At 46.5% G+C, this 285,243-nt stretch overlaps 8 protein-coding genes and 1 long non-coding RNA gene across 19 annotated transcripts; 3 read left to right on the plus strand and 6 right to left on the minus strand.

Annotated features, from left to right (window-relative positions):
* Positions 1–10,174: 10,174 nt before the first annotated feature.
* OBSCN (obscurin, cytoskeletal calmodulin and titin-interacting RhoGEF) lies at positions 10,175–163,198 on the minus strand. Its single transcript, XM_064639721.1, has 93 exons — positions 162,965–163,198; positions 153,068–154,203; positions 146,564–146,833; positions 143,936–144,196; positions 141,126–141,428; positions 139,833–140,099; positions 138,769–139,044; positions 135,081–135,353; positions 132,101–132,376; positions 130,535–130,810; positions 125,192–125,467; positions 120,928–121,197; positions 119,568–119,843; positions 118,193–118,468; positions 116,728–117,003; positions 115,770–116,045; positions 114,426–114,692; positions 113,395–113,664; positions 112,869–113,132; positions 111,388–111,654; positions 110,914–111,026; positions 109,800–109,953; positions 108,339–108,500; positions 107,751–107,855; positions 106,820–107,086; positions 105,927–106,196; positions 104,888–105,154; positions 103,151–103,417; positions 101,824–102,090; positions 100,692–100,961; positions 99,736–100,002; positions 98,656–98,922; positions 96,319–96,591; positions 91,199–91,465; positions 90,049–90,315; positions 89,198–89,461; positions 88,362–88,628; positions 87,717–87,980; positions 86,527–86,793; positions 85,225–85,491; positions 83,691–83,954; positions 82,580–82,846; positions 81,436–81,699; positions 77,381–77,644; positions 76,811–77,074; positions 76,267–76,530; positions 75,523–75,786; positions 74,088–74,351; positions 72,499–72,765; positions 71,887–72,150; positions 70,900–71,166; positions 69,657–69,923; positions 68,709–68,975; positions 67,147–67,413; positions 65,665–65,937; positions 64,786–65,052; positions 63,068–63,334; positions 61,705–61,974; positions 60,924–61,190; positions 59,497–59,763; positions 57,789–58,055; positions 56,829–57,101; positions 53,282–53,548; positions 50,812–51,084; positions 49,354–49,626; positions 47,112–47,384; positions 44,693–46,051; positions 43,831–44,109; positions 43,291–43,369; positions 42,808–42,926; positions 41,805–42,002; positions 41,355–41,387; positions 41,168–41,266; positions 40,498–40,716; positions 39,289–39,355; positions 37,883–37,911; positions 37,448–37,573; positions 36,598–36,737; positions 35,652–35,852; positions 35,213–35,295; positions 34,289–34,462; positions 32,827–32,986; positions 31,991–32,107; positions 30,606–30,770; positions 29,281–29,439; positions 28,226–28,403; positions 26,777–26,890; positions 26,174–26,341; positions 25,757–25,859; positions 25,071–25,200; positions 23,826–23,931; positions 17,493–17,535; positions 10,175–14,540 (listed from the first exon to the last, which is right to left on the minus strand). Exons 2-93 carry the CDS (start codon positions 154,188–154,190, stop codon positions 13,097–13,099), a joined length of 23,898 nt encoding a protein of 7,965 aa, XP_064495791.1. The 5' UTR covers positions 154,191–154,203; positions 162,965–163,198; the 3' UTR covers positions 10,175–13,096.
* Positions 163,199–171,805: 8,607 nt separating this feature from the next.
* Positions 171,806–197,981, minus strand: LOC135405008 (meiosis-specific coiled-coil domain-containing protein MEIOC-like). Of its 3 annotated transcripts, none has more exons than XM_064639746.1 (9): positions 197,700–197,981; positions 193,325–193,453; positions 188,746–188,869; positions 188,323–188,489; positions 185,569–185,670; positions 183,197–184,967; positions 180,319–180,453; positions 180,034–180,214; positions 171,806–178,535 (listed from the first exon to the last, which is right to left on the minus strand). In XM_064639746.1, the coding sequence occupies exons 4-9, from the start codon at positions 188,466–188,468 to the stop codon at positions 178,297–178,299; spliced, it is 2,574 nt and encodes an 857-aa protein (XP_064495816.1). In that variant the 5' UTR covers positions 188,469–188,489; positions 188,746–188,869; positions 193,325–193,453; positions 197,700–197,981; the 3' UTR covers positions 171,806–178,296. The 3 variants fall into 3 exon arrangements, with proteins under 3 accessions (XP_064495816.1, XP_064495802.1, XP_064495809.1); XM_064639732.1 differs by having other exon boundaries at positions 183,197–184,982; positions 197,700–197,979; XM_064639739.1 differs by having other exon boundaries at positions 183,197–184,982; positions 197,666–197,979.
* A 223-nt stretch (positions 197,982–198,204) lies between these two features.
* On the plus strand, positions 198,205–206,801 carry LOC135405140 (uncharacterized). Of its 2 annotated transcripts, XR_010425758.1 has the most exons (3): positions 198,205–198,362; positions 202,632–202,737; positions 205,874–206,801. It is a non-coding gene; the product is annotated as an uncharacterized LOC135405140 (long non-coding RNA). The 2 variants fall into 2 exon arrangements; XR_010425754.1 differs by lacking the exons at positions 198,205–198,362; positions 202,632–202,737 and adding an exon at positions 205,449–205,740.
* On the minus strand, positions 204,072–207,944 carry IBA57 (iron-sulfur cluster assembly factor IBA57). Of its 2 annotated transcripts, none has more exons than XM_064639798.1 (3): positions 207,629–207,944; positions 206,092–206,438; positions 204,072–205,451 (listed from the first exon to the last, which is right to left on the minus strand). In XM_064639798.1, exons 1-3 carry the CDS (start codon positions 207,880–207,882, stop codon positions 205,060–205,062), a joined length of 993 nt encoding a protein of 330 aa, XP_064495868.1. In that variant the 5' UTR covers positions 207,883–207,944; the 3' UTR covers positions 204,072–205,059. The 2 variants fall into 2 exon arrangements, with proteins under 2 accessions (XP_064495868.1, XP_064495873.1); XM_064639803.1 differs by lacking the exon at positions 207,629–207,944 and adding an exon at positions 207,336–207,507.
* Positions 207,945–212,878: 4,934 nt separating this feature from the next.
* GJC2 (gap junction protein gamma 2) lies at positions 212,879–250,361 on the minus strand. Of its 3 annotated transcripts, XM_064639755.1 has the most exons (4): positions 250,238–250,361; positions 247,722–247,791; positions 244,996–245,096; positions 212,879–219,181 (listed from the first exon to the last, which is right to left on the minus strand). In XM_064639755.1, the coding sequence occupies exon 4, from the start codon at positions 219,159–219,161 to the stop codon at positions 217,914–217,916; it is 1,248 nt and encodes a 415-aa protein (XP_064495825.1). In that variant the 5' UTR covers positions 219,162–219,181; positions 244,996–245,096; positions 247,722–247,791; positions 250,238–250,361; the 3' UTR covers positions 212,879–217,913. The 3 variants fall into 3 exon arrangements, with proteins under 3 accessions (XP_064495825.1, XP_064495831.1, XP_064495837.1); XM_064639761.1 differs by lacking the exons at positions 244,996–245,096; positions 247,722–247,791; positions 250,238–250,361 and adding an exon at positions 242,648–242,799; XM_064639767.1 differs by lacking the exons at positions 244,996–245,096; positions 247,722–247,791; positions 250,238–250,361 and adding an exon at positions 223,030–223,434.
* Positions 250,362–252,208: 1,847 nt separating this feature from the next.
* On the minus strand, positions 252,209–262,775 carry GUK1 (guanylate kinase 1). Of its 2 annotated transcripts, XM_064639778.1 has the most exons (8): positions 262,687–262,775; positions 257,449–257,562; positions 256,698–256,739; positions 255,848–255,944; positions 254,087–254,225; positions 253,139–253,223; positions 252,802–252,887; positions 252,209–252,392 (listed from the first exon to the last, which is right to left on the minus strand). In XM_064639778.1, exons 1-8 carry the CDS (start codon positions 262,727–262,729, stop codon positions 252,357–252,359), a joined length of 642 nt encoding a protein of 213 aa, XP_064495848.1. In that variant the 5' UTR covers positions 262,730–262,775; the 3' UTR covers positions 252,209–252,356. The 2 variants fall into 2 exon arrangements, with proteins under 2 accessions (XP_064495848.1, XP_064495852.1); XM_064639782.1 differs by lacking the exons at positions 252,209–252,392; positions 252,802–252,887 and adding an exon at positions 253,438–253,564 and having other exon boundaries at positions 253,144–253,223.
* Positions 262,728–264,791, plus strand: MRPL55 (mitochondrial ribosomal protein L55). Of its 2 annotated transcripts, none has more exons than XM_064639829.1 (4): positions 262,728–262,877; positions 263,515–263,606; positions 263,715–263,898; positions 264,604–264,791. In XM_064639829.1, the coding sequence occupies exons 1-4, from the start codon at positions 262,728–262,730 to the stop codon at positions 264,745–264,747; spliced, it is 570 nt and encodes a 189-aa protein (XP_064495899.1). In that variant the 3' UTR covers positions 264,748–264,791. The 2 variants fall into 2 exon arrangements, with proteins under 2 accessions (XP_064495899.1, XP_064495910.1); XM_064639840.1 differs by having other exon boundaries at positions 262,819–262,874; positions 263,514–263,606.
* Positions 264,792–264,855: 64 nt separating this feature from the next.
* On the plus strand, positions 264,856–268,205 carry C1H1orf35 (chromosome 1 C1orf35 homolog). 3 transcript variants are annotated; one of them, XM_064639815.1, is made up of 10 exons: positions 264,856–264,932; positions 265,905–266,039; positions 266,155–266,308; positions 266,397–266,442; positions 266,556–266,638; positions 266,739–266,811; positions 267,129–267,208; positions 267,489–267,635; positions 267,810–267,933; positions 267,964–268,205. In XM_064639815.1, exons 2-10 carry the CDS (start codon positions 265,946–265,948, stop codon positions 268,099–268,101), a joined length of 939 nt encoding a protein of 312 aa, XP_064495885.1. In that variant the 5' UTR covers positions 264,856–264,932; positions 265,905–265,945; the 3' UTR covers positions 268,102–268,205. The 3 variants fall into 3 exon arrangements, with proteins under 3 accessions (XP_064495885.1, XP_064495891.1, XP_064495881.1); XM_064639821.1 differs by having other exon boundaries at positions 267,810–268,205; XM_064639811.1 differs by lacking the exon at positions 264,856–264,932 and adding an exon at positions 265,006–265,395 and having other exon boundaries at positions 267,810–268,205.
* A 2,589-nt stretch (positions 268,206–270,794) lies between these two features.
* ARF1 (ADP ribosylation factor 1) lies at positions 270,795–284,920 on the minus strand. Its single transcript, XM_064639846.1, has 5 exons — positions 284,768–284,920; positions 274,982–275,161; positions 274,222–274,332; positions 273,405–273,529; positions 270,795–272,398 (listed from the first exon to the last, which is right to left on the minus strand). The coding sequence occupies exons 2-5, from the start codon at positions 275,127–275,129 to the stop codon at positions 272,237–272,239; spliced, it is 546 nt and encodes a 181-aa protein (XP_064495916.1). The 5' UTR covers positions 275,130–275,161; positions 284,768–284,920; the 3' UTR covers positions 270,795–272,236.
* Positions 284,921–285,243: the final 323 nt, after the last annotated feature.

Genomic DNA, 285,243 nt, shown 5'->3' on the forward strand with positions numbered 1-285,243 from the left:
GATGTTTCCCTCTGAGTATTCTAAGAAAAATCAATTTTCCCCATAAACGTGGGACACCTGGCTACCAGATGGGAGATATGAAACATTTTGAACTTTGAGCACCAAGGATCTAAAAAAAAAAAAAAAAAAAAGAACCTTTTAGAAACCATAATTTCATCCCTTTGTTTTGGGGACTTAAAGGGAGTGGATAGAATTCAGTTACAAGGGGATAAATTGGTATTAAGCAAGCGAAGATACAGGAGCTCCAGGTGACAGATAGCAAAGAAATTATAATACTAGAGCAAATATAATAATATTTTTTGGGTTGAATGCAATCCTGGTGGTCAAAACCACTGCCTGTTTCTAGTTACTCTCCAGAGAAACTCAACTTAGCAATGCAAGTTGTTGGGGGCACATTTGAAGGGCTGATTGTGTTTTGACAGGTTGCCACTGGTTTCAAAGACATTCCTCATAAGGAAAGACATTCCTCCATAAGGAAAATGCAGGTGGAACCAACTCTGGGCTCTCAAGTGAGGGAGAGGAATTACCTCAGCTTCGGTGACCACACTCTTCTTGAACAAACGGTCCAGGAGCTCTTCGCTGGAGCATCTGACATGGGCATTAAGGGAGAGCAGAACTGAAGGTAAAAGCTCATTTTTGCAGCAGAATTCACCAGGTGGTCTCAGGCAATGTGATGATCATTAAAATCTCTATTGCTGTGCCCTGCTGGCAGAGTTGGGCTGCTCTAAACCCGTGCTCCTACAAGCAGGAGCTAAAATCTTCAGGTTGGGAGATTTTGGTATTGCTTGTGCTAAAATCTACCTGTTGGCTACTGGGTTTTCTGGTCTGCACTGCCTTTTCCTGGTGCTCACCCAGACTGGATCTCATGGAAAAAAAAGAGTCCTTAACTTCCAGACATTTCAGAATAGAGTTTTGATGCTTAATAACCCATTCACACTTGGATACAAGTATGATTTTACTCAACAGTACTGCGGTGAAGCTCCCACAGAGCTGTGCCTGCAGGGCAGAGAAGGGCTGTGCATGTCCTTTTATCTCAGGCAAAACCAAAAAATTGTTAATTCATAAGTTTATTAAATAAACCGGCTCTACCCAGTACTTCCCCAGCCTCCTCAGACAAGCTGCACAGAAAAAGGATACAACTCCAGAACCAAAATCAGCGTTTTCCTTGTTTCAAACTCATCCAGGAGCCGGGTAATTCTGTCGTGGGACAGAGAGGCGAGAATGTCCCTCTCTTGGTGGGCTCGAGACTTGGTTTTGCTTCGCAGAGGGATGAACTTGGCAGCACAGGACACTCTGTTCCCTTTGTGCACAACCCGTTTCACGAAGCTGAAGCAGCCCCTGTGCAGGAATCGAAGGACACAAGCCCTGCTCAGACATGGTTTAAAGAGCAGCAGGCAAAGAGTTTTCCACATCCTGGCCTTTGACAGCTCCCCACTGCCCAGTGCTTAAATCCTCCGGCACGAAAAGCTCGTTTTCCTGTCCGTGAGGTGCTGTTGCCCTCTCCTGGCTGCCTCCAAAGCGAAGCAAGGTGTCCACATAACGAGAAAAGCTGTTTCAGGTGATGCAGGTGCTGACAACGGCTGATGCCTGTACTTATGGGCTGTATGGACTCTCCCATCCTCTGTCAGAAACCACAGGAAAGCATTCCCAGCACACCTGCAATGGGGTGACCTCCCACTTTTCCACTTTTCCACAGCTGGGCCCCCTCTGCCTCAGCAGCTTGGAAGGGCAATTAGATATTCCCTGGCAGTGATGCTCTAGAGCTGGAAAATTCATTTACCTTCCAATTTCCTGCTTCACCTCATAGTGAGCATGGAGCTTTCTCCTGGTGGCCACTTTCTTTCCTTCTTGGTCTTTCTTAGCTTTGGAAATGAAGGAAAACATAAAGGTTAATATTCAGACAGCAATGCCTTGCTAATAGTGTGCAGAGTTATCACAGGACAATCTAAAGCAGGAAAATGACAGAGATTCTCTGAACTTCTGAAGATAATTAAGTGGAACTGCTTGATAACAGAACCTGTCAATGTGAACTCTGGGGTTGCCCAGAGAAGCTGTGGCTGCCCCATCCCTGGAAGTGTTCATGGCCAGGTTGGACAGGGCTTGGAGCAACCTGGGAAGGTGAAAGGTGTCCCTGCCCATGGGACTGGGTTGGAATGAGGTGGTCTTTAAGGCCCCTTCCAACCCAAACCATTCCAGGATTCTGTGATTTGCTTTTATACTGGATCTTGCTGTATTTAGCAATACATAAATGCACACAGGAACAGAGAGCTGATACCATACAGGTACCAGAGGACGACAACACCAGATTACATGTTGCCATGGCTATGGAAGCAACTCCTGCAGCTGAGGGAGTGGCATTACCTTCACGTACAACGAGCTCTGCTTTGCACAAAACCTCCCCTCCTGCATTTTTGGCAACACAGGTATAAACACCACCATCTTCCACGGCAGCATCGTCCACCGCTAAGAAATACGTTGTCCCTTCCTTCCCCTGGTGGACTCTGTCACTGTCTGTCAGCAGTGAAGTGCCCTGAAAGAAGGAAATGACATTTTAGCCCTGGAAAAACCAAGATGGAAACAGATGTTTTCGCTCTTCAAGAGACAAACTACGGGAGCAGAGCTACAAGACAGACTGCTGAGGTCAGCAAATCTCCCCAGCAAAGTGCTGGCTGAAGAATCCTCCATGTCCCAGTGTTCCCATTTATAGGAATACAGGCTTGGGAGGGATCACCAGTGCCATGTGGTTGATTGTTCAGCTCTCCCAGCACACCATTCCTGAGCAGTCAGCCCAGGGAACACAAGGATTGGCTGCTTTGCTCCTGCCTGGTCTCCAGCTTGTGCTGGCACTTGTGGTGTTTGTGAGATGAGGAGCAGCTGAGGGAGCTGAGGGGGCTCAGCCTGGAGAAAAGGAGGCTCAGGGGGGACCTTCTCACTCTCTACAACTCCCTGACAGAAGGGAGGAGCCGGGGGGGGGGGGGTCAGGCTCTGCTCCCAGAGAACGAGAGACAGGAGAAGAGGACATGGCATCAAGTTGTTCCAGGAGAGGTTCAGGTTGGACATCAGGAGGAATTTCTCCACAGAAAGGGTGATTAAGCACTGGAACAGACTACCCAGGGAGGTGGTGGAGTCCCCATCCCTGGAGCTGTCCAAGAAAGGATTGTATGTGGCACTCACTGCTCTGGTTTAGTTGACATGGTGGTGTTTGATCAAAGGTTGGACTTGATGTTCATGGAGGTCTTTTCCAACCTTAAAGATTCTGTGATTCTATATATTCCTAAATGCTATGAAGAAAGGGACAGGAGGGAGTGTGTGTGACACAGAGGGCAGATTGTGAGCATTTGCAAAAGGTCCCTATGGCAGTAAAATGCAACATAAATATATATAATACAATATATACATATATGTATATAATACAATATAGGTGAAGTGAACCCTATTCCCACACATAAAATGTCAGTCTCAGAGCTGTTCCTTTTTATACTGGAGTAAATTTTAACTTAGAGCAAATCACTCCACAGCAGTACCAGCTCAGTGCTTGGTGGGAGCCAAAAAATATCAGATGTTAGAATTATTAGGGAAGGAATAAAGAATAAGACACAAAGCATCATTTAATAAATCCATGGTTTGCCCATGGTTTGGTACTGTTGCAGCAATGTCCTCTGTAACCCTTTCCAGATGAGGATTGACAGAGCAAGTTGGGGCTTCTTTTAGCAATATGACAAGATATGGCAGCAATATTCTAAAGAATGATAAATTATTTCTCTTTCCTTTCTATGGGATATTCATTGTCCTTGGTCACACTCACTTTAACAATTAGTTGCATAAAAGATACAGAGCCTGGAAGTCACGTTGACAGTTGGAATAAACCACTCTTAATCCCATCCCCAGCCCCAAACAACAGCACACATGTCAGTGACTCTCAGGCAGGAACCAGTTTCCTTTCCTGCTCATCTTGGTCTCCAAAACCATCCGGGTTGCCCTGTCTGAAAAAGGATCCCCAAGTGATACTGGAGACAACACAGGGTGAGACACAGGGATGGTGGTTCCAGTGAGAGCAGCTGGTTCCACAAACCCTACAGACATGATCCACAATCAGTTTAAGATATGTGGCATGAAAGAGCAGAAGACATTCCCTGTGGAAGTCCAGCACTAGAGTCCCTTCTGTGGTCCTCACTGTCAGCCAAAATCTGCACTCACCTTAAACCACAGCACGGTGGGTGGAGGGGTTCCCTCGATGACTGCCTGAAATTTGGCACGTTCCCCAGAGTTCACCTGCACATCCTCTATTGTCACTTGCATGTAGGGAGGACCTGGTGGGACACAAGGGTTTGCTCCATGCACAATGCCATAACTTCGTCCCCAGTGTGCTGATGTAGGTGGAGTTACTCAAATGGTGTTTATAGGATGGGCCATTTAGGGTATAACAGCTTAGTGTCAAATCAAGAGGTACCACAGCAATATATTTGGGTTTCTTTATACTGGCATTACTTTTAGGCTTTTTATCTTCAGGGTTACCTATTATTTTTTTGTTTAATCAAGTTACCACTTAAAAAAAATTGGAATTGTTTAAAAAAAGCAGTCATGGAGAGTTGATACCAAAAGAGAAGACAGTGGCAATTGTGGAATGTGGGAGAGGGAAACAGGGTGTGCTCTTACTTGCTGGGGTCTTCTCCTCGGTCTTATACACACGAGTTCTTTCCGTGGTCTCAATATAAACTTCACTGTGCACATCCCAGACCACGTCTCCTTCTCTCCTGTACCAGCCTCCTGCCCCTGCCTCTGGTGAGGTTCTGCCATGAAGCCCAAGAGAAAAGATCAAGACATTGTCACATACAGTGACAAGAGGTGCAGGATTTCCCCTGCCACGGACCTGTTTAACCAGCAGACAAAGAGTTATTTACTTAAAATTAGCACAAGAGGAACTTTGGTTTGGGGGAATGAATTTCTCTCCAACCTCTTCTACCCTTCTTTGACAAAGCACGTTGCCACCAGGATTCTAAAAATTATGGCAAACCTACAAGAATCTGTTCAAGTCACCACCTGGTTCCTCCACAACACAGAACTTGATTTTCTTGCAGCAGAGTCTGCCCCACTCAGAAATCCCTGTGTGTTATATCAATCTATTGGGATGGCATTTACCTGTCGATGGGAACGGTGCGTTCCCGAGCACTTCCGTCTCCAGCAGTTGTGTCTTCCTGGGAAGGACCAGGGCTGGGCTTTGGCACACTTGGTTCTTCAGCTGAAACCTGCCTCTGTGCTTTGTCTGGCAGCAGAAACAGGGCAAGTTAAACATGTCACCTATGACAGCACACCTGAAACCCAGAGCAAGCCTCTGGGGTCTTCTCCAGTCTGTCTGGAGTTGGAACCGAGTCCAGCTGAGTCCAGCTGAGTGCAGTCACTGAAGCTCAGAGGAGATTTTGGCCCTTTTGCAAAGATCACATGAAGCAAAGGGGTTGAACATCAGAGAGACCGAATGGAGGCACGTTTCTGACTGGGAAATACTAACTTTTCTGTAAGGAAGCACACACAGACAAGAGATGGGAAAGGCAGTCTGCAGGGACAGGGAGAAACAGGACAACTGGAAGGATACTGTGGGTTCATCCATCCTTTATAGGAGATAATTCATCTGTGTTGGAGTTCCAGCTCATGGCTGTGATGAAATCATAGAATCACAGAACTGTTTAGGTTGGAAAAGACCTTTTAGGTCATCGAGTCCAACCATTAACCCAGCACTGCCAAGGCCAGCACTAAACCATGTCCCCAGGTGCCACATCTACACATATTTTAAATATATCGAGGGAAACCCAACATTAGCTTTGTACACATGAATGTTTCAATTAAACCTTGTTAGGAGAACAGCTCTTGGCTCACTGCTGTGATCACAGACAGCATCAGTGACATGATTAAACTCACATCAATGTAAAAGTGGTGGTCAAAGCAGGTCCTGGGTGGGGATATGATTAATCTGGAGAAAATATGGAGGCACATTCTTGCAGAGAACCATGTGTTATTTTAACATCAGCGTTGCTGCACCTCCACTGGGTTCTTGGAAAATGTCTTCATAGAGCTCTAAGTTACGCCAGAACAAGGTTTGGCATCTGGGGCTTATAGGAACAAGGAAACAAAAATTTGGTGCAGCTTGATGGCAGTTCGGGTATTTTTCAACTTTTTTAGTTAATTATTTTATGAGACATATCTTTAAAACCTGTTTTGATCTTCCATTCCAAAAGCACCCGACTGTCTTCTGATATTGGAATTATACCATAGGATAAAGTGCATTGTCTTCTTTTCCATTTTAGGAGAAAAAGTTAAATTAAGAGGGGTCTTCCCCCAGCAGGAATCATTTTATGGATGTTTGGTGCTGAATGGTTTTGGAAAAAAGCGGCAGTTTCTAGAAATCACAGAAAACAGCTTTATGGGGATGGAAAAAGTGGTTATTCAAGACATTGCTGACAGGTTAGTGGGATTGTGCTTTCTTATCACTATCGAAATATTTGCCTTCTTTTTAGTCAAAGCATGTGATCATAGGGACAGTTGTCAAGTTTCCATCTGATTAAAATAACTCCCCATAAAATATTTAATTTTGCTCAATGAAAGACCTGCAAAACCATCTCATTCACTATTGTATTTCCTCTGTAGTTATGACTAAGGAAATAATCTACTAGTTGATGTTTTACTTCAGATTTTTGAGTCATCCTGCTTCACCAGGCTATTATTGCCAAGGATGATTTCCTACTAGAAAGGAAAAAAAAAAGATTTTAAAGTCCTGTCATTTTTATATGCTGTTATTTTGGGTCTGATTCCCTGACCAGCTTTTATCCTTGTTCAGTTTTAAACAAGAATATCTTATTTTTTTAAACAGTATTTGGATTTGAGGCTGAGGGTTACTTGAGAGAACAGTTATTCTGACTTGACACAGAGACAGCTGAGACAAGTTGTTATGGCAGAAGCAGAAGGAAGAGTGGGAGGGTTGTCTCTCATTTGGGATTTTTTGAAAACAATGGAAAAACAAAGGACTCGATATCTTGGCAAGACACAGTCACACACATCACTGGGTTTAGTCACACAGGAGCTGCTAAGGAGTCTGTCAAGGCTCCAGGGTCAGTGAAATTCAGCTGGACTTGATGCACTGAAGATCCTGTAAAACTTCTGCCAGCGGATCCAGGGGTGTTAAACACATTTCCAGCTTGTTTATGGCAAAAACTAAAGCAACTGCCCTCACCCACCCCACCAAACCAAACCCCAAATAACTTCTATAAATGTAAAAGAGGGCTCTCATTCCACCTTCTCCCCCAAAAATACCTGAAGCAAGAAAAGGGACGAAAGCCCAAAGCTGGAAAATATTCCCATTCCCTCCATTTTGGGCAGGTGATGAATCAAACTCTACTTCAGACATGGTTTTCAAACATGTCCTGTTTCCTGAAAGATCTGCCCCGTTCTTATATCCAACCTAACCCCAACCCACACCCCCACGTTTCTTGGGGTCTGAATGTCCTCTCTTCGTCTGCTCAAAACACACTGAAACAGAAAAATGAGGTAAAAAATATCTTTGCTGGCACGTTCAGTGTTTCTCTCTCTCTTGACTCCCACGGGACCTCTCCCAGATCCATGCCCAACCTACCATGGCCTCCAGGAGCCTGGGTTTGGGTGCTGGCTTCATGAACCAGCACAGGGGGCCCAGCTGATGTTTCTGAGAGGTCTGGAGGAACAGACCCAGGAAGGCCAAGGCCACCTTCTCCTCTCATGCCCAGGGGAAGAGTCACCAGCATTGACGCCGAGTCCATGAGTGTCCTCAGGGCTGTCTTGATCTCCTTATCGGCGCGTTGGAGCGAGGCCTGGACAGAAGTCTCCATCCTTGGCTGTGGGGGAGTCATTCCTACAGGCAAGAACAACAGCTTTTCTCTCTCAAGGGCAAAAAGAAAGCAGCAGCACCGCCCAACCCATGGGAATCTTTGCAATTGTATCGTTTGACTCTCCTAGAGCAGAGAGTTGATGTGGAAACGCTTATTCCAGCAAGAGGGAATGTGGCTGAGACTTGGAATAAGAAGGTGGGCACAATGTGCTTTGGAAAGAGGTGTTCCCCCAGGCTGAGGACACTGTGCCACACTGTGTACACATGTGGGGTCTCCCTAGACAGTGGAACAAAGGATTCATCTCCCGGCTCAACCCTATGTTGGTTGGTCAAAAATACCTTCATTAATCATAGAATATCCTGAACTGGAAGGGACCCACAAGGATCATCAAAGTCTAACTCCTGGCCCTGCACAGGACAATCCCAGCAATCCCACCCCGTCCCTGACAGTGTTGTCCAAACACTCCCTGAGCTCTGTCAGCCTTGGGGCCGTGCCCACTGCCCTGGGGAGCCTGTTCAGTGCCAACCACCCTCTGGGGGAGGAACTAATCACTGGTTAAGACCAATGATCTGAACCCACTGCACTGGTCCCATGTGCCAGGAGGACGTTGTCCTCACAGGGAAGAAGGAGGGAAAAGGCACCAGTGTCATCAGTGGCTCTGGAGAAGGGCAGGGGATAGAAGGGAAGGTTTTTCTGCTTCATGATAGGACAGCAGAAAAGCTGTTCTTTGCTCCTGAGTGAGGTGTTTGTCCCATTTTACCATTTCTGGATATTTTTGCTGGGCTTTGCTGCAGGAGGTACCTGAGACCTTTAAGTTTGTTCTCAGCTATGCCTTTACAAGATACCCCAGAAGTGAAGTCATCCGGTCTGTACAGTCATGCCCAGCAGTGGTGCAGAGGAGAGCATCATACAGAGGAAGAGGTAACTCCTGCCTCAAGAAACTCGCTGTCTTGAAGGCAGAGAGAAGACAGAAGTTTTAAACACCGAAAAATGGATTTCCAAAGCTTAAGTTTTTGCAGAATGGCCACCCAGAAGACAAATAGCATGGTTTCACCCCCACCCAGTGATGATAGAAGCAGCTACTCTAGAATGGGATCATAGGAGCTCAGGAGTTCATCTCATCAATTTACTGCCCAATAAACCTTTCACAGATCTTGAAGAGGTACAACAAAGGGACAGATGATGTTTAGGGAAGCCCTCAAGTAACCATCAAGGCAGGCAAAATGCATGTCAGACAAAGAGAAATCATCATGTTCATGATGTGATTGCTCACCAAGCAAGAGAGAAAACTGAAACCATCGTGTGGTTCAAGAAAAAATGCGAGCACTTGGAACAAAGATCTCTGACCTGTTTAATGTTATTGACATGTGAGCACATCCTGTAGCTGTTTAGATTCTGCTCCTTTCCCATCCTTAAGGAAGTAGATTCTCATGATAGGTCAAGTTTGGATCAGCTCCCTTCGAAGACACATCGCTTGTTTTTTTGTTTTCAATGATCATAGTGGTTATGAAATATTTATTTTCTAAATTTTTTGATGGAAAAAGCAAGTTTTGCTCACTCGGTGCCCCAGACTGACCCTCTGTGTTTGTCAGCACTGGGATGGGTGGAAGATTTTAAGCATTTTCCTAGAGAAATATTTCAATTCCCCGGTGTTCCTGTTGTGATTGCTGCCAGCTGGTGCTGACCTGTGAGCTGGGCAGCTGCCAACAAGGGATCTCTCTGGAAAGGTATGAAATGCTCAGGATCTCTCAGTGAGGAAATACATAGAGATATAGAGGTTCTATATAATCACAGGTCTCCTCCATACTGCTAAAACCACCATTTTCACAGCTGTTTAGGGATGTTACACCACCTTCTTCCTTCTTTAGGACACTGATTCAAGCTGCTGACCTGAGGAACTTCAATATCCACCAAGGTACATGGAACCAACACCACAGTGATGACACACCCGTGATGGACAAAAATTCCCAGTTCTAAAATCCCACCCTTGAACCTTTCCACCCCACATCTCCTTCAGCCCACAGCCAGGGAATTGTGTCAAGACTGACACGCATTTTGAAGTTCCAGTTCGGTCTCAGAGAAGGACCCAAGAGGACAAATATCATTCGAGATTATTGACTCATAGGCCTGAGTTGGAAATACCCCTAAGAACGGATCCTTCCACTCCAACAGTTCTGAAACTTCCTATAAAAAAAGGAGCCAGAGCCCAACTGAATTATTGTTCTTGGGCCATGATCCAGCTCCTGCTGAAGTCAGGGGGAGAAGAGGATGAGCTGATGGAATATCAAATGCCATAACAAAGAACACAGAAACCCAAGGAGTTCAGTGACAGCTGATGCAAGACATTTATTGATATAAACTCAGCACTTAACAGCGTATCTTGCATTGGATTTTTTTTTTTTTTTGGTGTGTGTTTTTTTTTTCTTTTTGTACCTCAAGCAAACTGAAGTTTCCACTTTATTAATACCCATTTACCTGCAGGAATTTTAGTAAAACATCCACTGTATTAAAATCTTTCATACAGCTGTATGTTTTCATCTACAAGAAATAAATCCCTACACGTCTCATTAGTTATCTACAGAGTTTAATCACTTACAAGCATAATTTTTAACCTCTAGGAAAATATTTTGAAGGTATATGTAATGAACTTTTCATAAACCTTTCACTTTTTGAACAGAGGATTTTAAAAATTTCTTTCAATTGATTCTCTGTTGCTTAAATTTCAAAAGAAAATGTAAACAGATGTTAATTGCTTTGAGCTAATGAATCAAAGTATAATTATTTCTTCTATGACCATCTGAACTGCAGCCTTAGTGTCTTTAGAAAAACCTGAGCATCAACCACAACAGGAGGAAACCTCCCATTCCTTTACACATCTTCATTAACTTTTGAATGAATATCGTATTTTAAAAGCTTATCACAGGGCGAATTCTTTTCTCAGCAGTATCTTTGTAAATCTGAACGAAACCCACTTCCTTCAGTGGAATTTTTCTAGATTGATACTGGAATAACTGAGATCAGAATCAGGCCCAATATAAAAGAAATATTTCCAGTTTTGAAAGTATTTCCCCGTTGTGTGTCTGTTACTTTCCAATGTACAGTGCAATATATGAAAAAAGCACTAATATATATATCCATTGTATTGCTGATTATAAAACAAACAGTATAAACCAAGGAGATGTTATAAAAAAACGGGAGAGTACCATAAAGGAAGCTTGATTTCCTTCACCACACATAACCCCTGGAAAAGCATCCTATATCATGAAGGTAGTGCACGTTATATTCCACACAACATCCTGTCTGGATGCAGAGAGTGAAAGGCTGTGAAATCACTGCGTTCATTTTAGTCAGCACATGATCAAGGTGCAGCCACGGAAGGGAAAAAAAGATAACGTGTTCTTTTCTGCAAGCACCTTCTGTGAATTCAGTCCCTGTCAGCAGGAATATTTTGCCAAGACTCCAGAACAAGCTCCTCGATATTACCTGCCCAGGAAACACTGAGACAACACCACACACACATTCCCAAGGCAGAAACTCACTCCATCCTCCCTCCTCAGGCTGCTCGGAAATCCAGCAGTGCCCGGGCATTTCTGGTTTCCCTACACCACCAAAGGGAAAACATTTCCTGTTGCAACACTTGTAGAGAGCTCAGTTAGGACAAAGTGTGGGGATTTTTCACCCTACCCCTCTGCCAGCCACAGGGCCAGCGCTTGGTCCTGCTGAGATCAATGACAAACTCCATCTGATTTCAGCTGGCACCAAGGTTGGGCCGGTGAGCTCCTTTCTTTCCAGGGCTGAGCAGCTTGTTGGAGGTCTGTGCAACATCCCTTTTGGGAAGAGCCAACAGGAATGGGCTCAGTGCATCTCAGCCTTCCCCTCCACCTGCATTCCCACTGCAGAGCTCCAGAGGAACTCCACAGAAAGCAATCCCTCTACAAGACATCCCAGCGTTCCGGGTTACAGCAACACGATGCAACTGCAACGGGCAACCCAATACATTTTGAACAGATCTATTTTTCAACCAAACATTTATGGTAAAGCTCTCTTTTCTCTTTTTCTTATTTTTTTTCTTTTAAATATATTTTTGTGCTCCTGCTACTTTGTTGTAGCTCAGTGGTAAATTCCTCTCAGCACGTATAGGATACATCATCCATCCATCTGTTAGCAAGAATGTTTCACCACTGGCGTGTGCAGGAGGCGAAATACTAGTCCAGTAATATTTATTGGCAAAGACCACATTTGTGATTCGTTTAAGATCACATTTGTGATTCTCTGCACGTGTTAGTGCTTGATTGCAGGCACAGAAATCATTTTGTGCAGCACTTAAACCTTTAAGTGCACATAAAGTAAATTATATTTTAAAAGATATGGTATATAAATGCTATATAAATCCACTTCACTAGAATGCAGAATAATGAAGCCTACATTATTAGACAACTAGGAAGTGGATTTGAAAATATCAGTCATTTAAAAAAAATAGTCTTTTTCACTTAAAGCAGAACAACAAAACTCTTGTTTCCTCATGACAGTGGGATTTTCACCACTGACTTTAGTAAAACTGGGATGTCAACCAAAAGGCCTGAGCAGCCCTTTGCATCCCTAGTAAATGTAATATTTACTATATATATTTAATTCCGTGGCAGGAGTTTAGACTAATGTAACCAGACTGTGTGTGTTGAAAGGTTTATGAAGAAATTTTGGTAGAGCTAAGTGGTGTCAAAAGTGTAGAGCAGAGTCAAAGCAATGTGAAGCTTCATGACCTTTGGGCCCACACAGTGACAGGAGACACTTTAGCTGGAAAAAAATCCTCCTATCCTGGGCTGCTGAAAGATGCTGAAAAGCTTGTTTTTCACCTTCTTGCCACACCATGAATTGGCGCATGAAACGATTTTTAAGTTCATGGACAAAAATGCACTTTTCCACTCGTACTTCTGTCATAGGTAGAAGAATCAGGCTTTTCCTAAACCCACCATCTCTGCCCCACTATGGAATGATATATGTTCACCTCGGTCAAAGCCTTTAAAGCTACAAACTGTTCTGACAGACTGTTCCCTTTAAGACTGGAAAAGCTCGCCATATGGTACTTAAACGTATTTTCCTCCAAGGTATTCCCTTGTAATCCTTGCCACCAATCCCCCTCGCCTACGACGACTTTGATTATTTATTTTTTTTTAATTGTTTTTTATACAAAAAGCCGCTTTCTCTTTTTTTTTTTTGCGTTAAAAATCATGCTCGCATCCGGCTCAGCTCTGGGACAGGTCTTCTGCGCTGATGTGCAAGGTGACGGGCTCGCCCACGGTCCCGTAGCTGAGGGTTCTGGTGGAAACTTCAGTTTTAAAGCTCGACTGGCCGTTGTCCGCCGAGCGCTGGACTTCGGTGCAGAAGGAGGGTTTCACCGTGAAGGAAGGGCCCGGAGGAGCCGCCGCCGCCGCCGGGCGGGAATCGCTCACACGGAAGGAGATGTTGGAGGGGGTCACCCGGGACGCCGACACGAACACGCCCCCGGGGACGTGCTCCTCGTACTGGCTGAAGAACCTCTGCCTGGGCTCGGGCACCACGGGCCTGCCCAGGTTCAGCAGCACCGGCTTCCCGATGGTCGGCTCGTTGATCTCCGTCTGGAGCACCGAGATCTCGCAGGGCCGCTCCGCCGCGGGCGCCTGGTCGTCGCACCTGTAGGTCTCGCCCTCCCGGGGGACGTAATCCTCGAGGTCCTCCAGAGTTAGGATTTTGCCGTTGTGGGTTAAGATCTTGCGGTCCCGGGTGCTGATGTCGTCCGCCCGCGGCTCCTCGGGCTCGTCGACTATGACGACGGTGTCGTCCTCGTTGTCCTCTTGCATCACTTCAGCAACCCCCTCATCCACAGGCCAAGACACATCCGGTTCATCCACCTCCTCCTTAACCTCTGGGCTCTCCAGGGAGAACACAAGTTCGTGCTGGTCTCCAGCAGCTGCCTCAAAACTGAAGACCAAAGGCTCCCCCCTGCAGGCGAGCAGCGGGCAGGCGGCGTCTGATCCACAGTCAGCACTTGCTTCCTGCGGGAAGCTCTTTCCTTCGGTTCCACCATCCACAAATGAATCATTTCCTAGTTGCTCAGACCCACACGGGGAGTTTCTGTCTTCGTTGCTGACCTGAGGCCCTTCCTGCTCGGTTGTGTACACCAGGGGCTGGATGTCACCTTCAGAGAGCCCCTCACTGGGCAGAGATTTTGACTGTTCCACCAACTTATTGTTGGAGTTGTTTGTGTTTGGATCATCTTCTGGGGAACGCCTCGGCCTTGAGCTGGGAAAAGTGAATGTCAACACCCCTGACTCATCCTTTTCCTGTTTCACTGGGGAAGAGCCTCTTTTCCTTGTGGGTTTTGGCGATTTTTTCACCTTGAATTCAATTATTTCTTCCACTTCAACCCATTTGGGCTTTTTCTCCTCCACCTTGCTCTCTACGACCTCTCTCGCCGCTGCTCCTTGCCTGTCCTCTGGTTCTGTGACGTAAAGCCTGGGCACAGCAGACTTGGGTGCTGCCTCCTGGTCATGCCTGTGGACGGGCTGCCTGATCTTGGAGACAAAAACCGGCTCTGGAGTCGGCTCCGCCCTCGGGGAGCGGGAAGGTGAATGACCAGAGGGAGAACGAGCAGGAGAAACCCTTCCCCTTTGTCTTGGGCTCTTCACCACAGTGGTTATGGTTTCCTCTCTGATGACAGAAAGGGTTGGAACGGAGTTGGCGGGAAGACGAGACTTTTTTGGGAGCCACACTCCATCAGCACATGCCGTGGTCGCTCGGGGCACTGCAGTGGGGTTAGTTTTGGGAGCACTCCAGCCTTTGGTGAAGCAGGTCATGTTGGGAGGGGGACACACACAACTCACACATCCACATGCCCATCTCCACCTCCTTTCTGATCCAGGGAAAACCTCAGTGCCTTTTCCCCAGGTGAACCCCAGCCCCATTAACCCCTTGAGTGCATGAACACACAACAAGCAGGTCCAGCTGAGAATGTTCTTCCTGTGCTTGTGTTGGCCATCTACTGTTCTACTTTGGACCCACAGAGCAGTTTTGCCCCAACATTTTAAATACTTTAACCTTTTCCTGAGTATCCTTGGCTAAAATCCTGGATTTATCCACCTCAATGGCTAAATGCCCTATATTACAGTAGGGTCAGCAGCTTTCTCTTTTTTAATAAATGTAACATATCTCTATTTTGTTTATCAAAGCTCTTTTGAGGCCAGAGATCTGCATTTCCACGTGCAGAACAATTGCATTAAAAGGGAATTAACCCTTAACATGTGCAGACAACCAGGAAAAGAAAGTTAGAACATTTCCTGCACGAGTCATCTGTGCCAAAATGAATTTATTTTTACCCTTCATAGAATTATTATTGCAGACACAGCCTAATCCTACTAACTCCAATTGACACAGGAACACCAACCAATATGGGATGCATGATTATGATTTCTCAGCATATTCCTGCTGGCCTTACTTTAGATTTTTTGACATATCCAAAGCAGGTGGGACTCCAGGGATGGTGTAGAGGCCTCATCCCTGTAAAACATCCAAGGTCAGGTTGGACAGGGCTCTGAGTAACCTGATCTAGTTGAAAATGTACCTGCTCAATATAGGGGTTTGGGCTAGATCAGCTTTAAAGCTCTCTTCTACCCCAATATCTAAACCTAGACTTAAATGCTTTTAATTTATATGTTTGACACGCAGTTTTTCCTGCAGGTTTTTCTGTGGAGTTTCTTACGTGGCAAAACTTGCAGGTGAGGACAGCGTTTGCTTTGCAAGCACAAGGAAGATAATGCTCTGCTGCTGGATCTGTGGAAATCACAGGAAAAGCTCATTTTGCTTCTGTGTCGAGATTCTGTCCCTCCCTCCAAGGAATGGGATTAAAAAAATAGAATTAACTTGAAGTTAAAAGCAATGGCCTGAACTGAGTTTACGAATCCAGGCTGGTGTTGCCTTCTCCTATGGAGAACAGATTTCTTTCCACCATCAGCCTTTCCCTTTGAGGATGTGGTGAGGTCCAGAACTGGATCAGCTACAGTGAGGTTTATTTCCTTCCGGAACGTTCTCTCTTCTCCTGCTCATTTCCACTGCTTTACTCATTCCCCAATTTTTTTTGTAGACCTTGAAGGTCTGTGCAGAGCCTTCAGAATGGCCACGGGGCCTTTCTGAGTTACACAAAAACAAATCATTTTAGATAAAGATGAAAATGAATCCTGGTGTGCTTGCTCCACACTTCGCTCTACGTTGCAAGGTTCAAAACCCTTTTTTTGGGTGGTGTCTGGGATTTGCACATACAGAACATTGTTCAATCCCATCTCTCAATTATTTCTTATTTTCTGCCAATAGTTTCAAAGTTCCTCAGCTCCCTACACATTAAGGAGAGCTGGAATGTGCCCTCAGAGAGTTGTTCCCAAATTTTACCCTGTCAGTGTCCCAATTCCAGCTGAGTCCACTCTTACAAAAGTTCATGACCTCGAGAGGAGGGGAATTGTTCTGAGATCCTGCTTGTAAATTTACCAACCTCTTTTGAGGCTGCAGCCTTTCATTTAGGAATCCCATCTTCTTATAAGCCCCTGATCCCAAATGGACCAAGCACCTGGATCTTAAGAAATAGTCACCCCAGAAAATAATAACAAAAATAAAAGATAAGCAGCTCTTCTGGCAACTTCAGTTGCCATTTCGCACATTCTACTCACCAACCAAAGTAAAATAAGTCAACTTAAGCACCATGTCCAAGTCAAGGACTGATTTTAGCAATAGTACAACCTTGGAGGTAATCCATTTTCCCAAAATATCCATTCTATAGTTATTTACTGCCATCAGGACATGATTTGAATAGTTTTGAGGTGCTCTGAAGGCCTATCACACAAAGACAGTGTTGCCCTTCCCACACATGAAGCAATTTTATAATGTATTTCTTTTCTATAATGTATTTCTTTTTTATGATGTATTTTTTTTATAATGTACTTCTTTAATAATGTGCTTCTTTTTTATAATGTACTTCTTTTTTATAATGTATTTCTTCATGATACTTAGAGAGAAGAAGACAAATTGGGATTTTAATGAGCTTCTGGTCTACATATGACTGAGAAAATACTTCTTTTTGCTGCCATTTATGTATATTATAGGTATCCAATACAAACCAGCCTCAAAGTATCCTAAAAGACCATGTCATTATCAGGACAAAAATTCAAATTAGAAATAGAAGGGGATGAAAATATTCATCTTCCTTCTGCTTCATCATAAAAGGCTTTCCTGAGAAATTTAAAATAGAAAGCCAGAAGAAACCACTGTGAGTTGTGAGATATTTGTTAAATTGATAGATATTTGCAGGTAGACAGTTCTCAAAGCTGGTTTGTTTTCAACACTGAATATTTTTCACGTGTAATATCCTCAAATACCTGCCCCAGGCTGTGTCTGAACCAGTGCTGCTATTTTTTAAAAGGGATTTAAAGCATTTTTTTTTTCCAAAGGTGATCACTTTACATAGCTCAGAACTCTGTGGGATCCAGTGGGATGGGAATGAACACACTTGCATGGCCAATGAACACAAGCTTGTTATTGGATCATGCAGAGGCAGCAAAGCAAAACACAAATGTTACCAAAAAAAAAATTAAAAAAAAATAAAAAATCAGCACTTACATGATGATGGTTTTCTTGGGCACTTTAGTCTCTTGTTCAGTGACTACAAAGAAAACAGTATGAACAGCATGGGGTTAAAGAAAGGCAAAAGCTGAAATGATTAAATTATCTTTGCTCAGTTAATCAAAATAAACGGGAGTGAAAACCAACCAACTGTACCATCCCATCCATGCTTTCTGTGGTTATTTCCAGCATCATCCTTAGTGTTTCTCACCAAGAATGAGAATCCAGAATGTTCTCTGAGCAGTGAATGATTTAGCTTTGAAATCAAATATTTTGTGCAGAGAGAGATATGGCAAAAAAATCTGTTTATTCTACCATTTTGGTTTGGCAGGTCAGAGCTAGAAAACAAGGTCCTTATTTAATATTTTTATCCTATAAATAAGGAAGTGATGGTGTCAGAAACCTGAAAATGCCTCGGCCTGGAAAATCCTGGAGAGCTGAAATTCTTTCAACTGTGATTTCACTTCCTAGAAAAAGAGTTTCCCCAAACACTGAATTTTTCCCAAGCTTCTGTGGACTTGATGTAAAACCCAAGCTGATAACAATGACAACTAAAATCATTATCATCAGTACAGAAAATCAGCATTAAAAAAACCCCAAATGCTAGGAAACCCAGGAGAGCCCTGTAATCCATCTGTGTCTGCTCCTTTTTTGTCTCTTTTTTGCTCTAATTTGCAATTTTTCCTGACCCTTCTCCCATAACAAACTGGAAGTTGTTGATGCATATCAAGATCAAAAGTAATGATTGACGGATTCTGCAACTATTTTTTAAAACTGACATTTTTATAAAGCAGAAGGATACCATTTGAAGAGCTAATTGAGATTTTCAGCAGCTTTCCCATCCTATCTGCTGGAATAATACAAAGGCACTGTTTGAACCAGGCTGTTTTGAACACACTCTGAACTGCTGAACCTGTTTGAGGTCTAGAAAAAAACCACCACCAAGCCCCAATTTTTATTTAATAAACTAGTAAAATTCCTAAAAAAACCTATAATTTAATTCTCAAAGTAATTTGTCCAGCAATTGGTTTTAATTTTATATTGGCTTTCCATTTTATAATCAATAAGCTCTGGTAATTCTCAGTTGGAGCAATTTAAGTGAACTGCCACTTAAAAATATGTCTATAAAATCACACCCACTTCTTGCCCAGGGAATTTGGAGTGTCTGTATTATTTGCTAAATAACTGGTGATTAGTGCTGATGTTTTCAATGGTGCCCCAAACCTGCCCTGGCTGAAAATTAAAAATACATTTGCAATATTAGATGGAATACTTCAACCTAATTTTCCTTCTGCTTCACTTCCAAGGGCTCTTTCCTGCCTCAGGTGAAAACACAAATCCCATCATAACAAAAACCAATTTCGTGCAGATGTTGATGTTAATGTCTGGCCTGGAGCTCGTGTTTTCTTTGCAGAGCTTTGTCTCGTTTCTGCCTGTAAAACTCTGGAATGATTTCCTCTAGAATGGAAGGAATTGCTGCGGAATCGGGTGGGTTTAAACGAAATCTGTTTGGGAATTTTGACTTTACGCTTTCTGGGTAAGCAAAGGGCAAAATTGTTTTCAAATATTTATCCCTGAACACAATTACAATATGACCATTTACCTATCCCTTAATTCGTATTTTTTTTTTGTATAATTCAAACCCTTTTTTAAATGGTGGAATGATAATTACACAATGGTGGCAGATGAACTGAGCACTCAAAAAACTCGTTGCACCCAGGTTTGAGATTTTCACTGAATTTTCAAATAATATTGTGCAATTTTTACACAACTTTTAGAAAATCTCATCAAATAATATCACGAAATTAACCCATAAGCGGTATCTGAGTAAAGACTCTTTAAGAGTGAAGAGTTCTGATGTAAATAAGTGTTAATTAATTTGATTATACACCTGAAAATAGGTGGTTCATACAATTATTTTAACAGCAGCTGTGTTGAGGTGAGAATTAAATAATACAAATTAAATAATTGGATAAATTTAATGAAATCTCAAAATGTCTGTGAGAAAAAGTCTCTTTAATGTTTATTAATGCCCGCTCCTGCAGGCCTCCCAAATTACCCTGAGCAGAATATTTTTATATGTAACAGGTGTCAAAGGGCTTCAATATTCAAAAGTTCAGCAGGCCTGGGATGAGAAAGCTGAAAATAAAGTCAGATTCTTTATGTGTTATCCAAGGTGTGAGGGAGGATTTGAGCAATCCTATGTGAAGGATAGAACCACATGAAAGTAGGATGAGAGAATTTGGGTTTCTCTTTTGGTTTTAGGTTGTTGTTTTTGTTGTTTTGCTTTTTTTCCCCCCGAGAGGAAAATATTCTGCATTCCATTTTAGCACCAGATTTATCATTTCAACTTTTCAAGAGCGTTTTAGGAAAAAAAACAGCTTTGCAAAGCAGGAGCCCCTGATAAGCAGGTTAAAAGCTGGAAGCATTAGGATCAGCCAGTGCTTCTACAGGACCAGACTCCTCCTCGGTTAATAGATTAAAACATTGGCTTACAAGTGATGAAACATTTAGGATAAGCGATTCTGAATGGATGAAAGGTGCTTTATGGCCTTTATTACTACTTCTAAGTCTGTTTTCTCCACTCACAGGAGCATAAACCTATTTTTCCTGACGTGAACCACAGGAGCACTGCTCCACTTTCACCCCTCTCTGCTACACTTTGGAGATTAATCAGCAGCAGGGGATGCACCAATCTGACATGAACTGCTGAAGCTAAACCTAAAATGAGCAATTCACACAATCACAGGACCATTAATGTTGGAAAAGACTCTTAAAATCATCGAGTCCAACTGCTCAGCCAGCACTGCCACCGTGTCCCCACGTGCCACATCTATGGGTCTTCAAAATATTGGTGACTCAATTTATGGAGACAACAGTTTCCTAAATTGTGTGAATGAAATTCAAGTGTTTTGATCTCTCTCTGTCTCTCTCTCAAAAAAAAACAAACCAAAAAACAAACCCAACCCTAAACCAAACCAACCAAAAGGCCCCACTCCTGCAATGACTGACACGGTTGCAAAGGCAGATTGAATTTGCTCTGAGAACCAGGTGGTCAGCCTAAAAATGTCACTAACCCGTGGTGACAACAGAATAAAAATAATGAGATAAATACCTTAATCACCACCCTAAACAGTGAATTTCCAAGTGGTCAGGGGAAAAAAGTCCTATGCCCTATTTCTTCAGTAAAAGGGTGACGCCAGGAGATCTACTTGTTCCTGTGTTTTAAAACAATCTTCCATGGGAGAGTCGTGGAATATTTAGCTTTTCCCTGAAAGGTGGGTATTACTAAATAAGGCAACCAAACATGCCCAAAGCTCTGCATGAGATCTGTGGCAAAACCATGGAGAAATTCCTGTTCCCTGGCTGTAACTGCATTGGAATTTTTATTTATGGCTTTCCTTATCTCCATTTGTTTACCTGACTCCTCCCCTTGCTATCGGCTCATTCCTGGACCTGCCCACTCACAGGAAAATGCAACACCTTTCGAAAATTGGGCTTTTCTTTAAAAATGACCATTAGGGAGCCTGAGATAGGGAATCACAACAGTGACATGTTAAAAAGGGACACCAGAGCACAACAGCCCAGATCTGCCATGTGTAGGTCAAAGCAACAAGGTGCAAAGCAGACAACAAGCTTGAAGTCAAAGAGAAGGATCTTCTTTTGTTACACTTTTTTTAAAGCGTTTAAAACACTTCCAATATGCACAGAAAGAGAAATTTTTTAAGCAACTCTCCATTGACTTCAGTGCAGCGACCAGATGTGGCTGAAGGCAGGTCTCAGCTCACAAGGGGACCCCTTAGTCCAGTGGTTTTCCATCCTTTTTTTTGGATTTGGTCCTTCCAAAGGGCCTGCAGATTGCCACAGTGTGAATTAAAATGAGAATTTTAGTTGTGAGACCTGCAGGTCAGGGCTCACAAACCACTGGACTAACGGTGTCCCAAAGTGTGACAGTGGGTTTGGCTCAGTACAGTACACAGTACACAAAGGCAGGAGGATACAAACTAAAATATTTGCCTCTAAAGCCCCTCGGGTGCCTCAGGAGACCCAGGCAATGGTCATTTCACAGAACCAAGGATAAATCAGGTAAAACTCAGACCCACAGTGCAGGTGAGCGAGGGAGCAGACACGGTATCTCTGTCCTGTGGTGCCAGCAGTAATGTTGTCCTCTTGGTGAAGTTACAAGCAATCCCATTATTCACAAATACAGGGTAAGGATGGAAAGAGAAAGCCTTCATGAGATCCATCCATCCTCCAGTTCTTTGCCAGATGAACCTGATTTTTCCACAGCACAGGCAGATCAAGGCTGGTTATTGATTCTCAAGAAAGCAACAAGTTCCCTCCTTGGTCAAATGCATCACGTCAAAATTCATCCCTGCTGGGATTCTGCTCACAACAATCCACTTGCTCCATGGATGAGCCTGTTTTCTCCTCTGGCCTGAAGCAGCTCTCCCTCTGTTTCTCCCTGGAGGTGACTCAGGGATCTATTTCCTTCCCTATTACCAAATTCAAACAATTGCACATCGCAGAGCAAACCTATTTCATAACATTTCTGAAGCTTCCAGGCAAACCCCAATTCTATTTCTTCAATCAAGCGCAAAATTTGTTTTGTTTGTGACTGCAGGAATAACAGTAGATGAGTAATTTGGGGCTGAATATATACATTTGCAACCCCAAGAGCTGAAAATGCTCCTAACACTTTTTACAACCCTTGTTTTCCTTTATAACATCTTCTGCCTGAAGGGAACTTCATCAAGATACACCACCCTAACAGTGCTTTGTTTATGTTCCTCTGCATCCTGCATACCACTTATTTTTCTCTCTTTAGGGCACAGCAAAGACAAAACATTCAAGTACTTGAAGGTTTATTCTGCTGAAAAACACAGTGTTTCTACACTAACACCATTCTTCCTGTAATGCTTTCTGATGGGACTCTGGGAAAGGAATAAAGGGAAAACAAGATTAAAATGAAGTCAAGCAAGTCCATAGATGAGGATACTAATCTTAATAGCTTATTGTGAGTGAATCCTCTTAATGCAGTAATAAAACATTAGTGTCTCCAAAGAGCTGGTCCATAGGTCCATCCAGACCAGGACCCTGCCTCAGACAGGGTCAACAGCAGAGTACTATAGAAAATGATGAAGAAAATAGGACTAGATGACCACTTTCCCTGAATATTTTTCCAGATTCTCCAGCATTTTCTGCCCGGCAGCTTCTTGAATTAAAATGTCCTTAGTGGATATTGATAATACCAATTATCTCCTATCAAACAGGCACTCGAACTCCTGTTATTATCACAAGACAATGTGGAATCACTGAAGATGAGGAAAGAAGGTTCTACAGCTGTTGGCAAACCTCTGCCTTTTGTTGACCATGTCTCCACCAACCACATCTGGGAGAGGTCTCTGGAACCAAGGTTTGCTGGCATGGAAAGGCCTGTGCCTGCCCTAGTCCTCTCTCACCCCCCAAATCATCATCTATTACCTACTGAAGGTGGTCCCTTGGCTGTATTATCCCCTGAGCTATTCAAGAAAGGCAGCACTGGCTGGTCCACACTCAGCCAGCCAAGGACACTTCCAAGATGTACAAAGAACCAATTTCCTATGCCAGGAAAAGCTCCTTACACAGATGTACCCATAGATTGAAAGTGGGTTGTGATGGGTCTGTAGCAAGCCTGTCTAACACTGTGTGTGGAAATCCCTTGGATGAGAAGGTAACTTTAGGCAGAAATACCTAAAGGTGTCAAGAAAGAGATGTGTTGTTGGATGGATGTAAAATCAATTCCTATGACCCTTCAATGCAGGGTAAACTTGTGGAAAAAAAAAGAATAGACTCTGTGACTATCCCAGAACAATCTTAAATCATGGATGAACCAATATTGCTCAAGATTTCCTGCTGTCAGTTCTGCTTTCTCAATCATTCCTGATGTTCTTCAGTGGCATTTCAGATATAATCACAATATGCCTCCAGCTTTACTTGCTGGCCCCTATAACTCACATTCTGCCAGGCTGACACACATTTTCAAGTATTCCAACAGAATATAGGACATTTTTCTTGCACTAGAGGTGTGACATACCCTTCATTTGCTCCTCCTTTCTCATATAATGCCTTGACGAGCATTATATGAAGTTGATTTGCCAGGTTTGGAAATCAACAGATGGTGATGGGTCCAGAGCTGAGCTGCACTCTGCCCATGCACATCTGGGTAGACATACAGATACAGGAACACCAACAACCAACATGGATAAGATGGCAAATATATTCGACCCTCAGCGAGGTGGTTTTGGAGGAATTCAGGGACCTACTTACGGAGCTGGGCAAGGACCGTACCTTCGATGGTGATGGCTTGGTCTCCTCTCCTCTCCTGGGTCAGGGCTGCAGCACTGTGGTGGTAAAGCTCTGCTCCACTTTTTGCAGACCCTAATCTGTTCATCAGCTGAAGAGAATTGGGCAGTGCCCAGTGAAACACGGGGGGTTTGATGACAACAAAAGCTTCCTACGCTACGTTAAACAACTCGATGCATTTAAACGACAACGGGAGTGGGTGAAGGTGTGACCCCAATGCTGAGCTGGGGTTTGAAGGGACACTTTGCTGCTCAGTGGAGTTCTTGATGATATTTTACCACAAATGATCCCCCCACGGACAAATCACAGCAAACTGACATGAGCAAACTTAGTTATTTACTTAGTTATTTGCAGTTTGCAGCCTGTGGCTCGGTCCTGGCTTAGCTCTGTCTCCACCAACAGGCACAGATTTTGCTCTGTGCCCTTGGGTGGTAAATAAAGAGGGTTTTGTTTGTTCATCATCCATTAATCTATGGGGTTTTACTCATCCAAGGGGATATTGGACCTTGGGGCCTTAGTTAATGGCAAATGCAAAGTAGCCTGATTTTGCTAAAATTCTAATAGAAGTCTTTAAATTATGGCAAACATCCTAAACACTTCCATGAGCCAAACCATTTACCAAGGGGCAAGTGACCCATTAATTTCCTAAACCAAGATCAATTATTTTTATCACAAAGGCCTCAGAGCTTATTACTATTTTATTACAATAAATGCATAGGCTATGACTAATTTTCAGAAAATATATTGCATTTATTTTAATTTATTAGATACTTCCATGTATACTTGCTAAACAAACAGGAATTTGTTTGTGTGTTTCAGTGGTTTATCCTTCTAATTAGATTTAATTTCTTTCTTTTAGCTTTGGATGATTTCTTAGTAGCAGCATGAATGTGTCATAATTTAAAGAGAGTCCAGAAACAAAATGTCACATCAGAGTGTCCCTAAACTTTGTAAGAGTTAACTCTAGAGATCTGGATATGAGTTTGAGCTACAGAACAAGCTCAGCTGATTATTACTTGAACCAGCAAACTCCCAGATCAGGATATTCTGAAACTTTTGGATGTTCACAATCCGGATCAGTTCAGCCTGACTTTCTATATAATTGTTTTATATCCCAGGTGGCAGCAGTTACTCTGCCTCTGATCTCATGCCATGGGTCTGCTCCAGTAAAATGAATTCTTCTACTTATATCATTGTACGTGACAGGTATTTAAATCTCTCTGAACTCACCTCACATTCATAGTGTCCCATGTCTTCATTGGAAGGGTTCTTGACCACCAGGACCACGATGCCACTCCGTGGTTCACTGAAAGCCTGGTATTTACTTGTGTCCTTTATCAGCACCCCATCTTTGTACCATCTGCGTGTGGAAAACACGGGGTATAAGCCAGGAAAAATACAACCAGTGTCAAGAGATGCCCATCTCACTGACCCACCTATCCACCAACTCAATAGTTAATTTTAAACATGTGTGACCCACCCACCTGCAACCAGCTTGGAAGGTTGGTTGCAAGTGAGTGGGTCACATGTGGATACTAAACTACACAAGATTCTTCTCAAGCAATCTCATCAGCCAATGCAGGAAAAGGGTTTTAAATGCTGCAAAGATTTGCTGAGCTTTTTGTCTGAATACTGGTTAGTGATAAAGTCAGTTCAGGTGTAAGGCAGGGAGGATAAAGGAATGATAAAATGTTAGATCTGATACAGCCAGGGATCATCTGTAGGTGTTTTTTTTTCAGATCCTAGCTACAATAAATGGCTGAGAATCTCAGGAATGTTGGGATTGGGAAGACCCAGGATTGGGATGGGTTAAAGGTGGAAGACACAGAGAAGAAAGGGTCATAACCTCGAAAGACTTTTCTGGCTATGCCAAGTGGGAAACCAGGATTTGTTCCAGTGTGACTTCTAGGACTGACCTGATTTGAGGCCTTGGTGCTCCTTCCACAGTACAGGTGAACTGGGCATCTTCACCCTCCACAAAATAAGCATTTCTGACCTTGTTCACAAACCTTGGTGGCACTGCAAAGCAAAGGTAAATCAAATAATGGCTGGAAATAGGACCAGGAATGAAGGATGTGTCCCTGACCAGGTAATTCTCACGGTGTCTGCACACATGACACTAAAGACCACATTTTTTGCCCTAAGAACAGTTGACTGCACTTGTACATAAAATAACTATTTTAAAACATTATCCAGTAGGTGTTATACAGACCCTCATCATAGAAACACAGACAATCCCTGCCCTGGTCCTTCTGGCCACACTATTGCTGACACAAGTTTAAAGTATCACACAGCAGACCCCTTTAAAACAATGCATCTGTGCAGGACTTTACCTTGAACAAGGATCTTTCCCAAGGTACTGGCATTTCCAGCAGGACTGGAAGCAAAGCACATGTACTGTCCTGTGTCAGCACCTGTCAGATTGTCCAAGATCAACGTGCAGGAACCGTCGGGATCTTCTATTATAATGTGATGGGGATCCACCTCCACTGGCTTTCCATCTGAAAGGCAAAGGCAAGTGATTTTTTTGCAATATCTTAGTATGTTATGTTTTCTTCTTTGGATTTATCCAACTTTTCCACTTGAGAGGACTGAGAGCTGTATTTGCTTTATTGCAGCTGATGTTGGTAGCCGGGAAATGAGCTCCTCATCTTTTTGTCCAGCTCCCCACAGAATATCCTCGGGGCAAAGCACTGTTGGGGGACCTCATACGTCACCAATCCTCACTGAACAGTGACATTTTTCCAGAGTATGTGCTGTGCAGCCACAGCTCTGGTTTGCCAGCCAAAGGAACACCTCCAAAGTGACCATAAACATGTTCATTAGACTTGGGTATCTCGAGGGGATCAGCTCCTTGGTTACCCACCAACCAACCATCAAACAATACAGACAGGGGACGAACTTGGAGGAGGCATTTCACAGCTTCCTGCCCGTACCTTTGTACCAGCTGATGGATGGTCTGGGAGCTCCCACCACTTTGCAGGCCAGCTTGACTGTCTCTCCCAGCTCAGCCGTGCAATCTGCCAGTTCTTCCTCGAAGTCTGGAGGTACTGAAACATCAGGATAAGTCGTGTTAGTCTGGAGGAGGGCGGCCCTGCCCAAGAGTGGCTGCTGCTATGTGAGGTAAGAATAGATCTGCAAATCTGTGAGGTTCAGAATGGAAAGCTGAAAGGCAATTTTAGCAGGTCAAGATTTTCCGGGTGAAGTGCTGTCCTTGCTTATCTGAGGCTAATTTCAGTCCATCAAATGTCTGCTGTTGGCCATAAAATTAGGCCATATTAAAAAAAAAAAAGGGATTTGTTGCTGACCATGATTTTTAGTGAGCACATCCTTTGTTCAGACACCACACAGATGTCACCATTACCATAATTCCTCAAATAAAATGTACCCTGGATATCCAAACTAGTATTCTGTTGGTCTCCATACAATAAAATCTATGCTTTCTAGAATCAGAGAATCCTAGAGTGGCTTGGGTTGGAAGGGATCTTAAAGATGATCTAGTTTCAACCTGCTGCCATGGGCAGGGACCTTCCACTAGACCAGGTTGCTCTAAGCCCTATCCAATCTGGTCTTGAACACTTCCAGGCATCCACATCTTCTCTGGGCAACTTGTTCCTTTGTTAAGGGACTTTTATTTTAACCCATTATTACCATATGAAACAATGCAAAATTATTCTGATAGTCTTCCTCATTAAAACACCTCACTAAAGGCACAAAAATTAACTGCCCAGGCTTGTTTTCAGAATATATAGATTAAATACAATCCTCTTCTAGCATTTTAAGATGCCAAATATCCTTACACTGTAGTGGACACCATTTGTAGCTTCTGCTTGGAAAACAAAGATTTAATATCCCTGCTCATAAATGTTGTGGATAGAAAATTAGTGGAATCTCCAAAGACACTGAGGATGATGCAGCCTGAATGACTAGAGAAAATTCCAAAGCAAACCCAAGTGCACAGATAACAGCAGTGTAAGCCAGAAGTCAAATAGAGGGTCTGATACCCAAAAAAGTCACAGAGGGATTTACGTTGGTGAGTGCAGGACTCTGGATCAGAGTCCAACCCTGACTGTCTCCACCTTTTCTTATGGAATAGGTGTTTCAACCCTCTGATCTCCTTTGTGGCCACCTCTGGACTTGCTGCAGCAGCTCCACATCCTCCTGATGCTGGGGGTCCCAGGGGTGGATACCACACTGGAGGTGGAGTCTCACAAGAGCAGAGCAGAGGGGCAGATCCACCTCCCTCAATTCTGCCCGCGCGGTGTTTGGATCACCACGAACGGTTCCTCTCCCCTTGTCTGCTCATTTCCCTCCTGAACCAAGGAAACCATCCAAAAAAAAAAAAACCAAAATAGGGGGATTGGGCTATCTTGGGCCACGCTTACTCCAGATTGGCTCGCTGATCCGCTGCTGTATTCCACAGATCTCCTTCACCCAGGAGTTCTTGATGTTCACGGTCCGTGCCTGGAGCAGGTACTTGCGGACCAGGTCCTCCCGCTCGTGCCAGATCTCAAACGCCCGGTCGTCCCCTTCCACCAGGTCGTTCACATCTATGTTGTTCAGCTGTGTGGCAGAAGGACAAGGAACTAAGCACACATCCCAAGTTCTCAGGAATTCCCAGCAGCAAAAGGAATTCTCAACGGCTTCCAAAGACATTTTTTGGATTGCGTGAGCAACGCGGCGCGGCTTTGGTGAACAGCAATCAGAGGTACTTTGAGAGCCATTTTCCCGAGTATATTTGACTTTCTGGTTCCCAAACTGACATTTTACCGGGAATAATAATCCCATTTCAGGAAAATAATGTAATATCTGCCCATGAATATCAATTAAGACAGAGATCAGGACTTTCAGGATGTCCCGACTGAGCTTGGTCAAGAACTCCATGGGGTTTTTTTGGTTGGTGTTTTTGACTGGAGTTGAGCATCTCTTGCCTCATGAAAACTCTTTCCTCAATTTCTTTTAGTCTTAACCTTCAATGTCTGAGGATGAGGTGGTCAAATTCTCTGAATTTTTTTTTCATTTCTAAGCAGGAATTTGTGTCTGGAAAGGGTGTAACCAGCAGAAAGAACCCCATGGAATGCAGCATATAACCATAACATTTCTTCCAATTCACTCCCAATATTAGAGACTGCCAAAACCAAAGATTTCCAAATGCTAGTAAATACTATAAACATCAAAATTCACCTCAATATAATATATTTATGGTGTTAACTCAATGAGGTAAGAGGGATGAGTTAATACTTGTAATTTCATTGCTGCATCCAGGTTCTGATTATTTCTGACATATTTCTGTCAATTCTGACAATGATATTTTGGTATAAATGTGGATTCTACTTGTGCTTCAAAGAGTTTTTGAAACAAAGGAATAGCTCAAAAGGATTAGAGAAATGTCCAAGCTGGATACAAATGTGAAGTGACAGAGAGGATAAAGTGATCAGACCTTCATGATGTTCTTGAAGATGTAACTGTAGGTGTCTGTCTTTGTGTCTCGCTTTGGTTTGCAGATCACAAGGTAATTTTTGAAGAGGAAAACGTGTCTTTTGTGTCCTTTCCATGCCATTCTAGCTCCTGGAGCTCCTTCCCACACAATGAAGTGGCCCTGATAGGAAAAAGAAGGAAGAGCACGTCGTGATGCATCTGGAATAATTAATAAATAATAGTAATATTATAATATAATAATAGTAATATAATAAAAATAGGTAATAAAAAATGATGATTCACCATAATTTTTCAATGAACAAATAAATGTTTCCTGTTACATCATCACCTGGTTTGTCTCTGGTTTAATTACAGCACAGCAGATGGTTTTTAATCCTAAAGGTGACCCATCAGACTGACAGAACCACCGGGGGCACACGCAGGGGGTGTCATCACATTGTGCTTTCAAAGGTGTGGTTTGTTGCCAGAAAAATACAGAGCACTTGTCAGGTAGGAGCACTCTTGGAAATACTAATGGAAAATTGCATTTTATGTGTTATACAGACAATTTATCTGATGATTTGGTTGCTTTTACCAGAGCAGGACATTAATTTCACATACCTTCAGACACAGCTCAGTTAGTGACAGGGGTTGCCCCTTGGCACCACTAGGAAAAAGTAAACACTCTTGAGGGTGTGATTGGACTCTTTTTTTTGAATGTCTAAATGTGGACAGATGAATCCCCATCACTGTAATTCAGCCTTACAATTCCACTCAGGAAAACACCATGATTCCCATGGAAAACATTGGATACAAACAGACACAATAAATGACTTGCCCAGCATGGCAAGTAAGTCTATAAAGAAACAGGAATTTGAGTAAAGGTGTTGAAAGTCCTAGGCTGGTGTCCTAATAGCTGCCATCTTTCCTCTGTGATCCTAAATCCCAAATCTGGTTCACAAGAGAGACCTGGAGGAGAATCAGGTCTTGATATGACAATATTCAGGAGTTGGCCTATGTAGCTTGGGAATAATAAGAGAGGAGGAGGAGGAAGAAAAAATAAAATGCTTTAAAATCACGTGGGATCCCAGAACAAATCTCTTCCTGTTTGATGAGTGGATCAGAAAGACAAATAACTCCATTATGTGTGAGCTGCTCCATCAGTGCCTCTGCTCTGCTGCTCCAAACCTTAGTCCAGCCAGGGCTGCTCTGAAGCAGCAAGAAATGGGAGAAGCAAAAACTCTCTTTCAGGCACGGCGTCTAAAGGGGCTTCTTGTAGGAATTAGGGCTACTCAGGACCCAGTGGAGGCACAGGTGGCACCAGCACCACTGAGAAATCCCAGTTACCTGCCGGATGGGTTCACCAAGGCTCTCCAGGGTCCCTGGATAATTCTCAATCAGCGAGACATGGAGGTTGTTCTCTGCCCTCCGGGTCAGTGCAGACACCACAGCATAAGCCTGTTCCAGCAAGGTGCAGTTTTGGCTGTTTCTTGCTTTGTTTCGGATTAATTCCTGCAGATGAATGAAGGGCAATCAGAGAAAAAAACCCACATTTTTTTCAGAGCCAAAGAGTTTCTCAATATCTCTTCCAATTCTTTCAGCTGAGTAGCTTTTATCCCATTTTTTTCACCATATGCTGCTTAGATAATAAAGTATTTTCTTTCCTACAGCCTTAATGACTAGCCAGTTTGGCTTTTCCTTGCATCCATTAATTATTAAACAAAGTTGAAACAAATACCAGAAAGCAATTGAAACCCCAAAATTCCAAAGAAAAATGTATCCATTGCATTTCTCTTCTGCTTGCCCTCACAACACTGCAGAACAAACAATTCAAGCAACAAAGCTGAACTGAGAGTCAACATGAGATTAATAAAAAGAGAGTTTGGGAGAAATATGAAATGCCAGTTTTCCTGCTCTTCTCAAATTTGTTCCTGTTCCTCTCTTTCAGCAATGAAGGCAGGGAAAGTGCTTTCACTCCTCCAAGAGACCCTTAAAAATTTTGGTGTCCAAGAAGGTATTCAAAATTAGAAAGCTCTTCAGACTATTCCAATTGCTCATTTATATAACACTAGAACACAGAAATAATTTGGCATGACTGTCTTCATCCTGGACACCCTAATGCTATTTCCCATGAAAATGCAGTTTAAAATGCTGCTCTGAAATGTTTGCTCATGGCCTGGGCTAGAACCTGAGACAGCAGGACAGATGAAAGCTTGAAAGGTTAAATATTTCAGGGTGGTAGAACAGGGCAAGGCTTTTCAGAAAATAAAAAAACTCCATCCTGCTACAATGTCAACATAAAACACAAGTTAAAAAAGTGGTAAGTCAATATCTTACACTTTGGAAAATGCTTACTTTTATAACATAAGTGTTGCTTAGTTTGAAGCAAATTGATACTTGTCATGGATATATACATACATGTATTCATATATATATATATAAACACACACATTTTTTACACATATGTATTCACCTATTTAAAGATCATTCATACAAAGCTCATGGAACTTTAAGGGGTTGGAGATTGTGAACCTCTACCTGGATTTACATGTACAGAACTACTTAGAAAAAATCACCCCTGGTGGTGGTTACTCTCTTATTTAGACAATCAGCTCTCAGTTGTAGTTGCACCAGGAGGAAGCCAAGAAATAGGAAATAAAAATAAAATCTTTTTCTCCACAAGCTGCACAGAGCAGAACATAAACCTGTCAGATAGAACAAAACCTCCTTACCTTAATTATTGTCTGATACTGCTGGATCCTGTTTATGGGTTTTTCCAGGTAGTGCTGCAGTGGTGGGATAAGTGGCTGTGAAGGATCTTCATTAGTTTCAAATTCATCTGTGTATCTCTGGAAAAAATACATAGAGAAATGAGGTAAGGTTGTCAAAAAGGACAAGATAAATAATGACTCCTTGGAAAATGCTCATGGGAATGTGGGGTGAGTGTGAACACGGGCATTTGTTTTCTAGTGAGCATCAGGCTGGAGTAACTGCTGAGTAGGTACTAAAAAAAGTACCTACTACTTTTACCCTAAAAGTAAGAGGCTGGGAGAGGGTGAAAGTGCAGGATCTGGGTTTGGGTATTGGATGGGCAGAGGAGCCATCCTTGCTCCTCAAGGGATCCACAACCACCCATGTGCTTGTGGATCTGGAGCTCTGTGTGTGTGTGTTTTCACCAGTGAACTTCAATCCTGAGCAGCTGGAGCAGAGAAGGAGGATTTGTCTATTATATATTTATTATCTGTACTTATGATTTCTGTGAGTTCACCTGGCCTTATAATGTGGTGGCCCTTAAAACCCCCCTTACAGTCACATCAGCAGAGCCACATTCGTTTCTGTATGATCTTTATAAGATTAATAAATGCATAAGCATACAAAAGTATGTTCCTATATTGATTATACCTACAAAGAAGAGCAAGACAGTGAACTAAAAATTGTCATATTTAGCAAACATTACAAAAGATATTAACAATCCTTTCGAGGATCACATCTGTGATGAATAACCACATTTCTCCATGCAGTGGGTTATAGGATGCACTTCCCACAGGTACTCTGCTTACTGCCTTACCTTGTAGAAGTCCTGGACAGCTTTGCTGACAACAACAGACTCAGCCTGTACCCTTCCCACCAGGTACTGGATGTACCTGTTAAACTCTGCCTCGTGCTTGATAAAGCACATGGCCACGTCATCATCAGTGTCACAGCCCTGCAGGCTCCGGAGGAAGACACTGGGGAGGCAAAGGAAAGAGGACAGCTGAGGAGAAGGTGCTGGAATGAGGCTGGAACACAGCCCCAGCAGCCAGGCTTTTGAATCAGGTCAGAGGAAATGACTGGGGGGCATGAGGGATGCTGCCACATTAGCATCAAACATCTCAGTGCCCCCTCACCCAGCAGGATGCTGAACCTCTCAGCTTGGATGGAGGTCTGGGAAGTTTTTACAAGGGCATGGAGTGACAGGACAAGGAGGAATGGTTTTAAACTGACAGCAGGCAGGGTTAGATTGGATATTAGGAAGAAGTTCTTCCCTGTGAGGGTGGGAAGGGACTGGAATGGATTTCCCAGAGAAGCTGTGGCTGCCCCATCCCTGGAAGTGTCCAAGGCCAGGTTGGATGGGGTTTGGAGCAACCTGGGCTAGTGGAAGGTGTCCTTGCCCATGGCAGGGGGTTGGAACTGGATGAGCTTTAAGGTTTCTTCCAACCCAAACCATTCCATGATTCTATGAAATGCCCTGCAAGGAAGGTAGGGAGAACTTTTAAGGTCTTAGCTCAAGCTGAGAAGTTAAACCCTGAGTATAAGGATCTTTGAGCCACCCACAGGAGTGAAAATAGAGATCCTCACTCTGTTTCATGAGGGGTCTTGTGGCAGGTTCACATGTACAAAGCTGAAGGGGGGAAGAGAAGGGGAATCTATTTTCTTGGCCCAGATCTGCAGTAAATCCTTGAAGAAGGCAGAATCACTGTGCCATGTGGGCAGCCTGCCATAGCTGGATGTGTTTGGATTGCATGGATGTTCAGTTTTAGACAAATGAATGTCTCTGTGAAGACAGCACTTAAGTCCCTGTAAGACTCTGTTGTCTTTTTTATAACAATTCACTATTTTTCAGTTAAATTCACTTAAAAGGGCAAGAAATAAGCCTTGAAGCACTGAAGGGTATCATGGAAGTCCCAACCCTGTGCTCTGATTGAAAGCATGGCCTCATTTATCATCCTGAAAGGATCATCAATTCCCTTGCACCTCAGGATTGCCAGTGCTTCACATTAATACTATTATTATTATATTATATAAAAATTATAATATAAATATTTAATATTTATAATATATAAAATTATAATATTATTATATTAAAATTATAATAATAATACATCAATATAATAATATAATAGAATATAAATAATAACGATTGTTATTACGACAATAACAATAATAATTATTATTATTGTTGTTGTTGTTGTTATTATTATAGTGTGGCTCTGACACCTTGTATGTGAACCACTCCTCGGTCTCCAATGAAGGCACATGGGAATGCCCACCTGGAATGGAAGTGACCAATGTCATCAATATTCCTGAAGATGGTGGATTTCTGACTGGCTACAGCTCCTGGGACGTTGGGACAGGTCTCTGTGTACTTGAGGTGATGAGTCAGGAGGAACTGCAGGTCCTGAATGTAATCCTCCTCTGAGATCAGCAGCTCCTGGATGAGAACACTGAGGGGAAGACGAAGAGGCAAAAAGAAATCACAGAAAAATCATCACAATTGCCCTTGAGATGCATCCTCAGACAGGGGGCAACCCAAAGTGCAGAGCTACTGCAGTTCAGGATTTCATGAAATCAGAGATATTCCAGGATTTAACTTGTAAAACCCTCCTTTACAGTTATCCAACGTGAAAAAAAGGTTCTGGGGACAACTTAGAGCCCCTTCCAGGGCCTAAAGGGGCTCCAGGAGAGCTGGAGAGGGACTTGGGACAAGGGATGGAGGGACAGGACAAGGGGGAATGGCTTCCCACTGCCAGAGGGCAGGGTCAGGTGGGGTATTGGGTAGGAATTCTTGGCTGTGAGGGTGAGGAGCCCTGGCACAGGTTGCCCAGAGAAGCTGTGGCTGCCCCATCCCTGGAAGTGTCCAAGGCCAGGTTGAAGCAACCTGGGCTAGTAGAAGGTGTCCCTGCCCATGGCAGAGGGTTGGAACTGGATGATCTTGAAGGTCCCTTCCAAACCACAATGTTCTGGGATTGCCTGGAATTTTCCTAGGCTGAAATCAATGGCAAACCCCAATCAAATATCTCAAAATACAAGTGTGATCTAATCCAGGGTTTGCTTGATCCTGGGAAAGGGAAGGGGGCAGGACTGAGCAGAACAAAACCAGTGACTCTGACAGGAGGGACCCAGAGGTCAACACTCCTGTTAGTTCAAAAGGCAGGAAAACTCAAAGGTGCAAATACCAAAAGACACGAGCTCACCTCAGCTTCCTTTTATATTCATCTTCAGAAACAAACTCTCCAGGAAACTCAGGGATTTCTGTTGTCCCCCACTCTGGTGACAACTGCAGTACAAGAAAAAGGAAACGTTTTTCTTTTAAGCGACTTTATCACTTTATTTCTTTATTTCTCTGCAGTGCTTTTATCAATGCACACTGAGGCATATCCCTCACGTGCTCACAGTCCCTTTCAAGAATTCCTAAGCCAGTGTGAAATTTCTATTTTGCTGGAGGGTGATTTGGCCTTTCCAACCCCTGCACACACCAGAGTTGTTGTTTAATCAAAACCATGAAAAAGCCTGACCACGTTACAGATCCCTTCGACAACTCCCTCATCCATCAATCCTTGCAAAAGGGATGACTCCAAACTGCAACAGGGGCGAGGAACTTTGAATGAAAAATAACCAAGGACGATCAGTCACCTTTAATTTCTTGTCCAGATAAGCTGGAGACACCCAACCCTGCCGAGAGGGACTCGATTTCGTGGGTTTAGTCCTGACCAGCCACTTGAGAGGATGAGCTGAATCAAGGACTTCCACGTATTGTCCTTCCTTCAGGGTGATGGTTTCCCTGTCAGGTGCAGCAGGGACATAGTCAGCAGTGACCATGTAGACATCAAAGATCTGCAGGGATGAAACAACAGTTATTTTCTGCTCTGGAAATGGAGTAGAGCAACACCAGCAGGGTCAAAGTGCTTATCTACATTTAATGTTTCATTCTCCAGCCTTTGTATGGCAAAGAAAAACCACTGTTTGCTTTTTGTAAGTGGAAAACTAAATCTCTTGGAGGCTTTCAGGTATTTTCAGAACTATCTATTTGAGGTGGTTCATATTTACGCCACGAAACAGAGTTTTTCTCCAAAGGCAAAAAAAACCCACCCCCAAAAAAAACCCCAAAACCAGTGGTCCTGAAAATTTCAAAATAAGTTACCGTTTCAAAAGTTTTAATTAATTATATATATATTTTTTTAGGAAGCGTTTTTGACATGATCACTTCAAAAATTCTAATTTCTAATTTTCACAGCATTCTCATTTTTGTCACAAAGAACTCCCCAACAAAATTCTCCTGGCCAGCTCTCTCCAAGACCCACAGAAAATCAAGCCCTGACTTTTCTAAAGCTCAGCCACGAAATCAAGCAGTGCCAAATGATGGATGAGTTTTGACCACGTTGACTTGAACAACTTGTTGTTCAAGCTGCTCATCAGAATTTGATTCTCTGTATCACAGACCCAATATTTAACTATTAAACACACCTTCTAAAGTGAATTACAGCCCTAAAAGGGGGTGGACGTCCTTAAACTGTAGAAAACTGGTTATTCTGAGTAAAGTTTTCCCCTGGTGTCAAACTTGTCCATAAAGATATTGTACCTCTCCTCTGGAATCCCCATCTTCAGACTCAGAGGAGGATTCCTGAGCTATGGATGAAGGTCTGGACCGTCCATGGCGAGGAGATGCAGAGGGAGTTTTTGAATCATCATCACTTTCTGCACCTGGCACTCGAAGCTTGGCTAAAAAGGAAAGCAAAGTGTGATATATAAGGATAAATCTATAACAGTGTTCAATTTCTTTAAAGCAAACATTCCCTAGGAAGAGCGTTTGTAGTAGTATTTAGTGTTATTTCCTATGGATATTTAATGTTAAATAAAATATTGTGATGTTTTAATACAAGATGTTGAATGCCTACTGCATGTATTGCCACGGCACTGCAAGAATATTCCTTGGAGAAATAATGCCTCTATTTTCATTTCAAATCAAAATTTTTCCACCAGATAAGCAGGACAAACACAAACCAGGATTTTCATGTAATTCAACAAACTGTTGCTGAGAGTGCAACTCATTGCACAGAGTTTTCAGCCTTAACTCGATTTTAAAATCCCATTGTGAGCTAAAACTTGAAGGTGTGTGAAGTCTTGAAAGCAGGATTGTTTTCCAGCTCAGGAGGGTTGAATATCTGAGGAAACTGAAATACCTAAGATGGGAAAAATACGCTGCTATTTTTAGAACTCAATAAAATAGCTTTTTTCCCCCTAGTTCCAAACTGTGAACTAAGACACAGTTTGGATGGACTCCCACTAAAATTTCTTAATCCTGAGCTTATGTGGGATGCTTGGCTCAAAACCTGCTGCTATAAATCTCACTTTTAATTAAATAGCACCTAAAAAAAGTGACTTCATTTTTTTTTCTGCACAAATTAAACTGTGCTTGGCAGGTTCCTTACCCTGAGTTATTTTTGCAGACACCATTTCCGAGATCCGTGAGGTGAGTTTCTGGAAGAACTCTTCTGAGCCAACATCAGCTAATGAAATAGGGCTTTTGGGAACACCTTCCTTTCCTTCAAGGTCTCCTGGAAAACAGAGGTTCTGCTATTAAGATGGGAATTGGGAAGTAATCTTTTTTTTTGAGTAATAAAAGCTGCCGTGGAAGGAAGGTCTGATTTTCTTCTCTTCCCCTGTTTTTAAAATTGTGCTTGCTCACAGTCCACCCAATTAATTCAGTCTTAAACAGAAAGCAGTCTGAGAACTGAAAAGTTCCAAAATTTCAGACAGTTTCAAGAAAATGAAACAAAAGTGGGTGGCAATCATTAAATACATGGACAACCTTAGCTGTAGATATGACAGGCAGGAGTAGGGAGAGAGAAAATATCTTCTCTTACCTTCTCTTGCTTCAGAGGGATGAATAGCTCTGAAAAATAAAGTAAAGCAGAATTAAAAGTTAAAATGAAATGGGTAGTAAGGAGAGCTAAACGAGGAACACATTCCCCCTTCTCCCACCTTGGATATAAAGGGAATATCTAAGTTAGGGCTCTGGTTTGGGCTGCAGGTGCTGGGAGTTGACACACGCCAGGGTCACTGTGAGAAATGAGAATTGTGGCACCTGGCTCATATGGACACACAAAAAAAAAAAGGGTGTTTTAGACTTGGAGCCAAAACCCATCTGAGAATTCTCCTTATTCCTGATTTTCATTTCAGCCTAGAGCTTGAGAAGACCAGGAATGGGTTGCAGAACAGAGTGGGCTCCATCTCCCTGGTGCTGCTGGGACTTTCTCCCCAGCTGACACTGCAATAAAACTTCTGCAGTCGGAGACATTATGTCAGGTGGGATCTGTGGTGTCAGTCAGTTTTCAATAAAGTAATTCTCAACAATTTCCAGTGATTTCATCAGGAAACCAAAGTCTGGATGATATGATCTGCTCCCATCACATCAGGATGCCCATGTGTTGGGAAACAAGGTGACTTAGTGGTACTGCCACGGTTTTGAGGTCCAAAAAGTCCTTTTTTACACTGACAGCTTTTACCAGCACCAAACTAATTCATGTCAGCAGGTAAAGGGCAGATTTTTTCACAGATGTGAAGAAGTACCAGCATTTGCTTGGGTCCCTTGAAGAGAACTTGTGGCATTTCCCAAGAGTAAAGCTCTGTGAAAATTAATATCCTGATGTCAACATTTCTGCTATGCCTCAGCTTTTTGGAGAGAGGATATAAATTTCCATTGCAAAAGCTGATCATCCCTAATTCTCTGTTAGCACACAGGAAGCAAGAGGAAGCTCATCCCACTTGATAAATGATAAACCACACATCACTGGGAGAGGCTGCAGTGGAATAGGTAAAGTCACACTGCAGCTTTCTTCCATTCCTTCACATTTCAGAGGAAAACTGGCCAAGCTTTTTTAGGCCAGACATGTTCCAGAAGCTAATTTGTGTTCAGGTGATATCACTTTCCAGACTGTATCTGCCTAATGTCCAAACCAAGAACAGTGAATTGAGGAGGTTAATCTTCAGATGCATTTATGAACAAGAAATTTGTGCAGTAGACCCTTTTCACCTACTTTTTCTATGTATTTCAGTATTGGCAAGTAACAACCAGACCTTGACCCCATGAATTTTCTTTGCATTCTGGTCAGGAGATGAAAAAAGTCGCAGGAGTTTTACATGAGCTACCCAAATTCATTCATTCTTTTGATCCCTCTTCCCCATCCTCCCTGATCATCAAGAATAAATGTCTGACCTCGATATCAGAGTATTTACAGCACTTTCCATCCCTGGGTGGCCAAGCACTTACCCCAGTGTGGTCATGATGGCTTCGGACACCATCACCCTCTCCTGGGTCAGAACTTCAGCCTCTTTCACTGCAAGATTAGGGGTTTGTCATTAGAGGACAGAAGGCAGAGAATACTTATTCCCACTCCTGTGTTGCTGAGAGTTTCCTCCTCTCCCTGGTCATGTTCATAGGATTGCCCCATTCCTCTACACTGCCCAAGCTCTGCTCCTGTGGCTCTTGGTACAGCAAAAATGTGGGATGCAGGGAAGGATAACAGAAAAATGGGGTCCTCTACAGTGCTGCCCTTACTCCCAGCCTATATTTGCTTTTCCTCCATTTTACTGAAGGAATAGTGTCAAAAGAGGGCCTGGAAAGCTCTGTAAAAGGGAAGTCAAGTAATTTTAGCTGGCTTAAGGCAATTTTACATTGCAAAATAACAGAGTGAAGGACTCAAACTATTTTTTTAAATTATGCCTTTTATGTTACATTGCCTTTCTCTCTTTCTCTCTCTCTTTCTCTCTTTCTCTCTCTCTTTCCCTTTTTCTTTCTCTCTTTCTTTCCCTTTTTCTTTCTCTCTTTCTCTCTTTCTCTCCTTCTCTCTCTTTCTCTCTTTCTCTCTTTCTCTCTCTCTCTTTCTCTCTTTCTTTCCCTTTTTCTTTCTCTCTCTCTTTCTCTCTCTCTTTCTTTCCCTTTTTCTTTCTCTCTTTCTCTCTCTCTTTCTCTCTCTCTTTCTCTCTTTCTCTCTCTCTTTCTCTCTTTCTCTCTCTCTTTCTCTCTTTCTCTCTCTTTCTCTCTTTCTTTCTCTCTCTCTTTCTCTCTCTCTTTCTCTCTCTCTTTCTTTCTTTCTCTCTCTCTTTCTTTCTCTCTCTTTCTTTCTCTCTCTCTTTCTTTCTTTCTCTCTCTCTTTCTTTCTCTCTTTCTCTTTCTTTCTCTCTCTTTCTCTCTTTCTTTCTAATTTGTGTTTAATTTGCTTGCTTCTTAGACTTGTCCCCTGTTTATATAGAAAAGGTGCTGCTGTTAATACAAAATAGAGTCAAAAATCCAAAATATTATAGAAGTAAAGAATGAAATCATTTACAAGATCAGAGAAGTCATGGCTAATCTTGAGAAAGGGCTTTTTTTTGTGCATGATTTGATAATTTCCTCATCAGTCACATTTGTTTTTTTTCTCTTGGGCACTGCCTAAAAGGGAAATACAGAGAATGTGTTTGTGCTGCAACAAAGATTTACCATCTGCAACCTCCAGGTTGGCCGTGCAGATGGACTGGCCAGCCTTGTTGGTGGCAATGCACGTGTAAGCTCCACTGTACTTCTTCTTCACATCCAGCAGGATCAGGCTGTGGTGCATGTTGGAACTGGCAAGTTTATACCCAGGGGTGTCTGGTTTGATCCACAGGATGTCTTTCCGGGACTCCTCTTTCATCCAAGTAATACTTGGGGGTGGATGTCCTAAAGGAAGAGCGAAGCAATGAGGTTTAATCCTCCTAATTGTGTTCCTTCCTCACAGATATGAGCCATGCTGTGAATAAATGTTGTTTTGATCCATTTCCTGATACTTTTCCAACAATAACAGGCATAATATGTAATAAAGGATCATAAATCATTTTACAGCACCCTCAGAAAAGACATTTAGTCTTTCTGTAAAACTAAAACTGTTAATAAATCTTCATAAGACTAATAAATGTTGTTATTCCAGTTGTCACATACAAGAAGATGGAGGCAAAGATGAATAAGACTATTTTGTGAAAAGTCTCTTTGTAAGAGATGTAAACTGGGAGTGGAATCCCAGACTTGAGATACAGGAGATGAGGTTACAATGACTGGGGGCAGAGAGAGTCCAGAATGTGTCATGAAGTTACACCATTTTTTGTGCAGAGAGACAAGGTATCAACCCACTTACCTTCCACTTTCACAGATAATGTGATGCTTGCACCTTTTTTCACCTTTTTATTAGTAAATCTTTCAAGGAACCTCGGTGGTATCAGCTGCTCATGGGAATCTGAAAATAACATTATTGATGAAACACGGTGAGTTTAGACTGAAAGATTCCTGGGGGTTCTGTTATGTCCCTCTGTGGCTTCTCTCACCTGTTTTGGATGGCTCCTCTTTCTCATAAGGATCTGTAATGAAAGGAGAAAAAACAAAATGAAAAATATAAATAACTTTCAACCCATGAGTTGCAGAAAAAATACTCCAAAGGCGACTCCAGGAGATTATTCCTTGCTGGAGATATTACACAAAAATATTGGTATGATTCATAAGAGGCCTTCAGTTTAATAAAATAAGCTTTGAAAGTTAATGAGGTTGAGCAGGAATAAAATGCATGTTTGTAAGAGCCTGGAGAAGTGACATGTCTCATCTTCCTAATCAGTAAATTTATCGGTGAACTAAAATCAAAGCACATCATCTTTTATCTACAGACTTCCCCACCTCGCCTGAGCTACCTTGGTAGGCTTTCTCAAGAAAAATAACCTTATCAAATGGAAAAAGACACTGGAATAGAGAAAAGTAAGTGCCCAAAACAGTGCAATGCCCACCTTTGACCACCAGCCTGGCTGAGGAATAGGCAGAGCCAGCAGAGTTGATGACGAAGACCAGGTACTGCCCAGCATCTGCCTTGGTGACATCCCGAATTTCCAGGGAGTGGAATTCCTGCCTGTCAGTCTTCAGGATGCGATCAGAGGCCTTCAGGGGCTGCCCATTCTTGAACCAGTAGAGACGAGGCTGTGGGTACCCTGTGGCGTGGAGAACAGAATTCCTTGGCAACATCCCTTTGGGAGCATCTCCAAACAGGCAGGAGGTGATGCACCCCCAGCTCTGCCCTGGGCTGCTGTTTCAAGGGTTCACTCAACTAGGAATGGCTAAAAATTCATTAAACTCTATTTATCTGTTGAAGTTCTTTCCTGTCTCTTCAGTTTCTGGTGCTCCCCATATTGGCTGCAAGTGCAAATGCCTTGAAGGTTGGAAAAACGACACCTGGGTCTGATTTGAAACGTACACCAAAGGAGAAAAGCTGAAGCCAAATCAGTTCTTATAATTTTTATAGACAGCAATATGAGAAAACAGGAAAATCCCAACCTATCCCTGCCACAGTCAACACTAGGATGATGTTTCTGCAGTTTTTAGGTTGTGGCAGCAACCTAGAATAAGGCAAGTCCACAACTGTTTAATTTATTTAAGAGGACAAAGGACACCCTTGCTTTATTATTATTATTATTATTATTATTATTATTATTATTATTATTATTATTATTATTATTATTATTATTCCTTATTGCTCCTGTGCTCAGAGAAAGACAGAACTCGGTTTTCAGAAACATCTGCCTGCCATTATGCTTGGAGACACTTTATCTGCTGCAAAAGTCAATGTTCATTAATGTTCATCAGCACGAACATGTTCTCCGGGCTGGTTTGTGCACTCGTGGTGCAAGATGCACAAACTGGGGTCACAGGTGAGGAAGAGCACCTTGGAAAACCTTGTCCAGCTCTTCAACCTGACATCAAACCTGGAAAACTGACAGTACTTTGGGATCCACTCACCTTTGACCTTCAGGTGAAATTTAGCCAGTGATGCTCCAGGTGCCACATGAATGTCATGAAGCTCATCAAAGATCTGGGGCAGTTGCTCCTCCTCGGTGGTGGATTCCTCCTGCTCTCGGCTAAGAAACAATGAGAATCAGAAAGAAGGAAGTCAGCAAGGCAGGTAAGAGTTAGGAATCAGAATGGTCTATTTTAGGTTAATTCAGATTGTGGGTTTTGTCATCATGACAGCAGATTCAGCACCATCTGACACTAAAGTAATGAGGTGACACCATGAAGAAATATCCAGGCTTGCCTGAGGGCAGCCAGAACAAATGTGCATGTGATAAATGTCCAGTTGCTGCAGTTTTTGCATCTCAGCTGGTCTGGCTGCTCCTTTGTGACACTAAACTGGTCCTGCTAGACAGGGTAAAACCAGGCTTGACATAAATACATGATTGATCTCATCAAGTCAGAAATTAGAGCGAGAGTTTGATATTTTACCTTGAAATATATTCTTTGGCACTGTAGTAAGAGGATGTCTCTGTTGCATCTGCTGCTGTCTCATAGTCAGTGCTGGTCACTGTTAAATGGAAAAAGATGTGTTTTCTATAATCTGAGCTTTAAATTATTTTTCTTTTTTTTATTTATTATAATTCTTGCTCTAATAAGTAAGTAGGGGAATTTAAAAGAAAAATAAGTTGCTTTGCTAATTCGAGTGATTGGTATGTAGATTTCCCACTAAGATTTCCCTGCAGCAGGATCCCACATGACCCTGGATTACGGGAAACACTTCTGCTTACCTGAAAAGCTTTGCTCTGAGTCTTGTCTTGGAGTTGGCAAAACCCACCTGAACTCAAGAGGCAAAACCCAGCTGGGCCTAAGAAACTTTATAGTTTTACAAGTGAAACATTTTGTGGGCAACACATACTTCTTTTTTCTGACGTAAATTGTTCTTTTCTTGGGGGAAAAAAAAAATAAAATTATCCACCTCCCCAAGGGACCCTTTCCCTTGTTTTTTCCTACGGCGATTTTGAGACTCACAGTCCACCCGAAGCTCAGCCTTGGTTGAAGCCACTCCCATGTTGTTCTCAGCCAGGCAACGGTAAACGCCCATGTCAGTGGGGACCACGGCGGTGATGATGAGCTGGTGACACCCCTCCTGGTCCTCATTGATCATGTAGTGGTCGTTCTCCTCGATAGCTTTCCCATCCTTGAACCAGCGGACCGTGGGCAGCGGTTTGCCGATGACGATGCAGTCAAAGCTCACTGGGTACCCATCCTGGACCTCCTGGTTCTGGAGCTCAGTCATGAACATGGGAGCTAAAGTGGGCGTGGTCGGAGAGGAGAAAGAGAAAAACTTGTGTTAAAAGATGTTATTTGAGGTGCCCAATGCCTGAAGACTTCTGGTTTCTGGGTTTTTATTTTCAGAGTGACGTCTGTGAAAACAGTCAAGAAGGAACTCCCTGACAAACACCATGAAGATCCTCCATAAGCACAGTTGCCAACTATGCATTTCCTCTCTTCCTCTCCTTGCCAAAATGTCTTGTCTCCCTCAAGACCTTCCTAAAAACTGTTTCGTTCATTTAAGTATAATAATCACAGCATTTATGGCTATATTATTGTAATAGGAGACATTTGTATCATGAGAAGCAGCTTCATAGATAAGTTGATATTTTACAACCCCCTCCTTCAGCACTAATGTCCCTTCTCTCTCTCTAAATAAAAAACTCATTTTTTTTTCCAAAAGTGCGAAGTTTCCAGAAAAATATCTGCACCAAATGAAGGAAAAAAAATAAAACGGTGTTTTTATCAGTTGTTTGAGAGTGAAATGATAATATTTTGACCTACTACAGCTGTCTTTTCCATGAACAAAAAAGGAATCCTCAAGGTTTGCTTCCCCTACCTGTGTCAGAAGTCAGCAAAGGCGGCGGAGGTCTCGCTATGGGTGGTGCAAACTTCCCAAAGGTGGGTGGTGAGGCCTTCCCAATGCGCAGTTCAACCTTTTTAGGGCCTTGCTCCAAAATATCGATCTCCACGGGGATCCCCAGGGCCCCAAACATCTCCCTGAACCGAGTGGCGGCCGTTTTGGCCTCGGACAAGACTTCGAACTTGATGTAGATGTACTGGTCGTCCTCCCGGTACGTCTGGTGGTCCACCACGTCGATGTCCCCCTCGTCCGCGCTGACAAAGAGCTCCTCCTCCACGTCAGAGATCTCCGTGGAGATCTTGGCCCTGAAGAGCCTGTGGAGTCTCCTCCCTGCCTTACGGAAAGCGTCGTCCAGCTCGCTGCCGGACGAGCTCTCCGTCTCGCTGTCCGTGCTCTGCTTCGCCTGCTTCTTAGGAAGCACCTGAGCCTCCTGAGCGCCAACCACCACCTTGGCGCTGTGGGAAACCTTGCCGAATTTGTTGGATGCCTCGCAGGTGTATTTTCCCGCGTCCTTCCTGTCCAGGCCGGCGATGATCAGCGAGCAGGTCCCGTCGCTGTAGTTGTCTATGTGGTAGTAGCGGCCGTCCGAAAGCTCCTGCCCGTCTTTCAGCCACCGGACCTTCATGTCAGATTTGCTGTGGGCCACACACTCCAGGTGCAGAGTGCTTCCAGGCTCGCCAGAGAAGTCTTTGAAGGTCTCGGCAAACACGGGGCACTCTTGCTGCTTGATCTCCTTCCTGACTTTGTAGCCTTTGAAAGCGGCTTGGATCTTCACAGCAGCCCTGTTCATGGAAGGGTCATCTAAGTCTGGCAGCTCTGGTTCAGCTGGTTTGGCAGCTGTGGTGGTCACAGCAGTCTCCACACTGGATTTCTCCCACTGCTTCCATAATTTGCCTGTGGAGGTGGACTGAACCTTGCTGGTAACACTGATACTCGTCTTCCCAGCTTTCTTTTTTAGGTAGTTCACCAGTGAGGGTGTCCCAGCTCTGGACTCATCATCTGAGCTTGTGAAAGAGAAATCGGCTTCTCCCGTCCTGGCCAGCTCGTCACACGTGGAATACTCCTCTGAGTAGTAGTGGGACATCTCTGCTTCCTCCTTCCTCAGCTTCTGCAGCCTCTCAAGGTCCTCTTCAGGCACCTCGCTGATGGAATCCAAGGTGGGCTCCCGGCTCATCCGGCGCTTCTTGGCCAGGGCTTCCCACAGGAGGTGAAGATCTCCCTCCTGAGCAGCCTCAGGGGGCAAGCTGGGCTGGACTTGGCCGTCCACCAGCTCCCCTGGCTGGCTTGCAGGGGGTGCTTCCCTGGCAATCTCCTTTAGCATCGTCGCCGTGGGCACTGGGGAGAATCAAATTGGTGAGACATTGAAAGACAAAGACTGTGACTGAGCTTTGAGAAACATGGAAATGTCACCCTAAAGCCTGAGCACAAGAGTATCGGTGGCGTTTAACTAAGCTTTCTGTTGGGGACAAAATGTGGATTTACAGAATCACACAGAACGGGGAAGGTTGGAAGGGACCACTGGAGGTCACCCAGCCCAACCTCCCTGCTCAAGTAGGGAGCACGTTGCTCAGGACAGTGTCCAGATGGCTTTTGAAAATCTCCAGAGGAGACTCCACAACCTCTCTGAGAGGTGAATATGGCTGAACATGGCCCAGGGAAAGTTGTTCCTTGAGCAGGGGGTTGGACCACACTGTCTTCAGAAGTCCTTTCCAAATTCAACTACCCTGTGATTCTATTCACTTAAAACATAGCCAAAAAGCAAGGTTTTTTTGGTTATTATTCCTTGCATTTTTAAACCAAATAAACAAATTTTTGCTCCCTTTTAATGTTGCAGTTGATGAACACCTAATTAAGACTGACAGTAGAGGCTGGAAAGCTCCTCAGGCTCATCCTCTCTTACATTTAGACAGAGCTTCACTGACGGATTTTAATAGACCTCCAGTGGCTATGCTGGGAGCTGAGACTTCCACCTCCCATGGACACACCTCACCTGCCTGTTTGGATGTGTCTGAGTCTGAAGGTTGTGCCTCAGTCTCTGGGACACGTTCACTTGCCTCTCCACAGTGCCCAGTGCCTTTAGAGATGCTCCAGGTTGTCTGGGACACCCACGGAATACCCTAAAGCATCTCAGAAGGCACCACAACCCCATGTAGAGACAATGGTGTCACACCTTATATTTCTGATGGAGAAAATTCTTAGCTGAGCAATTCAAAAGTATTTGGGACACAGAAACGTACTGGGGAATAAAAAAAAAAAAAAAAAGGAAAATAACAATTGTTTGTGGATTGTTATTAGGGCTTGTGAAAGAAAGCAAATTCCAGTCCAAGCTGTGGAGATGGTCCTGGCTGTCCGTAAACAGAACTGATTTAACACCACAGGAATGCACACTCTGTACCTTCAAGGCTCAGGCTGGCAACAGATTTGACTTCAGGGGAAGCCATGCAGGTGTAGGTGTCCTGGTCTTCAGGTCTGAACCCATGAATAATGAGCGTCTGCTTTTTCCCGTCAGAGAGGATCTCGTATCTCCCTCCAGCTTTTATTTGTTCTTTTCCTTTGAACCACGTCACTTTTTCCTCAGTTTTGCTGGATAATGTGCACTGCAAGCGAGCCACCCCCCCTTCTGTGACTGATCCTCCCACCAAAGGCTGGGTGACTGTAACTGGAGGTTCTGCAAGGACAAAAATAAAGTGAATTAACGCAAAGAACAAATCTGGCCCCAAGGCACTCCAGATCACTCTATATCACTCCAAGCATCCCATCCATCATTTACAGATTCATCAGCTGTTGTAGACAACCAAAGGAAAATAATGAAAAGACCTGCAGCATCCAAAGTTTGCAATTCCTAAGACAATATCAAAACAACTTTCCAAGCTTTTCCAGTGATTAACCCGTCTCCATTTAAATATATACATGCAGAAGTGGTTGCATTTTTCACATTCCTGTGTTTATTTGCTGGTCTTCATTTACCCATCCCCAGTATTCAAGCAGTTCTACAGATTTTTGGGAGATCCTAAATGTTTAGAAGTGAGGCAGTTCCGAAGTGAGGCGAGAAAGGAATAGTAAAAAGAATAAAAAAGAAATTATTCAAAGCAGCATTCATCCCAGCCTTGAAAGTATAAAAAAATATATTTAGACTAGCTTCCAAAGTTCCATCATCAGGCAGCAAAGGCACTGTGTCCCCCAGCATTTCTTCGAGGAGATTATTGAAAAATATACACAAATAATGCAACAAAAGAGAAAGATGGGTGAAGAAGACAACACTGCCCACCCCCCTGCAGGGTCTTGGTCACCCCAAATTCATTCCAACACGCTCCTTTTGCCTCATTATATCCTAACTCCACCAGAAATGAAACCCGTGGTGATGGATGGATGCAGTGCAGGATGTGCAGTTTGGAGGAAACAAGTGCTGAGCACTAACAACACACCAGGTTTTGTTCGAGGCAGCCCAGAACAACTTTTTCCCAAGCTCTTCCTCCTCTCATGTTGGCAGCCAAGCACTGAAAGATGTCAAACCTGCTGGTTTGCCCCACCCAGCTCAAAATAAAGATAACCCTACACTGTCTGTATCATCGAGGAATTTTGCTGCAAACTTCAGGTATATTTGGGCCTTGATGGAAATCAAGTTATTGATGGACTAAAGAGGCAACCAAAGTGTAACTCCAGTATTTTAATAGCAAATCACTCAGTTTCTGTGCAATTGTGATACGTGTCACAGCATCAGGCAATAACAAAGAAATATGTAATTGGAAGGATCTGGTGCCTTACTGCCCTACCAGATGGATGACTGATGATCATAGAATGGTTTGGGCTGGAAGGGACCTTGAAGATCACCCAGTTCCAACCTCCATACTCAGTACACTGGAAATTAAATTATAATTAAATTATACTTTGGCTTGGAAGGCAGAAATAATTGTTTTAGTTTTCAAGTTCAAGACATTTACCATTTAAATTACCTGCCACAATGTACCAGGCAAATGTGGTCAACAGCCAGTTCTTTAACTCTGGACACAATAAAAATTACATAAAAAAGCTTTTTTTTTTTCTCTATTGTCAGCTAAATTTCATACAGAAAAATCTGTCAACAGGAGGAGTTCATGAGGATTGTATTTTGCAGTTCCTAAAATGCAGGTGCCCAAAATAAAATAAAGAAAATTTAAATCTGTCAGAAAACAAGGTGTGTGTTTCATGGATGTCCCACACATGGAGGTTTTAATATGGAACTCATTACTCTGGAAAAATGGTTGCCCTGCTCTTGAGTTGATTAAGAGATTACAAAGACTTCTTTGCTGTCCTGGATAATTTTTCCAGTTCAGATCCCTCCTACACCCACATTTGCTGAGGGTGATGTTGAACTCTGAGAAAATTGATTTTTGTTGGAGCCTATGTTACATTTTACAAAAGATTGCAGCTAAAGAAAGTTGGTGAACATTTCTACCATCACCAGCCTGATGAGATGGACTATTTCTGGTCAAAGAACAGGTTTGCCCAGTAGCATCTGCTCAGACTAAGAACACCATTTTGGGATGTGCGAGGCAAAGGGAAAAGAATTGGAGCAAAGATCAGAAATTTCAATGCTGTAGCTCAATACCAGATTTTGAGATTCCAGGTGCCACCAGGCTGGAACAACAGACACTTACCTATCACAGAAAGCTTGGCTGATGAAATTGCTTCCCTGGAAGCAAAGGTCACCTCTCCAGAATGGTGCAGCTGGGCTTTTTTCAGAATAAGTTTGTATTTGTTTCCATCTGCTTGTACCTCCCAGTCCTCACCCAACTGGATCTCTACGTCATTGCTATACCAGGCCACTTCATTAATGGGCACAGCTTCACTCAGAACACAGCTAAATGTGGCTTTCTCCCCCACAGAGACTTCCACATCCTTGAGAGGCTGCAAGAACTGCAGGCGCCATCCTGTAGATTAAAATCGGGAATCAAGGCCCCTGTTACAGAAACAATCAAGAGATGCTGGGAATATTTATGTTGAAGCTCTGGGCAGTCAGGCCTTGGAGACCAAGGAGATCACTAAAAGGGAGGTTATGGTTATCACCAGAACAGAAGGTATAGAATCACAGAATGGTTTGAGTTGGGAGGGACTTTAAAGACCGTCTCGTTCCAACCCCCCTGCCATGGGCAAGGACATCTCCCACTAGACCAAGTTCAAAGCCCCATCCAACCCAAAACTGGAGACTGATGGCTGTTCTTGTACTCTGAAAGGGGTCCTGATCCCCACAGGAGTCTCCAGTAATAGCATAAAGTACAAGGACACAGAGATAATATCATTGTTGATACAACTCTCATCTCTAGAGCCCTGGAGAACAAATAAACACAACCCAACTCATCAGAATAATGACAGCTGTGAGACAGTCATTTGCTGCTCACTCAGTGCCAGGTGTGGTTGCTTTTAACCATGTCATATCTTACAGAACAAGAAAATATGAAAACTGTAAAACATCATCCATTAAAGGAAGAGAGAATTGGGTTTGTTCAGCCTGGCAGAGAGAAGGTTTCCGGATGATACTTAATTGAGGCCTTCCAGTACTTGAAAGGAGCTACAAGAAAAATGGAGAGAGACTTTTTATAAGAGCCTGTAGTGATAGAACAAAGAGGAAAGGGTTTCAACTGAAAGAGAGTAGATTTGGATTGGATATTAGTAAGAAATTCTTCCCTGTGAGGGTGGGGAGGCCCTGGCACAGGTTGCCCAGAGAAGCTGTGGCTGCCCCTGGATCCCTGGAAATGTCCAAGGCCAGGTTGGAGCAACGTGGGATAGTGGAAGGTGTCCCTGCCCATGGCAAGGGGGTTAAAACTAGGTGATCTTTAAGGTCCCTTCCAACCCAAACCATTCTTTGATTTTATGGTTCTGTGATTCTTTGGTTTAGTGGTTGCTTGGCAGCGTTGGGTTAACGGTTGGACTCAACAATCCAAGAGATCTTTTCCAACCTTAACCATTCTATGATTTATTGTGCAGGAAGAAGATTTAGGTAAGAAGCAGGCAACAAATGCAACTTTTCCTCCCTTCTACTCATCACATCCTCCTGGTTCCTCTCCTCTTCCCAAGCAGAAGTTGAGGACTCCCCCACGCCCGAGTGCTTGAGTTACCTTTCACTGTCAGGAAGGCCGAGGTCACCGCGTCGCTGCACATGAAAGTCACCCTGCAGCTGTCCTGGGGGGTGAGGTTCTTCATCAGCAGGATGTGCCTGAGCCCATTTTCAAAGTAAACCATCTCGGTGTTCTCTGTGGTCTTGGCAGGTTCGTCGTCAATCAGCCAGTTGTAATTGTAGGTCTCGGGCTTGGAGAGGTAACACTCGAACAGGGCTTCCCCTCCTTCCACGGCTTCCACGTTCTCCAAGCCCTGGATGATGCTGTTCTTGGCTGGAAAAGGACAATGAACAGCATTAATTATTTGGCCATGCATATCTGAATGTCAACAAGCCTCGGAGAGCTGGACGATTCCCACTGCTGGAAAGCTGATGGAAAAACGTGGATGTGATAAAGTGTGCTCGTAGGTTTAATTGACTTCAACCACACTCTAACTAAAATTAAAAAGATTTAAAGTAGTGAGACAGTTTAAAAATAACAATAAAACTCTAGGACCTCTAGTATTTCATCTGTCTTTCCTCCAAATACCTGACTTTTCTTTACAAATTAAGAAAAAAAGTGGTGTTTGTATAAAACAGGTCAACAGTTGTTAGGAAGGGATAGCTCAGGAAGACAAAGTAGAACCAAATTCCTTCTGTCCCACGGCAGGAAACATTTCCCAAAGATCTCCCAGACAGCACAATTATCATCATAACTTGAGAGCTTTGAATCCACTGACAGCTCATGGTAAAATCTTACTACTTTTCTTGCAAAGCAAATATAAAAGAATATTATGGCTAGCAAAGCTAAAGCAACTGTCATCCGAGCTGATTCTGCCTCTAGGAAACACACAGAAAGTTAAAATCTGTATTAAGAGTACTTTGAACAGAAATTTCTGAATTATCACAAAAGCCTTGTGACAATTAGGTTGATTTTCCCACACTTGTGGGGTGAATTGTGAGGTCAGAAACATGCAAAAACCTCCAAACTCCATTTTCCTACGCGGTCATGCATCAGTTGGCACCTGGACATGAACAATCAGCCTGATGCAAAATTAAATGTGGGCTGGTGTGAGGGATATAACCTGCATTGCAGCAGCTACAGGGACAAGTGACATGCACAGGGGTGGGGACACACAGCTGAGTAAATACAGTTCACACAAATACCATCCAATGGTCAGAATGATCTGTGATATAACCCAACAGACATTCCTGTTTAGGTTCCTACAGCCATTATCTGGAAGTGTGCTAAGCGAAAAAAAAAAATTAGTAAAAATAAATAAAATTAAAAAATACCAACAGATTGAACAATTAATTTAATAGCAAAAAGGAAAAGAAAAGTTACTAGCTATTGATTAGCTTATTGCTAATTACAAGTTGCCCAGAGAGATTGTGTGTGGGCTCCCCGTCCCTGGAAATGTTCAAAGCCAGGTTGGATGGAGCTTGGAGTAACCTGGGATTAGTGGAAGGCGTCCCTGCCCATGGCAGAGGGGTGGAACTGGATGATCTTTAAGGTCCCTTCCAACCCAAACCATTCTAGGATTCTATGATAGTAAAAAAATCCTGTATTTTATAATATTCATACTTATGGAGAACAATGAGGTGTTTGAAAATCCTTCTTGGAGAATGCATCATTTTCTTAGAACAAATCCAAATGTTTGTCTGTTCACTTTTGAAGTGCTGGTTTCCCTAATTATGGAAAGCAGCCAACTGCTAACTCTACCTCCTCTGGGATGCTTTTATTCATTAATATCCTTTTAAATCCCTAAAATGGAAAGTGCTTATAGATGCAGAAAACATTATAATAAATAATACCCTGTTCTTCTGCACTAACAGCTCCAGTTAAGCAAGAAGGCAAAACAGCCACAAATATTCATAAATCAGAAACACTGCTCTTGCTGATCACAGTAATTCACTTGGTAAAGCAAACACAGTAATTCCATATGCAGCAGAAAAAAAAAATAAGACATCCATGGAAAATCCTAAATTTAGTTTTAATGTTTTTATTTACTGTTCCCTGGGGCCTTCCCAAATGCTGATGCCAAGTGAGAAGGATCACTATTTGAAAAAATAAATTATCTTAGCTCAGCAGAAATCAAACGGAATTCCACGCTACCCATTATTTACTGGTTTTAAGGCACACTGGGTGTAAAAAGTGCTATCTAAGAGCAAAAAAAATTCTTATTATTCCTTTGGACAAAGACTGCATCTGTGGTTTCACAATAATTCAGCAGGACACAAACCATCACACCAATGTTCCAGTTCTTTGCAGAAGAGGTGCAACAGGTGAGTGGTGTCATAAGTGAGAGTTAATTAGAACTGAGCTAATGCTGCATTTTCATATGCAATTCCCACCAATTCCCAGTTCATTATCAGTACTGGAGTGAACACCAAGAGCAGGTATCTGATGTGTTCCGAAGTGCTGCCATGATTTTTCTACCACTTTTATTTGGAAACCATGACAGTCTCCCTCTTTGGCTGGAAGGCCTCACCTTGAACATCAAGTGTAGCCATCACTTTAGTGCCTCCAGCTTCACAAGAATAGATGCCAGTGTCTTCTGGGACCGTAGGGTTAATTTTTAGCATGCTCACATTCCAGTCCTGATCGATAATCACTCGCTGACCATCTGCATGTATTTCCTGATCATTTTTCTTCCAGATGGCGTGCACTGGCCTAGAATATTGGCATATGAACTCTGCTGGGCCATCTTCATCAACAGTTATGTCCTGCATGGGACTGACCACTTCAATGGTGGGATCTGTTAACCAACACGTCAGGAAGGACATGCATTAGCGGATCCCCATGGAAATGGCAACTTGGAGAGTTTTTTGACAAGCACGGAGCTCGTGAGGAGCAGGCAGAGCATCAGTGCAAGCTGGGAATTAGCAGTTTAGTCTGAGCTTGTGTCAGCATCAAGCAGGGTTGAAGCCAAACTGGTATGTTAGGACATGACCACCACACTGGAAAACGGGCCACCAGCAATTAAGGCTCGTGCTTTAAAACTCCTGAATGAGGACTTCTGAGCAGAGAATCTGGGGGGATTCCCCACTGGGCTTAGTTTTTCTCCCAGCATCCCTGAGATCTCCCAGATTGGGAAGCACTGGGTGTGAAACAGTTCTGCCTCCTGGAGGTGGAGCACAAGGGGAAGACAGAGGAGAGAGCAGTGGGTGGGCTGCTGGGAGTGGTTCCCTGTAACTCTCAGCCTCACAGAGAAATAGCAACACATCCCAAACTCTACTGGAGGCTCCTTGTATGAGCAAACTGCAACTACCCATGGGAAAGAAACCCAGTCCTCTAATGCAAACACCCATTCCTGTCCTGGGCTGTCAGGAGTCATTGGCAGCGTGAGGAGCAAAGATCCAGCATAACTGTGACAAAAAAGGGCATTCCACAGGGGCAGGTACACATTGTTTTGATTAGCCACGTGTTCCTCTGCAGCAGACACATAGATGGGGGAAAAACAATATGATTTCCTTTACAGCAGCTCATCTAGAGATGCACCATGAACCACTGACATCTCAGACTGAGAGCTCATAAAATGCTGCTGGATATGCAGCTCCTCTGAAGAACGTAAGATCCGTGAGGCTGCTTTTGAGCATCCATTCTTTCTTTTAAAATACTGGTTTTGTTTCTTGTCAGGCAGCTGTAGGGCACTGTAGATATATCTAATCTAAAATATTATGAGCTTCCAGAGCAGCCAAGGAGTCCCTCCTGAGTTTTCAGGTTGGACCACTCATGCTGAAAAGAAAAACCTCAATGAAGTCTGAAAGTGGAAGTCTCTTTGCAACATCATTCTCAGCAGAATTATGTCAACTTCCAAAAAAAAAATTGATAGGGCTACAAAGGGACAGTCAGAGAAAGCTGATACACCATCAGGAATTGGGCTCGATAATCCTTGTGGGTCCCTTCCAACTCAGGACATTCTATGATTCTTTGGTATGCCCTTATCTTTCAAAGAGTTGTTCTGATCACAAGCCAGAGAGAATAAACTACACAGGGTCTCAGTTTGGGAATGCTCCTCCTGAAACTGGTGCATGAAGTTGAGAATTTGGGATGCTACAAGCAGACCTTGGGAAGAACAGGCAGTTTTGCAAACATATTTTGGGAACTTTATAGCAAGGCTTGATCCCGCTCCCTGGGGTTCCCTCTGCCACTCCCTGTGTCTGCAGGTGTGTTTATGGAGAGGAGGCCTGGATGGAAGACCATGGAGATGTTTTGGTGACACCAGGACTGAAGAAGGAAGAAGGGATCTGTGCAGATGGGGAGCACAACACCGTCTCCTTTCATAAGATCTCTCACAGCAAATATCACCTGTGGCATTGGAGAAGGGAAATGTCCTGGTTCCACCATCCCTTCCCTCTTTGCCACTGCTGGGAAAAGACCTTGGTGCCCCTATTCACCCATGCAGAATGGCAGAAAGCTCCCTGGGACTTGGGAGCCAATGTAGGCACCAGGACCTGTAATTCTCACCAGCCCAAAGGGGTCAGAAGAAGGCAGCAGCTCCTTCACCCTTTCCCATTCTCCCCACCTCCCAGACATGAAGATGTTGTCACACTGGGCCACTGAACGAGTGCAGTTGTAGGACAATGATATGGTAGAGGCCCAATAAGAAGGGCTGAGACCTCACTTTTTATGGAATATATCCAGTTTCCAGCATGCCTTAAGGCAGGAGAACGAGGCACATGGAATAGAGAGAAAGTTGATTTGCTCCTTGATGAAGGACAAGCCATGGTTAGCCAGATAGACTGAAATACAGTCCAAAGACATATCTACTTTTAAATTTATGGACAAAAAGTGCCTGAAAGTGTCTGTTAATACAATTATAATTATATGCTACTGTGATTCAGGCTCACAATAAAGAAATCTTTCCTTCACAGCAGCAAAAAATATCCCCATTCCTATGTGTAGTAGCATCTGTAGATGATCTCCAAGGGTCCTTTCCAATATCAAATATACTGTGATTCTGTGAAGTGGAAACTTCTCAGGAGCCTTTTATTTGACTGAGCAGGACACCTAGTGATGCTTTTATTTTTTATCTATGTATTAGACCCACTGGCATTTGTTCCCTAGAGAGCTCATAACCAGGTTCTGTCTCTGAAAACCTGAAACTCAGATTGATACAGGCAGACACAGGATGTGTGGGGTTTGCACACTCTGTTGTTGCTGCACCATTCTGAGATCAGGAAGAAGTGCTTTGGCATTTTATCTTCGTAGAGATTCAAATTTTCTGAATGTACAAGGGACTCTTTATACAGAGGAGACATCAACCACTGACTACAATTCCATATTGTGGATCGCTCCCGTTGGGGTAGATTTAAATAAGGATCTTTTAACCCTTTATATCTCTGTATATACAAATCCCTTCTCCAAGCAAGGAACAAGCATTAATTTTGTCTGAAAAATAGCAGCTTTTCCCCATGGTTGTAAAAGGACTGACTGGGAGGGAACTTGCTTTATCAAGTCTGGAGCTCAGTGTTATTTGCAGCTTGTGGCTACCCTTACCAAATGAAAAAAATAGTTATTTAACAGACCAGAAAGCTCTGCTAGGGCATTGATGACTATTCAACAAACGAGGCTCATTTTGTCACCGTGTTCCTGCAATGTCATACATCCTTTGCTTTACAGGGACAGCTCAAAGTCTTGTCCTGGGAACAGGATGAGCTGAGCAGCAGTAGCCTGACTGTGATAATTTTGTGAATTACCAGCTCCACAAGATTTTGGGGTATTATTCAAAAAAGTTGAAGTGGGGATACAAAGTCAGGTGCTACTACAGTTGTTTATGTTCATCTCTTCTTTGACATCAGGTGAAAGAAGCAGCCCTGAGCCTGCAACCCTTCCTCACCTGAACCACTGCAAAAATCGATGTGGTTGTACCTGTAAGACTTCTGGGTTGGGTATTGGTGACTTGCAGAAGTGGAGGGTTGCAGGACACAGAAGAGCTGTGAAGGGATTTAGTAAGGGTAGCCTGGAAGGCAGAAGCACCAGCACACGGAGCAGGTCCAGAGGTGGCCGTGTGTTTCTTTCCAACAAGGAAATACCTTTGACTAATAATTTAGCTGAAGATATAAGGGACCCAGCCCTGAAGGTGACAGTGCCTGAGTCGTGGCAGGCCACGTCATTCAGGGTCAGAGTGTGGATCCTCCCGTCCTGCTCAGAGATTTCAGTCACCAGGTTGTTGTGGAGGGGGGTCCCATCGAGCCACCACTGCACGTTCCTCACGCCCGGGTGCGAGAGCTCGCAGGTGAACATGGCTGACTCGCCCACAAAGACGTCTGTGTTCCTTAAACCAGAAACTACCACTGCTGCTTCTTCTGCACGACAGAGCAAGAGAAGGTGCCAAAGGAAAACGAGAGCATAAACACACACACACACACACACGTGGTTCCCTGCAGAACTAACACAAGTGTGAGTCATCCTGGAGAGTTAAACTTGTAGCATTGTTCCAGGGGGGAAAAATAAAAAAGAGATAAAATTTTCTTGGAGGGAGTCAGAAACCACCTTCCATCCTCCACCTGCTTCCAGGAGCAGTGTGTGTCTCTGCAAGCACCATTTCATTGGGAGGAAACTCCACTCCATGACCAGGTCATGCCTGTGCATTGCAGCCGTCTGCAGTGGCATTGTATGAGGCAGAGATGTAGCTTAAGACTTAAATGTTCACTTGAGTGCTTTAAAAGAGTAGTAAGAATAACAAAGATAGAGGCTGAAATCAGTTATAACAAGAATGTCAGTATTTTTTATGACCACTGCTCCAAGCAAGCAGTTTTTCAGCAGTACCACCACCTGTTACAGTGCACAGCACTTTGAACTATTTTACTTAAAAACATTGGTCCAACCTCAGCCTGGAGGTGAGTGTTTATATCTTCACTGGAATCAGGAAAGAAACGAATGGCCTTTCAGCTGTTTGCATCTGAGACCATTTTGTCCAGTTACTCTCAAAGACTTTGGAGCCAGAAATCCAGGTAGCCAAACGGGAGCATTTCCACCACGCTTCCCCTTACCTTGCACGTACACAGAACCCGTGGTGATCTCGTATCCAGTGCTGCAGGTATAATCCCCACAGTCATCAGGCTCTACACCATGGATGATCAGCTCAGCTATGCTGCCCTTCAGCTTCATCTCGTACTTGTCACTGGGCTCAATGACCACCCCTCCTTTCCTCCACTCAACGGGGGCGTCTGGCCTGGAGATCTCACAGTGCAAAACAGCCGTTCCCCCTTCTTCAGTCTCTACGTTTCTCAGCTCTTTGTTAAACAGCACTGGCAGTACTGTGGTGGAGAAGCAACTGCATCAGTGACAGCTCTCAGAGGTGAGGAACTTGCATGTAACTTCTCCAGCTTGGCTGTTCCCTTCATTCTGAGCCACACCCTGAGCTGTGCCACAGCCAGACGCTCAAGGTATCAGCTGCTGATGCTGGGAGGGTGTCCACTGCTGCTCCATAAAGGGTTGTTAGAGGTCACAGGGGCTCTAAAGGTCTCCACATGGGCATAGTCACCATTTTCAGTGTAAGCAGAGAGAGGCACAACAGTGCTAATCACAGCACTGATAATGAGAATCGTTTAGGTTGGAAAAGACCTTTAAGATTTTCGAGTCCAACCATCAACCCAGCACTGTCGAGGCCACTCCTAAACCATGTCCCAAGTGCCACATCGACACGTCTTTTAAATATTTCCAGGGATGGTGACTCCACCTCTTCCCTGGGCAGCCTGTTCCAATGCCTGACCACCCTTCCAGTGAAGAATTTTTTCCTTAGATCCAGTTTAAACCCCCCCTGGTGCAACCTGGGGCCATTTCCTCTTGTCTTATTGCTTTTAACTTGGGAGAAGAGACCAACCTCTACCTCATGACAACATCCTTTCATGTAGTTGTAGAGAGTGATAACATCTCCCCTGAGCCTGCTTTTCTCCAGGTTAAAAAAAACCCAGTTCCTTCAGCTGGGACATAAAACTTTGGGCATTTAGTCATTGAAACCTCACAGTGAGCAGGAGTAGGTTATGGTGACCAAACTCAAGATCTAAAAATACAGTCTTGATGTTCAAGTCAAAAGACATAGAACTCTTAGTATAAAATCCAAAAACAAAGCCACTAGAGAAAGGCCAAGAGCCACAACTGTTGGGCTGCTCAGGCACTAATAGGTACAAGGGCTCCATTTAAAGTGAGTTTATTCTAAATATGGTGAAATATCCTCATTTTCTTGTCAGGTAGTAGGTAAATTTTCTAACTGCTCTTGTGCATACCCTTCCCTAGCAGCAGCTGCAGTTTTGTTCCCAGCTGTCACAGCGAGATGAAAACTGCAACTGCAGAATTAGAACTGGGTTTAAAAGGCACTAAATTCTTCTCTGGAGGACAGACTGTGAATCAGACCCTTTCCTGCAGTTGTAACTCAGAGATACAGTGTTGATGGCAATTCAGTGACAAAAGTTCTGTGTGGATTAGACACTTGGGGACATGGTTTAGTGATGGACTTAGCAGTGTTGGGTCAATGGTTGGGTTAACTCAACAGAGGTCTTTTCCAACCTAAATCACAGAATGGTTTGGGTCAGAAGGGACCTTAAAGATCATCTCACTCCAACCCCATGGGCAGGAAACCATCTACTAGACCAGGTTGCTCAGAGCCCTGTCCAGCCTGCCCCAGATGATTCCACGATCACCCCTGTGGAGAACAGTCACAGCCACGACTTCCCTGCCTCCAAAAAATCCTTCTCCTACCTTTGACTTGCAGCGATGCCGTGGTCTGCTGATCCCCCGAGTCACACGTGTACTCCCCAGCATCCTGAGCCTCAGCATCGTAGATGAGGAGCTCCACACGTGTCCCCTCCTGCCGGATCTCGTACTTGTCCCCTGTCTGCAGAACAGTGTCCCCTTTCCTCCACTCCACGTGCGCATTGGGCTTTGTCAGCTCACAGAACAACAGGGCCGTGCGACCTTCCTCCACCTCCTCGTTCTTCAGCCAGTGCTTGAACAGCACGGGGAGGCCTTGAGAGGGGGGGGAATGGTGCAAAGAGGGGGAAAAAAAATATGGGTGAAGCAAAAATAGAAAAAATAGGAATGTTTGATTTTTAAGGTACTGATAGTGCCATTCATGAAGTTCATGCATGATTCTGGCTGCATTTACCTAAGGGGAGCTGCCAGGAACAGGGATGACTAGGCCTGAGCTAGACAGAGGAGGAGGAGGAGGAGGAAGGGGAGTTAATCAGCAGGAAAAATTTGAGTTCTATATGAGCTACATTTCTGTCCCCATATCCCAGCCTTCTTTTCACAAAGAGTTCCCAATTAATTTCAGTAATTATTTCAGAAGGCCAGATAGCTTTTCATCCTTGAAATAAAAATCACAGGAGAGGATAAAATCATTCAAAGAACACACATCTGCAGACCTGAGGCCTCAGATCATGCAGCCAGGGATCAATTACAGAATAATTAAGGCTGAAGGGACCTCTGGAAGTCCTCCATGGATGGAGATTCCTCCACCCCTCTGGGTCTCTGTTCCAGTGTCTGACCACCCCTTCATTGTGAAAGGTTGGTTTTTTTCTAAAATTAATTTCTCTTGTTGCAGCTTTCAGTTGTTTCCTGTCATCTGTTTACTGAGCATTCCAAGAAAATTCTCTCTTTCCTCTGTAGGCCTCCATTAAGAAGCTGCAGATAGCAAAGAAGTCCCCCCTTCAACCTTCTCTTCCCCACTCTTAACAAATGCAGCCACCCTTACCTCTCCTTTTACTTAGAATCCTAGAATGGTTTATATTGGAAGGGACCTTAAAGACCAACCCATTCCAACCCCCTGCCATGGGCAGGGACACCTTCCACTAGACCAGGTTGCTCCAAGCCCATCCAACCTGGCCTTGAAAGTTTCCAGGGACGGGACAGCCACAGCTTCTCTGGGCAACCTGCGCCAGGGTTTCACCACCCTCATTGTGAAAAACATCTGTCTTATATCTAATCTAAATTGTCCTTCTTTTAGTTTATATCCATCACCTTTTTTCTTATCACAACAGGCCCTGATAAAAATTTGTCCCCCATATTTCACGTTCTCCGGCCCCCTGAGAAACTTGTTGACCTCTGCTGCACTTGCTCCACTAATCATTGTCTCTCTCGCACTAGAGAACTCCGAAAATTGATACCTTGAAACCTTGAAACCATACCTTTAACCTCCAACCTGGCCACGGTCCTCCCATCAGCCGTCTGGCAGCTGTACTCGCCCGCGTCCGCGCGGTTCAGATCGCGGATCACCAGCGTGTGCACCTTCCCCTCCTGCTTGATGCTGCACTTCTGGCTGGAGTGGATCACAGACGTGCCTTTCTTCCACTCCACGGGGACGTCAGGCTTGGACACCTCGCAGGACAGGTGAGCTGTGCCACCCTCCTGCAGCTCCAGGTTCTGGAGTGCCTTCACAAAGATGACCGGAGCAGCTGTGGGGAAGAGGGAACCATCAGTTCTGCAACAGCCTGATCCACATCACCCCCAGATCAGAGCTGGGGGTCTATGGTTACACTTTGCACCAGATCAGAGAGGAACCTACAATATTGCCATGGGTCATCTTTCCAAATCATTCTATGTGACTTAATAGAAAGGGTTTTTTTTAAATTTTCAGACATTTTTTTCAGTAAATATGATCTAAAAACACCATGAGTAGGAGATTAATTCAGAGCATATTATTGACATCTTTCAGCATTGATTCCAACATATGATTGGCTGCTTAGCTGGATGGTCTCCAAAGGATGTTAATATTAATCTTCATCCACGGACAATAAAAATTACCGAAACGACCAGCTCAGATGTACATATCTAACTCTTAAATGCCTAAATTAGGTTAGCAGAATATCCCAAAATTTCCAAGGACCCCTAATCCCAAATACACCTCTCCAGAAGCCAAAGCAAGTGTACCAGCATCTGCCCAGTCCCTCTCCCTCTGGCATTGCTCACCTTGGACCTTCAGCTGTGCTGCCGACGTGTGCTCCCCGACTTTGAAGCTGATGGACCCGCAGTCCTCCAGGGTCACCTTCCTCAGGATCAGACTGTGACGTGTCCCCTGGACTCTGATCTCATTCATCTCGTTGGATTGCAGGGGCACATCCCCCAGGAACCACTTGGCATCCTGGGTTGTTTCCCGGGACAGCCTGCACTCGAACACCGCGTCCTCCCCTTCGTACGAGGTGACGTCCTTCAGCATCTCCACTATGGTCACTGCTGGTTCTTTATGGAAAGGTCAACAGAGTTTGGTATCTACTTTCAAGTGATGCTTCCTGGGTTAAACATTTAGTTCTGCTCTTCCTTGACAGGACTATGCTATTGTTATTTGAAGCCCTAAATGCTAAATCTGGTGGTGTTCAGCCTGGAGAAGGGAAGGCTCTGAGGAGACCTCATTGCCTTCTAAGACCTTAAGGGGGCTCATGAAAAGGAAGGAGAGGGACTTTTTATATGGGCAGGTAGTGACAGGACAAGGGACAATGGCTTCAAACCAAAAGAGGACAGGTTTAGATTAGATGTTATAAAGAAATTCTTCCCTGTGAGGGTGGGGAGGCCCTGGCACAGGTTGCCCAGAGAAATTGTGGATGCCCCATCCCTGGAAGTGTTCAAGGAAAGGCTGGATGGGGCCCTGAGCAACCTGATCTAGTGGGTGGCATCCCTACCCATGGAAGGGGTGTTGGAATTAAATGTTCTTCAAGTTTCCTTCCAACCCAAACCATTCTGTGGCTCTATGGTTCTAAATTCGTGGAAATGTAGGTACACAGTCACGTAGTAATATGTTACGACCTTCCAGATCCATGATTTATGTATGTGTGCATATATATTATGCACATATAGTCTAAAAAGTATGCATTTTATACTGTATTATATATATAATAAATATATAAGGACCCTGAGATTAGCTCAGTTGGTCAGAGCATGGTGCTAATAACATCAAGGTCATGCATTTGATCCCTCTATGAGCCATTCACTTAAGAGCTGGACTCTGTGATCCCTGTGGGTCCCTTCCAACTCAGAATATTCTGTGATTCTGTGGTAATGAATGCATAAAATATATATTTATAATTCAATCTATATATTGGGAAAGCATTGTCAACAAATATCAGTGGGTGCCATTATCATAATCAGTGACTAAAGACCCATTTCTGATTCCCCAGAGATAACTGACCCAGTTCTTATCCCTCTGAAATCACTCATCTCTGACATCCCCACGATTCAGTCTGGGCACAGGACAACGTTTAGCTGCCAGATTATTAAATAAACACGCCCCTGCTGTGACACCAAGCTCTGCTCAGCTCTCCCACACCCAAAGCCTCACCTTTCAGGTGCACCACAGCCGTGGTTTGCTGGTCCCCTGTGTCACAGGTGTATTCCCCAGCATCAGCTCCACTCAGGTTGTGGATGGTCAGCTCAGCCACGGGCCCGGCCTGACACATCTTGTATTTGTCACTTGGTCTCAGCACAGTCCCACCCTTCTTCCACTGCACTGCGGTGTTTGATCTCGACACCTCACAGCTCAAAGTGATGGTGCCACCTTCTTCAGCCTGTTGGTTCTGCAGTGGTTGTGTGAAGGTTACAGGCAAAGCTGAACCAGGAGAAATAAGAGGGAAAAAATTATATTTCAATGGTTGTGTCACGAAGTCTTGTGTTAAATGAAACTCTGGTGCCATTCTAAATTTGGTTCAAGCTCAATTCCAAAATTACTGCAAAACTGAAACAAGAAATGACAGAAAGTGCTGGGTTTCCAGGAGCTCTAAGCACTGTGCACTCCTGGAGAGCCACTGGACACTGCACACACCAAGCACCTCTAGGATTATGCTACTTCTTGCACTGGAATGGTCATGGATACAGAGTCTTGAGAATCTAAGTGCATGTCTCTCCAGGTAGATACCAAAGCCACAACTCCTGGCCTAAGTTCTTGGGTATCTGGGAGAAACATCTTTATACGATGCCCCTTGTTTGAAAACTGGACCCAGCAGAGAAATGAACCCTGGAAGTCTCTGCACTGTTGTCACTGATGGGTCACGATGGAGTTTTGATGGGTTGATTTATGATGTCCCACATGTTTAGCTCCTTGAGTACAGTTGCCTGGAATTACCTCAGTGGTTCCACATTTATGAGTTGTTATTTACCAGGGGAGGAGGTTGGGCTCCAGGAATCAGAGGGAATTCACAGGAACTGGGTGTATGACACTTATAAAAGGAGAGAGATCTGAAGGTCCCTGCAGGTGATGTAGGAATGGATGGTGTATTTTGTGAGATGAATGGGGAACGACTGGATCAAGGCTGGAGGGTGACTGTAGAGCCATCCTCAGCTTCCTGGGTTTGGAATTTTTTTCAAGGAGTGCTGGAGTGGTTGAGGGCACACACAGAGACACAAGCAGGCAACCACCACCAGAGGATCTGCTCAGAGCACTGATATTCTGGTCTCACCAAATCCTGGCATTAGTGTGATAATAGGCAGGTGAGTGTCCTTAACAGGAGAATCCTCAAGGGATATTCCAAAAGACAGTAATTCACAATAGCACTCTGGATCCTCTTTGCTTCTGCTGATCTGGTATCTCAGAAAAGTCACCTCAGTGCTGTATTTATATCTGATTAGATTTGGAAAAACTGATATATTGCCACATCACACCTATTTTCAGACCCTTGGCACTAGAAATGCTGCTTGTCAACTGGAGCTGAGTGTCCAAGTTGGAACACTGTCATGCTTGAGCATCATTTTCTGAGATAGAACTACAGCTCAAGGGATGCTGAGACATCAAAAATGGTCTTATTCTAATTTTAGCTCCAGCCTTGGTTTTCTGAGTGACCAGAAAGAGACCCTTGGGTCTCAGATTGTGGAAGTAATTACTGCACTTTGGCTCCCTCCATTTTCTTTGCTCAGGACACCACAGGACTTAACCTCTGAGAGCAAATGGTCTCAGCTGCTTTGTGCCAGCAAAGGACATCTGAAGTCAAGGAGAGTTGATAGAACCCTCTTGGTGGAGCCAAACTGAGGAAGTGGAGCAAGGTTTCTCATCTTAAAACAACCCACCTTTAACAGTTACAGTGGCTGTCGTTTGTTCGTTTCCATTATCACAGGTGTATTTGCCAGAGTCTTCCGCATTTAAGTGAAAAATCTTTAAGGTGTGGACTGTTCCTTCCTGCCTGATTTCATACTTGGAGCTCGGGGAGATCACCTGAGTGCCCTTCTTCCACTTCACCTGAGCGTTGGGCTGGGAGACCTGGCACCTGAGCACGGCTGTGTCTTCCTCCTGCAGTTCCAGGCTCTGCAGTTTCTCCTTAAATACTGGAGGTGGCACTGAAATTACAAACACAGCAAAGGCATTTCCAGGCGTCTTTGTCTCTTTTCCCTGTGGTGTTAAAGCCACAGCTGAATGGTTAAGCATTATTAAAAAAAACCCCAAAACAAAACCAAACTTCAATTTCTACTGAGGGGTTAAAACAAGCTTCAAAGAGAAGGATGTTGGGTGGAGAATTTCTCCAAATAAATAATGTTTGGAGAAAGAAAGACACCAAAGAAGGAAAAAAAAGGTCTGAGCAACCTGATCTGTTGAAGATGTCCCTGCTCAATGCAGGAGGGTTGGGCTAGATGACCTTTAAAGGTCCCTTCAAACCCAAATCATTCTATGTTTCTAAAAGGGAGAATGGAAGCAGTGAAAATTCCAGGTTTTTCAATCCAACTTCTGAGGTCAACACAGGAATTTCTTTAGGAACCAGCTAGCTTCAGGACCCTGGTGACATATTCACTGTCTATCCATGGTGATTGCAGTCTATGAGACCACACCACGTGGTCTCTGAAGCACTAACATGACCAAAAAAGGGGTGAATTATGGACATGAATTTACTGTCAGCATAAGCAAAACATCAGCTGTCCTCACTGATCCTGTCCCACCCCACACAGAGCCTTTACCTTTCACCGTGAGCTCTGCCGTGGACGTGTGACATCCCACCCGGAAGGTGACGGTGCCAATGTCCTGCTCAGTCACCTTCCTCAGGGTCAGGGTGTGAACCTTCCCTTTCTCCACCGAGATCTCGTTCATCTCGTTGTTCTGCAGGGCGACATCCTGCAGCTTCCATTCCACATCCCTGGCGTTCTCGTGGGAAACCTGGCACCGGAACGTGACGTCGTCCCCCTCGAACACCTCCGTGTCCTTCAGGCCGCTCACGATGGTCACCTCGGGCTCTGCAAACAGTCAGGAGCAGGGAATGGAAGGGAAAACATGGATCAGATCATTGAATCGTTAATGAAACAGGTTATAGGGGACTTCTGGAGGTCACTTGGTGCAACCACTGCTCAAGGCAGGGCCGGCTTTTACAGCAGGCTGCTCAGCATCTCGTCCAGCTGAGCTTCAAGTATCTCCAAGGATGGAAACAGCACAGCCTCTCAAATCACATCCCAAATTCTGCTTTCAGTGTACTTGGTAAAAGGGCAATTAACTTTCAAATAGTGGTTTTATCACTTGTCCTTTCTCAGAGATACATTACATATTGATTTTTTAATTTAATGTTTGATACTCTAACTGGGTGAACAAGGCATGAATGCCAGATGCCAGAATCAGGGTTTTGAAATTTGTTACACTTGAACTTAGATATCTTTATCGAGTAACATTAAAACCTGATCCTTTTTATCATATTTTTGCAAACAGAATTGCATTTATTCCATGCTGATGCTCCAAATGTCTTGAGGAGCTGGATGGCTTTGTCCTCGCAGCAGGAGGACTCACTGGATTAATGTAAGCACAGTTGGCTTGAGTCCTGCTTCTAGGTCAGCTGAACTCCTGCAGATCTGTGCAAAGATCACACAGACAGCCCCCCAACATACCCCCAAATCTATATGTACCCCAAGTCTGCTGGGGAATACCAAAGGAATCATAGAATCCTTAAGGTTGGAAAACACCTCTAAGATTGTCGAGTCCAACCATCAAAAAAAGCAGTGAAATCTTCACGTGAGCAAACACAGCAGATATTCCTACAACTGAGGTCACCATCTGCACGACAAATGGTGCAGCTGGGTGTAATGTGCAGAGGATCTACAACATGGAGCAGCCTGTAGAGATGCTGGCAGTGTTTGTTCCACACTAGTGGCCCAAGCTCTGTGATGGCATTAAGGCCAGATGCAGCTGCCGTGTGACTGGAAGCTGGGGATGGACCATCTGTTCGCCCCCCTGCATATGATGTCAAGCAAATATTTCAAGCTATGAGTCACAAATCACAGCTGCTTCATCCTCCCCTGTCCACCACGTCAATCTTTGCTTCGGCACATCCACTGAGCACCAGATTTTTTTTAAGACACCCTTCCTATGCTCTGCGTTCCTCACAGTAATAATGATGACGTGGTGAAACCTCAGTCTCCTCAAGTGAAAACCTCCTCGCCCCAACAAACAGTTCTTGCCTTTCACTGTCAGTTTGGCAGAGGTCATCTCGTCTCCAGCCTTGCAGGAATATTCCCCGGCATCTCCAGGCTCCAGGCGGTGAACGCGGAGCTCCCGGAGGGTCCCGTCCTGCCACATCTCGTACTTGGAGCTGGGGTGCAGGACAGCTCCGTCCTTCCTCCACTCCACCTCTGCCTTGCTGATGGAGATCTCGCAGCGCAGCCTGGCTGTCCCCCCCACTTCCACCTCTTCGTTCTTCAGCTGCTGCCTCAGCCGGGGTTTGGTGGCTGCAAAGTGAGGAAGAAATAAATAATACGGGATCTGTTCCCTGGAATGCTCAGCTCAGCAAAAGCACCCAGGCTCTGATGCTGCAGGGCAATTTTGCATTAAGGGGTTATATGATAATAAAACCACCTTTTTTTGCCTGCAAAGAGACTTATATTGTGTATACCCAAACAAAGAGAGGATCAGAAACTTCCCCAGATATGTTTCCCTTAAAGTCAAAGGCATCCACATCAAACCTTTTATGCACCTGTTCTGGAGATTGAAAACTTACACACACAGAAAGATTTTGACTAAGCAAAACCTGGTACTTTCTGATTAAAACAGGCATAAATTTCTTCATTTTTATAGAAATACTCATGATTTCCAACACCTAAATGATGTAAAGCTTTAAACTCTGTTCTGGTTTCTCAGTTATCTTTTCAAGACCCTGGACCAGCACCAGTGAGTCTTTCCAGATGATGCATAAATGCATATTTAATCAAGAGGATGTGGATCTGCTCAGGCAACGGGTGGAAAACAGAAGGGAATATCCTGTGTGTGTGTGTGTGTGTGAGCAGCTGGGGAAACTGGAATCTCAGTGCTTGTGGTTCCTCTGTCTAAACCCTGCTGTGAGACATGGAAAGCAGTCACAGGCTCTCTCACTCAGAGCTGACCCTGTGGCTGCTTCGTGGGTCAGGTTCAGCCAGAGGATGTAGTTTGAAAGGTTGTGGTTTAGATCAAAGCCACAAGTTCCACCCAAACTGTTTGGGATGACCACAAACGTTTCACAGATGGTGCTGGGATGGCCCTGCCTGAGCAGGGAGGTTGGACCAAATGACCTGCTGTGGTCCCTGCTAACTTTAGCCATGCTGTAATTCTGTGATCAATCAGTCATCATTCCTGGTTTAGTTAAACACAGCATTCTCAGGGTTTTCATGGATAGATTAAATATAGTTAAACTTAAAATGCTTTTTTAAATGATGTGTGATTTGTTTTTGATTCAAGTGAGCCAGGAATGAATGCAAAGTGCTAGAAATAAAAATCTATTAGAATATAAAGGTCCCCACAATACAGAGTTTCTTGCTTTTGTCACGTCAGAGAAAGGTGTCAGTGCACTGCACACTGTGCTTTACAGGCTGAAATAGGAACCCTGTCCCACAAGATCCACTTCTCTGTGCTCTGTTTATGTCTGGACAGCAGTTTTCCTCAATCTCCTAACTTTTAGAAGGATTCATATTCACCAGTAAGTTAAATAACACCATTCACATATTTCCACAAATGCCTTCTCTCCTCTGTTCCAGTCTGATGCAACGCTAACCATGCACTCTGAGGACTGCAGTGCTCTGCTGGTCTCCCGTGTCACACGTGTAATCAGAAGCATCCTCTGGCTCCACACTGTGAATCACAAGTTCAGCTGTGTGGCCACTTAATTTAATGTCATATTTGGCACATGGGAAGAGCTCCATGGTGCCTTTCCTCCACTCCACTGCTGCGTTATCCTTCGTCAGCTCACACTGGAATTTCACCGCAGCTCCTTCTTCTGCCTCCTCATCTTTGAGCTGCTTTTTGAAAAGAACTGGCAGAGCTAAAGGAGACAAAAAAAGAAGCTTTTATTGAAGCCTGAGTCAAGTCCTGGTTCACACAGACTGACACTCCAGAGAAGATACTCTGCTTTTCAAGTGAGACATTCCTGGGCAGGATCCATGTTTTCTAATTTGCCTGGAGCTACTAGGTCTTGCTACATCAGAAGAACCCATAACATCTATTGCCTTTATTTCCTTTGTTTCTTGACTCAAATCCTTCCCAGGGTTGAATTCTTTGAGTGAATTTATCCTTCAGTTGGTCTAACAGTGATCTCAAGAGCTAGAAATTCAAAATTCCATGAGCAGCCTTGACAGATCAGGAAGGTCGTTGCCTGTCTTCTTACAGGATTTGGAAGAGAATACTTTTTAAAAATATTTAAACAACATGTCAAGTGAAATATGCAGATGTTATGTTAAATTATTGTTCTTTCTTTAATTTCTTGTTGGCCACAGAGCTGGAAAATATTTCTTTATTAGAACCCAAAATTCAAATGCAGCGCTGGAAGAACAAAGTATCATCCTCTTCCATTCTCATTGGAACAAAATAAAATCCCAGTATATCAGATGAAAAAGAAAATATTTATAGAGAAAAAGAATAATGTACTTAAAACTTTCACACTGAAACTGCTGCTTTGCACGTTGGATGGGATCTGCTGCTTTAGGAGTCAGCTCAGCCCACGTACCTTTCACATTTAAAGCTGCCTTGGTTTCCTCATCCCCAGTGTCACAGCTGTACTCTCCTGTATCTTCTAATTTGAGGTTATGAATCAAGAGCTCTACCAGGCATTCCCTCTGCCTCATTTCATATTTCTGGCTGGGCTGCAGCCCCACTCCTCCTTTCCTCCACTCCACAGCAGCTTTGGGTTTCGACAGCTCACAGCAGAACGTGGCTGTGCTTCCCTCCTCGGATTCCTGATTCTGCAGGGGTTGCTTAAAGGTGACAGGCAGTGCTGCAAAATTTGAGAGGGAAACGTTTCAAGAGTGTTTTAGCCCAAGAAGGACACAATCCTACCATCATTCTTCAGAAATGATTCCATAATCCTTGGGCTGCAACTCTCTGTCTTGGCAGCATCTTTCTTGAACCATTGTGTGAACCAAGAGCTGAGGACTGGCGGTGAAGTGAGGAAAGATCTGATTTTAGAGGGTGGTTTGTGGCCTGGTTTGTGGTCTGAAGGAGCCAGACTTTCCCATGGAAGTGTCTCCATGTCAACTACAGGTGCTTTAGGCAAAGATCCCTGGGACATGCTCTCTCTCACACAAACCCTTGTTCCTTAAGAGAGGTCTCTGAGTTTGCAATACTAAGCAGAGTATTTTTTCTCCCAAATAGAGCTTGTATAAACATATAGTAATCAAATTGGTATTCAAAACACATTAACTGATAAATGGGAGAGGAAATTCAGATTTCAGGCAAGGTCTTGCTCTGAATGGTAGAAGAAGGGGTGGAGGAACATTTACACCTGAAGTTCAAAGCCTTCAGTAATAATAGAGCACAGTCATCTGTCAGAGAAATCCTTTATCCCCTAACTGTTGCCTCTCTTATCATCCCTTATGCCATTCCCATACCCAGCCACACTCCCTGCACTCAGGGGAGGAGAGTTCAGCATATTTTGACATCACGGCAATGTCCAAGGCCAGGTTGGACGGGGCTCCGAGCAACCTGGTCTAGTGGAAGGTGTCCCTGCCCATGGCAAGGGGTTGGAATGAGATGATCTTTGAGGTCCCTTCCAACCCAAGCCATTCTATGATTCTAATAAGCTTTGATGCTCATTAATCACTCAAGATACCGCAAGAACAACCTTTCTAACCTGACCATTTGTCGTGCCAAAGAAGAACATTTATTCTGGCAGGGACCAGCAGCAAAGAGAACACCAAGAGAACCTCCTTCCACTCCACATTTGTTGAGCCAAGGGTCAACACTGTGCCTACCATGTACAGTCACCACAGCTGTTGTCTGCTGGTGTCCAGAGTCACAGGTGTATATTCCTGAATCATCCAGTTCTAGGTCAGAAATGGCCAGTTCAGCGGTGCAGCCCTGCTGCTTCATCTCATATTTCAAACCAGGGTAAAGGGTGACATCCCCTTTCCTCCACTCCACTGGAGCCTTGGCTTTGGTCAGCTCACACCTCAGTGTGGCTGTGCCACCTTCCTCTGCCTCGGTGTCCTGGAGCTCTTGTTTAAAAAGTGCTGGTAGGGCTATAAAATAGAAAAAGTGATTTGCAACATTCCACAGCTGGGGCTTGGGAAAGAGGGAGTTGAAAGAAAGTGAAAGCACCAAAAGAGCTTGTTTTGCTGATGTTTCTAAACCTCCATACTCAAAGTACAAGGCTATTTCCCCAGAGATGAAATAGGAACATCTACAGAACAAGGAGAGATGGATTTCAAGAAGTTACATTTTGCCATGAAGTGTACGGAAGCTTAATCTAATCTGTGATCTAAAAATGGCACGGTCGTTTTCCTACTCCAAAAGTAGCCAACACGTTGCCCTGATCACTGAAGGTGTTCTGAAGGTCAGCAGGGAGTTGTAAGAGCTCAGACTCCCTCTAAGGGCAGGGAATTTTAGGAGTTCATATTCCCTGTTAAGGCAGGGAATTTTAAGGGTTTAAATTCCCTCTTAAGGCAGGGAATTTTAGGAGTTCAAATTCCCTCTTAAGGCAGGGAATTTTAGGAGTTCAGATTCCCTCTAAGGCCAGGCCACTTGCAGGAGAGATTATGATTATCCTGACAGTAACATGCTGAAAAATGCACTGTTTTGCATTGCAATTCCCATTTTCTGCCTGTCTCTGAGACTGTATAAAACCACGCTGTCCTGCACACCTCATGATTTGCAATCAGGTCTTTTCCTTCAGCAACACTAAACCACCGTTCTTATTTTTAATTTCAGAAAACCTTGTGGCTTTTTTCCCTTGTTTTTACCGTTGACTGTCAGAGTGGCAGTTGTCTGCTGGTCTCCACACACACAGGTGTAATCTCCAGCATCCTCCACTTCCAGCTCACGGATAATCAGCTTTGCAACAGCACCTTCTTGGCTCATTTGATACTTGCTGCTTGCCTTGAGCACCTCCTGCCCTTTCTTCCACTCCACCACAGCAGGTTTAGTCAGCTCGCAGTGCAGAGCAGCTGTGCCATTTTCCACGGCCTCAAGGTCCTTCAGGCCTCTCTTGAATTCTGGAGGCAGTGCTGAAGAGTAAAAGGGTACCAGAGAGAGCGTGAATATCCCTTAAAAAGCAAAAGTCCCGTGGGAGAGGATGGATGGTGAAATGCTGAGCCCTGATGCAGGTCAGTGGGACACAACGGAAAATCTCCCCCAACTTCCCTGGACACTGAAAAGGTGAGATGAACCAGCACAGTTGAGGGGGACAAACACCAACAGGGAACTCTTATCCCAATTCTGACACAAGGAGGAAGCGCATAAAGTCCAAAGGAATGGGAAAACTCAAGCAAACAGAAAGGGAATAGGAACAGACCATAACAACAGAGGCTTGGGCAGCTGTAAGGTTTGGAGGACCATCCCAAGGGTTACTTTACCATGCACTGTTAAGGCAGCTGTGGTGCTCTTGTCTCCACACACACAGGTATAATCTCCACTGTCATCCAGGTCCAAGTCATGAACCACCAGCTCCACAACACGGCCTTCCTGCCTCATGCTGTGCTTCTTGCCCGAGGTGAGGATCTGGTGGCCCTTCTTCCACTGCACAGGGGCAGATGCCTTGCTGAGCTCACACTGAAAAGTGGCCATTCCACCTTCTACTGCTTCCTTGCTGGTCATTTCTTCTTGGAAAAATGGAGGCACAGCTGAAGGATGCAGGTAAAAAGTGTTACAGACTGAGCACCTCTCCAGGGATGGGTGAGGAACTGACAGGGGGGGAAGTTCTGAAAGTTATGGAAGGTTGAGCATCAGCAAAGAAGAGAGGGAAGAGAAGTGAAAATATCCTAGTGGGAATATACATCTTAATCCTTTGGGGTTTATGCTGGCTTCCTACTGGCAAAACTGGCCTGTCCTCAACAACCTGCTTTCTACCAATTTCCATGAGAGAAAAACCAATAATATCATCTCTGAGCTCCTTAGTTCCCATGTGTTGGTGTCTCCCACACACTTCATATCTTTGTGCTCTCTTTTCCTACTTATTGAGCTGTTCTACTGTGTTCTGAGTGTTGGCACAGCTCCTCACTCATCCTCATCCCTTCTTCCTTGAGCTATCCTTGAAAAGGTTCATCCAGGACTCAAAGGTTCTTCCTGACCACAAAGAAAATCTCCAGATGCTGAATCCCAGCCGGTGTTCTTGTCTCAGAACATGTTTTTCCCCACTGAACATCGTTCCTGTAACCCATTGCAAGTCGTGTCCTTGAAATAAATGTGGTGACCTTCACATATGTCCCTCTATTAATTAAATGGGATAATAGGACATTCCACCTGTTTGACAAGGTTGGATACCTCAGATCTAAAAAATTTAGTGTCCCCAGCAGTGATACTAAGTTAAAACATCCAAGATAGAACCCGGGTTTAGCCAGATTTGGCACATTTCCCATCTCCAGCACTCTGAAGCTGAAACACCAGTTTTGTTCGCACAGCGAGTGGTTCTTCCAACAAAACAAGACTGGCAGGAGATCTACAGCCTTAGAAAATTAGTCTCCCAATGGAAATTTGTGCATGAGGACAAAGGTTATGGGCACAAAGCCCAATATAAGCATAGCTCAGTACAGAAGAATTTATAACTAACTAACACTTCTTTTTCCCCATATTACAATGGTCAGTATTGAGAATGCCAGAAAGGAATGGCAAAGAATAAACAGATTTGTGCTTTGAAGAATAAAGGCAGGAAAGGAAAGACCAAAGAATAGTGGGTTTGTGTGTTAGGAAAGGAATGGCAGAAGGGAAAGATGAAAGAGTAGCAGGCATGTGTTTAAGGAAAGGAAAAGACAAAGAGGATGGGATAGAGAAAGACAGACTGGGATTTTCCAGTTGGCACAGCCTGCAGGTGAGGAGGGGCAGGGAATATTTTCAAATGAATGGGAGTTCAGTTAATAAGGTTGAACAAACAGGTGTGTAAAACTGAACAGTTATAGCAGAGGGCAGAGGCTTCCAGCCAGGAAACAGGAGGTCAGGATGGCTTTACCCTGGACTGTCAGGACAGCTGTGCTCCGGCGCTCCCCACACACACAGGTGTAGCCTCCTGCATCCTCCTCAGCTATTTCATGGATCACCAGCTCTGCCTTGGTCCCTTCCTGCCTCATTTTGTATTTCTCACTCGCTTTGAGCATCCTCTGGTCCTTCCACCACTGCACTGGAGCAGCCCTGGTGAGCTCACAGTGCAGGGCGACTTCTCCACCTTCTCCTGCTTCCTTGTCCTGGAGCTCTTCCTTAAAGAGTGGGGGCAGAGCTGAAGGATGCAACACGGACAGATGGTCAGCAGAAAAACAGAATTAAAATCCCAATTTCTTTTTCACGCTTGAGATTATTTCCCCTTATGCCTTTTTTTCCTCCCCCCCCCGCCTATTATAGACATGCTTAGGCATAACCAAGTTTAGAAACTCCAAAAGCATCCTACTTCAAGTGTGATGTGATTTCAGTCACCCTAAGGGGCAGTTCCCTGGGTGTCTGTTGTTATTCATAGTGAAAGAAGAAGACAGAAAGACCCAGATCTGAGATCAACAGCACTCACAAACAACACTGCTGCACACAGGACTATTTTACCCACACAAGTAGCATTTCTTGGAGGCTGATATTGTTATTTTCTGGGTTTTTTTAAATCAAAATATTATAGCCCCACCTACCTGAAAGCAGTCAGATTTAAAAATAAAACTAGTCCTAGTTTTAAATTGAAGTTTGAAGGGCCATTACATGTAACGAGAATTTCAGATTCTTGCTATTTCCCATTTTGGAATCACAACCCAAAGACAGAACAACCTACAGGAAGCAACCTTCAGGAAAACTAATTATTGGCATTTACCCACAAAAGTGCCTTGTGTAAAGGGGTACACCCCAAATGCCTCAGGAAAAGTCCATGTCTCAGGAAAGCCCAGATCCCTGTTTTTGGAAGAATCTGGAGGGGCAGAACTGAATCTCTGACCAAGTTCCTCAAAGTCAAGGACTGTTATTTCATTAACGTGGATATTCATCAATGGGAGGAGAGCAGAGATCAGGTAATGAGGTTATTAGCAAAAGGATTTATTTATTTATGGGTTGGTTTATTTAACCCTCTCTGTCCGGTTCCTGGGCAGGTGCTGACAGACCATACCTGTGTGTTTTGGAGAAAACTGGGGTTGACTGAAGTGAACCACAGGGCTGGAGCTGGAAAATGTAAATATCCAAGAAGAGGGGATTTGGGCAGAAAGAAACATCTTGTTTTCCCTTTTCAAAGGACAGATTAATAATGACCCCAAAATTTGCCATGAGCGACTCTCTCTCAGCAAGAAATGAGTTATAAATAGAATGAAGAGAAAGGGATAAAAAAAAAAAAGACAAGCTACTAACCTAGGGAAGAAACAACTGAACTTCAGAATGATGCCTGTCTCTAGAGTTATTTATCAATTTTAATAAGGTCTTTTTACCATGAACTGCCAAGGTTGCTGTTGTCTTCTGGTCACCACACACACAGGTGTAATCTCCAGCATCTTTTACTTCTAGGTCATGAATGACCAGCTCTGCAGTGGTGCCAGACTGTCTCATTTGATATTTGTCACTTGCTTTCAGCACTTTGGGCCCAATTTTCCACTTCACTGGAGCTTCTTTGGTTAATTCACAACTCAGAGTGACTGATGCTCCTTCCTGGGCTTCTTCACTCTTCAGTTCTTCCTTGAAAAGCACTGGCAGGGCTGGGAATGGAAAGTTAATAGCGTGTTTAAACTAAGCAATCAGCATGATGAAGTTCAAATCTGGCCAGATTCAGGGGGTTTGGACTTTGAGGCTGAGGTTATTGCTGTGATGATCTGGAAAACTGAATCCAGCAGTGACTGTAAGACAAAGAAGTACTGAGCTGACAGGTCAAGGTACAACAGGCTGGATGCATTCAAGGTGGAATTTAAAGAATTTATCACAGGGACAGGACAAATCAGCTGGTCTAACAGGAGTCTCTTCTAGTTGTTTATTCCCTTAAACCTACAACACTGGAGTTTGCATGGAGAAACAGCCAAATCCTCAGCTTCCTTTTCAGGAATATCAGACCAAAATTAAACGTCAGGACAAGAAGCTCTCCTTTCCTGCACACAAATTAATCCCTAAGGAAAAGCTGATGGGTGGACACTTCACACAGCCAGAAACAGAGAAACAGAAAGTGGACACTCATCTGCATTTACCATTCACTGCCAGAGACGCCGTGGTGTGCTGGTCTCCACACACACAGGTGTAATCTCCTGCATCCTGCAGCTCCAGGTCACGGATTTCCAGCTCAGCAAGGCCACTCTCCTGCCTCATGATGTGTTTTTCACTTGCCCTGAGCATTTTATTCCCTTTCTTCCACGCCACAGCTGCAGCCTTGGTCAGCTCACAGCGCAGAGTGGCTGTTTGGCTTTCCAGGGCTTGCAGGTCCTTCAGGCCTTCTTTGAAAAGTGCTGGCAGGGCTGAAGGTCACAAAGTGGACAGAGGACGTTAAACATGACACGTGGCACACAGATTACAGAAGGGATGGGGTGGTACAGAGGCAGACAACACTTTGGGGTGAGAGGTTTTCATTCTGGGACATCGGACAAACCAACAGACATGAGGAGAAAAGCAGCCTGGATACAACCAGATCTTACAGAGAGCTTACAAATGTAAAGGAACAATTCAGCCACGACCAATATCAGTGGGCTGACAAAGAAATGCACAGTAATACAGATATTTGTATATGGGTTTTTTTACCATGCACTATCAAGGCAGCTGTTGTCTCCTGCTCTCCACACACACACGTGTATTCTCCAGCATCTTTCAGCTCCACATCATGGATAAGCAGCTTCATGACTGTGCCCTCCTGCCTCATCTTGTACTTGTCACTGGCTCTGAGCAGAGTGCTGCCCTTTCTCCACTCCACTGGGGCAGCCTTGGTCAGCTCACAGCACAGAGTGGCCCCTTGACCCTCTGTCACCTCCTGGTCCTTCAGGCTCTCCCTGATCCCTGCAGGCAGCACTGAGGATGCAATGGGAAGAGGGTTAAAATGGAGCAGAAAACCAGCCTCCTGCTGAGGGGAAGGAAAGGTGAGGGCATCAGTGGGGGGCTGTCCTCAGGCTTGATCTCACATCTGCTTTAGGGATCCTAAAACCACTTTGTATATGGAATTGCTGGAAGGTTTTACCCCTAAATCACAAAATTAATCCTCATGACGGTTCAATGCAAAGTCAGACTCACAGGAACTATGCACAGATGACAAGGAACAGGGTGATAAAAGTGATTCAAACTTGTTAATAAGGACATCCAGGTGGAATTGGGCATTACCGTGCACTGCCAAGGCAGCTGTGGACTCCTTGTCCCCACACACACAGGTGTAATCACCAGCATCACTCTCAGCCAGGCTCTGGATCACCAGCTCTGCAGTGACATCCTTCTGCCTCATTTTGTACTTCTCACTGGGTCTGAGCACCGTGTGTCCCTTTCTCCACTCCACCGGGGCGGGTTTGGTCAGCTCGCAGCGCAGAGTCACCGCTTTGCCCTCCTCGGCCTCCTCATCTCTCAGTTCCTCTTTGAAGAGGGCAGGGAGGGCTGAGAAACAGAGCAGCAAATGTTTTCATGACATGCAGTCCTGGGCCACCAAACTAAATGAACCTGGTGTTTCTATCTATCCGTGCCTGGTTGTTGACGTGAGGATCATCCCACGCAAGGAAGATGCTAATTTGTACTGCAGATAAAAAAGGGTCCTATCATTTTCTTTTTTTTAAGTAAATTTTAAGCAAGTTTTCTGATTGGTTTAGAGGTGGATGGAGAATAAACAGCAGGAGTGGGCAAACTTCATGTATGGTCAAAACTGTAACTTCCTCAGTATAATTCAGCGTGGAAAATCCATCCATGAAAGAAAATAAAGGAAAAATTGATCAGGTTTGAATTTAGGTGTTAAGGATGCCTATAGGCATAACCCAGAGTTAGAACAAGATGAAGAGTAGAGAGATCTCTTCAAAGTGCTTGGGTAGCAATAAAAAGAAAAGAAAAGGATGATGTCTCCAGTGTGGAGATCTGCCATAATCTTCACACCAGGAAGTTCAGGTGCATCCTAAAACCCCGTCCCTTTAGGAACAATGAATAGAATAATTCAGAGTGTAAGACTGGATGGTAATGTGCTAATATATACTCTGGGAGCAGCAGGTTGGGACAACACCTGGTAAGTCCTTGGACTGGGGCAGGAACTACATTTGGATATAGAATAGATATGAAGAACAGGAGAGAAGGGTCTCCAATTCATTCTCTGACCAACAAGAAATAAATATTTGAGAATAAGGATGGGGAGGATAATTGTGCAGACATTGATTACGAAGCAGGAAAGCTCATGGATTTTAGGACAGGTAATGATGGAGAAGAACGAAAGAAAATTCTGTGGGTAACAAGAGAACAAGGTCCAATAATTTGAGAATTGTTACTTATGATCGTGCAGATGTCAACTTAAAGGACAAGACAGTTTAAGAGAGTGGAAAACTTCAAACAAACTTCTCAAAGAATATTAAGAGCATAATTAGAGAGTAATTCACTCCAAGGATTATCAGAAATAGTCTATCTAAAGCACAAACTTTTCAATGTCCCAAAACTCAAGAGGACTATAAAATACAGGAGGTTTAGATGAGTGCAAAAGAAATCCTGCTGAATGTAGAGACAAACCCAGAAAGGGCAGGTTCTCTGAGTGTCTCAAGAAGGTCAAGAGCAGTTCCCCATTCCCAATCTCTGTCACCTCCTGGACAAAAGATCAACGTGAAAGAGGGGCTAAAAGTGATCTGCAAAATGATGCTGATATCATGGAATCATAGAATTATTTAGTTTGGAAAAGCCGTCTAAGATCAGTGAGTCCAACCTTTAACCCAGCACTGCCAAAGCCACCCCTAAACCATGTTGGCTTAGTTCTCTTTCAGGAATGTAAGTTGACTGTGAGTGACATGAGAAAGCTGAAGAGTTTAGTTCCTTCTTCTTTGATATTAAAGGTAAAGGATAGTGAAGAAAGTAATAGGAATTCTGGCTAGAATAAGAAAAATATGATTAGAGAATATTTAAATAGTCTGACTATTCTTAAGGCACCTTGGGGTGATGAAATTCGTCATGGAAGGCACAGGATCAATGAATATCAGGCATCAACATTTACACTGGAGAAATCAAAGAGCATGAATGGATGACATTCCACAAATAAGGAAAAAACCAGAAACTAAGAGGTGAAAAAGGCCTCACACATTGACACGCACACATCTGGTTCTTGCCATGCAAAACAGGAGTCTGAACTCCCAGGCAGCCAAGAAAGATCCAGGTGAGGTCAGTGGAGTCAGCAGAGGTATCTGCTGACCACATGTCTGCTAAATAAGGTGAACTGGATGCATCCCTGTCTTCCATGGACTGTGCTGACTAGATCTCCACTGACAAAAATGGGAATTTAGGAATACTCATCAGTCTTGACCTACAAGATGAATCCCCTTCACCTTCTTGGAAAAAGAGAGAGATGGCAGAGAGAGGATCTGAGGAATCACATCCATCTCATCTCAACTTAATTCTTTGAAAAACTTGGATTTGCCAAGAGATTTTCTCTTCCTAAAGGAGTGGACCAGTGTAATTTTTTCTTGGCATAGATTAAGCTTCACAGACAGAAAGACCCAGTATATGCTGCACATTATTAATTTAGCAAAGCTCTTACTTTAACTCAGGTACAGGTGGAACTACAGAGGGAACGTGCCACTAATTTGAAAACTACAGTCAAAGAATATTCTACTGTGATTTACACTCACAATGAAAGAATGAGTCGAGTTCCTCAGTGCTCTGGAATCCAGTATTATTCAGCATTTTCTTTAGTGACTTGGACAATGAAATGAAGAGTTGTCATTAATTTTGCAGATGATCCCAAGGCGGGAGAGAAGAGTGAAAGCACTTTGTCAAAGTGGATTAAGATATAGAAAACCTCAGTGAAGTAGTGGTGGAAAAACAGGCTGCAATTCAGCAAGAGCAGGTGGAAAATATCCTAATTAGGGATGATCAACAACACAGATACAAGGAGGAGAACAACAGGCACGAAGGGATTAGGGATTACAAGAGATCCTGGAAAAAATACAAGTTGAAAAATGCAACTCTGATGCAAATAAAGAAATCATAATTGGAATATATAAAACGGAGTGTCCCATGCAAGACACAGGAATTCCTTCCATCCTGCTCCCCTCTGGCAAAGCCTCAGGTGCAGAGCTGCAGTTCTGCTTTCGGCCACCACGCTTCCAGAAAGATGTGGATTAACTGAAAGTGGTCCAGAAAGCAGCAAAGATGAGCTGAAGTCTAGCAAACATGGCCTATGAAGGAAGGCTAAAAGGATTCAAGGTTCTCAGCCCAGAAAGGAGAAGACAAAATGGAGACATGAGGAAAGTTTAAATAGTTTAAAAAGTTTAAAATAGTTTCAAAAAGAGGAAGTTTCAAAAAAAAACCAAAAAAAACCCCCCAAGTATTTCTCATTTTTTTATAAAATTTGAAACAGGAAAAATGAGAAGCCAGCTCGAGAAAGACTATTGCTGAAATTAAGAAAAACTTTCTGGCTGGAATGATGGTGACCTCGGGCTTGAAGATGGACTAAGCGACATTTCCAACTCTATTTTCCATGGTTATATTGGAAGTTGAAGACTGAAGCAATCCTTGTGTTATTGGTAAATACAAAGATGAAAAGGTCTGGGCAGTAAAGCAAAGAAATCAGCTCCCTGAATTCAGACCTACTGAATTTCCAGCTGAGAAAGAGGCTGAAAATACTTCTGACTGTCCTGTGTTAATAATAAAAATAAAGTTTCTCGTTCTTCCAAGGAAAGTTGTAGATAAACTTGACTGAAGACTGTGAATTATTCTTCCACTATAATGCTGAGTATTCTGCAACACCTGGATACAAATCTACATTATCCTAGGTCAGAGTTATATATAAAAGTTGCATTGAACCAAAATCAAAAATTATTTCTCAAATCCTAATACAGCTTGAAATCTAATCATCCTTTTCAAGAAGTATGAATACTCCTGCTGCTCCACCTCTCTAAGCTCAAGTTAAAAGTAAGTAAGACAGAATAAAAAAAAGCAAGGATGTGGCATCTTCAGCCTTTGGTGTGGTGCAAAGCTGTGCACCAACAAGAGCAGGGAGAAGAAAACAGGGAAAATATTAGTATAATCAATGGAACTGTAATTCTAGTGAGAATTAGATAAAAACAACAATAAAAGAAGAAAATCTCTTATCAACAGAATTAATGATGGCAAGATTAAGGAAAGAACTCATTGCATGTCAGGACTGAGGCTTCCAGAGGAGAAGGGAGAAACACGCCACAAAAATCCCCCATTTCTGTCTCCTTTACCATGCACTGTCAGTGCTGCAGTTGTCTTCTCCTCTCCACACACACAGGTGTATTCCCCAGCATCCTTGACCTCCAGAGCGTGGATCAGCAGCTGTGCTGTGGTGCCTTCCTGCCTCACAGTGTATTTTTCACTCGGTTTGAGCACCTTGTGCTTCCTTTTCCACTCCACGGGGGCAGGTCTGGACAGTTCACACTGCAGAGTGGCTGTTCCACCTTCTGTGGCTTCCTCGTTTGTCATCTCCTTCTTGAAGTGCACAGGCAAGGCTGAGGAGTTCAAAATGAGCACAAAGTGTGACCATGGCAGCTATTCAAGCAACCACTTAGCTGTGGTCTGTCAACCACGTGTGACAAGCAAAGCCTTTCCTAATCAAGCAGGATTGATGTGCCCTCTGAGAAACATAAAAGAGTGGCTTTGGAAAGCAGGAAAACACCTTATTCATCAATATGAGGAGGGTTTTTTTTATGGTAAAGTCCTTGGCATGAAATGGAGAACCACAGCAAGTCTCAACTTCTCCAGACCTGCAAGACTGAGCCCTACATTCCTTGGATCTTGCCTGCCAGAATGGAAAACAAAGCCTGACCAGAGTGTCTACATTCTGTTGGAATACAATTAATTGCTTTAAAAGTTCACAAATGAAACTTTATCTGAGGCATCAACTTCTCTTTTCCTTGAGACCATGAGGGACCTTTAAATGTCCCTTCCAACACAAACTATTCTGTGAATTCTGTACCTCCTCAGACAGTGGTCAGGCAGAACTGGACCCTCAAATTATTCTGAAACACTGAAAACTGCATCAAAAATATCTCAGCAACAAATTATCCTCTCAGCTTTAGGATTTTGGATTAGAATCTTCACAACCACCATCACAATAATATGATCTCCCATTTCTTAGCACCTGCTACTGAATATGAGCATCAAAGAAGTGAGTTAATACCAAGATGAATATCTCAGATTTTTGCCTTGAACACCTGACTTGTGCTTGGTACTGACCAGTGCATTCAGGCATTTATGTCCAAGCACATGTTGCTACATACATCAGAAATAAGGCTGTTAAGTTTAAGAGCTGACACTACCAAGCTCTTAGAAAAATAACTGTTTGAAAACAACCCCTTTGAATTTGTTACATATTTCCTTTTTCTTTACCGTTCACTCTCAGCGCGGCCGTGGTTCTCTGATCTCCACAGCAGCACGTGTAATCCCCGGCATCTGCCAGATCCAAATCACGGATCACCAGCTCAGCAATCGTGCCCTGGCATCTCATGGTGAATTTGTCACCTGTCCCCAGGGCTGTGTCTCCTTTCCTCCACCCCACGGCGGCTCCGGGCTTGTTCAGTTCGCAGCGGAAAGTGGCCGTGCCTTTTTCTGTGCCTTCCACATTCCTCAGCTCCTCTTTGAAACGTGGAGGGAGGGCTGAAGGTCACAGGTGAAGAGAGAGCACTTTAAAAATCGAGGAAAAACTGCGCCTTGACTGCTCCACTGAGTTAAAACCTTTTACTCTATAAAGGTTTAGAATATACAGTACCTGAGAGGCAAAGAATGATTTCGGGGGCACCCCCGCATTGTGCTTTGCAATGGGTCACACTGAGCATGTCACACTGATTAATAATAACTCCAAGAATCATAAAAGACTGACTTTGGACAGATGGAAAACACCTTATTCATAAATCAGAGAGGGTTTTTTATGGTATGATCCAGGGCATGAAATAGAGCACCACCCCACTCTCAGCTTCCCAGCTCTCACTGATTTGGAAATCAGTGTTGTAAAACTATAATTTCAGTATTTGAAGGGATGTTTCAAAGGCAGTTTAGGATATAACAACACAAAACTGATCCCAAGATCTCAAGGAACTATGCACAGCTCTTTCTTAAAACCATCTTAATAATTAAAATGAACACTATGTCATTTAAAATTACAGGCTGCAATGCTTTCCTAACTTTTCAATTCCATTCCAGAAAAAAACAAGTGAAATCTCAGTGATATGCCCTAAAGAAATTAATTAGTGGAAATAATCCAAGTACTATTTATGACTTCATCAAGCTCTTCACTGTCTGCTTCCAGATTCCATCAACAGGAAAGAGCAGGAACTGAAAAGATGTTATTCATGATCCCAAGGGAAGGACTTTCAGTGGAAGATATTCCCAGTGGTTGGTACAGCTGTCGTAACAATTTAATAGATGGGACCAAGACCAGATTGTGATCCCCCATGAGACCACAGATGACAACACAGAAAACTATTAAACCCAGGTATTTTACCATGCACTGTCAGGGAAGCTGTGGTTGCCTTGTCTCCACACACACACGTGTAATCTCCTGCATCCTGTTCCTCCAGGCCATGGATTGTCAGCTCAGCAACGGTGTCCTTCAGCCTCATTTTGTACTTCTCACTAGGCTGCAGCACCTCCTGCCCTTTCCTCCACTCCACTGGGGCGGGTTTGGTCAGCTCACACTGCAGAACAGCCGCCCCGCTTTCCGTGGCTTCCACAGGGACAAGATCCTTTTTGAACAGGGCAGGCAAAGCTATGGGGTGTGATATAAACAGAGAGGGCATCAAAACCATCAACCAGACCTTGAGGAACTCAGAGCTAGGTGCTGAGGCCGGTCCTTCATCATTACACAGGAAAACAAATCATACAGTCTGGAAAACTGCATCTATTAGAAAACTACTGCAGGATCCCTCAGGGATGTTACTGCCATGACCGGCTTCTAACACTGATTTATCAGCATGCTCATCACTTCCAAGGTGATTCCAGTAGTCCTCTCACCTATTTCAGTCTGAAATCATCTATCTTGAACATCAAAGACCTGATTTTGGGTTGGAAGTCCTCAACCCAGGTGACAGCACTGCCATCTGGAGATCCCTCCCTTTCCTAAAACCATAACTTATCCTTTTGGTTCAGAAAATAAATTAGTAACATAACTTCAGGTGCACCTTTCAGCCACAATTTCCAAGGACATAAATGTCTCTAATGTCAGGGATACAGGGCTTTTTTTTAGCAGCATTTAAGGTGCTTTTTGCCACTGAAGTAAAAACAAAGAGACTTGCCCTGGGATGGAAGTGCTGGGTCAGAGAAGGGGAGGAACAGAACTTAACTCCAGGTGGAAGAAGGAAGAGGAAGCAAAAGTGTGCAGAAAATCTAGGAGAAGAGTTTTTACTCCACAGTTTCCCACCTGTCCTTACAACCACCTTATCCCTTAAGATATACCTCAAATAAAACCTGTTCTTTTATCTATTGGACTGTACATGAACTACTTCTTCTGGAGGGGCAACCAGAGCTCATCATTGTTCACCAAAGCAGAGACAAAATCTGTGGGAACAAAATCTGTCCCACTACCCCCTAAGTCAGGATCTGCAGAATAATGCTGTGGGGTAGGGTATATTTAATTTATCCTCAGCAGGATATATCAAAGTCCTGCAAAAGAGGAGGACAGTCATTCATTCTTGAATGGAAAAACCTCTCACTAACTGAGCTCAGCAGTTTTAAAGAACTTTCCTCCAGGTTAAGCACCAAAATCCACTGACAGCAGTGACACACAAGGACAAACCCTCTGAGAATAATCTTGCTGGTGAGGTCTTTTAAGTGCCCAAGATGAAAAATTCTCATAACTCTTCTTTACTTTGCTATAAAGCCACCAGTTTTGAACTGACAGACAGTGGGAGACAGGATGAAACACCACCAGCAAACCAAGAAAAAATGCTGCAGAATCAAAACATCAAAGCAAGTGGGAAAGAGAGAGAAAAGGGATGTCCTGGAGACACCGGAATCACAACCCAGAATGGCTTTTTTACCGTGGACTGTCAAGACAGCTGAGGTCTTCTGCTCTCCACACACACAGGTATATTCTCCTGTGTCTTCCACCTCCAGATCTCGGATCAGCAGCTCTGCAGCCGTGTCTTCTTGTCTCATCCTGAACTTTTCACTGGGTTTGAGTGTCTTGTCCCCTTTTTTCCACTCCACGGGGACCCCGACCTTGCTGAGCTGGCAGTGCAGGGTGGCTGTTCCACCGTCTGTGGCCTCCCTGTTCTTCAGCCCTTCTTTGAAATATGCAGGCAGAGCTGAAGGACAGCAACATGAGCAGTGAGATGTAACGTTCCAAAGAGTTAAAATTATGTTTTAACTTCCCATTTTCCCTCTTATCTTGAACGGATTTTTGATACAAGAAAACAGATTCTCGAGAGTCTCCGTGAATCAGTGTTAGGAAAGAAATGTCATTACCGGGAAAGGATTTAAAGCTTCCAGCAATCCATAGAAGTATTTAACATGTACTTAGAGTCATAAATCAATATAAACAGAAGTAGAAAGGCCTTTTTTTTTTTCCCCTGTGAAATTTCAAGCAAAAAGACTAGTTTGAAATTTCTGGGGAAAAAAAAATGGTTTTCTTATATGACTTTTTAAACCATAAGGGGAGGATGTTTGCTGTCTTTTCACATCCTCAAGCAAACACAAGAGACATTTCACATCTAAAAAAAAAAATAAAAATGAAACACTGGAGTTTCATTCTAAATGTCAGTTTGAAATGAAGTTGTTCATTTCAATACAGGGTGAGAAAACAAGCATTTTCACCTGAACTGACATACCCTTTCAAAGATGTCAGGTTCAGTAAAAATCAAAGCTCTCCCTTTTGTCCTCCCTTAGAAGATTTGGGCTTTTACACAGGACACCAACTGAATGCCATGACAACTGGGCTGTAAGTGTAAAATCACCTTGTTGTCTCAGGAATGAAGTGTGGGCATAAGATTCCATGGAACAACCTCACCTTTTGGAACTTTATGAGACCTTAAAAAAAAAAATCCCTAAGTCATAACCCCTTTGAGGAAAGACAATTTTTGGCTTGAGCGTAACAGGGAGTCTAATAAAGGAACTTTCAAGGGAAAAGCAAAATGATGGATCCTTAATTAAAGCAGTGTGAACAACCCTGGTTGGTTTACTCTAAGCTCGGACCCCGATACCCCTCCTGTGCCACACATTCCAGCTGATGGAACTGTGGATAAAGCTCTGGCAGAAGAAGGAGATGGGAGTGTGACCTGTCCAAATGAGCAGAGAAAACAGGATAGTTACTTCCAGAGTGTGCCTTGTTTTGTTTGTTTTACCATGAACTGTCAGAACTGCCATGGTCTGCTGGTCCCCACACACGCAGGAGTAATTCCCAGCGTCCGCCGTGTCCAGGTTCTGGATTGTGAGCTCGGCAGTGACACCTTCCCGTTTCATTTTGTATTTGTCACTTGGCTTGAGGGTCTTGAATCCTTTCTTCCACTCCACCTTGGCAGCTGCCTTGTTCAGCTCACAGTGCAGGGAGACACTTTTACCTTCAGTGGCTTCTTGGTCTGTCAGTTCTTTGGTGAAAAGAGCAGGCAGGACTGCAGAGTAAATGCAACATGGATATGGCATCAACCCTGAGAAAGCCTGACCCAAGATCTAATCACTCTCTTATCTCCCAGAAGCCATAGGACCTTCTTGATCTCCTCCAGGATTTCATTCCTCCAGTCTCTAATGCTTCAAAAGACAATTCAGTCTGATTTTTACTTTGGTTTTTCTTCCTCATGCTTTAAAACATTCTTTAAAAGCAAGTCTATCTGAAAAAATAGTTGCCAAGCCATCTATCTTTTCCTTTATATACCATAAAATCAGAGGCCACATTTCAATATGAGACCCAGAGCATTTTGTTTCCCTTGAGAAGAGCAGCAGCTCTACAGAAGTGCCTGATTTATGGCATTGTCTGAAATAAATAGAGCCCCTTAAAGCAGAGTAGTCACAAACATGCTGTCAGTGTTCTGCAGAGATAAAGTATTTGCTTTGGAAGAGCTAAGACAAAATTGGTCAAAATGGAGCTGGGAGTAGCAGGAGTATTAAAAAAAAAAAAAAAAAAAAAAAGCCTATTTTTCATGAAGGTTGTCCTTGTGTAGCAGCAAATATTGAGGGAAACTTGTTCCCCTTAGGAGCAACAAGTGCGACAGTGTAAGTCAGAAAAAGTAAATGTTATTCCCACTTTTAGGTCAATCCCTGTGGGAAAACTTCTAAACAAGCAGCTATTCTGGACTAGGGAGGTTGTGTTGAGCTGGGGGCCTGTGCTCACTCAGCACCCAGGAAGACAAACAGCACATCAAGAGGGCATCAGGTGAAAGGAAAAAGAGAGAGAGAGAAGGAAAACAGGAGAGGAAGATTAATCAGCAGAGGGGAGGGTAGGAAGTATACAGGGATCAGAGGAAGCAGAAGAAAAAGAGGAAGAGGTCTTGGAATCACACAGGTTTACTTGGGCACGTGCTGAGAAATTCTTTTTTACCATTTACTGTCAAAGCAGCCGTGGTCTGTTGGTCTCCACACACACAGTGGTAATCACCAGCATCTGCCAGTCCCAAATCCTGGATCCTCAGCTCTGCAAAGGGACCTTCCTGCTCTATTTTGTATTTTTCACTTGGCTTGAGGACCACATTCCCCCTTTTCCACTCGACTGGGGCCGATTTGCTCAGTTTACAGTGTAAAGTCACTGCCTCCCCCTCTGTAGCTTCCTTGTTTGTCAGTTCTTCTTGGAAGAGGACAGGCAAGGCTGAGGGATGCAATACCAACAGAGAGGGAATCAGCACTGGAATGGAATGGAATGAACTGGACTGTGCTGTAAGTTACTGGGCTCAGTGTATACATTTAACCAAAAATGCATTATTTCTGGGTGTGTATTGTTGAAATGGGGGTGAAACCTCCTAGAGGAGAGAGAAACAAATTAAAGAAAACAATATACATCATAGATGTGCTGCCTCAAGGCAAAAAAAGCACAAGGGAATATCCTCCAACAGGATGACTCTTTGGTACCACAGAGCCAAGAACACGAAACCTCTAAAAAAAACACACTGACCAAGCTTTGGCTGACCAGAAAACGCTGCAATTTAAGGTGTGTTTGGGGCTTAAAGAGAAACATGGGTAGAACAGTTACCATTCACTCTCAGGGCAGCCGTTGTCTTCTGGTCTCCACATGTGCAGGTGTAGCTCCCGGCATCCGCCAAGTCCAGGTCTTGGATAACCAGCTCAACAAAGCGCCCTTCCCGTCTCATTTTGTACTTTCCATTTGGCTCCAGCACCTTCCCATCCCTGCTCCACTGGACCGAGCCCCCGGGCCGGCTCAGCTCGCACTGCAGCGTCGCCGTCCCGCTCTCCGTGGCCTCCTCGTTCCTCAGCTCCTTTTTGAAACGCACTGGCAGGGCTGGGAGATGCAGAATGGAAAGGGGTTGCAACCCAAGACCCTGCTCAGATCTCTGCTCAGAGGCTCACTCGTTATTTGTTGTGTATCCACCCAAGCCTTCTTCCAACACCCTCTGTCCTTAAGCACATCCCGGTTTTTTTTTTCATGGATGGTGAAAGAAATTTTCTAGTAACTTGCTCTGTGGGAATCGATTCATGGTCTTGATTGGGATCATGCATGTAAATGACAAACTCATCCTCATCATTAAACCCTCCTTAACAGAAAATCCCAAGGAATCTTATGTTTCCATGTTAATTCAGGAAAACACACGTGCAGGACAGCTCTCTTCATTTGAGGAAAGGTAAGAAGACAACACACACACACACACATATCCAACACTGGGCATAATGAAAGCCGACTGAGGATGAAGATTGGGGACAGGAGTGACGTGGCAACATGAAAAAGAGGATGGATGAAAGCAGTGGAAGCAGGACACGGAGATGAGTGCTGTGAGGGAATGTACAGAGAGGAGGAGGGAAGAGGTGGACAAAACCATTCCAGAGTTTCACAGGTTATTTCTGCCTTTTTACCATTCACTGACAAGGCTGCCGTGGTTTTTTGGCTCCCCACTAGACATGAATAGTCTCCAGCATCCTTTGGGTCCAGATCATGGATCAGCAGCTCAGCCACTGTGCCCTCCTGCCTCATCTTGTACTTGTTACTTGGCCGGAGAAGAGTTTGCCCCTTCCTCCACTCCACGGGGGCCTCTCTGCTCAGCTGACACTGCAGGGTGGCTGTCCCACCTTCCACAGCTTCCACGGGCTTCAGCTCTTCCTTGAAGAGCACAGAGGCAGCTGAGGAATGAAGCATTCTCAGTTTACTTTGGGAGCATCATCACCATCCGGTGACCTCATACGGGACCCAAAGCCAAAACAAATTCTCTTGGCACGCACAGCAATTGAGCTCTGACCTACCTGCATTTCCAGGACTCCATTTGTGTTTACGACAACACACCAAGAGTTTTGGACCACATGAAAAGAGAGCAACTATTTACCAATAATTAGAATGTCAAAGCAATTACCCTTCTGCTGCCCAAACGCTGGTGGTCACAGACAAGTAAAAACTTGCTGAGAAAGAGGAGAAAAGAACTGCATATTCTTTAATAAAAGGTGTAGCTGAGGCCCTTCTTACCTCTTGGCTTAGAGCTTGGACAGTCGTCTCTATCCAAAGCATAAGAGATATTTCATAAGGAAAAAAAAGATATTTTGTTATCAGATATATTTGACTGATATGCTTTAGCATGAAGTTACCATCCCAGAAAACACAACAGACCCTTTTGTTTGTACTCATCCCTATTTTTCCGAACTCTAAATGTGCAGGAGGTAGCAGGACCATGGCAAGGACAACAACAAATGGTCACAAGCAGGTGTCTCGTTCCTACCATGGATTTTGACTTGGGCTGTGCTCTGCTGGTCTCCAGTGTCACAGGTGTATCTTCCCGCATCTTCTGGCTCTGCATTATGAATCACCAGCTCTGCCACTGTCCCCTTCTGCTTCATTTCATATTTGGCACTTGCCTGGAGCGTGGCTCCTCCCTTCTTCCACACCACCGTGGCATCGGCTTTTGTGAGTTCGCAGCGCAAGGAGACGGATTTCCCTTCTTCCATATCCGTGTTCTCCAGGGCTTGTTTAAAAAGGACAGGCACAGCTGGAACACAGATCCAGGGATTAGGACATGCCCTCTTGACCTGGCTCTATGACAAGTGCCCCCACGAGAGCTGTCACCTCTTAAAACCAGCCCTTTTCCAAGTGAGCAGAGCAGCCCTTAAGCCTCCCTTGGCTGTGTGGCATCAACATGATCCTGCCTGGGAGCAGGAATAAATCTCTCCCCCAGATGTTATCATGTCACTGTGGATTCCTGGGAGTATGGGGGAAATTATTCCTCATTTTTAGTAAGGACCCTTTCAGAATCCCCTGGGCATCATCACCTAATGAATTCCCTGCTCCTGCAGGGCTCTGAAACAATATTCATATCCTATATTTCTCCCACTCTCTGCTCCAGCACGTACTACTTTTCCTATGTTACTAAAGCTACTATATTTGTTAAAGGCCATTGGGGAGTGCAGATGGCACCTGAGAGCCTTTAAAAAGGATGTTTGTGGGAGTTTGGGGGTCTAAAAATTAATCACTTGGCCACCTGCAATTTTTCACGGACTGCATTTATGTTTTCACATTCCCGTGCTCCAACACTACTGGTCTCCATCTGTAACTCCATTCTTAACCCCAGCCATGTAAAACAGCTCATAGGTCAGGAAACATAGGACATAGGGTATAGAAAAATAGTCCTCTGAACTCCACTTAATTAGTTTTTGCCCAGTTGGAAGTTACAGATTTAAAACCCCCAACACAGAATGTGAGACAACGTGAATTAAATATACACAGGTGATAAAAAGTGTGCAATATTACCTTTAAATTCTACGTGTTAAAGAAGGCATTAACATAAAAAAAATGAAGTGTTACGTGATATTTTTTTTAATAGACCTATTAAGCACTCGATTAAGGAAGTGTTTAATGTCTCTAACTCTACCCACCGTTCACTTTCACCCGGGCAGTGGTTTTGAGCTCCCCAGAGCTGCAGGTGTATTCCCCAGCATCTGTGGGTTTGAGGTCTCGGATAATGAGCTCTGCCACAGTTCCATGCTGCTTAAATTCATACTTCTCACTGGCATGGAGGACAGTGTCTCCCTTCATCCATTTCACTGGGGCACCGGGTTTGCTGAGCTCGCAGGTCAGCTTGACCTGTTTTCCTTCTTTAGCCTCTTCGTTTTGGAGCTCTTGCTTGAAAAGGAGTGGCTTTTCTGAAAAAGATGTTGAAGGAAACACGTGAGACTGGCAATCATCCTCCCCCTTTTAGTATCAGATTTTGTTCTTGAGACAGAAAACTGCAGGAATGGAAAAGCACTGGCAAACAGTAAACAGATTCTGACATCTCACATCTGGCTGCCAGCACTTCACAGCAGCAGAAAAAAAAATTGAGGCCATATGTTTATTTTCCTTTTAACCACTGTCTGCACTATTGAAGACATTACTGCTATCACTGCTTTCATTATTAACATCAGTGGCAGACGCTGCACTGCTATAAATGGCACAAACTGTGTCACAGATGGGTGCTCAGGGCTGGACCACTGGCACAAAACCCATAAAACTTCAGGAGGTCAACTCACACACAGCACAGAGGACACAGCAGTGGCAAAGCACTTTCTGTCACAACCAGCAGTATTGATTTATCATGATTAAAAAAAAAAAAAAAACAAACCCACAATGTATTTTTTGCCCAACATGAACACAGACTTAAAACCAGCACGGAGCAAACACAGAGGGGGAAGCACAGCTGAACATGGCAGGGTCCCTGGGGATCTTCCTCCACAGGGTCTGTCACAGCCTGGGATTTAAGGCTTTAAGCTGAGCTAGGGCAGGGAAGGAACTTACTGGAAAAATACCTCAACTGAAGTGTTCTCCCTTTAGGTAATGAAAAAAAAAAAAATCCTTCCTGAATTCTGCTGTCTTATGAATATGCAAGTCAGCTACTGATTTGAGATGCACCTAATTTGTGGCTGTTGAAAAACTACAGCTTGTTCTTTTGTTTCCCTTTTACCTCTAGTTTGAGACACTCAGTGTCACATGACTACTGATTTTTTTCCTATTTTTTCCTATTTTTTTCCCTTTTTTTTCCTATATTTGCATTCTCCTGTTTCTGACATGACTCTAATAGAAAGGTTCCCTAAAGGAAAGCTCCAAAGGTGCAATTTGTTGTAGACATCATTATGACTTGACTCCTTCACATCTCCTGATGATCCGAATCCATGTGTTTCAACCCCACACCCCTCTCAGTGAAGGGAAAAAAAAGGGGCTGTGGTGGAACATTACCACTGTGATTTTCTTCTAACAGAGAATTGTTCACCATGGGTGAGGTCCAGGTCCTACTGAAGCCAACACAGACCTTTCCTTTGTGTATAATGGGTATTGAGAAAAGGTCCTTGTGTAGAGACAGACAGAGAAAATTGGGACCTTTAACCACCACCTCTTTTTCACTACATCATCAAGGTCTTCTCTTTCCTTGCACAGCAGACCTGAACCTTAAGTTGGTTTGGTTTTTGGTGCTCTGGATAAACCCTGTGAGCAGCTTGTCCTCCCAACTCCACGCTCTGAGGTTCAGGTTGACCGTTCCAACAACCCAAACGCTTTTCTCTGTTCACACTGAATCCTCTAATCCCAGTGCAGGTTCTGATCCTGCATTCCAAGTGCCAAATACCACACAGGGTATCCACTGGTCTGGTTAAACACAGCCTGTGCCTTTAGCAGCCTTCTGTACCTGCTCAAACCTACCCAGGTGAACAAATGACTTAAGGCACAGAAACTTGAGCTCCCCCTAAACCTCAGGCTGGGGCAATGACTCAGGACAGGCAGGAGCAATTGTGAGGTGATTATAGATAGGCCCAGTTCTAACTCAGAGAATTGCACTAAAGGCTCATCTAAGAAGAGAACTTTTGCTTCAGCTTAGATAACAACCCTTTAGATCATGGAATCATAGGAGAGTTTGGGTTGGAAGGTCATCAAACCCAACCCCCCTGCAATGAGCAGAGACATCTTCAAGCAGATCAGATTGCTCCAAGCCCCATCCATCCTGGCCTTGAATGTTTGCAGAGATGGAGCATCCACCACCTCTCTGGGCAACCTCTTACAGTGTTTTAAACCACTTCCATTGTCATAAAAACTCTCCCTTACACGTAATCTAAACTGGTTTTAATCTAAATGGTTTTTAGTTTAAAACCATCACCCCTTGTCCTATCAAACAGGATGGCACCTCCTGCCTGATCATACTCCTTGGGTGCATTGCTCTGATAAATTTGGCTGCCTAAAGTAATTACCCAGACAAATGTAGGGGTGTGACCTTCCTCCTTGGAGAGAGCCATCAGAAATTTGATGAATTTACACATTTGAATCCACTTGCACTGAAAACAAAGGATTCAAACACCCATTTTCCTCTAAGAGCTCGTTAACAAGGGCAGGATCAACATACTTCCCATTTTATATTCTGGGATTCAGGTAGATGGATTAAAGATTATTTGGATTTTTTTTAGTTCAAAATACACATTTGGAGATGTTCTAATGGCACTCTTGTACTAAGTGTCTATGATTTTTGGGAGATTACTGCAGAAGATCGAGGTCTTTAGTTTTCATAGACTCCCTCTTTTGGGGTAGTGGTTCAGCTCAATCTTGTTTTATTCAAGTCCCTTCCCCAGGAGAAGCTGCACTTTGCAAGTTTGCTGTTCTCCTTTACCACAGGGGAGAACACAAGGTTTCTTCCTCTCATGTGTCAGTCCTTGGCTTTGTCCATTTTTAGGAGACAGATTCAGGAGGTGATTTACCCTTTCTCTGGATTACCTCTCAGGCTGGGTGGATCTCCTGCAGAGGTACCTGTCCTCTGCTGACCCACTGCTTTCTCCTTGGGGGTTGGACCGAGATCATCTTTAAGGTCCCTTCCAACCCAAACCATTCCAGGATTACATGATTCTCAGAGAACTTAGACAAGTAATCTGCACAGAGTTAAAACCAGGTCAGAAGAAGCATTTTCCTGCTTCAATTCTTTCACCTCTCTGGGTGCTGTTCTGGGCAACTTGATGAAAACATCTCTGTCCAAAGACACAAAGTCCCTTTTCAGTAGAGTTTCGTGTTTTCTTCATTTCCATTAATTACTCTGACCTAGATGTTAGGTGATGATTTAGGAGCCAAACCATCACTCCAAAATTATAATATTAATTAATAACTCCAAGTTATTACCCCTGACAGGAATAACTGCACTGCTTTTTTAGCTGCTCCAGCCTCACACTCACATCTGCCACTGTCTCTTCTGCCTTGTGAACAACAAGCTTGGCTTCAAATCCCAACCAGATGATGTTGCACTTGGAAGAATTCCTGAGGCTCTTCCCACCTTTGCACCACTTTACAGGCCTGTCTGATTTGGAGGTTTCACAGTGAAGGATCACATCCTCTCCCTCACACTCTCCAGTATCGATCAGCTCCTTTGTGAAGGCTCAGGGCTTCTCTAGAATCACATAAAATCCATCTGAGATGTTTCAGAAGAGGTGTGGATTCTCAGATCACAAGTAATCCATGAGGTTTGCATCCAGGATTACTTGTATCAAAGCTGCAGGTCAAGGTTATTGACAAATAATTTGGTGTTTGTGACTATTAAGTCCTTGGGAAGCACCAGTGATGCCACAAATTGTTGTTTAAATACCCATTGACATCTGGGAGAAACTGAGAAGACAAAATTCCTGCTGAGGAACATAAATAAAACCTCTCTCACTTCCCAGTAAACAGCAATAAGACTGAAGCACAATTTTTCTAAGCCTTTTCCCATGGTAGCTGATTAGTTTGAACCTTTTACATGAATGTGGAAAAGTTAATTCTGCATGAATTGAGGTGCAATACAAATTTCTCTCATCTAGAGCAGATCTCAGTAGAACAAGTCCTCTAAAAGTCAAACAGATAGCTCAGATAGGTCATTTAGGGTGTTTCTGTAGCCTCTGGAAGGTGACAGACACCTCCAGAAACCAAATATTTAATTCCAAAATAGGCCAGTGGGACAGAGAAACTCCCTGGAAGTGCTTATCTTTCTACACAGTTTATAGAAGTAACCTAAGGTAGATACCAATAGCTAAATTGGCCACTGTAAATCTCATCCCTCCCAGCTTAGTGCTTTTTAATTCCTAAAAATCCAGTCAATCAGGAGACCAAAGCCTGGTTATGGTACTACAACATTACATATTAGTCTTTTGCAAATAAAACCTTTCATTTTCCTTCAGAAAACAAAACAAACAAAAAAAAAAACCAAAAAACCCAACTCAACCCAACCCAAAAGAACAAAAAAAACCCCCACCAACCACAAACATAATAATCTATTTTCATTTCTGTAGGTTGGAAAAATTTGGGTACCTTTTCAAACTCTGAAAAAAAGAAAAATATTCTTTGAAATAAACGAGGTGGTTGTGAAAAATGAGGCTGTGATCTGACACGGGGGAGACAGTGTGTTTTTTATCTCTGGGCAACAGAAATATTTACATTTCCAGGAAGAAAACTTGTCTCTAATCCCACATTCTTGGGCTGTTTGGCATTCATTTCGTTTCCTTGCCGTAGAAGCAGACTAACACTGCAGTTTTAACTCACTTTAACTTTTCCAGAGAAAACAACCCATTGTCAACAATGCATAGCAGAGAACAACATGCAATGTTGCCTTTCAAACAGCAAAAAACTAAATTTAAAACTTATTGCTTGCACTCGATTTTTTTTTCATTGAATTAACTGATTCCTCCTCATTAATCAGCACCTTATTAGCCCACTCAAGGAAAACTGAACAAGGCCTCCAATCACTGCAGAATAACATTCCCACCTAAGATCCAATAAACACTCCAAGGGTTGTCCAGGATCACAAAGTGTTCATTCTCCAGCTGTAATTTCATTATTTATAAGTATATAAGTAATTCTGTTCTTGAACATAGACAGATAGACATACGATGGGGCTAAATTTGTAGCATTTTTGTCCTTTCTTTTTTATTTTTTATTTTTTTTTCCACCTACCCACGTTAACCCCGCTTATTTCCGCTCGTTATTTTCCTCTCCTGCAGGTTTTTTTTAATGACAGATTTACCTTTCACAACCAAACTGGCAGATGTTTTCTTATCACCAGCTTCAAATGTAATGACCCCCGAGTCCTTCAGTGAGAGCTTTCTCAGCGTTAGCAGGTGATATCCCCCAGGCTGGGACTGGATCTCATTAAGTTCATTGGTATGGAGTGGGGTCTTATCCAAAAACCACTGCACTTTGCTACAGTCTACGGGAGAGATTCTGCACTTGAACGTGGCAGATTCTCCTTCTAACACAGTGACATCTTCCAGGTCTTCTGTTATTAGCACTTTCTGGCCTGAAAGGAACATAGATACATCAATTACTGGAATCTTCTGCTTCTAGCATGAAAAGCCATATGGAAAACTCCCAGGATTTCCCATGTGAGTTTTTTTTTCCAAGAAAGAAATATGTTCATGATACAGAAGGCTGAAACATAATTCCCCTGATACTGAACACAAAACCCACTCAACAGGAAGATAATATATACAGGACACACACACCAAAATAGGATGAAGACAACTTTAAAGCACCAGAAAACATAAAGCAGAACAAGTAGAATGCAGATCTAGTGTTATAAACCTTCTCCTAATTAAACTACCTGGAAAGTTTGAAAGGGTGAGTCTCTGACAGCATTATTGGGCTCTAGACATCACTGAGCAGACAATCCCTCCCATGACAACTTCTGGTTTTTTTCTAGAGCAAATATAACTCCATTTCTATGGGATGGGACCACAGAGCCTCCACCTTCTCTGAGCTCAGTCCAACCATAAACACAGTGGGAAGGGGAGACTGTGTCTGACTGCAGCTTTGGTAAAAAGAAACAAAACCTCTGCCCCAAAAACCTGCCTGTATAAATAGATATACACCTAACTAGAAATAAATATATACGTATAGAAATACATATATATAAAGATAAACCTAACTATAAATATACATAAAATAAGGTTATTGCTGTATACAAAAACACCTGTGATGTTCCTCCTACTGACAAAACTGGTAAAGGGAGGGATTTTTTACTTTTATCTTCTTGGCAGTGAAGTATTTTCTCCACTCAGAAAAGCTGCTGTTAGAAAGCTCACAGTGAGTTCAGGTAGCTCAGAGCCTGGCATTATGAGGGGGATTAAACACATTTCTTTGCTTCTCAACATCTGCTCTAGCAGATGATCAGAGATGGAGGAGTGACTTCACCCCCTTGTCTTTAAAAAACATAACAATTAGCAAGTGGACACTGCCACTGCATCTCCATCTGACTGCTCTGGAATCATTCCTCCTGTTCTCTTTATTGTTTTATCAATTTTCTCTCAAGGGTTTCTCCCATCTGGAGATCTGTGAGGAACAGTAACAACCAGACCTCCCTCCCTCCCTCCCCTCAAACACTGCCCTGCCACCAGCATTGGCCACCACAGCTCATTCACTGCCCAGAGAGCCAAAAAAACCTGCTGTACTGGTGGTGCTCTTCAGGGGGAGGTTGGGTTGTTCCCTTCACCTCTGAGGTGCAGAGGGACACGAAGCACTTAAAGATTCTGGCCATGGAGATGCTCCAAGGGCTGGAGCCCCTCTGCTCTGGAGCCAGGCTGGGAGAGCTGGGGGGGTTCACCTGGAGAACAGAAGGATCCAGGGAGACTGGAGAGCCCCCTGCAGGGCCTGAAGGGGCTCCATGAGAGCTGGGGAGAGGCTTGGGACAAGGGATGGAGGGACAGGATGAGGGGAATGGCTTCCCATTGCCAGAGGGCAGGGATAGATGGGATATTGGGAAGGAATTCCTGGCTGTGAGGGTGGGGAGGCCCTGGCACAGATTGCCCAGAGAAGCTGTGGCTGCCCCATCTCTGGAAGTGTCCAAGGCCAGGTTGGATGGGTCTGGAGCAACCTGGGCTAGTGGAAGGTGTCCCTGCCCATGGCAGGGGGTTGGAATGAGATGATCTTTAAGATCCCTTCCAACCCAAACCATTCTGTGATTCTATGGATCACTATTAACCCGTCACCTCTCAGAAACCACTACTGGGAAGAGGCATCAAGGGATACAAAGAAAAGTCTGGATGCAGAATGATTTTCCCCCCATCTAACAGCAGGCTCTCTGAACCCTGTCCATCGTATGTTCACAGAGGAACACCACCTCCTCCTCACACCAGCATTTTGGGGTTAAATCACACCCAAAACACTCCAGGTGTAATTGCTTCAAGTTGCTTGGCCTGTCCAGCTCCACATCTATATTTTTGCCTACGTATTTCTTACATCATGAGCAAGCCAGAGCCAAAAATCCACGGATCTGCCACCCACATGCAGAGAAACGGGTGTGCCCGTGCATACAATGTTTCCCACGGAGAAATGGGATGTACAGTCACATCCCTCCCATTCGTACCTTGCACGACCAGCTTGGCTCTGGACTGGGCGTCACCAATGTCACAGCTGTAAGTGTCACTGTCACTTTTCTCCAGGTTCTTTATGGTCAGCTGGAGGTCTTGCCCTTTCTGTGTCATCTCATATTTCCTGCCGGCCCTGAGCTCGGCGATGCCTTTCCTCCAGACCACAGAGGATGCAGGTCTCTCGCTCTGGCACGTGAAAACCGCGGTTCCGCTCTCATCGACCTTCAGGTCTGAAAGCTCCTTGACAAAATAATTGGGTTTTTCTGGAAGGAAAAATACAAATCAGAAAAAAAATAAAAAAAATAAAAAATGAGAGAGACAGAGACTGGTTTGTTACCCAAACTAGTCCTGAGCATGCAGGGTGGTCTTGGATTCCCAACTTCCCCCATTTGGAGAATTACAGAATAAAGAATCATAAAAGCATTTAGTTTGAAATAGACTCTTAAGGTCATCAACAGCAACCATTAACTTAACTCTACCAAGTCCACCACTAACCCACGTCCCCAGGTGCCACATCTACACATCTTTTAAATTCCTCCAGGGATTATGACTCCACAATGCTCCTGTTTTAACGTCTGACCTCCTGTTTTAATGCTAATACCCTCCTTTCCACGAAGAAATCTTTCCTAGTATCTAATCTAAGCCTCCTCCGGTGCAACTTGAGGCCATTTCCTCTCATCCTATCAGATGAAATGGATCCAAGAAAATCACCAGGTCAACATCCTGTCACAGGACAGATCAGGTAAAGTATCTCCAGCAAAGCTTAATGCCATTGTCCAGGCACTAGTGAGGTCTCATGTTACAGAACATGCACAGTTTTCATGTCCCATGTTCACAACAGACTAATTAAAATTGCTTTTTCTCTTTGGGTCATTACACAGCACACAAGATTCTTCAGTACCTAAAAAGCTGGTTTTTTCATACCTAATTTTTTTTAAGCTTTTAACCAATAGTGTTTTTTGAAAACTAAAAATTGATCCTGTTTAGGGAGACTGAAGAGAAGAACACCTCCAGCGGGTTGTAGATATTTACCCCAACCTCTGTCCCTGCCAGCCCCTCTTCACTCTTCGACTGACCTTGCACTGTGATCCTGGCTGTTGTTTTGGAGCTCTCTGTCTCACAGGTGTATTCCCCACTGTCCTTGACCGTGGAGTCATGGATGATCAGGATGGCCCGTGTTCCCTCTTGCTGCAAGTCGTATTTTTGGCTTTTTCGGATTGCTTTGCCATCCTTGTACCACCTGATGTTCACATCAGGTTTGGACAGTTCACAGCTCAGGTTGATGTCCTGCCCTGCTTGTGATATTTTATCCTCCAGCTGTTTTGTAACCTCAGTTGGTTTCTCTGGAGAGGAAAAATTAAAAAAAGGACGTTTGAGTGAAAATCATTATCACTATACGGTTGAGGTTTTTGCAATTCAAATTATGGGATCACAGAATGGTTTAGGTTGGAAGGGACCTTAAAGATCATCTTGTTCCACCCCTGCAGGGACACCTTCCACTAGGTCAGGTTGCTCAAAGCCCCTCCCTGGCACAGGTTGCCCAGGGAAGCTGTGGCTGCCCCATCCCTGGAAGTGTCCAAGGCCAGGTTGGATGGGGCTTGGAGCAACCTGGGCTAGTGGAAGGTGTCCCTGCCCATGGCAGGGGGTGGAACTGGATGATCTTTAACGTCCCTTCCAACCTAAACCATTCTGGGATTCTCTGATTCTATGAAAAAGGACTAATTGCAGCTTATGAACTATGTCTGAAAACCACCTATTTCTTCTCTCCATTGACCACCCAGGGACCCTTGGGTGATTATCTATGTGGAAGATAGTCTGGCTTGTAATTACCTGTACACACTACCCAGCGTAGCCAGTTCTCAAATATCTATTAAAAGTTTCAGCCTTCCTCTTGTTTTTGAGGAAAAATCTCCTTTCTTCAAGGCTCACGATGAAGGTTATTATTTACTCGGATCACAACAAGTGCTTGCTGACAAACCCTATGAAAATACGCCCAGGAAATCAACCCCCAGTACCCTTCTGACCTCATTACCTTTCACAGCCAGAGAAGCCTTGGAGGTCAGACCTCGGGCAGTGAACACGACCTCCCCGGCATCGTCGGGAGTCACCCTTTGGATGCTGAGGGTGTATTTCCGACCCGCGTTGGAGGCTTTAAACCTCCCCCCACTCTCCACTTTTCTCCCATTCAGCGTCCAGCTGAAGTCATCGATGCTCTCGTGGGACAAAATGCACTCAAAGGTGCAGTCCTCTCCCAGCTGGATTTCGGTGTTCTTCAGCCGTTTGGTGATGCCGATGTTCAGTTCTGGAGGACGAGAAGCAGGTTAACACACAAGGGAAAAAAGGGTTTATGATAGTTTTGAGTAGTGATGTTTTTTAACTCTTAATAAGAGTGGTTTAGCTGCTGGATTGGCAGGGCAACACTGCATTCCTTACAGGCGTCTGTGACATGGGAAGGATTTCTCGGGTATTATCCACCCAGAATCAGCACAAAGTTACAGAAAAAGGGAAATGTGAATCTCATGGCTCTGCTATGGAAGGACTGAATGAAGAACAGCTCACTCAGTGGGGAAGAATCAGGATTCAATGCGGTACAAAGAAGAAAAGGTGTCAGAAAAGAAGCCTCTGGGATGATGTGCGAGCTTCTTCTCCATGCTTATATGAGAAGTGAAACTTTTGGATTTTTTAACTTGTTACTCCTCGTGTTCAAATCAGACAAACTCGAAATTTTTCTTATTATCAGCGTGAGTTTGGAGGCCACGAACAATTCTTTTTCCTTTAGGCAGACACAAGGATTAGAGGGCAGGATGAACTGCTGGGTTCTTCAATAGACCATGGACTTTGAATTAAAATAAGAAACACAGGCTGCTTGGAGGGGGGTTTGTTGATTTTTTTGTTGTTAGTTGGGATTTTTTTCTGAGAAATCATTCCCTCTTCTGGGAAGATGTCTGCACCTTATGGATGTTCAAGAAGGAAACATTGTCACTATATTCTTGACACTTGATTTTTCACAGAAACACCAGAGATGCTTAAATCAACGAGTAACAGGGATTGTTCAAACATTGCAATGTTATGTGAGGATTAGGCAGGAGAAGATGTGAGACCAAATTACCAGTCCCACCCATATTTCCAGCACCCCTTGACTGGCCATTGTCCACAATACTTACCCTGAACGCTGACCTTTGACTTGGCAACATCAGTGCCAATGTCACAGGTGTATAAACCTGCATCTGTCTTTTCAAGGTCATGGATAAGGAGGCACAGGGTCTTCCCAGACTGTATCTCCTCGTACTTGTTACTAGAAGGGATCTTCACACCATCCTTTTTCCAAACAGGTTTGACCTTCTCTTTGGAGACTTCGCATTCCAGTTTAATCACACCTCGCTCCTCACCAAAAACGTCATCCAAGGCTTTCATGAAGACAGCAGGTTTCTCTGAAGGTTAAACAGGAAAAACAGAGAACAACCAGGATATCTAAGCTGAAACACTTTCAGTCGTTGTCAAATATTGAAAGACAGATTAAGTAATGGCAATGCTGCTGACACCAAAGCAGAACCTGAGTCAGTGTCATCCACCAGCACCCCCGAGTCCTTCTGGGCAGGGCTGCTCTCAATCCCTTCATTCCACAGCCTGGGTTCACACAGAGGCTGCTCTGGCTCAGGTGCAGCATTTTGCACGTGGTCTTGTTGAACCCCCAGAGGTTCACACGGGCCCATTCTCGAGCTTGGCCAGGTCCCTGTGGATGGTATCCCAACCCCACTACTCATCTTGGTGTCAAACTTGATGAGGCTGCACAAGAACATGTTAAACCACAGAAACTCAGCTGTGTGACTGAACTTTAAGACATATGAAGGACAGCAGCAAACTGTCTTATCTTTGCTGATTCAGTTCAGCTCCAGAAATGATGTGTTAAAAGGCAGAGAATCAGAGAATACCCTGAGTTGGAAGGCACCCACAAGGATCATTGAGTCCAACTCCTGGCCCTGCACAGGATACTTCAACAATTCCACCATGTGCCTGAGGCCATTGTCCAAATGCTTCTTGAACTCAGACAGGCTTGGGGCTGTGACCACTGCCCTGGGGAGCCTGTTCCAGTGCTCAGCCACCCTCTGGGTGAAAAACTTCCTCCTGATATCCAGCCTAAACCTCCCCCAACTCACCATGCCCTACCCTTGGGGGTACACCAAACCTCAGGTCCCTGCAGCCGTAAATCTTTGGAAACAACAATTTATCAACTATATAGTATTGAAGAGACCTACAAGTACAGAAGATATGATAAAGATCTATGGAAAATTTTGGCAGGACATCAAAACAATTTTCCTTAGAAAAATCACCAACCACAAGAGAAATTCACACCGGAAGAAAACCCCTCCATGCCTTTCACTCAGCCCTGGAGGGACGAAGCTTTTAAGCAGGATTGCTGCGTGGATATGGCAAATAATATCTCACTGGCATCTCTTATTTGCATTCGGGAGGAATGTGATCACGACCCACCTATGACCTTCAGCCTCACGCTCTCTGACACCTTGTCTGACTTCATTGTCACCGTGCCAGCGTCCTCAGGCTTCACCTGCTTCATGGTCAGCGTGTAGACCTTGCCAACGTTCTTGATGTCGTTGAAGTTGTTGGTGTAGAGGAGGGTGCCGTTGAGGAACCACTCCACGTCCTCGTCGTCGTGGGACAGCTCGCAGGAGAACACGGCAGAGCTGTCTTCCTCAATTTCCACGTCCTGCAGGTGTTTGAGGACTTCCACGTTCCGGGCTGCGGGAGACCAAGGGGCACCATCACCACCATTATCATAAATCAGCTGTTACCACTGACAATTTCATACTGTTTAGGGTTTATCAGATGATTTAGTCTGGTCTCCTTCACACCGTGGATCACCTAATTTCATCTGCTTGGTTCTGCATTTGCTCCAACAAAAAAAAAAAAATCCATTAAAAAGACTATATTGTCTAGAACCTTCAGTTCTCTTTTTATACATAAATCAGGTTTGTTTTTTTTTTCCTTTCCCTTTTTAATTTAAAAATAAGTCATTCTTTCTAAAATGATGTTACAGAGATGTCTAAGTATCCCACAGAGCTCCAACCCCTGAGTTCTAGTCACTGCACACATACAAACATGTTATGATCAAATTGTCCTTGACTCTCTTCCAGTGAAACTGTGACACAGGACATGATGAAGGCAATGATTTTGGCCACAAAGGAAAAGTACAAAGAGATTAAGCAGCTTGCTCAGGTTTAAGAAGCAACAAGTTTGATTCTTTTCTTTCCCAGTCCTTGGCCAGAGGTTTCTCTTTTGCAGTTTCTCCGCTCAGGGAATGCTGTTTCTCAAGGATTAGACAACTCAGAGAAGGGGTTTGGAGTATTAAATAATTCTGTTGTTCAGATAGAATAGAACCATAAAATCATCAGGGTTGGAAAAGACCTGTAAGATCATCAAGTCCAACTGTTAATTCAGCACTGCCAAGGCCACCACTAAACCGTGTCCCCAGGTGTCACATCTTTTAAATGCCTCCAGGGACAGTGACTCCACCACTGCCCTGGGAAGCCCATTTCAGTGTTTGACAACACATTCAGTGAAGAACCTCTGCAAGGCCAAACTGCAAACAAGAGGTGCTCCCTGGGCTTTTAGAAATGATTCTGTGGCTCATCAACAAGTCTTGCCGAAAGCAGTGAACAGCTTTTCTTAGTTTCACCAGAGGGGAAGAACTGGCTAAACACAGTTCTACGCCCAGATGAGGGAGGAGAACGTCATTATGAATAACAAATATATGCAGATATAAAATAGCAGCTATAAAATGTATCTGTTGCAGATATAAAAATGTATAGCAAATACAAAAGCTGACACAGTGGTCAGGAAATGAAAACCACAGCCAAGACCACCAGAATCAACGGCCTGTAGCAGTTTAACATAAAGAACATTTTTTTGTTAGAAGCACCAGAGGTCTAATTCCTCTGATGAAATAGAAAATAATGTGCCTTGACAAACACTAATTTCTACCTTACCCAGCTGGCACTTTTCCATGTGCATCACCTACTTCATGGTAAGGGCTGGATTTCAGTATCATGGAATGTCTACATTTATATAGAATTATAAGACATTGTATTTATATAGAATTATAAGATAAACGTGGGAATCCACTTCTCCTCAAGAAGAGGAACCCAGAGTGAAACAGTGAGCCCTGAAGACATGCAACAGGCAAGCCCTGCTGCTGGAAACCTCTCGTACCTTCGACGGTGAGCGTGGCTCTGGTCTCTGCGTTCCCAGCCCGGCACTTGTACATTCCGGCATCTTCAGGCTTCACCTTCAAGATCTTGAGCTCTGCTGAGTATTGCTCCCGCTTGATCTTGTACTTCTCAGAGGGCTCGATGAGCACGTGGTCCTTGAACCACTTCACAATCTTTGGAGAGGGCCTGAAGTCACAGGACAGGACGGCCGAGTGTTTCTCCAGGACGGTCTTGTCCTCCAGCTTCCTGGTGATCTGTATGTGGTAATCTGCAGGGTTGGGAAAGAACAAAGGATCAATCTGGAGAAAAAGGAGGTTTTTAATCTGTATTTCATGCTGATTAATCTCATGTATGATGTTCACAAGTGTTTTACAAACCGCTCAAGTGTCTCATAGAGCTGATGTGCTTTGAAGCTACATCATCACGGTGATCTATAGATCCCACAAATTTCATTCTATAAGATAATATCACACATTAACCACCAAATTCATGGTCCAATTCTGGTTCAGTGCCCACAGAATTGCTCTATAATTGAAGTTTTTACTCAAGTAAGAGCAAATTAAAGACAAAACAAGGACTTCAGGATGTGATTGGACATATTTGCCACGGTGACAGTGGAGGATAAAAAGCCTTGAAGCTTTGTCTTGGATCAAGTCAATGACAACATGAATTAAGTAAATGAGCTATCAAACTTGTCTAGTTCAGAAATGGGACAAAATAAACTCTCCTGGCAAATTTCATCTGTTTTGTCCTCTTTGGTAAAGTCAAGAGGACAAAAATAAATCCCAAACCAGTTTTAGCGTGATGGATTTTAATATCAGGTTTGAATACCAAGGACACCAAAGTCATTTAATCAGATCCCTTCCTAAGACATTGCTGGCTCATTTAGGGCATCCAACATTGTTCCCAGCAAATTACAATTGGGAACTAAGCAGATCTTCCAGGTACCCACACATTTCCAAGAACCCAGTGGATACTGCACATTAGACAGCACGTATGACAAATTGCTTTCTAATTCAAGTCAGGACATGTCACAATACCTCTGACAAGCAGGTTTGCTGTGGATTTTGATTTGCCAATGGAGAACTGGATGGTTCCTGTCATATCAGCACTTGTTTTCACTATTGTCAGCCTGTGGATGGTGCCTTCCTGCTGCATGATGAAGTTTCTGCCAGGCTGTAAAGTTTCTCCACGTAGAAACCACTTGGCGGGTTTCACGGATGGAATGGATGTCTCACATTCAAAATTGGCTTCTTCAGGCTCAGTCACATCCTCATCACACAACTCCTTCACGATATTAATGGCTTGCTCTGCATGGAACGAGAGAGCAGGGATTCAGGAGTCATGAAAACTTTTCCATTATCAACCTGAACACTGACGCCTCTTCAACACTGAACTTATTATCCCAAAAGGCCTTAAAATATCCTTTTATATGTATAAAACCAGCTATATATATATATATTTACATAAAAACAACTATATCTACCTGGTCACAGGTCAGACAGTGAGATTGCAACCACACTGCCTCAAGAATCCATACCTCCTGATTCCCAGCCCTGTTTCTAAAGCCACCTTTCTATCCTGGTGTCAAACTTGTGGCACTACAAAATGCAAAAAAAAAAAAAAAAAAGGTTCATTGAAATGCAGATGTCGATACAAGGAACTGCATCGTTCTTCTGAAAAAACAGCTTCCTGCAATACGCTTGACAAGCTTCTCTGGAACAGGAATTTCATCACTTTCCTTAGGAGAATATACCATATATTAATTTTTCAGGATGTTCCTGCGCTGATAATCCTAGAAGGGTTCAATACCAATGGACTTAATAATAAATCAACATTGAATTAAAAACACTTTCTTTCCGTGGTATCGTGTTTCCGAACACAAAGACGATCGGCCAATCCTCCTTGCAGGGGCGAAGAGAGGGTTCTCTACCTTCAACAAAGAAGTTAGCACTGCTTTTGTCATCAAAGGCATCACAGGTGTAGGTGTCCTCATCCTCGTAGTCGGCGTCATTGATGATGAGTTTCCTGTAGACGCCTTCGCTCACGATCTCGTATTTGTCGCTGGGGTGAATTTCCACGTCCCGTTTGAACCACCGGACCTTGGCGTTGGCACGGGACACTTGGCACTCCAGGAACCCCCGGTGCTTCTCGAGGGCGATCTTGTCTCTCAGAGGCTTCACTATTTTTACAGGCAGCTCTAAAAAAAGAGGTAAAAAAAAAAAAATGGAGTTATCGGCACAGTTTCCAATTAAAAACTCATTAGGAATATTTCTTTTGTGGGCAGTTATTTGGCAGGGATCCCCAGTATGTTCAGCACTCAACTAACACACAGTAAGTAAAGAGCTGATTAAAGGGAAGTTTTTCCTCCCTATTTTACCACTTGAGTGGCTGAACTGCAGAGATAAAGGTAATTTCCTCAACACTACACAGCAGTGCTGTGGCAAAGCCAGGGACTGATCTCCTATTTACTGAGCTCCTCATCAGTGGGTTAATTCAAATGTCTTCCTTCTCTCTCCCTCTCTTCCCACATTGTTTTAGTTAAACACTCACAAAAAATACTGTTTTCTATTATAACATACACAAGAAAGTGAAAATGTAGGAGAGAAAAGCAACAGCTTTTTGTCCCTTGAATTTCTCGCACAACTTTTAATGTCTAAAAGGTACAAAACCAGCCTTCTGAGAAAATGAACTCTTATTTAGCCGAAGTAAATTCCCAGGCTGATATCTGATGGGCAGTAAGGTAGGCAGGAGTTTTTCCTTCCCTGGGAGCTGCAGGTGTTGTTTAGCTTTCTTCACGGGGAGGTTGGTTGGTTTGTAACGTGAGAGAGCACGAGCAGCACTGGCACGAAAATCGCGATTACCTTTCACGGTCAGCTGAGCGTGAGATTCTGCCTTTTCTGCCACAAATTTGATCTCTGCCGCATCCTCCACCTGGACACGGGCGTAGGTCAGCGAGTAGGTCTTCCCTGAATACAGACACACAACCAGACACTGCTCAGCTTCCCTGGAGCAAACAGCTTCACCCTCCGAGGAGATCTGCCGGGCTGAGCATCCCCCATCTGGTCTGAGCTCAGCACCACCTGCTCTCACGGCTGCAGGGCCAACCATTCCCCCGTGTCCCCATACCAGAGGATAACTCAAGCTCAACTCCTCCAAAGGCTGACTTAACATGACCCTCACATCATTGAGAAAGTGCCTGAAGCAGAAGAATCCCACCCACTGTCCGATGATATGAATTCCTACCCACTGCTGTCATTTGGGATGACACCAAATCTGCCTTGTTTAAATTCCCAACCACAACACTATCCCAGCACAGCTGCAGCCCCAAAACCAAAGCAGGACCCTCTGTTGAACCTTCTTAACCTGATTTTGGAGGTCACACCCTTTTTTCTAGTCTCCCATCCCAACACACCCCCACTTGAGAAGGAGATCCCTCTTTTCCCTCCTACCATCCTGTCGCATTTTGATATTGTCTGAAGTCTTCAGCTTGTTGTCGTTTTTGTACCACTGGGTTTCGACCTCATCATGTGAAATCTCACAGACAAAGGATGCACTCTCATATTCATTCACTTCCACATCTTCCAGTGGCTTTACAATCTTGATATCTCGGGCTGTGAAACCAATGAGAGAAATATTTATTTGGGTTTCTCCATACCTGAGGGTGGGGTGTTTACCTTCTGCATAACTGCATGTTAAAAAATGGGATTGTGTTTTGTTCTAGTCCAGCCTCCCTTCCTGGGGAGTTCTCACCTCAAGAAAGTGAATATATTTTATGTTTGAACTGGCAGGTAGAATTACCAGCTCACTGTAAAAGGATTTTGTGAGTGCTGGAACTTCATACAGCTTTTAAAAGAAGTTAAACGTATTAATGCAAGAAAATCTGCCAGGGAAAAACTAAACAGAAGCCTACAGTTTTGAGGGTCACTATAAATCTGTCTCATTCATGTGCTCCTCTTCATGCTCTCCTGTTCCACCTAGGAAAAGCCTTTTCTGCAGAGTGTTCTGAACTCAGTATAATCCTCTTTGCAGCTCGGCACTCATTTTATCAGAACTGATCCGTACTTCTGTGCTATTGCAGCCCTTTCCTTTTGAAAGGGAAGGCCTTGATACCCCTTGGATCAGCCTCAGGAGCAGAGAAATGCAAACAACAACCCTTCCCAACCACAAAATCAGGTAGAAAAGGGGGAGCTCAACAGAGCAAGGAAACAGGGCATACGTTTGAGAAGATATTGCTAAACCCAAACGGCCACATGAGGACAGCAGCTAGTAAGCAATAAGAAGGATGCTCTATCTTTCAGCAAGGTCTGTTTTTCAGATGTCCCTCTGGGAAATAACCTCTGCCAGGGCACAGTAAACCTGTCTGTTGAGTAACTTGCCCTCAGCACCAGCTTATCTCTGGTGTTTCAGAGCCTGGTGACCAAATACTCCTGGTGCTTGAGCAGCTGCTTGGTGCATAAAGGAGAGGTGCAGGCAGAAAAAATATACATCTCTTTAGCATTTACAACCTAAAAATTAGGGCACCTCTTTAGCTCATACCCAAAGTTTGTCCAGTCCCTGTTCAGGCAAAGTCCCTCCGTGACAATGGCAGAAATTAAACCAAACCACATCAGCACCAGCCATTGAATCCCTGCTTTGTGCCAGGCTGTCCAGGATTTGTTAATGTGTCAATCCAGAAACACCACTGAAATTCCAGAGAATAGAAATAACTAAAGATAAATGGAAAACTAAATATTTTTTTTACTGGAATGATAGAGCAAGCACAGAAGAGCTCTGCCAGCACTTTCTCACTGGGAAGAGAAACTTAACCAAAATGGGCAATTGTGAAATACATAAACTGTCCACAAAGAATTTCTCGCTGTGTGGCCAAAAATACTGCAGTAAATGTAATTTCCTACTTCAGCCAAACATACCATGAACCTTTAGAGTAGCTGATGTCTTGTCTTCAGCTGCTTGACAGCTGTAGGTTCCCTGGTCTTCATATTCACACTTGTGAATAATGAGGCTTCTCTTATTTCCCTGGGAAACAAACCCCACGTTTTGACTTTGACGGATCTCCTTCCCATCCTAGAAGGGGAAAAGGCCAAACCAGATCACCATCAACCTCTTGTACATCTGCAGTGAGCAAAACAGACATTCAGAGCTGTGCTTTGTTCACCTGCCTCGTTGGACTTAATGGAACATGCGGTGAAACATCAGCATGGCCAAAAGCTTTCAACAAGTTGGAGTGGCTGAAGAACTCACACAACTTTTTGATGGTCTCAGACACCTATTTGAAGGCTTAAAACACTGCACAGGGTTTGGCAGTAAGCCCCTTCAGACACAAATGATCTTAAACTAAAAGAGGGTAGATCTAGACTAGATATAAGAGAGAAGTTTTTTACAATGAGGGTGGTGAGGCACCAGAGAGGTGGTGGATGTCCCATTCGTCAAGGTCGGGTTGAACAGGGCTCTGAGCAACCTGATCTGGCTGAACATGTCCCTGTTCATTGCAGGGGGGTTGAAACTAGGTGACCTTTAAGGATCCCTTCCAACCCAAACTGTTCTGTGATTCTATGATTATCTTGAAGAATTGTTGTTATCCCAAATTAAGGAAAGTATCAGCTGAGCCCGAGGAAGGTACATGAAATGCAAGAGCTGATCCACAACATGTCAAGGGAAAGGGAACTGGACTTTCACTGACAAAGGAAATTGAGGCTTCCCTTCAACCACAGTTACAAAAGACCTTATAAATGCTGGGTGAGAACTGCTAGGGATGAAGTAAAGCACAAAACTGCATTGTTATAACAGCAGCACTCACATTTTGTACAGGAATAAAGAAGTTTAACTTTAAAAGCCAAAAAACATACCCAGTAAATAAAAAACAGTGGTAAAGTGGGAGAGTAAATCAACATAAGGACAAGAGGGCAATGCCAAGAGCTGTATTGCCAAGGCTCAGATTCACATCCCCTGGAAGTCAAAATAAAGGCTCTCATTCCCTTCTAGAGAAGTAGGGAATTAAAATACCACTATCCATTAACACCGTACCTTGAACCACTTCACATTCACGTTGGGCCTGGACAGCTCACACTCAAATGTGGCCTTGAGTTTCTGAGTCACACTGACATCCACCAGAGGTTTGCTAATTCTCACAGGCAATTCTGAGAAAAAAAACAAAACACAAAACAACAAAGAGCAGGTCCAATGAGTGGGGAATGAGGTTTGCAGGAGGATGTCTGACACGAGCACTAATGGGTAGGCAAGGCCTGGCTTCCATGGTTAATAAAACCCATGACAACAGGATCATCACGTTTTGGGCACTTTATCACGTGTTGTTCTGTGGAAAGTGATGCTACAATAATGCTGATGATATAAGGGTATTTTACTGGTGGTGGTCCAGTGCTTAACACCCCTTGCAGTTACAAGGACGGCTGGTTGACCTCTTCGAGTTTGCTCTCCAGGTCAGGAGAAGAACAACCATGTCCACCCCAAGCAGAGTCTGAGCCTTTTGGGTCAGTGTACCTGTCACAGTGAGTCTCCCTGATGAATTGATGCCTTCTGCCTTGAAGGAGATGACCCCTGCATCCTCAAGGGCCACCGAGGAAAGAGTCAGTGAGTGTTTCTTGCCCAGGACGCCAAAGCTGACGTTGGGTGCGGGTTTGAGCCGAACTCCATCCCTCTGCCAGGTCCCTTCCACGTCCTCATGTGACACCTCCACCTCGAAGGTGACAGTGCCTTTCTCAGCAACTTCCAGGGGCTGAAGGCCTTTCACCAGCTTGATCTGCCTCACTGGAAAACACAGTGAAAAAATTGGAGATCTCACAACTGACAGCTGTGAAATATCCCAAGGATTTCCAAAATGGCTTATTTCCCCATTCCCCATGCAGGTGCTTGCCAATTAATTGGTATCTGCCAATTAAACAACCATTTTTACAGGAAATACAACCTGCCCACGACCACACATGGCTGCTATTTTTAAAATGGATGTTTTCAGCTGGTTGACAAACAGGTCAACCAAATATCACAGAAAAAGGGCAATCTGGTCCATTTCCTATCAAGGTCCACCAGGTTTAGTAAAAAAAGAAAAAAAAAACAACCAATAAAATTAATGCACTACAATATTGTGCAGTTCTCCAACTAGGATAAAACAATGGAAAGAAGTAGCAGGGGGAGAGAAAAGCCTTTAGTAAAAGGAAAAAAAATTTGTGACATGGTGCAAAGTGTGCTGACACCTCACAGCTTGGGGGGGAGTAAAGCACCTGTGGTTTACCTGTTCTTATGACAAGATATCCATGTCCTATCAGCCAGTAAAATGGATTTAGTATTTAAACTTGTTTCACCACTAGAAGTAATTAAGTTGCCAATTAAAAACAAAAAAAACAAAACAAAACAAAACCACCAACCAAACAAAAAAAACAACAACCAACCAAACAAAACCAAACCACTAAAAACATCAATTAAAAAAAAACCCTAAACCCCCAACCCAACCCTCTAAAAAGCCATGAATTATTTACAAGAACCTTATATTCTCAAAGGGTCTCCTGGGAATATTTCAACCTTCCTAATGCATGTTTAGCAGAGATAATCCAATAATTTGTTTTTCTGACCCTGACCGAACATAAAGAGACATTCTGAAAGAGGTCACTTGCAGAGGAAAATTTAGACAATGAATGGCTGAAGAGGGAATGGTTTGCTAAAAAAAAAAAACATACAAAGGAAAAACATAGAGGCCACTAGAGTGGGAAATTTCAGAGGAAGGAGAAGAATGGGTAAGAAGTTTGGTGGTCAACAGAATGACTGAAAGCTGGTGGGATGAGATGCAGGCCAGAGCAGTCAGCCAGACATTCTCTGTTTGCTGCCCTTTCTTTCACCTCCACTTGGTCATTTGGCTGTTGGCCAAGCACATGGTTGTGTCCCTCTGTCTCCATGATAATGGCAGAGACCAGAATCCACCTCCAAACCCTGTCCAGGGTATTTATAGAACTGGAGATCACTGAACTTACTTTCCACGTTGATCTTGGCTTGGGTCTTGTCATCAGGGCTCTCACAGCAGTAGAAGCCCCTGTCTGCAAAGGAGATGTCCTTCACCACCAAGGTGTGCTTTGTTCCCTCAGCTTTGATCTCTATCTTGTCACTGGGCTTCAGCACGATGCTGTTCCTCATCCACTTCACCTCTGCAGGCTTGGTCAGCTCCACCTCCAAGGTCACTGTCTCCCTCTCTTCAACTGTTTTGGGCTCCAGTTTCTTCTTGAACGAGATTGAGGCCTCTGCCAAAGGAGAAGAAATTTTAGCAAGAAAGTAGATAATCCAGAAAACAGGTTTTCAGAGGAAAATTAGGACGGTGGCTCATATATCTCCAGTCCCAAAGTGTTCTGAGCATTCCTATTCAACGATGCAAAGGCAGAATTTCCCTACTACACATTATTATAAAATAATCATCATCATAGAATGGTTTGGGTTGGGAAGGATCATCTAGTTCCAACCCCGTGGGCAGGGCAGCCTGTAAAAAGGGGCATTACCACCTCTCACCTCGGACTCTGAGGTTGGCTGTGCTCTCCACACCCTCAGCACTGGCGCAGATTTCAGCTGCATCTTCCAGTGTCAGGTCAGTGATGGTGAGGCTGTGGTTGGTGTCCTTCTGGGAGATCACATACTTCTTGCTGGCTTCAATCTTGACGCCGTTCCTGAGCCAAGTGACCACGGCGTCGCTGGGAGAGACGGTGCACTTGAACACGGCCTCTTTTCCTTCCTCAGACACCACGCTGTTGAGGCTGGTGACGAATTTCACCACTCTGGGAGCTGATGGATAGGAATAAAACACTTAGAGCATGTCTTTCAGGCGTGGCATGAGCACCTTCAAAGAGCCAAAACCTTTGATTTTATTGGAATTATTAATATTTCACAGAATATGCTGGGCTGGAAGGAACCCACAAGGAGCACCCAGTCCAGCTCCTGGTCTTGCACAGGACCGACCCCAAGAGTCACATCCCATGCCCCAGAAGATCATCCAGAAGCTCCTTGAGCTCTGTCAGCCTTGGTGCTGTGCCCACTATCCTGGGGAGTCTGTTCAGTGCCCAACCACCCTCTGGAAGAAGAACCTTTTCCTAATATTCAACCTAACTCTGCCCTGACACAGCTCCAGGCCACTCCCCTCGGGTTCTGCCACTGGTCACCTTCATTACTCACTGTGAGTGCTCACAACAATGGGTCATCACTGGATGTTTCTCATGTCTGAGTAAGTTTTGTACATAAAGAGGCCAGAAGCCAGAGGCAAACAAAGAGGGGGGGGAAAAACCCATCTTAGATTTGGGATACTGAATTCCAGCCTCAAATGCAACGTCAAGGTCAATATTAAGAGACCTGAGCTCCACAGGTCTCAAAATCATTATGTTTTCCACAAATAGAGGTTCCAGTGACACTGAGAGGAAAAGGGAGGTTTGTATTTTGCTCTCAACACATGAGACAACACAGACACATGAACAAACTCAGCTTTGCAGAGCTGTAATGGCTGAGGACAGAACCCAAGGATCCCTCCCACACTGTCACCACTAGACATGCACCTTTGGGGGTGATGGCAATGCTGCTCTTGTCGTCTCTGGACTCACAGGAATACTCCCCCTCATCCTCAGCCCGGATCCCTGTTATTGTCAGGGTCCGTTTGACCCCCTCCTCGTGAACCTGGAAACGTTTGCTGGGCTTGATCTCGACTCCGTTCCTGCGCCAGGTCACCTTCCCCCGGGGGTGGCTCAGCTCACAGCTCAGGGAGACACTGCCCCCAATCTCGGCCTTGACAGCTTCCAGCTTCTTGGCGAACTTCACCGGGATTTCTGGGGCCCAGAAGAAGGGAGAGTGTTGAGAAAGGAAAATATATGAAACTTTGTTTGAAGTAACTGGTTCTGGACAACTTTGGAAACAAACAATCAAACAAACGAACTTGCCCTAGGAAATATTTGGGGATCAAAGACAGAAACAAATCAGGAAAGTGGGAATTCAGTGAGATTCCTCTGGTATTTTCATATCACCATTGTTCTATAAAGCAAGAACAATGTCTTCAAACATGGTTGGGTATTGCCTTCCTTTCTTTCTGTTACCTGATGAGACCATGTGGTGTTTTTACAGCAGACCCTGCTTTTCCTGACTAAATGCTAAAATCTGTATGGATACATAAGCCCCAGCCACCTTTGTCTCTTCTGTCACTGCAGACACAGCCAGTGGTGTTGGAGAAATCCAGGGTGTGATTTCTCTCATCCCAAAGAGACATTTCAAGAGGTTGGAAGCATCATGACCCATCAGCAACCTCCCCTCTGCAATGACTCCTCAGGGAGCTGAGGGAGTGCATCTCAGCTCCAGACATCTCCAAGGGGAAGTGTCTGAAGAGAAAGGAGCAGGACTGTGCTCTGGAACGTCACCCCTCTCATCTCCATCTGTGGACCAGCTCTACTTCATCCTGCTTGCCAATTTACAGCCTTGAGTAGGGAACAACATCCCAGGTGCTCCATCCCATGAATTGAGGAGGATTCAGTTCAGGTCCTGTTTCCCTCTGTGACTAAATCATCGACTTTTTCCTCACACAACATCCCTCTACAGCCTCACCAGCTTTTCCTGTGAGCACAGAGGGGAAGAGCTGAGTCTCTGCCATGTCCCAGGGTTAAGAGGAGACAGAAAGAGAAGGGGAGTAGACATCAAGAAAAGCTTCCTTGTCCCCAACAGGTCAGCAAAGGACAAAAAGTGGGCATTTTGAAACAGGAGATCCTTGCTGGCCCGTGCTGGGGCATCCACAGAGGGTGCAACAAGCCCTGAGGTTGGAACAGCTTTAGGGATAGTTTGGGCTTCACCTCCATCCCACCATGAGAGAAGTGTCACTGTTGGGTCGGGGCACGACCCGTGCTCTGCTCTCTGCTCACCTTTCACCTGCACTTTGAACTCCTGCTTGTCATTCCTGGTCTGGCAGGTGTAGACAGCAGTGTCTGTGCTCTCAGCCAGGTTCACCACCAGGGTCCTGGATGCCCCCTCACTCTTGATCACACATTTCTTGCTCGCCTTGATTTCTGTCCCGTCCTTGAGCCACTTCACTGCAGCAGTTTCAGGCGTCACTGAGGTTGTCAGTGTGATGCTCTCATGTTCTTGAACAACGAGGGGTTCTTTCTGGACAACTTTCTTTTCAAATTTAGCCTCTGGTTCTAGGAAAGACATTGAAACAGGAAAATTAAGAACTTAGATAATCGAATCCTTAACACAGCAATATTCTATTGCTCTCTCTTCCTGACTCAACACCAGCTCATCCACAGCCTACAATAATCCAGGGAATATGGGTGAAGATTTGTGGCTGGTATTATCTTTTGCTGAGTGGAAAGAAACAAAATGATCTCTCAGGTAACTCAGAGCTTCTGCTTAGAGGAGAAGCAGGGAAAGGAAATGCAAACATATGTATTTTATCTGCTGCCCACAACAAGCTTCTTTCTAAGAAGTACAATAACCTCGATAATTCATCCCTCTCACATCTTTAGGATTTTAAGCCAAGTTAATAAGGAATATTAACATGCTAAGCCTGAATTTATGGTCTGTTTTCTATTTGCTCCACTGGCAGGAGGGTTGGAACTAAAATGATCCTTGAGGTTCTTTCCAAACCAAACCGTTCTGTGATTCCAGCACCTTACTCTTGGCCTCTTCTCTATCTTGTACAACACTTTGCCACTAAACTTGGCACTTCCCCCCTCTGCACTGCTAGATTGAAAATTAATGTGCCCTGGGGGTTCACTGACGTTGCTCCAGGGGAGATGGTGGCTGCACCACAGCTGCTGGGTAGGGAATATCCAGTTTTCCTCACAGGTTGGTGCTTAACACCACAAAGGGAGTACCCACCAGTTGGTTCCAGTTTGAATGTCATCTTCTGGCCCGCAGCCTCACAGATGTATTCCCCAGCATCCTTCTTCTCCAGCTGCTCTATAACCAGGCGCCGGGTTTTGCCCACGGTCTCTATTTTGAATTTTCTGGAGGAAACCAGAAGTTTTCCGTCCTTGAACCATTTCACTTCGGTTGCATCCTGTGCTACCTCGCACACGAGGGAGGCACTTTCTGTCAGCACAGCCTTCACCTCCTTCTGGACCTTTTCCTGGTTTATAAACGCAGGTTTGGGCTCTGGGCACAGGAAAAAAAGGAAATAATTGATTATTTATTGATTGAGGGACTAAAATGAGGTTGATCTTACAGACTTCTGTAGGCAGGTCTGGAAAATATTTAGGTTGTCACTCGCCAAAACCAACTGCTGTCACTAGGCAACATCAACCCTTCTGTGGGACTGAGTTGCTATGTGGAAATTGGGAATCAAGAGCCTAGGAATGGAAGGGACCAAAATATCCTTGACATCAACCCTGTGGTTGCAAGTCACCATGAAAAAAAATATTTAATTCAAACATTCCCAAAAGCGTCTGTCCTGCATATCATCAAAACCTCCCAAATTCCGTTTACTTGAGATCTAGGACAAAATAAATAACTCTGGGCTTCTGGAACAGACTCTTCATGGCCTCTTCCACTGCCAGAAACGTGACTGTCAAAGAGACAAAGGAAATGTGATCTCTCTCCAGGGCTCAGGGGGGTCAGGATCATGGTTGGCAAGGTCCCTAAGGTTGTTACAACATCAAAACGTCCTTTAACATCACATGCTTAAAGCAGTTTGGGCACCTAGTGAATCCTGTTCCAAAAGACCAATTTCTTGGAATCTTTCATAGCAAAGACCAATTTCTTGGAATCTTTCACAGCAAAGGGGCATTTGTCACCTGGCAGAACTGGTAAGGCATCTCAAAAGGCTGAGATCTCAAGCACACAACAATCCGAATTCACCAGAAAAATAATTCTGGTGAATTTTCAGGATGTTTCCAACCCATCTTGAGACGTGCTGATGCTGAATATCCAAATGGAAAAATCTATTCCAGCCTCTCAGTTTTCAGAAATTGGAAGTCTGATAAAAAGAGGATTTTTGAATGGTTCTCTCCTTTCAAGGGGGTCAATGCACAAAGAATCGCTCTCTGGGATCCCAGGCATGCAGGTTCATGAATATATGTTGAATATTATGTTAAATAATATGTTGATCTTTATATTTACATCTGCAACTATTATTATGTAGCCCAATTAAAAATGAGATAGACCTTTGTGCCATCTAAAGCCAAATATTCCCATTTCTACAAATCCAGGCAATAAGGTGCAGAACATCAGGTGAACCCTATGGGCTGCAACAAAACCCAGAGCACAGCAACCGAGTCAGGGTGGAATAGATATCACAGGTATTGCTTTACTGTCCTCTCCTGTCATTCAGAAAGGTATTTCTTACCTGTGACATCGATCCTGAAGGTGAGTTTCTGGCCAGCAGCCTCGCAGCTGTACTCCCCAGCATCCTTCTTCTCCACCTGACCCACCACCAGACGGCGAGATTTGCCCTCGGACTCCACCTTGAACTTCTTGCTGGAGGTGATCAGCTTCCCATCCTTGTACCACTTCACCTCAGTCTTGTCCTGGGCCACCTCGCAGCTCAGCGTGGCATCTTCTGAGAGTGCAGCTTTCACCTCTTTCTTCACTTTGTCCTTGTTTGTAAACACAACTTCTGGCTCTGAAAAGAGAGAGAAGTTCAGAGTTTCTCCGAAATAAGTTGTTGCCCAGTCCCCTTGTCGTGGCTTACAGGCAACCCTGGAAAACAACCCCTGACTTGACAATGCACATCTAAAACTACCGGAAGAACACACAAACCATTTTGTGGTGGGGATTTTATGTGTTTTTAGTCTGTTTTGGTTTTCTGAAATCCAGAAGATCCTCTGAAAGGTTCACAGCAGCATTGTATGGCAGGGTCCAGCCAAGGCAGGATACATTTGAGTTGAAGTTGAGTGCAAAGTAACAAATTTTTAGAGGAAGGAGCTGTCCTGTGCTGCATCATAGCCCCATGTAATTGATTTCTTTAGTTCTCAGTAGCTGCTTCTGCTGCTGCTTAGATCATTTTGTTAAGAGAGAAAGGTGCTAGACCAGGACTGACATGTCCAGGACAGTGTTATTACTTCTCAGCGCAACCTTGAGGAAAAACCTCAGCTCATCTTACATCCAGTAGGTGAAATCCTCTTGTTCTCCACAAGACACATGTGTCATACCACTCAGAAGTGCTTCAGGAAGTTCTGAGGGAGTTGTAAAGCTGAATCCATTCTACCTCTCTACAGCCCCAGCAGGGAGATGTGTCTGGAATGAGTCTCCAAGACACCTTCTTTCCCCAATTTGCCTTTTACCTGACACCTTAGAGGCTTCATATGTATGAAGCCCTGCTGCCATATTGTCACTTCAGGCTGAAATGAGCCCTTCCAAGTGAAATAAAACAGTGCACACACCCAACCACTCTCCACCATGACCCTGCACTGAGAACAAGCTGTGGTGCAGGTTTATTGTCATTGCACCAATGTGTGAGGAAGAAGAGGTACAATCTACTTTTTCTACAGTGATATGCAGCTTCCAAGGACCCTGTTTTAAGGATTTCTAAGTTTTGACATAGAATGTATGAAGGTAACTGTATTTTTAACTTTTTGCCCCATTTCTACATCAGAGCTGGGCCATTCCAACGACGTTCGCCAAAAATTTGAAGCATAACACGAAAATGTTTTAAAAAATAATATTGATTTTTCTAAATATTCTAGAAATAGGAATGATGGGGCTGAAGAGTCTTCTCGTACCTGTGACATCAATCTTGAAGGTGAGTTTCTGGCCAGCAGCCTCACAGCTGTACTCCCCAGCATCCTTCTTCTCCACCTGACCCACCACCAGACGACGAGATTTGCCCTCGGACTCCACCTTGAACTTCTTGCTGGAGGTGATCAGCTTCCCATCCTTGTACCACTTCACCTCAGTCTTGTCCTGGGCCACTTCGCAGCTCAGTGTGGCATCTTCTGATAGCACAGCTTTCACCTCTTTCTTCACTTTGTCCTTTTTGATGAAAGCATCTTCTGCCTCTGCAGTTAAAGAGTACAAGGGCAGATTCTGAAAACTAAGCTCTCTCACACACAGATCCCTTCCCAAATGCACACACACCAGCCTTTGGAGTGTGCTGCTGAAATGGATTTCCCATTCATGTTCCCTCCCAACAGCATCAACTGAACTGCTAACATTTGAACTACATCAAATGCAGGTGAAGGACTCCTTTACTGGTAGTCCAGGACATGGCCCCAAAGTTGTTTTTATTTCCACCACTGTTGTTCTCCAAAATCTGCAGAAAAGAAGTTCACATATCCCAAAATCCAGCAGCACACAGGATAGGCGGATGAGTTCTGTAAGAAGTCAGTTTGCTGACTTAAATTCAGTTTTGCCAAGAGCCACAATTGCAGCAAAAGCAAAGATAACTTTGGGAAACAAACTTTGTGAGCCTGTTTTGTATCTGTATCTTTATTTCCCAAATGTTTTAGAGATGTGCCATCCCAGAACTGTGTTTCTCTAATGAATGAAGATTAGCCAGCTCCCATGGAATTTCCTTTGCACTGCACCATGTCATAATCAAAAAGAAATTTAATGTATGAACCCTCCAATTTGCATTAAATTCCTTGAGATCCAACTGAGGGATGCCAAGGTTAAAACTTGTTCTTGTTGATATCATGGTGATATCTGGTTTCCTCATCTACTGCTTCTGAGAACAGCTGTAGTATTTCCATTCATAATAAAAAGGTTTCCTCTATAATGAAGTTTATTTCAGAAAGGAGCTTCCATGAGATAATGCCTGTGCTCAGATTTGCTGCGCCTTTTAATTTCTCCTGCCACTACTGAATTCCCAGTTTGCTATCAGTGCATTTTCACCAGATTCCCAGGGAAATTCCCCGATGATCTTCAGCCTAACCTGAGTTTGGACTACAGAAATCCACTGCATTTTTAGCTTCAAAAGAAGGGAGACAGACATAATAGCACAAAGACAGTTTCATGAGTAAACCGACACCATTTACGTGCTGGCTCAGTTGCCACCTGTTGAGATGGAGTTTGCCAAGCCACATAACTTTCCTCTCCTTCAATTTTTTTAGGTTAAAACAAGGATGAAGCACATTCTCTCACCTGTGACATGGATCTTGAAGGTGAGTTTCTGGCCAGCAGCCTCACAGCTGTACTCCCCAGCATCCTTCTTCTCCACCTGACCCACCACCAGACGACGAGATTTGCCCTCGGACTCCACCTTGAACTTCTTGCTGGAGGTGATCAGCTTCCCATCCTTGTACCACTTCACCTCAGTCTTCTCCTGGGCCACCTCACAGCTCAGAGTGGTGTCCTCCTTCAGCACTGCCTTCACCTCCCTTTGCACTTTGTCTCTGTGTTCAAACACGTCATCTGCAAGATTGGAAAGCAGGGGAAAAAAAAGTAGGAAAAAGCCCATGAAAATGGAAGCTTCACCTCCAAGATCACGTGGTGTTGGGGTTTTGGTGAGACACCACCTGGTGCATCACAGCTTAAATCAGCTGTGGAATGAAAAAAAGCTGAAAGAATCAGAGTCAAGCAAATGCTCAACGAAGCACTGGCAGGAACAATTTACTTCCAGGCATCACATTTTCCAGCTGCTGCTCATTTGGGCAGCAAGAAGAACTTCCATGCCTGATCTTAAGGCTGGTACCAGCTTTCCTGCAGGCCCTCTGGAGGGTCCCTCTCTGCAGGCCAGGCAGGATGAGCTCTCCTGGGAAAGCAGGGTGTGTTTTGTTCACTTGAAGGGAAGTCTGGGCTGCACAGTCACAGTAAACAGGACAAACTCCAGGCAGGATCCTTCATTTGCCAGTACCGACCTCATGGCTGGGCCCAAGTGATATTTAGGAAAAAATCAATAATAATATGAAATGAATGCATAACAGGTGGAGTACCTTCACAGACATTTATATAGAGCTGTATCCTTATGGAACAGCATCACTTCCCAGATATATTCTACAGAACACATGCTACTAATGGTACAAAATCACAGTCATAAAGTAATTCAGGTTAAGAGTGAGTATCTGAGTATCTCCAGCAATGGAGACCCCACAACCTCAAGGCTCCTGTTCCAGAGCTTGGCCACCCTCATGGTGCAAATTTTTCCTAATATCTTTTCAGAACCTCCCATACAAGTTCCAACTTGTATATTTTATCTCTCCTCCCATCACCCCGGATCTTTGAGAAGACACAGAGCTGTGGACTCCATATCCTCTTATTAAACAGATGCAGGCAGTAATTAAAGCTCCCTTTTGCTTTCTCTTCTCATCTCTAGGCTGAACAAATCCAGCTCTCTCAGCCTCTCCTCATATGACATGTGTTCCAGCCCCCTAATCATCTTGGTCTCCTCCAGTGGAGCTGTGCCAGGAGCATCTTGGATTTCCAGATGGAATGACTGCCAGATACTCCAATCAAACAGACACTGAATTAAGAACAGTAATTTGATTTTAGGCTTGGTTTTGATAAGTTCCAAGGACATAATTTAAGAAGCTGGACATGGGAAAGAACATTGGAGACAGGGATCCTAACATGATACAGTAAATAGAGGAATAAAAAAAAAAAATCTCTGTAATAAACTTCTTTGGAACTACCAAACTTGCACGAATTATGAGAACTGATTCATGAAGAACAGAACAACAATTTATTCAATACTCAGTGTGGAACTTGCTACCTCCCCACTAAAATACTCAGAATTTATATCTTACCCAGCAGAAGAACAGAAAAGAGAGGATTACTAAGGCCAGCAAAAAATATATACAATCCCCTGTATATATAAATCCTTTAAAAGACAGAGCACAAATAAGGAATGAAAAAAGGAGAACTCTGCTGGAAAGTTGTGTCTCTGGGGTTAGGAATTGACAGTGGTGCAAAAAGTGTGGGTTACAAATTTCAGAGCACTTCCTGTGACACTTCTGAAGAGAATAAGCCAATGCTCCTGAAAAGTGCTGTCCTATGGGCCAATTTCTTCATTTTGGCTCTAACCCTCTCTAGGCAGATATTTTCCCCTTCATTATAAGCAATGGACATTACACTTCTCATCCCTGGAAGTGTTCAAGGCCAGGTTGGATGAGGCCTGGAGCAACCTGGTCCAGTGGAAGGTGTCTCTGCCCATGGCAGGGGGTGGGATGAGATGATCTTGAAGGTCCCTTCCAACCCAAACCATTCTGGGATTCTGTCACACAGAAGGAGGCTGAGTGAGGGACTCCTAGGTTCACATTTGTGCTCCATCCCAGGTAATTCTCTTCAGTGAGAGCTTTCAGTTGCTTGAATTTCCCTCAGGGTAATTTGTATTTTACACAAGCTCACGTTGGTATTTCTGCTCAGTTGTATCTTCAGCCAGCCACAAGGGGATAACAAAGATTATCTGGGGTTAAAGCAAGAGATCAGAATGGATCAGAAGATCCATTTTCTGTTTCTAGTTCCACAGCATTCTTCCTTAGCAGTCTTGAAGGAGGACCTAGATGAATCCCATCATTTCTGCCTCTACAGTGACCAGCAAATCTCTCAGTGGCAAGAGAGGGCCTTTTCTTCTCTACTTTCTGATATTTACCCATTTGCTAAATCTGAGAAACGACCTCTCCTCAACAGCAATGGGCTTGGGCAGCAGTTATTTATATACTGGAGACAAAATGCCTGTCCCTCTTTCCATGGTACCCAAGTACCTCAAAGCCTGTGATATGAAAAACACTTTGGGGTACAACACTCTCCTCACCCCTGTTCACAGAAAAGATGTGAGATGCAGAGAGGTTTGGTGAGAGTGAGGGACCCACCACATCAACCTGCAGAGGATGGTGCTATTTCCAAAAAAAAAAAAGTGAACCCTCATAGTCACGAATATGACTCTTTCAGAAGCCCTAAAAGCAGGTCAATCTTTGGGTTTTAACCCAAAAGACCCATGAAACCTTCCATTATTGCTGTCAACAGCTTTCCCCACTCGCTCAGCTGCACACAAACAATTGCCAGGACCACTTCAGTTCCTGCTCATCCAGTGAAGGAAAAAGGTCTCCTGGACCCAGATGAGAAGATCCTTCCACAGGAAGCTACAAAGAGCTTTTCCTTCAAACACTGTGAGAAGATCCTTTGCTAATTTCTACCTTTCACAGTTTGATTTATAACCTGCTGCAACTTTTTTAAGAGTTTCTTCTATCAAATGCATTCCTTGTTTGAAATAAAATGGCAACCTCAGTCTTACCCTGTACTGTTCCTACAACCTGCATAGAGCTAGAGGGGGAAAAAAAAAAAAAAGGTCACATAACTGAGCCATGGAATAAGTATTACCACAGTTTTTCTGGCACAAGGGATAACGAGGCAGATTTGTCTCCAGTTTCCTTGCAGGGTCATCCCCCAGCAATGTATATCACAGAATGCAGACGTGGCAGAGCAAGCAGAGTGAAACCCAATAGTTTGTTCCTCAGCAAGGCCCACAGCTGGCAGTCACATGAGTCCCAGTGCTGTAACATCATGGGATACCTGGGAGCAGGCCAGCCCCAAACCACCTCCGGCGTGGAAGATACTTAAAATCACTCACAGCTAGGTCCAAAATAAAAGGTTCAGTGGTGTGATCAGGGCACCAGGCTGGGAAAATGCCAACACTTCAAAAAAGACATGGTTAGATTCCTGTGTTGGGCGAATCTCACGAGAAAAAGGACAAATCTTTGCACCAAATCCAATTGTGTTGCCCCACATCCCTGGGATGTGCTTTTAATCGATGTGCCTTTAATTGAATGCTTCTTTGAGGTTTTCTTTTGGTCCACAGTCAGAAAAGAAACATCTACAACAAATTTAGTTATTGTTCCCTTGAAACACTGTCAAGCAGGACAGAAGAAAGGAAGATGAGAAAGGAAGTACTGCGTGATTTTTTTTCCACAAAAATAACTGGCAGCAAGGACAGAAATGGGTGCACTGATGATTCACCAGCACACACAGACTTCTGAATATTGATCTGAACTGACACTTGAACCTCTCTGTGTGGTGCAATTCCACTTGGAGTCAGGTTGGCAAAACTCAGCAAAGCCACATCTCTTGTACAGATATGACAGAAAAACTCTGTGTCAGCAGAGACAGAAACTACAAATTCTAAGAACGCAACTACAGACCCTTAAAGAGTGGAAGGATTGTGTTATGCTTGTCTTGTTCTCATGTCCTTTTTCCTTATCACCCTTCCTGGTCAAAATCAGGGAAAAGACTACTTGACCCTAATGGGCTTTTTCCCAAAGCATCCAAACACATGCCCTTAATACTGATCTTTAAGAATAACCACTTAAGTTCTGCTGCAGACCCATACAGAGCAAGGCTTAAAGTTAACCTATGTCACTAGGAAACTTCACAGCTACAGCAAAAAAAAAGGTGTAATAAGGCAATCCCTCACCTGCAACATGGATCTTGAAGGTGAGTTTCTGGCCAGCAGCCTCGCAGCTGTACTCCCCAGCATCCTTCTTCTCCACCTGACCCACCACCAGACGGCGAGATTTGCCCTCGGACTCCACCTTGAACTTCTTGCTGGAGGTGATCAGCTTCCCATCCTTGTACCACTTCACCTCAGTCTTCTCCTGGGCCACCTCACAGCTCAGCGTGGCATCTTCTGATAGCACAGCTTTCACCTCTTTCTGCACCTTCTCCTTGTGGACAAAGGCATCTTCCGCCTCTGAAATAGGGAAAAAATTTTAAAATATATATAAGATGTAAATAACTTGTGGCAAGAAGATATTACATGTATTTGGTGTAGGTGCTCTGCAGGAACTTGGGCTTGGCAGCGCTGGGTTAACCACGGGACATGATGATCTGAAAGGACTTTTCCAACTTAAATAATTCTTTAATTCTATAATAATTTCTTGTAAGTAACATAGCTTTGCAGTTCTTTTTATCACATAAAACCCTCAGAAAACAGTCCATGCAGTTATACCTCTCTGACTCATCTTCATGAACAGCTCGACCACCTCATTTTCAAATTTCTTGCAATGAAGACAAAGATAATATTCCTCCATTGTGTCTTTATGATATTCCTACTCCCCACGTTTGGAAAGAGCCAAATACAGCACAACTACAAGTTGTCACCTCCACTATCACATTACTTACAGGATTTTAACAGGTATTTTAGATTAAGACTGGGTGTTGTTCAGAAAATATCATGTAACCCAATCCCAAAGAAATTGCAAACACACAGTTCTTAATATGGAAAAATACTTGACCTACATAGCATATAAAACTGGCCTACAAAAGTTGAAGTATACTTTTATTTCCTAAAAAAAATCTCTGATTTTTCAGCAAACAGGCCATAGGGAATCTTGTTTTAATACTCAACAAAAGATACAAGAATCAAGGGTTTAAAATCACTTTCTTCCATGGCACCACTTCGAAATTCCATCTCAACAAGTCCAGTGGGCATCAGAAGAATATCTTGTGTATTTACCAGTTAATTAGGTATATGCATTGATAAAATTCAAGTATCACCTTACTAAGTAGCACTGACTGAGAAATTGAATCTTTTATTAATTAATGATTGTTTTGCCTGGTTCTCCTTTAACCAAAAACTGATGTGGTCACCTTTAGCTTTTATATTAATGTACATTTGAGATGTGGAAGGAGAAATAGACCCTAAATAAATGAGCTGCTACGTTTTTTTCCCCACTGATTTTCCACAAGACATAACTGCACAAGAAGGGTAACATATTTCTGGTGGGCCCACTTGATGGACATCACACAGCAAAGGCAGCCTATGACTGTTTGGGTTCCCAGGTTTTTACTGGAGCACTGAAGTCCATGATTTTACTGGACAGAAGCACCAGCTCCACAGGAAATGCTGGGTTAGCAAGTGGATGGGTTTCCCAGTGCATTCCAGCTGCAGTGCAAACATGGGAGATAATTCATCCACCCAGACTGAGGTATTTGGGTCATCTGGTGAAGGTGACATTGAGAAAGAAACGTGTTGAGGGGCTGGAGAGTGTCCAGGGAAGGGAATGGAGCTGGGGAAGGGGCTGGAGTGCCAGGAGGGGTTGAGGGAGCTGGGGGGACTCAGTCTGGAGACAAGAAGGCTCAGGGGGGACCTTCTGGCTCTGCAACCCCCTGACAGGAGGGGGGAGCTGGGGGGGGGGGGGTTCGGACTCTGCTCCCAAGTAATTAGCAACAGGATGAGATGAAATGGCCTCAAGCTGTGCCAGTGGAGGTTGAGATTGGATATTAGGGAAAATTTCTTCCTGGAGAGGGTGGTCAGGCACTGGAAGGGGCTGCCCAGGGCAGTGGTGGAGTCACCACCCCTGGGGGTGTCCAAGGAAGGGCTGGACGTGGCACTCAGTGCTCTGGGCTGGGGGACAAGGTGGGGATTGGTCACAGGTAGGACTTGATGACCTTGGAGGTCTTTCCCAGCCTCAATGATTCTGTGACCTTAAAGGCTCGTGGTTCTCCCTGGCAGCCAGGGTGAGCCCCTTCCATAACCTGTGTCCCTCCCTTCCTCTCCCAGTCACTCTCTGCAGCCTCCCAGGGCCATCCTTTACTCCTCCTTGCCCGCTTTCTCCTCTTCATCCCATCTCATCATGTCTGTGCTCTGAGTGGCAGCAGCTGCCTGGGAGGGTGAGGAGAAGGGGTAAACTCAGGTCAAGATCCTACACTGCTGACTGTGTCACTACCCACCCTCCTGGAGCCACATCACAGCCTTGCTATGAACATTGCACAGCCCATGGAAAGAGAGATATCCTGCAGGGAGCAAACCAGAGCAGGAATCCAGCTTACAGGCTTTAAACTTGAGCTCCTCTGTTGATGTTGGCTGTGGCAGGGGTGTAAGGAGGTGTCATTGCCATTTAGAAGGCACGTGGCCTATGCTGAGTGATGCAAAACTCCCAAAGGCACGTGGCAGCAGCATTTTGGTATCTAAAAGAGCTCAACCACACACCAGGGCTTGCATTCAAAACTGGTTCAAAAATTATAAAGATTTAATGTCCATTTACGACCTGGATTTGGAATGTGCAGGGTGCACTAAATGAGTTACAGACCAGTCTGTGTCCATGGGTGCTGTGTTTAAAGTGTCAACTTAGCAGGGAAGGAACATTCCTTCTCCATCTCACTTGTCCTCTTCACTCCTGAGCTTCAATATAAACCATTTTTATAGTGATTAGGAAATGGGACTAAAACTTTTAACTAGCTCCTGAAGTGATTTACATAGTAATTTGCCTTATAAATTTATTTTAAACTTGAGCAAGTTTATTAAATGCAGATGACATTTCCAACCTCAGCCGAAACTGGTCAGGGAAGTTTCAGTGGAACTGAGGAAAACCATTTTCGTCACATGGAGCTTTCTCCATTTTCAAATATGGATTTCCCTGCATACCATGAATCTTGAAATAATAAGATTTCAGAATCAGCTCTTTTTCCACATGTCCAACCCAGTCCCAAGGTGTGCAGTACCCCGTTCTTTTTATATTAATGCAAAAAAGCCACAGCTGCATCCCAAAACTCAACACTGAGGGTCTAACCTTCAACCTGCCCTTAAACAGGGCGGGCTTTGTGCTCCCAGTGGAGCCCTGAGGTACAGGAACCCTCTGAAAAGCTTTCCAAGTGCAAGGGTAACGGGATAAATTAAGACCCAGAAAGCCACTGCACTTCAGGATAACGGAGTAAGAGACGGATTTCTGCCGCAAAAGATCCAACCACCCAGAGTACTCATAATCCCTCCTGACTTTCACACTGGATCGTTTTCCAGCCAGTGCTGGACCGGGATGTCATGTTACAGTTGTTCCCATGAGGAATACAGCAACGGTAGCCAGGCAATCTCTCCTCTTACAGCACAGGGGGAGGGTGTTGTGTTACCCTGAGCCGCCGGGAAGTCATCCGGTCTGAGAGGGCTGAAAACCTCTGGGTTCTGAGGCAGACAGCTAAGAACAGCCCTCAGAGACAGAAATTCCAGTGGAAAAGCACTGAATTTCTGTGTTTTCTGTCTATACCTCTGCAGGAATTTATGAACCAGTTTAAACAGCTGATCATGTACTTGGTTTATACCAATTTTGCCCAGAGAAGCTGTGGCTGCCCCATCCCTGGAATTGTTCAAGGCTACATTGGACAGGGCTTGGAGCAACCTGGGATAGTGGAAGGTGTCCCTACCCATGGCAGGGGGGGTTGGAACTAGGTTATCTTTAGGGTTCCTTCCAACCCAAACCATTCTAGATTTCTTTGACGATCTTTCCATCACTGTTCATGCTGAATTTTCTCTGGAAGGTGCCTCTCAATTCTATCCTTACTGTAACTCATCCTTCACTGAAACTGGCAGCTCTCTCAGGGAAAAGGATGAGCTACAGAATTCATGGCAAAGAGCCAAAGTGCCCCAGTCCACACCCTGGGTACCCCACAGAGGGTGGAGTCAACAGACTCCCAACACAGTTCCTCTTCTACACAGCTGATAAAATGCCAAACCCTGGCCAGACTGTGGTCCCAGGGGGTTTGGTGCTGTAAGAAAGCAAAGGAGAAAAATAGATTCACTGTTCTGATCAGCTCTGAGACTAGAATTGTAGTGTTAACGAAGAGGGATTTGGCTGTAAAGACAGTGGAGTGTTATTAATATTAAATAAAAATAAAAAAAAAATCAAACTCTTTCTTATCATCCAATTCAGAAATAATCACTCAGAATGGAGCTGATTCCATGGCTGACTAGAGCCTGAGATAAAATTTACCAGACCTCTTGCAAAATATACTGAGACCAAAGAAATCCTAGAATCATTTAGGCATAGAAGATCATCAAATCCAACACTGTGCTGGCAGGTCCATCACTAAACCATGTCCCCAAGGGCCACATCTACAGGGCTTTTAAATCCCTCCAGGGATGGTGACCCCACCACTGCCCTGGGCAGCCTGTTCCAACACCTGACAACCCTTTTGGTGAAGTATTTTTCCCTAATATCCAATCTAAACCTCCCCTGGAGCAACTTAAAGCCATTTGCTCTTGTCCTCTCACTTGCAATAAAAGAGGAAAGAGTGGCTTTCATAGAAGAATATCCATAACAGGAGGAGAAATACCAGCAATGATGATCAGATTGGAAGAGGTCCTTTAACACAGTGCCTGCTGATGAAAAGTCTCTTCACTTCATCTCAGCCTGAGGACACACACAGGGAGCTGAGGAGCTGATATCAGGATACAGCATCAAAGAATCACAGAATCCTTAGGGTTGGAAGGGATCTCTGGAGACCATCCAGTCCAACCCCCTTGCCAAGGCAGTGTCACCTGGAGCAGGTGACACAGGAACATATCTAGGTGGGTTTGGAATGTCCTCAGGGAAGGAAACTCCACACTCTCCCCTGGGGAGCTGTTCCAGTGCTCTGCCCCTCTCAGTGCAAAGAATTTCTTCCTCAAGTGGAAGTGAAACTTCCTGTGTTTCAGTTAATGGCCATTGCTCCTCTTCCTGTTGCTGGGGACCACCAAAAAGACTGGCACCATCCTCTTGGCATCCACCTTGGGGATATTTATCTGCATTAATGAGATCCCCTCTCAGTCCTCTCTTCTCCAGACCAACCAGGCCCAGCTCTCGCAGTCTCTCCTCATAGGAGAGAAGCTCAAGACCCCTCATCATCTTTGTGCCTCCCACTGGACCCTCTCCAGTAGCTCCTTGTCATTCTTGTACTAAGGAGCCCAGAACTACTGGTACCTCCAGGTAAACTCTTGATCTGCCCAGTCCTTCACTCAGTTTCAAAGAAAATTCAATTAAATAAAAAAACAAAATATGTCTCCCACCTGTGACATGGATCCTGAAGGTGAGTTTCTGGCCAGCAGCCTCGCAGCTGTACTCCCCAGCATCCTTCTTCTCCACCTGACCCACCACCAGACGACGAGATTTGCCCTCGGACTCCACCTTGAACTTCTTGCTGGAGGTGATCAGCTTCCCATCCTTGTACCACTTCACCTCAGTCTTGTCCTGGGCCACCTCGCAGCTCAGCGTGGCATCTTCTGATAGTGCAGCTTTCACCTCTTTCTTCACTTTGTCCTTGTTTGTAAACACAACTTCTGGCTCTGTCAGAAAACCACAGCAGTCACACACAGCTTTTTGCAGTCGTCTTCTCCAGAGCTCAATCAAGTTCCTCCTCTCCCACTACACTTGTCTCTTACAGGGATCACAGAATTACTGACTGTGCTGAGTTGGAAGGGACCCACAAGGACCATCAAGTCCAACTCTTAGCCCTGCACAGGCCCATCCCCAAGAGTCACACCCTGTGTCCCAGAGGATCATCCAAACCCTCCTGGAGCTCTGGCAGCCTTTGGGGCTGTGCCCACTGCCCTGGGGAGCCTGGGCAGTGCCCGACCACCCTCTGGGGAAGAACCTTATCCTGAGATCCAACCTGACCCTGCCCTGACACAGCTCCAGCCATTCCCTGGGTGCTGTCCCTGGTCCCCACAGCGCAGAGCTCAGTCCCTGCCCCTTCTCTGCCCCTCCCCAGGACATTGGAACTGCAGTGAGGTCTCCCCTCAGTCTCCTCTTCTCCACCTGGACACACCAAGTGCCCTCAGTGTCCTCACACGGCTCCTCAAGGCCCTTCCCCATCTCCATAATGACCCATTCATTAGTACAAGAAAGCACCTTCATCTGTATTTTGCTAAGAGATGAATAGATATAGGAATTTTATGGGAATTCTGGTGTAGTGTTAAAACCTCACAGTTTTAACTGGATCTTAGAGCACCATCAGGCACTGCCTGAAACCTTCTCCCTCTTTTTCTCTTCCTATGTCTCTCCAAGATTCCAGTGAATAGCCCTTGTATCCTCATATCCAGGCACCGTTGCTCTTTTTCTGCCTCTTTGGGTCATTCAAATTCAGTCATTCTCCATCTAATCACAAAATGGTTCAGGTTGGAAGGGACTTTAAAGTTCACCTCATTCCAACCCCCCTGCCATGGGCAAGGACACCTTCCCATGGTGTGGAAGCAAACAGGTTGCTCCAAGCCCCATCCAACCTGGCTTTGAACACTTCCAGGGATGTGATCTAATCAGAGCTCTTCAAGCACCTTCCCCCTTCCCTTTTACTTATCCCTGCACCTCTGCTATGGCCTCACACTGTGCCTCTGTGGGAGTTTTTCTGCAGAGCCAATTGTGAGAGAAGGAATTTCCATCCCTGCCCATCATTTCTTTGTGAGCACAACTGGTCATGGACGCAGAACTGTGTGTATTGTCATTAAATCTGGCTGAAAAATCAGCCCTCTGGCTGAGATATTTCACCCCAGAGAGACCCATGAGATGATCCTCTGAACCTAAGATCTGACTCAGAATGGAACATTCCCTTCTCTTTGGCATTTCCAGCGTTTCCTCACCTCTGACTTTGACTTGGAATGTTATTCTGTCATCCTTCACCTCGCAGGTGTAGCTCCCTTGGTCTTGCTGTGTCACCTTCTTGACGATGAGCTTTCGTTGTGTCCCCTGGGACACCACTGTTGTCCTCTGGTCCTGCTTCACCTCGGTGTGATCCCTCTTCCACACCACAGCTCCGCTGGCAGCTGACACCTCACACACCAGCTCCAGGGTTTCAGAAGGACTGACTGATACTTCTGGAGTCGTCTTGGGCTTGTTGACAAAAGTAACAGCTTCGTCTGGAGCGAAAAAGGGAAAGTAGTTCGTGCCTTGGTTCAGGTTTATCAGCAAAAAGGGAGGACACAGTAATCACTGATCATTATTTCATCATCACACACACGAATGTTGGTGCCTGACTCCCTAACAGATGGTGCAGACTCATTCTCTGATCTTCAGATAATTGCTCTCTGCTACACTGCAATCCCATTCATCTCCCCTACATCCTCATGGATCTTTTAAATCAAGTCCAGATGCCCTCCAGCTGCTGGCACTTTATTCACCACCCCTTGTTTCTGATTTTAAGCAAAGTCTTAGGGATATATTGATGCCTGAATAGAGAAACAGCTTTGGAAAGACTTGAAAAGACTTAAAAACACTTAAGACTTAAAAAGTCTCAGAAAATCTAGTTAGAAGTGATGAGCAGACTTTTTTAAATGTTTCTGAGACCATTCCAGCTCCCTGATCACAATATCAGCCCCCTGGATTAATTCTTCCCCAGACCAGGGTATATATGGAATAATTTAGTTGATAAAATATTCTCCACCTTCATTTAGGATGGAGCTCTGAGCAACCTGGTTTAATGGAATGTGTCCCTGCCCAAAGCAGAGGGGTTGGAATGAGATAATCTTTAAAGTCCCTTCCAAACCAAACCATTCTATGATTTTATGAATAGAGAAGTCAAGAATCTCGTATGTTTTTGTGGGAATTGATGTTCCCGGCAGAGAACTCAGAACTGCCCACACAGCTCAAGTAGTTGAGGTTCCTGCATTGATGCCTCAGCTCAAACCCTGCTGATGGCACAGGTATGAGCTGTGCAAACACACCCACGGAGAACATGTGTCACAAAGGCAGCAAAAACACATCATTTTTAGCAGCTCAGGTTTGTCTCAAGTGCATTTGTAAAAGTAAAAGAGGAGGCAACAAAGTGGAGACAGCATCTTGATGTGAAATGTGAGCAAACCTATTCTACACACCCCGTCCCTAAGATAACAAGGAATATTTGATGGGCATGTCAGGGATTTCATACCCTTCATTCCACCAGGGCAGCTCTTGCCTCAAGAGCAAGCTGAAGGCTGCCAGTTTGAGCCAACCTTAGCTCAGTATTGCATTTCTTTTAGCACCAACTGTTGCCTTCAGTCACTGAGTATCCCAAGGACAATTGCCATGCCAGGCAAGTATTTCACTGAAAATTGTAATTATCAAGACAAGGGATGATGGCTTCAGACTGACAGGGGGCAGGTTTAGATTTAAACTGAAAGAGGGTAGATTTAGGTTAGATGTTAGGCAGAAATTCTTCCCTGTGAGGGTGGGGAGGCCCCTCCCTGGCACAGGTTGCCCAGAGAAGCTGTGGCTGCCCCATCCTTGGAAGTGTCCAAGGCCAGGCTGGACAGGGCTTGGAGCAACCTGGGCTAGTGGAAGGTGTCCCTGCCCATGGCAGGGGGTAAAACTGGATGATCTTCAAGGTCCCTTCCAACCCAAACCATTCTGGGATTCTATGACTGAGGTGATCCCAATTTTCTTTGCCTGAGGTTCACCATAATTATCAAAATGTAGGTACCCAGCTCAGGTAATCCTGCAGGCTTCCTCTGTACCTGATGTTCAGACTGAGGTAGCTCCAGAACACTCTTTAAATCCACCTTAGGATGCTCTAATCAGACAGCATAAATCAATTTATACAAATTGCCTTTAGCAGAGCCTGGCTGGCTCCTTTAGATCACTTTATCAGTGGGTAAAGTCAGGAACTGGGAATTACACTCTGAGTGAATTTCCATCATGTTGGATCCTCAGCCAAAAAGAACTGGAGGTGAGATGCAGAGTCAATACCTGAGCAAACACCAACTGTGAACTGGAAGTAATCCCTCTGGCTCAGTAAATCCTGCAACAATCCCTCAAGACAAGTGCTGTCCTAAATTAACTGGCTTTGCTGAGTTTTTAGCATCGCAGTAACCTGGATGTGCTGCTACAGGTCACAAGTACTCAGTTGATGCTGCTCTTAAATTTCATGTGCTTGCAATGCAGACATGCCACGAGAAGCTTTCACTTCACTTAGGACCAGGTTAAAAATTAGGCTCCAGGCATAATAAGCCAGAAAACCACTTTTAGAAGAAAGGTTCCCACCAGGCGACGCAAATTGATTCAAGCTGGATTTCACAGATATTGAATTTCACGGATGAATTCCTGTGTCATTTCATACCCTGGCTCCATCCTGCTCTGGAATGCAGTGGTGACAAGCATTTCTCTTCTGGGCCTGACCTGACAACCACGTGCTTTCTGCGATGGGCACGTGACACGGACTAACAGCTTCACTTGCAGTACCACAGGGAGATCACAGTGTCCTCTGGGAACAGCAGGGGATGCTTCCCTCTCAAAAGCAGGAGTTCAACTTGTCAGAGGAGGACAGAGTAAGATCTTGGACCTCCTGTCTGAGGTGGCCCTAAGATGAGGCTCGTGCTGAGCTAAAAGAATAAAGACTCCCAGCTGCTGAGCCAGGGGAGTTCTGACTCCAGCCCTACTTAAGGCTTGTGTTGACTTTAAAATATCACATCATTTTTGTATTACTGTGGATCTGCATAAGGACCACAACAAGAGTCAGAGCCTCTGAAAACAGTGGCGTGCAGCCTTGACCCCAAAAATCCATCAGTTTACAAGGAAGGACAAGTAAAATGACCAAAACTTTGAATTTCTCACGCCGACTCCGATCCCACACTTGCATCACGAACCTACCTGAGACTTTTAAATCAAAAACAAGGCTGTCATCTCCAATTTTGCACGTGTAAGTTCCTTCATCTTCCTTTGTCACAGCCGAAGCCACGAGCTTGTGCAGCTTTCCTTTGTCCTCCAGGGTGAATTTCTTGCTGGCTGTGATTTCTTTCCCATCTTTGTACCACTTCACCATGACATTGGCCTCGGAGGTCTCAGAAACAAATTCAGCCTGTTTTCCAGTGATGGCCTTGACAAGTCCTCCACTCTTCTCTTTGTTTATGAAGTTTGCAAGTGCTGAAACAAAATAACAGACACAGAGCTCTGGTAAAGAATTGTGTGCACACCAATAAATTAAGAACATTTACATCTACATTAGGTATTCATTTATCCTAAGTCCAAACTGCATGTTTCATTATGGATCTAATTACTAGATTCCAATGCAGGAGCAGCCAAATTTCCAATCACATTCCTGATTATCATGTGTCCAAAAAAACCAGAGCAGATATCCAACACAGGAGGAGAGGAAGCCCCAGGCAATAGGGCTTAAAGGTAATATCTGAGAGAGGTGAGGAGAAAAATAAAAGAAACTGGAGGGAAAGCCATGAAAGTTATTCATTGCACTGTAACCACCTGGCAAATAAATCAGCTCTAGAAGAGGTTAAAATGTAGCCTAGATAAAGTAAATTACATTAAATTAAAAATATATCTAGATATGTCATAGGACTGAAATGAAATTTCTTCCTGGAAATTAACTGGAGCATAGAAAATAAACAATAATTCTGGCATCGTATTAACGTGTAGTGAAATAATTGAGTCACCAATTGCCTCAAAGCAAAAGATTCAAAACCCCACCGATATCCAAGCTAAAAATGTGACCCTGAAACCACAGTTCCATCTTACTTTGGATAATGGGTTTAATTTTCAAACATCTTTTTAACATATTAGTTTGAAAGAACCCACACAACTGAGTCACTTTTTTGAGACTGTGCAGTCAAAGCTACTAAAATCAAAGCCTTGGTTAGGTAATTGTTTTCTGGGTAGGGGAAAAGGGGGGAAAAGGGAAAAAAGGGAAAATAAAAGGGGGAAAAAAGGGGGAAAAAAGGGAGGAAAGGGGGGAAAGGGGGGAAAGGGGGGAAAGGGGGGAAAGGGGGGAAAGGGGGGAAAGGGGGGAAAGGGGGGAAAGGGGGGAAAGGGGGGAAAGGGGAGCAAAGGGGGAAAAGGGGGAAAGGGGGGAAAGGGGGGAAAGGGGGGAAAGGGGGGAAAAGGGGGGAAAAGGGGGGAAAAGGGGGGAAAAGGGGGGAAAAGGGGGGAAAAGGGGGGAAAAGGGGAGAAAAGGGGAGAAAAGGGGAGAAAAGGGGAGAAAAGGGGAGAAAAAAGGGGGGAAGGGGAAAAAAAGTGGGGGGAAAGGGAGAAAAAAGGGGAGGAAAGGGAGAAAAAAGGGAGGGGAAAGGGGAGGGTAGCCTGTGCCTGTGCAATCAGGGGTCTCTCTAGTTCTGGTCCTCAAGGCACTCAGTTCAGTCACCAGCTTCTGGCAGGGACAGGAACCTACATTTGGCCTCCCCAGGTCCCCACCAGTCCTGTTTGTCTGAGGTTTGCCAAGTCTGCTTGTTAAAAGCAATATCTACGGGCAAAGAAGCATTTGAACTGGGGAAAAAACCTGTTTTCTTTTATTGCTTTTTCCTTGGGGCCTCTGTTTCCAACTCGTTTCTCCAACAGCTCATAAGAGCGGAGCTTTCCCTTCAGTGAGAAAACATCCCAGTCCTTCCTCTACCCAAACACCCACGAAATCTGCAGGGACCAAACACTGCTGAGACCTCTCCTCCTTCACCAGAAGTGCCAGAACTCAGTCCACAGGTTAAAATTTTGAGGAGGGAGAGGAGAGGGAGAGATGGGTCCATTCATGCACCTTTCCCTTCCTCGGAAAACCGGAGTGAAAAATACCACCCCAGCCGCCCGAGGGAGCCGTCTCAGGTGTCCCATTCCATGTCAGGAGGTCAGGTGTCAGGGGATGCCTGGCACGTGGAGCCTCGTGGCAGTGGAGGGGCTCCAGTGATAAATGGCAAGCGCATTTTGGGGCTGGTTTTTGGGCAGGAGGCCCAGCCGGTGACACCGTGGCCGTGGCTCGGCACAGCGGCCCCTGGGCAGCCACGTGATGCCCACGTGTGGCAGATACAGCTGAGCTGCTCCTCAAGGGATTCACCAGCTCCCTGGGACAGATAAAAGGTGGTGATGATGAAAGGTAAAACACTGACCCAGTGTTTGTGACCCTCAGCCTACGAGGGCAGGAGGTACCAAAGGGGATTCTCCAGGAATCAAGCTGTAAACTGCAGATATTCAAGTTACAGTCACAGCTTGACAGCAGAGATTTTAAAACAATGACAGTGATTACTCATTTGATAGTCACATAACAGTGCAGAGCACGTGGAAACATCCATCAACTAATTCAATTAAAGCTGTGGGTAGGGCTGTCAGCATGAAAAGCAGTGCTAAAGAGGCAGAGAGACAGAGAAGAAAACCAAAATTGAGAGCAGGCGCCAAGTGTAGACTGAAATTACTCTTTATACAGATTTAGTCACATGTCTAGATTATTTTTTTCTCTCTCCTGAGTTTGCTCTTTGTGAATAACCAAGCAAGTTGTCAAATGTTAAAAAAAAAAAAAAACAAAACCACATTACTCTGGGCGTTTGTTACTTCTAAAGAGACCAAGGAGAGTGACATGAAAACAAAACATGATGATGAAGCACCTCAAATTCACTCCATGTAGAAACAGTGTGATCATTGCTGGGAAGAAGGTGAGGAGTGAGTTATGGGACAGAACATGGAAATGAAATGGCTTTACAAAGTGAACTTGGCAGCAATGCAAAATATCTGCTGAACTCACCCCAAATGATATTTAGACTGTCCTGGAGTCAGGCTGCACACTCTGAACCTCAAATATCTTAATGACCCCTACGAGGAGCAGTCTGGGGATACACTGGGGCTTTTTAGCCCAAACGTGGTCCCTTCTAAGGCAGAGCAAACTCTACTATAAACAAGTTCATAAAAGCTTGAAAGCAGCTGCAAACCAGTGCTGGTTCAAATCTAACAAGCAAGAAACATCAAAATGAAATTCCCTTTTGCTGTTTCATCTGTACAGCCTTCCATCTGAGCACCTGGAAACAGGAATGAGCTGAGCCATCCAATGTGCCCTGGAAAGGCCTGTTTTTATCCACCAGAGCATTGAGAGAAAACAAACAAAAAATCATCAAATAATAATAAAATTAAAAAAAAAAAATCCCACAATGCCAAGATGATCTGATTAAAGTCCTTCAGAACTTTAATCAGAGCTGAACTCTCTCTTCTGATGTCACACAGCAAGTGTAGGGCAGACATGGGGATGACGTGTGTCCTGTCCTGCCCCTGCAGCTGAATCCCTTCATCACAACAGCACTTTTTCCCCACCCAACACTCGACTTCCTAAAACAACACCAAGTTCCCATGGAATATCAAGATGCCAGTTGGAGTGAAAACACAGCTCTTAGCACTAAACCAGTGCTGCATCTTGTGTTCAATCCCCAGTAATCCTGCTCTGGAACCACGGACACTGTCCAGGCTGGATGTGGACGGGGAATTCCCACAACTCCCTCTGGAGCTTTTTCTTTGGATCCCTTGATACCTCCATTAGTTTAGGGCAGGGACAGGCCACTAAGCAGCCCAGGCACTCACATACCTTTCACTGAAAGCTGAAAGAGCATTTTATCCCCTTCACAGGTGCACTCATAAACTCCGGCATCCTCTTCACAAGTGCTGCGGATTTTCAGGATGTGCCTCTTCCCCACAGTCTGAAGCTCATATTTTTCACTGGCCTTGAGCTCCTTCCCATCTTTCAACCACTTCACTGTGGCCTCTGTGTCTGAAAGCTCAGCCTGGAGTTTGGCTTCCTCCCTCAGCCGAGCAGAGACCTTTTCTACCTCTTTGCTCTTGTTGGTAAATCTCACTGCAGCACCTGCCAGGGCAAAAGTTGTTATTTCAGCTTATATTGAGGTAATTTGTCCCTGCTATGAGTTTCCTTAGACTGTGAGATCTCTAAAAGTATTAAATCCTGTTCCTGCCCTCTCACTCATGTCAATGCTGAGCATTTTTTTCCAGTTCAGACGACCTGACATGTTTTTACTGACGAGTCACTAAGCAATAAGAAACCAAACCATGTTTTTCTACTGATTAATAATACTCCCAACAAGCTTCTGCAGAGATTTTCACCTAAAGCCAAACACATCCTTCCAGAGTCAATGTCTATTCATCATGTTTTGCCAGGCAATGTGGGTAGATACAGATGTTACTGTTATTTCATAAAGAAAGAACTCAACTCTGGTTCTTAAATGATTTACACAATATTAAGTTGTGCATCCCATACACAGTGAACTAAAAGACCTCCAAGAAAAAGCTTTGTTAGTAATTAATGCTCCTTTGCTTTTGAAAGGCTACTAGTCAGAAAGTCCAGGTGAATCTGGAGCTGACATTTGTACTTTAAGGTGACTCAGTGATAGATATGGTGACAGAATCCACTGATTGATGGTTGTGAATGACAGAAATTTGTGAACAGTCTAGTCCTGATACCACCAGCTGGCTAGATGGACTCACTCTGAACTCTGAATGAGGATGGTGATGTCATTCCCAGCACCCACATTAGTTCACATGATGCAATTTCAGGTATTTCCCACAGCCCAGCCCCAGTTCTAATCATCAGGTCACAGCAACAGCCCCATGCCTGGAAGAACAAAGGAAAACAAATACCTTTCACTCTCATCTTGGTGCTGGTCTCAACATCACTGGCAACAAATTTCACTTCTGCTCCATCGTCCTTCTTGGTGACGTTCTTTATGGTGAGGGTGTGAGTGGTTTGGGTTCTCTTGATGATGCAGGTCTCACTTTCCTGTAAGACTTTACCGTTGAGGTACCAGGTGCCGGAACACGTCTTGGTGAGGTCGACAGTAAACAGGGCATCCCCTCCAGGTACAGCCTCAGCTGTTGTCAGGGGGCTTTTCACAGCCAGCACTGGTTCTAGGGAGGAACAACACCACACATCTCTGAGAACAAGACACAAGACGGTCCTGCTGGAGGACAGTTCATCCTAAGAACAAAGTTCTCAGGGTAAAAAAGACACCAGAATAAAATCATGCAGTCTTATATAGAAGGCAATTAATGCTCGGTCTGTAGGATTTGTTTCCTACAGCTTCAAGTTCTTGATCTCTGGATTAGGGTAAATCCTGTTTTTTCAGGGGGGAGAAAAGGCATATTTTGCTGATTTTTTTTATCCCCTAAGATATACAAAGGCATAAGCCTGAAACACCTGGGTTTCCCTATAAGGGTGTTATTAATTTAATAACCAGCACAATTCTTAGATTTCAGAAGGATCCTAAGGAATCACTCCTAGATATTCCTACTAGTCACTTGTAGATATTCTAGGAATATCTACATTCTAGGAATGTCTAGGAATATCTACAATTCTAGGCATTTTCAGGCAGCAAGGGAGGGAAAGGGTGACACAATAACAAGACACAGCATAATCAAGGTCTTCCAAATCTTGTCTAGTGCAGTGAATCAAAGGAAGAAACACACTGGCACCCTAGAAATAAAGTAAACCCCCAATATTTCTCCCAGTAACTCCCAGATTAAAGAAAGACTGGTTAGAACTTGGTCTTCATGATGGTATCATCACCCATCAATATTCTCTAGGTGCAAGATGGACATATCACACATATATTCAAAATTATATCGTAAGTCCACCTCAAGTTTTACTCTCATACCAAGCCTAGAAGAAGACTTAAAAGGTTTAGGGTTCATTGCAGAGAGCTCTGCCTCTCACACAGCTGAGATATTGGAATATAAGCACACTCACAGCTCTTCCACAGAAACCCAACCTCCACCCAACTTTGGTGGCGGTCAGGGGTTGACATGAAGTAGGAGAACCAGCAGTGAAGGGGGGAAAAAAGGTTTTTCTGTGCCATTGCTCCATCCTCAAAGTCATGGGAGACGTTTTCAAAGCACCCACGTGTCCCATCGCCCCAGACCGGGTTTCGTGCTCACCAAGGTGGATGCTCCCGGGGAATTCCAGGTAGGGACTCTGTCCATAGGTGTTGACTGCAGACACTCTGAACTGATAATCAGCCTCTTCTGCCAAGTTGCTCACGGTGAGCTCTGGGACAGGGACGTGGGACTCGTGGCACCTCACCCAGGTGAAGCCAGTGAGTTTCTTGCGTTCCACGATGTACCCGTCGACTGGAATGGGACGGTCCATCTTGGGAGGGGACCATGCCAGGGTCACTGAGGTTTCTGTTTTATTTTTCACCACAGGGTCGGCTGGGGGTTGGGTGGGAGGTTTTTTGGGCGCTGCACCAGGAAAAAAAAAAATAAATAAAATTAGAGGAAGAAGTTTACGTCGGAGTGGAAAAGCCACTGTGCGTCGCCCAGAAAGCTCACGCTGGACTAAAAGTTACTCTTGCTTAATAAAACTCCCTAAAACATTGATGTGAGATGGAAAAGCGAGGGAACAGATAGAAGATGCTTTTGGGGTGCATTACACATAAAGCATAGAACCATTATGGGTGGAAGAGACCTCTGAAATCATCGAGTCCAACCTCTAATGTACAACATTCTCACCTCCACGGAAACGTGTGGTTTCTACACAGTATTAAAATTGTCAACACAGACAATCTTCAACAAACATTTTGTAGACTTAACTCTTCAGTGCTAGATACAGACCTGTCCTGCTGCCTACACAGCTCCTGAGGAAAGCAGACTAACACTCAGCTCTTCATTTTCACTCAGAAGATGGGTAAAACCACCACCAAAGGCTGTTCAAACCTCTTGGAATTATGGACATTTCAGATGCCTGTTACACAGGCTTGGATGTTCTCTGCAGCCTTTTCCTTGTGGGTGTTTGTTCTCTGTCCTGATTCTGTATTTTATGTTATCCCCACTCAGAAGATCTGTTGTATCTTTGTGTTAATTACAGCTAATTGATAGTATCATTGGGGATCTCTGTTTTACTAATTTATGCAGAACCAGATTTTGAGAATTAACTTCAAAAGGAAATGACATAAAGACAGTGTCCCCACTGTGAGACCCTATAATTGCAGAGATGTGATTATTTTATGGTACCTGAGGCCACAAATTTCTCCCTGCAGGTATTTGCATAATGAATATTTATGTTCAGCCTTCTCATTCCTCTTGAATCCTTTGGAAAAGACTCAAGTCCCATCAGGGTTATTCACTACGTGCTGCCACTGATATCATCAGAAACTGGCAATTATCTGATACACTCTAGTTACACCTCTACTGACATGGCAAAGGATTAATTTCATTTAATTTTGGCTATTTGAAAGGTGTCTGGGCTAAGTCAGCCAAGCAGGCTCCAGCTGTAATCCCATGGAGAACAGCACTCTCGGGAGCAACCCATCCCAGCTCAAAGAAGGTGTGGGAGATGGGTGAAACAATCCCACACTGCACATCCTCAGCTATTCACAGCTGTGGAGGGAGCCTGTAGGATGAGCCTAAACTAAAATCTGAGCTCTGGGACAACTGATCTTCTTCCTGCCTCAGTTTACCCACCTTTAAAACGGGCATAGTAACAACACAGGACACTGAGCAAATGATATACGGACATTGCCTGTGTGTTATAAATGCTGTTTGAACAGCCAACACCAGTTTTCTCCAGCTAATTTGAAGAAGACACGAGCACAGTACACAGGATTCTCCAAGCAGATGGTCAGAGATGTTACATAAATAGACTCAGAAGTGTTTTGGGGTGCACAGTTACCAACCTGTCAGTAACTCTGGTCACAGCTAGATGTCAAAGGTCCCACTAGGGTAACATTAAGCTGAGTATTAAGCCCTGGAATGAGATCTCTTGACCTTACCATCAGAAATGGTCATGTAATATTTTCCTCAGCGATACCTCTTTGTGGGAAGGCAGCTTCCTACCTTTTTCCTGTTCCATCAGATCAACACTTTCTCCGTAACTGAAACAGCAGAGTCTGAAATCAAACTGAACTTTGTTGTTCCCATTGAGTTGGTTGGATGTCACAGCTTTCCAAACACCTTAGAAACTGTCACAAAGCCAAATGTGACACTTAGGAATTTTTTTCTCATTTTAGTTCATTGGCATCAGAATGTGCCAGCCAAGTTTAGATAACACAGTAGTTATTAATCTTTAAATCAAAGATTCTGTTTTGCCACTGACTGCAATCAGCGGGGAGAAAAAAAAAGCATCATTCTTCCCAAATTATTACTAGAATGGATTATTTGTTCACATGCAGACTGGAACTGCAGCACAGCAAGAAACCACGTGCAGTTTTGTCTTAAATGAAGCAGGTTTTGCCTGGGAAATGCAGTGCCATCAAAATAAGGCTAAACAAAATTAGACAACTTCACCAAAATCTCATTTCAGACCCAATCTCAACTACATTGCTCCTGCTGCTACTGCTCTGTCAATTAAGATACAGGTTTGTGCCATGCCCTTTCCCAGGATTGCTCTTGCCCAGAGCAGCTGTGAGTTCCCCATCCCTGGAAGTGTTCAAGGCCAGGTTGGATGGGGCCCTGAGAAACCTGGTCTAGTGGAAGGTGTCCTGGCCTGCAGCTGAGGGTTGGAACTCGCTGATCCTTATGGTCCCTTCCAACCCAAACCACTCTGTGGTTCTCTGACTCCTCTCTCTGTGTTTTCATCCCTCCAAAACATCTCATAACACTCATGTTTCAGGCTGTTGGCTTTTTGTGGGCAGACACCAGACCTTCTGTTGCCTTTGGACAACCAAATCACACCACGTGGCTCCCAAAACAACGCGGGAGCACCTGCTCGCTGGGGAAGGCACCGAGGCCAAAATAAACGGGAATCTTACTGGTCACAGTGAACTGGGTGGAAGTCCTGCTTTCATCAGCCAGGAAGGCAATCTCCCCAGCATCTTCCACCTTGCACTCTCGGATGGTCATGGTGTGCTGTTTGCCAGAGCGCGTGATGGAGATGCGGTCGCTGGGCTTCACCTCTTCCTTGTTCTTGAGCCACCGGACGTTCTGGCAATCGTTGTCCAGCTCCACGCAGAAGGTGGCTGTGTCATGGATGAACACTGCAGTCTTCCGTGGAAGCTTTTTAATTATGTTCCCTTCAAAATGAGAAAGCAACCCTGGTCAGCAAACGGCAGGTATTAAAGATTTTGGCAACGCTGGCCCACCTCGACCGTGACAGGACGAGTCCACACCTAATCAAAATATTATAGACACTATGCAGATACCCCTAAATAAATTCCCAGGCTCTGAGGGTACAGAACAGATAACCCCAAGGGCTCATTTTGGCCTTCAAAGAGAGAAAAACAGTCCTGTTTGACTGCAGTCACTCATGTTTCTCATCTACCACACAGAGTCTGCTGTGGGTAAACACAAGGTGTACCTGGCCTTGCCAAGAGCAGATTTGACAGTGATACAGCTTTCAATGCCCAGATATGCTGGGAATTCAAATTAAAACTTTGCTGAAGTAGGTCAGTCTTAAGCCAGACAGGTCTCTTGCCTCTCTCTGGGATTTTACCTCCTTCAAAAGTTACCAGTAAGTTACATAACCAAGATGACAAATGCGTCAGTCACCTGAATTCACAGGAAATACACAAAAACCCTCAGAGTTCTTCTTAGAATCAACCCAGAAATTCATGTGGAATGAACTGCACTTATTTGTGTCCTTTCCAAATGACTGTGATTATTACCACATAATAGAATAACCTCAGAGTTACAAGATGTGACTACTCACAGGAAAGATTGGACAAAGCCTCAGGAGCCAACCCCAGTTGACAGATGGTGACAGGCTCCAGCTCCAGACCAGTCTCTGCAAGGTGAAAGAGCCCTCACCCAGAGCTGTTTAATGAGAAGCAGTGCTGAACTCCCTCATGAAGCAACAGGTCAGGCACAGGTTTCATCATTCTCTGCTCATCTTCCTCCTCCTTGGCCCCACTGCCCTCAGCAGTGTCCCCATCCCCTGCAGCCCTTTACATCCAGCCACGTGCTCTCACATCCTCCCAAACCCATCTTTCTCTCTCCAAGCTTCTCCTCTCAGGGCAGGCACAAGGCTCCCCCAGGAAGGCTTTGCCTCCTTTCTCTCCAGGGAGCTCCACCTGGCTCAGTCACTCTCTCTTTAATGGAACATACCATTACAGCACAAACAAGTAAAGAAATACCAGCTGTCCCACTGGGGCCAAACGTACTAACAGAGCTTGGCTGGTCTAGACCTAATGGAAAGTGCAACAATTAGTGCCTGTCTGAACTATCCCACGTCTCCAGACTAAATTCTTCCTCCTGCATCCACCTGTGGGCACTCTCAGCCTTTTGCTGATGATGCAAAAAGGAATTTGCACAAGGAATACATCACCCAGCTTGTCTTGCAGCAATTTGTGTACAGAAGAAATCCCTCTGGCTTTACTGGGAGTAAGGTCAGGCTTTCAGTGAGTGAGGACAAGACCAATCCTGTAGCTAAGACAGGTCTCCAGTGCCTGCAACTCTGCTGTCTGTGTCTACTCAATGTGAGACACCTCCACCATCCCAAATCTACACCTACACCATCCCAAATCTACACCTACTTCCACTTCAGTCTGAAACCACCACCAGACTCAGGAGACTTAAACCTGGATATCCACATTTTGTCCTTTTCTTATCACCTTTCCAAGCTCCAGAGAACAGCTCCAGCTGCCAAGGATCTGGAGTGTGGATCTGGTTTCCAATCTAAATCACCCTGGTGCTGACTGCAGCCTGCACCACACATCAGACCACAAACCACAGCTGCTAAACCCTCTTCCCAGCGTGGTCAGCACCACTCTCAGACAAGATTCACCCCTGTGTTCACAGGACACCACACAAGATGTGTGTGACAGTGGCAGGGGACCCATCTGGTGCTTGTGGTCATGTTGAGGAAAGTCTGCAGTGCTGGGCTACAGCTCAGGACACCTCAGAAGGCCCTTTCAGCAGAGGTCCCCACTGGGTGACATATCCTGTGCAGAAACTCAGTCTGTCCCTGCTCCCTGACCCTGTGTCCCAGATATACCTTGGCAGGAGCTCCAGGGACCCACTGACCAACCATTTCTTTTCATTTAATGGCATGAAGGTGTGTTGGGGAGGTTTGGGTTGGATATTAGGAAAATATTCTTCCCCCAGAGGGTGGTTGGGCACTGACCAGGCTCCCCAGGGCAGTGGGCACAGCCCCAAGGCTGCCAGAGCTCCGGGAGCTTTTGGACAACACTCTCAGGGACAGGGTGGGATTATTGGGGTGTCCTGTGCAGGGCCAGGAGCACAACTTGGTGATTCTTGTGGGTCCCTTCCAACCCAGGATAATCTATGATTCCTCTCACACCCTAAGGGACTCCGCTCTTGTTCGCTGCACACATGGATGTGGCAAATGCCACTCACAAGGTCGAGTGTGGAGTGTCATGCACGAATCTCACACTATGGCAGGCAAGACCTGCCCAATCTACAACACTGAGAGCCTTCCTTACCTTGGACAGACAGCTCTGCAATGGTCCTGCTCCCTTCTTTCATCTCACAGATGTAAACGGCGTCATCGTCGGCGGTGACGTTCTGCACGGTGAGCCGGCGGTACGTGCCCTCCTCCTCGATGTTGTACTTCTTGCTCTGCCTCAGCTTGGTCTCCTCCTTGAACCAGGAGGTCTCTGTCCCGGGAACGGGCACCTCGCACTGGAAGGTGGCAGATTCCTTCTCCCTCACCTCGAGGTCCTTCAGTTTTTCCTTGAAGGGTATGGCGGGTTCTTCAGAGGGTGAAAACGGAAAGGGAGGAACAAGAGTTTGTGATGAGAGTGGGTTTGGATGGGATTTTAGGAAGAAATTCTTCATTGTGAGGGTGGGGAGGCCCTGGCACAGGTTGCCCAGAGAAGCTGTGGCTGCCCTTGTATCCCTGGAAGTGTCCAAGGCCAGGTTGGAGTAAAAGCCCTTAAAAGTGATCCTGCAAAAGTTGGGTCAATAACAAACAATCTGGTCATAGGAGAGAGCTCAGGGCAGCAATTCTCAGTGAGTGTGAGCAGTTGAGCTGCTCAGCCGGTGCAAGAACCAATGTTTTAGGGGTCTTGCAGCAGAAGTGAACTCAGCAGAGCCATCTGAAAGGGCACAGACAGATGGGAGGTGGCTGAGCACAGGATTGATGTGGGGAAAGCACAGAAGTAACTGAGGGAGGAGTTTTCTGTGCTCCCCACCAGCACCAAAGACCCTGTATCAGCTTTTGTCAATGACAAAAGACAAAGAACTAGAGAATGAGCCCAAGTCTCCCAAGTGCCTCTGCCTCCCTCCAGCAGTGGGGCTGCAGAGCTCTGGCTTAGGAAGAAACCAGAGTGTGGATCAAACATACAGAACAGCTGCATGACAGGGAGGGAAGTCATTTTATGAACTGAACCATGTCTAATTCCAGTGACAGCTGAGCAGTGACATCATCCTGATACCCCAGACCAAAAGTGGAGAAAGGGGAGTTGGACAGCTGGTGGTCACAGCCACGGGACTGGTGCCACAGTCAGGTCACAGACTTGGATTAGCCAGTGCTGATACATCACCACTCATCCTTCATGAGAGATCATGTCTTGATATGTACCCTCACCTTCTGATAACCACCGTGCCAGCTCCCAGCTGGTTTTTGTGACCCCTTTCTGCCTCACCGCACTCACAGCAAAGAATTTTTTCCCAATACCTGATACACACCTCCCCTCTTTCAATTCAAGTAAGATATCAGACTCTGAGGGGTTGACAGGACACCTGGAGGGGGCAATGCTATCAACTACCTTGGTTGTTATCCTAAGATTAAAACCAGGAATCCACACAGGATGTTCAGGAACATGATGACACTCACTGACCGTGTCAATTTGGTCATTTAAAAAAATATATATATATATGTTTTGCCTTAATGCACCTCAATTTAAGGCAGGTCAAAGTCTTGCCTTGAAAAGCCTTCAGCTGTGGTTCCACAGACCTGCCCTGCCCATACTCCACATGGCAATTGTCCTTTTTCCTTTACACAACAGGAAACTCAGACTCCTGCCCTGCAATCCCATGTATCACCCTCTGGAAACACCCCATGCTCCCATTAAGGGGGGATGAAACAGGACAAGCAAGAGGAACCTTCCAGTACATCTTAAGAGGATACAAGAGAGCTGGAGAGGGAATTTGGACAAGGGTCTGGAGTGATGGGACAAGGGGAAATGGCTTCACACTGACAGGGTTGGGTGGGATATTAGGAAGGAATTCTTGTCTGTGGGGGTGAGACACAGGCACAGATTGTCCAGAGAAACTGTGGATGCCCCATCCCTAGAAGTGTCCAAGGCCAGGTTGGACGGGGCTTGGAGCAACCTGGGATGGTGGAAGGAGATTGGAATGAGATGGGCTTTAAGGCCCCTTCCAACCCAAACCATTCTGCTATCAGAGCAGGAAAGCTTTGATCAGAAGGATCCTGCCAGGCTCTGGGAGCTGGATGCAGTGCTGCTGTGTGAGATGGGAGGGAGACTGGAGCTGACACTGGGAACACACGGAATGCGCAGGGGCCAGAAAGAAATCCGAGCTGCACCTGAGGAGAACACAAGTGCACTCCCATCCTGGGAGCAACTGGGCATATCATTAACCCCTCTCCCTTTACAGGCACTAAGCAGTACCTAAGGTGAAGGAAAAAAAAAAAAAAGCTATTCTAGGAAAAAGCTCTTAAATGTACGAATACAGAAGGGTTGGTTGACCCTTTCGTGTGTGTGTTGCAGTAGCAGCACTGCTCTCCCAGCCAGGAAAAGTCAGTACAAGGCTATCTTTGGCAGCTTGGGGTCACAGATACCCTCCGAAAACAACTTTGCTTTCGTCCTGCTGACATGTGCACACGTGTCTTATCTCACTCTGAATGGAGTTTCAGAGAGGCAGCAGCTGATAAACTGAATTAAAGCCTGGGATGCACCCAGCCCACTCCTTTTTCTGCTTTGGAGTTGCTGCAGTGGCTCCAAAACCCACCAGCCTCCTCCTCAATCATGCTCTTTGCATGATCCAGCATGTACCTGAGAAGACAGAGGGAGTTAATTTTGGTCAGGGGTCTACAGAAGAACCATACATAACTAGAGAGCAGGCATCCAAACTCATCAGCCCCCTGCCCGGGTCAGAGAGATGCAATTAAGGTAAGAGATTAAAAAAGAAAGCTGCAAAAAACCTACCCACTGGGGAAAATGTGAGGTAGACACAGCAAAGCAAAACCCTGAGGGAGCACAGAGCAAGAGCAGCTCGTGGAGTTTGCAGGAAACTGCAAGAAATCAGCTCAGGGATGAATTTGGCCGTTTGTCTCGAGGAGATATTTCTCCAGAGATTCATAGGCTTTTTTGTCTGGCCCATAACAAGCAAACAGGCAGTGAGATGATGTTATTTTTAAGAAGTAAATCCTGCTAACACATATTTTGCTAAGAATAGGTGCAGCCTGCAGAGAAGCCAGTGTTTTCTTAACCTTCCCAAGGCACATCTGTCTGCTGGACCTCACTTTCTCACTCACCTACGTTCCCTCTTGCTTACTGCTGGTGTTCTCACAGGTGCTCCATTTATTATTCCAGAGGCAAGTTTTCCCTCTGCAATCCAGTGTGAGTAAGAATATGGAAAATCCTCCCACCATGAGCTATCTAAAGATGGATAGACAAGCTTCCATCCTCTCGTGCCCTTGGTCTTCCTAGTTATTGCGTTTTCCAAGTTTCCTTTCTAACTCCACTTTTCTCAAGCTGCAATTCTCTCCTTCAGATCTCCAGTGTGACTCTCATGATGTTGGTCACCCAAAATCACTGCAGATCAGAGGGAGAAAGAAGTGGCCTCAGCACCAGCCTGTTTCTCCCTGTTTGGCTTGCAACCTTTAACCTTTCCATACAGTATCTGATTACTTTATTCAGGGACTCGGATGAACATTGCTTGGCCCAGGATGGAGACATGAATGCTGTTCTCACTAACTTTACAAGCCTAGGGAAACCTCCAAAGCCTTCAGGAAACTCAAGCTGGTTTATTCATGTGCCTCCCATCCTCCCCACTCTCTGGTTTGTTAAAGGTTTAATCTCGGGAAGAATTTTCCAACTTCTTTTACAGCTCAGTGTATGGATTGTGACACATTTCTAAATCTAACCAAGTTTCAGTTTTCCTTAACTGGGAGGGTGACTCTCTGCCCTGTAGCCTCTCCTTTGAGATTTAAGTCTGATTTACTAAACCTCATTTAGGAACAGCTCAAAAAATCTCTTTCTTTCAGCTCAGTGATCTTTAAGGCACAAGTTCAGCAAAGTGTTCACAAACACGTTGGGAACCTGGGTCCTGTAGGTCCTCAGGTCCCCAGGATCTAGACTGACAGAGTGTAGGAGGCTTTCTGTGGATGTCCCATCCTTGGAAGTGTTCAAGGTCAGGTTGGACAGAAAAGCCTGGTCTAGTGGAAAGTGTCCCTGCCCATGACAAGGGGGTGGAATGAGGTGGTCTTTAAGGTCCCTTCCAACCCAAACCATTCTGATTCTGTGATTTTGGAGGTTTGACCTGTGCCCACTCCCATGCCACAAGAGACCACTAAGAGTCACCTTACAGACATGATGCTGGGCTAAGAAGTCTGGGGTTTTTTATTATTATCTTTAAAAGACCCATAAAAGTTCTCACTCTGATTCTTGTGTTAAAATTCTGTGAAACCAAAATGCCAGAGGATATTCAAACCCACAAAGGTTGTGTTTCCTGGTACGTGTGTCTATGGACACACACTTTGCATGCAGTGTCACAGGCTCTCTAAATATACTGTTACTTGCAGAAAGACCAAAAGCACTTGGGACTGTCCCTTACAGGGCCAGCAGCTGGACTGGGGTCCCCTCCAACTCAGGATATTCTATAATTCTATTATTCCAAGATTCTATGATTCTAAGGGTGGCTGCTTGGAGCATTCAGCCTCTTCTACATGACTGAGCAAAGGGAAGGTTGTGTGGAAAGATAATCTCCCCCCCTAAACCCCATGGCAGGTGAGCAAATGGCATCATCAGTGACATAAATGACAGAATTAAAAGCTCCCTTTGCTGCTGTATCATTCTGAGCTGTCTTGGGAGGGCTCAGAAGCACTTCTGGTGACACAAGGGAGAGTCATTTATCAGGGCCTAATTATAACCAATACATGCAGATTTTCCATGGCAGCCTTGGCCTGGACAGAAAGCCAGACATGGCACAGGGTAACCAAAAAACAATCCATAAACATTTCCACTTCTGACTCACAGGCATCTCTGGACAGTGGACATTGATCAATAAATAAACCTTTTCCCATGGTGCTTGCTCCCAGACCCGCTGCTTCCCATGCTTTCCCATCTCCTTTGGAACAGGAGGTGTGGGAATTAATTCCTTTAATTCCCACAGAGAATAATGACATAAGCACAGGCAGAGCAGGGGCTGTTTGTCTGTGCAAGGAACTGAGCTTGAGGCACCCTCGAAGCCATGACCCACCCGAGGGCCAGGATCAGTCTCCAGCTCTGAGGTAATCCCAGCTTTATGGAAGAGGACAAATGCCCTTCCCAACACCACTCAGCACCTCTGAGGGACAGCAATGGGTGGGACAAGAGCCAGCGAGTTCCACGGATCAGGTGTCACTGATGGACACTGAGCCACTGACAGGAAAGGCAGGGTGAAAAGAGAGGTCCAGAAAAGGGAAACCAGAAAAGCAAATAAAAGCTGAGAGTCTTAAAGACAAGCATAGAACACAGATTCCTGCTCATTTGGATTTCTAATATCTTGTCCTGCCAGGGAAAAAATCGTTTGACTGTTTTTTAAAACCTGTTTTACCACTGCAGTGGCAAAATCTTTAGCCTCTGGCAGCTAATTTACAGGTGCTGCCTGGGTTGCAAACTGCCTGCTGTCCCCTTGCCAGATGGGAGAGCAGCTTGAAAATTTAGAGCTTCCTGGAATGTCCGAGGCCAGGTTGGATGGGGCTTGGAACAACCTGGTCTGGTGGAAGGTGTTCCTGCAGAGGAGGTTGGAACTGGATGATCTTTGAGACCCCTTCCAAATCAAACCATTCTGGGATTCTACGAAATCTCTGTGTCACATTTTTGTTGCCACTGAGAACTTGGTCTGACCTCCACCAGCACTGAGGGACCCTCTGAAGTCAAGTTCATCACCACTGACCACGGCAAACAGAGGCATGCTGGGCCTGCTGGATTTCCTGGGAGCAAACAAGGAATACAGGCTATCCAGGAACACAAGCTGGGAAAAGGCTAAGGGCCTGGCAAGAACAAGGCTGCTGGTGGGTTACTGTACAGGAAAACTGAGATGGACTGTAATTAGAGTTGGGGTGGGTGCCCCAAGGGATCTCCAAGGCAGCCAGACACACTCAGCTTGTAGGGAGGAGTTTCCTCTACTACTGTCTAAAAGGCACATGTGCCAGTGTGGGCAAACCCTGTGGGGAATACAAACCCAGATGTGATTAAAGCCTGGAGGGTCAGACAGGGCATTAGCAGTCACTGATCCAGAGCATGGTAATGGATCTCTTAGATTACTACAAAACCAAGACTGATAGGACCTTCAGAGATCTTATAGGGACCTTAAAAACCATCTATTTTGCAACCCCCTGCCATGGGTATGGATGCCACCCACTATACCAGGTTGTTCAAGTCCTACTCAGAAGACTTGAGTTCGCCCCAGCTGCCCCACAACCTCCCAGTTCCACATCATCCATCCCTGGCTGGCACCTCTTTAATGCCCTTCCTAAAAACTCCCCAGTGATGGAACTCTGTGCCCAGGTCATCCACTCCGGTGCATAACCCCCTTTTCATTGGGAGGGTTTTGTTCTCATCCCACTCATCTTTGCTCTCATCTGACCCACTCCTCTGAGAGCAAGAATACGGAAAATCCTCCCAACAGGAGCTATCTAAAGATGGATGGACAAGCTTCCAACAAGGGTTTGGTGCCAGTTTTGCTCCTGCCCCCACCCCAGCTCAGAAGTGCCCTGGCTGTCCCCTCGCAGGCACGTGAGAGACACGAGCACCCACCTTTGACGGTGACGAGCACGGAGCTGTAGGTCTGGCCCGCCAGGTTGGAGGCCGTGCAGGTGTACAGCCCGTTGTCCACCTGCTTGCAGAAGAGGATCTTCAGCACAAAGTTCTCCTGGTCGTCCTCGTAGATGACGTGCCGCCGCCCCTCCGAAATGACCTCGTTGTCCTTCTTCCACACGATCACCGGCTTGGGCTCCCCCGTCACGTAGCAGCTCAGCTTGGCGTGCTTGCCCTCCGTGACGCTGCACGTGCGCGTCAGAGCCCCGAAGGTGGCGTTCCGAGCCCCCTTGGAGAGCCCCGCCGCCCGCTCGTAATCCCGGGAGAGCCCGTAGGCGATGCCGGACAACCCTTCGGAGTAAGACTGGGCAGAGGTCGAGTCCAGAGTGCCGTGGGAGACGTCCATCTTCCTGATCTCCTCCCGCCTCTTCTGCAAGTGGGACAGCAAGGACGCCGTCTTCCCGCAGCTGGAGTCGAAGTTGGCGCTGCTGCCCGGGTTGGAGGAGCCGTGGGTCTCCACCACCAGCGCGGCCGAGGCGCTGGCGGAGCCGATGAGGTTCTCCGCCCGGCAGGTGTAGGTGCCACTGTCCCCCAGCCGGGCACACTGGATGGTCAGAGCGTTGGACTCCCCGGCGGACTCGATCTGGAAGCGCCCGGCGTCCGCCTGGTTCCGCAGGTGCCTCCCGTCCTTCTCCCAGTTCACCGAGAGGGGAGGGCTGCCCTGGACCTTGCACTTGAACATGGCATCTTCTCCCAGGGTTACCTTGATGTTGGAGGGTCTCTGGATGAAGTAAGGGGCCTGCTCTGTCACCGTGGTCTCCTCCCCCACCTTGATGCTGACGGCGGCAAAGGCCTCCCCGATGGTGTTCTTGGCCCGGCAGATGTACTGGCCACTGTCCTCCAGGCTCAGGTCGTAGATCGTGAGCCGATAGAGATCCCCGTCCTCCGTGGTTTTAAACCTCCCCCCAGACTGGACTGGCAGTTTGTCCTTCTCCCAGCTCACAACCGGGATGGGGTTTCCGATGATCTGGCAGCTCAGGGTGGCATCCTTCCCCACGGACACCATGAATGCCTTGGGCCGGGTCAGGAACCGGGGGACCCCGCTGAGGGAGCTGTAATCCATCCTGGCTTCCTTCCTAAAGGGGGAGAAACAAAATGTGTCAGGAGGGAGCGGATTAGAGGGTGCAAGCAAAGAACTACTGCACTCCCGTGGTATCAGGATGTTTGTCATCTGGATCAGCCAGGTTTTCAATGTCCTTCTCAGGACGGGGGAGAAGGCCTTTGAATGTTTTTGGCCTTGAAGATTTCCTATATTTGAGGTTAACAAACTGCTGGTGGATAAGGGAGATCACTTCCCCATGGGAAGCAAATTAAACCTCTCTGGGCAGTTCATACAGAAGGAACATGATGGTCCCTTTCACTAATGCTCTGGAAGATATGGGCAAGTTCTGTAATTGTAGGGAAACAAATGGGCATTAAATTCTGAGAGATGTGTCTAAACATCAAGATACTTCCTCCATCATAGAGCCACAGGATGGTTTGGGTTGGAAGGGACATTCAAGATCATTTTGGGTTGGGTTCCAACCACCCTGCCATGGGCAGGGACACCTTCCACTAGCCCAGGTTGCTCCAAGCCCTGTCCAACCCGGCCGTGGACACTTCCAGGAATGGAGCAGCCACAGCACAGGTTGCCCAGAGAAGCTGTGGCTGTCCCATCCCTGGAAGGTCTCCAGGCGAGGTTGGATGGGGCTTGGAGCAACCTGGGATAGTAGAAGGTGTCCCTGCCCATGGCAGAGGGTTGGAACCAGATGATCTTTGCAGTCCCTTCCAACCCAGACCTACCTAATAAGAGAACCTCTGATTCTATTATTCTGTGATTATGCTCACAGGAGTGCAAAGCCACGTGAAGGAACTGCCCCAGGGGATGGGCACAGCAATCCAGACGGTGCCACCCTTCTCCAGAAGAGCCCCACATGGCTTAGGGATTACAGGAAAGATGTTTCATCACCTGCTTATTCTCAGCTGCCCTCAGAGGGACCCGTGCACTGACCTGCAGCTGTTTGATGATATGGACCAGCCAAGGGGATGAGGCTTCAGCAGAGCTGAAAACTAAAGCTCATGGCAATTCTGGAGCCACTGTGCCCCAGGAAATCCCAAAGCAATCAGTGGTGCTGATCTTCACAGCCATGTTCACTCACACACAGACTTTACCCACCCCTGTGCTGTTGGAGATCAATCCAACAGCAACCACCTCCTTCAGGGCACCCCCCCCAAGACACCACAAACATTCCTTCCTTCTTGACCGCTCCTCACATGCACTTCTGGATGTTCTTTCCCTTCTGCTGGAGTCATTCCACCTCTAACCCTCCAAGGGACCTTTTGCACGGACTGGGTAGGATTTACTTTGGCAAGTGCAGCACAGCTAAAGATCTGCTCTCAACCCCACTGACACCAGTAACTGTGCACCAGCTGACTCTCTCTGGGAGCAGGATTAGACCTGCTGATGGTGCTCTGTAAGGAATTTGAGCTTCCCAGCTCCAAGCCTCTCTGGAAGCCAAAGAATCATGGAATAATTTGAGTTGAAAGGGACCTAAAACATCATCTATTTCCAACCCTCCTGCCATGGGCAGGGATGCCACACACTAGACCAGGTTCCTGGAGACTTCAATGCACCATTTCTCTCTAAGCTGTTTTATCTCCTTGGCCTCATGATTCCAGACATCCCTGTCCTGAAAAGCTCCTGTCTGAGCTTTAGGAATGGTCCTACTCGGGGGTGATCACAGTGCTGCTCCCACATCTGTGCTTTTTCACCTTCAAAGTGCCACAAAAAGCAAAGGGACCAGGGCTCTCTGTGCTGTAACTCAGAAAGGAAATAAAACCCAGTCACTGAGACAGAAATATCCTTCTTAATCCTCCAGCAGTTTGGTTTCCCTGCTGGCCACACATCCACCCACTCTCTCACCCAATGGCAGGTGCTCTCACAATCCCCCCTCCAGCTCCAGCAGAAATCAGTAGGAGCAGGTCAAAAAACCTGCTTTCATCTCTTAAATCACAATTTTCCCATTCTTCTCCAGCTCCTGTCAGTGTATTAATGTTAATGTGGAAATCACTGGTGGCACCAGGGAGAGGGATTTGGATCAACCTGCTGCATGACCTTGGGAAAAATCACTCATTTTCCCTGTTTCTTGGCTCCCCTCCTACTTATTCATATCAAGACAGGGATGGTCTTTATAGTTATTATGAAATAATTACATTCACAGTATATATATGACAATGTACTTGCTGAGGTACATGGCAAGTCATGAATGAAGGTGAATAAAATTGCAATTTCCATTCCATTTATGCTGCTGAGGATTGAAAAACACGTATTGCCATCAAAAATAAAGACTGGGAAAGTGGTCACAAAAATACCAAATGATATTTTTTTAAAAGAGCTCAAGAAGTTTTTGGGCCATGCTCTCGGTGACAGGGTGGGATTGTTGGGGTGCCCTGTGCAGGGCCAGGAGTTGGATTCAATGATCCCTGTGGGTCCCTTCCAGCTCAGGATGCTCTGTGATCATTATTATCATTGAAGATGCTACTTTTGAGTCGAACTTCCAACTTCATTTGGGTCACAGACCTAAGGCAAAACCAAACCTGGTCTTCTTTCTATATTTAGCAGGAAAAATACACCATGTCCTGTCCTATCCTGTCTCTCTCATTCCAAAGAACATACAAAATGACAAGAAGCAGTCAAAGAGTTTTCCCTTTGGATGAGATTGTTCTTTTCTAAACTAATTTCATTATTCCACCACAAAACTTTAGAGATTAAAGAAAATGGTTTCAAATATTAAAACTGGGAGGGAAGGGAAAAAAAATAATGGGGGGAAATCATTTTTAATAAACACTAAGAGGGTAAAGAATGATTGACTTGAAGTCATTAGTGCCAACACAAGCTGACTTTCTGTTAATGGCCCACCTTCAATACTAATTGCAACGAACACACAGCTCTGGTTTTCTCTTGGTCTAAAAGTGGTCTAGAAATCAGTGAACTAGTTTGAACTCCTTTAGTCCCTCTTAATACCTCCAACCTCTGCCCTCACTTGAGCTTTAAAAATGTATTTTCCATAAACACCTGCAAAGCTGCAGGCAGAGAAGCTGCATGAATGGTTTGAAGGCACAGATACGAGCCCGGGGCTGGAGCCAAAGTACACTGAAGTCAGTGGAAATTTCCACTGAAGCCAATTGATTGACAATCAGTGTCTTCTGCTAATTTGGGGAAGCACCATGTCAGTGTTCAGAAGGGGTTCAAGCTGTACTCTGGAGAGCCCAGCAGCACCATTCACTACATGAAATAAGAGTTAACAATGAAAACACGGGCTCAGAGCTCATGTCCTGAACTTTCAGGGCCATTAATTTGGATTTCAGGCTGCACTGTGTCATCAAAGCACTTGGATTTATCTTCAGGAGACATTGCCATGTCTTATCCTTCCTGGTTCCCTGGTTGTCTCTGATAGATGTGTCACTCAGACTCATTTCAGATTCAAATCCACAGCGTCAAAAAGAGCAAAAAAAAAAACAAAGTTGCTTCAACTCTCCACCAAACTGAGCCCTGCATTACATGGAGAAGTGCCTGGAGCACTGGGATGGCAATGGACACAAGAGGTGCCTGCTTGGGAACCAGCCAGGGACCTTCCAGCAAACAGTGGCTTCTCTCAAACCACCTTTCTTGCCCTCACCTGGAGCCCAGGAGATGTATCCATGCCTGGAGCAGAGCTCTGCTCTGTGGAAGCGTGGAAAGGGCTCTCAAAGGCTGGCTCTTACAAGAGCAGGAATGCTGACCACTTCCTAAAGCTCTTGTGCATCCTCCTCCTCTCTTTTCCATGCTAAGCAGTGCCCAAACACAGCCCAAGTACCTCTGATAGTGAAGAACAGCCAAAACACAGGGAAGCTGCTGCACCTGGTGCCTGTTGCTTCTGCTCCTGAACCAGACTGATGCACCAAATCCACCCAAGACACTTCTTTCCAGTGGCCTCAAGGCCCAGCCTCCCTCTCCTGTTGCTCCCAAACACTTGCCTGGTGTTTGCAACTCCCTTCTCTCCATCAGCAGGAGCCCACAGCCCTCCCAGGGCAGGGTGCAGACCCCACATCCCTCGGGGTAACCAGCACCATCCTCAGTTTCCACCACCTGCCCTGACACCCCGAGCTTCTTACTCCATTATGAATGGGCAAGATCCAGAGGAAAACCCAGGGATCAGTGGAAATAGGGTTCATTGTTACCTTTCACATTTATTTCTGACATTGTCAGAAAGAAAAACACAGTTTATTCCTTGCTCTGCTATTGAATTACTTATTTATATAAGAGAAAGACACTCAAACTCTTGGATCTTCAGTCCCTGTCTGAAAAAAGGGGTAAAAAAAAAAAATCTTGTTTTATGGGTGCTGAGAGCATGAAATCCAGTAACAGGCATGAAATCCTAACCTGTGGCAAGGATGAGGCTGCAAGAAGTATCTAACACATCTAACAGACCAGACAGGCTGCATGAGATAAATCACATTTTATCTAATTTTAAATGGGATAAAATGCATCATGTTGGATTATGCTCATAATTATATTTAGGAGTAAGGAGAGAACAAACTTAACATGCAAAAAGGACAAGATTTAATATTTCTACAGCATAACTTGTTAATCAGCTTGTCAATCAACTTGTAACTTGTCAATCAATTTAGTAAATAATTACATTAATTTTGGTTATGTATATGTTCATTTAAACTTTTAAAAAAATCCAGTAACTCTTGAAGTTAAAAAAAATAATGATAACTCTTAGCAAGTGCCAGGACAGCTCCCTTGGAAGGGACAGGACTGACAACAAAGCATGAATAAACCAAGTCAATGCAGATGCCCTTTCCAATAAATCTCAGACATTTGCCAGTGTCACATTTCCCCATGTAATCCCTCTGTGATTAATCATTTGCAGCAGAGATCACATTCCCATCTGGGGTAATTCTGAGCACGCCAAAGGAAAACTGGCAGCACTTGTAATTTTAATTATGTTGTTATTCATTCAATTTTTCACTGGTTTGCGTTGGGGGGGAAAGAGGCAGAAGTGCCCAGACCTGTCAGATAATGCAAATAAATCACTGCCCAGGAGCCAAACTCGGCCATGCAGCCACCCAAGGCCTCCTGCCTGCTCCTGTCCCCTCCACTTCCAGTCTCTGCCCAACACCTGCTTCCCCTGGACAAGCAAAGAAGTCCCTTGCAGTGGCTTCTCCAGATCCTCTTGGAGTACTCAGAAGTGGAGCTCGTCAGGAGAGTCAGCAGGAGATGGAGAGTCCTGGTGGTGGTGCCACAGAATCCCAGGATGGGTTGGGTTGGAAGGGACCTTAAAGATCATCGCATTCCACCCCCTGCCACGGGCAGGGACACCTTCCACTAGCCCAGTTTGCTCCCAGCCCCGTCCAACCTGGCCTTGGACACTTCCAGGGATCCAGGGGCAGCCACAGCTTCTCTGGGCAACCTGTGCCAGGGCCTCCCCACCCTCACAGGGAGGATTTCTTCTCAACATCCCATCTAACTCTGCCCTCTGGCAGTGGGAAGCAATTCCCTGTGTCCTGTCCCTCCATCCCTTGTCCCCAGTCCCTCTCCAGCTCTCCTGGAGCCCCTTTAGGCCCTGCCAGGGGCTCTCAGCTCTCCCTGGATCCCTCTCTTCTCCAGGTGAACCCCCCCAGCTCTCCCAGCCTGGCTCCATCTCCTGACCTCCTGTGGTTCACTGTGCTCTGCTGGCTCATGGCTTGGTCTCGTGTTGCTTCATCGATGCTGATCTGAACCTGGAAAACCTTCACCAACCCTCGAGGAGTCAGAGGTCTCCTCCCATGGCATATTGCCCCCCCAAGCCATCAGCAGCCTGTGATGATGCTCTTTGGCAGCAGAGGACAGGGGTGGCAGGTTATTCCCTGTCCAAACCTTTCACTTGGGTGGCTAGAAAGGGAATCCTCCCCACCCTGACTCTGGGCAAAGTGCAAAAAGCACCGTGTAATCCATCTCCTAAAACATTCCTGAGGCAAAGGTGGCCACGAGTTGCACACCTGCATAAAGGAGACTTTGGGGATGTAAAGCCCAAGGGAGGATAAACCTAAATCCAAGAGATCACCGAAGGCCAAACACAGATGAGAAGCACAGAGGCTCTCTCAATACCACATGAATGCCCACCATGCTCCTGTTTGCTCGTTTTCTCAATCCTCTTTTTACCCTTTCTTTGCCCAAGTCAAAAAACACTGATTTGGGGTATTTTTCTTGCCTTTAGATCTCATGTTTCCAGGACTTTCTCTGCAATACTAACTTCTAAGCCTTGTACTCCTTCCTTTCCTGATGGGAAGGGCAACATTCACAGGGAACTTCTCGCCTCTGGATCCTGAGCTTTCAAAGAACATCACTAAAGCAGAAGCTGCAGATAAAAATCAAGGCAGTGCTGGTATTACTCCAGTTTACATGACATCTCTGCATGTATTGTTCTATCTAAAACCATCAGGAAATGGAATTCGTGGGTGGGGAGGGAAGTTGGTGGGTCCTCAAATGGGAAATGTGGGTTTCCTTTGATGCTTAAGATCCTGCTGAGGGGAAGCAGCAGTAACCTCCTGCTGCCCTCCTGCTTCCAACAGCCTCCCAGGGAATGGGCAGCTTGGAAATAGCACCAGTGTCTGGTGTCAGCTACGGGCTGGGTGACATCAGATGGGCTCTAGTGGGGGCCCAGGAGCCACCCCAGCAGAGGGAGTGCTCCGAGGGTGAAATGCACTCCAGCACACCCAGAGCTCCCTGCCCATCACAGCCCTAAATCAGGAGCAAGCACAGATTTGCACCAGATCCCAGAATTTATCCCATGCCCGTTTCAGCCGAGCAGGAACGGGATCTGTGGCCGAGGAGCTGGGCTCAGGGCTTAGCTTGGGCTACTCTGAATTGCACTTCAGTGAGGGACAACCCATTTTGGCACGTTCAAAGGTCACTGGATGAGCTTTCCGTGGTGGATCCATCTCCCGTACTGGAGATGTCGGACGCCGAGATCCTGCGACACACTGAGCCTGTTGCAAGGAGCTTCTAACTGGGTCCAGAGTAAGGTTGGTCTGCATTCCCTGCCATCTACTGCCTCCATCATAATCCAACACCCACGGGAGATTCCTTCAAGGGAAAGTTCACAGCAGGTCAGGGGCTGACATGGTGTCAAACACGGTGAGCAGCCCCCGGGGGAAAAGGCTCTGCTCGAGGCAAGACCATCTCACAGCTCTGACCTTCAGGGCAGGGCTAAAAATGTACCAATGGACTCAGAAAGGACCTGCCTGACCTCGTGCTCCCATTATTAATCCTTTATCGATAACCTGGGCGTTTCCAGTGACTGGCAGCAAACAGGAGCCAAAACATTTAGACAATTCCAAAAAGAACCAAGAATGAATCACCTGGTTAGTGAAATCTACTGGGCAAGGCAGTCAGATCACCTTCTAGCACATTAGTAGCACACACTTATTGAAAAACATGGGAGACTGAAGGCACTTGGATGATTTATATGCTTAAAGCACATATTATCTTTCTTCCTGGATATAAACACACCTATTGCTTGCAAAGCTCTTCCCTCTTTCCAGCACTTTCCAACAACACACCAACAGCTCCAAGAGCTCCATGCAGCAAAGAGACTTCATCCTACTTGCAGCATGGGGGCTTCACTTCAGATTCCACCTTCAATGGAGCTCTAAAACCACCCCAGAAACTTCGACAGGCCTAAAACTGCTCAGATCAGCCCCTCAAGATTCCACGGCAGCACCTTCCCCTTCTATTTTTCTGAGCCTAAAGGCAACAAGGCTGATCTGAAGTAAGAAAAGGCTAAAGCACCAGGGAGGTGTCAGGCTCACAGTGATGCTCATTCCTGCTCTGTAGGGGTGAGAATGGAGGAGACAAACGGAGGGAAAAGGCAAAAATTCTGGGTTTGCCACCCCGGGGACAGAAAAGGAGCGACCTAAATTCTGGCAGTTTCACCACAAAAAAAATTTCCTTACAAAATTTCGCCCGACTGGCCTTTGCTTTACACACAGCCCTGGAGAGAAGCAGCTGTGGCAGATCCCAGAAAAAAAAAAAAAAAACCCAGACTTGTAGAGACAGGAATGGTCTGGGTTCAGCACACGTGATTTCCTATGCGAGGCAGCCGCGGGATCGCAGCTCCCACACGAACAAAGAATTCCCTCGGTGACAATCGGCAGCGGCTCCGACCTAAGCCCTCGTATTTTAACGAGTGGACGTCATTGTCATTACAGTCACTCCACCCCATTGAGCTGGAGGGCCCAAAATAGCCTCAGCTGTCGGGCTCCATCTCCCCCCATCCCTCGTCAGAGCCCTTGGGAGGACCGGGAGGAGGGTGGGGGGTTGCAGAGTTAATCTGTGCTGACACTGGGCAGGAACTCAGGGGGGGTAAAAAAAGCCCTGGCTGGAGAGAAAAGCAGCTCTGAGATTATGCCCTGGAAATGAAACTTTTCAAAGCACTCCTTGCTGCCACTTCTCCACAGGAACCACATGTTTTCCAGGCTTTCCAAGCACTGCTGTCTCAAATTTGGGGACAAAATGTATCCAGCAGAATCAACAGCTTTAAACTTGATTCTTCTCTTCTCTCCTCTGGAGGATGATCTTTGCTCATTTGATTATGTGGTCAAAAGTAATAAAGCAAAACACTCCACATTTGGTTTGGAGCAGAGGAAGGATGGATTTACTCCCTGTACCTTCAGCTTCATCCCCCAAATACGTTTCATAAAGCAAGACATACCCCAGCACGGCACAGAAACAACCTCACCCCTCCCTCAGCTACCAACACTCTCCACTTCCTGCTGGAAATCAGCATCCCCAAAAATCCACCTCTCCTTAGCTGAAGGCTTAGGTCTTACCTGGAGTCTTGTCTGAGTCTGAGGAGAACAAAGCTCTGGGCAGGGCAAGAAAAAGCCGATTCCTACTGAGGTGACAGAAGGGGGAAGAGGGAAGAGGGGAACAGAGGACATGGGGAGACCATGTTGGTTTGGGTTTCCCCCCCCTTTCCCCCTCCAGGAAAATAAAACAGAAACCCCAGCGATGGCAGGGACGTGCGGCAGAAGGTCCCCCCAAGTCCCCCAGCAGTGGCTTTGCTGCCCGGGGTTAGGCTGTGCCACCCCCTCCTCCCCACCCCTCCCCTGGGTTGTCCTCCCCCAGTCAAATTGCTGACGTGCTTTGCTTTCCCTCTGCAGCCCAGCTCCAAAATAGCTCTGGGTGTCATTTACCGGGGAGATTAAATTTCCTGCAGGACAGGGGCGAAAGGGCAGCGTTTTAGGGACTCGCTGGGACACTCCAGCAACAGGAGGGGGAAAAAAAAAAAATAGAAAACACCATCAGAGGTGTGTTTTTCGGTGATCTGGGGTCAGAACTGCTCCTCAAGGGTCCATCCCAAAGCCAAGTGCTGGATGTGATGTGGGGACCCGGGAACAGGCAGCTGCCGACTTATCAGCATTACACACTGCACGGGAATTCTTCTCCAAAGGCATCAGATCAATAGTAGGTTTATTTATAACCTCCCAGGCAGGAGCTGTCACAATGGCAAAAAAAATCAGCAAGTTAATAAACCTAAGGGTATATCTCCCTTTCTTAACCTTATATATACACATATAGGTTATATATCTCCTCACCTTTATGCCTCAGGAATACAAAGTGTCTCCAAAAACAGCCTGAGCTGCACCTCCAGCCCATCTCAGAGGCTCAAGATCATAATTTCCATATTCACCAGTAAAATTTCTAAATGTTTAAACAATTTTCTAAAAACAAGAGTTCACACCGACTCTCATTAGCAATCACAGCATTTTAAATTTAAAACTAATTTCTGCTGAGGACAGAGGAGGTAGAAAAGAGCCCAGCAGGCTCCCCCACAGCCACTTCAGCTCTGTGCAACTGTCAGGGGTGAACTGCAAGACACGCTTATTTTTGGCAGTAAACAAAGCAGATAAGGTGCTGCACAGTCCAAGGGTCTGAAGACACAGTGATATGTTGTGTTAAATCACTTTTCAGGGCACAAAAAAACCCATCAGGGCAGCAAAAGGGAGTTTTCTGGGGGGTTTCAAAAGCAGGGGTTGAAAAGAGGCAAAGAATCCCAGAACGGTTTGGGTTGGAAGGGACCTTAAAGCTCATCTCATCTTCAAAACCGACCATAAAGTTATAGGATTGAGGGGAAAGGAGGTTTCTGCCTTTGAGAAAGAGCTCAGAGACAACACTTTATGACCTCCACCTTTGTTTTTTGTAAAGGACCACCCGTATTTACTAGAATTTCCAAGTCATAACAAGTTCATTTTTACCACTGGCATGATCAGCAGCTCCATAACTACTGGTACACAGGTTGCTGGACCCACATGGGTGGTGCTTCTCTGAAAAGCAGGACAAATAGCAGCAAAATTCTCCACCATCCATCCAGACATAACTAGTGAGCTTCTTGTAGGCTCCACCAGCAGGCCCTTGAAGGAGGATCAGGTAATTAAATATGTGGTAATGGCTGTTTGGAGATGCTAATTCTAAGACAAATGCAACTGCATCAGTCCCACCTGGCAGCCCTGGGACGGAGACATCAAAGCCTCTGCTGTGCTTCCAAACCAGCCTCTCTGGTCCTGTTCACTTCTGAAATGAAGGCACGTGTTTTGGGAGGGCTCCCAGATGGGCAGTTTGTGTCTGTGGTTCACCTGGTGCCTTTCAGAGAGAAGCACAAGGAATGCTTTCTTGTTTTCGTGGAATCACTAAGGCTGGAAAAGCCCTCAGAGATCATCAAGCCCAACCATCAACCCAGAGCTGCCAAATCCTCCACTGAACCATGTCCACTTAAACCCCTCTTTAAAAACCCTCCAGGGGTGGGGACTCCAGCACTTCCTTGGGCAGCCTGATCCAATGCTTGTCAACACTTTCAGGGAAGAAATTTTCCTTAATATCCAAATTAAACCCCCCCTGGCACAGCTCGAGGCCGTTTCCTCTCCTCCTCTCCCTTGTTCCCTGGGAGCAGAGCCCGATCCTCCCTCCTGTCAGGGAGTTGTAGAGAGTAAAAAGGTCCCCTCTGAGCCTCCTTTTCTCCAGTTTTTGGGGTCTTTTTGGATGCTGTGACTTGCCCTAATTATCCTGAATTGAGTGGATTGCCTAAGATACCCCAACAGGCCACTAAAAATGACAATAAATTAAATACCCCCTGTGCCAACCAGTTATTTATTTACTCAGGAACTACAGCGTGTCACAGGTTTAAAACAGAAGGAGAATCTATACATGATAGGCTAATAAAAACTCAGATTTATAGAGAGAATGACGAAAGAGTTGGAAGCACCTGAATTTGTAGGAAAACAAACCAAATGTCACCAGGAACAGAACTGGTCCCTTCCCCCTTGAAAAACCAACAGGCAGCTTTTCCACAAGTGTTTTCTTCCCACTCCAAACATCAGGGAAATGTGCTTTAAACAGCAACTTGAAGCAGTTTTAAAATAGAGAAAAATCTTTCCTTGCACTTGAAAACTGGATCTTGGAGCTCCAAAACTGCTCATCCAGACTCTTCAGCTGGAAGTAAAATGATGCCAAATGAATTTAGCCATAGTTTACAGACACTTAAACAAGCTGTGCTTGGGTTTTCTCCAAGAAATCAATTAAATTATTTGAATTATTATAACTAGCAAAGCCTGAGGCATAAGATCTTATTACAATATTCCTCTTAAGTACTAGATTTTTTGCATCAAAAAGCAGATTTTTGTCAAAAAAATTATTCCTCCTCCTCCCTGAAGGAGAATTTCATTTGATTTTTCTCCCGCTTGATAGTGCTCAAGAATCTAAAATTTATTCTGTTATTTTTCTCAGTATTTTTATTCACTTCTTACAGACAACTAAAAACCCCTGATGTTTTGTCTCCTTATCTCACATTAAGAATAAGTCAGAAAAATAATAAACAGTAAAATAAAAATCAATGTTAATAAAAGTTTTACCCACAAATAACCCACGGAAAGACATTTTTTTTTCTTTTTCCTACCACATTTAATTCTCTGTTAAACATCATCAGCAGTTCCCTAAAGCACTTCTAACATAAAGGAGCATATTCCCAAAATAAAGGCTACATATACCTGGAAATGTTGATTGATAGAATCATGGAGAAGACAGAAAATTAATATATAAAGGCAAATCTAAGTATTCCTTTGAATTAAAAAAGAAAAGAGATGCTGAATTAATTAATAACATCTTGCCAAGGCTTCCAAAAAAAGCTGATGAAGGTTCCTACGTGTTTTTTTGTGTTTCCCCTGCTCTTAACACAAAACATTTTTCCATGTATCTAATCCAAATTCCTCCACTGCAAAAAATTCCTCCACTGCAAAAAATTCCTCCACTGCAAAAAATTCCTCCACTGCAAAAAATTCCTCCACTGCAAAAAATTCCTCCACTGCAAAAAATTCCTCCACTGCAAAAAATTCCTCCACTGCAAAAAATTCCTCCACTGCGAAAAATTCCTCCACTGCGAAAAATTCCTCCACTGCGAAAAATTCCTCCACTGCGAAAAATTCCTCCACTGCGAAAAATTCCTCCACTGCGAAAAATTCCTCCACTGCGAAAAATTCCTCCACTGAAAAAAAATTCCTCCACTGAAAAATTCCTCCACTACATCTTTTCTGTGCTTACAAGGTAAGTTTTCCTTTTTATTCCAACATCTTTCTGGGACTACAAATTTCTATTCCTTTCCTTTTCCTTTTTTTTACCATTTTAAAGACAGAATTTGATTTGCCTTTCACTGGTTTTCCACCATCAGGGGTTTCATTATTAATGTGACCTCCGGTCTCCCCATCATCTGGAATATCACAAGTGCTATAAAAGAGTTCATGAGCTCCAGCCCATTTCAAAACATTTTTTTTATGTACTTTCTAACCAATTTCTTACCTGTTAGAGACAGAGATATTCACCCTGTTTTTACAGGCACTGTGATACTCACCTGGTTGCAGCAGATTCGAAGGATACGAAAATAAAATTAAAATAAAATAAAACCCCCAATCAAATACATTTTAACAGCTCTCCTGCTTTACTGAATATTCAACCACCTTCATTGTAAATAATAAAAAAAAAAAATTCTTCCTAATATCTACCCTCTTTTAGGTAAATCATTACCAGTTTTCCCCTCTTTGAACACATTCCTTGGAGATTCCCCCTTTAACTCTGTCCAGGAAAGCTTCTTGAGTATTAGGTGGGTCACCCTTGACATACAGGGAAAAACTCCCTTGCTCTAAGAATTAGTTTCTCCATGGATTTATTCTCTAGATGAAATAAAACATCCTGCTGATAGAGGCACACACAAGGGATTTACAATTCCTTTTCCACTGAGGGCACTGGAATTGCCACAGAAGAAAATCCCACACTGTAGAAAGAAGTCCAGAAAAGTTGTGGAGTCCCCATCCCTGAAAGCGTGCAAGGCCAGGTTGGGCTGGGCTCTGAGCAACCTCAGAAATAGTTCTATTACAAAAAAATAATATAGGATCATAGAATCATGGAATGGTTTGGGTGTGAAGGGACCTCGAAGGGGATCTTCTTCCACCCCCTGCCATGGGCAGGGACACCTCCCACTATCCCAGGTTGCTCCACGCCCTGTCCAAATACTCAGCCAACAGCAGGACAGCAGAAGAAGCCTGAGGCTGATTTGCCTCGTGAAACATCTTTTCCACAAGAACTTTTGTCCACTTCAGAGAGTTAAACCCCAACACAGTGTCTGTGTTTAAGTGCTTAAGTGGCACCACAGCCGTCGCTGGGATCAGGCAGCCACTCCACAGCCACCCACATCAACCTCCTCCCTGCTTTCAGCTAAGGAAGAGGTGTCAGCAGTGATAAAATTGTCTTGTTCCCTCATCCCAAGCCCTCCCCAGTGACTCAGCTCATCCCAGTGCCCACAATCCCTGCTCTGGACAGGTCAAAGGCTTGAGTGTCACCTCAGCCTTTCCTCTGTCCCTCCAGTTCACCCACCTCCCACAGAGACACCACTGCCCCTCTTCCTGGGCATCCTCCCTGCCCCAGGACCACGAATGCTTTGCCCAAAAATGCCCCAGGACAACGAATGCTTCACCCAAAAATAAAGCTTCCATGGCCACATTATTATTGGGTGAGGCCAGCCCTGCTTTCCAGGGAATTCCTAATGGAGTGCATGTGCTATACATTACTCACTTTGGACATGCTGGAGAAGCCAATACTGATGTTTAACCTCCAAATTCTTCCAACAGTGAGTTGTCCAAGTGCAATCCAGCCTGTGTCAAAGGCTGAGTCAGACACACACGTGGCATGCTCAGCTCTGGATTAAGAAAAGTGGTTATCAAGAGCTGATACAACAGGGAAGATTTAGATCAAAGGGTGACAACCAGGCTATTTTTATAAATAAAGCTATCTTAAATATTTTATTGGTATGAAAATTACCTTGAATTATTTTTAAATTGTTTCAAGGTATAAATAATTGGTTGTTTTTTTTTTTTTTTTTTATTACCCTCTGGAAGGCAGCAAAGGTCCATCAGGAAAGAAGGAGCAAGGACCAAAGTTTTTATTCAAATGTGCTCTTCTGAAAGGGACTTATGCTCTTAATGACATTTATTCAATTATCTGTACAACTACTGGTTGTAGTCAGTGGCACTTACAGAGGTTTAGTGTGATTGTGTCCCATCAGGATGAACATCCACACCCAAAGTGTCTGCACAAAGGATTTTTAACCCTAGGAAGGCAATTTCTTTCCAGATCACAACAGAATTCAGTCCTTAGATTCTCCTGGGCTGGAGCCCAGGTCAATAATTTCCAAGGTAATTAAGCATCCAGGAAAGCCTTCACTCACACACCTCCCCATCCCCAGCTCTTCTGCACAGTTCTGAATAACTGGACTGAGTTTTGAAGTGTTTCTGTTTAAAATGGAGTGTAACTTCTCTTACTGATAAATGATGCCCCTGCTGAACAGGGGGAAAATAATTCTCTCCTGCTTAACAGTGGTCTCAGCTGAGCTGGACTAACTCTGAACTGTTTGGGCAGCAACAGTAGCACAAACAACAAAGGACACCATTCCCGAGGGCTGTTCATGGATAAACACAGGGGTAAGATCTGAGAGAGGGACTTTTTACAAGGGCATGGACTGATGGGACAAAGGGGAATAAATTTAAATTGACAGAGAGCAGGTTTAGATCAGACATGAGGAAGAAATTCCTCCCTGTGAGGGTGGGGAGGCCCTGGCACAGGTTGCCCAGAGAAGCTGTGGATCCCTGGAAGTGTCCAAGGCCAGGCTGGAGCAACCTGGGCTAGTGGAAGGTGTCCCTGCCCATGGCAGGGGGTGGCACTGGATGATCTTTAAGGTCCCTTCCAACCCAAACCATTCCATGATACAACCAAGCAACTTCTCATAGCTCCAAAACTCACCTACATTCCCCAAACTAACAGTTTATCAGCAAAGTTAAAGCTTTATGTCATAAATTCTCTCAAAGTCAGAATGCCCACCCACATAGCTCCTTCAGTAATGACTTAGCCAAGGCACAAGGATCTGGGAATTCTGTCCCACAAGCAGTAGCAGAAACTACTTTTTTTATTTATCCAAATTCACTGTGCATCTTTTGCAACCGAACACTCTTGAGTTATATATATATATATATATATATATATATATATATATATATACCTACCTAAATAATATGATTCCTCAGCTCCAAATCAGAGGTCTCCTCGGAAAGTGGAGTGATTTTGCTCTGTGAAAACATGGTGTTTTCATTTTTATACGGGATTATTATTCAAATCAGAACAGCACAACTGAATTTCACAGCTTCCCAAACAGCAGCCTATCAAACAAATGTGTATTTAAATTGCTTTCAATTAACATTATTTAAAAAAAAAAATCAACCTAAGATACCGACTGTTATCAGATTAATTTGGCAGGAAAACCTTTCCCTGGGACTGTTTTCCAAAGTATCTCCAGAGGCATGCTGCCAGCATAGTTCTACTAAAATAGTTGCAACTATTCCATTACAGGTGTTTTGGAACCAGTATCAAAGCAACCAAGCAGCAGTTAAATAAGAGCAGAGATACCAGTCAGCAGAGGGATGTTTCTCTACTCATCTTCCTTTGGAAATCCCTTTCTCTGTGGAAAAAGAGGGAAAAAAAAGAGGAGGCTTCTTGCAGTGTCTCCAAAATTAATTCATAAAACCAGTGTCTAAACAGCAACAACAATAGAAACCTGCTCAGAATAGGTGATTTGAGGTATTGGACATGTATAGGTCAGCTGAATGTAGAAATTACACCTTTAAGTTATTCAAAGCACCATGAACATTTTCGTGTTTTCCACTAATGAAAAACAAGAGTGTAAATTCTTTTTTCCCCTGCATGTCACAAGAAAAGAAAATGCTTAGAAATCTAAACTCTAAACCAAGTGAAGTTTTTCCCCCTGTGAGGTTTGAAATGTCACACTCAGCCTCACAGGGACAAACCAGCCCAGCCCTGGTATCACCTGTGCAGTGCTTGACTTGTGCCCAGAAACACGTCCACAAACTGTGCAGGATGGGATTAATTCCATGGACAATGGAAGTAACAACAGGGATTGGCAGTTTGGGCTCCATCTGGTCCTGGAAAACAAGTGCAATCCCAGCCCCTGCCACCTGCCAGGCTGGCACTGCGGATCTGTGTCACCAGAGGAACCTCCCCCGAGGACATGAAGTGAATAAAGTGCTATTACACACAAATCCACGCTATAAAGGGTTTCCATACAATTGAAATTTTTCCCAAATTCACCTCATTGAGCAAGGGAGAAGGGAATCGAGCTCTGCCTGTCAGTGGTTTGCAAAGCTCGTTGTCTTTTAGGACATTCAGCATAAAGGAATTATAGAATCCCAGAATGGGTTGGATTGGAAGAGAACTTCAGGATGATCTCCTTCCACCCCCTGCCACAGGCAGGGACACCTTCCACTAGCTCAGGTTGCTCCAAGCCCTGTCCCACCTGGCTTTGGACAATTCCAGGGATCCAGGGGCAGCCACAGCTTCTCTGGGCAACCTGTGCCAGGGCCTCCCCACCCTCACAGGGAAGAATTCCTTCCCAATATCCTATCTATCCCTTCCCTCTGGCACTGGGAAGCCATTCCCTGTGTCCTGTCCCTCCATCCCTTGTCCCCAGTCCCTCTCCAGCTCTCCTGGAGCCCCTTCAGGCCCTGCCAGGGGCTCTCAGTCCCTGGATCCTTCTCTTCTCCAGGTGAACCCCCCCAGCTCTCCCAGCCTGGCTCCAGAGCAGAGGGGCTTCAGCCCTTGGAGCATCTCCTTGGTCTCCTCTGGACCTGCTCCAACAGGTCACTCCAACAATCCATGATTCCCCCCAGTAACACTCCATGAAGTCCTTACTAAAGGCTGTCCTTTATTCTCAACTGCTTGATGCAAATCCACATTTTCTGTGTGCCCTCACATCCAGAGGAAAAGAGGTTCCTCAGCCCCAAGTTCGACAACCAAAACTGCCCCTTTCTTCTTCTGCAGAATTAAAGGAATCGGATCAGTCACATGAAACACAAAAGAACTGTCATTTTTGGAACTGAACACATAACAAGGCAGAATTACCAGCTCAAATTCATCTCCTGGGGAGAAAAGCAGCTGAGAAATAGTGAGGGTTGAACTAAAGCTGTCACTGTTTATTAGGGACACACACACAACACAGGTGATTATTTAAATAAAAGAAGAATCAGATCACACATGAAAAAAAAAATAAAAACCCAGAAAAATTATGCTGGCCATGATTTATTATCACAGAATTCTCCAATTTCTGAGACTTTCACACACGTAACACAAACTCAATCATGTCTTTTGACCCTTGGGCCTTTAATAAAAACCATGTGAATGTGCACAGTTTGCTGAAGCTCCTTAACACAGGTGGACATCACAAGGCATCCTGGTGTTCCACAGGGGGGAAAAAAAAATAAACAAACCAGGAAAAGCAGATGAAATTCCCAAATTAAGGTGAACCAACACCCTGTGACACCAAAGCACATCTGTGAAGGATTATTTTTTAAGGATGTTACACAAGAGGTAGAAGTAAGATTTTTGCAGCGTTCAAACGTCCACAGTTGTTTTACAGAAACACTTAAAGAAGCTTAAACTGATTAATCGACCTTTTTTTTTTTTTTTTTAAAGCTAAATTATAATTTGACATCTTTCTGTTGGGCCAACTGAGTGGAATCACTCCAAAAATCTCCTTCAGGAATATTTCCACCAGCAGTGTAAAACTGGCTTGTTTAAACAAATGAGTTGGACCAACAGACATGTAAAAGATACACTTCAGACATCAAACAGTTTATTAAAATATAGACACTATTCATCTTTGTATATCTGTCATAAAAAATAAAAAGGAAACTTATTTTTCCCATCTATATATTGGAAATAGCCTCATTCTGTGAAAAAAAAAAAACTATGCTCATTATTATTGTGCATAAACAACTTGTATTTCATACAGTAAAAAAATGTGAAGCAATCTTTGTCTGGCAATGATCTTTGATTTATTCTCTCTAACAAACTTTTGTAATACACTATATGCAAATATTTTCCTTTTTAAAGCCCATTTTGCAACAACCAAAGAGGATTTATAGCTCCAGTTCCTCACCTGGTTTGAAAGTTGCTCTAACCTGATACATTTTCAATCTCTAACAGCACAGACACATTAAACACTTTTTTTTTTTTGCACCTTTAATTACAGTATTGCTAATTAAGAGAAGAATAAGGACCTTCCATTCCACATAACTCAGAAAATTGATTGGCAAAGTTGTTATTTTATTGAAAAAAAAAATTACAAATCAGTATCTACCAAAAAAAAACCAAACCAGATAAAAATCAGACATCTCAAGTTCCACAAATCAAAAAAGTGCTGGTGACTGCCATGGATAAACTGCATGGGAAATAAATCAAAGTCTTAACATGGTTCAGGCTCTGTTTCCCCTCGAAGCAGGACAGGATAAAACAAGGTGCAAAACCTCCCAGAAATCCCCCTATTTGGCCCCAATTTCTGCAGTAGGTCCATTCCTCAGCTTTAAGAGAAAGCAACGTTATCCTGGCTAATTCCAAGGAGTGAGAAAGCTCATAAAAAAAAAAGGTTGGGAACTCATCCTTCTGGAGCTTCTGGATAACAAACACTGAAGGTGAACTGCTCAGCTGGGGTTTGCAAAGAGCTGCTTAACTGCAGGTTCAACCAGTGAAGCAGCAAAGCCAGACCAGGACAGAAATCTCTTAAAGCTGTGGCTCCAATGGCAGCAGGACCACCCTCAGCCTAAATATCTAAATATTACAATTAAAATGTACATTCCAAAGCCAACTGCCCTCGTATTGATTGATGTGAAGTGTCCCCTTCCCCTGTTCAACACAACAAACATGAAGAATTAAACCATCAGCAACTCAAGTCCTTCCACTTTGATGACTCTTGTTAGGAAGAATAAATAAACCTGGAGAAGACCGTGGCCCTAAAGAATTTAAAAATTCGTTCTACAGCTGCAAACACGCCAAAGAAATAAAAGATATAAAGAACAAAAATCCCCAAACCCACTGCTTTGGGTTGTGCCAACGTGCAGCATTTTGACATTGCAGCTCCCAAACAAAGGGACCCAAAAAACCCCATCAGCTTCCAGAGCAGGTAAAAATAGAGCTTTAAAAAAATAGACATACAGGCTTAAGGTCTGTTTGTTGCATAATCTTTACAGCATTTAAACAAAAACAAAAAAAAATCCAGCTTTCTACAGAATCAGAGTTCTGACTTATGAAGTCATTGAGTCATCTGTGAACATCCCACTGAGCAAAGCTGGGTGTTGTCACTGGAGGAAGAACAGATTTAACCCCCAAACAAACAGATTTTGTGCTCAGAAAACGACAGAAGGCAAGGAGTGCTAAGCCTAGAAAAGCTGAGCTTAAATCCTACCTTGTTCTCTCCCCTGCCAGAAGCAGCTGGGAGAGGTGATGATCCTGATCCCAGAGGGAGCACCAGACCCCTGATGTTCCCAAGCCCTCTCCCAATCCCTCAGGCTGGGACACAGCTTAATTCCACATGATTAAAACACACAGGGGTGGAAGGATGACTTCCAGAGCGGGACAGGAACGAGCCCACTCTGCCACAGGTCTCAGCAGCACATGGGAAAAGGGAATCCTGGTTTAAGCAAAGGCAGATTCCCGGCCCCTCACACCCTTCTGGCCATGGGAGTCACACAGGGGAGTGACCCTCCCCACTGGGAATTAAGATTCCCAGTGTTTCCTTCCTTCTTGGAGCTCCCCTTTCCCCCCTTTATATCCCCAAACAGAAAGGGAGGTGGCCAGGGTTGCAGATCAAACACAGTCCCAGGAAGTTGTTGTGCTCATGGCACCTCTGAAAAAGTGCACAGGAAAGCCAGGGAGCTTCCCTCAAAAAACCTGGAGCATCCCCACACTTCTCTGAAAAGGCAGCTACCTCAGCAAAGCCTCCCACTTGCATGAGCTCCACCTTAAACCATTTATTTCACCAAAGGAAAAAAGGTGCCAGGAACAACCATAAGAGACTTGTTCTGAACTAGAGCAGCAGCTTCCAAGCCAAAAGGCAAACAATTCCCAACTTACACCTATCCAGGTACAGACAAAAAGGATTTGTAGTGGTTCTAAATACCACCAGCAAAGAATATTCAGTGTGGAAGGAAAAAAAATCCAACAGCAGCAGTTCAGGAACTAAGTCTCACACACTCCTGAAAAGGCCACAGCAAGACAAGCATCATGAACTTAAATAACTCCCCTTCATGCTGCTCTAATGAAAATACCAAATTAATACCAATTTCTGGCTTTTACTTTCTAAAAATACCATCAAAGTAATTTAACTGCCAGAGGGACCCTGTGGGTACAGAAGAAAAACAGAGATACAAAACCCATAACCAGAAAAAAAATAACCTCAGGGTTCTTCCCCTGCTGTGGCCTCTCTTCTGGGAATTAATAAGGTTGGATCATCAGAAACCTCCAGTTATTTATAAATAAATAAATAATCACAATTCTTAAGTCTGTGTTGTATGGGACTATTGATTTGGGATTTTTAAAGCATTAAAGATTTGCTATGAACTATAAAATCACACCCTGATAACAGTCTTAAGAAGGGACTCTAAGGACCCTGTTTGCTTCAACTGGAGCAATCACTGCTCCCAGGACTGGCTGCAACTCTTCACCTCATCCAGAAGTTTAAACTGTATAAATCAAAACAGGAGAAAAAACCCAAAGAATTAAATCTGAAAAAAGCTGAGAGGGGTGAGGTAGGTGGAAATGGAAAAGGGAATAAACTAAGTTTTACCTGATTGCTTCTCAAAATGGGTAGGGAAAGGAGGATTTTTTTTCTCCCCTCCAAAAAAAAAAAAAATCAAACCTAACTCCAAACCCAAACCACCTCCCTGGCTTAAGTTAAGTGTGACCTAAAACCTCAACCCTGCTCCCCCTGAAGTCAGTAACAATTAGCTCCTAAAGCCACAAGCATTACACTTGTACTTACTGATACCAAAAATTCAGTGCAAGACTTACAGAATTCGTACCCTGTTGACAAATTAACCACCAGGCAGCAAAAACAACGTGGTGAACAACAGAGCTGCTGCAACTCCAGGTGTTGTTTCACAAAGTACAGAGGGTTTTCCCCCTAAAATACAAAAGAGGGAGTAACAAAGCAGCAGAACTGAAGCGTTCTGACATGAGAACTGAAGGCAGGTCTGGGTCTGATGCTGCCCAATAAGCAAATCAGTTAAAGAAATGGGCACAAAAAGTCGTTTTTAGGTGAAGACCTGGAGTTTTTCCTGAAGAAAACAGAGCAAAGTGAAACCCGAGCGTGTGGAGCTGGGGGGACTTGTAGGGCATGACAAGGAACATCTGACACTGGCACAGGAGACCCGGGGTGACAACATTCCACAGCCACTTAAAGAGCCCCAGACTGGCCGGTCACACGAGTGCAATTACCATAATTAACAGGGGGTGTTAATTGGAGTCCAGTGCAGCCAAGCTGGAACCCTTTAAAACGCATTTTTAAACTGTAATTGAAAAAAAAAAAAAAGAAGCTGTTTATCATTTCGGGGAAAATGAGGCTGTTAAAGGCACATTAACTACGAATCAGTTAAGAGCACGTTCCTTCACAACATTAATTAACACTAATAATACAATAAGGACCCACTATGCTCTATACATTCACCACAAAACCACCCTGCAAGTGTTCTGTAAACAGAAAAAGCTGACCCAGGCTTGCAAAGCCTGGTTTCCTCTCACCACAGCAATGGTAATTAAACCACAGAATCATCCACGAACTGAAATACTGCAATACTCCACTTGTCAGCTGTGGGTTATTTAGTTTCACAAACACAAATCTGACCTCGTTAAATTAAGTCTGTGCAAATAAACTGCGTGTGCACACAGAGAAAACACTCACACTCAAATAACTGTTACCTGGTTTTTTAGGCTAAGGCTGAAAAAAAAAAAATGTTCTTTTAAAGTTGAATTCACTTTCTGTAGAGGAAAAAAAAAACCCACCATAATCTTGCTACACTAAGAATCTGATTTCTACCTAATTTTGCTTTTAAACTTTGCTTAGTGGATTACAATGTGTGAATTTTTGCTACAAGTTTCCACGCTACTGCCTCAATAGAGTTTTAAGGGTGGCACTATCGAGACAAAAATCTGTTCTAGGAACATCCACGGAGCCAAAACTACACATTTGGAACGTTTTGCAAGTACACAGATATGGAAACAGCTCTCTAATCATCCACAAAACGTCAAATTCCACATTGAACACTATGCAACGTAAAAAATCTTCATTTTTGCCTTTCAAACTTTACTTATATCACCAACTTAATTCAATTTTAAAATAAGAACTGCTCTCCAAACCATATATACTGATACTTAAGAGCCTTAATTGATTATTAGTACATGTTAAGAGACAGTGTAACAGTAAGTTAAAGCATTAAAATATTCCTAAATGCCCTAAGAACACACCTGGAATTACTCATTCTTTGCTAATTCTCACCCTGAACATCCATACTCTGATTGTCTAAGCCACAGAACGGAGACTAAGTTAACAGCAATTAAATATATTAAGTCTTCCACACCAAAAAATAATCAGTTAAACAGCTTTGGTAACCTAGTACATAGTTAGCTCTGTGTAAATATTTTGCAAACATCCCTTCACCAAAAAAAAAAAAAAAAAAAAAAATCCCTAAATACCATGTGTATATTTATATAATAATATACAGAGTTCCTGAGTAAATCGTTAGATCTGATTATTCAGAAGATTTGGCAAAATATTTAAACTTTATATTACTAAAATAGAATTTTAAATAAACATTCAATGAACACATCAAAATAAATACGGAATGTGTCTGAAAAAAAAATTATAGTACCATGAACTTAATTACAAAATTACTGTTTGTTATTAATACAAGTGCATACTATGTTATACAGTTACTGGTTTTTAACCCACTGAGGAACCAATAAATCTAATTTCTAATCCTGAGTGACAGTTTTCTATCACCTGCTGACGTGCACTCCAATGCAGTACACGCTGCAAAGCCACAAAATCATTTTTTAATGGAAATATTGAAGTGGACTGTGCTGTGGGAAAGCTCAGTTCACACTGGTTTTGCCAGAAACTGAACTGGCAGCGCAGCTGCTGAAGCATCTCACACAACCAACGCTAAACACTGATTACTCTCCTCAAAATTGGTGATAACCTGGATGACCTGATTCCCAAAAACACAGGAGTGTGGATTGCTCCTGGCAGAGTGATGGGATGCAAACTACTCAGTGATCACTTTGGCTCTTAAAAGAACTATATTATGGTGCAAAAAAACCCCGCAGAGCCCTGAAAAATTATTAAGTACCTTTAAATGTGCTAAATTATCTCATTAACAAAAAAAATGGAGAATTAAGTTCTACCACACTCTCTGGCTTCTCAGGTGACTGAGACTCACAGAGCTTTGGAAAAGCACACAAGGGAATGCTCAGCTACTGTTTAGTTCCTCTTATCATCGAAATCCTTCCTGCAACACCAGTGACATTAAAACTGCATTAACACTGCAACAAGAAGCGTCTCCCAACACCAGAATCACAGTAACAGAACTGCAGCACTGACCAGGCACATGAATTAACCCTTCTGCTTTCTCACATCCCACCAAAACCCCCTCCCCAAGGTGCTGTGCAGGACCCCGAGTCCTTCCCTCCCCATCCTCAGCCTCTCCCCCTTTTGTCGCCGCTCTTATTCCACAATCCTCGCGGGTTCCTCGGGCTTTCCTTGCTCCACGCTGCTTTTTTCTTGTGTGCTTGTGCCTGGAGGAGAAAGCTCCTGCAATGCCCTTTGAACAGCTCCATGTTTCTCTGGCTCAGCCGGCGGGGTTTGTTTCGGCAGAGTCATCTGTGCCGCGCACCAGAGCGCGGTGCGAGCCCGGCGCGTGGCACCAGCCAGAGCCCTGATGGCAGCTGCCAGAGCCAGGACATCTGCAACAGGAAAAAACATCTTAAATCAGCGTGCAAGCCTGGAAGTGTTAAAAAAAAAAAATAAAAATGGTTGGGCTCATCTCCTTAAGCGCGGTCAAGAAACAGCCGAGCGGTGTTGGTTGAACCCCATCGCCTGCGGTTCTTCTCTGTCAAAGGACAACCACAACACCTCACACTCATCCTGTCTGTGCAAAAAGTGCTAGTGGAGACTGAGCCAACTGGTTGTTTTCAGGCAGTTTCTGGGTGGATCCCTCTCCCAGCAGGGAAGGACTGTCCCAAAGACAGGGAACACTCGCTTTGGGACGGGTCAATAAAAGCGCTGAGATTTGGTCAAACGTGGAGATAAAACCCTAAAGTAGCTCCACAGGTGATTTGTTGCTGTGTAACTGGGAGTTCTGCAAGGCCAGGCACAAAACCTGAACGTTTCTACCCAGAACTGCTGATATTTTAACTCTTTAGACACTGATTGTTGACCAGATCTGGGACTAAGTGGATCGAGCTGCACTTGGACTTCTCTGGGAAGTTTAGGACGTGAGGGGGTCTCAAAATTTGTGACTCAACAAGAGGGACCAGGACCTGATGATACAACAATCCACTGTAACAGATGATAGAGCTGTTTAATTTAGAGGCTGTACTGGCAATAAATCTAACCATAATCATCCATGTAGCCACTGTGTCCTACTTCTCATGCCCGGCCAAGAACCTTCCTTCCACTACTCCTGACTAATGCTGGGGGTTAATGTCACATGACACAATTTTAGGAGTTATTTCAGGACTCAGTTTGCAAATAGGACTATCATCTAAATGATTTGACATCATGCTTGACACCTGAATTGCGAAAGAAAAACATTTTGACTCTCTTTAAAGTTTATCTTTCCCTTCTAACAAGGAAGAACTATCCTTTGTTGGAAGCCAAAAGGAACCTCTCTGTCCTCTCCACTGCAGCAGCAGGAAGTGCAACCCCTCTCTGGAAATAATTTTCTGAAGAAAAAGAAAGTTATCTTTACCCCCCAAACCCTAAATTCCTACATATATCACCTCTACTGCTGCTACAGGTTCCTCTGGCTTTACTTCAACAGAATTTGGAATGTAATTTCTGGTGTATCTGTGATTTAGATAAGGTAGACAGATGTAATTAATTAACACAACCCCAGCAAATTTATGTTTTTAATTAATTCTACTTGCTTAAAAGTAAGTATATTTTTACATTCAGGACAGTGACTTGTGGTTATATATAATAACACTGAATAGTTTTTACAGTTCTCTTAGTCAAGAGGAAAACGTTTCGAAGTGTTTAAACCAATAACAGAAAAATAAAAAAAAAATGCAACAGATCTCAAAGTAACTTAAAAAGTAACAAGTGTGTATTTACAGATTTTCTTTTGCTGGAGTGGCGAGAATTTCTGCATATTCCAAACTGACATTAAAATTGAGTATATTCACGATTAAATCTCTGCCAAAGGTTTTTTTTTGGACTCCAGGGATGAGGAGCAGGTACCTTTCTCGTGGCTAGACCGTGGCACTCCGTGTCTCTGGGGATTAGCAGCATTAACAATCTCATCCTTCCGACGGGCCCGTGTCCCATGGATGGCTTCCATGTGGTGCTCCAAGGCCGTGGATATGTTCCTGTGCACGGGGGCACCACGAAGCCTTTCCATCGTTCCTATCAACGCCACCACCTGCCAGGAAACACCAAAAAAATCATTAAATATTTATAAAAAAAGCCTCCCTTACAACAAATATAAACCCCCTCCCAAAGAAGTGCAGGAATTGCAAGGCCCACCCTGGCTTGTTCCCGCGACTGGTCGACGATCAAACGATCCACCCGGGATGGGTTGGCAGGGAGTCGGGACACAGGGGTGTTGCTGGAGCTGGATGTGCACTTCCCTGGGAAGTGCCTTGCAAGGTCAGCTTCAGTCTGAAAGGAAAATGAATACCAAGTGTAAATGTCTGAAATCAGTACAGTATGACAATCCACTCTGGGGGGTGCTTAGAATTGTCAAGTACACTGGAAGTGCACTTCCCATCTTTGCTTTTGACTGCGTTGACTGGAAGATGTTTTCAAGTATCCTAGAATCTTAGAATGGTTTGGGTTGGAAGGGATCTTAGTGATTATCCAGTTCCACCCCCTGCCATGGGCAGGGACACCTTCCACTAGCCCAGGTTGCTCCAACCTGGCCTTGAACACTTCCAGGCATGGGGCAGCCACAGTTTCTCTGGGCAAGCTGTGCCAGGGCCTCCCCACTGTCACAGCCAAGAATTTCTTCCTAAATCTAATCTAACCCTGCCCTCCTTTGCTTTAAAGCCATTACCCCTTGTCCCATCACTCCATCCCTCGTCAAAAGTCCCTCTCCAGCTTCCTTGCAGGAATGCCTCCCTAATTTCAGCTCTCCCTCAGAGTACAATGCTCAGTGGCAGGGAGTCAGGCCACAGAGGTGTTATCTGAGCTGGATATGTGCTTTCCTGGGAAGTGAGAACCAAACCTGTACAACTTTATTTTAACCAACTTTGGACACAGACCCAGGCAAAGAAATTCTTGTGCAGCAGCCAAGGAACAGGCACTTGAGGATGTGGTTTAGTGGTGAACATGGTGGTGCTGGTTGATGGTTGGACTTGATGATCTTAAAGGTCTTCTCCAACCTTACTGATTCTGCAATTCTGTGAATTTAAACTCAGTGGCTCTCACTGCATCTCTCAAATGTCACATACTGTGATTACTAAAACAAAGGAACAGGTGATCACAGCACTATAAATTGTATCTAAAGCTCATCAGGATTAAGTCAGATTTAACAAACTTATATCAGCTCTGAAAAATGATTAATACAGCTGCCAAACTCCCTGTTGAGAAAGACACTGGGCAAACCACTTCTATAACACAGACAGCAACTAAACGTCACCAAACCTGTTTTTGGAGAGGAATTTTTTACACTTGGAGTAAAAAAAGATACAACCACAGTAGATTCCCTGTCTCATTTCTTCTTCAGTGTACAGTGGATACAGGAGAGAGGGCCCAGGGTGCCACCCTGCAGTTCAAGGCAAGGTTAAGTCCACATTCCCACTGTGTACATTCCTACTGCAAATATGTGCTGAAGTCCTTTGCTTTTTGCTCTACTGACACTTCCATATTATTTAGTCTCTGCCCTCACCTAACATGGATTACAAGAGCTCACTGATTCCACCTCCTCTCATCTGAGAAGCCTGAAAGTCATCCAGGAAAAAAAAGCAGATGGGAAAAGAGTCGTGGATTCATATAACACCACCAGGTATTTAAGAATCACAACTAATAAGTAATTAACTAATTGATCTGCACATTTAATAGTGCAGGCAACCTCAAATATAATAAAGGTGTCTGCAGGTGGAGTGTGTAACTACAAAAAGGACTGAGAGATCCCAAGCAGATCATTAGGATAAAACTGGATCTCATGGAACAGACCAGATCAAGCGAGTCAGTTAAATCCCTTTGATTATTAAGCACGTGGTATGAGGATAAACAATCTTCCTTTAATCATGAAATAAAAAAAATAAGAGAGAAAAACTACGATTTGGTCTTCCCAAATGACTTAATTGACACAAATTCTGCCTGAGCAGGTTTGGAAAAGCCTTCTTTACCACAACAGAAAGCAGAAGGGTTTCTGGAGACCCTGGAGCAGGAATCACCATCACCCTTTCCCACTTGTAGAGAATTCCTAGAAGACCAGACAGGCAGAGAGGAGTCTTGTTTAGGGGCATCCATGAGAGAACAATATAAGCAGTTCTATTTACACCTCCAAAAGTCCATTAGCAAGGTCCCATAATTGATGTGGGAAAGAAAGAGGTGCTCTCCAGAGGTCCAGTTTGGTCAGACACCTGTCTCCTTGTCAGACCAGGAGTCTTCTCCAAAGTGGAAGAAATAGCCAGGCTCGGTGTACAATTAGGACAGGGATTACTGACAATTTAATTTCTGATGTCTGGCATGGAATTCAGAGATCTGACTCCTCTTGGGAAAGCACCTCCTGCTCCTTTATCATTCCCACTTATCAGCAGTGTGATCCCTCCCTGACAACAGTTCTTAGCAAGAGCATTTGAGGCAGGACAGTGATTATAATAAGAATATAAATTATGCTATTTCCTTTGGGAGAGGGCACATCCACTTAAGACACTGTAGGTTTGCCCAGGATTAGTTGTTTAATTTTCTATATTACTAAACCCAAAGATTTAGTAAAATAAGAAACCAAAAGGGAAAGACACAATTACAACATGGTCTCAAGTTGTGCCAGGGGAGGTTTAGGTTGGACATTAGAAAGAACTTCTTTGCAGAGAGGGTGCTCAGCCATTGGAATGGGCTGCCCAGGGAAGGGGGGGATTCTCCATCCCTGGAGATTTTTAAAAAGAGACTGGATGTGGCATCAGTGCCATGGGCTGGGAACCACAGCGGGGTTGGATCAAGGGTTGGACTGGATGATCTCAGAGGTCCCTTCCAACCCAGCTGATTCTATGATTCTATGAACATTGACAGTAAAAAAAACCAAAACAACACAAAGCCAAAACAAATCAACAAAACAAAACAAACAAACAAACAAAAAAAAAAGCCAACCGAAGAAGAAACCCTAAGTTTTCTCTTCCTTCATGTGATTTAAAACCAGTCAAGTTCTTATCAGGAATAATTATCAGTTGGGTTTTACCTTCTTCCTCTCCTTCTCCAAAGCTCTCCACTGCTCGTAACACTCCTCCAGTCGGATGTGAAGCTCATTAGCAGGTCCACTGCGGTTCCTTGGGGGTCTGTACTTGTGAAACGGGGGTGGGAAGGCCACGTAGGGGGCAGCCACTTCCCCACAGAACAGGTCGTTGAGGAAGGGGCTCAGGGGGTTCAAGTCGTCGCAGTGAAAAAGGTCAACGAGTTCCGAGAAGGGGAACGGCGACGGGGGAAAACCCAAATTGTTTGCTGATGGAAGCAGATGGTGATTAAACAGAGGCAGGCTGGGGTTCTGCTTAAAATCAGACATTAAGGGGAAAGAAGGAAGAAAAGAAGGGTTGATGAAGTCTGAGAGGCTGCCACCGTTCTGTTCGTGCTTTTTTGGGAACATATTGAAGGGAGGGCGGTTTGGGGCGGTACATCCCAAATGAGGAATCCAATTCCTTCTGCCTCTCCTGTCATCTTTACTGCAGTTCTCCTGGCTCTGCTTTTTTGGAAACCTGTGGTATTTCTCAGGGTCTTCACTCACAGCCTTCTGCTGCATCACCCAGTCAGATGAGGAATCAACAGGGAATTTATGGTACGGCCCCTCCTTGTTAGTCAATGAATCCTGCTGGGATTGCCCGACGGGTTTCACTTGCTTCTGGTTTTCTGAGGTGAAATTAGAAAGCCCCAAGTTATCAGAAAACCCATTTGGTATTTGTAACCTTCCATCTTTCCTGGGAGGGAGGACAGGTAGGAGCTGTGAGTAGTAAGAGGACTGATGGGTGGGAGAACCCCCAGACATGGTTGAAACCCCTGAAGACGACTGTGGACTTGTGACCTGTTTTCCGTAGGGAATATCCAATCCAGCTGCCAGACCTTTCCCATCCAGCCACGTACATCCATGGTATGATGAATAGCTCCCGTTCTGCACAACGTTTTTCACAGAAAAATCACACTCAGCTACTTTAGGAGAGAATTCCTTCAGGCCAACATTAATCTTACATTCATTATTATTAAAAGCACTCCCCAAAGGAAAGCCACAGTGGCCATTTTGCACATGGGTTTCCTGGGGTTTCCTGCCTGTTTCTCCAGGGAATTTATCTTCATTAGGGGCTTGGTTGAAAAAATATAGTGATGGATGGAGAGCTGACTGCAGTTTGTGAGCAGCTGCAACGTTTTCATATCTTTTAGGAAGCCAGTGGTTGTCTTGGGATACTTTATCCCAAGAGTTATCAAAGGGCTGCTTGCAAAGATCAAGGGAACACTTAGTTTGTTCTTGAGCATAATTTTTCAGGGCTTTTCCTCTTGCCCTTTCACTCTTCCAGTACTCCTTCTGAGCATTAGTGCCTTCTTTCAGCCTGCTCTGAGAAGAAAAAGGGCCAAAATTGGAGCCGAATTTTTCGTGGTCCCCACTGAGCCTCACGTGGTCGTAGCTGCACAGATGCTGATTAAAGTTCACCCCGTGAAATGAAAACCCTTCCTGGGGAATCCTGTTGTTATTATGGTTTTGCAGGGAGGAATTCTCAGGGTAGCTGTTGCTCAGGGCACCGTCGGGCTGAGGGCGAGGGCCGGGTGGAGGAAGCCAAGACTCGATGAGCTGGAGATCTTCCAAACCTCTGGGCAGCATCTCCACATCAGGAGGCTTCTGCAGCTGCTCCTGGTGGCAGCTCTGTGTCCTCCCCACCAGGCTTGGGAAATCCCTGCTTTCCACAGGGTGCTTGGCTGGGAATCCCCCGTTGCTTCCCAGGTCAGGCGCCCACATGGGGGGAAACAACCTTGAAAGAGAATTCCTGTAGCAGAGTTAATCATTTTATCTTTATTTATTTTATTTATTTAATTATTTTAAACATTTCTTACGTTACACACCATGGTTATTCCCCTCCACTACACATCTTTCCCATTACCTTGTTGACCAACCATCCCCAGCTCTCCTCAAGAAAAAAATAAAGGAGAAATAAATAAAATAATTTCCTCACTGCAGTTGAGGAAATGAGGTCTGTGAAATCTGACTACCAACACTGTTCTCTGCTGTTTATAATACATATATTCAAAACTGCAGAGCTTATTTGGATTTATTAAATATTTTATATTCCCCTGCATTCAGTCAACTCCCCACTGGTTAAAATTAATCGTATTTTTTCCCTCCCCAAATGCTGTAAAGCTGATGGAAGACTTTGGACAATTTGCATTTCTAACAGTTTATTGCCCCCTGTTTTTTTTTTTACTGGCAAGTTAAAACACTTCCACATTTTAAGGGAATTTATAAGACCTTCATTACTGAACTCTGAAATAATAAAAAATGGGTATCACACCTATGTGACAATGGCCATAAAAAAAAAACCACAGAAATTTTAAGAGCTTTCAGAACAAACTTACCAATCTGTAACTGGCTCAGGCTTGTTTGGCTCCTCCAAAATGCTTGACACCAGCCCAAACATATCAGGGCCATTGCCAGAATAAGAAAGATTTATTGGTGCCCTAAAAACAAACAAACAAACAAATAAAAGCTTAGACAAATAAGTCTTTTTTTCCTCCTAAACAAATCAGGCAAAAGGAAAAGCAAAGGATAAAACCTTTAATTTATTCTAGCAGCATCAGCTAGTTTGAAATTTGGATTTAATGTACTCTCAGCATCCACACACAGAAATCTTTTCCTGCATCTGTGAATTCTACAGCCTAAGAGGAATAGAACAATTTCCTTGATTTCTTGCTTCACCAGAGACTTCCCAAGTTGTCAAGTGAAGAGACTGGAGCAGCAAGAGATTCTCCTCTCTTTCCAAGAAACAACTATTCCACAGACATTCCTTCAAACCTTGACTGTCTTGTTGAGAGGATAAATACAATCAACCTTCTCAAAGTCTTGGGGATTGTAATTTATCTACTTCTGTAACTCAAAAACTATTATTTTAATCTCAAAAAAAAAAAAAAAAGAAGTTATACTTAAGTTGAACCACTTTTTAATGCCTTGTCAGAAATAACTTTATCAGGAATATTTACTAAAGCTATAATAAATACCAGAGGTGTTCAACCATCACCAGTTTTACACAAGCCCAGCTTTTACCTCAGGTGCAAAACGAGGTCTTTAAGAGCTGCCTGTGCTGACACCTGCCCCTTACTCAGAAATTAATTAAAAGATAACACTGTAAGAGCTCCTTCCCTGTGACACACATTGTTTTGCTTTACTAAAGTTCACTCAAAAGCTTCCTGTGGCTCAGCTGATCCCTCTCAGTGTCCCTGAAGCTCTCCCAGTCTTCCCTGGTGTCAGCTCATCCAAACTACATCATCTGCTAATGCTGCCACACAATTACTCACTAATTTTGCTGATTAACAGAGACCACAAAATGTGGGATAAACTATTAAGACAAATCACTTTGTTAATCTCTTGCTACAGTAAAAATAAGCCACTTATTCCTTACTGGCTTTTAAATACTCATTATATTTTGAATTTACCTACCTCTTACCTCATGACCACTCAGTTCCCTCTGTAAGGGATCTGGTCTGAGTGATTTTATTTAAGACATACAGAAGTGCAAAGACTCTTGAAAGTGTTTTATAAACATACAACTTTTATTTGATGAGAATCTCTTCTGTGTCTTTGTGAGAAATAGCAAACTTCTGTCTTTTTCTATTTTTCTTAAAGAAGACCTCAAGGAACACTGAATATCTCCACACTCAGAATGGGTGTAGACATGGATTATCACTCACAGACAAGTACCATTTAATTTAATTCCTTTTTTAAAAAAAAAAAAAGCTACCTTGCAATAATCTAAAGGCTGCCTTTTAAGAAAATACTGAATATTTTAATTAGAGGATTGTCACTGTGCTTAAACCTAACACTTAAAGCTTAAACTGTGACACTTTCCAGGGAAGACTGGGAAAAAAAAAATAGCTTTTCTGCATTATATATGTGTCTTCCTTAATTGTTACCTTTCAGCACCTTGTGAACTGGTGGAATCCTCTTTCTCCCCATCTCAAATTTCATCTTATTAGGAAAATGATTAAAAAACAAAGCAGTGAGGTACTAGAAATACTCACTAGAAAGGCATCACCAAAGTGCCAAAAGCTGCTGTGCCAGTCTGCACCAACCTACCCCCCAAAAAACAATATTATATTGCCATCATTTGGCATAAAGAAGGAAAGGAGAGAGAAAGGGGGGGGAAGCCCAATATAAAAAACACTGTTTATGCATTTCTGAGGCTGGAATAGTTTCAATGTGACAACTTTAACTGCTGCCCACAAGCCATGAAATGATCAGGGTGAAGGAGAAGACTCATTATTTCAGTGGGTGCTCCCTGGTCACTGCCATCATTCCCTGTTCCTTGTAACCCTCATCTGTGATTTTATAGAAATAATTCCTCTGGAGAGATTTAAAAAAAAAAAAAAAAAAACCAACAAAGGAGTTTTATTTGCTCTCCACTCCCAGGGAAGCTTTCAAACCCCTGTCCAGCCTTCTCTGCACCATTAATAATTTCACTGCATTAAGTTGGTGGATCAGAAGAGCCTCCAACACCAACAGCTGGACTTGGGCAGAGCAAACTTCTCCATAAAAATATTTCATGATTCAAGTACCAAAAGACCTTTTGCATTCATTCAACATCCAGAAGTGCAAAGTGATTGCTTTTAACATAAAATCAAACTTGAGTGCATTATATCAAGGGCACAACAAGCCAGTGGGCTGATACATTTTCAGGAGGAGCTGGTACCATATTTATGCTTCCAGCAGCACAGGTACCACTTACACTTGACTTGTTTCTGACACTCTTCATGTTCCAGGAAATAATCTGCATTATCAAGCATGAAATCACAATCTGTGGTACTGAGGGGTGGGAGGCACTGAGAGTGAGTGGGATTTTCCTTAAGGAGTTTTCAGTGGCATGCAGGAGTTTACTCATTTTGTTCCCTAAATGTGGTATTCTTTCCAAATTTTCAGATGCTTTTACAGGTAAACACACAGCTGTACACACACTTTTTTTTCCCCCCACAACCTCTATAATAACTTTAACACAGCAAAGAAAACTCATTGAGTTTTTAGTTATCCCATAAACTCTGCCTTCAAAAAACATCCGGAATCCCGTTTGTTCTGCTCCATGACAATCCCAGCATTCCAGATCCCAGCAGGAATGCTCATACCTTTTCTTTGTGCAGTCCTGAAAAGCAGTTTTTGAGGCAATCTCCTCCCCACATCCCGACCAGTCGCTGCACAGCCGGGAAGATTCCAGGGGTGGGGGGGTATTGGGAACTGCTCCCAGTAAGGGGGAAAATAACTGAGTGTCCATTGTTTGGTTCTTGCTATTTACCTGTGTTGGAAAGAGAAGGGAATATTTTTATTATTGCACATTTCTGTAAATGAGCAGCAAAGGCAACACAGCAAAACCTTTACTTTTATTTCTTGAACTAAATAATTGTTTAGGAAAACGAAGCACCGCCGTGATAAAAGGATAAAGTCTAAATCACATTCCCTCCCTTGCCTTAAATTAGTTCAAAGCTCTGTTTGTCTTCTAAAAACGTGTGTGTCTTCTAAAAATAAATATGTAAATAACAAAAATGACTTACTACAGAATAACAGGAATTCTCCACAGATTTCACATTGTAGGTGTTGGGGTGTCACATTCACGAGCTCAGAACCTTCTGCTCTATATGGCTGGAAATGCACATGGCACAGGCAAACACATCCCCTCTGGAAAACAAAGGGAAGGGCAATTATCCCACTTATATCCCTGAAAACACAAACTATTCCAACCAAGAGGACAGCAGGGAGGGACATCTGTAAACTCCACAGAGCCACGTGTGGGTAAAAATGAATAACTTGGCTTTAAGTGCTGCTCCAGAATTATTACAAATAAATTATTTATTCAAATGTTATTTATGCCAAGAAAGGTAGGAGCAGATGACAGTTGAGGTCGCTTCCAACCTGGAATTCTGTGAATTTAGGGGCTTTTTTTTTTTTTGCTTACTACAAATCATTGGTCAAACCTTGGTTTAGTAGAAGCTTTCGTGGACTGGGAAGATCTCCCTAGGTATTGTTTGAAGAGGTAGTAAAGAAATATTCCCTGGCCACAGGTAGAACAATCCTTTAGGGAATATTTTTGAATGAAAAAAAAAAAAGTTTCCACTGAGGGGTCATCACTTTCTATAAACTGATCTTACACATCCAAACAAATCCTTATTAAATAACAGAATTAGAGGTACTAGAACCTTGCAGAGGCTGCACAGATACTCTGCAAAATTCCATGCAAACACATCATCAATATTTATATCATTTTATATCGATTTATATCATTAAATAACAGAAAATAATGACTTCCTGGCCCAGGGACCAAGTGGCACCACAGAGCTCGAGTCACACAGGTCGATTCTGACCCCGCAGAAGAAGAGGAGGGTGGGACCCACATTTTGTGCTCCAAATGACTCCTGAACCCCACAAAAGTAACATTTTGGAAAGCAGCAGCTGATCAAGGCTGAAATTCCAGGAAAAATTTATCAGCATCAACAACCACAGGCCAATGCCCGAGCCCTGGTCTTGTTTGGACTAAAAGGGAGCAACACACAGAGATAAATTCTGCTCCTTGGCCAGGGCATAAAATATTCCTGCATGGATTAAAAATAGGATCTGTAAGGAATGGGTTTATCTTTTATTTTCAGAGCCATTAATCACTGCTAATGTGAGTTGTGCAGGACAGTGTGTCTAAAGATCAGGAGACGAGGTACTTCGTGTACCCGAGATACAGCCCTGGCACTCCCAAAACAGCAGAGCTTGTCCTTCCACCCAGTTGAACACAAGTTCTCCTCTGGGATTTACAGGAGAACTAACAACAAGTTACAGTAAAAACACGCTCAGAATTTCAGCATTATTAAAAAAAAACCCACAACAAACAAAACGCTGCCTCGGAAAAAAAAAAATTAGAAAATAAAATCAAATTATGACAATTACAGTCTTCAGCAGGGCTTTTATTTTATCCTTTCCGCCCTGCAAATCCTGGGAAAGCTGCTGCTCTCACTAAATTATCTATCAAAACAATAACACAAAACCCCCTAAAACCCAGGTGGGTTATCAGGATGGACTTTTTTTTTTCTTTCAAAGCATAACAAGACACAGCTCCTGTTTGCTCCTGAAAAATAAAGTGTGCATGTACTAAACTCTCTCCCTGTGTATGAAACTGGACATGCTTTTTCCTGAGACATCCAACATTTATTAGTCACATCTTGAAATGCACACAGGGGGCTTTCAACCTCTTCGAGCAGCTCATCACAACAGGGGAGTGAGCAAACACAAATATTTACCAAATACAGTCACTATTTCCTACAGCATCAGGCAGCTCTTCAGCATTTAGAAACTGTCCCGAAGTTTCTTCTGTTTGAGGAGAAATTAAACGAGGAGAACTTTCTTTGTCAGTAAAATGTTAAATATTTTCAGTATAAACGTGTATGAAACTAAAAAGAATCAAAGCTATTAGACAACAACACCGTTGTATCTGTGACATGAAAAAGGAGAGATTTAGATTAAAGAAGAAATTGTTCCCTGTGAGGGTTGGGAGGTCCTGGCACAGGTTGCCCAGAGAAGCTGTGGCTGCCCCATCCCTGGAAGTGTCCAAGGCCAGGTTGGACAGAACTTGGAGCAACCTGGGCTAGTGGAAGGTGTCCCTGCCCATGGCAGGGGGTGGGAACTGGAAGAGGTTTAAGGTCCCTTCCAACCCAAACCATCCTGGGATTCCCCAAGTCCTGTGTTCCCCCGCACACCAACTCACTTTTTGTCACCTGGCTCCTTTGTGCTTCCTCTTTGTCCCGAGGATTTGCTGCTGTTACACAGATGGATTCACTGCTCCTGCACCTTGAGCAGAGCTGTTACTCCCCCACTCCTCCTCCTGCCCAGCCCATTCCCTCCAGTCCCCAATCCTACCAAGCCAGAACAGCTGCCAGGCATCCAGAGGCAGATGGACCTACAGATCTCAGGAAGGGACATGATAAACGTCCTGTCACTTGTACCTGGAACAGAGAATCCTGCATGGCAGACATCTGGGAACAGCTGCTCTTGGAAGGGACCTTTGGAGTCAATGCCCTGCCACAGAGCAGGTTGTTCAGGACCTTGTGCAGTGCCAAGGATGAACAGGACAGAAGACACAGAGCAGTGCCAGTGTCCCCCCACGGGACCCTCTGCCACAGAGAGGAGACAAATCCTCCACACAGAGGTTTCTGCCTCACCAGCACTGCCTGAGGTGGGATAAATATGGGAAGAAATCACTTCCATTGACAGAGTCCCACGTGAACAAGCTCTTCGTTTTCCAAAAAGCTAAAAACTGATTTACATCTTGTGCAAATCCTCTGTCTGAAGATTTCACAGCTCTGTGGATACAGGAGACTCAGGTGTTGTTTCTCATTACTGGAAATGTTTTGTTTCTAGTCCTGTCCAGCAAAGTCCTGGCAACAGTTCAAGGCTGCAACTGCTCTTGTGAGATGGCAATGGCTGCTGAGAGGGCACCAAAGGCTCCCCTCAGGCAGACTGGAAGGAGTTTTAGGAATTTTCACAGAGACTACTAAGTGATGCCACTGTTACTGAGATCTGGGGAACCTCATGGAAACCAGAATAGTCTGTGTTGGAAGGGACCTTAAGGAGCATCTCATTACAAACCTTGCCATGGGTAGGGACACCTTCCACTAGCCCAAGCCCCATCCAGCCTGGGCTTGGACACTTCCAGGGATCCAGGAGCAGCCACAGCTTCTCTGGGCAACCTGTGCCAGGGCCTCCCCACCCTCACAGGGAAGAATTTATTCCTGTTTAGAGGTAAGAGCAGTTTATGGCTCATATCAGACTAAACAGTTCTTTGAAAGGATATGTTATAAGCTGAAAAATTATGTAATCACAGCTAAGTATTTGCTTCATGGTACAATTAGAAGAAGTTACTTTCATTGACACAAAGTCCCACCTGACAAAGTTCCTGATTTTCCAAAAAGCATTCAGGCTAAATCAGCAAAAAGCCTTTTTACAGCCAGTTATCCCAAAACTGCAGGAACTCCCTGCTACAGAGCATTGCTCAACAATGCTTTTATAAACATCCCTGGTAACAACATTAAACAACAGCACTGCACAGTGTTGTTACATTTACATTGTGTGTTCTACTCTGATTTCTTGGCAGGAGAAATATTTCCTGTTTATTTCTGCTGTACCTCACCAAGAAAAAGAAAACATAAGAAAAAGCACTGTTTGGGGTTGGGTTTTGGTGTTTTGGTTGGGGTTTTTTGTTTTGGTTTGTTTGTTTTTTTAAGATTTCTAAGAGCTCCTACCTACAGTCTTCTTAATCTATAGCACACTGGGACTGGTGAACTCAGGATGTGCTGCCAGCAATTCTCTGAAACTACTGGGTAAAAAAAGGGAAAAAAATCAGAATTCCATACATTGCTTTCTTGGGTTACCCAGGAAATGAACCAGCAGAAGTAAACAGGCAACAGGGACATGTAAAAAAACCAAACTCAAGGGAGAAAAATAGGTCAGTTATTCAGATATCTCCTAATGTCAGAGATAAACCCATAAAATGGCAGATTACTGAAGACTTCCTTCTAAATCCCAGTTTCACATCATCAAAAAGGCTTTTTGCAGCAGCAAAGGGAAACGTTCCTTTTTAGCAGTCAAAGAATTAAGAAGCTTTTTTCCCCCACCGAGGAGAAAGAATCAAGTCTGAAACACCTCTTAGACAGTTGGGGCAAAAGCCCATAAAAAAAGCACCATTTAAGGGTGTGAGGGACTAAGTATATTTATGAGATGCTTGTTCAATATAAGGGATCTATTGTCTAGTCACCATTAAGAGCACTAATGGGCCATTTGTTTTAACAAAACCATCTAAAAACATTCATTAAATACAAAGTTTGGGGGTTGTTTGGTTTTTTTTTTTTGGTTCAGAGAAACTTCCAGCAGTTGTTCTTCGTGGTAAGTCTCACAAATGCCTTTGAGGAGTGTGTGAGGATCTGCTGAATTCCATGAAAAGAGGATCCCTCCCTTGCCCTGACACAGTGAAACTGTGATGTAGCAATCCCTTCGGGTGTCGAGGGGTTTTTGTTATGTGGTTATTCACTACGAAACAAACACATCACCTCGGTTTTTCTTTCTGTTCACCTAAGCAAATTCACTTTTTGGACTCACCTGTGGCTTGCAACGAGCAGGGGTGGCACTTTGACCACGTCCTTGGTTATCAGCACACAGCTTCTCCTCTCTGCAGAGTGCAGCATTGCTGTGCAAGCTGAAATTTAGATCCTTATGGACTGACTCAGCCTGTTTAAAAGCAATTACAAGAAAAAAAAAAAAAGCAATTACCAGATCTGCCAAAGTCGTACTTATACATGAAACTCATCTCTAGCTTCCCCTCAAGGCTCCTCCCAGCATCCCTCCCAAGTCACACAGCCACAGCTCCTCCAGGACCACCCACATCCAACGCCTTGGTGGAGCAACGATGATTTATTTCTGTGAGATCCCACAGGACACAAGAGCTCAGCAGGGACAGAGCTGCTGACCCCAGGTCACAGGGAGCCCTGGAATGGGCAGGACAGCAGCACCAAGGATCATGCAGGCAGAGGGCTACGGCCTGACACCTCTGCTCTCTCCAGCTTTATCCCATCGGATCAAGGTCCATCCCGCAGCTCCACGTCCACCACCCCAGCACACACGGTCACCCCGTGACCTGCTCACACCTGCCACAGAACTGAACATCCGTCCCCATCACGTGACAGGACACCTGGGAATGCAGATATTTGGGAATGCAGCACCTCAAGGGCTCCACTCCATCTTCAGACTCAGGGTCTGCCCATGGCAGAGGCCAGGCTGGCTCCTGCCACACACACACTGTCATCCAAATCCAGGTGGGATGTAAGCCCAGCCCCTCGGGACAACACTGACATTGAGGGGCTGGAGCGTGTCCAGGGAAAGGAACGGAGCTGGGAAGGGGCTGGAGCAGCAGGAGCAGCTGAGGGAGCTGGGGGGGCTCAGCCTGGAGAAAAGGAGGCTCAGGGGGGACCTTCTGGCTTTGCAAGTCCCTGACAGGAAGGGAGAGCTGGGGGGGATCGGGCTCTGCTCCCAAGTAATTAGCAACAGGATGAGATGAAACAGCCTCAAACTGTGCCAGGGAAGGTTCAGTTTGGATATTAGGAAAATTTCTTCACTGGAAAGGTGGTCAGGCGTTGGAAGGGGCTGCCCAGGGGAGTGGTGGAGTCAGCATCCCTGGAAATGTTCAGAAGGCTTTTGGATGTGGCACTTGGGGACAGGGTTTAGTGGTGAACAGGGTAGTGCCGGGGTCAGAGTTGGGCTTGATGATCTCAGAGGTCCTTTCCAACCTAAATCACAGCAAAACAATGTCCCAGCTCAGCAATCAATGCACTGCACAAAAGTAAGGCTTCATCTTCACTGGCACAAAGCTTTGGCTGGGGAAGGGCTGCTCTTATGATTAAGATAAATTAAGATAAAGTGTGCAACCATCACATTATGATAAATCCTCAAAACCTGACCAAGCACCTGCTCCTGTCCTAAAGTAATAGGATGATGTCAGACTACACCCACATCCCACTGTGGATGACCTACTCTCACTTTAAGAGTGGGTTTAATGATTTTAAATGAGTTTCACAAAGCACTAACTGACACCTGAAAGCCCAAACAGCAATCCACTGACATCTCTAAACAGGAACTACTTGAAATCATGGGAAACCTCCAAAGCATGGCAGGTGCTGCAATTTGGCTTCACAACCTACAAAAGAGTCCCAACAAAGCCTAAAATGTACCCAGGTGTTCAAAACAGGTCTGCCCATCACACCCTCCTTCAGAAAAGTGGATTTTCAATGGCAACTGCCTGTGGCTGCCACTTTGTTTTTAGGGGTTGATACAAGCACAAGCTTCTTGCACTGCTCATAAATAATTAATTCCTGAAAAGGCCTCGTTGGGTACCTTCAGGATATGAGGGTGTCACATTAAAGCTTTGGCAGAAGCCAATGTTTTACCTAAAGCAGCACTGCCAGCTTGCATTGTTACACTGACAAATTAAAAATAAAAACGTTTTCACTGAGTGCTTTAACATCATGTCCTCAACTTACAAATGGTTTTAAGTTTATTTGCTACTGGCAGTCCTCAAAAAGAGCAATGCCCACAGCACACCACCACAAGTGTTCCATAGCAGGGAAATGGGATGAACGGCCGCCGGATGATGCTCATTCCCTACCCCAAGTTCATTGTGACAGCAACAGTTTCCTTACCACACCCTCTCAGCCTCCCTGGAAATCCCCAAGTCCTCCCCTTCTCATCCCAAGGGTGTCCAGCTCACCCTGTAAGGTGACAGGATAAGCAGCACTGAGTCTGATGGATGGTTCAAAGCTCACTGGGGCAATGACATTCCTTGACAACACATCCCAAAAAAACACAATCCTCCTAATCTTCAGAGTGCAATGTCCACTCACCTTCCCATCAACACTTTAACACCAGAAACTTCAAATGAACCTTATAAACAGCACCTGTAGGGTCGCCTCACTGATTTTGGTGCCTCCTGATCCACATATCCCAAACCTGGGTTAAAAGGGGTAACGTTTCCCCTGTATATACACTTACAGACATACAGACACACACACACTTCCCACAACCTTTTAAATATCTAAGCCAAAAGTTTGCAATTCCATGTGCTGTGGTACATCTAATTCTCCAGATTAATTAAAAAAAAAAAAAAAGGTGATTTTAAACAATACCTCAGTGTTTTAGGAAGATCATAAGGAAGGCCCAAAAACTTCCACCCACACTCCTGAGGGTTTGCAAGTTCCAGAATCAGGTTATGTGGGAAAACTGCTGTCAAGTCTCAAGACCCACATTTTTCCTTAACACACCTTTTTTTTGGTTTATATTTAGGTTTATCTTTACGAAGCTAAAGTGGCAGAAAGTTTGTTGTGGAAGAGATTCCAATCTGCTCCCTGATTCCATCCCTGGAGCAGTACACTGATACCTCTGTGAGGTTCTTTTTCCCAAGCCAGAATAAAACCCCAAAAAAACAGAGCATTTCTGCAACATTTATATTAAAACCTTAAATTACAATGACAAGAAATTAAACAGAGTAAGGACTCAGGATGCAGATTTATCCACTGGGAACTGTGGATCCGTGCAATTATCACAACTTCAGCCTGCCCAAAATCAGTCATTTCAGAAATTCTAATTTGCAGCCTTCCCACTTCTTGATTTATTGAAGAAAGAAAAAAAAAAAAAAAGGACTAATTTGCCAGTGGGTAGTTTAGAAACAAAGCCCTGCTCTGCAATTCATTTGAACTGTTTAAAAAGTTACTGATACTGTTTTTAATGATAGATTTTTATAGCTCTGCACACTAACTGTGGTCCAGAGCCACAAGTACTCCAAACACTCAAGTCCCACTATTCCCAAGTACTTTTACATGGAAAAATGACTGAAGCCCTTACTCTGGAGTTTCAGAGGATTTTATATTTTCTTCCAGGCTCCAAGGACACAAGAGAACTTAACGCCAGCTCCCTCTATATATTCACCTTCACTCACAACTCCTACCACATATCACACTCCATTATCTCCTGGCAGTCCAGGGAAACACAAGGGGATACTAAACAAACAGGTAGAGAGTTTTTACTGAACTTCCCCTCACTTTAAAGTCAACTAATCCAAAGGCACCTTAAGTGCATGATTCGTAGATTACATCCTGTGCTGTAAAACAGGATTACTTGCACTAATATAAACCTTTTTGTTTAGGGATATAAAATTCCAACTGAGGTCACAAAATATCTTTCCAGATTCACTATGACAGACGGACAACCCAGCACAGTTTAAACTCCACCAAACCAAAATGCCTTTCAAAACATATTTTAAACAAACGAAAATGCTGAAGTTATCCATCGATGAGCGTGTAAAACCCACACTCTTAGAAGTTACAAACTGGCGTGCGAGGCCAAATAAATAGAACTTTTTTTCACCAGCTGCATGAGGATCAGGGCACACAACACACAGAGATTTGTATTTTAATTTCATTAGGCTCCTGAGACTGGATATAAAGCCACTTTTCCCACTTGACCGGCTGCTCACTTAGTGATATTCAAGTACTAATAGGTGTCCTCAAAGATCTAAACTGTTTCTAAAAAAAAAAAAAAAAAGTGAAAGAGGATCCATTACCTGCTTGAGAAGTTACTGTGTTTCTCAGAGAAAAGTATTCAAGTAAAAAAAAAAGACATCAAGTTTCCCATCCACTTTTTAAGTCTTCTTAGGAAACTCCGGTTGCCAACAGCAAGAGATATTTGTATTTAGAGAACTATGGGGTTTTTCAGGCACCCGCAATCACAGAACCACTTGAAAGGCTGAGCAACTCTCAGGCGAGTAAGTCGCGACTTTTACTTTAACCTACAGCAACCCAAGCCAACATTACGGCGCAGAAATCACTCGGCCGCCTGAAATCCCAGCATCGCTCCAGGCACCCCCCGCCCCAGCATCTCTCCCGGAGAACAAACCCGCGGGCGAGAACCAACTTCCCCCGAGACCAACCTGCGCAGCTGCTCCCGCCAGCCATTCCCTCCGGGAAGCGGGGCTGGCGCTGGAATGCGCCAGTTACTCCAACATAGTTACACTCCAGCCTCGGTTACCACGCGCACGCTGTTGCCAGGCTGTGGGGAGCGTCTCTCCTCCACCCCTTGGAGCCGCAGGACGAGGGAAACGAGAGGATTTGGGGCTGGCACGGGAGCCTCGGAACCGCACCGGCGCTGCGAGGGACGGCGCGGAATTCCCGCCCGGAACGTCTCCCGAGGGTTGTGTTTTTTCTCTCATCCAGGCGCCCTCTCCAAGTCCTCGGCGGCGGCTGAAAAAATCCTCCCCCCGCCAAAAAACCTCGGCGCGCCCGAGGCCCCGCAGCAGGAGGGGAAGCAACGCCGAGCTCACATTTTGGGTCCCCTCCGAGCCGCGGGCCGGGTGATGTCAGCGCGGGGCCGGCGGGCGGGAGCACGATGGGAATTGTAGGCGCTCCCCGCCCGGGCGGGAGCCGGGAGCCGCCCCGGGACCCACCGCCCCCAGCCGGGGTTTGATGGGCGCTGCCGGAGCCGCTGCGTTCGGCCGGGAAACGCTTCTCAGCTGGGAGAGAAGGGCGAGGGGGTGTTTGGGATGCGCCTTCTCCTTCCCAATTAGCAGAAGTGATTTCTAAGTAATTATCCTCAGGTGATCACTATACTATATTTTATATTTCCTATTTTATATTTCCTATCTCTTATTCCATATTTTATATTTCCTATTTTATATTTTATATTTCCTATTTTATATTTTACATTTTATATATTATTTTTATATTTCATATATTATTTTATATTTTATTATTATTTTTATATTTCATATATTATTTTATATTTTATTATTATTTTTATATTTCATATATTATTTTATATTTTATATATTATTTTTATAATTTTTTTTAATTTTTCTACATAATATATAAATATTTATATATTTATGGTTTTGTATATTTCTATATTACTTCTATATTTAAATAATATATAAAAGTTATATATGATGCACATATATATTTTTATATTTTATTGTATATTTTATACTATATATTCTATAGTATATATTATGTATATTTTATATATATTCTATAATATATATTATTTATATTTTATATTTCCTATTTTATATTTTACATTTTATATATTTTTATATTTCATATATTATTTTATATTTTATATATTATTTTTATATTTTTTATTTTTTCTACATAATATATAAATATTATTTATATATTTATGGTTTCGTATATTTCTATATTACTTATATATTTAAATTTCTATATTATTTATATATTTAAATAATATATAAAAGTTATATATAATGCGCATATATTTACATATTTATATTTTATTGGATATTTTATACTATATATTCTATAATATATATTATGTATATTTTATATATATTCTATAATATTTATTATTTATATTTTATATATATTCTATAATATATATATCTATATTTTACATATGTTTATATTTTATGTAACTATATTTATATAGATGTGTTTCATATTTTTATAATATATAAATATATTTGTATTGATATATTTTATATTTCTATAATATCTATTATATTAATATCTCCTTTTATACTTTATATAAATATATTTATACGTTTTATATTTATATAATATATAAAATATATTCCTGTTACATATCACTGCATTAATAATTAATGTATTTTAATTTGAAAATTAATTTGCTAGTTAATACATTAATTAATAATGTGGTAATTCAATTGTGTTATATTTAATATACTATATATATGATTATAATATATATAATATATATAATATGTAATATATATTGTATGATATAATATAGTGTATATATACACTAATATACATACATGTGTGTGTGTATATATACATGTATACATATACATGCACATATATATAAATACACTGTATATTTTCATACTTCCAAAACCATTTAGGTTGTAATCAGAAAGCACAAGCCAGTCAGGAAATTTTAATCATTACAACATACATATAATATACAATATATGTATAAACACATCATATTTGACAGTGCAAGAGCTCTCCTGACAAGCTCTTACATCTCTGGGGTTTTGGCATCTCCAATAATTCACTGGAATTAATGTTTTTTTTGTTGGTGGTGCCACTCCTGCCACTTCTGCTCCTCTCTCCCCACTGAAGGTGTCACTTGGCTCACTCCAGCTGTGCAACCAGCGATGAGAAATCAAGCCCTCTGCTTTCTGGAACAAGAATTAAACATAAAGGTTGTTTGATTAAAGGCTTTTTTTCATGCTAGAGCAACTTGCCTTCTCCCCACTTTCATTTTATCACCTGTCAAACATTTTTTTCCTTAATAAAGTCATCGTTTTTCCCCAATTCCTTACCTTAACTCAGATGATAAATCCTGATCATCCCCTGACATCCCCCTGTTTTTAGTGCTACAAAAAGAATGAACATAATTGAAGTAGATAACAATATCCAGAGACAATGGAAATGGCAAACAGAGCCATTTTCATCTTTTTCAAGGAAATCAAAATACTAGTTATTATATTAATATGATAGTTATAATATAGTTCAATTGCTGGGAAGTGTAGCCCATCATCAGGCAAGTATTATTACAGTCTTGAGACTAGGAAAAAAGAGAGAGCAGAGTGCTAAATTCCAACCAAATTAAAAAAAAAACATACACACAAAACCCCAAAAACACTAAAGCTGCCCTGCAACGTACATTTATTTGTCATCCAAGTTAAACTTAAAAATAAGTTGTTCACCCTGAACAACAAAAGTACATTGAAAGTGCTGCTAAAATACACTGTGAGTGCCACACAGCACATAACCTCTCCCAAATATTAAGTTTATTCCACACAGCTTTTCTGACACGGAAATAAATAGGAAATTAGGTCACCTCTCCCTAAAAATTTCAGTCTTTGTTTGCTTTGTTGTTATCCCCCCTCCAGTTCCTCTCCACAGAGCTGTGATGACATTCCCAGACTGCCACTGTCCTCCTTCAGCTGCCTGGAGGAAGCAAAATTTGAGAATAAAAACATAAATAAACACGAGACATGAAGCTTTTATATCTATTTCCCTTTTTTTTTTTTCCCCTCAAAAAACTGGAAAGATCAAAAATCTCAAGCAGGGATTAAAGGAAAAAAAAAAAAATAAAAAGGAAGCCTAAACATTTCCAGTGTTCTGGCAGCACAGCACTAAAGTACAAACTCTTATTTTAGTGATAGGAGTAGACAGCAAAATTCCAGGACAGAGGGAACGAGAGGAAATCCAGACACAAATCCACAGAAAGAATTTAGGCATGAATTATTTCCACTAGTTTGAGAACAGCGTGTTACAGAAAAAAAAAAACAAGACAGCCTATTCTGAAGGGCTCACAGTCCACCTAAAAGCAAAATGCCACTCAGGGAAAGGATGGAAAAAATAGTTTAAAGTAAAAATGTAGCATTTTTCTGTGTTTCCATCCAGCAGAAACTGTGCTCCCAACAATATTAAGTGACTAGAAAGAGTAGGAGCTACACCCTCCTCTCAAAATAACACGCAAAATGCCCCCAGGGCTTGTGCAGAGTGTGGTTTCAGTAGGAATTGCTGCGAAAAGGGGATGAAAGCTGCCAAATTTTCCAGCTCTGAAAACGCTGGAGAACTGGAGTCTCCTGGAAAAGCAGGATCACCACAGGCTGTGAGGAATAAATCAGATTTGTGACTCTCATCCGCGCAGTATTTGGACACTCCCCGAGGACCTCAAAGGTTTCAGCAATGCGTTAACAGCAGGAAAACACACCCAAAATATTAATATTAAGCAAATATTATTATTGAGCACATGTTAATATTTGTGAGGGCGTTTTAGAGTTGCTGACTTCAAGTAATGCAGCGTGAAGGTGATCACACAGAACCTCCTGGCTACAGCAGTGTGAAACCTTATGAGTAATTATATCTTTAATATTGGATTGCAGTCATTTTAATAACTCAGTAGAACATACATTCTATGTTATATATGTCATATAGGTTTTACATATGTTTTATATATTACATATATATGTTATGTGTATTACATATGTATGTTATGTATATTACCTATATAAAATACATAACACATAATAATATATCTAAATATAATAATATACAAAACATATATCATTATATATATGTTTTTCTATATTCTATTTATACATTATTATGTGTTATGTATTATATATGTATTGTGTATGTATCATGTTATGTATATATGTATTATATGTTATACATGCATTATATATATATGTTATGTATATATGTTATGTATATATTTATATATAAATATATATTTATATATTTATATATAAATATATATACAAATATATATATATGAATTATATATATGTTATATATTATAGATGTATTATATGTTACACATGTATTATATATGGTATATATTAAATATGTATTATATGTTACATATGTATTACATATATGTTATGTATATGTTACACATGTATTATATATATTATGTTATATATTACATATGTATTATATATATTATGGTATATATTATATATGTATTATATGCTATATATGATAGATAGATAGATAGATAGACCAATAGACCGACAGATAGATAGATAGATAGATAGACAGATAGATAGACAGATAGATTAGATAGATAGATATTACAGAGTAAACTGGTGAAGTATGAGCAGTCATTCTTCTGGACTCTTCACCACACCAAAACAACTTTTGGGGAATTTTACTATGACAGGATATATATATATTAAAAAAAAAAAAAAAACAAAAAAAACCAAAAAAAAAAACAAACAAAAAAAACGTGACAAGGAAGGAAGAACTGCTACTAGAAAAATTTAAAAATGCAGGGGAAAAAAAAAAAAAAAAGATGAAATTTTCTTTTGCCCGTAACCAGACATTTCAATGTATTTCCCTCCACAACCGCTCTTTCCCTCAAGAAAACACCACTTTTTGGGGGGCGTCCACACCGCCCACAGATCCCTATCGGCGCACACGCGAGAGGCCAAGTGGAAGAGCCGGACAGCGTCGTACTTTCGCAGATAGGTCCTTTATTTCTTTATTTCTGCCCCTCCGGCGGCCACAGCGCTTCCCTTCCCTCACGTTTTCCCGCCTCCTGCCATGAGGGAGCGGCGCGAGGCCACCCCCACCCCCCCCACCCCCCCCCAACGTCCTCGCGCCACTTTTCCCGCGCTCCGGCCCAGGCGGGAACGCAACGGCCGCCGGTGGGAGAAACCACTGCGAGGGGGACATGGGGGGGGGGAGGAGGAGGGCAAGGAGGACGGGAAGGAACCATCGTGAGGCGGGACGGGGGGGGGGGGGGGAGAAACTGAGGCAATGGAGGGGAGGGGGAAACTGAGGCAGCGAGGGGGGAAACGCCGGGGAAAAAGGGGATGGGGAAGGAGCTCCCCTCAGTTTCTCCTCAGCTTTCCAGCTGCGTTTAGTCTGAAGCACGAGCTTAACCTGCCAGCACCCCTTCGGTGCGTCCCTTGCTGAGGGAACGGTTCCTCACTGGACGGGAGGTTGTCCAGGGATGTGGTGGAGTCACCGTCCCTGGAAGTGTCCAAAAAACCTGTGGATACGGTGCTTGAGGACACGGCGTGGTGGTGGATTAATGCTGGGTTAATGGCTGGACTCCCTGATCTTGGAGGGCTTTTCCAGCCTTAATGATTCCAGGGCTGTCGGGGAGGGAAAAGCCCCTGCAAAATCAACCCAGCCCAAGCTCACCTGGCTAAAACCATCAATGAGAGAGCAGGATGTGAGGAAGAATAAAAAAAAAAAATAAGGATAACATGGATTGGGGCTGCCCCCTTCCCATTTCTGCCACATCCCTTCTCCAGAATCCACCTGACACCTTTTTATTTCAGTACCACCTTATTTTGTGTCTGACCTTCCATATGTGCAACCTGCAGCTGTTGGCAACAAGAAAAGCCTCTAAAATACATTAAGAGGACAAAAGGAACGTGTGTCTAAGGCAGGAAAAAACTCAGGGCTTCCCCAAACAGAGGAGTTTATTCAGTGTTTATTCAGGCTCTGCTCACACCAGGACAATAAAACTATTCTGTGGAGACTTTGCACAATGGGTGGCAGAGAGGAAAAGCTGCTTCTGGCAAAGCAGCATCAACGGGCAGCACAGCCTCGCCTTTGTGGCACTTAGAGGATCCAGTTTCATTTATTTTTTTCCAGCAGAAAGACTCTGTTAACAATCCCAAACCTGACCAACAGCCTAAGGCGTTTTTCTTGTCAGCAAGCAACCTGAAAAAGTATTTGTCCTGTTGTGTGTCTTCAGCCCAGGCAAATAAAAGGCACCATCTCTTCTCCTTCACATAAATCACTTTTAAATTAGATAAAATAATTAAAAAGATATTCCACAGACTCACTTTACAGCAACCATAGAGTTTTAATCAATATGAGCATTTTTCACAGACAAATTCCTTTCACAGTAACGCTGAAACAGCAGCAGAATGTGCTTTGGACGGGTTTTGTTAAAAATATTCATGCAAGAGGTTGTGGTTTTTGGGGTTTTTTTGGTCAAAATGGGAGGGGACCTGGGCACCTCTCTCATCACGCCCTTGTGTAATGGATTTATTGTAATACAAAAATAGAAAGGGCTCCTATAAATCACTGCAGGTTGACAGGGATAGGAGGCATGGAGCTGGTTGGCTTTGGAAGCAAAGAGGAACATGCTGACTGCAGGAGCAGGGAAAATTGGGAAGGCAGAAGAGTGTTGGGGGCCAGAAAAAAAATGAAGCAAAGAAATGCCAACTTAAAATCAAGGTCTGAAATGTGAAGTACAAGGCATTCCTCTTCCTGAACACAATTCCGGCGGTGGAGAGAAACACCCACACAATCAGCGAGTTTAAGAAGCTCAATGCAAGGAGTAATTTGCAGTAAAAACTTTTAGCCTGAGAATACATAAGAGCAGCATGATCTCCACTCAAAAAAAAAACCCAAAATCATCATAATACCACAAAATGGTTATTCTGAACTGAAACATCCAGTGCGTGGAACAGGGAATCTCCTGCTCCCATTGCTCACTTCAGTGGGAACACGCCCCACATCCTACACGGAGCACAGTCTGATGGAGGGTCAGACTCAAAATCCATCCAACAACATGTGGCAACCCCTAAATAAACAGGGATTACCCTCAGGAAAAAGTGCACTTCCCTGTGTATCTCTCTCCACAACACCCAGTGGACGATCCGACCTCACAGCTTTGGGTTCCCGATTTGAGGGGACCCAGTTTGAGTTCAGTCCCGATTTGAGGCCTCCTGTGACACCCCTCCATCACACACCACAAACACCAGCCGAAGGCCAAACTTCTCCCACAGAATAAGATCCTCCAGAAGGCAAGTGGTGGCTCCTCACCTATTTAGCAGCACTTTTCGGCCACCACTCGGGCGTGTTTGCGCTGAGCTTCACTTTATCCCCTCCCACGTCGATGCAGAGCGGCTCGTTTACGTGAGCCAACCTCAGCAGAGCTATCCCGAGGTCACCTCCTCCCGCCCGGAACTTCCCGGCCGGCTTTCCCGACGCGGTGAGGATCTCGGCGCCCTCGGGAATGCCGTCTTTGGGAAGCGGAGCCGAGAAGGAGACGGGGAGCAGGCGCTTGCGGATGACGCCCATGTGGTGTGTCCTGGCCGTCAGCTCCTGCCCGATGTAACAGCCCTTGGTGAAGCTGATGCCGTTCATGTAGGCCAGGTTGGACTCCAGAGGGAGGGCGACTCCAGGAGGGAGATCCTTCACACCTTCAGGAATTCCTGGGAAAAGAGTAAAGCCAAGAGGTAAATACTCCTCCATAAGGCTTGTGCCCCAAGTGCCTTAAATTGTTTGAGTCATTAGCAACTGATTTCCCAAAACCAGATGGACTCTGATTTAAGCACAGAACCATCACCTTTCACTCTGCCAATTAATTTAATCCACCATCAGCCTGGACACCATAAAATCAAAGGCACTGGGACTCCCAGCAGTGGGAGTCCTCTCAAATCAAACATCCTTCCCTGGGCCTCTGAGTTAACTCAGCAAACACACCCACGAATTTTTAGGAAGGTAAGTCTGGGTGTTCCCTTTTCCTTCCTTAGCAACGAGCAAAACACACGGCCTGTGTGTAACCCCAAAATAACCAAAATTACTCAAACCACAGAAGCTTCTAAAAAAATGACTAATCCTGGTTTTCTTTCAGCATTCCTGACCAATCCCCATCATCTGAGTAACAGAAAACCCAAATATTACTTCTGCCACCAGAGGGAATTCTAAGCACCAGAGAACTTTTTTACTCAAAGCAGCAACTAATACCTTTATTTATTAACAAATTAAACACATTACTTATTCCTGTCTTATCTCAGCACACGGACTCCCAAAATCCAGAGCCACAGAGTGCAAAACAGGACTCAGCTTTACCTTGCTTATACCTGTGCCTGTGGTAATCCTGAACGTCTCCAACTTCACTCCCAGGGATAATCTCCGACAGATTTGCTCCTTTCTTTGTGATCAGTCTCCAGCCCATGACTCCTGCCCTGGGGTCAGGAGTCAAGAGCACAGCCTGGCCTGCACATTTCGGGAGGGAGCTGGAGGCGTCTCCAGCCTGTCCCCCAGGGATGACAGCCCACAGGGAGAGGTCAGGGCAGGGGGAGATGTCGACTTTCCTGCGGATCTTGTACAGTTTCAGGTGTTTCTGGAAGGGCTCCAGGACATTGCTGTCGCACTCCAGCAGGATGTGAGGCTCCTCTCCCGCGCTCCCGTGGAGCCTAAAAAAAGTAACACCTGCAAGGTCAGGAAAACAAACCCCCACAGCAGCAGGAGCCAAAAGGCTTTGTCTGGCTCCTGGTGCGAATCCAGAAGTCTGGGCAGTGGCATGGAAGGCTGCTGGCACGCATGGAGCAGGAAATACCTGATGTTTTCCAGCCTTCGGTTGCACTCTTTCCCAGCAAACACTGCCCTCAGCTCTCCCAGGGACAGGAACAGGGTGTGAGGAATCCTCCACCCCTTCCCTAAAGTGAGGGGAATTTCAGCAGGGGGAGAAGCCACATTCAGCTGTGCCTTCCACTGGCACAGAATCCCAGAACGGTTTGGGTTGGAAGGGGCAATAAAGATGATCCAGTTCCACTTCCCATCATTACTTTTGACTGCATTGACTGGAGAATGTTTCCCAGTACCGTAGAATCCTAGAATGGTTTGGGTTGGAGGGGGCCTTAATGATCATCCAGTCCCACCCCCTGCCATGGGCAGGGACACCTTCCACTAGCTCAGGTTGCTCCAAGCCCCGTCCAACCTGGCCTTGGACACTCCCAGGGATGGGGCAGCCACAGCTTCTCTGGGAAATCCATTCCAGTCCCTCCCCACTCTCATACCCAAGAATTTCTTCCTAATATCTCATCTAAATCTCTCCTCAGTCTCTTTGAAATCATTCTCCCCTTGCCCTGTCCCTCCATCCCTTGTCCCCAGTCCCTCTCCAGCTCTCCTGGAGCCCCTTTAGGCCCTGCAAGGGGCTCTCAGCTCTCCCTGGATCCTTCTCTTCTCCAGGTGAACCCCCCCAGCTCTCCCAGCCTGGCTCCAGAGCAGAGGGGCTCCAGCCCTCCGAGCATCCCCGTGGCCTCCTCTGGACCTGCTCCAGCAGCTTCTCCTGTGTCTGGGTGGCCCCAGACCTGGATGCAGCTTTCCATACTCCATGTGGGGAGTCCATATCCCCAGGTGGTATCCCCACGGCCATCACACCGCCCTGCCGGGGCAACCCGCAGAGGCTGCAGCAAGTCAGTAAAACCACCCTGAACAAGCGCTTTACTGCGCTTCACTTTATAAATATAAGCCAGCAATGCCGCGTGTCTGGCACGGGCGATAACAGGAACCAGGAACCACGCCTGGATTAGTCCCGTCTCCCCCCGCCTCCCCGCAATGGTCTCGCCCAGCTCCCCCCCCCCGCGGCCCCGCATGGTCTCACCTGTACAGGATGACGTCATACAGGCAGCGGCCCTGCACGTTCAGCGCGTGCGCGTACAGCGCGGGGGGGGCCCCGTCCGCCGCCGCCGCCAGCTGCGTGACGTCATTGGTGAGCAGCCCCTGCAGGAACACGGCGGCCTCGGCGCCGCGCACGCCCAGCAGCGCCCGGCCCGGCGGGAAGCAGGCGGCGGCCGCGTCCCGCCGGCCCCGGCACAGCCGGCGCAGCCCCGGCGCCGTTACCGCCCTCACCAACATGGCGGCGCCGTCAGAGGGTCCCGCCGCCGCCGCCCGCCTCCGCCGCCGCCATCTTGTGTGTGTCCCGGGGGAGGGCGACACCTGCCGGCGGGATGGGGGTCGCACCGCTGGTCACGCCCCCGCCCACAAATACCACGCCCCCTCTGTCTGGCCACGCCCCCTCCCTGCTCTCTCTCCTCGCAAGGGCTCGGCCGTTTGGCCACGCCCCCATCCCTATGGCCACGCCCCCTCCATTACACTCAACCGCCTCTCTGGCCACGCCCCGCCGATGGCCACGCCCCTCCCGGCTCAGTCTCCTCCCTGCAGCCACGCCCCCTCTCCCATGGCCACGCCCCCCGGACGATCCCGATCGGGACCGGGCGACCAACGGGATCCTGAGGATGGAATTTGGGGACCCCCTCCCGCTGCTCCCCGGGTTCCCCGGCCATGGAGGGAGCGAGGGGAACACCTAAATCGCTCGCACCTCCCGTGGTTTGGTTGTGGGAGTGCCCGAGGGCTGCCTAGCCCGGCTGCTCCCCCTTAGTCGTTACAGAATCACAGATCATTAAGGTTGGAAAAGACCCCTGAGATCATCGAGTCCAACTTGTGACCGATCACCAACCACCCTGTCAACCAGACCACAGGACTGAGTGCCATGCCCAATGTTTCCTTAAACACCTCCACTCCTTCCCCTGCCGAGCCTAAAATCCCCTAAAAGCCACATGGACCCATTCTCTTCCAGGGACATTTTGGCTAACCTGCTGGAAAACTCCGAAGGTCCCTGTTTTCCACTCTTTTAATTCTCCCCCCTACTTCTGTTTCTGCAGGACCCACCAACTGCCCCCCTCCTCCTTTTAACACTCTTGGAAAAACTTGTCAGCAGCTCCGTCTTAGAGTAAATTTTAATGTTTAGCAGTGGGAATTCTACTAAGCATTGCACTGAAATAAACCCATGGAATTATGGAATAATTGCGTTAGAAGGGATCTTTAAACGTTATTTAGCCTAAGCCCCCTGCAACAAGCAGGGACACCTTCAATCCCTCAGGTTGCTCAGAGCCCCAGCCCAACCTGACCTGGGATGTTTCCAGGGATGGGAAATCCCTGGTTAAAATCCTGCTGTTAAAATCACAGAGCTGAAGGTGCTGTTTTGCTTCCTTCTTGAATATTTCCTGGCGCTCTGGGAAGTAGAGTCTGAAAGGCCCAGATAGCCCCAGGTTTGGCTGCAGCTCTTTCTGCTGGAATTCATCCCACAGTCCAAGGAACAGCCCTGAGTCACCCCTGTCATTTGCAATTCCCATTCTCCAGTGGCTGCAGTTGGGTTTCAGGCCATCCAGCCCCTCCTGCTGCCCCCACCAGCAATGAGCAGCTCTGCTGGCCCTGAATGACCCTGCTAAAACCACCGGGACCGGTGCCAAGCCCCTAAAACCCACGGATCCCAAAACCCTGAGTGGAGGGACCCGTTTTCCAGGAGCTGGGGATGCAGAGTGTGTTCCTCCAGCTGGCCCTGGGGCGGGACTGGGCTCTCCCTTCGTGTCCTGGGTGTGATAACCTTATCACACACCCCTGTGTGTGGGGGACAGATCAGCTCCTGGTGGTGCCAGGAGGTACAGAGTGTTCAGTTCGGGGCTGGCCCTGCTTGGAGGTGACACTTGTCAGGCACAGGCAGAGCAGGTGGGGAAATAAAGACTGGCACAGATGTGATTTGAGGTGACCTTGGCACGTGGACGAGCTCTGCCCTCCCCCTGGCACATGTTGGGTGTCAGAAACGGGGCTGAGGAAACCTCACCCTGGCCTGAAACCATCTGGAGATGCAGGGAGCTGGTGCCCAGCGGGGTTTTCTCCTCTCCCTGGAAGTGGGAATGGGCCAGGAGCAAGAGCTGTGTTTGCTTTTTAGAGGCCCAGGAGAAGGGGAAAACTCACATATCTGGAAGCACAGCTGGGCTGAAACTCCAGAGTCCAACGTGGACTCACAGCTGGATCCAGCTTTGGCTCTTCTTTGCCGGTGCCACATCCCTGCTGCACCCACCAAGTCACGGGGACCAGTGGTGGCCACTCCATGGGAAGCCCTTGGCCATCTCCATGCATTCCCATGCTGCTTCCCAACCATCACACAGGTTGTATCAAACCCCACGTAGATATTTGCAAAGGCAGTAAGTTAAATAAAATCAAAAATGGAAAAGAATCAGGCGGACAGTTCAAGCCTTCATTTGCTTTTCCCTCTCCCATACTTTTATTCACTTTTCTCTGGGTTTTCTTTTCTTTTATCACAGAGTTATGCAGTCAGTCAAGTCATATTTAAACATTTCAGTGTCAGAAACTACAGCTCTGCCAGTTTAGTGCATTAAATCAGCTCAGGGGATTGTTTGAGACAAGTCATGGCATGGCTGAGACCTGCCAAGCCCTTGGGAGGTTTGTGCCAGCCCTCACTGAATGAGTGTCTGTCCTCACTAAAATCAGGGGACCTGAAACCTTGTTGGAGGGACAACACAGCTCCCAGAGCTTCCATGACATGAATTTCTACTGGAAGGTGGGGAATTCTAGTGGAAAGTGTCCCTCCCCATGGCAGGTGGTTTATAATGAGATGATCTTTAAGATCCCTTCCAACTCAAGCCATCCTGGGATTCTGTGATAATTCAGCAGACATTTGGTGATTCTTCCCCATCACTCCTGCTGTTTGGATGAACTTACACTGATTTTAAACCCCACTGGCACAGCTGGACCCATCTCCAGCAGGATCAAATCCTCCTGCCTTTCCTCATGGGAACAGTACTGCCCTTGGCTGATGCTCTCCCCCAGGATTAGTACTGTGGCACTGAGTAATGCCCTCTCCCTCTCTGGAATCTGTGTTTGGAGCAGAGGCTGGATCTGTGCTTCATTTCACTCTGAAATGTTTTTGTAAACTGGATCCCATCAGCTGTGCCCAAGAAGTGCCTGTTCTCCCCACGGATTCCAAGTGGGCCTTGGGAACCAGATCCATGCAGGCATCTCGTGGTGCTGGAGATGAGTCTCTCCTCTGTGCCTAAGGCTCTCCACGACACATTCTGAGTTGGAAGGGACCCATGGAAGCTACAACTCCCTCTTATCCATGAATCTGCCTCCACATCAGCCTGATGGATCATCCCCCACCAGCCTTGTCATTCCTGAAGGTGTTTTTGGAAGGAGAGCCGGTGGCACAGGGTGACAAGGCACAGCATCCCTGGCTAAGCTCTATCCCAAAGGGAAAATCCCCCCTTGGTGGAACACCTCTCATCCAGGCAGGTATGTTGGGGCAACTTGGAAATCCTCACAGATAAGAGGATGGTGACAAGGGACAGAGACTCTCTCTCTGTTCCTCACCAGCCCTGGGCAGTGGCACAAGCTCCTGGCAGTCCCTTGTTCCATCAGCTTTCCATTCTTTGCTCTCCCACTGCCCAAAACCCTGTGGCAGCAGGACAGCCTGAGGCTCCCACTTGTGAGGGCTCATCCTTGGCATTTATTTACTCATCCACAACTCCTCCACCAGCAGAAATCAGGGATAACCACTGCATTTATCCTGGTATAATAAACTCATTTTCTCCAGCTTTTTCTCGGGGTGTTGAGCACAAACCCTCATCCCCAAGCCCACATGAGCTGCAATTATTCATCCCAAACCCTATTTAATAAATATTCCCCAAGCTGTGCTCTGGGAGGTCAGTCACAGGCAGCCAGCAGGACATGGGGCTGTGGTGAACCACGGCAGCACTTCTGGCTCTGGGACAATATCCCACAGTGCTGGAGAGGGAAACATGGATTGTGGCTGGCCTGGGCAATGCAGAGACCAGCGATTATAGAGGGAAATTGCAAGGACAACAGGCAGGATGCAGGAATAAAGCCGGAATAAAGTGGCAGCTGAGTTTGCAGGGAGTGAGACAAAGGGGCTGTTCTGAAAGGAGGGTTGGTCTTTTCTCCCAGGTAACAGGTGATAGGATAAGAGGGAATGGCCTCAAGTTGCACCAGGGGAGGTTTGGGTTGGATATTAGGGAAAATCAGGCATTGGATCAGGCTGCCCAGGGAAGTGGTGGAACCACCATCCCTGGAAATGTTTAAAAAACATGTGGATGTGGTGCCTGGGGACATGGTTTAGTGGTGGATCTGGCAGTGCTGGGTTAGTGGTTGAACTCAGTGATCTTAGAGGGCTTTTCCAGCCCTAATGATTCCATGTTAATGGGACTGAGGATGAAGGTAACGTTGTTGTTGGCATTTCCCTGGTTTGGAGGACACCTTGTTCTTTAGCAAAGGTCTCCTTTATTTGGGGCATTTTAGCCTAAAATGCTTCTGACTATTGACACCCCCCCCCCGTGGGCCTGTCAGAGGATCCTGCTCTCAGAATCACAGAATGGTTTGGCTTGGAAGGGGCTTTAGAGATCATCCAGTTCCAACTCCCTGCCATGGGCAGGGACACCTTCCCCTACACCAGATTGCTCCCTGCCTCATCCAGCCTGGCCTTGGCTCTTCTCTCTCTTGGTGGAACCACATCCTGCTCATACCAAAGAATTTGTCAACACAGCTCAGATTCCAGAGAAACAGGAACAAAAACAGGAAGAAAATGCATGTTTGTGTCCGGAAATTTTTTTCCTGAAGACTTTTTGGACAGGGGTTGCGGGTGAACCTGCCCGTGATTTAACGGGAAGAGCAAAGACCGAGCCTGTGTGGAAAGTCAGGCTCTCTCACAAGTGCTTTCCCATCGTTTGCTCAGCCTGAATCATCAGTTTCTCCCAGATTCCCCAAAGTTTTCTTGCTTTTGGGAGCGCAGGCTTTCCTCAGCAGTTTGAGCTCCGTGCCTGAAGGAACTGCAGGCAGTGATTCATCAGGGAGACAACGCATCCCAAACAACTAGAAGGTCAACTGCTTCTTAAGGCAAAACTATTTTGCAATGATTTATAGCCATATCGGGGGAAAAAAGAGCTCCTCCGTGGCTAAAACAGGCAAATAATGGATTGAGAACAACTTCTTCTCAGCACTCGAGAGCCTTGCTCAAGGAAACATCACAGGCTTTACATAATGTAACAAAATGTAAGTTTTATTCCATATTATTAGTAATGGATGTGGAACAACCAGTTGAAGAGCTGGACTGATGTCTCCTTCTCCTTTGACCAGTGTTTAATATTCTAACTACAGTCCAAGATGTAATAACATTTACACTGAAAAATACTTACAGATTCAACCTCATACTCCAAAAGTTTCTAGTACAAATACAGTTAGTACATAATAATAATAAAAAAAAAATAACAACAACAACAATAAAAATAACAATCCCAGACGCTTTGTAACAGCACAGACTGGTTATGGCCTTGAGTTAAGTTCAAGTATTTCCCAGTGGAATGCAATGCAAGCAAGAAGGTAATCTGGCTTTTACTTGGGACATTCCTGGCCCTGAATGGTAAGAAGAGAAATAGAAGTGTGGGCACTTCATCTGACCAAGTTTAGCAAGAGAGTCAACATTTACAATTAGTTCAGCTGCAGAGCCAAACCTGCCTCGTGTGTGAACAACACTGCAAACTGTAAAAAAGGAAAGCAAAGCACTAATTGTACTATTGGCATTTCTTCCATGGCTGATGCTTCGTGGTTTAACTGAAATTCCTTGAGCTGCTGGTTGGGTTTGGAATGATTCTGATGGGGATTTTGCTCGTGGTTATGCATATTTTCCTGTCTGTCCTTTTCCTCCCCCAGCTGACACGATAAAAGTTGCTCCTCCCCCAAAAGAAGTCATTCCTGCAGAGTCATTAATGCCTTCGTGGCAGTGACTCAGTGGGAAGAGGCAATATCCTAAAGGATTTAGAGGTCACTGAGTGGAGGAGGAAGGGGGAAGTGAGCAACGCAGTATACAGAGTAATAACAATAATAATAATAATAATAATCTTTTCTGTTTCTAGGGCTGTCTGACTTGTGCTGGCTCAGATGGGATCTGGGAGAACCGGGATCCCTCCTCCCCAGGCTCAGAGGAGCCAGTGGTGCCCTCCAGGCTGGCTGGGACCTGTAGGAAACTCTGCATCTCTCCCAGACAGCTCATGACACAGGAGCACTCCTGCTGGGCATGTGCCCTCGTGCTTCAATCCCTGCCAAAACACTTGGAAAACAGGGGAAAGCAGTGTTGGAAGGGATGTTATGCAGGGAAGCACCTCAGGGCTGGCAGATGAGCAGGGATGGCTGAGGGAGGGTGCAGGGAATGGGTACCCCGTGTCACTAAGCAAGGGGGGGTGTATTGATCACCCAACAGTCTGCCCGGGCTCTGGCACTCATCAATACTGCAATTATTGACTCTGCCCATGGAAAACTGCGTGTGAGTGTTCAGTGTGCTGGTGACACCAGCAGGGAGGGGGCTGTGAACCCGCTGCAGGACCCACAGGTCACCCAGAACCCCAGGACTGTAGTGGGACAGTAAAAAAAGCAGTTTGAAGGAGGGCAGGAGGGTCCCAAAAGTACAACCACACATCTGGAGAGGGGAGCAATCCCCATGCCTGCAGAGGATGGGGTTTTGGGGAGGACCAGGGTGGCAGAGGGATGCGTGGAGAGGAGAGGGAAGGTGGCCCCAGGACTGGCACTGCCACACCACTGGGAAGATGTGGAATGGTTGGCGTTGGTTCAAAGACACCAGGGAAAACCACACTAGAAAAGCAGCCCTTGGAGAAAGGTTGATGAGGCTGGAGTTGTTTGGCTTAAAGCAGATTTGAGGATGGAAACAATCTTCAAACACCCAAAATATGCAGATGTTAAAAGCATGAGACATTCTCCATTGCTGAGGGGAGGAGACACCAGGGGTTGCAGTGAGGAGGGTTCATGTTACCCATTAAGGAGTCATTTGATGGTGGCAAGTTGGCAAGAAGATCCATGGTCTTTTCCCAACCCTGCTGCTCCAAGTGTCTCTGAACCTACAGCCACAAAGCCCTGGAATCTCCTCCCATCAGGCACTGACCCCCTGTAACACTGAGGCAGGTAAACCTGCCCTGTAAGAGTGGGTTTGATGAGTTGATCAGGTCTCTGTGACCAGGTTTGGGGTTTTTTGGCTTAAAATCTGTGCCCTGCTTTCCCCACAGCGAGACATTTGCCAGGATTGTTTCCTGAAGGAAGAGCAAGGGATGCACATTCCCATCCCTTGGTGACTCAGCAGTGAACCTGCAGGTCAGCAGGAGCTGAGGGGAACATCTGAGTCACTGGGAAATGCTCGGGTCACATCTGGGGCTCAGGGAGATGTCACTGGTATGGGCAGGACAAATCCAAAATCCAGATTCCTGCACAGGGCAGCACTTCCCAGCGTTGTGTGGGAAGGACGAGTTCACCCAGGGCTGCTCATCCAAAAGGAATCAGAAGAACCCAGGCAGCATCCAACCATGGATCTCCTCAGAGCTTCCATCATTCCTTTGGGATCGTAACTTTAAATACACACTGCTTCCCATGGGACACAGGGCTGGGAATAAAAGAGAAGTCACACTGATGTGGAGGACAACCTTGTGCCCTGGAATGACTAGGGAGAGATTTCCACCCAGGAGCACCTCTCTCTCCTTCCCAGCAGCCTGGGCTGTGGACGTGCAGGCATTTAGGACAGGGGACAGCAGCCCTGTCAGCATCCAGCCTCTCCTGCTCTGCCCAGCACACCCCCAGCCAGGAGAGAACACAAGGACAAACAGCACAGTTGGATATGTTTGTCTCCCCACCACTGTGGTGTGAACTTCCTGAGCCTTTCCTGCAAAATTCCCAGCAGAAAGGGGTGGATGTGTGCTACTGCCACGGCTGGGGGGATGTGCTGATCCTCCTCCTCGATGCATTTTGGAGGGGAAGATCTCCAGCAGTGAGAGCAAACAGCATTCCAGGCATTTTACCAATGCCTTCAGCAGGACCAGGAACAAGCCTGGAAGTCTTCCCCAGGCTGTTACACAAAGCCACACTGACTATTTGCAGCTGGATACCTTGTAGGGTGTTTCTCTGCTTCCTTTTTAATTCCACTTTTTGTTCCCTAAAGGCATAGAGCAGCTCAGCTGAGGTTCCCAGGAGATGAAGGGCATATCCAAATTTTCTGCCTGTTCCTCAGAACGGCCAAAGGGCCTGGACACAACAGGCATCCTCAAGGCTTTCAGGGACTGATCTCAAGGACATGATAGTGATGCCCAGCAAGAAATTCTGTAAATCCAATGGAGAAAAAATACTGGTCCAGGGACCTGGATGTGACTTTGGGTGGCTGGCACAGCCCTGAGGGAGCAGCTCAACACAGGGACAGTGCTGTGTTAGGGAGGATTGACTTCTTTTGTGTTAGGCTTGATCTTGAAGGCTCTGCCTATTTGGGTTCTCCATGGTGAGGAATCAGCCACGGGATTATTGGGAGGTTGTGAGAGCATCTGCCAAGCCACAGGTATCTTGGGAACATCTCAGGGATCAGACTCTCTCTGGTAGAGTTGGGCAGCTCCTGGTTTCAGCCTCTGCCACTTGGCAGGAGATGCTCCCTGTGCTCTCAGTGCTGAGCTTTTCTTTCTGTAGGGGAAAAAAGCCACAGCCCCAGAGCTGTGCAGGAGACGTGGGATGGAACCACCCTGACAAAGCACATCGCAGCACCAGGAGGAGCCTTGGAGCTCAGCAGCTTTCAACATGCCCCCAGAGTACTGCAAGTGCAGAAAAACCACCCTAAAAACAAGCCAAGCTGAAAAAAACACCCCACAAACTGAGGAAAAACTTCCTGCTGCCATCCTGGTCCTGTCCCCACCGAAGCTAGATCTCCTGCAAAGCCCCTCAAGGAAGTGTGGAAAAGCTCCCCATGGCCCAGGTGAGGCTGGAGGCTGAAAGCCCAGCAACTGCTCCAGGATGAGATCAGCCCCAGCCCTGGAGCAGCTGGGTTTTCCCAGGGGAGGTGGAAGGCTGTAAAATGACCAGAGGGTTGATATTACATTTACATATATCTCTCTATGTCTATATTCACACACACATGTTCATATGTGTCTGTATATATACGTACAGGTACACACACACACACCATAGACACACTATGCATAGATCTGCCTTTGCCACTATTTATAAGGGTTTGATTCATCAGAAAAACAAACTTACCACCAGAGATCTTCCTTGATTCATCAAAAAAACCCCAGATTTGCCAACTGAGATCTTCCTTGATTAATCAGAAAAACCAAATTTGCCGACGCCGACCTTCCAACCTCTACTTAAACTCAGCAAATAAAGAAGCCTAAACCCTCTACGCTTTTTGTTTTCCTGGTTGCATAAAGGCACTTTCTGATGATGTGAAGCAGCAGTTTGTTAAAAAAAAACTCTGTAACTGCAAGGGTTCCCATCACATCTGTAGCAAGGGCTACACAGGCACCGGTAGGATGCAGTGTCACTGCTCGCTCCTGCTCCGGAGGGTTGGAGCAGATCTGCTTTTTGCTTCGATGCAGAGGAATAAAAGATGAAACCTTCAGTGCTGGGCTGTTCTTAGGGCTCTCTGAGTGAGACAGTCGCCGTGTTCCTGCCCCATAACCTGATGTGGGTGCCAGCCCCTGGCTTGCAGCATCCAACATGATGCCCTGCAAGAGCACCCGCCAATCCAGGCAGGACGCCGTGTCGTGAAGGTCCGTGCAATATGTCAGTTGTCCTCATATCAGGGGATCGGAAATTAATTTGATTACGGGTATTTAGTAATTAAATGCCGCCTGACCTGCAGCCCTCAAGCCTTGCCGTGCAGGAGGGCGGCTGCTCGTGCCAGCCTGACCTCCCTCCTGAGCCACCAGCAGCTCCACGTCCCACCACAGCGCATTGTCCATCCCTGCTGGGGGCTCCGGTGGTGGCCGAAGGGGTGGGAGGTGCAGGGGGGGTTGCTGTTACTCACTGGAGGTTCCCAGCTGGAGAACACGTTGGAAACAGGGAAGAAATGTCTTTTGTTAACACCTTGGAAGACAGCACTAAACTGGTCTGAAATTCCTTCTCTCTCTCTCTCGACTTCCACACAAAAACTGTGCCTGTGCCCAGCGAAACGAACGCAAGGTAACGCCAAAAACCAGAGACAAACCAAAATAAACCCCCCCCACTTATGCTGCCCCCTCACCTCTTCCACAAAGTTATATCCACACAGACGTCTTCCCATCCTTACTGCTGGAGCTCCCCTTCTCCAAGGAGGCCTTGGGTTTAGCACCTTGTTTCTCCTGGGCGGTGTTGGCCCTGTTCTGCTCCACCACCGTGCCCCCCGAGGCGGGACTGCTGGTCCTGGAGGGCTGGGTGTTGGCCTGGGTGCTGCTGTAGCTCTGGAACGCGATGTCCAGCTGCTCCTGGGCCACCCGCAGGTGCTTGTGAAGGGTGGACAAATCCGCCGGGAGGTTCTCGTCCGGGCTGGTGCACTGCTGCTCCTGGGCCACGTTGGCCAAGTTCTGCTCGTGGGCCATCAGGCTGTTGGGGATCTTGGTGGACTTCTCCGACTTCACCACCAGGTTGTACTCGGGGGGGCAGGAGATGTTCTTTGGGTAGGCGTAGTTGTAGGGCGGCTGCCTGAAGCTGTTGATTTTCCGGTTGCGGATGGCGTCGCGGATGGTCCCGAAGCCCAGGTGGAACATCTCACACATGTTCAGCAGCAGGCACAGGCAGCTCACCACGTACATCACCAGGAGGAAGATGGTCTTCTCCGTCGGCCGGGACACGAAGCAGTCCACGGTGTGAGGGCAGGGCACCCTGTTGCAGACGTAATACGCCTCCACCTCGAAGCCGTAGAGCAAATACTGCCCTATCAAAAAGCAAACCTCGAAGGAAGCCCTGGTGAGCAGCTGGAAGACGTAGATCTTCATCAGTCCCTCCTGCTGGATGCGCCTCCTCCCGTCGTGCTTCTGCGGCTCCTTGCACTTGGGCTTGGCTTTGGCCTTCTCGTGCTCCGCCGCGTCGTCCGAGATCATGGGCTCCTCCTCGTCGGCCTCCATCGCGTCCTCCATGTTGCGCACGGCCTGCCAGTTCAGGGCAAACTGCTTCTTCTTCTTGAACCCCTTGAACTTCTTCTCCTCCTCGGCCGAGCGGGCGATCCTGTGGATGGCGTAGCCCAGGTACATGACGGAAGGGGTGGAGATCACGATGATCTGGAAGACCCAGAACCTGACGTGCGACAGCGGCGCGAAGGCGTCGTAGCAGACGTTGTCGCAGCCCGGCTGCTTCGTGTTGCAGGTGAACTTGCTCTGCTCATCGGAGTAGATGGACTCGCCCCCCACCGCGGTCAGGACGATGCGGAACACGATGAGCACGGTGAGCCAGACCTTCCCCACGAAGGTGGAGTGATTGTGAATCTCTTCTAGCAGGCGGGTGAGGAAGCTCCAGCTCATGTTGGTCATAAGGGCTACTCAGTTATAACCTGCAGGAAAAGGGGGGGGGGGGATAAAAAGCATGGTTTTGTGAGGTCACATCTTGTGTCAGCCACGGGGAGGCCAGAAGGACCAGGGCAGGGATTGTCCCCCCCTGTGCTGGGCACTGGTGAGGCCACACCTCAAATCCTGGGGGCAGTTTTGGGCCCCTCATGACAAGAAAGACATGGAGGGGCTGGAGCGTGTGCAGGAAAGGGAAGGAGCTGGGAAGGGGCTGGAGCACCAGGAGCAGCTGAGGGAGCTGGGAGGGCTCAGCCTGGAGAAAAGGAGGCTCAGGGGGGACCTTCTCCCTCCCTACAACTCCCTGAGAGGAGTGGGGAGCAAGATGGGGGTCGGGCTCTGCTCCCAGATAACAAGTGGAAAGGACAAGAGGAAATTGCCTCAGTTTGCACCAGGGGCAGTATTCCACTCCAGATTTTTAGCCATAAGCTGCCCAGAGAGGTTACATTTTATTAAAGACTTTTTAAAAGCCCTTTGGTTTCCTATAACCTCAAATTAGCCTCTGGACAAAGAGTCACACACTCTTCTCCAAGAGAAGTTCTTTTAATTTAGTGAGAAAAAAACAAGATATTTTGGCAAAAGGTTTTACAGGAGGAAAATACAACCAAGAAAGAAATATTTCTTTTCCAACCTAAATGATTCTGCGGGATAAACTCACTCGCACAACATGGGTTCAAGGGCCTGAGCTGAAAGCAGGAGCAGAGGGTGCTGCCCACATCACAGAGACTTGCACTGCTGCAATACCCTTCATTAGCAAACCCAGAAAAATGCAAAGAATCAGTGAAAGAATGGGAATATTTATGTTTACAGGCCGCTGGCCCTTTTAAGTCCCTTTTGAAAAAACAAAACAAAACAAAACTTTAATCAAATGCAGATTGTTTCAAAAATAAACCTTGAAAAAGCTTTCAAGAGAAACCCGTGTATTTATCAGAAGACCTGGACAGCTGGGGAGGAAGAGCTTGTAATAACCATTCTGTGTTTAGCTTAACTTGCAGTGGGACCTCAGCCCAAGCTCCTTGGGTGACTCCAGGCATCACTAAAGACAGGAGGCTTTTTACTGCTTGACTGGCACAGCCCTGACAGATGCCTGGAGGTGAGAGTGACAGGGAAAATATCACAGACCTAGAGAGCACTGGAAGGAGAAAAAGAGAGAGAGAAGTGAGAGGGAAGAGAAGGGGCTGTTGTCCATGTGTGGAAAGAGTGTTGACATCAAACCTAACCCTCCATGCTGGGTGAGCATGGCTGAGTGAGGATGAAGATCTAAGGTGGGGAAATGATCATAGAATCACAGAATCCTATAATTTTTTGGATTGGAAGGGATTTTAAAGATCATGTAGTTCCAAGCCCCTGCCCTGGGCAGGGACACCTTCAACTAGACCAGGTTGCTCCAAGTCCCGTCCACCCTGGCTTGATGATGCCACGAGACAAGAGCGAGGTCCCAACTTGGCTTTGCACCACTGGAGACACAAAATTGTGGGGTTTCCATGGTCCAGATCCAGGCTTTGATCCCGCTGCCCGTGCCAGGCACAGCGTGGGAGCAGCCACAGGCACAGCCCCACACGGGAGCGGGAAGGGAAACGTGCCTTGCTCTGTTCTCCACCCCAAGCCTTCCTGGAATGTGGCTTTGCTTTAGGACAGGAGCCAAGCAGGGCTGGTTTGCCCCAGGAGGCAGCACCGTCCCAGCCTCGAGATGCAGCGAAATTCCTGTGCTGTCGAGGGCTCTCGAGAGCAGCAGATGGAATTTTCTAACCCTGCTATTTCCAGATCAAACGAATCCCCTGCGAACCCAAACCCCCGCGTCTTCACACGCCGGGCTGGGCCTGTGGGAGCTCTGCAGATGGTGTTGTTCCTGTCCTGCAGCTGGAGAAACTGAGGCAGGGAGAACTTCTGGGTAATAAGCAAGGAGAAGGGTTGGGGAAGTTCTCCTCTCTGCCCTCAACTTGCCTGGTGAAGAACAACAGCCCCCAAAGCTGCCGGGACCAGAATCCCCACCTCCTGCCCCAAAAGTGATGCCTTGGACCCAACGGTCAGCATAGAAACACTGTGCAGGTGAATGTGGAAAGCAACCCCCATGGAGATATTTAATGGGGAATTTGGGTTTATTCAGGGGTGAAATGGGAAAAAATATCCCCTTTGAGTGCCTCTTTTTGCTTCTTTGCAGTGGGTACATCCTGAAGTGTCTTTAACCCTTCCCTTGTTGTGTTCACATGCAAATATGGGTGAAATGGGGCATTACATGATTTGTAGGATTAATCCAGGCACTCAGCCAGGCTCTAGCTGACTGGGGGGCTGGGAAGGGAAGACCCTGCTGGGTGTGGGACACCCGGGTCTGCCCGAGGCTTGAGGACACATCAGCTTCACCTGCTCAGCCCCCACCGGCTCCCACATGCACCCCCAAATAACTGCAAGCCCCAAATTGTCCCTAAAGATGCACTTCAAATGTCCTGTAGAGCAGTTCATTCAAAATTCAGGGCTCACCTAAAGGGTTTCTGAGGATAATTTGCCATTTTAGGACTGTTACTCACAGACATGATTCTCAAAGCTCCAACTCACCTCCCAGCAGCTGTTTGATGGGGCTGGGAGGGTCTGACCGAGGTAATGATGGCTTTTGGAGTAAATATTCAAGTTTTGAACTGGTTGTTAGCAAAGCACCCACTGTCTCCTCTGGGAGACACGTTTTAGAAAGGAGTCCCTGACAGCTCCCAAACTTCCTGAGCCAAGGAAAAGGAAAGAAATTGGTAGATAACACAAGTGGAGGGTTGTTACTTTGGGAAGAACATCTCTGGCCACCAGCCACCAGCTCGAGGTGCTGGTCCTGCCCGCTGACACTGCAGCTCAGCCCTCTGTGCACATCTGGATCTGCAGGAACATCTACAGGAAGCAGCCACGAGCTGTTCCTGTGCCCCTGGGACCCCTCTGCGTGGGATCACACCTGGATGTCACACTCCTGTGTGCCCACCCACCCTCCTGGCATCGGATCTGAGAGCGGGAGCTGAAGAAAACAAGTTAAAACCCCTCCTACAATCAGTCAGTTCAGTTGAACTTCCAGTGCTTTTTGTGGCTCACTGGCTACAAAGACCACACTAAGAGACTTCAATGCCTTTAATTGCTCGAGTGGGGGTTAGTGCACCGTGATAATCTGGGACCAATCATATGGCAAACAAGCTTCCAAGGAAAGATTTGTTCTCAGTGCTGATGGATAGGATGCTACCAGGAAAAAGACTGTCTTTTCTCTTCACAGTGCCAACTAGAAAAGCACTGAAAATGGATTTTTACATCTTTCCACGAGATCTAATTCCTTCATGCAGCGGGGAATGTTACACAGTCTGGGGGAAAAAAACCCAAACCTGTGTGGATCTGCAGCAGGTAGATGGATTGGATTAGGTGATTCATGAAGCTCATTATCTACCAAATAAATGACCCATCGTCCCTCTGGCTTTGAAATCCATTCATTCAATCATCCATCTTCACACGTCACCTCCAGATTAGGTGACACACAGGGCACAAGTTTCACTCCAAGACAGCAGCACAGCAGGAACCGGGCTGCTCAAACCACCAGAAACACCTAAAGTAGTCAAAATCATGTGTAGCCAGGTACAGGAATGAGCCTTTGGCTCCACATTCTCATCACAGTGAATTCCCAAAACTTGCTGATCCCCTCTAACACAATCACAGGCACAACTATTAGACCTGGGCAAAAAAACTTTTAAAACCCGAGTTTAAAGTAAACCAAAGGGAGAAAAGAAATTACCCAGCGCTAGCTGGACGCCTTTCTTTTCTGCACGGTTGCTTAAACCGCGGGGAAAACAATGGGGAGGGGGGAAAAAAATCTACTTACAGAGACATGGTGCTTCCCGCGGTGGCTCCACCGACATTCCCGTGCCTTGCCCCCGAAAAACTCCCGCTGCCGCGGTCCAGCCCCGCCCCAGCGGCTGGAAAGAGCAGCTCCAGGGAAGTATTTAATGTTGCTGTCAGACCCCGCCTCTGTGGCATCCCCCGCCGGGAGGTCCTGCCCGACCCCCGGGCACGACCCCACCGCGGCTCCCGGCGCTTCCCACCTCGCCAAGGAGGGAGGAGAAGGAGGGAAGGCGCTGGATAAATAACGCCGGGGGAAGAAGAGAGGGGGGCACCGGTTTTAAATCCAAACAAGCCGCCGGGGCTGGCTTTAGGAACGCTGCCTGGAAATTCCGCCGCCGAGCTCTGGAGCTCGGTTGGAAGTAAATTAATAGCATCGGCTTGTGGCGCTGGTAACAGATTTGTAAGACGGAGAGCGTGACTAATAGGGAACATGTGGAAAACACGCTTTGGCAAAGGTTCCTTGCCTGTTGGGGGCGAAAAAATAACAAAAACAAAACAAAACAAAAAAATAAGAAAGAAAGAGGGAAGGCTCGCTAGCAGGAAAAACCACCCTGGAGCTCCTGCTTTGCTGCTCCCCCAGGCAAGGCTGTCCCTGGAAGAGGTGGAGCTCCTCTCTCCGGGCTGGTGGCTGGAGCAGAGAGCAGGTGAAGGGTGGGGAAGGGGGTCTGAGCACACACTGAGGCTTTCCGGCTTCTTTGCAGGAGCAATGATTAACAAGAAGTAGGATGGGAGTGCACGGGAAGCCTAAGCCAGGTGGGTTTCAAGAAGAAAACCTCCATCCTGGTGCTCCAAGGAGCACCTCTCGTCCCTGCTCCATCCGTGGGGAGCTTTGGCATTGCCATCCCAGCAGGGTCAAGGCTCTGGGTGTCTGCTGAGATGGAAATGGGGAGTCAAGGCAGAAGGTCTATCCAAGGGATGGAGAAGGAAGGCACAGCAGCAGCCAAGGCATGGAAAGGATCAGATCCAGTCCCTGAGGGCACAAAGCACGGGAAGATGTTTAGATGCATTTCATTTAAGGGGAAGGTTGGGAACCACATGGTTTATCAGGAACTTTCATCCCTGGTCCTGACAAAGCAGGATATTCATCCTGCTGTCAGACCTCTGGTTTCCCAAAGAGCTTGAACAGACGTGGAGGGCAATTCCTGCTCACTGGAGGATCTGGAACCAACAGCCCTCAAGGCTCTAAGTTATAAACTAATTACTCACTGACAGTGATACATTATATACTAATTACTCATACACAGTGGTAAGTTAATTCACTGCTTGGAGTTAGTCATCTGAGACAGGCAAGTGGAAAAGCCCTGTCAGCTAAGTCAGGTGCAGGGGAAACCACATCCTTGTGGGAATAAGCCACACCAGGGAAACCAAGTTTTGGGAGGCATTTTGGGGAAATAAGGAGTTTAATTATCACAATTTATCACAACCCTGGCTTCATGCTTCAACTGCAGCACACGGCACAGCAACAACCTGCACTCTCAAAGGACGGAGGGAGCTGGTTTCAGAGGAGAGCACCAGGGCTGGAGATCTCCAAAAACCCCCAGCCTCCCTGGAGATCTCCCATTGGGATCCCTTTGGGAGGGTGAAAACATGCACAGGCTGAGGCCACATTACCCCTGCGTGTTGCTGGGGTTGGCTTTGGCCTCCAGGGATCTCCTTCCCCTCATGGTCCTTCAAGTCTGGGCGCGGTGTGGTGGGGGTCACCTCATGGTCACCTCCAAAGGGGTCACTGGATGGTCTTTGGGTGCATCCCCCACAAGGAGGGACCCCACAGCTTCCAGCACATGTCCCACCACCTCCTAAAAAACCAGCCCTGTGAGATCCATCAGGCCTGAGGGGCGGCCACCAAGGTCTCATTCCCATCAAAGAGTTGTGCTGAAACTCCCGCCCGCTCCAGGCGGTGCAGGACGGAGCTGTGGGGAAGTATTATTAGTTATTTAAAAATAACCAGCTGAGAACAACTCCCAGGCTCTGCAGGACTTCAGGCAGCAGCTCAGAGATAAAAAGGCAGCTCGGCGTGGTCCCGGTCCCGTGGGTCACACAGATTTTCCAGGCCCTTTGCTTTCCGACCGCGTGGGTTTATTTACAAACGCAGCGATTGCTGCCTGGTGGAAGTTTTTTGGGGGCATCTGTGCTCCAGGCAAGCCAGGCAACATCTGCTCCTGCTCCAGCTGAGGCCCAGCCTCTCCAGCCACCCCAGTGGCAGGGACTGAGTGGTTCCCACCACCAAAGCATCACCCAGGCAAGGAGGCAGAAGGCTGGAGGGAGAGCCAGAAATGAATGTACAGGGAAAACCCACCCCTGCAGCATCCCATGCCCTCAATTTAATGCTTGGCATCGAGAAAAGGGGAAGAAAAGAGAGGAGACAGAGGGGAAAAGATGTGATGAAGCCTTGTATAATTCAGGCCGCTGCTGCTGGGAGTCACCTCTGCAGGTCACCTCTCCCCCAGGCACCGTTTGTGTTTCAGAGCAGGGATCTATACATATTTATTTAAATGTCCCATTGAAATAAATAAGTGCTGTCACAAATGATAATGAGACCTGGTGTAACATCTCCCTGCTGCGTCAGTGCTGAGCAGGGACCATAATTGTCCACTCTGGGCACAAACCTCCAAAGCTCTGCACTGGGTTGTGCTGACAGCTCATTTTCCTCTCTGATTTTCCCCTTCTGGATATTTATTTGTTCAGCTTTTAAGCTGAATGAAATGAAGACACATTTTGCAAATGATGAGCCTGTTTTTTTAAAACATGACCCAGGAAGAAGCATCACAGACTTGGGATAAATGTCACAAAACTGAAATAAATTAAGAATGTCAGGTTTTACCTTGTTGGAAATTGGGATTTTGAGATGACAGAATTTCATGCCTGAGAAGCAAAAATGCTTGAGCACCACAAGCGAGGGCAAATGCTGAAGGAAATCTTATTTTAAATCTTATCTTTTCCTCTTGGATTAACTTCTCTAACCTTTTCTCCCTGACTCTCAGACGTGGGATGCAGGACAAATCCTCACCCTTGGTGGCTGTGGGTGCCATCCACTTTGTGAGGGAAAGTATGGCAAAGGACCTGCTAAAAAAAGGAATACTGGACTTGGAAAATACTGTGATCTTTTACACAGTCTTAAAGTTCACTGAACTGTGTTATTTATTTGACATTTGTAGTGGCTCATTCCCAGGCAGCCCTTGGTTGACAGAACCAGGTAAACCTGCAGAGAACACCAGAATGGTTTGGGCTGGGGGGGACCTTAAAGATCCTGTAGTTCCAAACCTGGATGTCCCAGGGATCTGCCCAGGAGCTGCAGAGCAGAGACAGGAGGGAGCAGATGGGAAAGGCCCCAGTGCTGTTCAACTCAGCCATGCCAGCCAAGGACTTCCAGGCTCCCTTTCCATCCCACCACACTCCCAACTTTACGCAGGAAAACATCCCTTCCTCCTTCACACAGAGCTCTGGGGGTTCTCCAAGATTTGGGACTAATCAGGGCTCCCATCCCCGGAACTCAGCCAAAACTTTAACTCTCCTAAAAACCCAATTCACAGGCAGCAGAAAAAGCTGTGCCAGGAGCTGCTGCTAAAATCTGCCCCATCACAAACCTCTATGAGGACCTTTCAGGACAGAGGTGACAACAATCCCAGTGCAAACGTGTCATCTGGGTGACAGAGAGACAAGGGCTCTTCCTATTCACCCTCAGGCTGATCTTTGGATGAACCCAGGAAGGTTTTGATCTGGATCAGGATGATGTGGTTGGTCTCTGGCTCTTTGCAAGAGAAAATGTGATCTCACACGTTTTTCCAAAGCCTGTGGGGATTTTGGCTGCTTAATAAAGGCTGTTTGGGCACGAGGTGAAGGCTGTTTTCTTCTGTCCACTCTGCAAATGTAAACTCGGAATTTCCATGAAATTTGGGCCATGGTTGTGCCTCAGTTAGCCCAGAAGACGGGTCAGAACATGGAATTTCCGTGGAGCTTGCATTGGTTTCTGTCTGGAGCAAAAAGCCAATGCTGTTAGCAGAAAGAATAACACTTCAGCTGGGAAACAGGGAAAGGTTTCCTTTGGATATCACTGAGTGATAGGTAAAAGCACTTCACTTCGAAAACGATGAAAAAATTAATCTGATATAGTTAAAAACAATAAGATCTAAATTCCAAAGCACAAAAAAACAGAGGAAGCATTTAAACCTGGGCTGGAGAGCAGAAGGGATTTATTCCAGCCCTTCCCAGCTGCAAATTTCGCTGTGATGGACACATTCCTGAGGTAAATTTCAGTGTGGAGAAAAAACACCTTTTTTTTTTTTTTTTTCAGAGGGCAACCTTTCTGCTGAAGTTTTCCAGGGTGGTGAGATAACACAGGGGAGGCCCTGAAAGGTGGCAAGAAGGGACTCACGGGGAGCCCCGGGACGTGGCTCAGCAAAGCCCTTTTATAGCACTTTTTTCCCCCGTGTCTATTCCTGCTCCAAAGAAAATATTCTGCCTCAATAGCCAGGGGTCAAACGGTGCAATTATTCCCCTTCTGTATTTGCTTCCCTTTCCTGAAGTAGCTGGAGGAGGGATGGGAATGAAAGGCCATGTCCAGCCCCGCCCGCCGGGGTCACCCCCGGCGTTAGCGCTGCCCACCTTCCTCCTGCAAACCCATCCTGGCTCCCTGAGCTCTCATAACAGGAAGCAATAAACTTTCCAGCCTGTGAAGCCAAGCCAGGCTTGACTTGCTCCAGTCTTTCCTGAACTCGTACAAAAAGAGTGACAAAAAAATAAAATAAAATAATAAATTCAATTAAAAACCAGGGGAAATCCGTCCCCGTGCAAAGGTCACGGCACGTCGTCTCCTCCCTCCCTGCTCCACGTGGACATTCCTCCATCCACAGTTCACCCAGCAGAGGTGCCTTAATGCAGGCAGGGGCAGAGGAAAAAGGTCAGGGTGCATGGGAAATGTTGGAGAATGCTGGAAAAAAAAGGGCAAACAGACACGGTTTGGGCCGTTCCAGAAAGGTGTGGGTTGGTTGGTTTGGTTTTTTTTTTTTTCCCTTTTTCCCTAACACCTGTGGATAGGCAGAGATGGTGTGTGGGGAGGGAGCTTGGAAGAGCCCCAGGAAAAGGGGGCAGGAGAGGTTGGAAGCTCAGCCACGGCTTCTGGGCTCCATTCAGGACCTGCTGGGTGAGGTCCCTGACTGTTGCCAAGCAGATAAAAGGAACATTTTCCCCTATTTTTCAGCTGCATGAAAACCATATTCCCAATGTCAGTGCAGGAAGAGGGAAGGGGGGTGGGAGCAGCCAGAAAGGCCTTAGGCAGAGCTTGAGGGTAAAGGCAGCAACCCCCCAAAGTGGAGGTGGAGCAGTTGTGTCCTCTGGATCCACACAAACAAAGCACAAGAAGGATGTGGGTCTGTTGGAGCAGGTCCAGAGGAGGCCACGGGGATGCTCCAAGGGCTGGAGCCCCTCTGCTCTGGAGCCAGGCTGGGAGAGCTGGGGGGGTTCACCTGGAGAAGAGAAGGATCCAGGGAGAGCTGAGAGCCCCTTCCAGGGCCTAAAGGAGGCTTAGAAAAGAGGGAGAGGGATATTTTATATTTTATATGGGCAGATTGTGACAGGACAAGGGGAACGATTTTAATTAATCAGGGACACCTTCCACTAGCCCAGGTTGCTCCAAGCCCCATCCAACCTGGCCTTGGACACTTCCAGGGATCCAGGGGCAGCCACAGCTGCTCTGGGCAACCTGTGCCAGGGCCTCACCACCCTCACAGGGAAGAATTTCATCCCAATATCTGATTTAACCTTGTCCTCTGTAATTTTAAAGACATTCCCCCTTGTCCTGTCACTCCAAAGTCCCTCTCCCACTCTCTTGGAGTCCTGTTGGGCACTGGAAGGGGCTCTAAGGTCTCCCTGAAGCCTTCTTTTCTCCAGGCTGAACAATCCCAGTTCTCTCAGCCCTTTCTCATGGGAGAGGTGCTCCATCCCTCTGATCATCCTTGTGACCTTCCTCTGGTGTCCCAATCCCACCATCCAGCACTTTGGAAAGTGCTCTGCTTGCAGGACCTGAGCTCAGGCAGCAGAACTTGGAAGATAAGACAAAATCTTATCTGGCCCATGGTGCGCAAAACACCAAGCCTCTCTGAGAATCCCAACATTTATTCCTGGGACATCTGTTTCCCAATATTTTGGCTTTGGAGAAGCCTCTGACTTGCCAGGTCAGATGGAGCCATAAGAGTGAGGCTGCTCCATGATCCGAGTGTTGTGCAAATGGGGACAAGGGCTGGGGACAGCTGCCAAACCCTCCCTCCACCACAGGAACCCACCCCTGTCCCAGATAAACTCTGCTGCAGAGCTGCCACCCCAAATCACCCAAACACCCTCCTGAGCTCAGCCCTGGACACCAGACCCCTCTGCAAAAAATCCAACATCAACTTCAAAAGGATACTGAAGACAACAGGAGGTTGCCCAGAGAGGTTGTCACTCCCCACCCCTGGAGGAGTTCCAGGCTTGATGGGGCTTGGAGCAACCTGGGACAGTGGAAGGTGTCCCTGCCCATGGCAGGGGGTTGGAACTGGATGAGCTTTAAGGTCCCTCCCAAACCAAACCATTCCATGATTCCATGAAGACAAGAAAGCAAATGCCAGAGCAAAGAGACTGAGATGGCTCTTTATGGCCCACCTCCCCATTATTATTAATTAGACCTAAACATAATTAAAAGGGAAAAGAGAGAGACTCGAACGGGATAAATGAGGAAGCAAAAGGGTGGGATGTGCTCTTGCCAACTGTTCTTAGATAACAGAGAAAACAGAAAATAAAGGAAAATAAAAAAAAAACATCATTACTCCAAGTGCTTTCCTATCCTTCTGGCAGGGATCCCAGCACCAGTAGGGATACTCCTACCCTGCTCACCCAAATATTCCCATACACCATCATCACCAGTAACTATTAACTGTAAAAACCACTAATAAATTCCCCCGTAGGTGATTAAGCACAGATTTAATGACAGAGCCGTATTTTCATGCAGAAAAGAGGAGGATGAGGGAGGAGTGCCCGGAGCAGTGCCTGGGTGAGGGACACGGTACCTTCCCGGAGCCCTGGGATGGAGCATCGGCGGAGCCTGGACGGTCTGATCCAAAGGGAGCACGGGCTGGGAAAGGGATGGGAGCCTTCCTGGACGTGTTTACATAGGTGGGCCCCCCCCTGCTGACGCTGGAGAGGTCACAGCTCCTGCCTCACCTCTGGAGCCACCGGCTGCCCCGTGCCAAGAAGAGAGACCACGTGTCTCCTCATCCCCAAAGCGTGCAGGGCTGGAGGGGGTGGGATCAGTGTCCCTCTGTCCCTTCTGGAGATACTGAGGTGGAACAGGTGCCCCCAGGCTGGCAGCCAGGTGGGATTGGAGCCAGTCCCACCTGGCCCTGGGCCATGCTGGAAGCAAAGGTTGGCTCTGAGATGTGCAGTGCTGGAGGTCCGAGCCCTCGGGCTTCCAGTGGGGCACTGGCAGCACCTTCTGCACCCCCTCCACCATGCTGGGCATGGGCACAGACCTGCCTGTCTGCCAGGCTGGGCAACCAACTGTCCAAACCCTACATTGGCACCACCAAACCCTCCGCCACACCATTATACCCTACACCATATCACTAAACCCTATACCACATCACCAAACCCTACACCACATCACCAAACCCTACACCACATCACCAAACCCTACACCACACCATTAAACCCTACACCACATCACCAAACCCTACACCACATCACCAAACCCTACACCACACCATTAAACCCTACACTGCACCACCAAACCCTCCACCACACCACCAAACCCTACACCACACCATTAAATCCTACACCACATCACCAAACCCTAGACAGGCACCACCAAACCCTACACCACATCATTAAACCCCAGACAGGCACCATCAAAGCTGAACCAGCACCACCATACCCCACACCAGTACCACCAACATCTACACCACATCACCCAAACTACACCACCACTGCCAAACCTACACCAGCACCACCAAAACCCACACCAGCAACGCCAAACCCTACAGCAGAACCACCAAAACCTACACCAGCACCGCCAAAATCTACTCCAGTACCACCAAATCAATGGCAGCACCACAAAAACCTACACCAGCAACCCCAAACCCTACACCAGCACCACCAAACCCTCTAACAGCACCAAACCTATACCAGCACCACCAAACCCTTCACCACACCACCAAACCCTACACCAGCACCCCCAAACCCTCTAACAGCACCAAACTTATACCAGTACCACCAAACCCTACATCACAGCACCAAACCCTACATCAGCCCCCACCAAAACCTACCCCACACTGGTTGTGTCCCTGCTACCCCACAGCCAGGAGGTCTGGGCACCCTCAGAGGACCATTATGGGATGGCACCTTCCTCCCTGTAGGATTTCCCCCTCCCCAGACAGGATCCATCGTGTGGCCCCACTGCAGGAATGCACAGTCCCTTAGAGCCTGAATCCTTAATGACTCTGTGCAGGTCACAGAGTCAGAATCACACATTCCTTAGGGATGGAAGGGGCCTCTGGAGATCATCCCATCCAACCTCCTCCCAAAGCAGGGTCACCTGGAGCAGATGAAACAGGAACGTGCCCAGGTGGGTTTGGGATGTCTCCAGAGAGGGAGACTCCACGCCCTCCCTGGGCAGCTGTTCCAGGGCTCTGCCACCCTCAATGTAAAGAAGTTCTCCCTCACGTTGAGGTGGAACCTCTTGTGGTTTAGTTTATGGCCATTGCTCCTCATCCTGAGCAAAAAAAGGTCCCCAGTCCTGAGGTGAACAGCCCCGCTCGCTGCCCCTCCTGAAGCAGCAGCAGGTTGTGCCCCCACGTGAGCACACAGTCTGCTTCCCAACAGGCTGCTCCAGGGAACGAGCAGCCATAAAAAGCTGGAGAGAAGAAAGGATAATAGGGAATCCAGCTGTGAAAACAAGGACTGAGTCCCTCCGGGCCCACAACCTCCCTCGGCCAGCGCCGATCCCTCTCCCCGCGTCCTTCCCGCCGAGGTTTGGTCATGAATGAGCTCGGTGAGGCGGAAGGGGAAGGAAGGAGGATGTGGGAGGAGGAGGTGGACAGCCCTTCCCTGCCTGTGACACAGCCCGTGGCTGTGGGACTGAGCCAGCAGAGCTTGGGGCTGATCCACACCCCGAGACAGGAGGGCAGCGAGGGGAGGTTCCTCTCTCTTTGCTCATACAAGTGGTTGGTCCTGAAGGCAGGGATCTTCCCAGGAGAGTGCCAGGTGCAGGTTTTCCTAGAGAAATGAGCAGCTCAGGTGAGTCCTGCCCTGCTCACACCAAACCCTCCACCACCCTGGGGATTTGGAGGGGCTCCTGCTGCCAGGGCAGGTACCCCTGGCACCACCAGGCCTCGTGTTTTCAGATAGTTCCCAAGCAGGGATGCCTGAAGCTCCACTGTGAGGCTGGGGATGGGACACAGAGGATGTTACAGCCATGGTTTAATTCACAATAATACTAAAATCCCCCCATGATTTGCAGAAAGGCCCTTCCCAGGCTCCCAGTCTCTCACATTTCTTCCACACTGTCTGTCAGCCCAGAGCTGGTTCAGCTTCCTCTGTCAAGCTAAAAAAGACATGGAAAATCCTGTGGAAAGAGGGTACTTAAGAAAAAAGCCCTGATTCTCCTTCACTTTGTGGTAAATTCACCCTTAGAAATGCCAAGTCAGGGGCTCTGGCCTCAGCCAGCTTTTGGGGACACGTCTAAGTTTGCTGCTGCTCAGCTGAGGTCCCTCCTCTCTGCTGTGGTGGTCACTGGCTGGACACCCAGCCCACCACATTCTGGTATTCCAGGAAACCCTTGGAGAATTTTCTGGGGTGAAAAGCTGCAATTAGTGACCCTGACTGAGCTCAACCGTTACCAGAAGATGAGGAAGGAAGATGAAGTGGTGGGAGGCTCTTCTCGAAAGTTCACTCTTTCCATCTCCGGTTCTTTCCCTCCCTTCCTCTCCAAGTCATCCTCCCTTTACCCTCCAGACACAAATAATTAAGAAACCACACCACCATCTGTGCTTCTGAGAAATGTTAAGAAGCAACAAGTTAAGGAACATGACCCAAACCCCCAAATTATGTTCTGCAGCGCTGCAGCTCCTCTGGAGCTCGTGTTGGTGCTGCTCAGCCAACTCTCTGCTGTTTCCAGGGTGTCTCCAGGCAGAAATGAGCAGGAGACCCCTATTCCCACCTCTTCCAAAGGCAAGAGCACAAGGAAGATGTGTTTTTGCCTTCTCTAGAGCAGTAAGAGTCCTGCAAACCACGAGCCCTGATCAGCAGCACCACACACAGCCCTGTGATGGAGGGTGGACAAGACATGACGAAGGAAGGGACTTGCCTGCTGGGAGATAATATCCAAACCAGGCCCAGGATGTGCCATGAGGGTCTCTCCCATGGCACTGCCACCCTGTCCCACGTGGGACTTGACCCCAGCCAGCTGCATTGTTGCCTCCTTAGATGTGCCTCCTCTGCCCTGATGAACTGTCAGGGCATCTCCCGGCCACGATCCCAGGCTCCACTTTGTGTCCACCCCTATGGTTGGCCCCAAAAAGAAGCAAACCTCCTCCTGGCACCATCCCACCACCCTCAGGATGCAGATCCAGACCCTGGCCAGCCCTCGTCCTGCTGTCCATTCAAAAAGTCCTCACTCCACCCATTTCAAAAATCCAGCTGACCAAGTGGGATTTCTCCTTTGGCCAGAGCCCTTCTTTTCTGCCCTTTATTTAATTGCCAAGAATTTCCAAAACCTGGTGGAAAATTAGAGAAGCAAAGCCACCCCTGCCTCGGAGCACAGTGGTTTCATTTCCTGCCAGCCATCCTCTGTCAGGCACTGAGAGCAAAATACTCCAGGCCTTTCCAACCCCTAAATCACCCTGTTGGACTCGTAATGGGGGGTGGCTGAACTACACCTAGTTCCACCTATTGAAATGAGGGGAACAGGCTCCATCCCACAGGAACTGACCCCTCTGCTGTCCCTGATGCCCCTGGAAGTGCTGATGACGTGAATTTCCAGAGGTGTTTGCTGAGGTTGGAGCCAGTGCAGAGTCAGGGGTGGAGGGTTTGTGAGCTCGAGGGGCTGGAGACGGGACGTGGGGAAACTCAACCCCGGGGAGAAGCCAAGAGGGAATTTTGGCTTTGCTGGAGAATTAGCTCTGCCAGACTAATCATGGAATCATAGGATCATTAAGGTTGGAAAAGACCTCTGAGATCATCAAGCCCAACCATTACCCCAGCACTGTCCTGTTCACCACTAAACCACATCCCCAAGTGCCACATCCACACACTTTTTGGACACTTCCAGGGATGGTGATTCCACAACTGCAGCCTGTTGCAGTGCCTGACCATCCTTTCAATGAAGAAATTTTCCCTAACATCCAAACTAAACCTCCCTTGGTGCAAATTGAGGTGATTTCCTCTTGTCCTTTCTACTTGTTATCTGGGAGAAGAGCCCGACAACCCCCTGGCTGCTCTCACCTCCTTTCAAGAAGTTGTGGAGAGTGAGAAGGTCCCCCCTGAGCCTCCTTTTCTCCAGGCTGAGCCCTCCCAGCTCCCTCAGCAGCTCCTGGTGCTCCAGCCCCTTCCCAGCTCCATTCCCTTCCCTGGACACACTCCAGCCTCTCAGTGACCTTCTTGTCATGAGGGGCCCAAAACAGGACACAGAATTCAAGGTGTGGCCTCAGCAGTGCCCAGCATGGGGGGACAACCCCTGCCCTGGACTGAGCAAGGTGTTTGTTGGCTGGTTGTCCAGGGTGCTCTGCACATCAGCACATCTGCTGCAGCCACAGAATCAGAGAGTATCTCAGACTGGAAGGGATCTGCAAGGAGCATCAAGTCCAACTCACTTCACTCATCACTGAAGCCCTGGATCCAAAAACACCTGACGTGGGCACTGGGCTTGACAGGACCAAGAAACGGGGTCACCTTGGGGGTCACCCATCATTCTGTCACATGCAGCTCAGAATTCCACACACACACAGCCCATCACCTGCCCTGAGGAATCCTCACTCCCCCCACAAGTTCCAGTGCCTGCCCAGATTTCTGCCCAGCTCCCGACTTCTGGAATTTCAGGCGCTTTCACCCGCGATCTGGGGAACGACCGATTTTATCCTCCTTCATGAAACATCTCCATTAACCTAGGCAAGAGAAGGGGAACTGGGGACGTGCACTGGAAGGGGCTGGGTGAAAGCTGCTTCCCTGGGCAGGTCTGTTTTTGAAGAGCAATTACCGGCAGGGAAGACCAAATCCCGCATTCCTCGGCGAAGGAATCCGGATGATGTCACCTCCTGCCTGGTGGCAGGAGCTGCTCCTGCCCACCACGGCTCCCTCCAGGCAGCCCCTGCCTTTCCTCCAAATATTTGTGTTGGCTGGTTTGTTGGAAGCTTCCCACGACAAGGAATAACAGCGGGATGGGCTCTCCTACTGTACCAGCACGTTGACAGGGGCCACGGGTTAATGGGGATTCACGTGTGTCAGCCAAAATTTCACTGCCAGTAGCAGAAGTGTGTGTGTGTGTGGGGGGGTTGTTGGTTTTGTGTCTTTTTTTTTATTCTTTTTTAAATCTGTGTGGTGCAGTGCAGGCTGAGATATATCAGAAATCTCCTAAAATAGAAGGCTCCCTGCTCCACTAAACCACTTGGAACCAAATTCCCTCGATTTTCCAGCTCGTGCATGGAGATTGGAGGCTCAGAGATGTGCCCCAATCCTGTGGCTTTCTCTCCCTTCCTTCCTATTAGGATACACCTAGTAGGATATATCTACTGGGATACAGCTACCAGGATGCCTAAAGCAAATAAGGATCTTTCCTAACCAACTGGTCTGGAATAAAATGCCCTTTTGCCTGGAAGGGGAGTCCCAGTAGATGTTTCTAGGAAAAGTGTTGCAGGGATATGGAGCAACTGTGGGGTGATGTGGAGGAAGGACCATGTGCCATGGTCTCCTCAAAGTGAAAAGATCTTTCCTGGCATCCTCCAAGACTGGTTTTAAGGCATTTGGGTGGGATTTAGATACCTAAACTGGGGTGTTCAACCCTCCCTGGAACCAAGTTCAGCATCTTCCCTGTGAGGGTGGGGAGGCCCTGGCACAGGTTGCCCAGAGAAGCTGTGGCTGCCCCTGGGTCCCTGGAAGTGTCCAAGGCCAGGTTGGACAGGTCTTGGAGCAACCTGGGATGGTGGGAGATGTCCCTGCCCATGGCAGGGAATTGGAACAGGATAATTTTCAAGGTCCCTTCCAACCAAAACCATTCTGTGATGTTAGGATTCCATATTCTGTGATCTGCCTGACCTCCAAGGGCTGGTCTGGGACTCAGTTTCCAGCTCTTCTCTCCCCTCTAAACCTCTCCACGTGCTCTCAGGAACCAGGAGAGCAGAACCACGCCCTGTCCAAGATGTGTCATCCCCCTGCAACTCTTTCCTGCTAGTTCACACCTTTAACTATCCTTAAAAACACCCACCCCACACCAAGGTGCTGCTCAGTCACCTGCTTCTCCTCCTCTCCTGTGATGCTGGAAGAGGGAAGGTGGACACAACCAGAGGGATCAGGAGCTGATTGTAAAGTAGGTGTCTTATGGATAAAGACCTTCCTTATGCTCTAAGATAACCCACTGCTGGCACATGAGGAACTTTCACACTCTGACACCTTGGGAGAGGGGTAATCCTGCCCTTCAGTGGAAAAAGAGCAGCAGGAGGGTGTTTTTTGTGAGATGCTCCTGAGGTTCAATCACTCCAACCCCCACAGGTCTCACCAAGCCCCTGATTTTACCAAAACTTGGGTTGTGCCACTGAGATCCCACAAAGACACAGGGAGAGGAGTGATGGGGTGTGTTTTTAACACCAGCTTTGCCCCATATCTGTGGGGGTGAGCTGGTTTGGGTAATTAAAGAAGCACATTTAAGCAACTGCTTGCTTTCCCAAGGTGCTGCCTCTTGCAGCTGCTGATCCTCTCGCTCTGCCCAGCTGTGAGCACGGACAGGAGCCCCAGGCACCACGGTCTGTCCCTCTCAGTGCCAGACGTGACCTTCCCTGGCACGATGGATCCCTAAACCTGGATGGATCCCACCATGCTGAGGGATGAAATCATCTCTCCTTCCCCACGGGGGACTTCAGCCTGCAGCAACCTCCCAAAGCCAGGCATTTTGCAGCAACCCCAGCCCTAAATCAACCCTTCTCCTTAATTAGCACAGGATTTTCATCAGCGCTGTGTTGTTTTTAAGCCCTGGTGATAAAAGGTTTCAGTGAATATTTCAAACCGTGCATAAACTCCACCCTGCCAACATAAACATCATAAAAAGCACTCCCTATAAATCTGACCTCACGCTCACTACTTGCTATTAAAATCCTCTGGAACGGCTCAAAAAGTGCCAGGAGGCTCTGCAGCCACGAGAGCCGGGGGACAGGGACTAAGAAAGGAGCTGCCCGGAGCAGAGTTTCCTCCTCACCCTCCCACCTCGGGATCTCCGGGAGAGCTCCGCTCCCGGAGGAATAAACAAACGAGCTCCACCCCCACACGTGTCCTGGCCGGCACATGAAACCTGCAGACACGGAATTTCTTGCAGAAAGCTGCCCTTCTGCCTTGGCTAAGTCCCTCTCCTCCTGTTTTCCAGGGCATTCCCTCTCTGCTGTCACAGCCAGGAGTAAGGTTATCCCATAAAACTGGGAGCGCCCCAATGACCCCACAGCTCAGGGCTGACACAGGAGGTCAAACCCTACGTTTGGCACTGGAGTTGTCCCTGATCTGCAGGCACAAACAGCCTTGGCCAAACCTCACAGCAGCCCCAAGAACCGAGGGAGGTCTGGAGCAGCCCCCAGGCAGGGACCAGCCCCAGCTCTGGTCATTTTGCCGCGGGTCCCACCCCCAAAAGACCAGCACGAGGCACGTCCCAGGCTGGGGCCAAAGCGGAGGGCAAAGCAGTCCCCCTGCTCTCCCAAAATCGCGGTGACACACGGTCCCTCTCCCCACCCCGGGGGTGTCGGCAGAGCTTTGCTCTCCAGCTGGAGCTCCTCACCTCTCCGCTCCCACCGGGATGCCAGGCGGGTCTCCACGCCCCAGACAGAGCCGTGGGATGCCTCACTCTCCACCAGCCCAGCGTTCCTCGCTCCGTGCCACATCCACGCTGGGCACACCTCCGGCCCCATCCAAGCAGGCGCGGCTGATCTCACCCGTCTCCCTCCGGCCCCGCCGCACGGAAAACTCTTTGTCTGGGAATTCTGCAGCCCGAGAGCCACCACCTCCCACCAAGCCAAGCCAAACCAAGCATGCAGCACAGCCCCACTGCCAGGCAGGCTCCCTCCAGTGCCCTTGGAGAAGCGGCGGCAGGAGCGGCTCCTCCCGGCCGGCTGCTCCGGCAGCTGGAGCATCACACGATCCAGCGGCTCTCCCCGGAGCCCCGGCACAGCTAACGGGTTGTGACATCTGGGATGACCCCTAAACACCTACCAAACCCGGCATGGAGTGTCCCTCACACAGCCCCTGGGGGCTGAGGTCAGCACAGGGCCCCGGCCCTGGCGCTCTCCCCTTTCCCGGGAGATCCAACCACAAGCCCCAGGAGAAGCCACGGCTCTCCAAATGAGGCTGTTTCCACAGGAGGGGTTGCTTTGCGATGCCCGTGGCATCATCTTTCCCCCCCTCTCCTCCCCTCCTCTCCTCCAGCGTCTCATCCTTTCTATCAGCCTTGATCTGTTCTGACTCGGAACTCTCCAGAGCCGGGGCTGGCTCAGCATCCCCCCGGGAGCCACGAGGTGCTCCCGCGTCCCACCGATCACCAGAGGAGAGCAAAAGGGCTGCTCTCGTGCTGCACAGAGGCCCCGGGGCGACCTGGCAGTGCTCGCACAGGCCACGGGGTCAGCGAAAACACAGCCGGAGCCGGGGAGACATCGCCTGCTCTTGCATCATGTCACTGGAGAGCGGCTCCTCCCCGGGGCAGGGGGGAGGCAGGGGGAGCTGCCTGCCCTGGAAAGGAAACCAGGACATTCATTCCTTAGCGAACCTGGTTAACTGTTTCTGTCTGGGAGCGCAGAGGAAAGGGCTGGGCAGAGCGCTGAGCGAACCCATTGTCCCCGGCAGGAAAAAAAAAGAAAAGGGACGATAAAAACGCGCCTGGAGGAATTTGGCTCGGGATGATCTTTGAACCGGCTTCAGGTTTCTGCAGCAGAGGCTTCCGGATGCACGGCAGGGTGTTCTCTGGGGCTGGAACCCGTTGTCTGGGGTCGTGGGTTGGATTAACTCTGTGTTGATCCAGAGGAGGGATTTAAGCACCCAAAGTTGCTCAAGGCTGAGCTGGAGCTGGAAGTGATGCCTCACCCCAGGTGGTTTGGCCACAGTGGGGGATAAAACACATTCCTGGGCTGTTTTCCCATGGTTTTGTCCATGTACATCCTGCTGGTGGGCTCGCATGTGCCATCAGTGGCTCGTTGCCTCACTGGCCTCCACCTTGTGCTTGAAAGGCCCCTCACACAAGGCAGACACTGATTCAGCTCCAGGCCCAGCTCGTATTCAAGAGGGAATTAAAAAGGGCCAGAAATAACATCTTTGGGAGATGCCAAGATCCCTCCATCCTTGCTCTGTCGAAATGGACCTTATCTCTGAGGAAATGGGGGTGATCTGTGTCAATCCACCCAGAAAAGAGGCTCTTGTGACCACCCTGGCCCCTGCAGAGGTGCCACCCTGTCACCCCCACTGCTCCCAGCTGGTGGTGGCATCTCCCAGGGATGAGGCTGTTGAGTGTCATTAATGATTGGGGTGATGGGACCGAGCTTGGGGCCAACCCCCCTCGGGGGGAGCAGTGGAGAGGTGGGGGGTGTGTTGGGGGTTCTCAGCACACAGCTCAAAAACACACCAGGAAAGGACAAGATGCAGCCAGGAAAAAATTCAAGTGGATATGAAATAAGTCTCCCAGACAAACAGTGGCACAGGGAGCTGGTGGGATCTTCACCTTGGAGACAACACGGCTGGACAGGACTCCAGGCAGCTCCATCCAACATCAGAGCTGGCCTTGCTCCCTGACCTGAGGTGTCTTCAGCCTCTGCTGAAGGGATCTCAGCCCTGAGATCCCCCCCTTGCTCAGCATCTTCCACATCTCCACATCCCCTGGGAAAAGCTGCCGCCCTCCCCAGGAGGATGGAAAAGAAGAGAAAAGTCAGAACACGGAGGAGGGTGTGCAGCTCTTGGAGGAGCTCTGCTGACCTGCTCGAGGGCTTGGCTCGTCCTTGTGAAGTCACCTCATTCCTTAGGGACAGCTCAGGGCACACCTGAGGCTGGGACAGGGGATCCCCACCTCCTGAGGGTGCAGCCAGAGCAATGAGGGGACAACCCACAGCTCCAAAAAAAAAAGGCCGAGGCAGGGAGAGAAACAAACTGCTCCAGCAAAGTTAGAGGTGGAGTAGCAATTTATATTCATTTATAGGATGGGGCTCCTGATTTTCCTTCCATTTTCCCCGTCTTCTGTTCCTGCAGCCCCAGGTTGCAGCGATGATGTGCAGAAATCCCACACAAGCTCCTTTATTTTCCCTTTTCCTGGCACCGAGGAGCAGGAACCACGTGGATTTACATGGTTGCTCACCACGACTTCCAAGAAACAAATCAGGTCAAAGGGAGCTGTGCAGCCTTAAAAATGACCCCTGGGCTGGTTGGATGAACACTGGGTGGAAGAATTCCAAAGAAGCCCTGAATTACAGGAGAGGAGAGTCCTGGGCAGTGCTGGGACCTGCAGGAATACCGCTCCACCTCCACAGTGGATTGCTGGGCAAGGAGGGGTTTCCTTCTTACACACACTGATAAAAAAAGTCTCCTGGTATTTTGGTCTTGGACAAGACCCAAGGATTGTCTCAGAAATAGCTCTCAGAGCTCGCAGGAGGAGCACAAGGCTCAGATTCCTCATCAGCCTCATCCCCCTTTCTCCCCTTCCCACCCGCCAGTGACTCACTGGAGCTGGGTTAGGATGGATTTCCTTCCTCCAGCTTCCTAAGGAGGCTTTGGACACAGGACAGATTGCCCTCCTGTGGCATTCCAAGGTAATTTGGGGGAAAGGAGATGATGTTTGTAGCCTTCTAAGACTCCTGGTGTCCCTCAGTTTGGGATATGGGTTGTTTACTCAGCCTCCCACCAGGACAGGACACGACACTCTCCCATTAAGCACAGCTCAAATTAATTAATTAAGCCAAGCTCCTGTACTTGGGATAGATGGGAAGGGCGTTTTGGGATGGGAGGAGATGGAGCTTCCAGCAGGGGAGAGAGAAATGCCTGCTCAGGCGTGACCAAGGAGGGCTCAGGAGCTCCTTCCATCCCCCCCTTTCCTGAAAACCCTTTGGACAAATGCAGAGGTCTGGAGGTAGAAGGGACGTAGCTCAGGGTCGCCCATTAACCCCAAGGAAGATCTCAGAGATTTTAAAAAGATGGGATGAATAAAGGTGACAAAAATGCAGCAGCATCTCCACATGAAGCTCTTCTCAGGACTTCGAGGTGTGGATGGGGGATGCAAGTTGGAGATCCCACTCCAGAAGAACATCCTGGGTGTTCAGTAGCCAAGAGGAGAGTTTTCCCTCAAGGAAGGGCTGGTTGGCCAAGAAGAGGAGGCCACCAAGGAGCAGGTGCAGCTCCCACTGGTGGTGATGCTCCCCGTGCCTCGGTTTCCCCGGCTGACAGGAGGGAGCACATCCTTTGTGAGGTGTTTTTGGATGTGGGGGTGAAAAGCGTGGAAAATCTGTTTTAAAAACAATCCAAAAGCACCTCACAGAGAAGATCAGTGGACCTGTTGTCCGTGGGTTAGAGGCAGCAGCTGCTGGGATGAGCTCCTGTGTCCAGAGTCCCCCTTAAAGACCTTGTGATGCAGGAGCAAAGGGATCTAAGCTGCTGATCCCAAAGGAAACAGGATGCAGACCCACAGACTTGCAGAAACCTCAAAAGTGTAACTCAGGACCAGCAGGAAAACCAGACTCTGAAGTATCTTCCTCTCCCCACCTCTGGTGGTCTGAGAGGGGAAGGAGGTTTGGGGCAGGGAGAGGCCAGGAGGTCCCAGAGCACAGAGGGGTTTCACAGGATCCCAGAACAGTTTGGGTTGGAAAAGACCATTAGGATCATCTCATTCCAACCCCTTGCCATGGGCAGGGACACCTTCCACCAGCCCAGGTTGCTCCAGCATGACCTTGGACACTTCCAGGGATCCAGGAGCAGCCACAGCTTCTCTGGGCAACCTGTTCCAGGGCCTCCCCACCCTCCCAGCCAAGAATTCCTTACTTTTTCCATGAGAAAAAAGCTAACCCACTGGCAGCTTAATCCCAAACCCCCAGGAGCTGGATTTGCAGTGCCCTGGGAGCCGGGGGATGATTTACACCCACCAAGAGCACAAACTGCTGCCAAATAGGGATGTTGAGGCTCTCACCACCGGCAGGAAAGGCAGGACACGAACGTCAAGTCAAAACGAGCACATTTCCCACCCAAAACGACGGGAAAAGGGCAGAAAATGAGGAGCAGGGTGGGAGCAGAGCGGGGTCGAAGCGGAGGGAGGGGATCTTTGGAGCGCTGGGAATCAGCCAAGCTAAAAAACTCATCAGCTAAATAAAGCGGGGAAGGGGGGGGGGGGACGACGAAATAAAACAAACTGAAAAGTAACATACAGAGAATCTCCGGGCTCAGTCCTTCCCAAAAACGTCCCATCCTGGCTGGCTGTGGATCCCGGTCCCTGCCCGGTGCCGCGGGCAGAGCTCCCGACGCTTCTCCTCCCTCCCACACCCCTTTGAACCCGGGCTCTTCCCGCTGATCCAGCCTGGAGATGGTGACGTGGAGACCTCCACTGGGGAGGCTTCCCGAGCCGGGAAAGCTCCTCTGGATCTGACACTGCAAACCCCCGGACGCCAAGGATTCCTTAATTTCCTTTTATTTCTCGAATTTCCTTCCAAGCATCCCCCCCCCAAAAAAAAAAATCCAATTTAAAAAAAAAAAAAAAAAAAAGGGAATGTGGTGAATACTTCCAGAGCCAGTGCTTATGGAAAAGAAAAAAAAAAAAATCGAATAATTCAAATAGTCCAAAGGTTTAGGGCTAAAAATAGCAGGAAGAGCTCCTCGGAGCAGGGAAGCGGAGGTGCTGCAGCAGGATAAGAAATGTTTCCTTCTTGTTTGGAATTTCTTTGCCTTTCTGTTCCAACAGCACTGAGGCCGAGCAGAAAATCGGCTGCAAACCCACCCTGTCCTCACAGCTGCAGTGACAGACCCCAGCACCACCAAAAAACCTGTTTCCCCCCCCCCCCCCCCAATTTTCACACCCGAAGCAGAGCCGAAACTTTTTGGTTTTACTTTGCAGTTAAATATTTTTAGTGAAATACTAAAAATATTTAACTAGTATTTAACAAGAGGCTCCTTGCCAGCACCATCCCAGCTCCTCTTCATCCCTCTTTTCCCTTCCCAGCCCTGTTTTGCAGGGAAGGGGGGACAGCTGGAAGCACTGCTGGGCTCTGTGGGTAACAGCTGGAAGGGAAAACAGCTGGCAGGGGACAGAGGGGACATTTCCCTCCTCTCCCAGCCCTTCCTGCTCCCTGCCAGAGGGATTTTTTTCCCCCCTGTGCAGGTCTCTGGTTGCAGGGGGGAGGGGATGTTGCCCCTCACTCGAACCCAGGGATTAAATAACTTCCCCCATCCAGAGGCAAAAACCTCTGGCACATCACTGGCTGTTCCTTCCCGTTGCCAACTCAGATGATTTTATGGCTGATCTCACAAAAATTGATGTTTTCCTTAAAGGCCCCGGGTTGGGAGGCGAGATTTGGCTTCCAGGGGTCCAAACCAGAGGAGTTTTACTCACTGCACTTTAAGAAAATCCTAACTCTTGGCAAATCCAGCGTGAAGAAGACTCTAAACCTCCAAAAATCTCGTGGTTCTCCAACCTCCTAATCCTACATGACCCTCAGCGTGTCTTAAGTGGCTCCCACCATGTGAAACTGCTCAAAATAAGTTGTTTTTTCCTGGTTTAAAAGGATTTTTGAGAGATGTCCTCTTCTCCTGGGATGGGGAAGCCAAGTTTTCAGGCTCTTATTGCATTTTTTTCAAGTGGGTTTCTGCTCTCCAGCTGCTTTAGGCAAGGAAGAAGCTGGGAAACAACCTGGCTGACCGTGCAGGGGGGGGATGTGTTCCCAGAAGGAATTTTCAAGAGGAAATCAGCTCATAGGATGCTCCAGGGATAGAGGAGGAGGAGGGAGAAGGGAGACATCACCACAGCACTTGCTCATGCAGCTGCTGCAGCTCTTGACACACTCACAATCCCAAAGCTCAGCCCAAATCCCAGGATTTCAAGCAGATTTTGGGGTAAGGAAAACACTCTCACCAGAAAACATGCAGGGAGATGCTTTTTGGAGGTGCCCAGCTCGAAAACAACCTTAAATATGCTCCTAAAAAAATCTCAGCCCTGCTTTGTATCAGACCCAGAGCAAAGTCTCATTCAGCCTTGTTTAAAAAAGTCCCAGGCAAAACCCTGGCTCTGAATTTTCAGGGTTTGTCCAGACCCCGAAGAAGAGCCGGGTTTCTGTGGCTTAAGCTCGTATTTAATGCAAAAGGTTCTGTATAAAAAGAAATAAGATCATTTTTGTGACTCTCAAAGTTGACTTTTTATGGGATATCTAAAAAATAGGGTCTCTAAAAAATATGATATCTAAAAAAATGATATCTAAAAATATACATTCAATATAATGTATATTCAATATAATGTATATGCAATATAATATATATACAATATAATATATACACAGTATAATAGATACACAATAGATACACGATATAATAAATAGACAATATAATACACAATATAATATATATACAATATAATATATACAATATATTATAAGGATCCATGAAGGAGTGACAAGGCCCCCCCGGGGTGAGGAGCAGAGCATCCTTTTGCTCCCAAACCCCCAATTTCTCCCTCCCAGTGCCACCCCCAGGGTCCCATCCCGCTTGGGAATGACAATTCCAGCCATACCTTCCCCAGCCAGGAAAAAAGGTGCCTCTGGGCCGAGGGTCTTCACCACATAACCAGAGACCTCCGTGGGGAGAAAGCCCTGCAGCAGGACCAGCACAGCCCTGCAACAAAGCCAAGGAGGAGGCGATTATTCCCGGGAATCTCTCTGCCAGGCACAATACGGCAGCGTTTCAGTGTCCTGCTCAATGGCACCATTGTCCCCCCTGGAGCTGCAGCTCCTATGTGTGATGGCACAGGGTGAAGCTTCTGCTCCTCTGAGAGCTCCTAAAAGGCTTCCTCCTGTCGCTGGAGAGGAGCAGGAGGCTTTGTTTTCCTTTTGTTTTCCTCCCAGGGCAGGAGGGATCCCGGTTCTCCCTTGCCAACGCCACCGCGCCGCTGCCCGGGGTGAGGTTCCTCCAACAGAGGAAGGAAATGGGATCTTGGATCAGATACATCAGGGGTACAGAGGTGGTGGGAGGATGGGGTTGAGGAGGGGTGTTAACAGCTCCCAGTGGTATTTTGCTGGGATCCTTCCAGGGACTTTGCATCTGGAGCTGCATCCATGGGAGGAGCACATGGAGGAGCTGGAGAGGGTCTGGAGGTGTCCACTGAGATCACAGAATCATGGAATGGTTTGGGTGGGAAGGGACCTTAAAGACCATCTCATTCCAACCCCCTGCCACGGGCAGGGACACCTCCTAGTATCCAAGGTTGCTCCAAGCCCCACCCAACCTGGCCTTGGAGACTTCCAGGGATGGGGCACCCACAGCTTCTCCAGGCTGGAGGGCAGGTGAGCTGGGTCTGGTCAGGCTGGTGATGAGCAGGGAGACCTTTTTGATAACTTATTAAATGGGAAGGTGGCAAGAAAAGAAAACCAAAATGTTCTCAGTGGCCCCCAGGGCCCATCTGCAGCAGCCAAGGAGATGAGAAGGCACAAGTGAAGACCCTGCCTGTCTTTGGAAACACCAGGAGCTACTGCAAGAAGACTGGTGACATTTTTTTCCCCACAGGCCAAGGGGGATGAGGTTGGATTTCAGCAATAAACCCAGCAATGAGCCCAGAGGTGCCACCACAGGAGGGGGATGGCCCCAAGGAGAAGCAGCACCTGTACTTGGGAGGGCATAAAACACAGAGTATTACATAAAAATTATGTCTATAAAGGCAGATTAAATGTGGGAATGCTGCTGTGATGGAGCCAGGCTGCTCCTGGGAATGTGGGCAGAGGTGCAGGCAGCACTGGGAGGAGGGAGCAGAAGGGATGTTCCCAGGTCTGAGGCTGGGATGACTGTGGAAGTTCTGGCTCTCTGGGTCTGCAGGTCAAGCCACTGCAATAATTCCAGTGGGATATGGAATCGATGGACCAGGTGAGATCACCCTCCTCCTCAGGGGAACTGTCTGACAGGCACTCCCACCCCATGGATGTGCTCCAGGCAGGGACATTATCCCACTGGTTTGGGATCCCACCAGTTCCCCCTCTGCACCTGAGCTGGGGGGTTGTTTTCTCTCTCCAGGAGGCATCAAGGACCACCACTGTGTTCAGAACAAGGGATGCAGCTCGAGTATCCTGCACTTCCAACCAGGAAAAATGATAAGCCACCCTCTTTTCCTCATCCTATACCCGGTACATCCACATCAGCACATTGCTGGTGTAACTGGGGGGACTGGGAAAACTTGAGGAGTTTTTCCCCCATCCCCTCCCTGCTGGCTTTGCACTGCGGAGCCAGGGACATCCCTAGGGCTGGAGTGCCACCACACAGGCGCTTTATATTCCATCAAGACTTCCTTGATGCAAACAGGAGCAGCAGCCCCTGATCCTTCAGGGAATATCTGCAAAATTAGTGCTGGGCTGAGGACGTGGGCGCTGTGGGGGCACAGTCACCCTGCCCTTCCCTGTGCCCTTTGGCTCCAGGGGTCTTACTCATTTAAAAGAATCACTGAAGTAACCCCCTCTACGTGGAAATTAATATATATATACTTTCCAAGTTCCACCTGGATACTGGAATTTTGCCTTTCCTGCCTCCCTTCTTTAAATCCCCTCCCCATGTCTCTGGAGATGGGGGAGAGTAAAATCCGGGAAAACATCCTGTTGCTCCCTCTTTCTGTGCCCGGACAGAGAGAATCATGCACCAGGAGGGGGGGGGATGCATCCCTGATTTCACAAGCATCCGGTTGTTCCAGTCGTCCTGCGGTGGCAACTGGTACAATCGGAATTGCAGATGGCTCCTGGTGTCTGCAGGGCCGGAGTCACGGCCGGGACAAGCTGCTGTTGTTGGGAAAAGCTGAGGCTGTGCTGGATTCCCCAGTTTTGGGGGCTGGGGGTGGATAAACCTGGAGCAGGGTGTGGGTGCCGGCGCTTGGCCGTGCGTGTCACCCCACCCGGAGCCGGCCGGGATTATGGATCGGCGTCCCGCGCTCTCCAGGGATGACACAGTTGCACGTCCAGTCGATGTGGCTGACCCAAATACGAGGCTGGCACGGCCTGGTCCGGCTGCCAGGGCGGCTCTGACCCTCATGGAGCACCCTACAAGCACCCTGGGGCATCCAGGGCATCGGGATTCTCCCCAGCGCCCTGTGCTGGAGAGGAAACTCCATCCTTCCACACAACGCCCTTCCCAGCAGCAAGGCCGTCAGGGAAAAGCCCTGGAGGAGCTCCTGGACGAGGGGTGCTGGCACGGGGCTGTTTGAGCCCCACGTGGATCAGGGATCCCCCGGGAGGGTGATGGGCTGGGTGGGATTGTGGCACCTACCTGTTGTCGGTGCTGGGGGTGTCTCAGGGCGAGGTGGCAGCAGCTGGCACGTGGATGTCCCCTCCCTGTCCTGGGGGAAAGCACAGAGGGCATCAGGACACCCGGCACGGCACAGACTGTGCTGAGTTGGAAGAACCCACAAGGATCAGGGAGTCCAACCCTCAGCCCTGCACAGGCCCATCCCCGGGAGTCATACCCCATGTCCCAGAGGATCATCCAAAGGCTCCTGGAGCTCTGGCACGGGTCACACCACCCGGCACAAGACCCATCCCAGCTGCAGGCCCCTTAAAAAAAAAAAAAAAAGCCCACAATCCACCATGGCTGGATTCCTCATCTTGGGAAAGCCATTCCAAGCCCACCTCCCTCTGCTCCCACAGGTTCCATCGCTCCTCATCCTCTCTGGGATGATGCCAGAGGATTTTGCACTGTGACTGATCAGGAAGCACCAGCAGGTCTCACCCTGTGGCTCCACTGCGACCCCAGGGAGAGGGCTGGCACCCCAAATTCCCTGGATTAAACCTCTCAGCTCCTGTTTGAGGCCACACAGGCGCCAGAGGATTCCCTAGGAGAGGTTTCCATCAGAGTGGATAGAGCAGAAAAAAACGTTTTTTGCCTAAAGAAGTGGGAATTTGGACTCTTGGAGCCCCTTGGACTCGGGGCCAGGCAGCACCGACCCCACTGAGAGCTGAACACCCTCTCCAGGAAGTTTTCTTCTCCCAGGAAATCCTAGGACAGCACTCGGATCACTGCAGGCACAGCCCTGCCCATGACACACCATCCCACCACACTTCCACACCTGGGATGCTCCGTGCTGGGAACAGGCACAGAGGGAGCCGGACGCTGACGGACAAGCGGGAAGATCAGGGTCATTCCCGCTCCGTTTTCTCCCCTCGTTGCTCATTTTCCACGCCGGCTGCCCAATTATTTCCCAGGCTGGCTCTGCCCCGCGGTGCCTTTCTGCACTGGCATGGAAGGGAGCCTGGAAATCAGAGCTGCCTCCAACAGCACTGAGATGCCAAGAAAAACCACGGCAAGGACAAGTCTCTGGACCGTGGGCTCATCAGGGTGGGGGCTTTGGGCTAATTTGGGCTAATTTTGGCTGCTTGAAGCTGTCCTGGAGTGTGCCTCCAGCTTTTCCTGGCTTCCCCCAGGATGGTTTGGGCTTTAGGGATTGCCTGCCCTCGTGTATCCCTGCACAACATCCTTCCCAGCAGGCTCTTGGTGCATCCCAAACCCACATTCTCTCCTTGGAGAGGTATTTCTATTGCCAAAGGGGGACAGGCAGGAAAAATGATACAAAAAAAAAAAAATCAGGGAAAAATGATCAGTTCCTGCCCCAAAACTGGTGTCAGCCCAGATTCAGCAAAAACCCACAAGGCAACGACTGCAAAGCAACAGCTTTGAAGCAAAAGTGCTACAGGGGGTTGTTCTTTTTTTGGCATCGGCTCCAAGTGACCCCCAGCCCAGCCAGGGAGAGCTCCCAGGGCAGGTTTTATCCCAGCTTTTCCCTGGTGTGGCTCCTCACACCACCCCCAGCACCCTTCTCCATCCTCCTCCTGCAGGGATGTAGGATGAGGTGCTGCCACGTTTCCCAAAGCATCTCAGAGCTGAAAAGAGCTGAAGCCTGTCCAGTTTTATCCCAGTCTGACAGAACAGTGAATATACAGTTACATAAAATCCCTTTTTCTGACATTTCTGGAAGCAACCCAGGAGCAGGGCCTGTTCCTTTACCTGGGTGTGCCCCGAGATGGGAACAGCACCTCCCTGCCTGGAAGATCTCCTGCGTGGGAGAAAGTGTCCTCCAGGAGGAGAATCTTAAATCACAAATAACCCCTGGGCAGGGAGGCTCCTGATCCTTCGCTTTGCCAGTCTGATGCCTCAATCCCAGCTCCACACTGAGCACCACGAGCAGCTGTGGAGAACCCAGAGTTTGGGAGCTGCCACAACTGCCCAGCGTGGTCCTTGGGATGTGGGAATGGAACACCAACGAGCCAGTACCAAAAACATGGATCCCAAAAGGTATTTATGGTTTCAAACGTAAGTAATAGAATAAACTCTCATTTTTTCAGGACGCAGGAATTAAACTCATCTCAACAAGTGCCTTCGCCCACCCACTTTTGGGATCTGATGCCCCTCTTAGAGAGGGGCCCCCAACCTGGAGAGGGGCACTGCCAGCACCCAAAATGAGTCCCTGGGATGCCCCCCAGCCGTGCCACCTGCTCGGTGACCAGCCTGGCTCCACCACCCGCTCCCAATCCCTCCGCTGCCCATCCCCATCCCGACGGCCACCCTGTCCCCTCCCATTAGCCCCGGCCATCCAGGCGTTCCCTGCTCGGCTCCGGCACACACAGCAGCCAAAGCAGGTCACCCAAAACAAGCCAGGTTATTCCAGACTTCCCTGTCCCTTCCCACAGGGAAGGGGAATGCGAGGGGTCTGCACGACTTGTCTTGTTTCCATTTTCCAAGCGCTGCCACACGGGCTGGAGCATCATCCCCGTTTCCCGGGCACCACTCACCTCTCCCTCTGGGATGGGTGAAGGCTGGGCTGGAGGTGCTGGCAGGAGGGATCAGCAGGCAGGGAATGGGCATTTCCATGTGGTGTCGGCACCGCAGGTCCCACGGGATGGCCGGAGCTCACCAGACTGAGCCCAGCGCCGTGTCCTGCACCTCCAGCTCTGCTGCTCCGTGACTCCGATCCCTGATCCCGGCGCTTTCCCGCTGTCACAGCTGCCATCTAGAGGGGACCTTTTCCCATTGCAAACACGTCCCTCAAATTTTAACAAAATCCCAAGGTTCAGGAATAAAAAATAATCCCGGTCCATCGCTTGATGGCGCAGGAAGAGCCTGGACACAGAGGTTCACACCGTGAATCCACGCGGGATTTTCCTGCTTGTTTTACCAGAGTTAGAACCAAGCAACAGGACACCCACAAGAGGAAGGAATATTTCTAGGGAATCTAGGAAACATGTATTTAACAGTCCAGGAGAGGTAAATGGTCAAAACAACCCTCAAATCACGTTTGTGAAGGCAAGTGAGGGGCTAAAAGGGTTGCCAAGGGTGGGGTCCTGTTTGTTGCTGTCCGGAACACGGAGCTTTGGAGTGACCTGGATCAAAAGGTACCTCAGAGCAGCTGGATAAACTGGAAGAATGGGATATGAAGAGGAGGAAACCCAAAATTGGAGGGTTAAGATACAAACCTGCTATGGTAGGACATGGTTTGGGGGTGAGGAACTGAGAGCCTGGCACTGTCGGTCCAGCTGCTCATGGGCTGCTCGGTGCCAGCTGGATCCGGGATTGGTTTGGGGGGAAAACAGCTGGAAGTCACCACCGGTGGGCTGGGAGCTCTGGTGGACTGGTCATTTCACAGGACAGAATTCCAGAATGGTTGGGGTTGGAAGGGACCTTAAGGATCATGTCATTCCAACCCCCTGCCATGGGCAGGGACACCTTCCACTAGCCCAGGTTGCTCCAAGCCCCGTCCAACCTGGCCTTGGACACTTCCAGGGATCCAGGGGCAGCCACAGCTGCTCTGGGCAACCTGTGCCAGGGCCTCCCCACCCTAACCCCTTCCCGATATCCCTCTGGCAGTGGGAAGCCATTCCCTGTGTCCTGTCCCTCCATCCCTTGTCCCCAGTCCCTCTCCAGCTCTCCTGGAGCCCCTTTAGGCCCTGCAAGGGGCTCTCAGCTCTCCCTGGAGCCTTCTCTTCTCCAGGTGAACCCCCCCAGCTCTCCCAGCCTGGCTCCACAGTCTTCACCCTCTGTGAGGAACCAGCCCCTCCAAGGACCCTCAGGATTTGACCTGCTGGAGGGACCAAAGGGCTTGGAAGTTCACAGAATATCCCGAGTTTGGAGGAACTCCCAAGGATCAAAGTCCAACCCCTCGCCCTACACAGGCCAACCCCAGAAATCCCACCATGAGTTCCATGAAAGCATCGACATTAAGGCTGAAGAAAACTCGGGAAATGAAGTGAAAGCTCTCCAGGTCTCAAAGCAAAGACCAGCATGGGTGACAGTGGCTGGATACCATGGATTCCTCCAGGAAAAGGGATTTATTGCTGCCCTCAAGCACATCAGCCCAAAAGGCTGCACAGCTTGGGAGGGAAATCTTTTCTCCCCCCCAGCTTGTAGGTATAAGAACATCCAAAAATCTACCTGCACCCCAACTCAAGTGGAACAACGTGTGAATTCCAAGATTGCTGCTGGGATAGCAGAGAAGTTCACAGGAGTTTTCCCCCAGAAAAAGAAAAAAAAAAAGCAGTGGAGTGATGATAAAATAGCTGCCCTTTATGGAGTGGCATCAGCTGGCACAACGTGTCCCTCCCCAGATCCCACAGTGGCATCCCAAGCCACGTGCCAGGGATGCAGGTGCCCAAAGAGCTCCTCCACAGCCTTCCAGAAGGGCTCTGCCCTTGGGCAGCTTCCAGAGGATCTGGAGGTACAAACCTGGGAGAGCACGTGGGGCGAAGAGAAACACGAGCACGACCAGGTTTCCTTTTCTTTCCTTTTAATATAAACATCCTAGGGAAACTTGGGGAGGAGGAGCAGCCTAAAGGGAATGTCTGTTGGAATAAAGCCGTGCGACATGCTTCGGGAATGATGTGCAAAATTGAAATGTCCAAGCAGGGTCAGCTCAGCTCAGGACTTCCTGGATTCTTGGGTCTTCTTGATTTCCTGCAAGGAGAGCAGGAAAACCACTGAGAATCTGCCACTTTTGGGGAAAAACTCTTGGTTTCAGAGCTCTGGAGGTCAGGAGTGACTCAGATCAGAGGAGTGAGCCCAGAGTTCACCTTCAGGGACAAGGCAAGGTTTGACTGGGAGGCTCCAAAAATAGGAATCCTCTTCTATACCACCCAGGGATGTATCTTTATTTTCTCCCTAACCCAGGACTGTGCTGGATTCATTTCCCACTTCTAGGCCCTAGATCCATCATCACTCATCCATGAGCTGTGCTCAGTCACATCCCTCAACCCAGACCAAGTGTGGGATGAGGTGACATTCCTGGGGCTGCCTGAGGACAGACTTTCTTGTCCCAGAGGTGACACCTGCCCTGGAATGAGGTGGAAAAGCTCCAAGGACTCACCTCCAGCAGCACTTCCTTCAATTCAGAATAGGCTTTTTCTAGATCATCATTAATAATGACCAGGTCAAACAGCCCAGGCTCTTTACCTGGAGAAGGAGACAAGGACAAGAGTTAGAGGAGGATGTTTCTTCCCTGGGTCACCTCTTGTGTTATTTGGTAATATTATTTCAGCCACTGCTCTGCCAACCACCCACGAGGAGCTGCAGTGGGAAAGGCATCAAGTGCTTCCATCAGAGTTGGCTCTGGAGAGCACAAATCAGATATTCCTGAAAAAAACCAGCTCCTGAATCACCAAGGCATCATCCCCTCTCCATCTCACACCACTCCAAGGACTTACTAAGCTCCAAGTCCACTCGGGCTGCAGTCAAACGCTTCAGTAAACTCTCCTCTGTCTCAGTCTTTCGGTCTCGTAGCCTTTTTTCCTAAACACAGTGAAAAATGTATTAAAAAAATAAGTGTTCTGAAAGCTGCAGGTGGAAACCACCACCCACCCCCTCAGGCCAGGGCTGTCTGTGACCATGGGCATGTGAGAATACCCTGCACCCTCATTTACAGCCCAGTGCAAACCAGTGGCCAAACTGGGCTCAGCATCTCCTACCTGGAGCTCGGGGTCCCAGGGTTTGGGTTTTTTTTTACCTCCCTCTTATTTATTTATTTTTCCAGGTACTGCTGGAAATGAAATCTCTCTGCTGGGCTCTGGCCACGTGGTGCTGTTGGCTTCCTCCTCCTCAAGCTCAACGAGAACCAGAGACTGCCTGATGTACTGAGAGCAAGAGGGGAGAGTCAGGGGTTGTGCTCACGTGTCCTCATCCCTCTCTGAACCACGACAGTGACTCCATTTCTGCAGAGTCCCACTGCAATCACTCACATGGGGCAAGACCAGAGGGGTACAGAATTTACGGGGTACAGAATTTATGGTGCTGCACAAAACCAGCCTCCACGGGTTTCATTATAACTGTGGAGGCAAATCTCAGCACAAAATCCCTCTCTCCCCAGCATGAAGCCCATCTGAAGGATTGTGATGGAGCCCATAACCCAGCACAGGCAAACATGCCGAGGTGTGGAAAACACGCGGGAGGGACTCAAAAAACCAGAGTGTGGGAAGATTCATCCCTGAGAGCCAGAGGCTGAGGAGCTGAACTGCCTGCTTGGGAATGTCCTCCCCACCTATTCCAGGGCCCTTAGGAACACGGAGATGGGTGAAGGAGGGGTGAGACCCCCCCATCTGCAGAGCAAGAGCTGATTACCTCTAACTGCCTAACGGCAAAGCAAGGCGGGCGCTCACCAAGATGTCAATGGACGGCGGCTGCACCGAGATGTAGATGGGGTTCAGGTCGGTCTTCTTGATGTTCTTCACGCCCTGGATGTCGATGTCAAGGACACAGATCTGGTTCTGGGCCTGCACAGCCTGCACAGCACCTTTACTGGGGACACAGCACACAGGGAAGGGGTCAGTGTGCACTGGGGGGTTGGTGTGTCCCCCTCCGGCAGCGGGGGAACCTCACGGGACAACCCTGGGCCCAAAATGGGGCTCTGCTCTTGCTGAACAGTTTCTCCAAATGTGCTTTGGGACCCTGGGGTGGAGCAGGGACCTGCTGCCTCCTGCTAGAGGCTGGCAAAGCCATGCTGGAAGGTGTGGAAATGGATCATGTGTGACTGTCCCACAAGCAGCACGATTCAGGTACCACCCATAAAGCTCCTGCTGTGACAAAGCTCCACCTCCCAGTGGAAAGGTCCCTGCCCATGGCAGGGGGTTGGAACTAGATGGTCTTTAAGGTCTCCTTTCCAACCCAAACCATCCTGGGATTCTGTGACAAACACAGAAACAACCTTCCCCAAAGAGCAAAGCCACTGAGAAGTTCCCTTCTCCAGAGATCCACTGACTCCTGTACCCACACGCTCTCCTGAGGGATGGACACGGATGCTCCGTCTGGGTCACGAGATCCACTTGATGATTCACTTCATTTTTCAGTGGTGGCTTCTCATATGTCCTTAAAGACAACCTCTCTTCCCCCCAGCGTGGGGGAATTGCCTGGAGCTTGTTCCTGAACTCCTACAATTCTCCCTTGAAATGCAGCAACACCAACCCACTCCTGGTGCACTCAGAGTACCTGGACTACAAATCCAGAGGTTTGCTGCCTTGCCCAGATGCCAGCACCAACCTATACCCACCAAAAACCTCCTCAAAATGGCTTGCTCTGCCTTGTGAAAGCCTGAGGAAGAGACTCCACACCTGAACTCTGATTTCAGCCTCTGATTTAAGGCAGCTTCCAAGAAATCCTGGTTTCTGTGGGCAGGAATTAGGGTCATCCCACACACAGGGCTCTAAAATTAAGCAACTGATTTTTAGTTATTTATTATTATTCCCTGATGAGATTTAAGGAGCAGAAAGGACTGGTGAAAAGTTTTGACAGGCATGAGGGACTCTCTCCATTTTATCCCACAGTGGATTAGAAACATCCTCAGGCACTTGGAGAGGAAACACAGGCATGGAGAGATCCTGTATTTATTTGGTTTGCACACTAGTCTTCATTGCTTCTCTGGCAAACCATCCTCACAGGGAAGAATTTACCCTCAGAAGGAAACTTTGCCATCTCCAAAAAAAATCCTCCAAAAGGCACATTCAGCTCTTCAGGAAGCATTAAGTCTTCTTGAAAAGCATTTCAGGGAAATTTCTTTAATGCAAGTAATTAAATGGCCCACGAAACATTTAACCTCCCTCCTCAGCAGGTCCTTCCCTGACAGCACCACAGTTTTCCCACAATAATTATATAAGATCTCTGCCTCCTAATTAACGTTCCAGCCTCATGTTGGATTGATCACCAGCTCCAATGCCCAGGGCAAAGCTATTTTAGAACCCACCCAACTCTTCAACCCCGGCCAGGGGTGCCACGGAATTCATAATTAGACACTTCAGCAGAGCAGGATGTCACAGTCATGGCTTCTGCTCCCAAATTCATGGAATCCCAGGATGGTTTGGGTTGGAAGGGGACTTAATCACCATGTAATTCCAGCCCCCTGCCATGGGCAGGGACACCTGACGTACCTTGTCCCGTACATGTTCCCGGAGAACTCGGCGTGCTCGATGAATTCCCCGGCATCGATTTCCTTCTGCATTTCCTCTCTGGTCACAAAGTGATAATCTGGAGAGGGAAAAAACAGGGAAAACAGCCAGGAATTGACAGTTTTGAAGGTAAAGTTCATGGTCAAAATGACACCCACGGGAGCCTGGGGGAGAAGACACTTAAAATGTGCTTTGGACAACGCTGGGAGACTGCAGAGATCTCCTTCCTAGTTACTGGATACAGCATTCCCTCTCCACACCAGTTGTCCAGACACCTCTTCCAAACATTCTGGAGCTCTCTGTGTGGCCAGAAATGCTGCTGTACCCCCTTTTCCATCCCCTTTCCCCTTCCTGGTGCAGTGGGAACCTCTCCCCGCTCTTGCCCACAGGTGTGGAACACATTCTGGCAGGGCTGGCAAGGCCCTTCATTTGGAAACATTTCTAATTAAAGACTAGAATGGGATGAGAGAGAGGGAGATAAAAGGGAACATCAAAACCAAGCAGACTAAAAAAGGAATGTTTCTCTATCTTTTGTTAAAATTCCTCCCTTTCATTTCAGAGTGAAAACTGCCCATTGGAAATTAAGCACAAACCTCTTTTGGTTCTTTCTTAAACATGCAAATGAACAAGGAAACAGCTGGGGACAAGCTGTTAATGAGGATTAAAACATCTCATTAAGCAGCTGCACTTCCCAAAGCACTGGGCATTTGGGGTATTTCCCCTGAAACTCTGGAAAACCAGGTCAGTCAAGTCAGACCAGGGTGTCTCAACTGAAACCTCAGGGGATTATTTGGAGACTCCAAGGAGACAAATCCAGCTGCAAGACACCCACCTTTGCCATTCACCTCCCCAGGTCTTGGCTGCCTTGTGGTATCTGCAGGTAAAAAAAAAATAAAACAACCTTGGAAATTCTGTACATCACCCAAGGATGTCAAAGTATCAAAGAAAAGCCAAGGTCTAAGTGGCCCCTGGATTTTAGGGGGAAAAAAATCTCTCCCAGGAGAAAACCTGGGAGAAAACAGCAAGATTTGGTTTGGAGTGAGAGATTCATCAAGAGCACAGGCTGAAGCACACAAAAAGATAATTTTTAAGTCTTTTCACCTCCCATAACATTAAATTTTTCAACATCCAGTGTTTGCTCTTTCGTGGTGGAGTGAATCCAGATCTCAGGTCTCAAAGCAAGGATTTCACTTGCAGGACCCAAAGTGTTGGGACATTAAAACACATTTTGGTAACGGACTTAAAAACACCTGGCAGAGCTCCAGGGAAAAATCAAGTGGCTTTTGAAGGAGAAATTTGGGGGAATTTTGTTACTTTCAGTGGCAAGAATCACTCAGAAGAATCTTGTTACCTGTCAGAGCTGTGGGGAATTCCCAGACCTGGAAAAGGTGCTATTCCAGACAAATCAGACTTGCCACTCAATATCAGCAGTAAAAGGCATCCCAATTAATTTACACATCCCAAAGAGCCCACAGACAGACTGGGACACAGGCAAGCCATGGAAAAGCATTATTTGGGGTACAAATAGAGCTACAGCCCTGAACTCCTGCCCTGCCTTTCCCTGGGAACACAGGGATACTCACGGGAGACGCTGAAGCCGAAGATGTTCTCGTAGTCTTTGAGCAACTTCTTTAACAAAGTGCTTTTCCCTGCACCTGAAGGGCCACTCAGAACCACTGGCCTTGGTCCCTGCATGACTGGGGAGAGACAGAAAAATATGTGTCTGGTTGGAAACATCCATGAAAACACAGGGATGGATTCCCAGGGGTGCTCAGCTCCTCAGAACAGCACCAGTTCTTTATCCTTGGATTGAAAGTTCTGCAGGAAAATCAGAAATGATGAGAAATCACAAGCCTAGAGCTGATAAAAAGTACTGGGAGTGCAGGATCTCCTCAATGGATTGAGGTTAAACCCACAGGAATAACCCCAAGGAGGAGGAAACTGAGCTCCAGCTGCTACTGAAGTGGGATAATTCATGCCAGCCGAGTCCCATTGGGATTGAAATCTTAAGGAAAACTTTCTCCAACAGGAAGAAAATGCCATTTGTGCCTGGTGCCACCTGGAAAATCATGGGACAGAGGGACAGTCCCAGCCTCTTCCCTCCTATGGGGAGAAAGAGGCCTCAAGGAGGGTTTGCAGGATAAGAGTTTCCAGTGTGTCCTCCATGGCTGAATCCCAAAACCTTGCAAGAGAATCTGAACTCAGGTGAAATCACTGGCATGGAGGTGCTTTGGGGTTTCATTCCAGATTTCCTGGAGCACTAACTCCTGCTGGAGGTGCCTCATGGCAAGAGGGAAGGGTTCAGCTCCTGGTCCAGGTTAAGGAAAGGCAGCCTGGGGCCACACAGAACTTGCTGCAGTTGTTTCTTCAGCCAGAAAGGGGGGGAAAAAAAGGGTGTTTTTATGTTCCTGCCTCTCTGGGGAAGAAGATATGTTAATTATCAAGATTAATAATATTTTTACAAAGAATAAAGAAGAATAAAGAAGAAAATGCTGTCTGAGAGGGAAGGGGGTACCACTGGGGACCCTCATCCATCAGCAGCTTCCAAGGCAGAGGTGACAAATCAAACAAGGCAGTTCTGCTCTTCCTATTTCAAAATTACTTTTTCAAGCAGTAAAATCCTGGGAAAAGCAGGTTTTTTTAACCTCCTGGGCTGGGTGTGGCCTGGGGAGCCACTACCCCCGGGGCAGGTAATGCCTTTCCATGTTAAATTAGCTCAGAGCAATGTCAGCCCGACCTTCCAGCTCACTTTTTAACCAGCCTTAAGCCAAGTGCTGTCTCACCACAGCAGCTAATCCAGCCTGGCTGCCTCCCTGACCCCAGCCTGGACACCTCCTTATCCCTAAATCCCTCCATCGGGCAGCACAACAGCCAGGGAGTGACACAACTCCTCCCTCTGTTCCCTGAGGACACTTGTCTGACCTGGGATATTCAAAGTCTAAGCAGGTGCCAACGGCAGCAGCAACACCCACAGGCAATAATTATCCATAGGGAAATTCCTCCTTTTTGCCTGGTGTTTTCCAGGTGCTGCAGCCCTGGAGATCCATCAGATCAAACGTTCTCCAGGGATCCTGGAGGATCAGTCCCATCACCACGTTGCTGGATTAAGCTCCATCATTCAAAAACCAGCAGCTCCAGGAAGCTCTTTTGGGGACCTTCTCACCATTCCCTTAATCCCTGAATTTTGGTGATTTCCAAATATCACAGGGTTTGCCTAAATATTCAATACCAGAAGAGGAAAAAGGACCAGCAAAGTGCCTGCAGCAAGGAAGCAGAGGGTCCCTGAGGAGTTATCCAAAGCATTTCCCTCTCTCCTGCCCCTGACAGTTCCTCTCTTCCACATCAATAAATCAGGTGAGCCCTAAGCATTCCTTGGAAAACACTCCAAAAGAGGAAGGAACCACAGAAATTCAACACCCCAGGGCACTTCACAGCACTGCTCCCAAACAATGTTCCTTCATCACACACCAGCTTCCTCAGCCACCTGGAAAGCTCCCCATGGGACACTGGGATGGCAGCACAGACCCTGCCCAGCTGTTTCACAGCTTCCCCTCCAAGGTGATCCAGCTGTGCCAACAGGAACTGTTCCAGATGTGCAATTCCCAGTCCTAGATCCCAGCTACAGGGAACAGAGCTTTCCTCTCCCTGCCCTCACCTCAAAATTTCACCTGCCCTTGAGCAGGCACGGAGGGAAAAACAGGAATTTTAAGCTGCCCAAAATCACTTCCAACCATTTCATTCCACTCCAAGCAGGAAAGGGGTGGGAGGGATGGGCTGGGAGCAGGTTCCAAGGCATCCTTACCTTTTCCTTTTGCTCCCCTCCAGCCAAGGAATGCAGTCCAGCCCCCGGGAGCAGAGACAAGCTCAGGACACAGAGCTGGGCTATTTGTGAGCTCCTAAAGCCTTAATTAATGAGCTGCAGTTTTAAGATGGCCAATGAGAGCCACCCACTGGGCTTTAATCTGCCCTTGTGGATCCTCCTCCGCTCTCTGCTCTCCCACCTGGCAAAGCTGCATCCAACACCCCCAAAGGGCTGAGGGGGGCTGGCCTGGGATTATGGGAAACAGGAAAACTGTCCCTGTCCCTGCAGGGGATCTCACAGGCACCAGCATAAAGGGACAAGGATTTCACCTGCACATAGCTTGGGGCTGGAAGGGACCTTAAAGATCACCCAGTTCCAATCCCCTGCCATGGGCAGGGACACCTTCCACTAGCCCAGGTTGCTCCAAGCCCTGTCCAGCCTGGCCTTGGACACTTCCAGGCACTTCCTTCTGCAGGCAGTGCAGTTCCTTTGGACCAAATCCACCTCCAGCCACTGCTTCACCTCAGGCCAAGGACCACAAAGGCCCCAGGGAAACTCCTCCTCTTGCCCACAGATCCAAACCATGTCTCAGCACGATCCTCTCCTTGACCTCACTCCCTTTTTTTTTTTTTTCCCTAAAAATACTCATAACTAAGTGAGAAAAGGCACCTGGGTGTGATCACTTGTCTCACTTCCTTGGAAAACAGGCTAAAATTAAACTAAGAAGGGACTTGCTTTTTCTCCCTCCTGTTTGGTTTGCAGCCCAGGAATGCATCCCTGCATCCCATTTCCAAGCCATCTGCAGCAGGAACATCACAAAGATGTGAGTGTCTGGATTTTTTTTATCCTTTGCTCAGGTTTTGGCATTTTCAGAGCAGCCAATCTGCAAACACCCAGCACTGAGGGTCTCCTAAAAATGGGTTTGGATCCAGCCTAGCCCACCAGGGAGCTGATCAGCCAGAGAACAGCACGACTAATTAATTATTTAATTAATATTTGGGCAGGTCTCACACCTGGGACTGAGGACAAATGGCCCTGTGAACCCCCCTGGGCTGCAAAAAGATGAGGTGGTCACTGAAGGAGCATACAGGAGGTTGTCCCTAAATCAAGGAATGTTTCCTGGTCTGCTCCTGCCTGCTGAACTCACCCCGGATTTTACCTGGGAGGCAGCAACACAACCAGGAAAGCAAAGGACAGACATCACAAGAGTTAAACTAATTAATGCTGATTAGCAGAGAGGCTTTGCAGGGAAGGCAAAGCCCCATTTACAAAGAAGAAAAGAAGATTAAAGCAGTTTCCCTGGAGCCTTGAGAAAGGTCTCCTGGATTAGGATTATAAACCTGCTCCCTATTTTTAGCAGGTTCCTTAAAAAGATGCCACTCCCACCTTTCTAAGATTTGGGATTCTTTCCAAAGAGACAGAGATCTGCCCTGGCAGACAGGGAGTGATGTGCAGCACTGAAACAGGAGCAGGGAGGTTGGTCCCTTCCAACCTCACCCATCCTGTGATTCCATGAGCAGCATCCCACTGCAGCAGGGAGCTGGCAGGAACACTCGGGCACCTTTTTCCCGGAAGTAATTAGCTAATAAGCACTAATTAGCCCCTCCCCTGGCCGCACTGTGGGCACTGCCCATTGCAGGCAGCAGTGATGCTGCAGAGGGAACAGGAACCACCTGCTCAAGGTCACTGCAGGAATCTCCAAGGTCCAGGCCAGTGATTCCAGCACCGTGCTCAGCTGCAAACTGGACCAGTTTAACCCACCCACTGGCTGGAACCAGTTTACCCACCTGGGTGAACCTCTACAGAGGTGAGGCTCACCCTGCTGTGGTTTCACCAGCCACCTCCCCACAGGTGTTTTCACCACCTTTGGTTTTGGATACATGGAGGAGGCTTATCCCAAACCACAAACCAAACTGATTCCACGTGCACTTCCCTGTCTGGCTTATCCAAGTGGGAACAGGGATATCCCAGCTCAGGGCTGGGGATACACCAGCCCAGGGTGGTGTATCCCACCCTCCCTCAGCCAGCCCACGTGGATAACGGGGCACAGGCAGGGCTCTGAGGGCCATAGGGAGCTCAGCATCCCCAGGGATGGGGATCAGACCCCTCATCCAGGGGGTCCTGGGGCGGGATCAGCACCCCCAGGTCAGCACCTCAGCACCCCGGGGCCTCTCAGCACAGGGACCCTGTGAGGGGCTGAGCACCCTGGGCAGGCTGAGCCCCCTCAGCTGAGGGTCCCTGTGAGGGGCTGAGCACCCTGGGCTGGCTGAGCCCCCTCAGCTGAGGGTCCCTGTGAGGGGCTGAGCACCCTGGGCTGGCTGAGCCCCCTCAGCACAGGGACCCTGTGAGGGGCTGAGCACCCTGGGCTGGCTGAGCCCCCTCAGCTGAGGGTCCCTGTGAGGGGCTGAGCACCCTGGGCTGGCTGAGCCCCCTCAGCTGAGGGTCCCTGTGCAGGGCTGAGCACCCCAGGACCCCCATGAGAAGCTCAGCACCCCACGGCAGGCTGGGACCCCCCAGCCAAGGCTCCTTGAGGGGCTGAGCACCCCAGAACCGGCCAGGACCCCTCATTCCAGGACCTCATGAGGGGCTGAACGCCCCAAGACCCCTCAGCCCAGGGACGCCACAAGGGGCTGAGCACCCCAGGACCGGTTGAGTCCCCTCAGCCTGAGGCCCTTGTGAGGGACTGAGCGCCCCGGGACCCCTCATTCCAAGGTCCATGTGGGGGGCTGAGCACGCCGGGACCCCTCATTCCAAGGTCCTTGTGAGGGGCTGAGCACCCTGGTCCCCTTCAGCGCAGAACCCCCGTGAGGGGCTGAGCACCCGGGGGTGGTCGCGCCCGCTCAGAGAAGGGTCCCCGCGAGCGGCTGAGCATCCTGGGGCCGCCTGTGCCCCCTCAGCCCAAGGCCCTTATGAGGGACTGAGCTCCCACGAGCTCCGCTCAGACCAGGATCCCCGTGAGGGTCTCGGCACCCCCGGGGCCGGCCGTGCCCCCTCAGCCCGTGTCCCCGTCCCCGCTCACCCGCCCGGGCGATTCCCGCCCCGCGCATCCGCCCGTGGATCATGAGGGGATGGGGGGGGGGCGGGCGGATCCCGGCAGCCCCCGCGCGCGCGCGCCCACCGCCCCGTGACGTCACCTCGGGGGCGGGGCCGAAGGGAGCGCGCGGCCGCGGCGGCGGGACGGACCAAGGGCGCGAGCGGGCGGGGGGGGGGGTGAGCGGGGATGGGGCTGAACCATGAGGGGATGCGGGGGGGGGAACAGCGCGGGAGGGACGGGGGAACATGGGGTGAGCCATTGCGGGGCGGCGGGGGGGCTGTGTTGGGCAGAACGATGAGGTGCGGGGAGACATGGTGGGGCTGGACCATGGCGGGGTGTGGGGAGTCGGGGCTGGACTATTGCGGGGCAGGGGGAAGCCTGGTGAGGCTGAACCATTATGGCGATGAGGGGGAAACATCGTGGGGCTGAACCATTGTGGGGTCTGGGGCTGAACCATTATGGCGTGGGGGGGAGACGTGGTAGAGCTGAACCATTATGGAGAAGGGGGGACATAGTGGGGCTGAACCATGATGGGGGCACGGGGTAGAGGTCGTGGGCTGGACCATTATCGGGATGGGGGGATCCCTAATGGAGCTGAACCATGGTGAGGATGGGGGGAGCTGGGGCTGAACCACTGCAGGGCGGGGGGGAGATGTGCTGGGGCTGAACCATTATGGGGTTGGGGAAGCCATGGCCGAGCCAAACCCTGCCAGGAGCTGCCATGGGGTTGATCCACGACGGGGAAGGGGTGTTGAGGCTCTCCCTGTGATGGGAACACCGGTGTCACCCCAGGAGCTCTCTCCTTGTCCCCAGGGTGTCCCTGGGCTGTGTCCCCTGCTCCGTGTGCTCCGTGAGGGTCCCGAGCGTCCCGCCTGTGCTGGGATGGCCGCCAGCCGGGCCCTGAGGTGAGCTGTGGGGTCTGGGACCCCCTGGGACAGCACCAGGTCTGTGCTGTGGGATGGAGGTTCACGTCACCCCCGCGGTGACACCTGCTCGTGTCCCTGTTCCCACAGTGTCCTGTACCCCCGGGCCGTGTCCCGGCTCCCTCTGGCCGCCTCCACCCGCAGCAATTCCAACCGCGCCTCCGTGTCCCACCTGCACCGGCAGCACTACGGGCGGCTCTACCCCGTCCTGCTCGTGGGCACCGACGGCTCCACCACCCGCCTGCGCTACCACGAGCCCAAGAGGATCCTCATGGTACGGGGGCGGAGGGAGACGAGGCAGGATGGGGGCGAGGGTGGGCACGGGAGACTCGTGTCACGTCCCAGGGGGTGTCACACCATGTCCTGAGGGGCTCGTGTTGTGTCCTGGGGTCTCATGCCATGTCCCACAGCGCTCACACTGTGTCCCACAAGGCTGATCCCATGTCCCTGAAGGCTCACACCATCTCCTAGGCACTCATGCCACGTCCCACAGGGCTCACACTGTGTCCCCAGGGTCTGACCCCATGTCCCAGAGGGTTCACACCACATCCTGGGGTCTCACCCTACGTCCCTGGAGGCTCACAGCGTATTCCAGAGGGTTCATTCTGTGTCCCTGGGATCTCACACCTTGTTCCCAGGGTGTCACCCTGTGTCCTGGGGGGGCCATGCCTTGTCCTGGGAAGCTCATGCCATGTCCCAGGGGTCTCCCGCTGTGTCCCCAGAGCTCATGTCGTGTCCACCAAGGCCTTGTGCTGTGTCCCAGGGTTTCATGCTATGTCCTGGGGCTTATGCCTTGTGCTGGGGAGCTCACACCATGTCCCAGGAGGCTCATGTCATGTCTTTGGGGTCTCACATCACATCCTGGGGTCTTACACCGTGTCCCTGGGGTCTCGCATCGTGTCTTGGGGTGGGTCTCACGCCGTGTCCCTGTGTCTCACGCCGTGTCCCGGTGTCTCACGCCGTGTCCCCGTGTCCCCAGCTGCCCCTGGACAGCACCACGCTGCCCGAGGCCGAGCGCAGGGCCCGTCTGCGCCGGCACTTCCCCAGCAAACCCAAGCCCAAGACCGAGGAGACCTTCGAGGGCATCGACCTGGAGACCTACAAGAAGTTCTGGAAGAAGTGAACGCAGAATTAATAAATAAATAAATAAACAAGCAAACCAACCAACCAACCAACCAGAGCCGTGTGGTCCCGGCGCGGTTCCGCCGGGCTCCCCCCGCGCTGGGGGGACGGTGGTACCGCCCGGTCCGTCCCCCCCGCCCGTGCCCGCGGTGGTAGCGCCGGGGCGGGCGCGCGCGGCGGCCGGAGGTGGGTGAGGGGAGCGGCGGCGGGTTGGGGGAATTTGGGGGTTTGGGGGGATTTGGAGGGTCCGTGTGTGACCCCGCGGGTCGCACCCGCCTGTTCCTCGCACTCCCCCCATGCCGAGGGTGCAGGGACATCCCCCCGGCGTGCTTCACACGCCCCCGGGACGGGCAAACCCCCCCTCAGGCCCCGCAGGCCCTGTGGCTTTCCCCGGCCTGAACCCCCTCCCGGACCCTGACCCTGAACCCCCCCCCAGGCCGTGAACAACCTCCCCCTTGGCCCTGCAACCCCCTCCCAAACACGGACGCCCCTCCCCAAGCCATGAGCTCTCCCCCAACTCCATTCCGTCCCTTCAACCCCCTCCCAGACCCTGGAACTGTGTCCCACTGGCGATGAACTGCCCCCTCCCCAGGCCGTGCAACGATCTTCCCTCCAGGCCGTGTAACTGCCTCCCCAACAGCTCGATCTTGTAATTATACTCCCCCAGGCCCTGACCACCCCTTCCTTCCAGCCCTGAATAGCCCATGACCCCCCTGCCCCACCTTGGCCCTGCAACCCCCCCTGCCAAATCATGATTCCCCCCAGGCTGTGATCCCCCCCCCCTCTTCTGGCCCTGAATCCCCCATCCAGACCATGACCCCCTCCCCTTCCAGCCCTGAAACCTCCCCCCCACCTCCAGACCATGAACCCCTTCCCATCAGCCGTACAACCCCCTCCCAGACTGAATCCCCCCAGTCCATAAACCTCTCCCCTTCCAGCCCTGAACCTCCCCCCTCACTCTGCAACCCCCTCCCAGCCCCTGAACCCCCTCCCAGGCCGTGAGTCCCCCCACAGGCCGCACACCCCCCACCTCAGGGTTATACAACCAGGGCTTTGCTTCCCCCACCCGCCCTTGAGGGGGCCACATTTGCTTCCCCCAAATCCAGGCGCCCTCCCAGGGCTGCACGGGGGAGCCAGGGTGGTAAATCCTTTTTGCAGGTCACCAACCCCTCCCCAAATCTGCTGCGGGGTCTGGCACCATGTTTGGCTCATCCCGGGGCGGGGTCCGGGGGGGCCAGGACCAGTTCAGCTGGGAGGATGTGAAGACGGACAAACAGCGTGAGAACTACCTGGGTAAGGGCTGGTCCTGCCCAAACTCACCCTCCCTGCCCACCCCAGTGTGGTTTTGGGGTGCAGGTGGAGGTTTTGGGGTGCAGGTGGAGGTTTTTGGGGGTGTTTCTCCCCACAGGGAACTCGCTGATGGCGCCGGTGGGGCGCTGGCAGAAGGGGAAGGACCTGACCTGGTACGCCAAGGGCAAGAAGGACACGGCCCCGCCGTTATCCCGGGAGGAAGAGCTGGCTGCCGTCCGCCTGGCCGAGCAGGAGGCCATGATGGCAGCGCTGTGAGTCCACACACACCCCACACCCCCCCCAAAAACAGGGGGTGCAAATCCTCTCCCCCACACGCATCACCCGCTTCTGTTTTTGTAGGGGCTACAAGAATGTGAAGAGGCAGCCCACGGGCCTCAGCAAGGAGGTAATGGGGGCAGTGTGTGTGTCCCCACATCCCTGGGGAGTGTCCCCTCCCCTTGGCTCTTTTTTGGGAGGGGGGACACGCCCAGGACACTCTTCCCCCTCCCCTTCCCACAGGACCTGGCTGAGGTTTGCAAACGGGAGGGCGCCGAGCGGGACGACAAGGACGTGGATCGGGTGGTGGGTTTGGGCAGCTCCAGGTATGGAGAGAGACGGGGGGGGATCCCACACCAATTCCAGAGCAATCAGATTTTTTGATTTTACCTTTTTGAAGCTTTTTTTTGTGTGGTCTCTTCACAGTGGCAGTGCTGGCCGGGTGATGCTCTCCAAGGAGGACAAGGAGGCGGCCAAGATGGGGCTCTCTGTGTTCACGGTACAGCACTGGTTGTGTTGTCCTTGGGAGGTTAAAAAAGAGATGGAGAAAGGCAAAAAAATGGAATATTTTAATTTAAAATATTTAAATATTTATTTAGAAACCAAACCTGGGCGTTGTAGCACGGAGACCTGCAGGAGCTCCCCATCTCCTGAGTTAATTTGTGGGGCTTTAATTTTTCTCCCAGATTGCATTTAATTTTATTTCATTTTTTTCAAATTTAATTTTTAAAGGGGGAAAAAAATCCCTTTTTCTTGTAATTCAAAACTGTGGGCTCATGGACTTGCTCCCTATTTTACCCCCCCCTCCAACCCTAGCACCAGAAAGTCTCCAGCAGCCCTGAGACATCTGGCTCCAGGAAGAAGCAGGAGAAGGAGGAGAAGGTGGAGGAGAAACGGTGAGTTTTCCCACTTTGATAGGAAACCACCTGAAATGGCCTGGTTTTTGCAGGGAATATTTTGCAAAATGCTTCCATGGCTCCCTTTGGCATTGGGTTTGTTCTGCATCTGCCTGAAAAACTCTGCTTTCCCCCCAAAACCTCTTTGTTGTTGTTTATTTCTGTGGGTTTCTCCTTGGCCAAGGGATGTGGTGGGATGTGCCTGGAGGGAGGGATGAGGATGAGTTTTTGGAGGAGCCAGAGGGATGCACATTCTCAGTGCTTGATCTCTTCCCTGCAGACCAGAGAGCAACAAAAAATCCAAAAAGGAGAAAAAGAAGAAGAAAAAGAAGAAACATAAGAAGGAGAAGAAGAAAGACAAGGACAAGCATGCCAAGAAGGACACTGCCCCATCGTCGTCCGATTCTTCTCCAGATCGGGAAAAGAGGTATGGGCTGGGCTGGGGCTGAGCCCTGGTCTTGGGGCATCACTACTGGAAAATGGGATGAAGGATTTAGGAGAGCCACATGGTCTGGCATTCCAAAATCCCTTTTTCACCTCCAGAATCACCTTGTCAGTGTCCCCAGTGTCCCTGGTGTCACTCATCCCTCTCTCCCTGCAGGCACCACCGAAGGAAAACACATCAGCACTCCGAGACATCGCGGCACGGCCGCCGCCGGCACGACACGGATTCCTCTGGGAGCAGCAGGGATTCGGGGCGGCATTCCCGGCGCAGGCAGAGCCGGAGCAGGGACAGGGACAGCAGGGACAGGGACAGCAGGGACAGGGACAGCAGGGACAGGGACAGCCGCAGCCACCACCCGTCCCCGAGGCACAGGGGCAGGAAGAGGAGCAGGAGCAGGACCCCCCCATCCCGCGGGGTCAGGCAGCGCCACGACACCAACTCGGACTGAGAGGGATCCCGGGATCGTCCCAGGGAGATCCCACGTAGGATTTATATTTTTTAAGGTGGTTACATTAAAAGAGCTGCAGCTCTGCAGGCGCAGAGTCTGGCAAAGGGCATTAAGTTTGTGATGCCAGCAGCCCCTGCCCACCCCTGGGGGCAGCAGGTGCCTGGGCCCCCTCCTCCTCACTCCCTGGATCCATCCATCCATCCAGGCAGGATTTAGCACAGATGCTGTGGGGTGGGGTCTGGTGCTGGGATGGTTCCAGCTGTGGTGCTGGAAATGCTGTGGATACCTCATGTCTGTGTACAGAGACTTTAAAAGAGATTATTATTATTATTATTATGTTTTTTATCTTCTTCCCCTGCCCTTGAGTGCCTGCCAGCACAGTGGTTGGAATAGTTTCTTTCCTTAAACATTCCCTAAATTCACAGCTGCATGGAAGGGACCTTTAAGCTCATCCTGTTCCACCCCTCTGCCATGGGCAGGGACTCCTTCCACTATCCCAGCTTGCTCCAAGCCCCATCCAGCCTGGCCTTGGACACTTGAAATAATTCCTTGGCTGACAGGGAGATGGATGGGACCGGAGTGTCTTCCCCTGGCCACATGCACCCACCTCAGGGAGCAGCAAACTCTGTTCCCATCCAGGATTTAAACCCTCAAAACATGAGTATTTATGTCCTGGGTGCACTGAAAAAAGGCAGTTTCCCATCAGTAAATAGGAACAGTGCTGTGAATGGGAAGGGGTTGTCCCGAGCAGCTCCGGAGCGTCGCTGGGTCCGGCGGGGCCGTGCCAAGCACAAGGGCCTCGTTTGTGTAATTAATGATGCAATTTAAGACAGGGAGGGTTTGTGTGTCTTGGTGGACAAAGGCCCAGCGGGATCGGGGTGAGGAGCTGACAAAGCCCTTCTGTCCCACGTCCCTCCCCGGCCGTGAGCACGTGCTGGGCACGGGCAGCGGGAGAGGCTGCGGAGCGGCCGCAACCCTCGGGGATCCCCCACACCAAGAGGCTGTTTTGGGGGGTGACAAACTCCTGGCAGGGTCACAGGGCTGTTCCTTGTGGTCTGAGCAGCTCCAGATCCAGCCCAGGGATGGCAGGAGGAGTGGGGTGGCCCTGAGCTCATGCACTCCCTGGCTGGGGGCTCTGACCCTACTGGTGCTCACCAGGCTGAGCTCGGGGTCACCCTCCTGGCATTTTTGGGGATCCTGGATGCAACTGGAGCCTGCTGGGAGCATCCCAGTGCAGGGCAGCGATGGGCGTGGTGGAGCAGGGCTGTGCTTCGTGGGAACTCAGTGCTGGGAGCAACAGCCTGGAAAGGGAACTGTGGGAGAGTGAAAACACCACAGGGAGCAGAGAAAGAAAAACCACAAATCCCCATGTCCTGTTCCTTCCACGGGTTCCTGCTTTCCCTGCCTTCATCTCCCAAGCAGAGGGGATGGATGCTCTGGGCAGAGCTGGACTCACAGCTCCACACACATGTCCCAGCCAGTGCCAGAGGTGCTGATGTGCCAAGCATGATGCCAGCGGGGCCGTGGCACAGCTGTCCTGGCTCAGTTCAGCTCTCCTGAGCTTTCTCCTGCCTCTCCTGTGTCACAGCTCTCCCCTCTTCCTGTTTCACACTCTGAGACCTGAGTAAAACAGTTTGAGAAATATGGATAAGCCAAAACTGAGGGTGAGGGGGGTGTGAAGGAGCCAGGCCCCATTGAAGGGCTGCTCACCCCAAAACCCTCCCTGCTCAGCCGCTGCACCGGTTCCTGGGGGGACTGGGCAGGATCCTTTCCCCTGGGTGGCCAAAATTCCCAAGGGGCCAGTCCAGCCCAGAGCAGAGGGCAGAGCACAGCTCCCATAACATCAGCACATTCCCTGTGTTTTCCACAGCAAATTTTGTGCAGAGGAGCAGGATCCTATCCCAGCTGCCCCTTCACATTCAGTTCCCTCCCAGGACAGGAACAGAGAGATGTCCTGCACTATTAGGGATGCAAAAATCCTGATTCAGAGCTTGTCATTCCAAAGGGTGACCAGCCTGACTCCCAGGAGGTTTGGGATCCCCATTTGCCCAGCGCTGTTTACCCTTTTCAGCCACAGTCCCTGTTACCCATCCAGGACCCCAGATTTCCCTGCTGGGAATTCACTCTCTAACCTGCATGACAGACCTTTCATCCTACAGCTTTCCAGCCTGTGTCCTGGGGAATCTGCTGCAGCTCCAGCCAGGAAAACAGCCGGCTCCTGGCCAGCAGCCCGAGCGTGACCATCAGGAGAAGCTGCAGCTGACAGGGAAGGCAGGAGGATCAGCTGGGAGGAGGAGGAGGAGGAGGAGGAGCTCTGTTCCAGATCCAGAGGGGACTGCAGAAGGGAAAAATGCAAAACAGAGAGTTTAGGAAGGCAGAATTCCTATTTCCCCCCCAAAACTGCTAACTCACAGATCCTGTTATTAAATGGGATCAGCAGGAAGAACAATCTAATGAGGGAAGTGATGGGGCAACCAAAGAAGCTCAAGGGATCCCCTGAGGCAACGAAGTGACTCCAGCAGAGCCCAACTCCATCACCCACCACTTCACCTGCAGGATTCCAACCAGCAATGGTAACATTACTTGGGAAATACAGGAGATATCCTCAAATTTCCATGCAAACTGTGGCTGGGTTTGGATCCAGCACACGGCCCTGCACAAAGATGATACAAACAACATGATACCAGTGCAAGTTTCATGAAACTTTTTATTCAACAAGTATATCATGATTCTGCCAAGATGATCGAATGAACAGCAAGGCATAAAAAACATGAAATAGTTAAGAGATTTTATTCTAATAGCTTTAATTACAGTGCTTGTTTGTCGAAATGAAAACTGAAAACAAGTATACAAAACAGTTGATTACTAATTGTGTATTGAAAGCAATAAAGGTTTCCACAACACTAAATAAACCAGTTCTGATAGTTCCTCGAGTTAAAGTTTTAACAGCTCCAGCTTCTTCAGTGTTTATCAAAATACAAAAGAAAAGTAAAGAGGTCTTTTTTTTATTTTTCTGATGGCAAATCTGAACCTTGCAGTATGAGGGATGCCAAGGGTTTTCACACATATACAGATATGGGATTGTTCCAAAATGGGATTGAATACTTCTAGAGTGGAATGACTCTCCAAACTCTCATGCTTTTTGTTTGTTTGTTTTTCCTAGACACTATACATAGATGTTTGGTGTGTTTTTCATGGCAATTCTTACGTTAAGTACAGTACTTTCTGCCTATAGAGCTCAGGACTAGGACAGGCTGTGCATCCTGTGGAAAGGTTTTGCCTCCTGGAGTGGTTTACGCACAAGAAAAGTACAAAACACTTTTTGACAAATACGACAGGCTAAAAATGTCGACTTCTGGAAATGATTCAAGTCCAATGGAAACGAGAAATCTCACCTGAACCAAAAGTCAGATGTTTAGCATGAGTCTGCAAAGCTCATCTAAACCAGGCCCAGCAAATCTTTGAACGGTTGTGAACGAAGATGAGCACAGACTACGAGCTACGGAAAGAGCCAGAGATCTACCAGTCATGATCTGTTCGTTAAGCAGATGAAGCTAATTGGGTGTCAGTCATTGCTTCACCCTTTCAAAAGAATCAAGAGTCACCACGTTAGAGCTGGAGCAGCAGAAGCGATGTCAAACGTTTGTGTGCTGAAGTGTTTTTACTTTTCCTTGTCTATTTTAAAAAAATACAGAAGTCAGGTTAAAAACCAACCACCAAAATGGATCTCACAGATCTCACAACCCAACCGAGATCGAATTCAGCTCTACTGCACAAGGACCACTGGCAACCCTTTGTGTTATTAACCCAATTAAATCCCTTCCAGGTACTAAACAGTGACTTGATTCTTTACAATAAAAAAAGCTGAGTAATATTGCATAGGAGTACCAGAAACTGCCTCATTGGAAACAAAAACTATTTACATTAAATAAGAAACCTAACTGTTTTCAGGCTTGTATTTGCCACATTTACAGCATGATGCAATATATACTGTGACAAAAAAGAAATGAAAACAGCTTCCGGCACTCAATACCACAAAGTAGCACAGTTTGCCACATTAGAGTAAAGCGAAGGGCGAGTAGGAGGAAATAAGAGGGAGGGGGTGGAAAAAGAGGGAAGAGGAAGGTTTATGGTTTCATTTCTGGTTTCGGAGCTGATTGGACAACCAGTCCAGTCCTTCATAGAGACCATCTCCACTAGTGGCACAGGTTGCCTGGATGTACCAGTTCCTGTGACGAAGGGAATGCAGTCCAAGTTTGTCTGTGATTTCTGCTGCATTCATCGCGTTCGGCAGGTCCTGGGGGAAGGAACAACAGTCATTGTCGCCCCCACCCTTTGATCAGCAGCTTTAAAGGCATTAAAACCAAAATTAAGAGCTCTCAGAACTTCTCTTTCAGAAGAACTCAGTGCCTAGCTTTGATATTCAAGCTATTTCCCCTCTGCTGACAAAAAGCCTCACAGGTTCAACACCACGATCAAAAGCAAATATTATGGAATATTTATGGCAGGGAAGCGAGACAGATGATGCTTGGATCGAGTCATCAAGCCCCTCAGTGCTGATCCAAACCTGCTCACCATTCCAGCTCTGTTTCACCCACTTTCCACTCAGGAAATCTTTTCTGCACTTATGATTTAAGATCAACTTTTATCCCAAATTACTACTCTGCTGAGCACAGAGTACAGCCCACCTGTTTACAGCCCACCTTTCCTGCTCCTAGACACAACTTATGGATTCTTCACCCTTCCCAGCTGAGCCTGTGCAATGATGAAGCAGGATGCTACTCCTTCTTTACCTTTCCTGGTCATGTTTAAGGTCCTTGACATTTGGTTTAAGCTGCCAAGACCTTTACAAGCAATCAGAGGCAGAACTCTCAGCTCACAGGTCAACACAAGGACTTGAAAAGTCAGCCCAGTGCTTTCACCAACACCAGCAGAGCCCTCAAACACCCTTAGTGAAGAATTCAGCGATGCTCCAGCATTCCAGACTTCCTCTCTCTTTGGAGGAAGCTTGGGCAGGTGCTCTACTTGAGCCACATCAACCTTAAAAATCAAACTGGGTAGAATTTTTCCCTAAAACTGAAAATACAAGAAGTCCTACTAGCCAAGACTCTTTAGAAAAATGCTCCTTTCAGGTGAGAATTTAATGTGTGGTTTGCTGCCTTCAACGCACCCAGATGGCCATTTACTGAGAATTTATCTATTATTACCCTGAAAACGTGACTGTCCAGGTCAAAACCTGGCTCCCACGAGCATTTTGTACATTTTCAAGAGTTCTTCCAGAAAGACCCCTTTTTTGGGCATACCTGTTTGTTAGCAAACACTAATAGAACAGCATCTCTAAGCTCATCTTCTGCCAACATTCTCATGAGCTCTTCTCTGGCCTCGTTCACACGTTCTCTGTCATTGCTGTCAACCACAAAGATCAGACCTGGCAAGAAGGAAACAATCAGAATAAGCATTAATTTGAAGTTATTGACAAATGATGAATACATCTGGAGGTCAGAACTAAGCTGTGAAGAGAAAACAGTGCACAACAACCCAGTACAGATGAGAAAAATAGAGTTTTCTTATCACTGTGATGTCATGTCTGAGAGAAAGTCTGTTCTTGCTGAAAGGTGGTAAAAATTGGTGTTAGTTTGTGTTTGTGCTTTTGGAACTTGGGTGCTTCCTCTACATAACCACTTGGTATTTTCCAGGGAGCAGCAACTCCTGGAACCCTGTGACAGGACTCAAAGCCAGGCACATTACAAAGGCACAGCAATGAAAGAAGTGACAGGCTCTCAGTTCCTGGGGCTGCAGAGCCTGTAGTAAAGACTCTGCTTTGAAGTGAGGGCAGAGAGCTGTGACTCCTGACAGAAGGAAAGCAAACTTCTGAGCTCCCTCTGAGTCACAAGGACAAGGAAGACTGGTTTCTGGATTTCCTCCTATCCCTCTTTGAACCTGCAGTGGCTTAAGAGAAGAGCCAGAGCAGCACACAAACACACCCTTTTATAATAATAACAATAAATATTTCCATTGTCCTTACGAAAAACCTGCAAAATTATCTTAGTAAGGGCATTACAAAGAAAAAAAACCCCACGTTTAGATTGTGGAAAACTGTGATTTAAGTGTAAGACTCACCTTGTGTGTTCTGGAAATAATGGCGCCAGAGGGGTCTGATCTTGTCCTGGCCGCCCACGTCCCACACTGTGAAGCTGATGTTCTTGTATTCTACTGTTTCCACATTGAAACCTAAAATAGAAATGGTGGCACAAATCTCAGTTAAACATAGCTGGCCTATTGTATTTAGCAAGTCACACTCAGAATGTCATAATTTAAAAGAGTTATCTTAAAATTGAAATTAGTTTAAATGAGTGGAGTTCTGCAGCGAAGCTCCCAAAGCAGAAAAACGTGGGTTGTGTGGGACTCCCACCATCACCCCACACCAATGAACAGCTCCAACAGCTACCTGAGAGCTACAAAATGCAGAGCAAACTATGTTGCTTTGAAAAATAGAAACCCCAGGGCTTTAAGAACTGCAAATCAGGCCCCTGATAGCACTCAAAAAAAAAAAAAAATAATAAAAGAAGGTGTCACCCTCTGCTTCTCAGTCTAATTTACATGATGCCACAACTCACTTAGGAGACAAACTGCTCTACTGTGGCTCATGAAGGTTCATTCCACAAGTGACTGACAGAGGGGATGGAGTGAAAGAGCTGTCACATAATCCCCTGCCATGGCAGAACATTTGGCTGTGCCACCTTCACCCCACGGCTTTGGCAAGTGTTTGTTCTGCCAGACAAGCTGCTTAAACCAGGAGTGGCAGCTGAGATCAGACACTGCTGCAAACAGTAAGACCCAAATCTCAAAGCAACCAGCCATAGAAACGTGAAAGTCTTACCTATAGTAGGAATAGTAGTTACTATTTCACCAAGTTTAAGTTTGTACAAAATAGTTGTCTTTCCTGCAGCATCCAGGCCAACCATTAGAATACGCATTTCTTTTTTGCCAAAAAGGCCTTTGAAGAGGTTTGCAAAAATATTTCCCATGGTTGAGATATGTTCTCACTGGCCAGTGAAGTCTGGAGGGAAAAGATCAGAGTGTCACTCAGGGGTTACCGACAGCTGTGCTCTGACCAGGGCATAGAAACCCACAAAAACCCAAGCAAGAGATAACCTGAATCATTTACAGACAGCCCAGACACAACTGTACGTGATTTTCTCCCATACTGAAGCAACACAAAAATTAAGATATGCCAAAAGTTAGTGCTCATGAAACGACCTGGCTTTGAGTGCTTTAAATATTTCAAATATTCTTTCAGAGGTTTTAGCATTAAATGCTGTTCTCAAGCCCTGTCTTGCAAAATTCACACAACTGACCACTTGAGGTGCTTTCTCCCCCATTGTTATGAGATAATTTATCTGCAGCCAGAGTGTCACTATTAAACTCTTTCTAACTGATCTGCAGATAACAGTTTTTGCTTAGCACAGCAATAGCTGGTGCCCCTTTTGAGAAGGGAACTGGGAATATGGTTTGCATTCTCTCCTACTCAGAACAGTTTCCTTCCTCCCCAGCCCTGAGGAAATGGCCTGCGAGCAGCACAAACACAGGGCAGTGTTCCTTCCATCAGCATCAGGGGGAAACCTCCTGTAGGAAGCAAATCTGCATTTAATCAAACTTAACTATCGAAAATTAACAGCTCCATTAAAAGAGCAGGTTCAGGAATGAAGGTTCCTTCCTCCACAGCCCACACTTCTGCTGGGTGATTACAGTGATTAACGTCAGCACGAGCTTCCTGTTTGGGGATCCAGAAACTGCCTCCACTCCTCAGACTTCCCTGAGCCTTTGGGATGGGACTCACTCCACACAAATTCCCCCCCTTTCCAAACTCGGTCCTGCACAGTTTAGAGAGAGCTTGAAATCACCAAGAGAACTAATATTCTGCTCATATAAGGCAGGAAAAAGCAGCCTGGAAGCTTCACAGAGTCGTTACAGGGTGATAGGGACGGTTCACACCTTCACTGCTGCTCTTGGGTGTCAGTTCAAAAAGACACTGAGCCCAACTGAAAATTCAAGTTTCAGACTCAAGATACACACACAGCCAAGACGTGTAACATTCTAAGAGTGAATTTCCTGTAAACCAAATCACACAATTTAAAGCACAATATGAAGTTTGAGCCATCTCTGGACCATACTCTGTATTTCATGATGAAGCTGTGCTCGAAGCAAAACTCTCACTAGAAATAACACTTTGCACAGTATCTGTTTAAGACCATTTAAGCAAGCTTTGGGTTGAAAAGCACACCACAACAAAAACCTCATCCTGCTCTGTTTAGCTCTGTCCTAGGGATGTCTGAACCTTCCCTACTCCACACTGGGAAAGGTCTAAGCAGCTCTGTCCTCCTCAGGAAGCTTTGCTGGACACAATTTTTAACCCAAAAGTTAAACCCTGTAACATTAACCCAGTCACATGTCCAAGCACAGGCAGCTCCACGGGGAAGTTCAGAGTCCACTCCAGAGTTCCTGAATGACATCAACCACCACGTCAACCTGCTGAAGCAACTCGAGTCAAAGAGTCATTTATTTTATAGGACTGAAGTTCAACACGACCAAAACTTTAAAACTAAACTCCTGCCCAAACCAGACAGGGCAGCCTGGGGATTTAAATCAAACAGGAGGTTTAAAAGTTCTATGATTCCACCATTTCCTTCACATTTCTGCAGCACGACCATGGATATTCCACTCCCACTGGAATATATGGGGGCTGTATAAACAGGAAAGTTAACTAGGAAGCAGAGAAAACAGTTTTCCTGGAGTGCCCCTTTCTCCAGCTCACTCACACAGCAGGGAATCTCCCAGCCCAGCCCAGAGCAGCAGCTCTCCCCAGGCTGGAGGGGAGGGAGCTGTAAAGCTTTCCTTTGTCTGGCTGCTCATGCCACCTCTATCTTCTGCTTCATCTGCAAAGCAACAGCCAGGCCTGAACTGTAACCTTTTACCAGAGCTCTGGTAACTCTTCAGAATGAGTGTGTGAGCTTTTGTGGCCAGAGAACCTTACAAAGAATGCCTTTCTTCTGTTTCTGCGTGTTTAAAAGCATAACAGGTTATCAAACGCTTGGATTGAGCACAGTGATTGGGTAACCAAGCAAAATCCTGTCATTTATATCCATGATGTCTTTCCATGCCCTGGAGAAGTCCCAGGCTGCTGGACAAGTTGCTTATGCTTGGCACCACCAGCAGTGAATCCCGTTAGATCCTTGTTTTCCTGGCAGCTGTTTCCAGGTCAAGTCTGCCCTTCCCCACTGAAGCTGCTTTTGTACAACCCATCCTCCCCCCTATTTTTACTTTCTGTGAAGAATAAGAAGCTAAGATACAGTTAAGCACTTGGGCTCCATTTCCCTCTCGCTCTCTTCCACATTCCTGCTATCCAAACCACTTCTGTAACTCATTTGGTACTTCAGGGTAGGTGGCATTACAGAAAGTCCCATTTATTTTTATAGGCAGCACAGTGGAGTTTACAGCCCACCCACCCCTGGCAACACGAGTGTGTTTAGATGTTGACTAAAAAAGTAATTGAATCACTGCTAAAAGAAAAATACCAGGAGAAATCCACCCACAGAACTCCCACAAACTGTTGTGGTTCCCACTGGTGACTTGTTGGATGTGGTTGGGACAAAGGAGAGGGTTCACCCTCTGCCCAGCAGTTGGTCCCAGTCATCTATTCCCACAGCAAGGAAATCACTGCCATGGTTTGTGCTGCACACTCCTGTCCCTGCAGTGTCACACACAAAGGAAATCACTGCCATGGTTTGTGCTGCACACTCCTGTCCCTGCAGTGTCACACACAAAGGAAATCACTGCCATGGTTTGTGCTCCTCACTCCTGGCCCTGCAGTGTCACACACAAAGGAAATCACTGCCATGGTTTGTGCTGCACACTCCTGGCCCTGCAGTGTCACACACAAAGGAAATCACTGCCATGGTTTGTGCTCCTCACTCCTGGCCCTGCAGTGTCACACACAAAGGAAATCACTGCCATGGTTTGTGCTGCACACTCCTGGCCCTGCAGTGTCACACACAAAGGAAATCACTGCCATGGTTTGTGCTGCACACTCCTGGCCCTGCAGTGTCACACACAAAGGAAATCACTGCCATGGTTTGTGCTGCACACTCCTGGCCCTGCAGTGTCACACAGAAAGGAAATCACTGCCATGGTTTGTGCTGCACACTCCTGGCCCTGCAGTGTCACACACAGACGCTGCCACAGCAGAAACTGCCCCGACAGCCCAGAGCTGCTTCCCAGGACTTCACTGCCTGTTAATGCAGCTCAGCTGAGGGATCACGGGATCCCACTGCACTCCAGGGTTAAACTTTAACTCTCATTTCACCCACTGCTTGGACAGCCTCAAAATACCAGGAAAGACTCTTTTAAATTAACAACAACAAAAAAAAATCCTGTCATTTTTCAGGCATCTTCAACCTCTGCAGTCTGTACCACAACTCGCCAATATTCCAAACTGAAGCTGAACTTCCTCTTTCCCTCCACCCAAATGTTGTCTGTAGTTACCACCCTGATCATTTTTGAGTAAAATTCCTGAAAACATAAAAGACTACGGCTTGTGAGCTGCTTGTAGTACTTGAGCACATCCTCAAAAGAGGGATCCATCAGGCTTGGCGGGGAGATTTGCGTATGAAAGGCAACATTTAAATAAACAACACAGAGTGTTTTCCCCGGGCTCCGTGTTTTCCCTCAGCACAACTTCACCTCCTAGAAACTGCAGCTCGGCACCCCTCCCCGAGCCCAGATCACCCCAAATCTGAGCTGTCCGGGTGATTAGTTTCTCCCCGAAGCACTTTAACACACTCCACTCCAGCCCAGCCGCAGTAAAAACCTGTCGGGCAGGTTCGGCTAAGATACAATGTACCATTGGTAAAGGGCAAGCCAGGCGTTCAATGGATAAGTTACAGTTTCATTTCAGGAAACAAAGTATTTTCAGCCTCTTTTTTTTTTTAGTAAGTGATACATTTAGATAAGCAATTAGGAGAACAGGCAGCCCTTTGCAGAGAGGCTCGGTGTAATGAGTTAAAAATGAATGAGTGTCTGCAACAGCAGCGGCCTGGTGGTTGTTAAAAGTGATACGGCCCAGGAGGAGAAGCAGCATTTGCTTTTATTAATTGTAGGTGGTTAGAAGGAGAGCTCTGAGGAATAACTCGGGGCCAAAGAGCATTGAACACTTAATCATCCGCAGCATTTTATAGTTAAACGTCTGCTAAGGCATTTTAATGTCACTTCGTTCAGGCTGCTTATCAGGAGGAGTCACATCTGCTGCCTGACCTCCCAAGTTTCTGGGTGAGCCCACAGGAGTATGATTAGAAGGGTTATGCAGGTCATCAGAGAGTACAACACACCTTGAAATTTCCACAGAAACTTCATTTTACACCTCTGGAAAAGTGCTTTTCACATAGAGATTTAACTTCCTTGAGCCATGATTTCATTCGGGTTTAACCAGTTCTTTAAATGGAATCACAGAATCATAAAATCACAGATTTTATGGTTGGAAAAGACCTCCAGAATCACTGAGCCCAAACTCTGACCGATTACAAACAAAATCAGAGGCTCAGGCAGAGGATGCCAATTCAGTCAAATTACCCTGCAGTCGAGAAATACATTTATTTCACTGCTCTGTACCAGCACTGAGCACATAAAGCTCCCACAGCTCTCACTGAGATCCAGAGGGACAGAGGGCATTTGTTGTCTCTGGGAGCAGTTCTGTCTCCCTGGGACCTTCATATCATGTCTGAAATGCCCATTTCAAGGAGAGGGAAACACGGGGCCACCACCAGTGACACGCTGGGCCACACAGTCTGAATGGGACAAAATATTACAGCACAAGCTAAACCCCCCCAGCAGCTGCAGATTTACCAAAAAGCTGCTTCTCAGGAGCTTTCTGCACCTTATCCTGTTTGCTTGGACACCTCTGGCAAGTCAAACTGGTGTGTTTATGAAGACAATGGATTTACTGCCAAAATACATCTCCATTTAAAGGAAAGTCTACTTGACATTGGCCTAAGCATTAATTCCATGTCTTAAAACAGTTAGAAAAAACCCAAACCCTTAATTCCTTTTTATCAGTCACAGGGGAACAAAAATTCATCAGTTTGTTCCTTCACAGAGCTATTGATCTGAAATGCAGTCAGTTCTCATTAGTTGCCCTGTATCATATTTTTTAATTCACAGCATTCTAGAAGGTTTTAGATTAAATTGGCAGGAGAAGCAAAACATTCCTACAAGAGATCACCAAACCAATGTGTAAATAAGAAGTGAGAAAGTGTTTTTATTTTAAAAAAAAGAAGACACCCAACCCCAACAGCTGTTCCTGGTGTTACATGCAAGAACAACTGGCAAATAATTCCAAGTGCAAATCTAACTCAGCAGCTTGTTCTCCACAATATAAAGTGTGATTTAAAGGAGAATGTGAGAAGTGATCCAACGAGAACAGCACACTGCTAAAATTTAGGAATTATCCAGAGCCCCAGTGTTCACACCCCCACTCAGCAGGAAGAGCCTTCAGCACTGACATGTTCTTTTGAACTTGGACTAATTTCTTTACAGATTAAAGTGCTCTGTTACAGCAAATTTTGAAAAATGCTCTAGATCACAACACCTCTTTATACACAGCCAGGATGGCCCAATACACTGTTCCAATACAGATACATTCAACTATTTTTAGAAGTTGTTTACTGGCCTCCCACATCTGATATCCCAAGAGATGACTATTTATCAACCCAAACTCTTTCACTTGGGGGCCTTGACACTGAAATTTACTGTAATTTTGATTTATTTTAGACCATACTAACATCACTAGGCACAGACCAGGTGTAAAATGTAAGAGTTAGCTAACAAGCAGGTTCTTTGTTCACCAGTGATTGTCCTGCACTTAAACACCATCATAATAAAGGGGATGGCAAGAACCTCTTCATTAAGTCCCAACTCCTTTATAATTTTAATTATTAGAGTTGGAGGAGTATTGGAGATCAACATTGATCACTGCAACAATTTCCCACCAGAAACTGGTGTTTCTGCCAAGCTTGAGATGGAAAAAGTGTCCTGAAGGATCATGACCTTGTTATTTGAGTTTCAGGGGAGGTCAGAAGGTACCAGCACTGAAGCATCACGTGAAATACCAGTTAAAGATCCATAATGGCAATTGCATCTAAAGAGGAATAATTTGGATTTGGCCATCAAAGGCTTGCAGGGATCAACCAAAAAGCCTCCAAAAGCATCTGTAGGTTCAGGGCAGATGGAGGACATGCCACCCCCAAGTGAGCAGCCAGGGGAAAGGAAATCTCCTGCTGCAGCACCTTCATTTAACCCAAGCAGGTTGAACTGTTTCCTGTTCACCCAGATCCTGCATTTTCCACGTGCTCTGACATTCCCTTGAGAGAACTGGGAATGGAGTGGCAGGAAAACAGAAAACAGTTCCACTCACAAGATCAAAACAAGGACAAAAGAGCATATTTTCCTTTGGGGTCATGCCTATTTCTCAGACACAAGAACTTTCTCCTAAAATAGTGGTCAGAATAAAAAGTCAGTATCAAAGAGAGAGGGTTGCTTGGCTCGATACTCAAACCCCAAGAGTTATTCCCTTTTCTCACCTTCAAGCAGGGAAAACAAACTCTTGCTGTTTCAGCACAAAATCTCCAACTATTTTAAGGAGTTCCACACCACCAGAACTCAACAGCACACAAACCAGCCCACGGGAAAAACATGGATCTGGTCTGAGATATATTTTACTTAAAGGACAGGCTGACAGGTGGAAAAGCACAGAGGGAGACACATCCATCACCTCCCTGTAGCTGCTCAGGAAATAACGTGGTGCCAACAATGCAGTTGTGACACCCACGAGTGGCCTGTGCCTTTGTGTTCCCCAGTTTAACACTGGGCACACTGGGGTGAGAACTGGGCATGACAAAGAATATCTTTTCAGATAAATATCGAGTTGTTTTTGTGAGGCTGAGCTGTTCCTGAGTTAAAAAACCTTCAGTTTTAAGCCAAATATCCTGTTATTCATTCCTGGTAACTGGGCACTAAGTCAACATTTACAGTCATAGTAGAAATGGCAAGAACTCACACAGGAGCTCCAGAAACAAAACTGGGGTTTGGTTGGGGGGAAATGTCATGGTAGAGCCTGCACAGGGAGCTGGGAGGGAACAGGAGCTGTGTTAGAGCTCCATCAGAACTGAAACCTCAGCAGAAGCAGCAGCACAGCCCCCGACGTTTGTGCGTGTTAAAAACGAGGAATAAAATCGGACCCTCGCAAGCAGAAAGACAAAAATGCTGAATAACACAGAAAAACAGCTGCTGTAGTAGGAAGCTGATTATAAACTTCTTTACTCATCAGTTAAAGAAAGGGAATAATGGCTGAGGATGGCACCAGCCCTGACACAAGCTCTGTAGCATTCCAGGAGCAAAACTTCCAAGAGATTTCTAAAAAAAAAAAATCGGAACTATTCCTTTTCGGATAAAATTAACTCGTGTTCACCGAATTTATCCACTGTAAAACCATCTGGGTGGCTGTTGAGATCTTGCTTGAAAAGTCAATCTTTAAAAATAAAAGGTTGTTTTAGGACTAAAAGCTGCTGGGATGTGTAAAGGTGGTTTCTTAAACTTCACCACCGCAGATTTAAATGGGATCTTGGGCTGTGAGCTTTTCCTCCTTCCCCCAATTCCTGTCACCAATGGCTTATCTGATAATTACCTGTGCAAATGCTGCTGCTCAGAGCAGCTGGAGCACAATTTGGAGAATTACCAGGACTAAAATCCAGCCCCTACTCCCACACACACTCGGTTTGCCTTGGAAAAGCTGTGACTGGTCCTTCCCCCTTCTCTTGGTCAGCGTGAGTAACACAGGGAACTCAGCACCCAGCACTGCTCCTGCCCAGTCCCTTCCACATTCCAGCTCTTTCACAACCAGGAAGCCTTAAAAAAACCAATCAGTGAAATCCACATTCAGGTGTTTGGCTTTGTAACAGGATTTACATCACAAACACGAAGGGTTCTGGGTGGACACAGCTCTGCCTGAGCCATTTTCTGAGCCATTTTTGCTCCTGATGTTCCACCTTGGGAGAAGCACCAACAAACCCGGCAAAGCAGCTGAGCTGGAGCTGAAGAGGTTCAGGTGAGGCGAGTTTCCTCACCCTTTCACCCACTGCAATTACTCCAGCAGGGAAAGCAGCCCAACAGGGCTCTCCAGCATTGCAGATGTGTTTGGGACAGAGGAAATCAGTGCATCAAACCCCCTAACTTTCCCTTCAGAGAACCCCTTTATCCATAAGGCTGAACTTCTACTTTATTCAGTTGTAAACCCCATGAATAAAAGCAAAATAGCAGTCCCCCAGTTCAGCCACACTTCCTTTTTTTTTTCTTTTTTTTCCTACAGAAGTGCTCCAAATCAGCAGTAAAAATAGCAGTAACGATCTTGCTGAATGACCTTGGAAAATCCACCTTTGCCTCGATTTCTCTGCCTGAAAAATAAGGTTAATGGAATACCCTGCAAAGGGGTGCCGTGAGCCTCGCGAGACAAAGCTCAAAGTATCAGACAAATAGCCGGAATTTTCGTTATTGACAAAGCCACAGTTTCGACACCAGACCTCTGGTTGAGGGCTCTAATCAACATGTGGAATTTGCTTTGGCAAAGAGCAGGGCGGCAAAGCCACAAGGTCAATGTCAAACACAACAACATTTGGGCAGTTTTACGACCCGACACCGGAGTTTTCAGCCGCTCTCTGCCGGGGCAGAGCTGGGCTATCGCTTCATCCCCCGCGGGTTTTATCAGCCCCAAGTATCGCGTTCGGCACTCGCAGGGGCAGGACGGAGTATTTTCAGACAGAATATAATATCCTCCCACCGGCAGCAGGGAAAGCTGATCTCCCAGACCGCCAGCCCCGAGCCACGGCAGGCAAACAAAGCTGTCTGCTCCAGGATAAAGCTCCAACTCCTCGGCCCAGCAGAAACACCAACTCAGCAGCCAAGGGCTTAGAGGGAGGAAAAAAAAAAACAACCTCTGCGCCCCACGAGCTTCCCCCAAGCCTCATTTCCCCCTCCAGAACAGGGTTTCAGGGGGCACAGGGAAAAGGAGGAAATGCCTCTCCCTGCTCCTCGGAGCCGTCCCCGGGCGGGGCAGAGGCCGGAATGAGCGAGTTTGGGGAAGGGAGGACGAGCCCATCCCGTCTAATCCCATCGCTAGAGGGAGCGGGGCCTTGTGCAGCTGCTGGCGAGCCGGAGCGATCCCCCCTTCCCACTCCTTCCCACAGTATATCCCACCCCTCCAGCAGGGAAGCGAAAGGCCCGACATCACCTTCCCCCCCCAATCCCAGAACCCCCAAAGGCGTGAGGGGCGGATGGGGCAGCGCCGCTCCCGGGGGCCTCCGGTGCTGTGGGGGAAGAAGGAATGAGAAGGAAAAAACAAGGAACGAGAAAGAAGAAAAGAAGGAGTGAGGAGGGAAAACGAAGGAAGGAGAAAGAATGATAGGGAAAGAGCCGCCCGGCCCCGCTCCCTCAGCGCCCGCCGCCGCCTCCCCTCAGCGCCAAGGCCGCAGGGCGCGGGCGGGGGCGCAGCGCGGCGGGCGGGAGGCGGGGAGGGGGAAAGGGCTCGAAGGGAGGGCGAAGGGGAAGGCGCCGGCGAACCCACCGGCGTCGTGCGGAGTCGCGGTGCGGTGCGTGTGGCTGCGCTCGGACGGTCCCGCTCGGCCCGGCCGCGATCCGCCCTGGAGCACAAGATGGCGGCGTGAGGGGCCACGTCAGTGCCCGCCCCGCGCGCGGCACCGCGGGAAGGCGAGGGGGGCGGGGCCTGGGGGGGGCGGGGCCACGGCGGGAGCGACGGCAATGTCGAGGTGTGGGCGTGGCCTGTATGGACAGTGGGCGTGGTTTAGACGGAAGAGTGGGCGTGGCCACTGCAGGGAGCGACGGTGCGGGGAAGGTGCGGTGGGCGTGGCCCGTTATTTTGGGGCGTGGCCTTATGTGTGGCCACGCCCATCCCGCGCCGGCGCGTGTCAGGATGGGGAGCGCGGGGAGCGCGGGACCGGGACCCCCGGGAATGCGGGAGTGCGGGAATGGGGGCGAGGGGGACCGTCCCTTCCCCTGCCCTGCACCGCTCCCCCGTTCCCT

Source organism: Pseudopipra pipra, chromosome 1, assembly GCF_036250125.1.
Source record: "Pseudopipra pipra isolate bDixPip1 chromosome 1, bDixPip1.hap1, whole genome shotgun sequence".
Lineage (NCBI taxonomy): Eukaryota > Metazoa > Chordata > Aves > Passeriformes > Pipridae > Pseudopipra > Pseudopipra pipra.

Bases quoted from the DNA above. Each gene is read 5' to 3' on its own strand.
- OBSCN (XM_064639721.1), bottom strand. From the start codon at position 154,190: ATGGATTACAGCTCCCTCAGCGGGGTCCCCCGGTTCCTGACCCGGCCC. The intron at 65,938-67,146 runs GCAAGAACTGTT...GACTGTTTGCAG, and splicing joins TGCCAAACTGACAGTGAAAG to AGCCCGAGGTGACCATCGTG. The intron at 37,574-37,882 runs GTAAGAGAAGAT...TCTGTTTTCCAG, and splicing joins TCCCTCTGAAGCAAGAGAAG to GAGACCTTGAAGGAAAGGAA.
- LOC135405008 (XM_064639732.1), bottom strand. From the start codon at position 188,468: ATGGACACTCAGTTATTTTCCCCCTTACTGGGAGCAGTTCCCAATACC. The intron at 180,454-183,196 runs GTAAAACCCAAC...TTTTCCTTTCAG, and splicing joins TGGAGAAGGAGAGGAAGAAG to ACTGAAGCTGACCTTGCAAG. The intron at 178,536-180,033 runs GTACCTGCTCCT...TTCCTGTTGCAG, and splicing joins ACGGTCTAGCCACGAGAAAG to ATGTCCTGGCTCTGGCAGCT.
- IBA57 (XM_064639798.1), bottom strand. From the start codon at position 207,882: ATGTTGGTGAGGGCGGTAACGGCGCCGGGGCTGCGCCGGCTGTGCCGG. The intron at 206,439-207,628 runs GTGAGACCATGC...TACTTTTTTTAG, and splicing joins TATGACGTCATCCTGTACAG to GCTCCACGGGAGCGCGGGAG. The intron at 205,452-206,091 runs GTAAAGCTGAGT...CTCTTTTCCCAG, and splicing joins CAGGCACAGGTATAAGCAAG to GAATTCCTGAAGGTGTGAAG.
- GJC2 (XM_064639755.1), bottom strand. From the start codon at position 219,161: ATGACCAACATGAGCTGGAGCTTCCTCACCCGCCTGCTAGAAGAGATT.
- MRPL55 (XM_064639829.1), top strand. From the start codon at position 262,728: ATGAGGGGATGGGGGGGGGGCGGGCGGATCCCGGCAGCCCCCGCGCGC. The intron at 263,607-263,714 runs GTGAGCTGTGGG...CTGTTCCCACAG, and splicing joins GCCGCCAGCCGGGCCCTGAG to TGTCCTGTACCCCCGGGCCG. The intron at 263,899-264,603 runs GTACGGGGGCGG...CCGTGTCCCCAG, and splicing joins AGCCCAAGAGGATCCTCATG to CTGCCCCTGGACAGCACCAC.
- GUK1 (XM_064639778.1), bottom strand. From the start codon at position 262,729: ATGATCCACGGGCGGATGCGCGGGGCGGGAATCGCCCGGGCGG. The intron at 257,563-262,686 runs GTGAGCGGGGAC...GTCTCTCCCCAG, and splicing joins GGCGGGAATCGCCCGGGCGG to TCATGCAGGGACCAAGGCCA. The intron at 254,226-255,847 runs GTACGTCAGGTG...CTGTGTCCCCAG, and splicing joins GGGAACATGTACGGGACAAG to TAAAGGTGCTGTGCAGGCTG.
- C1H1orf35 (XM_064639821.1), top strand. From the start codon at position 265,946: ATGTTTGGCTCATCCCGGGGCGGGGTCCGGGGGGGCCAGGACCAGTTC. The intron at 266,443-266,555 runs GTAATGGGGGCA...CCCTTCCCACAG, and splicing joins CCACGGGCCTCAGCAAGGAG to GACCTGGCTGAGGTTTGCAA. The intron at 266,639-266,738 runs GTATGGAGAGAG...GTCTCTTCACAG, and splicing joins GTGGGTTTGGGCAGCTCCAG to TGGCAGTGCTGGCCGGGTGA.
- ARF1 (XM_064639846.1), bottom strand. From the start codon at position 275,129: ATGGGAAATATTTTTGCAAACCTCTTCAAAGGCCTTTTTGGCAAAAAA. The intron at 274,333-274,981 runs GTAAGACTTTCA...TTTCTATTTTAG, and splicing joins AACTACTATTCCTACTATAG to GTTTCAATGTGGAAACAGTA. The intron at 273,530-274,221 runs GTGAGTCTTACA...CCTTCTTGCCAG, and splicing joins TTATTTCCAGAACACACAAG to GTCTGATCTTTGTGGTTGAC.